Raw genomic sequence first — 221,356 nt, 5'->3', positions numbered from 1 at the left:
ATGTTAAGCTTTGAGCTTGTCACCAGGTCTGTTCAGGCAAAAATACAGGTCCTCGGCACAGCTCGCTGTCCAGCCAGTGTTGGGTGTGCATAAGCAACAAAGACTCATGTATCCACTCCTTGGTAGTACTTTGACTTGTTTATTGCCTTTTTCAGCAAAAGTAAAATCTTCTAAATCACTTAAGTGACTGACGAATTCAATTAATATTTTCTAAAGCGATATAAGCAAACAGGCTTGTAAAACTAATGGGAAGTCAATGGGATTTTGTGTAGACTTGCTTGGTAAGTTTTTCTCTTTAGATCCGTTTCTAGTTGCAAGTCTGCTTTAGAAATGATAATCCATTTATAGGTCTGTATTATTATTAATTTACTTCCCAGGTCATCATTTACAGTCTTTAGAAAAGAAATTAATAAACATTCAAAGTAAAGCAGATGTCCTAACTCAACACAATTGTTCTTAAGTTGCATTTAGCTCTGAAGTTTACCATTTCTATTCCAGATCCAAAGAAGCACCTGTGTGCTTAGAAGCTTGTCTGTTCTTTCCAGCTTTATCAACTGGTCTAATAAGTCACTCATTGTTCTCTTAAGTTGTCAGGATATTTTTCTTTCTGTTATAAACGTATAAACACTCTCACAGTAAAATTTAGGATAGCCTTCAAGCACACAACATTTTTAAGTTGTGTTTGGAATAGCTATGTTTTCTCTTATGGCAGTTATTGTGATTGCCTTTCAGATTTCTATTTTGTGTTATAAATTTCCTGTGATTTTTTTAAGTGTAATTTATGCCAGATTCAGCATTAAGGCCTCCCATGAGTGATATGTTATAGTCTACCATAATTTTCAAGCTCAGGTATTGTTTTTTGGTTTAATGGCTTGGATATTGAGAAATTTTACCTTTTATAGCAGTTTAGTGATTGGTCATTTTATGTTTCAGTATTTGTCAGTGCTGTCTGACTGAGCTGTACAACAGGGTGTTGCTCTTTCAGCTCCATTGTTTAAACAGAAATATTTTGCTGCAGGTTTCTTGTTCTATTTGTGCCCTTTGTTAGTGGACTTTCAATTTCAGGAACTTGTTCTGTTTAAGAGGCTAGTGGAAGAACAATAATTTATAACACAATATTTATTAAACAGATGCTGGTATTATCAATGTTTGTTTATCTAGTGGTGTTGTGTCTCCTAAATAAACCAGCAATAGTAGTAAAACAAGCTGGGACACAGAATCATTTTCCTCGTGAAGACTCTAGGGATTTTTCTAACCATTTGCTCTTCTGAATGAAGGATCAATCATCTTTAGTTGTTCTGTGTAATAAAGGGTAAACATAATTTGTGAGGCTGAGGAGTGTGAATTAACATCACTAATACCCCAACTTTTCTAGAATTTGGGAAGCCCCTTCTCAAAAATTGGGATAGTTTACACTTAGATTTCTGTTTCTCTGCTCTTGCCTTGATTTTTAGTAGTATTATAAAGCTTATATAGGTGATCATCTGGATTTAAGAAGATGTCGCACAACAGCATAGACTTGTCACAGTTCTGGGTTTGATTTGAACATTTCATATATTCACACACTAGAATGCAAACCATACTCTTAAATGTGCCATTGCTCAGCCCAAGCTCTGAGGAGGTGGGGTACCATCTGCATTGTACTCCTTAGAATCATAGAATCACCAGGTTGGAAAAGACCTTTTGGATCATTGAGTCCAACCATTTCTATCTGCTACTAAACTATGTCCCTGAGCACCTCATCTAACCCATCATTTAAGTACCTCCAAAGATGGTGACTCAACCACCTCCCTGGAGAGCCTGTTCCAGTGCCCAATGACCCCTTCTGTGAAAATTTTTTCCTTATTTCAATCTGCAGGAAATAAAACACCTAGTATCTTGAAAACAGTACATCTGAGGATGTTCTGAAGGCAACACATACATTTGGAACTAGGCCTTGAGTTCACATAGATGCAGCAAGCCTAGACTTACCACAGGTATGTTGGTGTTGATTCTCTTCTTGGTTCTCTACAGAGTTTAACAACCATCCAACTTCACCCTGAATTACTTCAGTGCAAACAAGATGAAAAGCAGATTAATTCTGCATAGCTCTGGTTTGTTTTGTTGTATTCTTTTTTTTTTTCTTGCCAGAAGACCATATATCTCTTAGATTCTTGTGTGTCACTTTCTCTTCCTATTTTCCTTCAAGATTTAGTTAGAACTATGGAATCATGAAATAATTTTTATTAGATGGAATCACTGGAGATAATCTGCTCCTTTGCCCACTCAAAACAGGGAGGGCTACCTTCAAAGTTAGGTCAGGTTGCTTAGTTCCTTGCCTGGTCCAGGTGTGATATGTCCTAGGATAGACATTCCAGTCTCACTAGGCATCTGTGAAGTTCCTGTAAAGTGTAGCTCACTTTCCTCTGTGGATACTAAAGGTGGGAATGTTTTTCCTTGTTAACATGCAGCATCTGGTGGTAAACCTGTCTTGAGAAGTAGTCTGGAACTTGGGAGAGAAGTGGGAGAGAATTATTATATGGGGAAAATCCAAGATTTTAGTTTTATAGGAGGCTGTGGGGAGACAGTGGTAAGCAAGATTAAGAACAATTATTTCAGGGAGGGAGAAAAGAAAGGACTGTTTCACAGGTCAGGCAAGGTTGTGCGTGGGAGGAAAATTTGGATGATGAGAAGGCAACAGGGCTGTAACTAAAATGGTCACCACCTCCAGATTTGGGTACCTCTTATATCCTTAAATACAACTTCAAGTGTGCCACAGCTAAAAATATCTTGCCAGTTCTAGCATGAAGTTGATTACAGGAGCTTGCAGATCATTTTGCTTTCCTAGGCTCCCTGTGCAATTTCAGTTGCATAGTACACTTCACATTTAAGGCAGTGCAGCTATTTTAGTCTCTGTTCCAGGGAAAGTTACCTTTTTGTAGAAAGACGTACAGGTCCTGCAGCATACAAAACCAGACAACACATGATATTTATACTGGAGTTTGTTTATAGATAACTCCAGTTTCAATCACAATGAATTCTCTCAGAGAATTTAGTCTCTAGACTAAAAGATGCCTTATAAATGTACGCAAAGATTGTTCTTTATGACAATACCAAATAATTAGAGCAGTGATGAAAAATCTTAGTAGAGAGCACTATGAGGTATAGATCATTTTCCAACACTAATAAAAAGGAAAAACAGAAACTGGTGAATAATTATTTTCCTTTGCTGATTATTAAAATGCTCAGGAAAATTCAGTGTGACTGTTAAAACTGCTCTCAGGTGTCCAAGAGCAGCAGTAGCAGAAACTGTATTTTGCAGTAGGAAAAAGCAAAGAGGAACATGGATGTGTGAAAAGAGGGAAAATATCTTTAGAAGGGTGAGATGAGTTTGTGTTCCTAAGAACTAAAGTCTAGGTGATTTAGAACAGGAAATCACATTTAGTGATGTAAACACGTTAACTGATGAGTCCGCGCAATATTGTTGTGAAGAAGGGAAGGATTATGCCTTGTTTTGACAGGTGGAGAAACACAGACAGAAAAGGCTAAGTTCTTACCAGGATCCTTGCCAGCTTCTTTCAAAGTAATTTCCAAGGAAGATCTTTCCCTGCAGAAAGCTTGTAGCTACAGACATTTCTCCAAGTTTCCCTCTGTTACTATGGGAGAACAGAAATGGTTATAGATGTTGAAGCTACTGGCCTGGTCTCTTTGCAGCTCTGACTGGATTAAAATCTGAACAGAAAACAAGCAGAAACAACCTTTTCTGTATGATGACTTGCCTTGCCAGAGGAAGTTCGGTCAATGGAAATTTGTGTCTGCCTGTACTAGTTAATAAATATGTACCCATCCATCCCTCCATAAGATCAGGGGAAAAGCACTAGGGCAGTGGGAGTGGAAGGCTGAGTTGACTAGTCGTAACTATTTTGCTGTTGGCACTCTACCATCAGCAGAAGTAAGAGTAGAGGAGTCCTAGGCTGATATCCAGTATTGTAACAGACATTATACTTGAAGGATGTCAGGTGCGGAGTCTCAGCTCTCCCATTTACCCTTTCTGTTCATGATCTGTGCGAGGCATATTCCAACCTTTCCCCAACACACTATCTTTTCACCTAATCTTGGGCCAGTGCAGGACTGCTATTTTTTTCCTAGATCTTTTCACAAGCAAAATTATTTAGTCTAAAGGTCATGTAACTTTAGATTCATTTTGTAGTGCCCTATTAATCAGCTAAGTGATAATGCAGTAACTAGACACTTGTAGTAGCAAAGGTAAGTAGAGATGTAAGAAGTCATTACCTTCTCATTAAGTAAACATTCATTAAAATGCCAGCACACTTCTTTTTGTTCTTTCTGATAGGTGACCACACTTGCATCAGGTCACTTCGTATCATCAGATATACTGTGGCTTTGTCGTTGTTTCGCCAAAGAGTCTGAAATAGAGAGACTTGATTATTTGCCAGCTAAAACATATTCAGTTTTCCCTAATGCTGGTAAATGCAGTTTGAACATTGTCAGCAACAGGGTTTTGGTATACCTGTGTTCACATCCTAAATACGGCTTTCACAAGAGGTCTAAATAGAAGAATCCTTTGGAAGCTCTCATCATTGCAACTCCTCTCTACAATGAACTATTGCCGAAACAAATCTGGAGATAAATGGGATCTCAACAATGTAACTTTAAATTCAACACCCCACGGCATCAGCTTGAACCACTGGACCCAATCTCTGTATCCCAAGCTCCTAAAGCAATCTGAGTAATGTTTAAGTAATACTTCCTACACCATTTTACATCACTTACACAGGCTGAGAAACCCTCTCTGCATATCAGCATAGGATATGGACCTGGAACTGGAACATCAGAATGGGAGAACCCTTTGCTTACTTATTCATGTTTTCTTAGTTTCACCTGGGCCTACAAGCTTCTAGTTTAGCTTGTTCAGAGGGAAAATGGAAGACAAAACCTGCTTGTTTAGCAAAAGATTTTCTTTTTCATCACTTCTTACCCTTGGAAAACCCTCCTGAGTTAGACATCTTTGCAAAATAACAAGTGATTTGTCTTTTCTCAGTCTGATCTCACTCCTGTGGCTTCCAGGTTTTATCAGCATCTCAGGTGAGACAGAATGCCTCCTGTTTCTCTCTCCAGATTATTTGTCTTAATATTTGGCAACGATTTGCTCTCACTTGCAGAGAAGCTTCCCTCTTTATATATAGGCTGCTTCCTTCAGTCATATGCACCAGCAAAAATACACCAGCTCTGTCTGCATAAACTGAAGTAGTTGTTTTGTGAGGTTAGGACAGGAGTGAGACGTTCAGAGATGACAGCCTTTGACTGCCTGATGTTGGTCTCCCAATTTTAGTTATTCCAGGAGAAGTCAAGCACTGTCCCTGGTCTGAGCAGCACATGAGACTGACATGGGCCATCTGGACTTTCTGTATGAACTAGAAAAAGATAGAACAGCAAACCTAATACAAACAGGCTCACAATACAAAACCAGCTTACAATTCAATGCAGGTAGTTTTGATTCTGCAATGTCCATCGCATCTTTTGTAATAAATGTTATTGGGATGCCATGTAGTTATTGGTTACGATAAGAACAGAGAGGAAAACATGACTCAGAGTGGGTTACTTGTTAAAGAAACTTATTATTTAAGCATTAAAATAGGAAACACATTGCAGAGAAAAGTTCTCCATTTAACTCTTCTTCACAGTTATTCTTAGTGATTGCAAGTTATCAGATATCACCTGGTCTAGTCAATCACATTCTGAATTACCATGCATAAAATAGATGTGTTCATTGGGAGAAGAAAAAATGTATGGGGTTGCATTGCATGATTTGTCTGTTTCTTATCTATCTATCCTGTACCACAGCTTCTCCTAATGAAAAAGGATGTTATGTCCTCCTGAAAATAGGTAGCAACCTGTGTAAGTTTCAAAGTCAGCTCACCTTTTCACAAGAAGAGAAACACAAATCACAGATTATTGAGTCTTAGCTAAAGTAATTTCATACATTCAAATTGCATTTCAACCGCTGAGAAAGTCTTTCATTTAGTCAAATTTTCACTGAATTGTCTACTTTGCACAACAATATACATTTTTAAGTGTATCTTCTTAATTTGTTATATTCTATGAAGCCACCAGATGTCCCTCGTTCCTACATAAAGCTCCAGATATGAGATAATCCATGACTAATCAGATGGACTAAGTTGGGACTCAAGCAGTGTAGAAGCCCGTTTGTGTTCACAGCATGCAGGTGGTTTCTGTAATAAATACTGATCCTTTGAATCATGCCAGCAGGTTTAACTCTATAAATCATGGCAATTCCAAACACTGATTCATCAAATACACAACAAACCTAATTGTGTTTGGACAAAGTGTATATATGGCAAACACAAAAATTCAGATGAGGCTGAAGTGAACAGATGAAATAGCATTGAGCAAAATAGGCTACAAATCAATGTGTCACAGAGAAACTGGCTCATTCCATTCCCAACTATTAATTGACAAGAGCATTTTCCATATATATATGTTATTACAGGCTTTTTTTGCTATTCATGAAGAAAAATGGGATAGTCTTTATTGGTAGTCAGACCAGTTCTTATTTATTTATTTAAAGCATACATGTGACTGTATTGGGGTATAGGTGGACCATAATACTATGCAGATTTGGATAATTACAGTCACCTCAGTATCGGACTGTGAATGATGCACAATGTAAAACAGCCATGATATGAACAAAGACATTTGACTTACACTGCTGATGGTGAAAGCAAAGTCAAACAATGCTCAGAAGGAAACAAAATGTTTCAGTAAGTAAATAGTGTCAGGAAGCGGCTTGCAACTGACTAGGAGCTGTACAACTCCCTTTTCCCTTCCCGCACCCTATCTGCCTTTACCAAGTTTCCTCTATACCCACAGACCTGACCCCCATTAGTTAATTTACAGCATCAGCACTTTGCAAGACCCCGACACACGAAGTGCTGCATCTCTAATTCTGTTTTGGAAACTCTTCCTCAGATTAGGACTCACTTCCTCAGTATTTTAAATTCATGGACTGGGAAGGAAAAGGTCACATATAAGGCAAAAGCTGGAGAAACCCTTCCTCCAGATTAATTTTGCTTTTCGAGTAATATGAGTGGTAACAAATTACATCTGTGTAAGAAACAGGAATCTGATGGCCTTTTTGCCTCACCAAAATGTTAATGGCAGAAGGTCACAGCATTTATTTTTCAAGCTGTTTTCAAGAGTGGTCCTGAAAAACAAGGGTGGTGCTGTTTTTCAGTAAGGATACATACAGAGGGTTCTGCTGGCTCAGTGTTTCTTGTCTCCTAATATTAATGCCACTGCCACTGACTGATGCGGATTTTGAGTGGTGATTAAATATCAGATCATGGTTCAGCTGTCATTTATGCTTTTAATGCCTGATTATTTCAGGGGGGTGCATAAGCATCTAAATGCTTTTGTAAGTTCTTAAAAGATGAAGGGAAAAATTATGCTGTTCTCAAGAAAATATTTGTTTGTCCGAAGCGTTGTCAAAGCATGGAGAGCTGGGAATGTAAGAATTAAAACCTACACAACATGTTTATGGTCTCCTCTACTAGAGGCTTTTGAACTTTTCTTCTGGTTCTCCCTCCCACCCATCCTCAGTTTGACTCCACTGGAGTGAGCAATTGTTGAACAGATGGCGTATACAATCACAGAATCACAGAATGGTCTTACAGTTCCACATAACCCCTGCCATTCCTTCTAATGCTTAATAGCTCTGCTTTCACCAGTTATTTAATTTAGTCTGAAGCAAAATGGTTTTTTTCCATAGGCTAATACATACCTTACATGGAATCTCCTTTTCCCTCCTGCTTACTCTTGCTGTTGGCCATCATTTCAATAGGAAACTGAGAAATGGAGAGAACAGAATGACCTATTTCACTCCACAGCATAGCTGACAGGAAAACGGTCACCTCAGTTCAGAGTTCCAGGAATGGAAAACCAGATGTTTCTTGGCTACATTTAACAGATGTCATTCCAGTTTGAAACAACATTTTAAAATGCAGATCCCAAGCATTTATGTATTTCCAAAGTATTCAAAGAATAGGAATGTGGAAATTTCTTGCAAGTCTTCAAGTAGTGCCAAGCATGCCTTTTTTTCTTTCTTTTTTTTTTCCTTCTCTTTATTTTTCCAAATGAACTTCTCCATTTCAGCATTCCTGTGGCTGATACAGACACCAGAACATGCATTGGTGCCTACATGCCTTAGATAATCAGATTGGGTAGATTAACACTGCCACAAACTTAGCATGTGACCTTAGGCAAATCTCTTGATTTCCCTGGATCTCAGTTCTCTACTTGTGGCACCTGGAGCTTGTAAGCTCACCACAACAGTGTCTCTCTCTCAACTAGCAGTATCTACAATAGCTAATGCAAAGAAATCACAAATAAGAACATAGCCCTGGGGTATTACTGTAACATAGATTTTAAAAATTAAGTTAACTACTAATTATTCAGTAAATGGCAACAGTACAATAAAAGAAAGTGGGTGGAGACACAGGATCTTTATAGGGTAGTTGCAGACCATCCTGTCAACTTTGGATAGTGTTAAGTCCCAGAAGGCAGAAATATAAGACAATCGTTTCCATCCTATTCTGTGAACATATTCAGGTTGCTGTCCTATTCAGCCATAACAGCCGATTCTTAATTTAGAGCATCTTCCCAGAGTGATCAGATTATGCTAGGTCCACAATGACCCTTAGAATAAGCCAAAACCAGGGAGGGCAGGAAAGGTGTGCTGAAACATTCTGAGCCTGCCAGGTTTGCCTCCGAGTACACTTAGTACATGCACAGGAACCCTCCTGTCAAGCATCTCAGAATTACTGTGATATTATTCTCATGCTACAAATAGAGAATTGAAGTGACAGCATACAAGTGCTAACCAAAAATATACATTAAAGATCTCAAGTCCATGGAACTGTGCATTTCCCAACAATAAGCTTTAGCCCACATTTACACAATTTCCTTCTTCCAAGTCAATCATAAGAGCTGGCTGTGATATAACACTCCAAGCACTTCCTTCCCTGGCTGAAACCAGAGATACGCTACCACCCCCAAAATAGAAAATGCCTCAGCTTAAACTGATTACTAGCTCTCTTGTTGGTTTTGGTAGAAGTGAAGGTGGAGCAGATGACTGAAAGAGTTCTTGGATCTATCAGACATTCCTAATATTCTGAGTACGATACAGATTTGTGTTTGGAGGAACTGAACCTCTTTACAAGGTAGAGAGGTGTCACCATCTATAGCAACAGAAAAGGAGCAGACACACAAATTTCATGAAGATATTTCCCTGATGTTGAAATTTATTTGCAGAAATTTCCTGGTATTCTCCCATACGCTGCACTGATACATTACAAATGTACAACACATTAAGGCAAATGTGTTATCTTTATTAAAGAGTTATTGTGGGTATGATTCTATTTCACTAGAGAGCTGAGATAATCACTGCTTTTTAAGATGCAAATTTAGCAGAGAATTTATTTCTTATCAGAAAACTAAAGAAATTCTGAAAAAAACATATTGACTTTCACACAATGATTATTCTATTGAGTAATTTTTCAAATATTTCAAAATAAAAGGATAATATTTGGGATTAGAAAATACTGAAACATTCTCCAAATATTTTAAATATATAGACCGGAACTTTAAAACAAAGAATTCAAATGCTGACTTTTGGAATGAAGATAGCTGCTTGTTTTACAGCCACTCATAGAAGAGTTTTCTTGTATCTTTATAGAACAGTGTATATAATACAAGGGTAAAAACACTGTCAGGTAAAAGAGCATTACGATCGATCATCAGAATTTAGTTGCCTGTAACAACACAGAGGAAATGAACCTGGGTGCCTTTGGTCTTCCATGGCCACAGCCTCTATGTCTGTTCCTTGTATTTAAGTGTCATAAATTGTTCATAACTTTATCAATATAATTAATAGCTAAAATTTTGCTTCTCAACATCTGGTTCATATTCTTCTCCCCGTTATGCTGGTGCAACTCTAAATTAAACTGAATGACTTACATGAAGCCACTCCAAATTTATGACGGTATCAAGAAGTGAACTTAGTTCTTTGTCTTTAAAAGATAGCTATTTGCAGCCAAATAAAAGTCCACCCAGCTACACACTCCGTGGCACAGGAGTGCCATCCAGCGGTAATTTCCAAACCTGTGTTCTCCAGACACCCCCCCGAGAGCTGACTAGCAGCCGGTACTGGTTACACCTTCCAGTCTGACAGCAGCAAATCCAAACTCCTGAGTGAGTACTTCTAAGCTGAGAGGAATATTTCCATTACAGATTCATAACTTCTATTTTCTTAATCAGTTTTCCATATTGAAGTAGTGTAGACAACAAGTGCAGATCATCGATTGCTTGAGAGTAAGAACGTGCTGAAGCAGGAGGCTACTGAGCCAGGCGGATTCAGCAGCAGTACGTACCACCCGCAATGCTACTTGGAGCATCCTTGTGCAGAGCTTCGCCACCTGCTCTAGATGTGTCCTATGCGTGAGACAGAGTTGTGAATGAGAGCGATCAAGCTTTGAAACTGTTTTCAGGTGAATACCAGACATCAATGAGACTACTAATATCTCTGATCTGCAAAAAACAGGCCCTGAATTCAGATCTTTCTGGATAAATGCTTTACCTGCTCTAGTAAATCATAAAAGCATCTTTTTAGAGGGAACAGGCACAGCTGCATTTGTCAAGACTCGGTCCCTCTAGCATCCATTAGAAGGGTTTGAAGATCACCTCTTGCACTGAGTGACTCGGGGGACTTGAATGGAGTAACACATAGTTGTAGTTCCTGATGAGGTTGAGATATGAGTGAGTGGCAAGCCACTTAGCCCTGTTGAAACAGTGCAGATCTGGGCACTTTTGGGAAGGCTCTACACAGCAGAGTAGTTTATGTAAAAAACACGTAAAGTGGCTTGGGAATTAAGGCATGATTCAAGGCCAGATACAGCTCACTTGGAATATTCACCATCTCTGTTTCAGATTTAGAAGCTCAATTTCTGCCCTAAACCCTTATTTTTTGGACTTGGTTTGTAGCCAATAAAATAAATTCTGGTTAAAATCCCATGTATTTCATGTAGATTTTACTGATCTATCTTATTCCCTGTCTCATCCTCTACCCATCTGTAATTTTTTCCTTTGTAGTTAACTGTATCTCTTGCAATGCAGACATGTATGAATGATTCACAAATTTGTTTGGCCTGATTGCCCATAGACTAAATCATTATGTACAATGTTCCTATTACTGTTCTACATTTTTCTTATTCTAAACAGAAATTAAATTATCTGGGAGTGTGGGGTCACAATTGCAGATAATACTTGGAAGGCAGCGAGCTCATCCCAATGAGCAGCCGTTCCTGCAATGGTCTCTTCAAGGAGGTGTAGGAACAGGAGAAAGGTGGAGAAAGTATACGTTTCTTTCTGAGCAAAATTCTGTTTTGATACAACTCTTGCACTAAAAGGTGAGAAAAAAAAAACCACAAAGATTCAATCGCTACTATGAACAATACAACAGTGAAGCTTCTCTCTTTTACCTCTATAGGACGCTGGTGGGCTGCATGTATAAAAAACCTAATAATTTTCCATGATTTCTATGGTTTTCTACTGCACATTTTACTCTGTTCAGGAATGATTAGCCATGCACTAAAATGATACAAATAAATTGTTTTACCTTGAACTGGCCTAGCCCAAGTAATCCTATCCAAAATCATATGAAATATTAAGGAGTGTGGAAAAGAAATTCTACATATTTGCCACTGAAGAACAAATACTTGAAAATGAGACCCATTCTTCAGGACTAAATTTAATATGATTTAACCTATGAATTTAGCATGGTGTAACTTCTTTGAGACTGTGAAAGTAAAAGACCAGTAAACCAGCTCTTTGTACTTTTACAACAATCCTCATACTGTAGATATGCAGTAAAACAAAGGGTCACTTACATTTTTAAGTTCCATAGCAGACAAGCAAAAAAAAACCATCCTCAGACATTTTCAAAGAAATCTGATCCATTTTCTGCTAATGAAGCCCATGCTGGAATCCACAATTCAAAATTTAATAAATATACTCCAAGCCCCCCACTACAAAACAAAGCAGAACCCAAAAAGCTTATTACCAGACACAGGTATTACTTGGTGCCATTGGGATTGATGCTGTTTCCTTGTATTTGTAAAACAGGACAACTCTTTTGCCAGTCTTTTCTCAGGTGAGCTGCCTTCCCCTAGATAACATTTTATTGCTGGCTCCCAAATGAGCACTCTGCCTTCGTGAAGGGCTGCAGTGGGCAGTTGCAGTGACAAGATTAATACTGACTTGTTTTTCAGGTGAAGCTTTGGAGCAAAGGTGAGATACAGAGAAAATCACGATCTACATTGTCTGAAGCCTTTTTTCAGGCTTGCTACTGGGGAAATAAAAATTATTGACTAGGTGTTGTCTAAATTCAGTGGAACCTGAATACCTTGATACTTTTCAAATTGATCGGATCAGAAATAAAAGGACAATTGGGACAATTGCATCTGTCCAGGGTGCAGACCTCAAAGGGTGAGCCAAAACAAAGTGCTCCCTGTAGACACATAAGGCTCTGTCACCTCCCATTTCTAATGTGGACAATATATCAGTGGAAATAATTAGTTTATCTTTTGTTTAAATAAAGCATTTGGGAAGAAGGCTAAAAATAAACACTGATTCATTCCTTGTCAGGGAAGTTTCTCCTGTCAATTATCACATTGTTACTGCTGTTTTTAATCTAGTCAGATGGTGAGATTGGCAATCCCTTCTGCAGGGGCTTCTGGGTGTTATTTTGTAGAGAATCTTGCTTGAAGGACTGATTACTGCTTTTATGGGAGCCAGTGGGAGTTTGGCCACAGTCCTTCACGCATGTTAATTTGAGGGACTTCCAAATGTTAGCTAATGATCTCAGAGTTCTTTTTATGAAAAATGTGTGGGTTTGTTTTGGGGTTTGGTTGTTGTTTTTTGGTTTGTTTTTTTTTTTTGGTTTTTTTTTTTTTAATTCCTAGCAGTAGGCAATTAAGAGGGTCTGGGGAAAGTTCTGCACTGTAGTTCTGGACCAGCCTCTCCGCAACGCCTTCAGTCCTAGCATGAAAAATTCCAAAGCATGTATTTCTACCACACTCGGATATATTGATCATAGAATGTTTGGGGTTGGAAGAGACCTGAAAGATCATCCAGTTTCAACAGTCCTGCCATGGGCAGGGACACCTTCCACTAGACGAAGCTGCTCAAAGCCTCATCCAACTTGGCCTCTCCTGGGATGCTCCTCTCCCTGGCACCTCCAGGGATGGGGCATCCATGACTTCTCTGTGCAACCTGTTCCACTGCCTCACCACCCCCACAATAAAGCATTTCTGCCTACTATCTCACCTAAATCTCCCTTCTTGCAGCTTAAAACCATTACTCCTTGTCCTGTCACTACACCCCCTGATAAGGAGCCCCTCCCCAGCTTTCCTGTAGCCCCCTTTAAGTACTGGAAGGCTTCTATAAGGTATTCCAAGAGCCTTCTCTTCTCTAGGCTGAACAATCCCAGCTCTCTCAGCTTGTCCTCATATGGGAGGTGTTCTATACAGGAGGGAGGGGGAACAATATTATATTCAATATATTATAACTGAAGATATTCAGATCATTCGTCCAGGCCACAGGCCACATTGCCATGGACTGGGTGTATCTGTTGGCTTCCACTTACAAGAACTTGAAAACACAATTACACTCTTTCTTTTTTTTAGGAGCAATACTAAGGAAAAAGGAGCAGCCTCCACCCCAAAGCAGGAAAACATGTCAACATGGAAAATAGCGGCACGTGTGGGTGGGGGACTTTCATTGCTGACTGTTTATGAAGCCTTATGTAGCTCTAAAGGAGGAACAGAGAGCGGGGAGGGGGGGGGGGGGAAGCAAGCCCGGTGGAAGCTGAAGCAAATGAGACGAAAGCGAAGGCCACAAGTCAAGCAAGGAGCGCGTGGAGGGGACTCTGAGCCAAACACAGACTCGAAGGGCTTAGAACTGAGCACAGGACCAAAACAAAACCTAGGTCAGTGCAATCCCTAATTTCGGTACCGGATGGGGGATGGTGTGATTGAGAGCTGCCTGGCAGAGAAGGACTTGGGGGAGCTGGTTAATGATAAGCTCAACATGAGCCCAGTCCTGGGCTGCATCAGAAGAGATTCTACCCCTCTGCTCCTCTCGTGAGAACCCTCCTGGAGCACTGAGTCCAGTTGTGGAATCCTCAGCAGAAGAAGGAAATGGAGCTGGTGGGATGGGTCCAGAGGAAGGCTGTGAAGATGATCAGGGGGCTGGAGCACCTTCCATACGAGGACAGGCTGAGAGAGCTGGGGTTGTTCAGAACGGAAGAGGCTCCGAGATCTTATAGCGACCTTGCAGTTCCTGAAGGGGGCTACAAGAAAGCTAGGGAGGGACTGTTTACAAAGGATCGTAGTGATAGGATGAGGAGGAACGAGTACAAGCTATAGAGGGGCAGATTTAGACTAAAGTAAGAATTTCTTCACCATGAGAGCGGTGAGGCACCGGCACCCACTGCCCGGGGAGGCTGGGGCTGCCCCACCCCTGGAGGTGTTCAGGGCCACGTAGGATGGGGGCTTGGGCAGCCCGGTGCGGTGGGAGGCGTCGCTGCCTCTAGCAGGGGGCTGGCACGGGCTCGGCTTCGGGGACCCTCCCAACCGGAGCCGCCGAGGCGCTGCCGGGTCCCCGCCCCGCCGCCCCCCCGCTCCCCCCGCGCTCCCGCCGCCTCCGCGCAGGCTCGGGCGGGGCCGGCGCCGCCCGCGGGAGGTGAGGGCAGCGCGGGGGGCCCGGGGGGCGCAGGGGCTGGCGGCCTCGTGTGCTGCTGGGGTGAGGGGTGGGGGGCGGCCTCGTGTGGAGCCTGCGGGAGGGACGCGGGGGAGGGTGGCGCCTCTGGGTTCCTGGGATGCTGAGGGAGGGATGTTCCTGCCGAGCGCTTGGCGTGCGCGAGGGGCTGGTGGCCCCGTGGAGGTGCCTGGGGCAAGGGGTGCGCACAGGGGCTGGTGGCCCCGCCTGGGGCGAGGGACACGCAGAGGATGGTGGCCCCGCGTGGTGCCCGGGCGAGGGGTGAACGGGAGGTGGTGGCGGCTCCATGTGGTGCCTGGTGTGCGGGGAATGGTGTCCCTGCTCCTGCCTGGGGGGGTAGGGGGTGGTGGGCCCTGGGCAAGGGCTGCGTGAGGGACGGGGGCCCCTGTGAAGGCAGAGCTGAGGCACAGCCAGGCTGGGTTTGCTCCAGGCCAATAAACCTACTCAACAGGCTGTTATCTTTTCTTTATGTTTCCTTTTGCACATCCTGTCAGAACCAAACCCCAGCTGAGGCGGCGAGGAGCAGCACCCAGAGGGGAGAGAGGGACGCTGAAGTGGCGAGGACTGCGCTGGCAGGGGTGGAACAGGAGGGGAGGTGAACCCGGTGCCCGCTGAGGAGGACAAGGAGCAGCAGGAAGGTGGTGAGTGCACTGACCAGCTCTGATGCGTGCACAGCATCGCTAGGAACACACAGGCAGCCTCTCAGCGCACACAGTCGTAAACTGTGCAATTGCACACAAAGTAGTTTTCATCCAGAGGTGTGAAAAGAAGGAAGCAGCATCAGTGCTTTGCAGCAAAGAGATTGCTGGGGAAGCACGACTTCCGCAGTGCTGCGCTGGAGGTCTGTGGTAGGGTCAGCCAGAGCTCTTGTTTCCATGTTTTTTCCATCCAGTTTAGGAAATTCACCACCTTCCTTTTTGCTCATTCACTTTTCCACAATCAAAGACCACAAGGCAACAGAATGCCTTCTACAGAGCAAAAGACAGACAATGAAATGCAACCATCCAAAACCCAAGCCAGAATACATCTGGCTTGGGATGAATACTGGGCCACATTAGCTGGGAGTGAGGATTTTTGAGAAAGCCAGGCTCCAATCAAAAATGGACCCTGTCATTTGGAGTCTGAATATGAAAACAGCTTGCAAAACATTTTTTCAGGCTTCTAACAAAAGAGTTTGTCCTTCTTTTGCTCTGGTATCTAGGCTACATTGTGCGGGCTCATGCATAACACTGGTTTTATTCACATGAGTAATTCCATTTGAGTTTGGAGTGACAACGTGCATCTGTAAAGTTACTCTTATGCTTTCTGTCTCCTTTATATATTGAAATCATGCGGGGTTGGGTTTTTTTCCATTTGCTGGTGCAGCCCAGTAACTTGGCATCAAGGTTATTGTGAACCATCACGGTTATTATTACTGTTTGCACGCCTGCCACCTCTGTTTTCATTGCCAGACTAAAATCCAGCTATTCCTCTCTATGCAATCTATTCCAGCTATGCAATTGTAGCATCTGTTTTTATGCAACCATCTTTCACCTGACTGTATAAATTCATCTGCCCTATAAAAGATCCTTTCTGTACTCAGTTTTCCCTCCAGTCATTACTGACAGTCTTCCCAGTTGAGGCATCTGAGTCTTTCTCACTCAAGTCTCTCATGATTTCTCCCGTACTGTGTAATCTGAATTCATACTGATTCTAACATGATATCTGGATGTTTTAGTATTTGCTAGCTGGAACATCTTTTTATTCTCATTGCCAACTGCCCGCCTTTTCCTCCCTCATATTTCTTCAAGCTACAGCTTCTGCTGTTCTCATAACCTTACGTGTCGTCTTTATCCCATTGCTCCACGTTTGTCTAAGCGCAAAATGTCTTGAGGACAAGAAAAATACATTGTCTTCCATGTAGTGTGGCATTAAGTTGTAAGTGTGTCTGTTTTATTCGATGTTCCTTTTCCTCAGACAAGTAAAATTCAGTGTGCATCTTTCTTATGGAAGCTAATAGCTTTTGGCTGATATGCTCTCAGCTGTCAAGTATATACTACAGTACCCTAAGGAGGGCAGGCAGACTGGGCAGCCACTGACCTTTTTGTCAACCAGAGTCTTTCTTCCTAACCTAGAAAATTTTGTGAATTAGCACAAGTAGAGTCTCCCTTAGGAAAGGAAGTAGTTTGAAGTTGCTTCAACGGCAGGCCACAAGCTGCCAAGAAGATGCATTCAGTCACACTTGAGTACAGATTTATTACATTGAATCTCCAGGGCATCTGCATCTTGAAAGAATCCAACTAGTAAGTTTTTGTGAAATCCCCAAATGATGACTTCCAGGAACATGGAAAACTGCTATTTCCAGGGGAAAGGTGTGATGACCCGTATATTGGAATGAACTGTTCCCAGTGGTTACAGTAAAAATTGCTTCCAAGGAAAGGGTGAAAGGCCAAATACATCTTAGACTGCCCTGTGAACATACTGAGAGTTTCTCATTTCTTTTATGGTAAAGTGTGAGGACTAGGAACTGTTATTTCCACCCTCTGTCATATCTGGAACTTAAGAAATTACCTGTTTGTCTCAGCTGACATCCAAGGGCCATATTGCTGCAGGGACAGCTTATAGTCAGGGCATCTGTTCCAGTTACATGGTAGGACCGCAACAGAGAATGAGCTCTTGACATGCTTGTAGGTGGAGTTGGCGACAGGACCTTAAATAAGATTTGAAAAGTAAGTTAGATGTCTGTAGTAAATATTCTATTAAGGACCAAAAATAAATAAACCCCATACACACTCACATTGATTATCATAGAATCACTAGGTTGGAAAAGACCTCTTAGATCATCGAATCGAACCATTCCTATCAGCATAAACTTTTGATCAGGTATGGCTGGTGCACTGGATTTGTGTGCCCACAATACACTGTACTTGTGCCACCTGCAGATGTGTATTCCAGGAATCTTTTTCTCAAAAATTCTGTTCAAAATTGCATTGCAGTCAAATGATGAATTGCAGTTCTGGAAATCATGATTAACAGATTACCTTGGGAGATCTACTACTCAAAACTATATATTTGATTTTTTTAAAATGAAAAAGTCACATTCTTCTTAAAAAAACCCAGAAGCCCCAGCCAACAAAAAAAATCTACTGTAAAGTCCCAAACAAAACCTGAGTTTTTAATTTACTAAGGAAGATAAGTCATGAATGTAAAGTAGCGTAGTTGTGTTTGAGTTTTTGTCTGTACTGTTAAGACTTATTTCAATACAGTTGCAAGGGTGATTTCCTGAATCATGTATTAGAGTTATATATAAAGATGTAACAAACATTTTAACTGCTGTTTTTCCAGAAATCCCCCCCCCCGAATTTGGTAAACAGATTAAATATTTACAGTATTGTCCCAAACCGAGGTTTTTTTTTTACTTAAAAATGAGAGCTATACCTAGCACATAGAAAATACAACTGGATATGTTTAGACTTGTTTATTTAATAAATTCTTACATTTATGACTACTTGGTAACAGAGATCGAGTAGTGCTACACAGTAATGAACATAGAGGATTTCTTTTCTGGGTGAAAAGTCCTAGAAAAAACCAAAAGAGTATTTATTAATAATGTCAGTTTGCGTAATTTATTTTTGCAACTATATGCAAACGTATGAATTTATTCTGAAATTGCAGAAGCAGAGCTTTAATATTAACGTGATCTGAATTAAAGAAACACCATACCTTGCTTGCAGAGCTCCAGAAACAGGAGGACAGCTCCTCAGAAGAAGGGATTTGCGATGCCCTCATCTGTTTTGCAGTAACAGTGCCAGTGCCCTTGGTTCTCTAGGATTGCACACTCCAGAAGCAGTAGTTATTTATATAAGCCTACAGTATATAGAAACTAATTATATGCAACTCTTTCAGAAGAGTTACCTCCTTTGAAATACCTGTTCACTACGGGAAGCACTGAAATACAGCAGTGATAATGTTTAAAAATACTACCCTAAATTATTAAAATTCAATTAAGATTTATTTAATATAAAAGCCGTAAATTTTCAGTATGTTTGCTCTAAGCTTTATAAAGGTGACCAAGGTTCTATGTTCTACTTAAAAGTATCTGTCTGTTTTCTGAACACTGGATTCAGGATAGAACTGCGTCCACTGCTTGCTTTGTCATTTTACAAATCCTCTTTCTGTCTTTCAACTTCCCCCTGTAAGAACAAACACTGTTTTCCATCTCCTTCCCTTTGTCTTGAAAACTTCAGTTGTAAGCTCAGTAGTAGCGGCATGTTGTACAACATGTAGCAAAACAAAGCCCTTCAATTCAGAATTGTAATAATGCAGAAATATTACACATACTCTATATTCCCAAAGCCATTCTGGACTTGCGGGTTGAAATGCTGAAGCTGAACATCTTTGAAAATCAATTTCTGTGTTTTGAAAACAAATGAACAAATGAAACCCACAGTCTAGAAACAGTTCATAATAAATTGAATTTTGGAAATAAGTGAAATAGCAAACTTGAGAATACTAATAATCTCTCACATGTAGTGAAGCATTGCAAGTAAATGTGATATAGTGAAAAAAGCCCTGCCCTCTAAACTATTCTAAACAAAGTGGTTTTTGTTTTTAAAACCAGTGATTCAGAACTGCATTGCAAGTCTTTGGTCAAATTTTTCTCCATATCAGTGTAAGCAGTCCCATTGGAACACGTTACAGTAAAACACTCACAAACACAAAAGTTCGTGAGAACAGTAGAACTGGGAAGATATGTTATTATTTTTGAAGAGCAATAAAACATTTAGTTGTCTAATAAGGTTTGAGGGTTGAGCTGAGAAGACTGAGTCATTAAGAAAACAAACAAAAAGATTTCCTACTTTTTTCTCCCAATATGAGTGGCTTCATATCTCATCGTATTTCTAAAGGCTCAGTCCTTTTAAATCTGAAACTTTTCTGATTATATTGAAAACAGATGGAAATGAATCAGGGGGCCGAGGTTGAAGAAAGCTTTAATGAAGTTTATTTAAGTAAAACTTTAAATAAATAAATCATTTGTCTGAGAAACCACATCTAACAAATAATTATATAATGAACACATAAACTACATTTCCTGAAGTAATTCCAGTCTTTCGACGTTTCCTGAATTATCTGTATTATGAAACAGTAGTGCGGCGACATTAATTGATAAGCACTCTGTGCTATAGTTACCACGCTAATTGCAGCTCTTTAGGTCCTTGTCTTGCAGCTCCTCCAGCCCTTCAACAATTGGGATTGATTGCACAGGATCTATATTTAGAATGAGATGGCAGAAGAGTTTGGAGAGCCACAGCCATTTTTTTTTGTGTGTGCTACAGCTGTTTTGGAAAAAAAAAAAAAAGTTGGATAAAAATGTTCTGAGTTGTCTTTTTGGGTAGTTTTTTTGGAAATTCTGCTGAAGTTAGAGCTTCCTATTGGATAATTGATCTTGCTTGTGCCAAGTTGAAGTTGAGGTCAGTGTGGCATGACCCAGAGGATATTGCTGGGTGACATTGTTCTCAGAAGAGCAGCAGTTTTTCTTTGGAAACAGGACTGTTAAGGACTGATGGTAGATGAACTTTGGTGAGCCTGTTTCTATGGAAAGGCAATCCAGGAGTCAAGTCTGTGATTTAAAATATCAGTGATGAAAGCCACAATTGAAGATTAACTTTGAACGTGTTTTTTTCCCCAACTCTGAAGTGAAGGTTTGTTAACTGATCTCTTTAAGTGATTGTAGCTGATTCTGAGAATGCTTGTGCTGAGAGAGTAAATAGCCCTGATTCGCAAGGGTCAGTTGATGCTCAGAAGGTGTGACTGGGAGGAGACGCCCATTCAGTTAATCCCAGGTTGGGCTTTTGTTTTCTCATCCTGCTTGCCCGCCTTACACGGAGTTCAGCTGGGGTAGATAAACAAATGGACAGGATTTTGTTGTTAATCTACTGTATGAAATCAGGTCTTCTCTGAATGTTTGTGTAATGGGAGGCAATGTTTCTAGGAAGAATAACAAACAAATACATAGGAAGAAGAAGAACCAGTTTTATAGCTGGGAAAAGAAGCCCAAACTCGAGGGGAACAAGCCTTTTTACCTTTGTAAAGTATTAGTAGTAAAGACTCATCACCTTTTTTATATTAAATTGTATCAATAGTACTAATATCTTGGCACTCTCACACAGCACTGCATCAGCAAATTTGAAGCGAAGATCTTTCTGTCCCCACGTAGCTGTGGAAATAAATAAATGAATTGGCTAGGGTTACACAGAAGCTTGGCAGAGTTACGGAAAGAATCTGTGTTCCATGACTTCAGCTGCTTTCCCCCTTTCAGCAGCGTGCTATCAGGTGTTATGAACTTACACACCTATAATGCATCAATACTTCATAGCTGCTAATTCCCCTAGAAAAGAGAAATGCACACCTCTGTAAATGCTGCCAGTCTTTCAGAGAAAACATACAAAGAACATACTTCTGTTTTCCACAGTAACAGCTTACAGAACTGGTTTGTATAAAAGATAAACAACACAATTTGAATAGCTACTTTTGCCAGAATATACTGCAAGAGATTTTCTAGCATGTTTTTGTCACTGAATATATTCTAGTCTTACAAATGGTAAATTTTAGAGATAAACTGAATGATAAATTAAATTAGATTTATCTATTTCATATTAATATAAAATATATACATAAATAGGAAATATGAGTCTTAACTTCCTTAGCTTGTTTTGCTGTAGTATTTGTTTTTCCTCAAATTATGTGCAGCTGCCCCTGGACTGCCCTCTGAGTACCTGAAGAGAGCGATGCTGTAAGGATTCATCTTGTAAACACTTCCTGGGCTCACTTCCTTTTGGAATAAATAGTGATGAGTATAAATTTCAGATACAGTGAAAAAAAGACTCGCACCTTTTGCAAATAGAATATTTAGTATCTGTAGCATCTCACTGTAGCGTGTTGTCTCACTGTGTCTATTTTGATTTCAGGAATCAAAGTAACAGTTAAGGTGTTTGTATTTTATAAAGGCTGTCTCCTGGCTTCCTGTATGTTTAACATAGAGGTCACTCATATGAGAATGAGACTGGGCTACAGTTCATTTGGTATTTTTAGGACAGTAGTAGTGGCAATACCCCAGAAAATCATGGAACCACTAGGTTGGAAAAGACCCATCAGATCATCGAGTCCAACCATTCCTATCAAATACTAAACCATGACCCTCAGCACCTCATCCACCTGTTCCTAGAGGCAGAGTACTGAGAAGTCTGTTAAACAAAAATGTTGCTTCCAGTGCAGCAGTGCAACGGAAGACATGTGGGATTCTGAGAGGAAAGGCAGAAAGGAAGGCTTATTATATTAATTCATTCTGACAGATTGTTACCTATCAATTTACATCCTAGATCTAATCTTGGAATTTGAGACTTCGTCACCTCATTTTGTGATGTTTGTCACCTCAAACACATTACCAACAGAAATTCCAGAATTTGGCCTAATAATGATTTATTTGGGTTTTTTAATGTTTTATAAAATAATCTACTTCAAAACACTCACCATGATGTATTTTAAAGAGGATTTATAGAGGAGTGGTGGGCCTCCTACTTGTGTCTTCACAGAACACAGTGACATCTTGTGGCAAATGAAGGGATAGTGTCATTTTTTTCAGATGCATCCAAATTTCAGCTGGTTTACAGATGGAATTACAAGTAAATGCTGGACAACTGCTAATGCATTACTTTCATCTGTACTATTCACTCTTTCCAAATTTTATTTCAAGTGCAGGTTTGGTTTTATGGTGAAAAAGACCAAGCCTTGGCTTCAGCTGTATTGCACATGTAGAGTATTGCAGTTTATCGTTTCAGCTTGCTGATGTTCTTTGGAAAACTTTCAGCTCCAGGAATGTTTCTGTCCCAGTCTCATTGATATATGACTCTGAGAGCCAGCACTGCGAGTGCTTTATTTAAGTTAGCGTATTTTCACAGATGGCCAAAATTGTGAGGTTGCTCTTGATGAGAATGAACAGAAAACACAATAACTTTTTGTGACAAGGCGGAGACTTCTTTTTTCTGTCTTCTTTTGATTTTCCTTTTTTTTTAACCCAAAAATATTTTTTTTGTCTTTTCACAGACCAAGCAGGGTTTAAGCCCTATCCCTGATATTTTGGCACCGTATCCTAACATGGCTGTTCTTTGCAAGTTGATATTTAGATAAGATCTTAGTTGTCAGGATGAAAGGAAAAGCTGCACACTGTGATTGGAAATCTGCGCCCCAGAAGAAGCCTTCCCCCTGTGATCGATATAAACATGCTTGCATTATTTGTGGAGGATTCGTTTATCTCTACGGAGGGCGGAACACCACCAGCCTTAGAGATTTTTGGCGATACAACATAGGTGAGTTTGCCCCTTTTCTTCTAGGTCAAGAATAAAGACATTACATCCAGCCGTCATGAAATTGAGGATACTCCGTAGTTAACAGATTATCCCCATTTATAATAAAGTCTCTTCATCAAAATGATGGATAAACTGCATTTTGTATATTGAGCAAATGGTGTGTTTGTTTCTGTTGCTGGTGTCCCAGATAGATTTTGGGGCTTGTTGGTTGGGTTTATTTTTCCCAAATATAGAGTCTTTTAAAATATCCTAGTTCTAGCTAGGGATATCAAAGACACAGCTATTCAGTCTTGAGCATGGGAGTAGTTTATGAGTGTAAAGACACACGAAGGCACCACATGAATAAAATACCTTGTAAGACTGTATTAATAATGCACCATCTCATGTGAAACTTCATATTCTTTGACTTCATGTGTGGTGTTCCCTGTTCGATTGTTGTTACTGGAACAAAAGAGAATTGTGCTCTGGCTTCATGTATATGGAACAGTTAGGTTTTGATGTAGGTAACCGTACAGCATTAAAATAAAAACAGCAACAAGACCAATTTCTGCTACATTTAATTTTACTAAATAGAAAAATGCACATAGATGATTTTGGGGGAAGTGCCTCAGTCTTCTGAACAGAGGAAAGATGACAGAAGGCTTCATTTTCCCCCAAATGACCTGGCAGCACAGCCAAAGTCAGAGTGGATCTTTTCGCCTTTGCCCTAATGTTTATGCTCTTTTAACCTCAACTTTGGTTTATAGTGAAAAATGAATGGGAAATACTGGATTGCTCAAGAGATGGTCCAGAAGAACTGGAAGAACATTCAATGGTGGCTTATAAGGTAATAGACCAATATTTACGTTGTCCATAGCCTAACATTTTATTTCCTATTATGCAATGAAGTAAAATGTCATAGGTTATTACGTACTGACGTACTATGCCCAGAAAATACTTCTATGTTAGTACAGTTCTGGATGTAGCTGTACCGATGCTTTGGAATCTTTCTGAATAAAGTGACAGTAGTTCAGCCTTGCAGCAGTGTGCAGCTCCCCAGTGTCCTCAGTCAATGCTCAGTATGTAATAGTAATACAAAACAAAGACCTTGGCAGCACGTTCTATGACTTGGTTTTACAGTTGTAACAGTTGCTCTGAATTAATTTGCATGATAAGCTACAGCATAAAAACATTCACTTGAGAACTTGCATAGACGAGGGAGTGAAGGCAAATAAGAATTACAGCTTTGCTTGTAAGGGGAAAACAGAATTTAGGATATCAGGAGCTGCAATGCTATGAAATCTTTGTATAAACATGCATAATCTAATATTACCTGAGCAATGCCTCTGAGAACTCCAGATATGCATCCCTCAAGCTGTCCCAGATTGACAAGGAAGTGAGTGGTTCTGGAACACCATTAAAATAACACGGAGTTCATCAGGGTTTCCTATTGGGAGAAGATAAAGACATGATTAAAAGTTGGTGGCTTTATACAATTGGATCTTGAATTGTTAACAGATCACCATGTGCGTTATTGTTAATTGTGTTTTGGTGATGGCAGCCTTTTAATTTAAAAACTGTTCTAAAAATTATTTTTCTGCGATATGCCTACATGTAAAGTGACAAATATTTTTGCATTTTGCAGGGCACACTGTATATTTTTGGTGGGATGGTCGATTCTGCTTTCACACAAGCAAAAACTCCTCTCTGGATATATGACACCGGTATGATACACAATAGCCAGTCTTTTCCATGGGAAATTCCAAGTCCATAGGTACTAATAAATAGTAAGAATCAAAGTGCTGCTTGTAACAGCCTTCCCTAGGCTTTACAAGAAGTAATACATGTACTACTGTGTGAATATTTTCCCCCTAAAATGAGGCTGTTAAGCTATCAAAGAGTCTACTCTTACTTTAATTAGAAAGTATTTTAAGGGGAAGTTTTATGTATTTTAAGGTCTCAGAATTTCCATTCCTCTCCTCCCTTGAAGTTTTCTATTCGCTTATACAACCCAACAATTGTTACATATCATATTTAAAGTTTTTTCCTGATGTTACCTGATTTTTTTAAAGCTAAGCGCTTTATTTTATTATAGAAGAAAATAAATTAATAAAGCATAACTCATTTTGTATTTTTACTGAAGAAATACGTAAGCTGGCAACAGCAGTGATGGAACAGGAAAAAACAAGTGTAAATAAGAAGGTGGGAAATTAACAGCATTTCATAACAGAAACAACGTTTGTATTTAATAATAACGTAACACACTACATAGTCTCCGTTTAGAAATACTGTGTATAGTAACAGCTGCTTATTTTGATGTCAGATGGAGCGAGGAGAGAGAGCGAGATTGATTTCTTTTGAAGCTAGATTTTAGATTTTATTTTTGACCAAGATTTAAGTTTCCTGGCTTCTTTTGTTACTTCACTATGTAACCTTAAGTCAGTGGAGATTTTTAGCCCTTTCTTTGTTTTCCACCATTTATCTGAAATACCTGCTGAAAGAACAGATATGTTCAGGTAGGTTATTTTTATATATGTATATATATATAATAGGAGAAAGCATCTTATTGCTTATAGTAATTATAAATGAAAATTGGGAAAGAATTATGCAAAATTTGTTGCGTGTATACGTTTATCATGGTCGTTATTTAAAATCTTTCCCAGCAAGTACAGCTTTTAGTAATGTAAACTTGTGCTGCTTTCTCATTCTAACTCTGGTGCTGGTTATCTGGTATTTCAGCTTCTTCTTCGTGGTGATTGTAGATGAATGACTTTTGGCTGTTATTTGAGGATTTCTTTTAAGGGATCTGTGAAAAGGAACAAGAAAAATTAAGGCTGTTGTCATGAGGTTTACAAAGTAGGAACAGCCATATATCCATCAGTAAATCTGGGGATTCTGCAAGTTCAGAACATGCTGAAAATCACAGATAATTTCTGCATTGTGAAATTCAGCCTTAGTAAACAGGAGATACTGTATGGTATCTCCCTGATTCAGTATCAGGTAAGGATAATTATTCAAACTATGTCTCCTGTACTCCTCTCTTTGTGGGAGGCAGATTTCTAAATCTTTGTCATTAGAAAACACCAGGATGAGACCTAGTTGAAAATTAGATCTATAATTTGAAAAATTGCTGTTGGAGGAGTGTCCTCTTGTGGTCTGGGATATAAACTGCGCTTTATTAAAACAATCCCCTAGATTCCGCAAGATGGACAGAGTGCTGTAACGTACCAGCAGAGACTGAGGTAAGGAGCCAGGAAGTGGTGAATGTGTGAATCAAATGCCTGTTGCTTTGTTGATTAAACAGATTGCTTTGAAATATGTTCCCCCAAACAGTTCCAATCTCATCTCTTCAGAGACATGTGGCTGTACTTTATTTCTTTGCACTTTCAATAATGAAGGCTTTTTCCTTCTTTTAAACAGTGTTTAAAAATACTGCTCTTAAATTTTAAGTCCTATATAAGAAGTTTTCTCCTCTACTACTGCTTCTGTTTTTCTGAAATCTTTATAAAGAAAACTAATTTTAAATGCAATATTGCACGCGTACAAGAAGTCTGTGCTTTTAAATGTAGGGCTGTGAAAACAGATTGGCAGTCACACTAATACATTTTGAAATGTGAAGTGCTGCAGCAGTTTTCATTTCTTCGATCTGAACACGTGGACTCACCAAGTTACTGCTACTTCTAATGAAACCTCAGTGGAAGCATTTATGCCTTGGTCTTATGAGATTGGTTTTATATCACTGCATGTAAAGAACGACTCACATGTTGCTGTTGAAACTTCATCCTCGCAATGTTACTACACTATGAAATCGCACCAAAAATTGTTAAGATGTGACATAGTCACTGCCATGGTTCCCTGTGTTCAGTGGGGGAGTCAAGAGAGAGTTTGGGACTGCAGGATCTTTCAGGGTGAAAAAAAAAGGTGTTATATGGCTGATGAAATTTTGTTTATGTACAACAAATATGATGGAATTATCTATTAACTCCTTCTTACATATAGGAGTAAATAGTTTCTCGTAATTATCCTAAACTGTATAGAGAGAATGTGGCATCCCCCTAAAAAATGGGCTCTTTGAGAAGAAGCAGCCAAGAACAAAAGAACAAAACCAAACACTTGCCTTACATCTTGTTGTGGCTTTAGCTGGGCCTCCCCAGGTTTGGGTCCAGTGCTGAAAACTGCTGTGGGCACAGCAGGAACCACCTGGTTAATTGTTGAGGGTCTGGACACAGCTGAGGGCATGTGGTGAGGCAAATCCACAACAAACAAAGTGGGTGAGTTACTCTTGGGACTAAAGTTTCCTCGGGGTGGAAAGGCTGTGCTTGATGGTGGAAAGGGCTTCATCTCCCCGTTACATTCCCAAAAGTTGCAAGGTGTATTTACAACAAGTCCTGAAACTACCCCTGGGAACAGTTGTGAAAGCTGCGCTACTGGTGCGAGCGCAGAGAGTAGGAGGCTGCAGGCATCGGGTATTGTGCTGCAGTTAAAAAGGGAGGAATGCTTAGATTTGAGAATGCTCTGTATTTGCATCCATGCAAGCCTTCAGTGTCGGCTTTATTCTGTATTTTTAGGGTAGTTTAACACAACCAAAAGTCACAGTTTTCATTACTTGGGAACATTCCCAAGACAGACATTGCTACTGATACAACTTGATTTGTTAACAAGTTTTTGTCTTATTATTGAACTGTTTCAGAGTTCGGCACCAGCTAACAGAAAAGGACACAGTGCGGTTGTGTATTGTTCTAGCATGTACATCTACGGGGGATACTTTGGTATCAGGGGCATTTCACAGGAGTTCTGGACTTTCCATTTTGGTAAGTTAAAACGCACAATAAGGTTCTGATCCAGTGTAAAACAATGCCTGCTGCAGGAAAGCATGGCTTGCTCTGTTAAGGAAGTTTTTATCAGTAGAAATGTTGTAAGTTAGTTTTGGCTTCTGTGTGGCAACATTTAATTATGAATTCTGTCAATGAAATTAATTCCCAGCTGAAATTAATTAGACTGTGTTATACTAGAAGAAGTTTTGCAGTACTTGCCTGTTTTAGAGCTGAAAACCAGGGAGGGTTCACTATTCACTAAATCTTCAAGAATTAACAAACACTTTGAGATGCAGCACAGGCCCTGGCTTCAGCCTGTTAATGCCATCTTTTGAATCTCAAATCTGGAACTGACCGTGGGGAGCCAGACCTGACAGGAGATGGAGTCGTTATTGTATTCATCACTGATCTGGTGCTTGCAAATGAGATGATTCCCAAGGACTTCCTAAATGGATAACTTTTGTTATCTGGCAGCTATTCAGTCACTATTTTGAAATGAGTGATGGGTTTATCTCATTCTTCATTCCCTCTCAGGGAGAATAAGCACAGACATTAATGAAGGAATGTTTTTATTGACTGATTTTTCCCTTTTACAGCCAGGAAATTATCTTTCTGTGTCACACTTAATGAATTAACAAAGCTGTAGGAAACCCTGCTCTGTAAATAAAATTTCCATGGCATCTGTCATACAGCATCTGACATTGTCATTGGAAGTTTATTTAAAAATTGATTTTTTAAATGCACATTTTCAGCATTAGAAGTTAAGCTGTTAACTTATAAGTTTATAAAGCAGGAACCCTTATTCTGCAACAGAATAGTTACTTTGTTCTTGAGATAAATCCCTTCTTGTCTAAGTTTGGTACATCCATAAATGAATATTTTGCTTTCAGATACAAGAACATGGTTGTGTGTTTCCAGCCCATCTCAGAACGCTGGCCCAGGACCTCGGCACGGCCATTCAGCTGTGGTTTATCAGACAGGCATGTACCTCTTTGGAGGACTCATGGGGCTGTGTGAACAGAAGGACTTGTGGAAGTGGGACTTCGTCAGCAGCAGCTGGTCCAACATCAGAACAAGGTAAACTATACTATTTGTTACACTCAATTAACACAGAAAGAGAGGATTAATCTTACCATTTGATACTGCATGCAGGCAGAGAGGGAGATGTTTCCCTTTTGGCGATTGTAGGAATTTTTCAGATCAAGACATGGTACTGCTGCCATCCCCGGGGCTCCAGTTGGCTTTGTTCGGAAGCACTGTTGGCAACGGGTTGATGCAGCTGTCAGCAGTGTAATTTTGATGTCCCAGTGCAGCTGTTTAGAAGTCAGTTCTTCTGAGTCAAAAGGAAAATAGAGGCTAAAATCGCAGTGCGAGTTTCTTGTTGGTCTGCCCTTAACCGATGGTTTCTCTCACACGTAGCCAAGGACCTCCTCCAGTGGTAGGTCATGCCTCAGTAGTCTTCAAAGACTCTATGCTGGTTTTTGGTGGAGGGATTTCAAATTGCAGTCCTACTGACGACCTCTGGAAGTATCATTTCCATACGCAGACATGGAAGAAGCTTACTGGTACTACAAAGGCAAACTTTTCTCCTAAAATCTATCACTGCCTCTTAGGAATTGGTGTTGATTTCCAAACTACCTCAGATTTCACTAATACATTCCCCAGCCATTTGAAGAGTAAGCAGAGGGGCCATCACCAGCTGGTGACCATCCCAAAGCACACTCGCTTTTGCAGCTACTTCCGTCAGCAGCCTGCGTACCGAACATTCAGCAACGAGGAAAGCAACGCAATTGAAATGAAAACCTTCAGCTTGCCGCTGGAGCCAGGGGCCTTTTGTGTATTTCAAACCACTTCAGAGGCAGAGCAAGACTCAAACAGAGCAACAGGTGTCTGGTCAAAGGACAAGTCTCCCCGTCTGTTTGTCTCTTCAGAGAGAGAGACTTCGGCTGCTCAAATGGAGGGAGAAGAGGAGGGAACTGACTGTCAGCACATGACTGCGGTGGATGAAGCCGGCAGTGACACCAATGTGCTGCTGCTCATTGGGGGCAAACCTTTGTCCAGCTTCTCCGAGATCTCCTTCTGGGAAATGGAGTTTGTTAGCTTGTGATGGCTTTGATTGCAAAGTGAAAGAATAAATTTCCACCAGCGTGCCAGTAGGTGGTAAACCAACTGCTTGCAGCCGTCTTCAGTTTCCTGCTGGCACACTGGGGAAAAAATATTAAACCTTCTCATACTCGCTGTGAACAGATTTTTTATGTGAACAAAACCTGACATAACTGTATGTCAAAACTTGCATGTAAGTCGCACTTTTCCGAGAAGAGCTGTTGGAATGCTGCTCTTTTTGTTACCTTTTCTCTTGGTCACTTACTGTCCCCTCAGACTCCAGGGGCTGATGCTGCCTTGAAAATGCCTGAATGGCTCCGTAACTGCCATTCAGACTTATTTGCACTGGCATAAGAAATAAATATGTACCCATGAAACTATGTAATAGTCAAGTTTGCACATTATGGTCACACTTGAGGGATTTGATGAATCCTAATGGCAGTATTTTCTGAGATTTTTGAGGTGTTGTTTTCTTGAAAGAGTGTTCTTGGCACAGTGTATTTGCAACATGAGATGGCTGTTATAAAGAAGAAACCCAACAGACAAATCAGGAAGCAAAATCTAGAAGATATTCAGGGAATTGCATCTAACTCTGAGGAAGTGAAATCGCAGGTTCCTCCTGGAAGATCATGTGCAGCTTCACAGCAGAGGAAGTGCGTTACACCTGGAAGAACAATTTATTTGCCCAGTGAATACTCGGCAACGACTGAATATAGGACCGAAAGGGTTTGACTTTGTGTTTGGGGGGGAAAAAAGAGGAAGGCTTGACAGGAGTGGCCCAAACCGTAAGGTGTTCTGTCCGGTAACTCACATTTTAGCCACAAAGGGATTTCTACTTTTCCAACTCCATCTCCTGCTGTTTTGTAAACATAGGCAGTATTTGCTACATTTCCCCTCTGTACCAGTAAATCCTGAGTTCATGTATGGTTTGTTTTTCTTTGTGGAAAAGTGCTTTTTTTTGAAAGATAATGTTGTCTGATGTTTCAAGCATTTATTTCCATGGAAGTTTCTAAGATACCAGCATTCTGGTGTCTGAAACTACTGGAAAGTGCAATTCAATGCATCAGAATATCTGAAAAGATCACTTTTCAGAAGTTTCATAGGAATAATGAATTTTAAGTGAGTATTTACAGCTACTTTTGTCATCTCTTCACAAGAAGCTGTCACATGAATTCAATGGGAACATCATAGATGAGTTTGCGAAAAGCTACTTAAGTGTTAGTGGGGCCTTCTGTGACATTTGTTTGGGAACAGAGAGGACTCTCTGCTGCCATGTGAATACAGCTGGGCTGCACTTGGTATCAGCGGGTGCTCCTTTTCTGAGCTTTCATGAATTTAAAATATGTATTTACATTTTCAAGATGAACAAAGCACTTACCTTTCTGAATAAGGACCGTGCTCTCGCCAAGCCCCAGTCATCTCTTGGCACTTCAGCCAGCCTCGAGGGCTGCCCAAGTGTTGAATTTCTCCTCAAAGAACGGGGAATTACCCAGTTAAAGATGTGTTCGAAAGGACTTCATACAGCACTTGGGCTGAGCAGGCACAGAGCTCTGCAGTCTTAAATCAGCAGCATGCTCTTCTTTTGCTGCTGTCATGTCTGCTTTGGCATCATCTCGAAAGCGCTGCTGTAACATCCAGACTTTTATCTAGGAGCGCTGAGGGAAGGAAATTCAACTGGAAATGGCAACAATAAACCAGTGATTTTCCAAGTCACGCGAAGACCTCCTGGCAGGTACAAGTATCCTGGGGAAGTGCAAGAGCCCCAGGAAAATGCCATCCATCCTCTGCCTTTCCTTTCTTCCTCGCTGCCAAACTCCCTTCCCTTTGGCAGTCCCACAAAGGGTTTAGCATTTACTTGGAGCCAATGCAGGCAGGACATGAGCCAGCCCAAAGGCGATGGCTTGGCACGGTGAGGAAAAAGCAGCTTGCAGAACTTGCCCATCTCCCCCGTTGCCTCCCCTTGCCTCTGCTGGCTGCCAAGTCAAGTGGCTGCACCAGCGCCTTCGGCACAGCGCCAGCTTCTTCACCTAAGAAAATCCTCAGCCTCTCAAACTGGCCCGATGCCGCTGTTCCCAGCCCCTGTATGGGGCGCAGGGAGCTCAGGGAGGGGCTGTGGCAAGATCGGTGCAGGCTCAGGGCCAGTAAGCTCCAATAATACTGTGGAGAAGGAAGCTCTGCTCCTGAAAGTAGGAATCTGTGCTACAGCATATTTGCTGAAGACACTGGAAGCTACTTCTCCCCTTGCTGGCCCACTCCTGGGTCTTTAAGAGGAGGTCTGAGATGTAAAGCTGCTCAGTGGTGGGAGCGCTCCTCTGCCTGGCACTTGGGTCGCTTCTGGGCACGCGTGAGGACTGCGTGACCTGTACTTCAGGTGCTCTCCCAGAAACCTGCCAGCGGTACCCAGCCCTCTGCACACAGTCCTTGCTTGTACCACTGTGTTGTTTCCTGGGCCACCTTCCCTTTCAAAACTCAACCAGTGCTGCCAACTACACTTAGCGGGCTTCCCAGAGCACCTCTGGCAGTTTCATCCCATGTTCCAGGCACATTTATATCCTTTTCACAGAGGAAGGGAACGCCTCCGTGGTTGTGCTCGTGATACTTCTCCATAACCGCAGCAGTTAATGAGAATTCACCCCAGGCCCAGTTGAGTGACCAAAATCACCATCTGAAAGCTCTGCAGTGCCCTGCACGGAACAGTGAATGGAATTACTCCAGCTAGTGGCAGCTGTTTAGAAACAAATCAAACCAACCCAAACCACTTCAAGTTTTGGCTGGGCAGGGACTGAAGAGACTGCTGCTGAACATACCTGGTTTTAAAGTAACTCTCAAAAGAAGGGAAGCTTGCATGGATTTGATGTGCCCAGAGTCAAATCCAAGTCCACAGAATAAAAGCAACACAAGATGCATTATTGTATCCTAAATCTTACATAAAAGAGGGCAAATCGATCAGCCTATCTCAACAAACAGTCTTTATAAAATTACCACTCTTCTTCTGAATATTACAATGCACAAATCAGAGGGATTTTCTTTTAACATGTAGATATTAAAGGAGGTGGATTTTTTAAAATAATAACAATTAAAAAATCTAACCCAAACACATTTCATTACTTTGAGCTATAAAGGGATTTGAAGAACAATTCAGTGGCTTAGTGGGGGCTGCAGTTTGACCTGCGCAGCAAACAGTGCCAGAAGGGAAACTATTTTCTGTGAGCTTCATGATTAAGATGGAATTATTTCAGTTCCTTTTAATACTTCCCCAAGTTCATTAATCATTGAAAAATGAAGATGACCAGATGCTTTGGTTGCACTTTGCTGCCTTCTTAAGCATTTCACTGAAGCCAGATTTTGGAAAGAAATAGTTTCTTTTAAAGAAACGCCGCATCTCAAAACATAAACCAGTCCCTACTAGAAATAAAAGCAAGATTGCTCAGCTAACAGGAATGCTCTTCTGTCTGTGTTTGGCGAAATTAACACTTGGAAGTTCAAAACGTCCTTTCTGGGCACACACCTCGCAACACGGATTTTTAAAACCACCGAACACTTGACAGTCCTGGATAATCTCTGCTCTTTTGGCAAGAAAGCATCTATAGCACCAGTCTGCAAGTTTAGGTATCATGCTAAGCAATGTTGTAATTGACAACAAGTTCCTAACAGCCTGCAGCTTTGCCAGGCCAGCTAAGCTCACAACTGTCATCCCAGCCCAGGTACCTTGCTCTTAAATCAGAAGCTGCTGAGCGTGGATGAGCACTCGGATGCGTCAGCCACATGCCTTTGGCTTTGAATTCAGAGGTGCAGAGCCCGCCGGCCTCGCGTTCTCTCACATCCCACATCCCGGCCAACCCGCCCATTTCTAACTACCGCACCAGCATACACAGTGGTGCTTAAAGACGACTCTGTGAGACTTCTGCACTGACATGGTGTATTTAAGACAAAACTACAGTATAAATATTTCAAGATTGGGTTGAGTGGACTACAAATCACAGTTTCTTGTTCCCATTTACAGTTTCTATTTCAATACAGATCTCAGTGCAGCGCCTAACACGGTTCATACATCGCAATTGTGAAACAGAAGCAAGAGGGTGCCACTTCCTTTTATAAAAAACCAACAAATAAATTATACATCGAGAGCTATTGCTGAGCTTTACATATAAAATGTAAAAATACAGTAGTTAGTGTGGCTTTAACAAAAAAACCAAAATCTAGCTAAAAAAAAATACTCTTACATACTTCAAAAATAAGTTTGTCCAGTTACAGGTAGGGGTGCACGTGGGTGTTTACGAAGCAGAGCACTCAAGCAGGTGAATTTTGTAGGAGAATCTTGGGGCTCCCTGCCGCGTAGAGGCCAACCCCACAGCAGGGACACAGCCACGCGCTGCACCGAGGGACAGATTGTGGCTTTCAACAGACCGTGCCAACCACTGGGATCTCCCTCCTCAATACCGTGACAAGACAGTGCAGCACGTGATGAAACCCAGTCTCTACCACAATTTCAGTGCGGTGGGAAGGGCCCTGTGCTTGCGGCCACGGTGCTGACACTCGAGCAAACACACCCGGCTGACACCTGCGTCCCCAAAAGGCCACTAGCATGGATCATTTTCAATTTTTGGTATAAAAGTTGCGATTGTCCAGCTGCATCCGAGAGCTGTGATGTCGCTGTGTCCAACAGCTGCGTATCTACACTACCACTTCCTAGACGAACAAAGACTCTACGTGCCCAGAGCTGTAAGTGGCTGTGAAAATGACCTGCTAACACACAACCTGCATGAGATTTGGGGTGGTCCAGAATATGTTCACAATGTCAAAAAAATATCCCATGCTGTCTCTGAAGGCCACACTGATCCCAAGACATGGGAATGAGCGAGGTGCAGACAAAGGGATAATGAGCAAGGGCTGGAAATGGTTTGTGGAAAGAGACCCAAATGTAACCATCCTGCTCACCTGGGCACCTCTTCTGGTCCTGCCAATTTTCTTGCTAAACTCAAATTTTCAACATATTGTCCAAAACACAGCTCTTACACCGCTACCTTTGACAAAGTGTACACATTCAAGCTAATTCATTAACCATGACTGATCACCAGGTGAGCAGTTATTTTAAGTCATATGACTTACCTAATATTAAACCCCGTTGCCACTGAAGTGAAAAACAGATTCTCAATTCAGGTGACAGAGGCCTCAGCTCCCACCTTTTAACACCCGTTTCAAAAGCCTGTAAGATCATTGCCACGTCCTCAGCCCATGCAGACTCTCTGGGCTCAATGGGAGAGACCTGAAATACCATTCTAAGACATTAATAATATGGCATTAGGATTGTTTGTTATAAATATTAGGATTTCTGTAAAATCTTTGATCACTCACGGAGTGTGACTGGAGAGAAATCACTTTCACTTTTAGATCCAATCACGGTTTTAGTTTAACGTTTTGGGGTTTTTTTAAGTATAAAGTCAAAAAGCCTCCATCTCTGCCTGCACACACAGCAACAGGGCACCAGGCCACTTTGTGAGGACAGGCTGGGAAAGGCATCGGGAAGGGAAGCGGGGAGAACTTTGCTAGGAAAAAAGAAACGGAAATGTTTAAACCTTGGAGCTGACCTTTTCCCGCTGACTGCAACATAACATTTGCTTACTCATTCCTGACAACTCTTAAAGCTCTTATGTGGCTGGCAGGCCTCCCAACATCCCCACACCATATTTGCACAGAAGTTTTATCTATCAATTTCTTTAAATAAGTACCAAACTTCCAGAGGATCACTGGACCTTAGAGCCAATCAATAACACAGCAATAGTAAGAAAATCCCTTTTTCTCAGTGCCATAGAGGCATTAATACTTTATAACATTAACTGTAGGAACTGTTACACCTACTTATGTTTGATACAATGCAGGTGATGAGTAATGCTGTGTTTCCCTGTTAGCTGCTCAGGATACACCACCTACAGCAAAACACTGATGTCAAACTACAGGACATTTGGGTCTGCAGTGACATGTCTGTTCACGTCACACACCTGCAGCACCTTAGTCTCACTGGGCTCCCAACATAAGCCATGATTTGGAATAGCTAAATAAGCTACGCTGGGTTAAATGGAGTGAAAATGTGCTCCAAGTATTAAATACCACTGCAAAGAGTTGGGTTTGCAGCCCCAAATCTCAAAGAAATCCCAAGTCCCCAGTGTAACAATTCAAAGTTTTGAATTTTTAGATAACTTTTCCAGTCCTCTGAAAAGTGAGAAAACCTCGTCCCTTTGAAATTTGTGTGCACGTGTGCAAATACAACATCTCCCGCTGATCACCGCCATTGCAGCCATGCTGAAACACCAGTTGGCTACTTGGAACCGTTTAGATTTCAGGGGGATGCACTCACCACACGTTATTTACTTGTATTTGCTGTGTGTGATTACTTGGAAGGGACCTAGGGGTGGCATTCAACATGCAATGCTGTAAACTGTAAACTTCTGTTATTTGATTTTTGGGGAGGGATTCAAGCTAACGGTTCACAGAGCTCCTGAACCCAGTGGGAAGAGTCAAATATCAAACATGTCTTAAAGAAAATGCTACTGCATTCTGTCTATTTACAACCCCAACACATGTAGCTGGTGAACGCCAGCTCGGCTGCTGAGCAAACAGATCGATAGCAAGTGCCAAGTTTCCCCACACAGGCCTGGCTTTGTGCAGGCAGCCGACTGTTGCAGCCATCGCTTCCCTTTTCCTGCAGGAACTTTGCTGGCAACTGCATCATTAATCCAGATGAAGACATTTAATATTTGAGAACTTTCTACATTTTAAGATGCAGTAAGGCTCAGACTCAGAAGTATTAAAAAAAGCCAATACTCAACTGGATGTAAGGACAGAGCTGAACGGCTGGTGAGCAGAAACATTCCACCTGGTCCTGTGTCGGGCGCTGGCTGGAGGGGCTCTTGAGGCAACGGCTGCAAATCATTGTCTGCAGGGTCACTCTGGTACCTCGGTCCTAGGTGGTCCCCATGGTTTCTGTGTTTCTCTATTAAGGCCTCGGGGGTTTTGAGGAGTGGCAGTGGGGCCAGGTAGATGCCACGTTGGCTTCCTCCTTAATGCTCACATTTAGCATCTTGCAAACCAGAGCACGAGCACAGCACTAAGAACACCCTTGTCTGAAAGGAGCAGCCCAGCTGTGCACCAGCTCACTCGCACAACCCACACTGGTTTGGTCCCAATTTTTGTCTCCACGGAGATGTGCAGGCAGCTGGTGTGCCCACACGCAGTTGTGCATACAGGTCTCAGAAGCAACTTTCACATTTAAGACTGTTTTTAAGAACCACATGTACATAAATATTTATAAACAGCAGCACTATGCAGAAAACATCCTCCAACCCCAGTCATATGTACACAACTCTTTGTAAGAAAGATCCCAGTTGTTTCATCTGTGCTTCTCTCTTAGGAGATGCAAAGGTCATCATTGGGCTTCTCTGTTTCCCCTCCCTCTGACTCTGCACCTGACCTTTTAAACAGCCTGCATCCCCACGGTCCCTGTGCTCAACTCACCATCTCTTACATATTATATCCTGTGCTTCACCTGAGCACCAAAAGGCCTCCACCAGCTCTGTGGAGCATGTTCTTACAAGCGCTCCTACATTCCTTCTACAAAAAGTGAACTGCTTACAGAAACTTTTAATCTTTTTTTCTTGTTTTCACCTTATTTTTTTCTATTCTATGTTCCACATTACAACCGTTAGATGACACTTGGAACAGAATTTAAAGTGGTGTTAAGAACTGATCTAAGTTGTACCCTCATGCTGCTACCACATCTGACATTTCCAAGTCACAGCATCTGGAAACAACATCCAGAAACAGTATGAACAGAAACAAGAACATTCTTTTCTTCCCTAGTCCTATATGACAACAAAGCTAACCAGGAAGCAGCTGCTGAAGTATAAGCTGTACTTATACCTCACTGCCTCAGCATTTAAAACATACGTATCTCTAGCCTAAACTCTATGTATTTGACTCATATAGGAAATGAAATCATCAGTGTCAAAATGTGGGACCTCTGCTGTAGTCTGCTAATGATATAAGCTGTTTGGCAGGTTAATCCTTTTTCTGGTTGCAACGAGCAACTCAAATGCAGTAGTTGGTCACTGGTGGGCTAGATTTTCATTATTTCCAGGTACTGTTAATAAGAGGTGCAAGAATATTAAGAGGTTTAAGGCCAAAGAGGTGAATATGTGTTGGTAAAACAAAGAAGAGAGAGGGGGATAATCACACAGAAGTGTCCTTGGTACTAAAGCCACCACTACCGTGAGCCACCATACACAGTATGGCCACAAGGTGGCCCTACAAGTTCTCCTAATCTTTCTATTATCAATATCAACCTACAGAGGTGAGGGACAGCTGTGCTCACACACTACAGCACTAACAGCACAGTGAATGTTTTCCATTAACACTTGAGAGGCAGCACAGGGTAAGAAAGACTAAACCCGGTGTGAGTGGAACACAACTAGATTCTGTTCCTCATGTGCAGGACTAACTCCAGTCTGGCATTTCACTTCTCCCAAGGGAGAAGATCAAACGTGCGTGTGGTTTTATATCCTGGTTTAGACTGTAATTCCAGTTAGATTGGAATAACTGTAGAAGTCTCTTCCTGGATCCTAGCAAACGAGGTGGCTGGCTGACTCCTGTTCAGCAAGAGTTTGATCCCAAGCAAGTCTTTCAGAAGGATCCCTTGGAGATATGCTAGAAGATCTGAGTTTTTACAAGGTGGAAGGTGCAGAAACTCCTTCTAGAGTTCAGTGGTGAGTAAACATTTTGTTCTTATTGTAGCATCCTCAGTGACTGGGCTGAAAGGGAAATAATAAAATGAGGCCCTGCAAATACACTCCTCCAAAAAGGTTTGTCATGAAGGATTGAAAAAGGAAAAGGTGAATATTGTTCTGGAGAGTGTTAATAGCTCATATTTTAATGACACCAATGGAAAACCCACAGAAGAGCAAACTGAATCAACTTCACACAGTGCAGCAGTAGCTTTATTGCCAGCGGCACTGTAAGGGGTTCACCAGGACCTGATGATCACTGCCATCATTCCACCTCACCAGCACGGCAGAATGGAATAGGAAGGGAAAAGTTCCTACAGATTCTGTGTGCTCCGTTTCTTTACTTACTTGAATTAAAAAATGAAGTTTCCTTACCCTTCAAACAATGTCATACAAAAATACATACACACACACCAGCCACTCCATTTATAAGACTTGAAATGCTATAAACTGAGGCAGAAGCATAGCCCAGCAACACAAGACACTGTATAAACGACCACTGTAACTATTCAAGTGGAAGCCGTAAGAGCGCATGCTTGTTCCACCCTCCACAAGCTTCTTTAGTGAGTGCTGAGGAGACCTTCCTTACCTTGCAAGGACTTCCGATGTCTGCTGGGATGGTGGCAATCCAGCTGACAACAGAGCCTCTGTGCTGCCTTTGACGGCCCTCAGGGCTAAGGCGGCATCACTTCCTAAAGGCCCATTGGAAATCAGCCCAGTCTGAATTGGGAGAATAAAATAGGAAACAAATAAAAACCTGTCAGGACAAGACAGGATGATCTTTCAATATGGCTTATTTGTAACAGTAAAAACTAAGATTTATCAGGCTCCAGTGTGGGCTTCACTAAATGCAAGCTCTTAAAGAAATTTTATGGCATTTACCCGCAATGTAATGCAGCAAAAATGAAATTTAAATATTAACAGAATATGTATTTTGTTTGATTTACTTCAGGTGAATTAGTTTGTTTTAGTTTTGGTCTGGTATAGCCTTTCAAATTACTACAAATTGTTATATTTTAGTATTTTATTTGAGCTCCCAGTTCTTAATCATGACAATGATGAAGAACTTAATCATAGGAATGGTTGGACTCGATGATCCTGTGGGTCTTTTCCAACTTAATGCTTCTGTGTAAAGCTTGGTTTTTTTGTTTGGCTGTTGTTAAGGAACTGTCAAGTAACTCACTGGCACTATCCACCTTGGTGTTACTATGGGCTGAGAAGACACCTGCAAAAAGCAAACACATGCTCATTAGAAAAGGCTGGAAGTAGCCGAGAACATTCTCAGAACAATACTGCCTCCCAAACTGATCTCGTCTATTTGTCCATCATCAGTCTTGGAACCATGCTAGTCATGAGCTGCAGATGATGTGACTTCTGTAGAGATAAACGGTACCCACACAGCACACACCTAACACCCACTCGCAGGAACTCCCCGGTACCATTTTCAGCAACGCGCTCCTTTTCCAAATAGCAACTGAACCCGTTTGTGGACGAAATTAACAGAGAGTGCACTTCTGTGAACAGTTTAGAGGTCCTACTCCTTTCCCCTTTTTGTTGCACGCAATGAAACTCCTTTTTTGCTGGCACAGATAATTATATTTATCTATATTAGAGGGCTAATTTGTATTAACAGCTTGTTTTTCGAGTATTAATTTTCTACACATACACACCTACATATGTCTCTGTGTGTACAGATTTACATATAATTTCTGAAATATTATATATAACCAAAATCCTGAGCAGCATAGCTGGTACTTGCAGGTGCACTAAAATAAAAGACTACAGGCTCTTGTGGCACAACTGCAAATTAAACTCTTTAGGTTCCTCCACTTCCATTACAAAGCCGTAGGGTCTACAACCTTATGCCAGCTACAACCCTATAAACAGACAGGCAAATATGCAGTGATCCAGGTCAAGCACCACTTCACTCTACTGCAGCAGATCCAAGCCTGGTGGACAGATATTAAAGCCAGAGGAGAGTTCATGAGTAAAAACCACTGTACATGTGAAGGAAGAAGTTTGGGTTTGAAATACATTTACCCGAAGTGTGGCTTCTGTAAAGTCAATTAGATTCTCTGTCAATGATGTTAAGGAAACGTCCTGGTCATCTGGAGTGCTCTATGGAATAAATCAGTTTTGAATTGAATTCCCAGTAATAACTAGTTAGGTCTAGTGGTTTCTCAAGTTATAGATCAGTGTCCTTAATGTAACACCACCGTTTACCAGGTCTGTTTTCCCTAATCTTTCCAAATGATCTTTTTTTAAAAGCTGTTTCATTTCACTTATTCTCATCCACGTCCTGAAAACAATGTCATTGCCACGTCAGCTGTGAAACAGTCCCATTCTCCCATGTGAAGATGCAGTACTGAGCCATTTGACATGGTCAGTGAGGTCTGTGAGCTGAGTAATTGAACTCAGAAGACGAAATTAATAATTATTCAGTGGGATCAACTACATAACACTGGTTTGGAGGGACAACAGCTAAAGGGCATGTTGCTTCAGTGATTCAGGGTAACCCCTCAGTTAACAGCAAAGTCCAGTGTTAGAGTCCCCCCTTCTTTCGGAGAGGGTTAAAGGAAGGTTGGCCTATGAATTGCTACACACACTTCGTGGAGATAAATTACCTTTATCCTTAATGTAACCAGAATACAACAAGTAAACAGTTCAATTTAAACTTTTTCCTCTGTGGTTACTTGGACAGGAATCGCCTATGTCAGAATTTCATCCCTGCAGTCTCTTTCCTGGAGTATCACATAATTGGGATATAAAGGGCTCTCCTCCAGGCCTTTAAACAATCAGTTTATAAAAATAAGTGTCAGGCAAATAACCTGAAAGGACACTTGGAAATGGCCTTTGGGCAGATCTGTACAGTGTCCCTGTTTCAGGAAGCACTCTTGGGCATTCACCAATGTCTGGTATTCACTGAGATACGAGAGGCACGCAGCAAGCTCTGCTGTGCTTGCCTAGAGATATCAGTAGCTCAGAACACGACACAGAGAAACCCTCCAGGCTGACAGGTGGTGATACCTTTGGAACAGCCGCCTCCTCAGCTGGAGCCAGATTAGCTGGAATCAGCAGGTCCTCCTGGTTCGAGGCAGCATAGTCCTCATTTAGAGCATTACTGAAAGGAGAAAACATTTCATCAGCACACTGTCTGGACAGCAGGAAGCAGCGCTACCTCCCTGACAGCTCAACCCAAAAACTCCACACCAGTTCCACATGAGGCAGACAAATGACTGATGGCTGTAAACTGAAGTAAATGCCTTCCAACTACCTCTGCAGATTACCACGCTCTCATAGTTTCACCTACAGCTATGTATAGACCCAACGCTGTTGATGTCTTCCATCTCAAACCAGATTCTTCAGCCCTTGTTTCTAATTTGCCTGAAGCATTCCCTGCCATCCTCTTATCTTCCTCTCCACAGCCAGGGGCAGGAGGCTGTCAGATATTTCAGAAGATGAGAGAAATTTGCTTACTGCTTACTAGGACGCTCACCCTGAGGGCTGGCCTACACTGTTTAACTGCTGCAACAGTAATTAAAGATGCATCGGTAAACTCGCTTAGTTAGATGTAGCCTGATTGCTAAGCAACTCTTCCTTGTATTTTCAAACCTGTTTACCATCATCTCCATGTGGTTCCCATACCCCAGGAAACACGTTTCTCCTGAATCACTTACGGAACAAAGGTGTTTGAGGCAGGGATAGCTTTCAGGAGCTCTCGTGGGTCTTGAAATACTGGAATGGTTCCTGGGGGAATACTCTGTGTTTTGCCTAACGGAAGAACATTCCTGGTACAAAACAGAACAAAAAACAGGTATAACCTTCCACAGAAAGCTCTTCATTAATCACTTTTACAGCATATTTTTGCTAGATGTATGTTTCATTCAATATCCCCATACACTCTTTGAGGTGTGTGACATGCTGATCTTCATAAATGGTCAAGAAATTATATGTTGTGACTTTTTCAGTGCCTGAAATCCCACCGGAACCAGCAATCATTTGAGATCAAGTCATTCTTAGGAAATCAAATGTCAGCATCAGGTTTTCGCATACAATTCTTTTTCTCCACTAGACAACAGCTATTATACACAGACCCAGCCCTTCTCCCCACATTCAAGTTGTTCACGTGTTAGAAATAACACTAGTGATTGAAGCTGCAGTTGGAACAATGGGAAAAATCTGGATTACCTTGGATATAATAAAATATAACAACTCTAGTGCTTGCTGGTTTTCATCTTAAAATCACCTCACACTCACGACATTAGGCTACACTACACAAGGTAAAATACTACGATCACTGAGCCACTGAAAGACCACAGTGAACTACAGGTTCTCAGTGCTGTACTTGGCTAACTAGATCATGCATGTCTTCCAAATCTATTCAGTACCTGGTAGCAGCATCCTGAATATTGGAATTCTTGATACCTGTCAGGCTGTCTTCTCTTACAACCTGAGAGGAAAAAAAAACCCAAAGATATACATTTCTGATATTTGTTTCCATCTTGTGTCAGTTTCAAAATTCACAGAAGAGCCAAATACCTCCCTCCTAGCATAAAAGTGGGCTGTTCATCTCCTGCTCAGGGACTTTAAACATCAATTCTACGTGAAAACTTCAGTGCAGAAATAAAAATAATTCACCAACAGCGCCAAATAATACACCACTATTTGCTACAGAACTTACTAGAACAGGCCAGAAGCATAGTGTTAGTCACAGAATCATAGAATGATTTCTTGGTTAGAAGGCAACCTTTGGAGGTGACCTGGCTCGATAACCACTCAAACCAGGGCTTGTTCAGGGCCTTTGTCCAGTTACACCTTGAGTATCATCAAGGATGGAGATTCCTCCTCAGGCAACCGTTCCAGTACTGGATCACTACTACTGTAAAGCAGGGATGAAAGGCTGTGTTACTCTGCCTTGGATTTACTCTCCTTCTTGGAGCACCCGTATCAGGCACTGGAACAGGCTGCCCAGGGAGGTGGTTGAGCCACCATCCCTGGAGGTATTTAAAAGATGGGTAGACGAGGTGCTCAGGGACATGGTTTAGTGGCAGATAGGAATGGTTGGACTCAATGATCCAAGGGGTCTTTTCCAACCTAGTGATTCTATGATTCTTCAGCACCACGCAATTGAAAAGAAATAAAACATTTGAGAACGTCACAGTCCTTATCAGTTGAGTATTTACCTTGTGCCCTGCTTCTGCCTGGGCCTTCAGAATATTGCTTTTGATATCTGCTGGAAGCCACGTTGCTGCTGCGATTGCGGTCTCAACTACATTGTTAAGACATTTATCTGTCAACTTTACCACTTCATCCTAGACAAAAGGAATCTTTATCAGAAGCAGTTCTAACATGGCAAAGTCTGGGCTGAAGTTTAACATCTCTAAATAACAAAAAGGCTTTGAGTGAGAGAAAAAGCAGACTTATATAGAAATAAAAAAATAAAGTTTTCCTTTATTTTGCAACTCAGTTGTAAGGTCACAGCAAAACACATTAAAAAAGAACAATGCTTAATGAGTGGAGATGCAAAGAGCTGTGCTAAGAATACAGTGTGCAAGAACTGAACAATATGGACTCTAAATTTGCAGCCTATTTATTTACAGGAGATTAATGCGGCAGACATCATCTATTATATTGGTACAGCCTAACTATAAGCTGATCATTTACTCTCAAATGCAATTTGGTAAGATTTTTACCTTAAAATCTACTTATAAACTAGAACAGTTAAATGTGCTATTTGCTACTTATCCTATCACCGAATACCATTAGAGAAAACTTGGCAGCCAGATACATACCGAAGACAATTAAAAATTAGATACCTTTTCTCTATAGTATATTTCATTATGTGAATTGTGTTTCTTAATTATAAAATGGTTAATTAACCATTTGATCTACTAATTGCCATTTGATTAGTGACAGCAGTTAATTAACTGAGTGGAAACTAAACCTTGTGACCTTTCTTCTCAGGCTATGACTCAGCAGGGGGAGACAGAGTCCTTCTTTCCTTCACCATGTGCCATCGCTGGTGCTTAAGTCAGGCTCTTCCCTGGAGGCGAGCCCGTGTCCAGAGACAACAAAGCCCATTGCATGGACAGAGAGCAGAGCAGACAAGTTAAAAAAATGTGAATCCCTGTCACTCACACAGCTCTCCTTCCACTTTCAGCTTTTTTTGCTCGCTGGAAATGCTACTGAGAACTTCCAGTTATTTGGTCTTCGCAGAGGGGAGAAATATTTCCTCTTCTTGTCTTCCTCTAAATGAAATTCCAGGTAGGAATTTGCAAGACTATCTAAAGAAGGATCCGTTTTAAAATTTTGCCCCCCACCAGCAATGAACTTTGCAAAATATTCAAGGGTGACTGTCAAGATAAAAAGCTGGGAGGACCCACAACCAGAGTTGCCAATGAATATTACTAGCAGATACTGAGAGGCACATTCACATAATTAATGAAGACTAACAAAACAATTAATTAATAAACATTTTAGAGAAGCTGTAGGAATTGCCAAAAGTCTGGAATAATCAAAACTGGATTATTATTGTTTGCACAGTCACAGTGCCAAACTGTGATAATCCTTAAATCCTTACACTAGTCCTCACTGAACAAGACGCAGTCCCTGCACAGAATTTCTAATGCATTATTCCAGTATCAGTGATATAGTAAATCCGATTATTTTAACTGAGCACATCAGTAAACTGGTGTTTTAAGCAGCACTATGTGGTTTAACTTCCTCTCAGCTTCCTCTGCCTGAACAACCAGTTTAATTAGGTCAGTCCAGTCTATTAGTGATTAAGACTCTCAATTTTTGAAATATTTAATACTATCGAGAAACACTGTGAAGTATAAGTTCTCCACCACCAAGGAAATATTTTCATCAGTATTAAAGACACACTTTTATCAGTCCTTTCTATTTTGTACTTGATAAAAGGCATTTTAAAGGTGTTTTTCTGGGTTTTGTAATGGAAAGAGCATGTGTCTAGATGGAAAGCATTCGGCTCCTGGTAAGATCTCAGAGATGTCTAATTTACCAGACATTTCAGTTGTTCATATAAAACAGTAAAGCTGCTGGTGTTTGTCAATATTCTAACTTGTTTTGACTTTTTCACTCTTGCCATGCATTAGGCAAACAATATTTGTACTTTATTCTTCAATCAAAACATGGAGCTAAGCCACAGTGGAAGAAGGAAAGACTAAAGGCAGCAGCAGGGTGTGTGATCCCAAAGCCTTGTGCTTTTGAGCAGCATTTCTGGTGCCACTGCAAATCACTTTGTGCAGAGAGATGGAGTCTCATGCACACACATTTTAAAGCAACTTCCATGTGTTTACAGATCACAACAAATTAAGAAAAACAAAACCCTGATGTCCTTGCATTTCTGACTCTGAGGCAGCCTTCGAACATGGACTTTTTACTGTTCATTTCACTTCAGAAGCTGATGAAAGCGGGGCATCGGTAGAGTTAAGAGCTATTTGCTCTCTCTTTGTCAGATCTGGTCACTGTGCTAGTGAAAGCTGGGGAAGGACAAAGTCACATTCTTCCATCCCAATAGATTTTGGCAGGGAGCAATGATGAAGAATGAAGCCATTCATTCCTCCCTTCCAGTTCTTATTCTAGAAAGATTTCTTTTTTTCACTACAAGAAGACAGATAGCTAGATAAATATTTCCCTACCAAATAAATCAATCAAGATAGATTGACTGCAAGTCTAGAACTATGTACAGATGATGCTGGCTGGCCATCTGTGACCCTTGACAGAAAACAGTTAAACATTTTTAATTAACAAAGCTGCAGTGAGCAGTTCACTGGCATCTGACAGCGTCACTTAGGGAATGCAGGATGCAGCTCTGCCTTCATAAGGAGAAAGCTAGTGCTTTTGCCCGGTGCATTTTAACAAATCTTTTATGAGCCGTTTCTCCGTAGGAAGGTATATTATGCAATGGTAAAACTTAAGGGAGACGAGATAAGCTAAAATTTGTAATCACACTCTTTCAGAAAACATATGGTAATACTGTGTTTAACTGAAGTAACAGCAAGCTTCAGGATCCAAGCTCATTGCAAGGTTTGAGTGGATATACTACAGTCCCATTCTGTTCTGTCAGATGATGCCATAAACACTTTTTTACGCAGAGATTAAGAGCAGAACTAGGTATAGCAGGAGAGCAACAGGTACATTTAGTAACAAAGGCCATAAGCAGAAAACAATATTTTTTTCTAAAGCAACCTTCAAAAGCAGGAAACAGATTCTAGTAGTTGTTCTTACACCACCCTTTTCAGAACTCATTTCCAAACCATTAACCTTCATCTCTAGTCACACCTGGAGGTGCTCATTTGGTGCTATTGTAACCAACGTGTCTTTGCAATTTAAAGTATACAGAGATGGTCTCTAATCTTTGTCTACCTTTTTAAACAAACACTCCCAAGTGACCTCTTGGTAAGCTACATCAAAGACTGGAAAGCTTTATTCAATCTTTAGTGCCTGAGGAAAACCACTGATGATCTGCCCTTACATTTTTGTAATACAATTTGTACTTCCTTCTTGAAAGCTCTAGTCTCTTTTCATAGAATCACAGAGTGGTTTGGGTTAGAAGGGACTTTTCTAGGTCATCCAGTCCAACTCCCCTGCAATGAGCAGGGACACCGTCAACTAGATCAGGGCACTCTGAGTCCCACCCAACCTGACCTTGAATGTTTCCAGGGATGGGGTGTCAAGCACCTCTCTGGGCAACCTGCTCCAGTGTTTCACCACCCTCAGCATGAAAAATTTCTTCCTTATATTTATCTAAACTTCTTTTAGTTTAAAACCATAACCCCTTGTCCAATTGCTACAGGCCCTGCTAAAAAAGTTTTTACCCAAAGCAAGCATCATCTTGGCACACTGTAGATCCATGCATCATGCATTTCTCAGTTGTGCAAAGGTTCTTGCTCTCTAACCACCCCACTATCTGTAACTTCCAATATCTAAAGTTATTCAGCCCCTCGTATGACAGCAGCTGAGTAACTGTGACTGTACTGTAGTGGCAGCTAACTGTTAGATTAGCTTACTATAGGTATCTTATCTTGCTTACCATGTATCAGCCTTGATTTAAAAACCACTAAGACATTTTTGCTCTGTTCTTTCCATTTAACCAATTAAATGTTTTTTTCCCTCTCTGTCTGAACTAAAACAGAGAACAACAGGCAATTCTGAAATAACCTGTGCTCTTTTGCTTTAGCTTATGCGGAGGCAGTGTTTCGACATAACAGGGCCTCTATGCTCCTGACTAATCTTCTTAAGAGACTTGGTAATCTTTGCGATGCACTCACCAGGCAGAAGGGAGCACCAGGAATCGCTGACAACAGTGCTTAAAGGGGACATGAGCCAAACTGCCCAGATCAACAAGCAAACCAAAGCAGAGTCTTCTCTCACACAGGAGGGGAACCAAACACTCAGGAATGGGCTTAGCTCAAACACGCACTGCTAAACACCTCTCGTGACACCTGGTTCATTCTACTATCGAGGAAGCAAGAGAACTCACAGCTGCTTCCACTTAAAACCTTGGGTTGCAAGAGAGAGCAGTATGAACAGAGATAACACTTCCAGGTGTTCACTCTCTCAGCTTGTTCAAAATGCAATAAAGCACCTAAAGCTTTTACACCATGGGAAGCAGAGTAAGGGAAGTCTAAATTCCAAGTATTTTAAAGGCCATAAAAAAAATACCCAGTCAATCTATGAAAGTTTGCTGCTGTTGTCAGGGAGAATCCTGTCCTCTCCACCCCTTCTAACAACACTGCATTTTTTTCATTACGGCTCTGCCATTTCTTTGACTCCCCTCTTGAACCTATTTAATTCACTATTTAACAACTTAAAACTAAACCAAACAAATAATAATAATGCTCCAACACCTTAACAAAAAGTTCAAAACAATAAAAGGAAAAAAAAAAAATTTTGTTTGCCATTTTGTAGGCTACACTGGTTCACTGAAACATGCAATGATCCTTGGAATTGACAGAAGAGAGAAAGAAGTCAGGGAAGGAAGAAGAGAGGAGTGAGGGAGGAGCGAGCCCTCACCCTGTCCAGGGGACCGGAGCTCATACTTTTGGCTCATCTGCCCATGAAAATGCAGCCTCACTTGCTCAAAAGGAAAATCAAACCACATCACTCCTCTCTATGTAAACACACAAAGCACTAACACCTGCTTCAGAGAGCAGGTAAAAGCTGGTTACTTAACAGGAGGGACAGATCACGAGCAACCTTGACTCAAAACAACACTCTGGCAAAGTTACCACAAAGGTAACTGAAAAACACCAGGAAAAAAGCTCACCCCCACAAAACAGAGGGCAAACTATACAGTACTGTGCAGCTAGTAACTTACAGATACAGACAACTGAGGCACATTTCAAGCGTTTATGCCTTCTATTTCCATTGATTTTAGAATGTTTCACCAGGCTGCAGTCTGCATACATGCACATGCACCTCTGCCCCCATCTTTATCTTGCTGCCCTCACACACAGAGGTTTGTATATAACAAAACATCTGCATTTCCTTTATTCTCCTCCAATATTACTCATTCATTTTCTTGAAAATCTGGCAAACAGCCCAAGGTAAGTGGAAGATTTTCAGAATACTCTGGACAAAACTCAACAACTCTGCCAGGAGAAATGTAGCCCAAGTACCTGTACATTTATGTTTATGTTGGGACGCTCAGTTGGCACTGGGCTGCTGTGCTCTGTCTCCAGTTGTTTCAGTTTTAGGAACGTGTCTTCAAATGCTGAAAAAGACAGAAAATATATCATTTTTGCTGTGGAGTTATTTGACTTGTAACTTGTATTCTTCCTGAACACTAATTATAAGGTTTTAAAGTTGTGGAAAAAAGCACAGGGATGCATAAGCTACTTGCTTGACCTTCAATGGAACATTCAAGCCTACAGATTGTATGTACCTAACCCCAACTATTCTGCACTCCTGCAAGTTTATTTACCCAGCCACCCTCACAGTGAACAAGCAAGCAGCAAGAATTAATTGATTAGATGATTGCACTTCACTGTCTTTGTGGCTAAAGTCAGATCCCACAAAGAACTGTGACTGCTTCCCTGTATTCTGTCCTTGCAAATAAGCTGCTTCCAGCTGAAATGGGGAGAGCTGACTGTTGTCCCAGCAGTGAGGAAAATCGTCCTTATGCACATGAACCCAGGGAGCTTTCAAAAACACTTGTGGATTTTTGTAAGGGAACAGTCTCCTAACAGCCTAATCGGTTAACTTTGACCCCACACAACATTATAATAGGGAGAAAAATCTGTAAGTTTGCTTACGATCACAGTCAGCTTTTTCAGCAGCAGTTTCCTTTGTGCTAGGATGAGGGCAACTAACAGCCTCTTCCAAATCTCCTGTTGCCAAGCCAACAACTGGACGGCCTATGGCATCATCAACGCAAGTTTCTGGCAACTTTGTGCTGTCTAGCAAATCAACAAGAGGTACACTGCAAAGGCAGAAAGATGGGCAGAGATATGCAGAATCATGTTACCACTCTTCCTGTAACAAGAAAAAGCTTTTAACACACAATTTCTTTTATCAAGCCGTTTTCTGGTAATGAGGCACGTTCTGTAAGAACTATTTCAAGTAACTAATAGACAGTGGCTTTCAGTGAGTTTAAGAAAAAAACAGGAGGGTAACATTTCATGTGTGTAGAAGTGACTCCTCAACAGAACAGGTCCACATTGTCTGCTGCTTCATCACACAGCAGTGGCAAAAGTGAAAGGAGAAAGAGGGAAGTTTGTATCCATTTTTGGAGAAAAAACACTGAAGATTTTCTATCAAACTCAGGGTACACAGTAGGATTTTTACACAAGAAAAGTTATGGGAAGGGAAGTTGATACCGTTCACACAAAGCTATTTGTACAGCACTCCACACAACGCTTGTAATCAGGACAAAGAGCAGAAGTGAGCACTGCGGAGGTCTGCATTGACACTATGTGATGGTTGGGCACACCTGTAACTATTTTCAGTTTTATTTACTTGGGCAGACACACAAATGAAACTTTAGCAGTCACAATATATTAAGTGAAACGCAGCATATACTCTGTGCCCTTTTAGGATCACCCATTTCACCTCCTTTTGCTTTCTAATGGAAATGTCTCCTTTTTATTTTGCCATACCATCTGTATTGACAATGAAAATAGAAAAACTACAGAGGTAGAAGTTACATTATGATGCTTATATTGTGCCAATAGTCAGGAATCTCTTACAACTCTTCAAAATTCACAAACATTTAAAGCCATCCCAACAACAAATGCTGCAGAACATGGTGCTTAATCAGATAATCAATGCACACAACTGCAGTTTGGTCATCGCCCATTTCAATCAACAGTCAGACATACATAGTTTGGTTGCAACATTGGTTTAAGAAGAAAAATCTATCGCTTGATCCTGTCCCAAATACAAGAACAACGATACCAAGCAAGTACATGCCACAACAGAACTTACCCTTCTGCATGGACAGAGACACTTCCTACTCAAAAGTTTAGACCAGCTTCTCCCTTATCACTACCAAGGTTAATGCCCCATGCCTCCCTCCAGCCCTTGGAATCTGGAACCCATGTGGTCACTAAAGGCTCCAGGAAAAAAAACTCCTCCCTTCAGCTCAAGCACCCAAAAGAATCCTGCCAATGTTGAATACATACCTCTGAAACAGATTACAGGGTATCACCGTTTCAGTGCTAATAATGTACAAAACATCTTAAGATAATTAATTGCTGTGAGGTAAACTGAGGTCACTTGCTCGATTATCTCAAAGCAGCGGAATAAGAAGCTACTAGCAAAGCAAATAATAGGAAACTTCAGTCTACTGTATAACCTCTCTCTAAACCTCTAACAATAATGGCAAGCAGCTGAGAGTGTTGTAAAGGGGAAATAATGGATATAGAGAATTTCAGTAACTAACAGGGAGAAATACATGCTCTTCCAATTCAGGCAATAAAGAGATTGAATCCTGTACCTCACTATCAGAGGATGCCTATGCATGAGCATAAAAATGTTTTATAATCTTCATGTGAAGTCAACACTTTTCTTCCTATTTTCTGACAGTTTTCTTTAAAGAGCCTCCAAAGTGTTTAATGTGAGAACCTGTGTAAGAAGTTCAGATTTTGCCTGCAGCACAGAGAAGCATGGATGCCATGACATATTGAAGAAACCAGGTATAAGCTCCTATGAACTCCCATAAGAGGTATGGAGCACAAGTAACGCTTCTTTGTGCTGTAATCTTTTAATGCTTTCCTTAGCATTGCAGCACAGTGGAGAGAAAACGAGTAAAAAAAGAAATTTACTTTCATTAGAAAACTGCTATGATAATTACACCAGCCTTCCCTATAACAACTGCATCACCATTTACTGGACAGACAAGACAGCTGATTCAAAAACCTGTCCCCTAGAGATAAAGGCAGACTTGAAATCTTCTGTCCTATTCAAATGGCACACTCAATACCTAGTGCTGCTCCATAAGCAGCGTACTACTTACAGGAACATGAGGAAAGTTTGTAGAAACCTTATTGCCTTTCATGCCATGGGACAGAACACTGGCTAAGGTAGCAGGGACAACTGGGGTGAGTCCCTGCAGCTTCACGCCTGCATCACAGCAGAGCCTCAGAGAAACTAAAGAAATTTTAGGCAGGCTCTGTAGAAGCTTCCTAAACCAAGATTCAAGTAAGAACCGACCCCATTTTGCTTTCAGACCCACTGGAACACCTACTCAGCCACCCTGAGATAGGCAGTTGCGAGAGGAAAGTCATACTAGGGAGACTCTCAGCCACTGAAATTTGCAGGCACTAAAGACAAGTTCCCCAAAGAGCATTAAAAATTGTCCAAGGCCACCCAGATGCTTCACCGTCTTCTGAGCATAAGCAGGAAGTCTGCCATGCAGGCCTCATAAATGGTCAGGCTACAGAATCAAAAAGCACATTATACGATTTTCACCACTGCATAGAATTTCTGACTTCTCGTACAAAACACTGATGAACTGCCATGGCAATCATAAGGGAAATAATAAAAGGCTTCCCAGAAAGAGCAGGACAGTCAGTGTGCAGTACTCAAGAATGAAATGAGCTTTCCACGTTCCTGTATTTATCCACATACAAAGGAATATTTGAACTTTCCATAATAGTAAGCAGCAGGCTTTGTGTCTTTGGAATCACCTTCTATCTGCGTATTTTAAGAAACAGTCTCAGGGAAAAGCTGATAAATTATACCAGAAGTTCAAGTCACGCAGATTAATTATGAATAAAGGAATAATCAAATGGTTTTAGTGCATGGAAGGGTTTGTCAACCCACTGATAAATCACAAAGGAGTTGTTACATGCTCAGGGAACTCCCACAGTTAAAAGTTAGCTACTGCATTATTTCTTTTTTCCACTTGACAATATATTGCGTGTACCATGGAGCACATGCTGCATAACCTGACTGAGAAAGCTATCAGTTACAAATAGTACACTTATTTAAATTTCTTAGTTGGAAAGCAAAATAATATTTCATTCTAGTTTGTCAACTATGATCTGGATATACAGTAACTATCGGAGTCCACTGCAAAAGAATTCTCTTGGAAAAAGAGAATCTAACTGCAAAAGAATCTAACTTGGAACAGCGTGGAGCACCAGGCAACCTAATTTATTTTTTCAAACTGGCAGTGACACAGAAGAGTTTCTCACACTGACTCTGCACAGTAGTACCACACTATGAAATTCTTTGTTCGTTCCCTCATTTGCGGGTATTCAATGTTGTACCTGAAAGAAAGATTGAGCCTGCCACCTTTTAAGACTTTTTTTCTTTCCCTTAACAAAAATGCAAAATATTCAGGAAAAAAAAAAGAACTTCCTCTTCCTTTTAAAGTGAGGAAAGCACAAGAAAAAGTTCCATAGATGTGTTATCCTACACATGGAGACTGTTCACATGCATTCAGTTTCTAATCAAGCAGAGTCCCACATTCCAAGACTTCTGCTGTCTCCCATTTGTCTGAAGCTGTTTTCAAATACTGACACAGCGTAATAGACACATCAACACTACAGGAAAGGAAACTCCCTTAGGAAAAGGTGCTGGCTGCAAAACCTTTGTGGATGTTAAGTAAAGATCTGTCACCACCATGCTGTTTAGAAAGACATCCATGTGTTTCCTCAATGCTTTTCCTACAGCACATGACCTAGGAGACAGGTGTTGTTGGTACTAGTGTGGCACAACTTCTCCCGTCTGCTATTGAGAGCTGTCACTCACCCAGTGGAAACCAGGATAATAATTTTCCCTAAGTCAATGAAGTCACAGTAAAATAAGCCCAGCACAGAGCAAAATCTACCCTCAGGATATATACAAGATTCAAAGCCATATGGCAAAAGCATGCAACATGTACCATACTAAAATAAATCAATGTAGTTGGATTTCAGGCAGCCAGAGTTTCTTCCCTTCCCCTGCATCTGAACTACCTTCTGTTGTCATGCAAAAAATCTGCCAATTAGCCACAGTTTTAATTACCACACTTGCAGTTAATCCCAGGGCAGTCCGTGACACTGAGCACACAGCCCTCTACTCAGCAATCATGAGACACCCCGCAGTGCTGTGCCCACCTCCGGACTCCCCAGGACAAGAGAGACAGAGACATATTAAAGGTAGTGCAGCAAAGGGCCACAAAGACAAATGAAGATCTGGAGTATCTGACACAAGAAGAGAGGCTGAGAAAGCTGGGACTGTTCAGCCTGGAGAGAAAGCTCAGGAGGATCTTACAATGAAGTGTGTATAAAAATGTGATGGGAGGAGAAGTGACAATAGCCAGGTTCTTCTCAAAGGAGCCCACAGAAAGGACAAAAGACACTGGGCACGAACTGAAACACGGGCGATTCCACTGAAACACAACAAAAAACATCCCTCTTTTGCTGTGAGGTTGGTCAAACACCAGGCAGGTCGCTCAGAGAGGGTGCGAAGTCTCCATCCCCGGAGACAATAAAAACCAGGCAGGGCATGGTCCTGAGCAACCAGCTCTACTTGACCCTGAGCATGAGGGTGGACTACCTGATCTCCAGAGGCATCTTCCAACCCCAACTACTCTTTAATTCTACGACAGCAACACAAATCTTCACTGATATCCAAGGAGTCAGCCACTACCTGCAGTGGCCTGACCACTACACAAGAACACCTGAAATTAAAACTCCACAATAAAACTGTGACATGTTATTGCAACAATGTTCTTGCATTTTATATACAAAACTACCCCAAATTCCCCCACTCAAATTAGTGACTTATTCTCCCTCACCTACACAGAAATTATACAATATTTTGAAGTTAAAACACCTGTTTTCATTTGCATATCCTTAAGCAACTTTATAAATAGGACACAAAAAGGTCTGCTGCACTTCAAAAGTTTACAATATCCATCTTGCAAAATATAAACCTAAAAATAGCACAGCAGCTTGCTCTGATCATCTCTGTACATCCCACAGATCGTTAATATGTAGCGTGCATATCCTGTGTTTTTTATTTTTAAGCGAAGTTGTAAAAGAGAGGCTCACACTTTGGCAGGAATCACTTTCTCCCTGTCACATGCAAGGCTGAGGAGGCCAAAATATCTCAGGCAACATTAAGTTCTGTCCTGGATGAGACTTTCTTGGTTCTTCGGGGCTGGATATCTGAAAACAATGGGTTTGTATTTCTCTGCTCTGTGGCAACTTGAAACTTATTTGAATAATCTGAAAGACATTCAACCATCTTCTTTATCCAAAAAGCGATTTTTAAATGCACTCTACCACAATTTTTCTTCTTTTTTTTTTAAATAGAAAAGAACATTGCAATTAAGCTGCAGCTAACTTCAGCAAACACAGAGCGTTCAAGGGTAAAGGTAGTTTTTCACCTTGTTAAAGGCCCCCAAGAACAGCAATGAGCCATGAAGCCGGAGTCTTAACCTCTGACTTAACAATTAACCTCGTGAATCATATGGTAGGGCTGGGGTTTGTCAGGAAATATTTCTGCTTCATTTCAAACAGAAGCACAGCAGCAAACAGAAAGAATTTTTTTCTAGAAAGCAAAAAAAAATTACTCTTTGCCTTTTCAAGAGTTATGATAATTTTATTCTTAAAAAATAAAAATAATTCTATTCCATTTCTAAACAATATTTTTCAGAAGAGGACCTGTTAAAAAGTTAGTTTTCAGATCAACCACCTATTTTAGATATTGTTAAATAACCATGGTTCAAAAGGAAGGGCAGTTACACCTTCCATCTCTCCAAGATCTTTGAAACCACATTATAAGCCTCTGGTTTCATGTGCAGTTTTATTACAAATGTGGCTTCCCGCATGGCTCTCAAAGTGAAACCTAGCTTAAAAAACCCAAGTCTTTTAATCATTAAGGAAAACCTTGACACAATTAAAAAGATATACGTACATATACATATGTATGTATGTATGCTCTTTTTAATTTAAGAGTAATGGGTGGCTTCTGGTCTATACGTTATTTTTTCCTGTAAAGGCTAAGTATCAACAGCACAATTATGTAGAGCCTTGATAATAAAAGCTTTTTCCCCCACTCTATAGTCAGCTTTGGGTTCGATGTCCTTATCCCACAGACAGCTCAAAATGTCATTTTCCAGCCTCTGCTAGAAAGCAGTCTCAAGCTCCAGTAAGGCCCATGTCTCAGAGACTGGTCATGGTGGTTTGGACAGCATAGGTACCAGCACTGCTACGCATTCCTGCGTTCTTCACATTGCGCTCATGGACAAACGCGGTGTACTGTCCATCCGCGGCACGGGTCCTCGCCGGGGCCCACGGGTCCCACAGGCTTCCACCACGGTGACAGCGGTCAGCAGCATCAAAGGGCCTGGATCATTGGGGAGTGGGAGGGGGTACAATTAGTAAACAGGCACAGAGGAGAAAGAGGGTGGAGAAGAAACAGCAAAGGTAAAGACAAGAAGATGGATGTGAAAAGGCAAGGGAAAAGGGCACTGTTGGAAAGTAAATACTGAAGGAAAGAAGCATGCAAGCGTACATGTGGACACCGTCAAATAAACCCCTTATCTGCTCAGTATCATGCACATTTTTGCAAGAGTCTGAAATTATGATTTAAGCTGCCTCACGTATACACTGTCTACACTTAACAAACAAAAAGCACTCGTATTTCAAAGCACTTACACAAAACTGACCAGGAACCATGCATATTTTACAGATGGGAAAATATTATGCGATGGAGGAACAGAACCCCCACATATACAGTGCATTTTATTTGTGTGAAGCTGAAAGGGTTTAAGTGGCAGCTGTAACTGTACACCTGAAATAAGAATCTATAAGGAACACCAGTTTTCAAAGTCACTGGAAAATATAGATTCTAAAGCAAGTTAGGAAAAAAGGAGAGAAAAATAGAAACTCAGAAAAAAATGACTATTACTGTGCAGGAGCAAACAGTAGAGCACACACAAATCATTCATGATTTAGTTTACTAAGGGACTAAATACTACTGAAGAAACTGATCGTAGCTATATTTGACTAACAAAATACTTTGTTGGAAGATAAATCATTTTAAAAAAAGGGCTCAACACAAACTAAGCCCTTGCTTTCTGATTTTGCATATAAAGGCACAATGGTTCGTAAATTTTAAATTTTTAATTCCCAAAATTAAAACCACAGAAATGCCATGCACAGGTATAGCAAATAAATACCACAGATGGTATAAAATCCTCCAAAACCTAGGAAGAGGAGCAGGGCAAAGCAGCCAACATTTTAAACAGTGTTTTGAAAAGTATTTCTGTGCAGAAGCCATTAGGGAGTTGTAAAGCTTCTGGCACAAGCACCCCCAAAGCAGCAGGAATAAGCAATTCACTCAAAAAACTGAATTTTAAAAGACTTTAAAAAATGGACAACAATCTGTTAATCATTGTCTGTGTTGCACCAGGATCCTTCACTGGGATGTTTTAGGAGAGGCTGATGCAAGGTACAGTTGGGCATCAAAAAAGTGCTTAGAAAAATAGCACCCAAACTACTCAAGCAAGGAAATTCCTAAAACTAATGCATTCCTTCAGCTTATTGTAAAACTCTCTATTTAATGACACAAACCTAAACAAAGTGGAAACATTGCTGCTGTTGATCTAGAAGTGTCCTGGACAGACCCCAGCTCAAATTCCACCTTCTCATGTTCCAGAAAGCCTGGTTAAACACTCCTAGCCCTGCCAGAACAGCCAAACAGCCAGAGCATGAGCAGGAAGATCGCACGTGTTAAGGCAGGAAAGCAGAAAGCATGCAGAATTCACTACAGCACTACATGATTAATGCTCAGGGTTAGTCCCCCTTTAGAAAAGAGCAAGGATTTGTATAAAGGTCACCCATGGGTAAATTCAGCCTTTTGTTTTTTGTGAAATATGTTGAGAAAGTGACCCATGAATAGTGAAGGCTCCAAACCTCAACAGTTTGTTACATCATTTTCCCATTTCTCTAATTTAAGTGGTTAATTGAAGGCTACATCCCCGAGCAAGCAAAAAAACCAACTCCACAATAAGGAAAGTAAAGAAAAAGAATCCTGCCCTATCTAAGCACAGAGGCAGCTTTCTGAGAAAAGAACAAAGGTAGAAAGACACTGATTTTGTGTCTTGCGGCTGATATTCCAGGTCGTTTTCAGACTATGCAGATCAGCAGTTTTCCTGTACTGTTAGATTTACAGGAATGGAGCAAAGAAAAAAAAAATAAAAACACTAAAAGCCTTCCTGTCTGGCAAAGTACTTCCTACAATCTGGCAAAATTGCTGCTGGCAGCTGCAGCATTAACATTTTAAATTGAAGGAAACATTACCATTAAAGGGATCTAAATTGCAAGGTAGCCAACACAGGCACCTGCCAAGCACAGTACAGAAACTCATGAGGTCGGGACCTTACTTCTAAACCCCTTCAATCTAACTATCTACTAAATCCCCAGTCCAAAAGATTTTGGTGTTCTCAACAATCCTTGGCAAACTCTCTCTAAAAGAAGACTATTTTTCTGACAGAAAGCAAAGATAATTCATGCAGAAACAGGCCAATTAAAGATAGTAGCAGCTAGAAAGAGATCTTGTTAGCAGGATTGAGACACCAAGAGTTTGAAGGCACAATAGCCAAGTCACAGCCCCTGCAATAAATACATTTGTTCTGGCAATTGTATTAACCAAGCCCCACTTCCCATCCGAGACCAGAATGTAGCTCAGCTGCTGACTCAGCTCCAAACTGTTGTCTTCCTACAGCTGGATTTGCCCTTTATTACAGGCAGTACTGTTTCCAGTGATCACATTAAAACCTCTACGACAGAAGGCAAGTGCCTTCAATAATAATAATGATATATCTCTAAGAAACATAACAAATATGCCTTTACATCCTGGAATAACATGCATCAGTTGTCAAGAAACTCATTTTCTGTACGGCACATTGTTTTGGGCTACACTCAGGTATATGTTCTGTTAAATCCCACTCTTCTATAGAATGGCTACACGCTGCAGCAGCTGGCACATAACCTTAGATTCCCTGACAACGTTAAGACAGGCAGGCTCAAGTTAATCCTAAAACAGACAGACCAAGACCAAAACTGAAACAGATTTTGCTACAGAGTCCTCTCTGCTTCTGAACAAAATCAGCAGGTTTTCATTAAGTGACAGAAGCCTTGCAAATAGCAAGAATCTTGGCATGAATCAGATATCCAACAAGAGCTGTTTGGAGCAAGAGTCAAACATTTCCACCAAAGGAAATACCATTTTTTAGCGCACATCTTGCAATTAGATCGAAAGCATAAAAATAAAACCATATTGAGAATGCTGAAGAATAAAGAAACCACCACCTTTCACCCATCACCATGGAAGGAATCGAGCGATCAACAGGATCTCCCCATAGACAAGCACAGATTTCAGATACTAGACAAATCAAGGGCAAAAGAAAGAAAAACAGCATTGATAATACATTCCAATTGAAACTTCAATAAAATGCAACGCAACGTAAAATTTCCATCCCCCTTATATAATACAAAATCCATAACATCTTAAGTCTTTATTCAATAGGATTTAGGAAATTAAAGTACATTAGGCACTGCACCATTAGAATCACATTTCATTCACTTTCAAGAGACACTGACACAAAGTAGGTTCATGTGCCTGACAATGGGAGAAGGATCTTCTCCCTTGAGGGCTGAAACTGCTTAGGATAAGAGCTTTCGTGTCGCGCTCCATTTCATTGCTACTGCTCCTGAAGTATCTTGCAGAAACTAGTATTACCCTTTTAAGATAAGCCGCGCTGCCTCTGAAGGCACAAGCAGCTGAAAAAAGCTAAGATGACGTGTGCACTGGGCTGATGTGTACCAGTTTTGGGTTTGAAACAGCTTTGCAATATAGAATTACTTTAAGAAAAGATAAATTATAGGTACTTCCATATTTAAACAAATCATCCTCGTTCTGAGATGCATCCAATCCATGAAACAAATACTCTGATTGCATGAAATCAAAGCTCTTATCTTCAGCTTGTATAATTTTCCTCAAGCTCTCATTCTACCCAAGATAATGAAAAAAATCAATTTGCCCAGTTCAAAAGGTTCAAAAGATGATTCACAAGGATACCAGATTACAAGGTTCAGTATTTTGTTAAGGATGAAGGTAAGTTCTTCGGCCCCATGATACCAAGCAAAGGGTTACAAGGACTATTATGGGAAATGAGAAGGACCCAGCTCTCTCAGAAACCTAAAAATGCTGATTCCAATTTATTAACATCTTCAGTCCCTGATGAAATTTTCTTCTGGTTAGCAGTGACTAAGCCTGTTGTCCTCACCTCCCCAAACTGCATGTGCAGCAACAGATTAGCTGCATCATCACTGACTTGAGTGTCAACTTACATTAAAGAAGGATGACTGCTTATTTTAAGAGCAGATAAAGAAACAGCCACTTGAATCATGCATAAGCAAGCAAAAGTCATTTCCCAGCAAAGCAGAACGTACCACTTCTTGTCTTGCTGGCTGGCTCCTGGGCTCCTTGGGAGATTTTCTATTTCCACTAAGACTGGAGCAGAAGGAACTGTTGTCAGGACAGGTAGGTTTGGCTTTGCATTCCAGCTCTTTGGAGACAGAATATAAACAAGTTACTACACACACGTTACTGAAGTGATGATGTAGTACACATAGAAAAACACAGCACTTCTCCTTAAGCATAAAGCTAAAGTAAGGCTGCTGTCTTCCATTACTTCCACAGCACTGGATATCTATGCCCAGCCTTTTCCACTACTGTACACAGGACTGGAATCATAATGAATCCAAGCCTCCTCAAAGATTTCAGTACAAAGATAGCACCTGCGATGTCCTTTTTAAATTCATGCAGTAATACTTCCCTTCTGCAGGTAACTTTGCCGTAGTGACTGGCACCATTGGACTGTAGGCCGTTTGAAACATAACTGCTCCTGAAATAACTCCTTTTGCACAGAAGGCAAAATGCTGGGCAAAGCAGCAAACCATCTATCAGTGGAGACTGAGTATTTTAATGTTAAACAAACCGTAAGCCCATTTCCACCAGCCTGTGACCCTTTCTGTTGCACTCTGCATACGAAACGCTCCAAAAAGCAAGTCAGGGTCATTCTGAACTCCAAGTCCTGTTTTTTGATACTTAGGAGAGTTACTTCATGCTAATGTCCCTTTTCAGTACAAGGCTTTCTGTGAGGGGACAAATGCCTTCCATTTCCTTCTCAAACTCAGAAAAAATCCAGAATTTTTGCTAACAATGTATTCTTTTAATTTGCAAATGCATTCCCCTCTTTCAAAGAGAAAAAATACTGTAACCAGGAATCAATCTAGGTGATGATAAATTGCACTCTTTTTTTTTAATGTTGCCTAGCATACAGAATTCATGTGCTTTAGATAACGACTCTATGAAAATCTGTTCTATAAATAGCATAGTTTCTACAGTATTTGGGCATGGGCTATCTTCCTTACTCCAGCTAAACTAACCAATTTTCTTGCTTGTAAATTACTAGTTATTTCTTGGCATGCAATTTAGTAATTAACTGTAACTATCAATCGGTCAATCCTTGGATTTTAAGAATGAATAAAATCCTCAAAATATTTTGAAACACATGGAAATTGCCTTTAAAAAAAGGCAGAGAAACCTTACTTGTGATCCATTCGTTTGGTTGATAACAGCATTGTTTGCAGTACTGAAAGACAAGAAGAATTTAAATCACAATCAGATCAACAAACTATTTTTGCAGGCTGGCAGAACTGCAAGGATTTTCAGAAAGAAACAAAGTCTATCAAAGAACTTATCTGTTCTCCAAAGAAAAACTTATGTTTTAGGCCAACTGCCTCATTCTAGGTAACTATAAGTATGGAATTATTTTTGCTTGTTCTAGCTGTAGTTTATCTGTAATTCATCTGATTTTTCCTCTTCTTTCCTAAACCGGTTCAGTTTGGAAAACATTCCTGATTCAGCAGTGAGGTGGGGCACTTTTAAACCAAAACCAAACAAAATGTGACACTGTTAAAACCTCACCCACATGCTGTAGATACCATGCTTGTTGCATTACTAAGACTCTTCAGATTTGAATAGTCACATCACAAAGTTTATCAGAAAAATTCACGAGTTCCTTCTGCACACAGCCTCTAATGGACTGCATTACTGCTTCAGCATCTTAAAAGCAGCCGTTCCGAATTATGTGCACAGCAGCTCAGCACAGCACTAATAATAATTTTGTTATTAAATATTTAACGTATTTAATAATTTAAATAAGACTCAAATCCCTATTCCTGATGACTTCTGAATCTGCAAGAGACATTTCACATTTTCGAGAGACTTTAAAGCATTAACAGTCTTCATAGTAACTATGTATTATAAATCTCATGCAAAACAAACCTTCTTCCCAGACTTTTAAAAAAATGGTACAAGTCTCCTACAATCCACTAATCTTTGGATTTTGGACAATAGCTATCCAACATGGCAAGATGACAATTGAAATAGGTAACTACTTTCAGCAATTCTTTAGAATTATTTTACTTAAATACCATAATGTCAAGACTACACAAGCTGTTCCTTGCCTGTTTCCCAACTTCACACCTTCTCTATTGGGAGACGGTTGAGGTTACCATAGAGCAGCGCACATGTGCCTTCTGGGGAGCACACTGCCTTGTGCTTAGTTAACACAAAAGAATGGAACTACATAAATCTTTCACGATGCATTTCAATTAGCAGTGCTCCAGCGTAGAGTTTCAGAAACAGCATAGATTGCTCTGGAAACTAACATAACAGTGCCACACCTAGGTGCAGATCAGAAGACTGCTGTCTTATCAGAAGGAGAAACTGCACATTAGGTTTCTCTTCCCACTTTCAGAATGACCTAAGCAGCATGAAACTCGGAGAAGGACATGACAACACAGGATGACGAGAGTCCTAATTAATCAGACAGTCACATTTCACATGCAGATGATCTTAAGTACTTTAATGACACCCAGTTTTGAAGAGTACTCTCCCATTTTATAAAAGGAAAAGACAATACGGAGGGTCACGGAGACCACCACTGCAGTAACTGCAGCCTTGTCCACACATTTCCTAGATTCCTGCCCCTCACTCAATAATCAACCAAGCTGCTACAAACAGAAAATGAATGGCTGTATTAAGCCTGTTGCTTTGAAACATTATTTTGACATTGCTTACCTAGCTCCCAAGTGGCATGTTGTTTAACATCTATGAGTATCTACTTTTTAAAATAATTCGGTTGCAATTCATCATTGTAATGTTCACAAGTTACTGGGGCAAAGGACAGAAACCAGAACTGAGTGACATAATTACCAGGTAATTATTTTTAGCGTTCCTTAAGGAAGTAAATGAAAACTCTATGATTCAGCTTCATGCAAGTATTTTAGCAACAGCAAGTATGAACCAACACATGCAGGAAGAATCTGCGTATAGAAATAAAGAACTAAAAGGACTCCCTCTCAACGTGCATCATGAATTCTTTAGCGTAAACATATAAAACTAAATACAGCACACAGAACTACAGTTCATATCCAGCAAGAATCATAGCAGGTCACAAACAACCCTCAAGAACTTCTGGCGAAGTCTTCTATGTGACAGCAACACAGGATCTGTGCTTTGAACAGTAGGTCTTACGTAAAGCAAACAAACAAAAGCCGCAGCAAAACCACATTTAAGAGGTTAATGCTCTCTCCATGTAACTAATCTCATAACCTCCTTCTGCAGACGTGCTCAAGTACAGGTGGCAAACATCAAAGAGGAATTTAAATACTGGAATGCATCTTACCTTGTTTCTTCAAGTTTAGCAGCATGTGCTGCAAAAATATAAAGTGTTAATTAAAATTTAATTTGTAATAAAGTTCAGCTAAATATTAAAATATCCTGGCACTGCTTAAAAGGAGGTAACTAAAAGAGCAAAAGTTGCATGCATCCCATGTACAATATGTGAATATAAATTCAACATTGGAAAAATAAAATAAAAAATCTGAAGAGCAAAATAAAAAGTCGGACTTAAGCAAATATCTGAAAGTACACATGCAGGTCACACAAGAGGAGTAAGGAATAAGAGACAAGGTATCACATGCTGTCAGGTGGTGACAACAGAGTGCAACTCTTAAGACAAAAAAAAAACCTCAATGACAAAAATTTCAAACTTGATTCATAAACTTCAAATATTATCACTGTTTCCTGAACCCACGTTTTCTGTCTTCATACCCAGACCAATTATGCAAGATTAATGAGTTTTCCCTGCTAGGCAAGGGAAGAGTGACATGCTTTGGACATAAGCTTTATCTAGATAAAGACTTGTGGTCTCCAAAATAAGTCAAAGAAAACCTAATTTTGAAAATTCAAGAGAGGGGCAAACAGCTAGAGAAGAGCTCCCACAAAGAACCTTTAAAGGATATAACCATTTGATTCTAACAGTGGATTATACTTCTCAGAATTGAAAGTCTCTTACTTTTCATTTGCAGCGTTCGTCTCGAATACCTCTTGCTAGGCCTTCTTTCAAAGGATGCTGATCTCCTGGCTTTGTTTGTCTTGGTGGTTTGATATTCTGTTTTCCCACTAACAATGCCATATAAGAGTACAAAAGAATAAAATAACTTACTTGTAATGACAGAATACAGACAATGCTCATTAAAACACCACATTTTTATTTTAAATTCATAGCTTAACCTGATCTCTGTTCTACTAAAAAAATTCCAAACTTAACACCTCAGAAGGTCCTTCACAAAAAGAGTTTTACAAACATCCTAAACTTCACATTGCTTTGCCAATAAATATTGCTTTTGATTTTTGCCCTTAGAGCGACCTTGTTGGCCTCCACATCGCCGCACAGATAAACGAACCCCAGTCCTCACCCAGTCAGGCCTGGATGCGAGCGTGTGGCTCGTGGATCTGGGGCGTGACACAACCGAAAGCATCCTGCAGACCACTCTGGGACCACAAGCCATTTGGAAGTCTGCTGCGTGCACCAGTAGAGCCTAATATGCAATGGGCATTACCTTAGGGTTCTGAACACTACCATCACTCAGTCAGGAACCTGGGAGTCAAAAGACTTGCAACGTCCCCAGCTGTGCAAGCCAGTCTTCTGTGGTTCATTTAAAAATAGGGCAAACTTTCAAGATCAAGCAATCTATAAAACACAGTGTTCTACATATGCTATGTAAGGAACACAGATGCTGAGAAACCTTTAGGTTCCTACTGCACAGACCAGCATCCCCTCAGGATAAATCAGAAAATGCAGTGGGAAGATCCCTATGATTTAATAAAACCAATAACGCGACCCACTCAGCTTGGAAGTTTCGCTGCTTTAGATGTCCTAGGTGAATAAATACCAAGTTCCCTAATGTTTTCATGCATAATCCAAGAAAAGCAAGAAATGACAGATGATATGTGCTAAACAACAGATGACACTGACCTGTATCGGAAGCGGGATCCTAACCGAATGAAGCCTGATCGACTTGAGCTTTTTTGGACAGGACCTCGGAGCCGGAAGAAGGCATGATGTTCCACTGCACATTTCCACAAGTGTTTGCAGGCTTTAGGATGGTCCAGTCTAAAGACGAAAGTGTGCTCCTGCTCCTTTCCCTTAAAGAACATAAACCACACTGAATTTACAGGAGGCTTGAATAAGTCAAAGCTAAAAATCAATACAAGCCAAATAAAATCTGTTTTTCATGAGTAACTGAAAAGTACGTTTAAAAAAGATTTTAGGCAGAAGAGTTAATCATTTCAGAAGCTTTAATGAACTGCTCCATTGGCTGAAGCTGGAAAGGGTTGGAGCCCATACATTTAACAAGTCAAACCTCTGAATAAGTACAAATTAAAGACATTATTATAATAAGAAGGTACTTCTCAATAAGGCTAACATGGTCTCACTTCCAAACGTGATCTCCTCAAACTACCAATGCTTGCATTTTGATTATCTCAGATCTGAGCAATTTCTGCCCATGGGAACAATTCTGGCACCTGCTTAAGGAATTCATTCCACTAAATGTGCTACGTGGCCCTTTAAGACTTTCTTGCACAATGCACACTGTTTTCAAATTATCATGTCTACACTAGTTTCACAAAGTACTCCCTTTTTAAAAACAAGGCAATGAAAAGAAGTAATTGAGCCAATTAATTTCATACAGAAGTTTCTTTATTCCCCTCCACCCCTCAAGTCACAATCAAAAATCTTGCAAAGCATCCATGTTAATTCTCGAAACTTAAATATAAAGAAAGGGGTCAGGAGCATGTAGACTAGTACCGTGTAATCAAGAACTGAGATGTAACTAAACAGATAGTTATCTACCTGTTCATCATCTTCAACAACAACTAGAGTGAGTTTGTTCTTCTTAAAGTCGAGTCTTGTTATTTTTGGCCTGCAAGATGAACAGAAAAAGCAGATTATCATCTTCAACAACAACTAGAGTGAGTTTGTTCTTCTTAAAGTCGAGTCTTGTTATTTTTGGCCTGCAAGATGAACAGAAAAAGCAGGTTATATTTACCTCTTAGTGAGTTACTGAGAGCTACGTTCAACATGCTGGTCCAAGCCAGTCTACCAAATATTTTTTTCTGGTTTTGTGGGTGCTTTGAGTTCATGCACTAGGGCTTGATTATACCATGGATACCAACATATCACTTCAAAATTTAACACTTAATTAGAAACCTTAATGATAAGATGCCAGCAACTTCTAAATAGATAATTCTACATAACTTAATAATTACTTGACCTGAAATCAACCTCCACCCAAATATTGCTTGGTTACACATACAGAGTCTATTAACATATCAAGAGATATGTTAGAAAAAGAAAGAATGTTTTTGGACATCGTGAAAACATTCACAGGCTACAGAATGCTTCTGCAGGTACCTAGTATTTATAGTGCTCTCATATCCCAAACAAATACTTTTTTTTGCTAATGCAAAAGAAACAAAAGAGTAAAAATATAGAATATATTATAACATACAGAGAACCTACCAGAAAAACAAACCAATCTTCGTGTCTCCTTCAAAGACAAGAACTCCTGTAGGTGTTAGTCCCAGGCTGTAATCATTGCCATCTCTTGCCTAATTGACAGAATATAAAGACCATCTTCATTCTGGTGTTTTGATACTTTTTCCAAATTACTCCAGTGATTAATGTAGCTTATTTGCCCAGTGTTACAATAAAACACAAATCTGCTTATTTTATACAACAAAACTCAAATTTTGATGATCTTATACAATGGATTTTTGTAGTTTCAACCCTTCAATAAGGCTGAATAAAGTGCAAAATTCAAGTTTCTTGCTTTGTGTAATAAGGACTTCATTGTGCAGTTCTCTCCACTTATTTCTCCACAGGAGATCTATTTTTACGTGTAATTCTGCAGCAGGCAGCTGACTGGACCCCAGCCAATTTTCATTTAATTACTATGATTTTCACATAGCTTTTAGTCTAGGTACAAACTATAGTACGCACTGCCACACCAATCACATACTAACACAGAGCAGATACACTTGGACTTAAGTCATACCTTCTAGAAACATATACTATAGTGTGGAATGTTGATGCAAAGCCAGATCAGTTGTTACACAGTTTAGATGAGTACAACATTCCTCCCCTCTGCCCCCAAAGCACAACCAGTGCTGAAACACAGAACAAAGCTAACATTATAATTTCCAAAGGTCACCATGCTGTGGTTAAACATACCTTGACTATGTGCATGTCTACACCATACATTTCCAGCCATTTAGCTTTGTTTAAGTAGTTCGTTTCAGCCTGTGCTGGTGTTTGGCCCCTGAAATAAATTTTTTGCTGTTAGGTAGATGTGAAAAAGTGCAGGAAGGAAAAGCTGGTACATGAAGAAAGAGGAAAAGAAATCCCAGAAAGTTTGTGAAAAACCTCAACACTGCTGACATTTCTTCACTTTCATGAACACCAAACGTCAGTTCTGAAGATCTAATCTGAAATGGCTGCTGGAAAAATTAGTGCATTTCAGGATTGTGACCCTCATCATTTCACTCAGACCCTTGAAAAGCTTCACTTTTCACATTATATCCTCTTACAAAATACAGCAGAACCATATGAGAATTATGTTTTTGAATAAGATGACAGAAAAAGCATCAGCAGCATCTTCTTAATATAGTCTCTTCACAGAAAAATCAGCGCAAATAGCTGGTTAGCATGCACTGGATTATTTAATACCTGCATTCCTTCCACTTCTCAAAAATGGCTAGCTCCATCTCTTCAGTCTGAGTGGGAACAAACCTGAACTCAGACACCAGTTCAGGGACGTGTTCAGCAGGATCATAGTCTCCAAGTTCAGCTATAAAAGAACAGCATTGTCAAGCCATGTTCCGAATAAACACACTGGATGTTAACAGGCACTTTTGCATATTATTCTAGTTAGTCTGAAGTACTAAGTTTCTTTTTGCTTTCCTCCTAACATTTGAAATGCCACCTCTTTTGACGGGGCAATCATGGACATCGAACTGTGTTCTCTGCACAAAAGTTTCGCATTCATTTTTACAAAGTTCTATTGTTATATTTCTTAAAAAGCTTCCTTTAGATGGAAGTTACCAACACCCTTGAAACTCACCTTTTTTCTTTCTTGCAGAAAGTTTTCAAAACTTTTACCACTGAAGTCTCTACTAAGACGACAGGTGACTACAGATACAGTAGAATTTTGCCTTAAATTATGAAAACAACATCTCTTGAAGTTCATAAGAAGTAAAACCAGTTCTGACACTTTTCATTTGTCCGTTCTAAACATCAATTTCTGGTTTTATGACTATAAATCCCCCTGTCCTCCTAGAATTACTCTGTGTCAGGGCACAATCACGCAAGTATTATTTGCCACTCTCCTTTTCTTCTAAGAATATAATAAATGCCCTATAGGGTCTGTCAAGTGGCTCACCTAGCTTTATGTTCAACAGGGGCAGTAAGAGATGTTTTTCGGAGAGCATACTGGAATGTACTGGTCAACGGGTGTGCCACATCGAAAGCACAACCTCCTTTTGCCACAGCTGCTAACAACTCCAGCTTTTAAAGACTGATGCGTGCCTAATATCCTGAAACTTACAGTTAGAAACTTTATAAAAATGACCTGATATTCAGCATCACTAAACATTTGGTTCTCCCACTGATTTCGAACAGACTTCTAACGTTCAGCTCGTATACAAAACAAATTAGGAATAGTTCTATAACTTGGAACACTGGGTCTCTGACAGATGCCAATAATTGTTCTGTCTGAAAAAAAAAACCGACAGATGTTTGTGCAGGAAAAAAAAAACAGTGACATCTTTGGGAAGAACTGTAAAAGTGACATAAATACACACAGTATTCCATAGGAACAAAACCTACTACTATCTAAAGATCTGCTGCTTGGATTTCTAAACACTGCAAGCATAATAATGCTCTTTCCATCCCCTCCTTTTTCTTTTCTTTTTGTTTTTTTTTATTTTATTTTTAAGATGCTGACTGAGGAAGTCTGTAATTCTGTAATAATTTACTCCCACTAAAAACGCCTGCCTGTGTTGAAAGGAATGCTGTCAAAGCCAGCTTAGGTTCCAGCTGATTTAAATAAAAGTACACAGCTGTCAGACAGCAAGATTAAAGCCCTGCTATGGGCCTCATTGTGGAGAGAGGAAAGAAAAGACCAGCACAGTAATAGATATATGCTTTAATTAGATCACTTTGTTTTTCAAAAAACTTATCCACTGAACCTGTATCTTGAGGCTCTAACAATGCTAATATTTTTAACTATGACATGTTTTCTAACTGTTTTCCTTCCACACAAAAAAAGCAGGTTAAAAAGGCAGGTATCTTTACAGTTTAATCCCAACTCTCTATAGGTACAAGTGATCAGGGCCATTAGTAGTTTCTGTCTGAAGGATAAGATGTGCTTTGAAAAATAAGAGAACATATGAATTCCAGCGACTTGGTCCTGTTACCTAACTATTGCAAAGTAAGTATAACAGCGCATCGATTTACAAGATGTATGTTGTATAGAGAATTTATGCAGCATAAACACATGGCACATCTCCAAATCCCCTCTCCTTAAAAGGGGACTGTACAAACAGTTTTACAGCAGAGGTTCTGGGATTTTTTTTGTATCAACTCAAAAACTGAGTTCAGTAAGGCTATATAGCCATATCCTTCTATAAGGACCCAAAAGCCCACTCTAGCAGACGTTTCCAAAACTAGAAGCTCCCACCCCTCCTTCTGCAAGTTTCCCTGCTTGAAACCACAGCAAACCTCACATTCATTAATATCACCCCTTCATCCAAACCCACAAAAGACACCGTCAACGAAGATCAGTGAAGTACAAGCTATACAAGCAACTGAAGGTAAGACCACAGCTCTTTGAGAAGCCACGGATGCTGGAGTCTCAGCTGGAATCAAAATTTAAAGACAACTCATCAATAAGTCTCAGGTGACTCAAGCATAGCACTGTATGGCTGAGGAAAAAAAAAATATATATTGTGCCACCTCTTTTGGCTGAAGAAGGGTCTGAAATACCAACAGGTGGACTTCAACTATAAATGCTCAAGTAGAAGCATATGACATTGGGCACTAAAATGTTTCTGCAAGTAAACTGAAGCCAAAAGCTAGTGGCTTTGCTATACAGAACTTTTCAATCGAGTGCAGAAGCAAAATAATTTTGCACCTGATCTGTAAAACAAAGAATACACAAGGCAGAAACTACATGATTGGAAAAAAAAAAAAAGCTAGCTTTGTTACTACATCAAAACAATTTGGGAAGACTGTGGACCTCATATCCTGTGTGAAAGTGGGCAGATTTGCAACTAGCACCTGAGAAAACAAATTCAGAGCAAAGCTGTTTATGTTCAGAATGTCCTTATACTGTTTCCTGAGGAACTGAGTAATTTTCTATATATGGTCTCAGGAAAATTACAATCAGAGTGCACTGTTTCACACTGGATCACTAATGTCCAGCAAGAACCTATTTTCTGGATATAACAAGGACAGGTTAAAAAGAGGTAATAAGAGTCTATACAAAGATATTCATCCTCCCACTCTCAGATCTACTTACCTTGCATGTTGTAAGCTGCCAACTGGACGGCTGTGTCAAAGGGACATTCCAATCTGACATAAGAGAAATGCATTGTTAAAATCTTCTCTGCCACTATTTAGCATACAACTCGTATATTAAACAGTGAGAAACTGCAAATGCTTGGGATAAGAAAGTTAAAAAGGATTAGCAGATTCTCAGCAAATTAGCAACAGATAAGAGCTACATTATTTAAGCATTCCTCTGCTGCTATCATGCATAGAAAATTTCATATATTTTGCAGAAAAAGCCAAATTAGCAAAATTAATTATTCAAATATAGGTATAATACATCCTATGCTAAAGACACTGTAATTGTTTAAATGGCTGTTTATTTGGAGTACTTACTTTCCACTAAGAATATCCAGTTTCAGCTGCAGAACAAATAAATACCTGGAGGATTAAATAAGAAATAAATGTTAGTGATTAACAGTTCTGGTGTGTCACTCAGCCAAGAGAAGGAAGTTAAGAGTCTGATAAAGACAGATGTTTTCTACTCTGTACATAGGTTTTCAAGGCTTGAAGAAACTGCACTGTGATCTTTCAAGGTTTTATCAGTTGGGTTTGTGTGCTTTGCACACATTTCAAATAAAATAAACCCAAAACTGGAAGCTGTCACAAGCTGAACTACAGTGTTGCATGAAAAAAGAAACAAGATACATAAGTCGGTCTCATTTATTTCTCTTCTGATACCACCCGGGCAATGAAGAACTTGCATCATCCACATTTTCTTCATTATTCATTGGCATATCAATCTCAAGAGAATGAACATTTTAAACTCTCTCAAAGTATTATGTTGGTGCAAAAATAATTGCCACTTTTGTAATTGTAAACCGTGATGCTTATTTTGGATTAAACTTCTATTTAACTGTGTTCATATAGTATCGATTTTGAAGTGCAAAACTCACTTTGCTTATTTATGCTAATGGTTTTATTTTCATTGATTATTCTTTTGCTTACCATGCAGTCAAAATAAAGATAGAAAAAAAATGAAATTTGAGTGATTTTGATGTGTAAGTTCAAATTGGGATTTAAAACAGTGGAAACTGCTTGCAACATCAACCAAGCATTTGGTCAGGGGACAGTCAACAAATATACACCTTGATATTGGTTCCAAAAATTTTGTAACAGAACTGAGAGCCTTAAAGATGAGGAGGGTCACAGATGTCCTTGTGCAATAGACAATAACCAACTGAGAGCCAGTATTGAAGCAGAGCCAAGCAAAACATCTTGAAAGGCTGAAGAAGAACTAAATATTGATCATTCAACAGTTGTTCGACATTTGCAGCAAAGCAGAAAATCAAAACGGCTGGACAAATGGGTACCGAAGTCATCATTATGAAGTCCACTCTGCACTTCTTTTGCTTAACAAAACCAACCCATTTCTTGATCGCATTGCGACATGTGACAAAAAACAGATTCTATACAACAAGTGACAACGTTCTGTGCAGTGGCTGGACTGAGGTGAAGCACCATAATGCTTCCCCAAACTGAAGCTGCATCAGAAGAAGGTTATGGTCATTGGTCAGTGGTCAGCAAGTAGAATCATACGCTGCAACTTCTTGAATCCTGGCAAAACCACCACATCAGATAAGTATTGCCAGCAAACATAAAAAATGCACCAAGAACTGCAACATTTATGTCCTGCACCGCTCAATCATAAAGGACCAATTCTTCTCCATGATAAAGCCTGACTGCATGTCTCACAAATGACTCTGCAATACAAAAATCTACTTCACTCGGCTTACTTGCCACATCTCTCTCCTAATGATTACAACATTTCCAGGCATCTCAACAACTTCCTGCCAAAGGTTTTCCTCAATCGAGCAGCAGCTCAAAATGCCTTTGAAGAATTCATCACTTCCAAGACTCCAGAATTCTAGGCTACCTTAATAAACAGACTTGTTTCTTGTTGGCTAAAATGTCTAGACACTAATAATTCTTATTCTGATAAATAAGCTTTATTCTAAGTTGAGATATACTGCTTAAAAGCGATGGTTAAAAATGGAAATTGTTTTTGCACCAACATAGTAAATGTTCCTCATAAGGATTGCTTAGTTAAAATCTAACACAGAAAGCAAAGTGCAAAGTGACTAAATAATAAACAATAGGCTCCAGACTTTTCAACTAGTTTACTCTTCAGAGCCAGCTTCCCTTCACTGCCTTGCTTATTCAGTACTCTTCTTGCTTAGGAAGTGGGCAAATACTGAATACAAAGTTCCTGTCCCTTTGGTGTGCAACACCAATCTTTCCAATCCAATACCCACAAAGAGTAGTCCTCTTGCTTCATCATGATACACAACTTCCCTTCAACAAGAGTAGTTTTATCAACTAAAACGCTGGCATCCATGATGGTATCCAGTTTGAATTCTACCACAAACAAACAGTAGCCCTACACACAAAGCCAAAGATGATGCTTCTGTTTCAACGTGAGCCTATCCTTCCTTGTACTCACATACATAGACACAAAAGGGACGCGAGCATCTTTCCTACAGGTCCCTTGGAAATCCACACCACTTTACCAAACCATTTATTATTCCAAAACCTTTTGAACCCTGGCCCCTACATTGGGAATTAATTTGTTTGGGACTGACCCCAGACAACAAAAGAATGGGCACAAGCCTTCAGTGTATAGTGGGTGTGACCAGTCCATGCTTATCAGCCACATAACACTCGCAAACAATTCAAGCATACTTCCCATGCTTAGGCTGTTACATGACCTGTGACTGGTGGCACCTGAGGGGAAGCTGGCAGAAAACACTAGCAAGCTGTGCCAGTGAGAAGCTGAAAAGTGGCTCCAGCTTTGCACAGCAGGACACCCAGAAAAGGTGGAACCCCGGGAAAGCCCCTGCCAGCAACACCTATAACCCACAGCAAAGCTTCCCGTCCCACTGCTTCCTTAAGGCAGAAAATTGTCACAAGACAGAAGAAAGACTAGCTGCTCTCCTGCTCTAGGGGATTAGGTAAGCAGACAGACAGGGTTTAAAAGCCCTCAGGGTTCAGGTCTGCCCTCCTAAAACCTGTATAGCAAGGTCTGAGTGGCAGAACTTAAGGATGAATGAAAATATTTCAAGGTGGTAGACAGAGATTTGAATACAGTCTGAATTCTGTCTATGGTTACTCTTTTGATAGACCGTTAAATGTTTATTCAGGAGCCTGAATGGGGAGGTAAAATATTCTTCCAGATTGGCAAGAAAGCATTAAAGAAGACCAGTTATAGCATTATGTTACCACATTTAAATATGAAGCTGCAGAAGGTACATATGGCTGTAGGGGGTAATGCTACTATAATCTTCCTGGTAGCACTCCTAGGGATTTGGCTAAAGTGCAGATTGAAGAGCCAAACAGACATGAACCTTAACAACAAAGAAATTGCACACTCTTAAAAACGGCTGAGGGTATGAAGTATCTACAGCTACCAAGAAAACATAACTACTTTATTTTCTGTGCAAAATAGATCATGGGCAGTGGTGGCAGGGCAAAGAAACACTGCCTTCCGTAACAGATTACACATCTGACAGATGGTAGGTTGAGTCCTCTTTCAAAACACCCCAAGTATATCTCAGCCCAACATGAAATGCAGCATTATCAACATATCTGCGAAACACTCTGATCAAGAGAAATTGCTGCTCACCCGATGCTACAATCTTACACATATAGTACTGCCAACTCACATCTCAACATGGTAGTAAAATAGTATTTTCCCTTTCCATAAGTTCTGCAAAGATCACAGAAGTAATGAAACTGCAACTGAATTTATCTTTGCTGAAGAGAAACTCTAACTTGCAGTTCAATGCTTTTCTGCCTAAAGAAATAGGATGACTGCATACAATTGAAACTAAACTCAGCTTAAGAAGAATAAAGAAAGAATTAAGCTGTTCAGTAAAATCTTCTGTCCATTGTGTACAAGCTACTCAGATCAGCTGCTAGAATTACCTAATAAAATAATAGTGCATTGAGTAATATAATAAATACATAGATCCTTTTATACTAGAGCTCATTTATTTCTGGACACCTACATTAGAAATATTTACAATACGCCAAGTAAGCAAGCAGCTCTAAGGAATTCTCCAAAACATCATACAATTGTTTAAATAAACTCCACAAAAGCCCCACCTTCTTGGCCTTATTTGGGTACCTCTCACACAAAATCTCTCTTACCTTGTTAGCTCTTCACGTAAATTGTTGGGCTCTGACGAATAAAACTTTACACGAAAATGGAGACAATACGGCGGACCAACTGCAAAGTAGAATTCATTCAAGACAGCGATAACAGTTACTGGATGAGACATTTTATTACACAGAAGCACATCACAACACTTGACTGCAACTGGCTCTGTCCCACCACAGGGTCTTAGGGCAGGAATTCCTTTGTGACAGGGAAACGTATGAAAAATATTGGAGCTTAAACAGACACACAAAATGGATTGACTTGTAAAATATAAAACCAACAGTCATATCACATTAAGTTGATTTGTCCTGCCAAAAGCACATGAAACTGGGTTAATTCCTATATTTAAGGACTCTATCCATCACCAAGAAAGCTGTGTGTCTTGGCTTCACAGTTGACCAAACCCCACACGCTCGCTGGTCTCTGTAATGATTCTCCAGGGCTCTAGGAAATACCCATTGCTGGCAACTCTGGCCCCTTTATTCCGCAGAAGTTAAGACATATTTCAGTGGGATTTAACAGACCCTTCTGAAGAAGAATCATCTTTTCTGGTAACCTAAGAGTTAATTCAGGAAAAGGATGGATTAACAGTTCTTTAAAAATTTGCAGCGCTCTGCTGATTCTTGCATTTGACAGGAGGAATTTTCTCTGTCTCAGTGCTTCCAAAACCTCTGTTGCATTAACACAGCACCACAAATCCCTGAAGACTTCCCACAGCGCAGAGCAAGGAAGTTGCTAAACAAAAATCAGCCAGTGTCACAGCTTATCCTAGCACTGAGCACTGAAACAACCAGGCCACGCTAAACCTTCGTGCAGTGGGTAAAGACTTGGTGGACTGAACACAGATTTGGGCATTCAGGACTGCCCCAAGGAATGGTGGCTCCAAGACAAGTTTTCCTACAGTCAGGATAACAGTCTAGAACACTAAAATATCTCCAGATGCCTCAGCTCCATTTAAACTATAATTAATGATCCTATAACATGTTTAATTAAGGACATGAGACTAAAGTAGTATGAGCTACATGGGGAAGAGGTCACTAAATTAGCAGCACCATGCTCAGTTTTCGTTATCAGCCCCTGTCGCCCCTCACAGGACACCGCCCCCCACTACCCATTTCAACCCTCTGTGCATCTTGTATGTTCAATATGAGATCCCAAGAGAAAACTGAAAGGACACTTACTTTTAACTTGCTTTTTTATGCTTTTTGTGTTGTCCAACCAATGCTGAAAAATAAATTATTGTCATTGAAATATCATTTAAAAAAAACCCACAGAAAAAAACAAAGAAGGAAAAGAAACCCTTGTTCATTAGTGAAGACTATCTTGGAATAACAAGTAATTTGTTAAAACAATCTAATCCAAATATTTCACAATTCACAGCTCTTGGTGCTCATCAAAAATCCTTTCACTCCAAGTCTGTAATTCAAAATGTCAGTTTTGAACAACAGAAGCATCCTGTAATACCTTACTTAAAGCTAATCTTCAAGAAAGCATTAAAAAAATGTACCGACAAACCACTTTAATTACTGAAATTTTCATCCTGTCCAAACAAACACTTAATTCACACATTAGTAGGTCAGCCAGTGACAATGTGCCAGAGAGGCATAAATCATAGCTGGAGACTCTGGCACTCAGTTGTGTGATGTTTACTTGGAGTGGATGAGGAGACAGAAAATAAATACTGTTGGCCTTCGGGCATTTTCTTTAGATGACACCAGCATTCTAACAGCAAAGTTATCTATGTCCGAACTCAAGGGTCAGCTCTACCTAATTCTCCAAAATCTATTCACAGGTGACATTTTAACAACTGTCACATGAGAGGCCAGAAGTTACCTGCCTCATCTACTAATGGTAATTATAAGCTATATACCAGACAAAATAATGGCTTCACTTATACTGTGTACAACAGCATGTGAAAACAATCTATAGATGGCAAGTTGAGAGAAACATATACACAGGCACAACACCATGTTCCCTAAAATAATCACATATACTCCCATTGCTCAAACGTTTATACCAGAAATTAAAGATAAAGCTGGAAAGCTGACGTACAGCTAGCGGTAGAGACCTACTTCAAAGTGCTGCACACAGTGAACAGCTCCCTCCTCCAAAGAATTAACTCACTTAAATAGTAAACACAGCACCCCATTCACCATAATTGCACTGACTCAATACCCAGAGCACCCGTCTTGCATGATTCAGAATGCCCAGGTAACACCAGCTCATTTGATCAATCCCAAATGTCACCTTGCAACTAATACAGGTGAATTATACACTTGGCAACACTCCTTTTGTTAAACTATGTGCCATGAAGTTCTCAGCGGGCCCCATGGAGGACAGAAAAACAACAGGAGCATGAGAAAGAACCGGTCTTTTCAGGTTGCAATGCCAAGAGCAAACACATTCCTGTCTTCAGAGAAGCCCTGCCTTCTGCACAGAGGATGTAAGGTCAGCCTGTTATACAGCCAGGATATGCAGCGATTGATACATTAGCTGCAGATCAGAACTGTGCGCACAGCTGAAAATGCTCTCATTACCTATTAAAATAAATTAGCTACAGAAAGCTATCTGAAATCTATCTCATATATTTTTAAAATAAAGCAGGTAGCTTAAGGAAGAACGAAGGAAATCATTATTTCAATTTTACTTACACCACCAGCAAAACTGAGTTGAGCAATTTCTTTAAGAAAATGATACAATCGCTCTTCCTATTGTACAAACTCACCTGCCAGAAGAGACAATTTACTTGCTCCTCTCTCCACCACAGAAATATACAAACTACCTACTTGGAAGGTTGCAGGTGATTTAGATAGAAGGGTGGCAGAGAGCCATTTCTAGACTCCCTGACTGTCTGTGCACGCCTGCTTCATCTCCCTCCTGTTTTCTCTCATCTCCTCCACATTCCATGGGAAGGCAACTGAGAGGCCCACGACAGGCACTGATAGCATTTTACTCGGCTCTCACCACTGCTGCCTACAGGAGCTCCATCTGAGTGGCAAGGGCGTGTGAAGAAGAAACGAACCAGAACTACTTTTAAATGGAGGGGAAAGATGAAAAGAAAAATCAACAACAACAACAAAAAAAAACCCCAAACCAACATATGCATGGACACACACAGGCGTCAGGAAACTTAAGATTTATTCCAAGTGATTAAAATGGAATTCAAGTGGACCTGGCAAGAAGTTCACATTTCAATGAGAGTTTGCTCAGCACAGTCTGCTGCTGAAATCTAGAGATAAAGTTTGCTAAACAAAAAGCAATACGAACAACAGTCTGAACAGAGACTGCTAAACCAGTATGCTCCTTCAGAATTTTTTTAAAAAAAACAAACCACAAAAAAATCCGGCAACATTTCAAGAAGGTAAGGTAAACAAGTTTTTTTCACTAAGACGGAGAGGCTAAAACTGTTCCTGCACTTTATAGAATTAATGGGTGCATGCTTAGTGCAATACTACAGAAAGCATTTTCAGCATTAAGCACTACTTTAGATAAAATTGCCAAAGTAACAAACTGATGTGTTGCACGGTTCCATTAGGAAAAGCAAGTATTTGATGCTTGAAATAAATAGAATAAAAAATTTGCCATGTGTTAAGTGTTCTATGCCTACTTGGTAGAAATATCTCCAGCATTGCCAGAGGGAAAGCCAAACAGCCCAGCAGGTAAACAGCAATCTTCATCTTTTGTGTCAGTGGACAGCCTGAATGTTACTCAAATTAACAACAGCCTGCTCCTTTAGCTGCCAATTACAGTGGACATTCTTGCAACTAACTCCCATCTCCTGTCCCTTACTTGGAGAGGGCAGATCTACCCAAAACCATAAGACTAGCAATGAACACAGAAATTATATGAAAATGACAATTCTTCCAGTTCACAAACTGTTTCAGGAACTTCCTTAAAAATCTACTGTTTGAATCCTAAAATCCAAAATGTCACAAAGTTTGTATTATCTGGGATTCCTCTACTCCCTAGTACATCACAAACTCAAACTCCTAACTACTAATCACCACAGTAGCTCAAAGAAAGACAAAGCTACTGTTCAGTTGTTCAAAATTGATTTACTGAAAACTCATTTGTAGCTAAAACAAGTGGGGAATTCCTCAATTTTTTATCTTAGGTATATGCTGCTAGTTTGCCAGTTTTTATATCAGGTGCAGCTGGCTAGTAAGGCAATATACTTAGATTTAGATTCAGTAGTGGAAAGATTATCTCCTTCAGAGTCCGCAGACAATTCTGCTGACATTAAGGACTGGATTCTAAAGCTGTTTATTCAACAGGTCTCCTGAATAATCTTTGACAAGTCACTTATTAGTTTCTGTCTTTGTTTCCAGCTGCAGATTGGGTTTCTGCTAGAATGTACCAGCTCCTCTGCGAGACTACGGCTGCCATCACAGCAGTTCTTCATTCTTAAAGGAATTATCTCTGGCTTTTCTGTTCAGCTCTTCTGGCAAGATGCAGACTTTTCTGCTTCTTTATACAGAGTCTATATCATTAAAGTCCAGTTTAAACAGATTGTTATCTCTGCTCTGCCTCTTTTCAGTCACACATAGTTAAGAAAAGGAAACAAACTAAGTTCAAGAAGGCTTGTTCCTGGTAGATTGTGCAGTATAAAATACTCAATCAGGGGCCATCTGGACTGGAAATAACAATTTGCTGGACAAAAGCAAGCTACGAGCCATTGCTGAGGCAGAAAAGATTAACTGTTATTTCTCCATTTCATTATGTTATTTGTTAACAGAACAGTAAGAGAAAAAAGTTTACCATGCAGATAGTTCCACCAGTTACAACCCACTGTTAACTCTTACAGAATTCTGGAAGCACGTGGCAATACATCAGAAGCCACATGGCAGAAATTGAGTTAGGATACCTAAAATGTACAGATTATTTTTTTTCCTGAAGCAAAAAATAAATGCAATAGAGTCATCCAATATCAATACTCAACATCCTAGACTGCACATGATTAATGCAGCAAACATGATTTTCATAAATATAAAATGGTATGCAACACTGTTTTCTTATTTCTATTGGTAGGAGGCATGCGTGGTTCTGAATGACATCCCACAGTTAGCGTAACAGTCTTTTCCTCCTCAGTGTTAAATGTGTCTGTTCTGGAAGGGGTTTAAGATCACTTCCACTACTGCAGACTGCGACCCAGCAGCAGCTAATCCCACTAGCCGTGAAATTTGCTTCAGGTGGTGAACACAAATTATTTTCTCTAAAGAGAATGTTCTCTACAATTACAAGCTAAGCATAAAACTCAGTCACAATAAGTTTGAAAAGAAGACATCAGTTTGTAAATGTGCTTTGAGTTGGGTGTAAAAAATCGCCAGCTTCTTTCAAAGATTCAAGCTTGGGGAGATTTTTGCCATTATACAAAGCTGTAACAATTAAGATGTCATCTTCAAATTGTTCTGGACATAGACCCCCACAGAAGTAAAGGAATACACATCATTGCCCCCAGTTTGTATGTTTATCTCAAACAATTCAGGTTTAGCTCCACAGCAACTGTCAGTGTTTTCACTCTGCCATTCTAATCATTAAATAATTCTGAAGAGGACTTGAAACACAGAAATGTTCAGGTCATACAACTAACAAATAAGTTGGACATACACAGTGAGAAAATTCAGATCTCATTGTACCTGTGGGTGTTGAGATAACTGACTACAGGTTTAAGTTCCAGGGAGGCAGGACAGAGACAAAAATCTACTCCTCGTCTAATGTCTCACTTAACTTGCAGCCATCTGTGTGGGCAGGTCCAAGCACACGATCATAATTATGTATATGAAACCATACAGCACACAAGCGAAAAAAAACATAGCTGCATCTGACAAACATTGCCCTGTCTTGTTTTCAAAAAAGGCACATTTTTACACACACAAAAACTTCACAAACACACACAGGCTTGCAAGAACCCTCTCCTCAAATTCTTCGGTATATGCAAACATACCCAGATCCTCACAAAAATTTGTAGTGGCAAGTCTGAGTCACAACTAATTTGAGCAAGTTAAAGGGATACCCCTCTTGCCAAGATTATTTCCCAAGCAGACATTAACAAGATGACTTTTGCAGATGAGAAATTTTACGGCATTGGCAAAGGAAAACTTTCTCCACTCTGTAGAATTACAGAGCCAAGCATACACCCTAGTTTGTCTAGTTTCTTCCTCTCAGCATCAACAGCACCAAGAGCTTCTACATGATGTGCCAGGTTCTGCGATCCCACTGGACCAGCCTGCCCAATGGCAACAGAAGACAGAACAGGAACAAGAAAAAGACAAGAAAGGGAGAGAGAACAGCATTGTAGTATGTTAGAGTGCTCAAGGTGGAATTAAACTTGGGGTTACTTAAACTAACACACCACAGAGCTTCTGCACAAAACTTAACTCAGAAAAGGCATCTTTTTTTATAGAATTTTTGACAATAGTAAGACTTAACATTTAGATTGTTGCAGGGGAGGGAGAAGGAGGAAGAACAGAAAACAAAAAGAGCACTAGTACTCACCGCCACCTGGGCAGAATCCATGAACCTTAATCCAAAGTAGTCACTTTCTATCAGGTCCAGATGATACATGATCTGCTCAAACAGGAGCTGGCCTTTGGCTTTTTTCTGAAAATATAAAAGGATTTAGTATTTAACTTAGCAGGTAGATTTAAGGTGGCATTCACCTTCTTCTAGGCATACTTTACATTGCAGTTCTAAAAGTAAGAGAATCCCCAAATTAAGCTTCTGAAAACAATGTGGTAACTATTTCTCTCTCCCATACTTTTGACAGTTGTTTCTCTGAAAGGCAAATGTACACCCCACAAAAAACCACACATAATATCCTTACAAGACTTGCATCATCTTCTTTGAAAAATGCCACCATTGATTTGCACAAGACAGTGTTAAAATGTCATTTTACTATTGTCCCTTTTAGGCTTTTCTTACTCTAAGTTCAATAGAACTGGAAATACAGCAACTACAATTGCAATGACTAATGCACTGGAACATTTTCAGGGTGAAGTTAAGCAACTTGCTTAAGAATTTACCACTATTTGATATCCTGGCATTTCACCAGTTTTTGAAGCAGGTAGCAAACATATTACATTAGGATATGGCATTCCATTAGCAAGTGCTTTTAACAAGCAAGAGGAAATAGTCTGAGGCAAGCAACTTCAACAAATAGTACTTAGGCAACATACTTAACAAAATTGGTTTGTAACACTCAACTGTGGGTACAAAAAGCCACTGCCTACACATACAGAATTTACGAAGAAACTTAGCTTGAGCCCTAAGTAAACATCATTTTTACAGTGACTAACTAAAAAATTAAACAGTTGGTTTTAAAGACAAGGCATGTAAATAGCACTGGGCAGTTTCTAAGCTACATACATATTTCATTTTATGAACTCCTTTATAGTGATACACAAAGAATATCTTAACAATAATAACCAAGATGACCAAATGTAATAAAAATACAATAATAACTTAGTAGGTCAGAACACAACTCACAGTATTGAAGAGAAATATTTTTAAATGCAAAGAAATGCAGAAAGGGTTTACACTTGCTCTACAAGCAATTTAAGGATTTTTCTACTTCCATAATGCTATCACCTTGCAATCTTTTGTCTTAGTTGTTATACGTTCAGAGCATGGGCTAACTTTCTAAGCATATTTTATAGTAGGCTACTAATTAGCAGATTTAGTTCACCCCTCAAAATCTCAGGTCAGCCAGAATTCTCATTCTCAGAAATAATCTAGTTTATTCATAGAGCCACATGCACGTAAGAAAAGCAGCATGCAGAATTTTTGCCACATTCCTGAACACTGATCCTAAAATATTTTCTAATCAACTTTGCAATCATAATCACTGGTTCACCCTATGCTTTAGTTAAGTCCAATGGGACACTCCACAGTCCAAAGTAAAATCTCAGGCAAGACTATAAAGCTGCCTAAGCAAGTTCTGCCACAGTTATTTACGTCCAAGTACTGGGGGAGGCAGGGGAATGGAAGGCAAGAAGACCAGCAGGCAAGTTCACATGCACACAGCATCTACAAAACATAATGAAAACGCTGAGACGTAGACCTTAAACTCATTCAGAGCAAGCTGTTTCTGTTGATTTCAAGAAAAAATATTTCTCAGGCAATAGCAGATTTACTAAACACCAGCAAGACTCTCATAAAAGAAAGCTTAAAGCAAATCACCTACATATAAACCCACACATTTCTTCCAGTGTTTGATCCTGTAGCCTCTTTCTTGAAAGAGCAAGGCATTGTACTGTTGATCGTTTCTCTCATCACAGGGTATCTTCTGCTTAAACAACAAGATATACTAATACAAGTTAAACCAATTCAGCATTTACAACAGCAAAACAAGAAAAACATTTCATTTCACATGAAGCTTTCTGTGCCTAGAAAAAGAACTAGAGGCAAATCTCCCCTTACTGGGAAGAACAGTTTAGATTCTTTCAGTTCCTCAGTAAGTAATCTCTTAAAACTGTAATTAACCAGTTACCTCAGTCAGACTCCCTCCCAGGACAGGCAATGGAACACTTCAACTCGAGCCTGGAATTACTACTACATGTACTATCTCAGACCACCAGCAACCAAAATACTATTGGTCAAAATACCGCAGTGTCAAATTAATTTTAGAACATATTCACCTTCTCAGTAATCTCAGCAAAGAACTCAATGATTAAAGGGACCCAGAATGCCTAATGCAGGAAAAAGTCCCTGAAGAACAGCACTGGAGCAGCTGTGGAAAGGTTTGCAGAGCAGCTGGTTGTTTTCTGACTTAAATTACCAGGGCTGTCAACAGTAAATTAATTATGTAGTACTTTGCATAGGACTTAAACCATCAGTTGCTGTATTTGGTGAGAGTCAACAACATTAAAGCACGCGTGAAACTTTTAAGTTCAAATACTTAAAGCCTTACTTAAGTCCTTCCTTTTTGTATTAAAACAAACACCTGCCAAAAATCGCATCACAGGTCAGGTTTTATGATTCAAAATTAATCTCTCTGTATTAAAAAAAACTGTGATCTCAAGTGTTTTCAAAAGACAGAACAAAGAGAGAGTTTGCCCTAACTCTTAAGCAGCAACATTCAATTTAAATGATGTTACTATCCCACTAGCCCCCTATGCTTTTTTTCCCCTTTCTCTCACTCTGGTTAGTGAGGGTTTTTTTGGTTTTGTTTTCTTTTTTTTGTTTTGTTTTGTTTTTTGTTGCAGCAGAGCTCAGGATACTCTCAAAAGACAAATATTTTCAAGCTGCTTCATGGTTACTGATAAATTAGGAATGATTCCACTCACAAGCAATCCAGCCAGTGGCTGGTCCTCCCTTCAGGGCACAAATTAAACTCCTCATGGGTTTGTAATTCCACGAAACCTGACTGCCTGATTTATACAGCCTGCTGTACCCTGTAGGAAGCACCAGCAAGCATCTCACAGCAGAAGAATCAACAACTGAACCGGGAAACATAAATAAAACATATCACTTATGTAGGGCAGGGCATCTTGGGGTTTTACCACAGTTTGGAATGAGACAAAAGCGTCTTTTGATTGCTTTGGTATGACTCATGGCCCCCTCTGCCCCTGAATAGAGGGATGCTCCCAACTACACCTAATAACATCTCATGCTGCCCTTAGTAACTGCAGTAGGCTGAGCAGGTGTTACAAAGGCTGGACTTAACCCTGGCAGCTCAGCAGCAAGGCTGAACTTGCATTCACCTCAACAAGACTCATTTGTCCCTCCACCATGGAGGATGAGGTAATACAGAAACATTCACCTGGGCTCAGGCACAGAATCATAGAATAGTTTGGGTTGGAAGGAACCTTAAAGATCATCTAGTTCCAACCCCCCTGCCATGGGCAGGGACACCTCCCACCAGACCAGGCTGCCCAAGGTCCATCCAACCTGGCCTTGAACACCCCCAGGGATGGATCAACCACAGCTTCCCTGGGCAACCTGTGCCAGTGCCTCACCACCCTCATTGTGAAGAATTTCCTCCTTATGTCTAGTCTAAATCTGCCCCTCTCCAGTTTATACCCATTATCCGTAGTCCTATCACTACAAGCTTTTGTAAACAGTCCCTCCCCAGCTTTTTTTGTAGTCCTTTCAGCTCCTGGAAGGTTGCTCTAAAGTCTCCTCCAAGCCTTCTCCAGGCTGAACACCCCCAACTCTCTCAGCCTGTCCTCATAATGAGAGAGGCAGCCTTTAATAACCTCTTCTTGTATTCTCAGAGGTAAAAGTTATTTGCAGGACACGCACTCAAGAGCATAAGCCAGCAACTCAGTGCTCTGAAACCTGCCTGTCTGATGTAAAAGCCATTTCAGTAGTAGCAGCAGGCAGGACAGCCCAGCACTGGTGAAGCGACACCAGCTTTCCATAGCTGGTGATGTGACCACTGTGCTGGGCAGGAATCAGCTGAATGGCTCACTTTGTAAGGTTTTTATCAGGTTTTTAACCACAGTGAAGTACTTGAAACTTCAAAAACTTGAAAAAAAAATAAAACCAAACCCAAAATGTCCACCTAATGAATTTGCTAACTAAAATGCTTATCGGAAAAGTATTTTTCTCTTTCATATCTTTTCTTTGTGAAGAAAATAAGGTCCTTATTTAAGATGAACTCTGGAAAGAGAGATGAATAGGCTTTCTCTTCATAGGATTTATTATCCCTTGTGTCTTTAGAGTTGTATGTATCAGATGATTTTCTCAATGGTGATGTTAATAACGGTTATTAACAATAATTAACAGCAGCTATTGCCTTCAGTAGCTTCTGCAAGGCAAACCCCTCCTCCTATTTTCTGTCCGCTCAGTAAGGGGGTTACCGTTCCTGTTCACGCCGTGTTCCTCAGAAAGACCTCAGTTGCCCCTGGAGAAACAGGGGAGCCCTATTCAGGATCTACCAGTTTCTGGGTTGTCAGCTCTGCGTGTTTGCAGGCCATGGCAGCATAGGAGCAGCAGAACCTATTTGGTTATGTGACATTAACCCTCCTTCACTGAAACAACACATTAAAAAAAAAAGCTGTGAGAAAGCTCCAACTGTGAGCTTAAAGGAAAAACATTTCATCTCAATATCACAAAAACAGTATCTAGAGTTAACACCATTAAGGTTTGCTGGAGAACTGGAGGGTTAAAACCCCTTATCTTTACAAAGCAGTGTTAAAACTAAACATTATTTGTATCACCCTCATCTTCTTAAAGCCTTAAGTATTGACCTACAAATGGAGTTGCTCCTCTCCTTAAACTCCAAGCATCAATCTTTCAAGGAAATTTTCCAAACTTCCCAGCCAATTTTATCCTTCATCTAGAGATGCTTACTGGCAGCAAAACACCCATTCTGCTTCTTTCTCTCGTTTATCCTCAGCCTTTGATAACGTGCACCCTACATTCTTGTACTGAGTAAAAAGCCCTGCAGGCAGGAAGGGTTCAGAACATAGTTTCTACCTTAAGAGACAGAGTATTGATTCTTCTGTTGACTGAATGGCTCTCAAATATAGGAAGATACACACTGAGGATTAAACTATTTGTTCAGTTTTTCTCTGGAGAAAGAAACAGGCATCTCCCAAAAATCTTTATAATGAATTGATTTCAATATCCATTATTACATTATTAGAATAATACACAGGATTTTAACATACTGTGCTTGGGCTTATTGACTCCATACATAAAAAGATAAAGATTCAAAACATTCACATCTGTCAGTTTCTTTTGTCAAAAGTCTCTTTATTTTTCCTCTCACAGGAATTTTAATTTATCTAGTTACACATTGGATTTAATCAATTTCTGAATCTATTTGCTAACATTCTTTCTGATATCGAATACATCCAAACTGCCTGTCCAGCATTAAGGTTTAGGGATTAAATGCCTCCCCCAGTATATTCTCAAACATTTCTGTTTTATTTGGTGTTCCACCTGCAGGTTTCTCAGAAGCAATTTGGTTGAGAGCATGAGAGTCTCGGCGTTTGACCTGTTTACAGCAGCAGTTTAGTGGGAAAGCAAGAGCTTCAGACAAAAGTCAGGAATGCTAAACCTTCGGGCAACTAAGCCAGCCTGCAGCACCATCCCAGAAACACTCAGCAGCGCACTGCAGGCCAAACAAATTACTCTCACAGCTTCGCTTCCAGCTGTCCCCATCCTCCCTTTCCAGCCCCGCCAGGGCACCATGCATTGCAGCAAGCCCAAAATGCTCACCTGCCCCTAGCTCAGAATGCCTGGACTCCTGGCACGACTCCACACAGGCAGCCTGCGATTCTGCTGCTGCTCGGAAGCCTCAAAAAGACTCAGTGTGCACTACGTATGCCCTGCATTCAACCTCAATATGCATTTAAACTGGCACCCCAGGATCGGCTCCCTTACACCACACAGACAGCACCTCCGCTCTGTAACACTCGGCTCAGGGTTCACTCTCCCAGTTTCAGCTTTCTAAAAGTCTTTCAGTAGTTTAAGCAAATAGTCAAAAGCATTTCAATAGTTTAAGACAAAGATCACACAGGGAAAAAAGTTTTAATCCAAACATTTAGAGCCTTTCCACACAGATGCACAAATATTTAGTTAATCATTACTTTTGTCTAGTGAGCTTGTGAAAATTTAAAGCCAGCCTCGAAGACTAAGATCACTCATTTTATTCAAAGGCTGATTCTCCAACATTTTTACCATTACTAGACTTTCTTTTTGATCAGCATCTGTGCCACTGACAGCGTTCTGCACTTCATGCTTATATATTATTCACTACGTAGACTCAGCAAACAGCCACAAATGTTCTACAAGGTTTTTAAAAAGAAGAACGGATAACTGAGTGAAAACAACTATCACAATACATCTCTGATCTTGTAGTTGGATCAACACATATCATCTCCCTCCACACAAAAAGCCATCTGAACTCGTTAACATTTTGCTGGTACTGGTTTTGGCATTCCAGATAGATTTCTTTATTTTATTTAAAATAATCACTATAAATACACTCCTTTTTATCTTATTTTGTAAGCATTACTCCAAAACTGTAAAGAGCTTAACTAATTCCTGCTGTTCCACAGAGCTCTAGGACTGACTTATATAAGACCTTGTTTTAATGACATCCCACTATTACAAGGACAAAACCACATCACTTTGCAATCTCCATATTAAATTTCATGCATGCATAAGCAAGGAATATTCTAAGATGAAAAACTACTCAGAGAGCATCTATTCTTAAAATTTGTATTTCTCATGTTGCATACCACTAGGAAGCTTTTGCCTAAAACTCAGGTTGCATGCATAGAAGCTGGAATACAATTAACATTCTATTATCCATGAGAATACGATGTGGGTTAGGCAGGGTCAGGGTTTTTTTTACTGAAACACCCCAGCTTCTGCAAAGCAAAGTGATGCTTCTGTAAGACCCCATATTTACTATCTGTTGCTACCATAGCGCTGACCTTGTTCCTCCCCAGAAAGCTATCCATGGATTTTAAAGAAGGTGCATTTTCCAAGTATCCCTACAATTTAATTTACATTATTTATCTTACCCTTCTCCACGTTATCTAGGATACCTTTTTCCTCTCCCAGTTATTACTATGAACAGCGTAGAGACAATTATCTCTACAATAAATACCCGATTTTTAGATCTTTTGATTCTGGAGCCCTCCAGTACTCAAAACAGCCCTTCACTTGAAATTCTTCAAACATGTCTGTTCACAAGTATTTCATAAGCTGTTGGTGATTCCAGCTAAAAACAGCTTTCAAGCAAAAACACTGCTATGATGCCCTCCCTGTCCCCACAAAGCATGAGCACCAGAACAGCCAGTATTCCAGATGTTGAGGGGTTTCCTTGAGAGTGCAGATTGGTGTGACTGAGCTGATGGGCATCTTCAGGTACTAAACCAGGGCTGTTCATGGCTTTCGAGCTTCTAGGAATTCCAGAGGCGCAGTGTGGTAAGATGAAGTTTAGTTTTGTGTTGGAACAGGATTAAAAGCAAGATAAGGGATGTCAGCAAAACCGAGTTCTTGTTCTCTCCCTGCTCATACAACTAAGCAAACACTCCACCCATAGAACTTAAACAATTGGAAGAAAAAGCCCAACTCAATTTCTCCAAAGCTGAATTCGAGGTAATTTAACAATAAAACAGTATGTACGATGAACAATATCAACAGCAGCACAGTAACAGACACCACATATTTTATAAAAACTGTTCATATATAAAAAAGAATAAGCTTCTCAGCATTTCACTAGGCACATTAATCTGTTAATTAACCACTGAATGCATTCAGACAAACATCAAGCTTCAAAAAAGGGGTAAAAGAGGAGGAAAACTACCAAATCAAAACACAACTTTAGAATCCGAGATGAAGGTGGGGGTGGGAAACCCTAAACCTTTCAATCTGCCCTAGACGCAAACTGCTAACTCACATGAAGTTTCCACCTGTCATTTTGAAGCAGCACTAAATAGTATACAAGGCACTGATATTCTTCGGTTATTGGCTGTAGCTTTGATGAACCATTCAACTCAGGCAATTTTGTAATTAAAACAACAACAGAAGAAATAGAAAAGCAGACAGATTAAGTAGTTTGACATGCAATATAGATAAGATCAGCAGAAAAAAACAGAGTTACTGCTCAAACCCTAGCTCTGTGCTTAATAAATTAGTCTCAACTGCATCACTGACAACATGTCCCTTCTGTCTCATTGTGAAGATTTGTAAAAACATCAGTCGTTGTTGCTTAAAAAGACTGAAACATGTTTGGCTTTCACAATAATGTTCCCTGTGGTTGGACCAGACTCAATTTTACAAGGGAACATGACTCCAGAATACTCATTTCAGTAGCAAATGCGCTGCAGTGGTATAGCTCCACGTGCATTTTAAGCAAGCATAAGCCTGATATCACCTCTAAATGCTTCTTCACCACATGGGGGAAGGCACATGGGGAACCAGATTGGAGAATCACTCCAGCTGGAAACTAACAAAACAAAATTACACTCATTATCTTCAGCCACAGTCTTTTCTGCCACAGTCTTTTCTTCACTTAGCTGACTGCCTGGCTGCCAAAAAAATGTTTCTTCTGCCAAGGGGTATGTGAAAACAAGGACAAACTCAGTAATGAAAGCAACATCTTTTCTTCCTGTGGCAGCAACAACTTATGCCACTGTAAAGCATTTATGTAGCCATGGATTAGAAAAGGTACAGCATTCACTCCTGCCAAGACAACTCTTTCTCTGGTTGTGAACAAACCTGTTTGCTAAGTGATTCACTCTTAAAGGAATACTTTCTATTTTGTTTTCTAATAAAACAATTTCACAGAACTTAGATAGATAGTGGGACTATGCACAACAGAACTGGCAGACCCGAGGGCACCTTTCTGAGATAACAAGAGTTCATTTTAAACAAAGTAACAGAACCAGTTTAGGGAAAGGCGTTAGCTGGGAGAGGAAAATGATTCTCACGGGAAGTTTTAGCAAAAGAAAAAAATCTCTGTATATACACACATGCATTTTTAATTCAGCTTTAGGTTTTAGAAAGCAATCCTGTTTTTCCAGGATGCAACCCTAAGGTACAACCCTTCGCTTCATCCTTTTTTTTTTTAATCTGCAAGAGGAAACCTTAAAATATGAATGATGGAAGACACAAGAGCAAACACATTAAGGAGTTTGAAAAGAAATGTTTAATCTACTTTTAATTTATTGTATTTTAATCACCAAAGGAACTGGTACGTGTCAGCCACTGACGATGCACTGTAATTACTGCACATTAGCTACATAGATTTAGCATATTTGTTTACTGTTAGTCATAACCTGGATGTCCACAGACAGGGCTTTATGCTGGCTTATTTAAAAAAAAACCCAAAACAACAACAAACCAAACAAGTGAAAAAGTTTCCGGTAGAAATAAATAGTTAGTACCGCACTTTCATCTAAGACTTGTAATCCAGATGGCAGTCACACCTCTTCAGGTTCAATTTATGCTCCTCAAAGCCTTAGGACCATTGTCACCAGTGCCAGGAATGTGCCTACAGAGCCTGCTGCAGCTCCAAAGATTACTGTCCTGGTTATGTGGAAACAGCAATTTAAACCTGAGTACTTTTTAAGTGTAACTCTTGCTATAAAGTGTTTGTGGGCATTCCAGGCCTCAACCTGAACATCCTAGGCACTCAGCAGCACTAGGTATGTTCGTTACCCTGTTTCAGAGACGTACAAATTAGTTTTACTGCCCTCTATAAATGCTTATCTGTATAGCCATTTTGCAAATAAAGATGCCAAACTTTTTCTTTGCCTCTAGATTACTTCAGGTTCTGGATATTGCAAGAGTTATTTCCGCTCACGATCTCAACAACATCACTCAATACTCTGACAGGTTGAGCTCTCATAAGACTACTTACCATCATAAACACTCCAGAATTGTGCTTAAAATCAGAAAGGGAGGAAAGAAAAGCCATTTTGAGGATGGCTGCTCAGCATGCACTTTCTAGCCAGCAGCTCCAACACTGGCACAACTGTGATTGCAGCCAAAATTCCACAGAACCAGTCAGGTGGTCTCACAGACCCACAGCTTCCCAACTCAGCTACATGAGCTCAGAACAAGTCAGTAACAACTATAACACACAGTGATGGAAAAGCAGAGCATATCACTTCTATTACCACTGTTCAGCCTGTTGACCAAAACCAAGTGTATAATTAAGCAGAGCAGAACAGACGTGTATATTAAGGGAGCTTTAGAAATGTTAAACAGCGGCTAACACCTCACTGGCAATAAAGAATCATGCTATGAGACAATCCGTGCTACTGAATCTGCCCTGAGGAGGAGAAGGAAGCAGAATTCTTCTCTTTCCCTCCTCTCCTCCTCTCCCAAGTCAGTGTTAAAAACTGCACTCAACTCTGACACAAAATCCAAACAAACACAACCCACACAGAAATTACTGCTAGTACCTCTGCCCATCCTTCCTCCTCAACTGAGTGACATCAAAAGATTGATCTTCTTTCTCAACATGTATACACAGCTCACCAAAAAGAAAATCCAGTTAATCTGAAATATCACCCTAAATTAAGCCTTCACAACAATTACATTAACTCACTAGAAAATATTCAATGCATAAGGCACAATGATACCTAACAAAACACTCTCTAGTTTCAGTGATTAACAAAGTTAGCCATTCTTTCAGGACTTTTTTATGACCAGTAACTTAACGAATAAGTCATAGAATTGGTTGCTATGACAAATAAATACACTTTTATCCAACTTACAAACAGCAAAGAGCACAATCAATTTTTGACACAAGCTAACAGGATTGCGAAAAACAAACTCGTGTCACTCCTACCGGTAAGTCCACGCTGACATCTGTTCCGTCCAGCAGTGCTACTCGGCAAGTAATGATGGATTTTGCATCCCCAGCTGCAGGGATGTGGGTTGCAGCTCTTTGGGCCTCTCTCAGCCGTTCCTTCTCGGCATGTTTACGCATCGACCGCCGTCCAAGCGTGCGACGGAAAAAGCTCAGCATCTTTGCTACAAAATCCAAGACAGAAAAAGAACACGTTAATGTTAGTTTTTCACACAAAATAAAGACTAACATCCCAAATTTACAGTTCTAGGAAAAAAAGCCAGTCTTGGATAAAGAACTGTTGGAGATTCATATAACACTTTTAATTCTTTGGATCTGAATACCCACAGTCTTTGGATACTTAAAAAAACCCTCAGCTGTAAGTAGGAAATATATTCTATAACCAGCTCTTGTCTCACTGTGCATGATTGATGGAGATCGTTCCTACACGTGTCCAGGCCTGAATTAAAGGGTGCCTGCTTTCTAAAACTCCAAAACGAGTCTTAGGAGAGTTTATCTGCTGGCATTTTTGGTATCGCCAACCTCTGAGGGTGGCTGGGGCGATCACCAAGACAACCTGAAAGTACCTTAGGGGAAAAACAATCATTCATTAACACAAGTGCTACTGTCCTCCTCCACGAGAGGCTCCCAAAGTTGGGAAGCAACCGAGAACTACCCCCCACCACCTTTTCTCCTGGCTGACACCTTTCTCACGGTGAAAGAACAAGGTGCCAACGACCCTTTCCAGCATTCTCAGGCGTTACTCACCGAAGACTGATTTTAATGTTATTACGAATAGTCAAATCTCTCGCTAATTCGGAGCTTCGGAGCCAGCTCTCTGACCTGGCCTTTGAGATGGGGAAAGGCTGCAAACAGAGGCGATTACAGAAGAAGAGACGCAGATCATACTGAACACAAACCCTAACAGCGCCTGCAAAAACACCACTTGAAAACAAATGCTACCCGAGGAACATTCCGTCTAACTTTCAAAAAAAATGACTATTTAGACAGAGCTTTGCTTTAGCTTAAATAAAAAACATGCCGGGCTTGTATCCCAGCAAATCTCTCACTAATTCGGAGCTGCGGAGGCAGCTCTGAGCCTCACCTCGCCTTTGAGAGGGAGGCAGCCTGCACAGAGCGGGGCTGCCGAACACAAGGGGTTAGAAGGGACCCTGAGGACCCTCCGGCTCCACCCCCGCCACGGCTGCCGCCTCCCAGGACCCGCGTCCGGCGCCCACGCGCTCCGAGGGGCACTGCCCGGCTCCCCCACCGCACCGCCGCTCGGACCCAGCTTCCCTTGAGCTTAAACTAAACATCCCCCCGTCTCGTCTCGGCCCGTCCCGCGCCCCCCCCCCGCTCACCTGCCGGGCGGCCCCGCGGGCGGCGGCGCTGCGGGAGCCCCGGGGGAGGCGGGGCCGGAACACGGCGGGGCGGGCGGCGCTTACACGGGGAACGCCGGGAGGGCGGCGAGGGGCGGTGGAGGCAGCGCCGCCGGCACCGCCCCCCCCACATCCCCCCCCGCCCCGAACCAGGTGGTTTCGCCCGGCGGGGGGCGACGGGCGCGCAGCGCGGCCCATGTGCTAAAAAAGGGGGGGGGGGGGGGGGGGGAAGGCGGTGCCCCTGAGGCGGGGCGAGGAAATGGAGCAGCATTTTGCTTTGAGGCGTCGGGGTAGCTGTGAGGCTGGAAAGAGAAGGGTTTGGGGTCGGATAGCGTTGGACGCATCTGTCCAGGGTAGAGACCTCAAAGGATGAGCCAAAGCAAAGTGGTCCCTGCAGATACATAAGGCTCTGTCACCTCCCATTTCTAGTGTGGACAATATATTTGTGGAAATAACTAGTTTATCTGTTGTTTAAAGCATTTGGGAAGAAGGCTAAAAATAAACACTGATTCATTCCTTGTCAGGGAAGTTTCTCCTGTCAATTATCACGTTGTTACTGCTGTTTTTAATCTAGTCAGATGGTGAGATTGGCAATCCCTTCTGCAGGGGCTTCTGGGTGTTATTTTGTAGAGAATCTTGCTTGAAGGACTGATTACTGCTTTTATGGGAGCCAGTGGGAGTTTGGCCACAGTCCTTCACGCATGTTAATTTGAGGGACTTCCAAATGTTAGCTAATGATCTCAGAGTTCATAGAATAACCAGGTTGGAAGAGACCCACCGGATCATCGAGTCCAACCATTCCTATCAAACACTAAACCATGTCCCTCAGCACCTCCAGGGAAGGTGACCCAGCCCCCTCCCTGGGCAGCCTGTTCCAGTGCCCAATGACCCTTTCTGTAAAAAATTTTTTCCTAATGTCCAGCCTAAACCTCCCCTGGCGGAGCTTGAGGCTATTCCCTCTTGTCCTGTCCCCTGTCACTTGGGAGAAGAGGCCAGCACCCTCCTCTCCACAACCTCCTTTCAGGCAGTTATAGACAGCAATGAGGTCTCCCCTCAGCCTCCTCTTCTCCAGGATAAACAACCCCAGCTCTCTCAGCTGCTCCTCATAAGGCCTGCACTTTTTCATAAAAACAGGGACACCTTCCACTAGACCAAGTTGCTCAAAGCATCATTCAGCCGGGCCTTGAGCACCTCCAGGAACGGGGCATCCACGACTTCTCTGTGCAACCTGTTCCAGTGCCTCACCACTCCCACAGTAAAGCATTTTTTCCTAATACCTAATCAAAATCTGGAACTTCTGCTGGCAGGGAGCAGATGTTTCCCTCTACAGTTCAGCCAGACCTGTGCCAAGCCCTCAGCTGCCAGCAGAACGTGAAGCCTCAATCGAATGCGCTCATAAACCATGAAGTTTAAAAGAAAATCATCTCTTTAAACGCTGCCCAAAAGGATGATGCAACCGTCATAAAGCAGGACCATCCGCACCAACCCTGTTGGTGCTTATACACTAAAACAACATCATCCAGACAGGCTGTGATGACAATCCACATTTTCTATACTCAGCTGTGAAACCTGGGCTCAAACAACTGGTTACTGACCTGACATGCAGGAGAATGGGTATAATTAAACTCCCAATAGTACACCTGCATGGCAAAATCAGCTCCAGTACCTAAATATACATGAAGCTATCTGGGTGTCATTTGCTGAAATGACAAAAAAAGCTGCCAGGTGATTGCCCAGTATCCGCTGCCCAAGCCACAGGCAGATTTCTGTGCTAGATGTCAGTTATTTCGGCCACCACTGTTTTGACAGCAGACCAAGCTTCCTGCCAGAAGCAGAAGGATCAAGACAAGCTCAGGGGAAAGGTGGGATTCAGGTTCATGCCTAGTTACTCAGGAACACAAATGACAAAACAGGGGAATTCAGGTATTTTTTTATCAGAGGAGCAGGAGCTGCACTTGCTCCAGCTAGTCTGACATGAAATACATCTGTGAGCTTGCAGTAAAGTTCCCAGACATAAAATCTTACTGTATTTCAAGAGAAAAAATTACATATCTTGGAGTTTTCAGACGTCTGATGGATTGCCTGTACAGATCAAGTGACTAGTGATTTGCATAACAAGGATGCTTTTGTAATAGAAAAAGCATTCATGGAAAATAAATTACCTGATTCTTAGAAGTTGTCCCTAATTCTCTGCCCATCTTCAGCTGCTTCCTCAAACTGAGCTGCTTTACACTGTCACTCACAAGTTCCCTTGTGACCATCAAAAACTCTGTTATTCCCTTTCAGTAGCTTGTGACACAAACATTTTTGCTCTTCTTACTTCACACCAGCCTCTTGCTGCTCTTCATGTAATTAGTCTACTCCTTCCTCACTGTTTGCTGCTCGGATACAATCCAAGTTATGCACATGCAACACTGGTATCTGCAGTTTGTCTTCTATCCAGTCTTCCAGTTTAAACAAATATCTTCCTACTTCATACCTCTTCTTCTGTTTCTCTCCTTGAATGCTTTTCCAGTAGTTTATCTTCTTGTACTTCAAATCCAAACACCTTGTTCTCATTTTAAAGTCCTGAAATAATCAGTCAAATTAAGAACACATGGGTCTTTCTTTTCATAGAGACTCTTATCCCTCCTGAAATTTTTGTCTTGCCTCTTAAATCCTTTCATCTTCTCCTACTTTGGCTTTGAACATCTTCTCACTTTTTGGCAGCAAATATTTCATTACAAGCTTCAATCTGGTATTTTTGCTCTTCACATCGGTTTTCCTCATGCTCTCAGTTTTGTGATCAGACAATAATCTCTATTGAAAACTATTCAAAACACTTACTGTACAAAGGTATAGTTACTCTCCTGTTAGAGCAAAATCTGCAGTATATATTTTCAGGTAAAAAACTCTGGCTGATACTGTCCCTATTTCTGTAGCTGAGCCATGTCATTCCTAAAAATTTCGCATCCTCTTCTAGTGCTCAGTCCACAGGGCTGTATTTATGACATACAACACCAAAATTAGAACACCAGATGAACATCATGTGGTATCAGAAGCATGTAGAAGCAGCATAACAAACCGTGCGTACAGTAGTAAGAAAATCGCAAAATTAAACTTTAAATTACTAAAGCACATCTTTATTTTGCAATTAAACAATTAAGATCCACAAGTAAACTATATATATATATTTTCAAGTCTGTACCTAGACAACTATTTGTCAACTGAAATTAAATATATCCACAAAATATGCATAACAGCATTTTTTCACATAATAGAATGAAATTTTACTTAAGACTAAAACAAGACTTGTTAAATGTTAATTAGCATATTTATCCTGGGAACTGCTGGTTTTCGGTAGAAGTTAGTGTATCACTTTAATGGCAAGAAACTTCATTTTATCAAAATGAGGACAAATACATAAGGCCCTTTAAAGCATACAGTAGCTGCAGTGACAAAAGCTGAATTTATTTTCACATTGTCCAGTGTTGACCAATTTCAAGTTTTGATAATTTTCAATCAAACACCCCGGCTCTTTAGCCAAGATGTTGTGTTTCGGTTTTCTTTTCCTCCCCCTCATGTGCTTTTAAACAAATTTATAGGCAAAAGTCTACTTCTGGGAAGAACCTTCCCATTCCCCCAACATTAATAAAGATACACAAGAGTTAGTTTAAACAACAAAAGAGCTATTCAACTCCAAGATGATTTACTTCACACTCTCAGTTCATCATTCAGCAGTATGAAACAGAGATGAAATTTGGCAACTGAAAGCTACAGCTGGAAATGCAAATTAATTACCAGAAGTAACTAGCAAAAAATATTGCCACCATCTGATTGTTAATAATGACCTAAATAATATTCTTCCCTTTGTATATACACATAGTTTAGCACCTGTTACAGAAAAAAAAACACCCTAACCTTACACACTTAGCCCTGCCAAATCGACTGGTTAAAATGGGATCACTGGTAAACAAACCAAAACACATCAAAACCAAATCTGGGTAACACCAAATAAAATAAAACCTTCATTTTCTTACCTTAAACTTCCTGTAAAATTATTATAGGTTGTTACTGTGGTGCCCCAATGTACTGAGATAACTGCACTGAATGCTTCTAGTCTAGACTCTGTGGATATATTCTAGTATAAAGAAAACAACAGCTTAATGTAAACTGTTTCACCCCTCCAGTAATGTCTTAGGCTCCCGGCCTAGGAGTAAAAGGGTGACAACTTCTTTAAACTTTGTTGTGCATTACCTTTAGTTATCAAAATTCAAATAAGTTAAGTAAAAAAAAAACCAAATACTGATTTCCAGGTGATTGATCTCATGTTAAAAATAATGCTTAACAGAATCATTTACAGTAAACACAGCTAATTTGCAGCTAGCTGAGAGAGATCACAGAGACAAATTTATGAGTACCCTGTAGTTTGTTTGCACCTTTTTTCTAAACTTTTTTATTTTTAGAAATGGAAGCTTTCTATTCTTTTTAAGACAGGTAAATGGAGATGAATTATTTATATCTATTTTCTGAAAGTCCTTCAGAAACATGCACAATAAACCAGAAATGGTTGCAACAATAGAAAGCATTCGTACCTGGGTATAATCCAAATCATCTCTGTACAGAAACCCCATTAAGTATCTCTCTCAAAACCCAATTTATTTTGTCCAATCATTAAGTCAGTAGTAAGCATGAGATAAAGTGCTACTATTCAAACATCAGAACACTTTCAAAAAACACAAACCTCCACCCTTTATGTGTAAGCTTGCTAAACACGAAATAACACAACTAACAAACTGTCAGCCAGTCCATGAAACCAGAAACCACAGTTCATGCTATAGCAGATTAGAATGACAAAAATTTTAGTGGCAATTTTTTTAAGTGAGGCTACTGCTCCAAAGAAATAAAAACATCCATATTTTTTTAACTGAAAATGTCAGCATTTTTTTTAAAAAAGTGATTTATCTTAAGATTCTTCCCATTGAACTCTCAATGAGCAAAAAATGCCAAAGCCAAGAGCCAGGGCTTGCGGCTGATGCACCGGTTCAAAAATTCTAGCTGGTGAAATCCTAAGAACTTACAAGATGCACATTCGTGGTAGCAATCAGAACAGAAGGCAAATCCAACAATAACAAACTGGACTCTTTTGCAGACTACTAAACCAAACCAAACACACACCAAGAAATCAACCAATCAACAATTTTCCCCTTATAACAGCTTCCCAATCACCACAGCTATAAATCCTGCAATTTTATGCAAGACCAAATCAATAAGTTTTTACCAGATTTTTATGTTGGATCCTAGCACTAAAAGTAGCAATGGAAAAGAGATTTTCCAGTCTCAAGACAGAAGGTGGGTACTTAAATTAGCAAATACACCCAGCCAGCCGGGGACCTGAGATGTGAGCTACAAAAAGACTACAAGTGACATTAGAGGACACCATTACGGTACTTTGTGGAAGTCCAAATACACAAAATTTTAATTCAGACCATAGCACAATCCCTCCTTTTATCCTCAGAGCTGAGGATCTTGAAGATCACCTGCATAGTGGCTCCACACTCAAAACTACAGCAGACTTACTGGACAACCTGCTTTCACTTGCAAAATGGTGAATCTGTAGTTTTTAATGCTCATGCTAATTCCCTGAGCCATCAAACATCCCCCACACACCTGCACACACTGCAGAAGCATAAAAATATCACATAATTCAGCTCCACAGCATAGGTGGAGCTCCAGCATCTCTAACCCTACCACTTCTCTCCCTGGGCAGTGCAACTGCAGCTGGTCTGCTGCATTTTGGCTCTTCCTCGGGTACCACAAAGTTTTTTGGAAAGTCTCTGCACAAAGTTGCTGGCCACATGGGTTCCATAACAAACTCATGTTCATTATCTCCCAACTGTTTTCTCACCCTTTCTCTAATAGATGGTGTGCCAGACTGTAATCAGATACTGTACAAGTGTTATTGCTTTATCTACACAGGACATAAGCTTACAAGATTTAACAGATAAATGTGGAAGAAAAGGTCAGATAGCATTAAGTGTAGTGAGAAAAAAAAAAAATCTCTTTTTTTCATAACTGGGAAAGAATATATAAAAAGAAAATGAAGTATTTTACACTACTTAAGATTTGCTAGTTATTTTAAACATCAAATGCTTCCAAATTCAGGATAAATTACTTCTTCAGCTTTTAATATCTGGTATATCTAAAACAGTGTTTCTCAACTGGCTGGCAATCTGTAGGCAGTTTATTAATATCTGCATCTTATTTCATATTTAGCAAAAATCAAAAATGCCCCCAAAACACTCAAAGCCTCCACAAGAGCCCTATGTCTTTCTATTAACCCCTCCTTCAAATCCACCTGAAACAAGAGATGGTAGTGGTAGTTTTCAATCTGAACCTAAAAGGAGAACAGAAATCTTAACATTATACATTGGCACAAACCTGTCATAATATTGCTCTTATTTACAATGAAAACTTACTTCCTTTTTTTTAAACTGGATTTGTATAATGGAAATATTACAAACGTACGCTTTCCCACACCCACCCCACATTTTTCCTAATCAAATGGTATGAAAATAATTATTCATAAAATCCAACAGTCATAACAGGGATCACATATAGGTCTATAGGTCATTATGTCTGAAAGATACATTCATGTTTTGTACAGCCCGAAACATACAAAAACTTCTTTAAAAACTCTCAAGGATGATACAGATCCTCATAACACAGAGTAAAGTATTTTGCAGTTCTGCTTTTTTTTGGCCATACAAAAATATTTTAAAGGCCATTTATACCACAACAGGTAGAAACATTTGAACAAATTATGGTGCAGAAGGGCTTCAATGCTATTCTATTTCCCAGCCAGTTTTTGGTTACCACTCTCCTGGCTTTGGAGGAGCCAAAAAGACACTGAGTCTGCAATGGCCAAATATCTAGGAATAGTTAATTTGTTCTATTTTTTTTTCCCAGTGCAACTAGTTAGTACACTACAAATCAGCTTAAGTCAGTGCAGAGGAACATTTTTGAAGAGACCTATTATTCTTGCCTGTGTTTGCAATCACAACAGTAATGACACACAACCAATAAATATCCCACACTTAATTGTGGTATAAATGGGTTTTTTGAACTCAAACTGCTTTGGCAACTTTACATAAGAATATTTAAATATGTGACATACCAACACTACTGAATGTTGCTTTGATCAACTCAATTTCTGGCTTCCCTCAGAAAAAAAAGAAAATGCTCCTTTCATTTACAACCTGACTACGAAGAGCATTTATTTCAATGTAACAGAGAAATTATTTTCATTTTTAGATATTAAGTGCTGAATTTAAAATTATTTTCCAACTAGTCAGCATCTCAGCTAATAATCTCATCACAAGGAAATTAAAGCTTATACTTTCTTAAAGAAGGATTTTCTTTCATTGCAAATGGCTTGAAGTAAAACTGAGGTTAAAGCTACTTTATTATTCTCTTTCAGTTTATCAGATCCAGAAATTGTGAGTTTCATTTTTCACTGAGGGATAATATTGATTTAAGCATCAAATCTAGAAATATAAGTAACGGGGCCACAGGCCATCTAGTATTATTTTGTTTTCTAAAAATATTTTAAACTCTATCTTCCATTTGGCATTGTGGTTCACATTTATTACTAAGTCATAAGCCAGGATTTCACTTTGCCTGAGTCCCTTTTCACTTAATAGTTCATAACTGATCTCTTTCAAATGTCCATAGAACACAGTATATTATATAATATAATTCTTCAATAGTTAAAAATTATTTAGTGTAGAACTTTCCATTTTAATTCTATGCTCTATATAACTTACAACAAAATTTTTCTGGATAAACATTTTCAGGAAACCAATACAATAAATTAAACTTTTTAAATAGATGGCACAAAGATATGTTGTCATGGGGCAGTCCAAGAAGTGACTGATTTTTTTCTTACAGTATATTACAGGGGACATTTTGCTTCTGATTTGGTTTCTCCTATGCTGGAAAAATATTAAAAACTCAGGACATTTATCTATCTTTAGAATGAGCTCAGATACTGTATCAGACAGACATTTCTTACAAATCTTCTACCTACTTAAATAAGAAGCAACCCATACCAACTGGAACAATTTTGCACAAGCACAACAGAAGGTGACTGAGGTCATTATGGAATTAAAATAAAGTTCCGGGACACCTTCATAGTGTTCTCCTCCCTTTCTCCTCCCCTGCCCCCCGCAAACAATTAAAAAAATAAAAGGCAGACCTGTACGAACATGGCTTGAAATCAACTATGAGGACTTAAAAAGTGATCGGTTAGCAGATAATGGAATTAAATCACATCTGACTGCAAGTTCAACTTAATTATCAGTGCTATTAAAGAGTTATGTTCTAATCAAGTAAGACAGCTATTCTCAATGAAAGGATAAACAAAAGTATCAGCTTCTAATGACCTACCAGCATTTCATAGTAAGCTGCTAGTAAGTTACTAGTTGGAAGGAATAAAGGAATGTGTCAGATTTTTCACTTAACTACAACACAGCAGCATACAATGCTCATTCATTAAGTTGGCAGAGGTGCTTTTGCTACTAAAAGTAGCACACAAATACTGGTATAAGGAAAGAGGAAATGGTATTTCCATGACCCCTTGTGGTAACACATTCCAAGCACCATGGGCTGTTTTTAAAATCTGATCCCATTAAGATAAATATGACAGGACAATACCACCCCCGCAGAATCATGAGTGCCTTTCACTGGATGTACACTCTAAGTCTCAAGGCACTTAAGGGGTTAAGACATAATGCATGCACTAGTTCCCATCACGTAATATTAAGTCACATGAATCAGAATACACCAGTGTATGACACACAAGCTGTGTCAAAGAAATGCTGTTTATTGATTTATTTTTAAAATTTTTATTGTTACTGTTTTGTACAAGATGCTGGTAAGTGGGCAATTATGCAGCTACTGCTGGGTTAACACGGACGCCAGCTTTCCTCTAACAACCAGCTGGTCTCTAGTAAGGGTGTAGGACAAAGTGTGCTGCATCAGTCGGCAGTGTGTATCTATCTAGTATCTGCAATATTGCTAATGTTGTAAAAAACAAAGCAGTGACAGTCTGTACATAGTAAATAAACCTAGCACTGGAAAAAGACCATGGCTTAGTGTATTTTTTCATTTCTTTTTCATTTTAAGAGACATGGGTGTAAAACAGAGTGAAATAATTCCAAGCCTTGTTTGTAGCAATTCAACCAGAAGCGCAGTATATGGCACTACAACGAAATATCGTAGATTACCCTGAACACAATTAGTTCTTTCAGTTTATGGTTTGTTCGGAGCAAAGCACGAAAATAAAGTCTTCAAACAGATGAAGGTTAGAAGAGTTTCAGAGACTGATTTTGTTTCAACGTAAAGTGCAACAGTGCTGAAGTTTTCAAAGTCCTTTGTCAATCCTTTGCTGTACTTCACTATCATTTCCTGCAAGCAGTATTATGGCACAAAGAATGCTGCCAGTTCATTATAGAGGACAGGATTCCTCAATTGATATCCAAAGTTTTTTTCCTCTTTACTTATGCAGTGATGGTTGTAAAGGTTTAATAAATCCTTCTTCATATACCTTCAAAATAGCTTCACAGACAAATCTGTATTGACTCTGAAAAGGAAAGTAGATTCTGTAAACTGAAAAGAAACATAACTGAACCACAGCATTTGGAAGCAGAAAAGGGCTCTAAGATTTCCATATCCCATTCTCCTGACAGGCCAAGAACTGTGCTTCAAAGTTTAAGAAACACAAAACAACACGAACTTTACATTAAAACATCTTGTTTCTCAACAAAAGAATGGGATGAACAGCATTTGGAAATATATACCAAAAGTCATACCCACAAACCCAGTATTATTATAACATCAGCTATTTAGTAGTTCTCTGCTCTTCATTTCATTGCTGAAGTTTCACTGACCTGAGGTTTCCATGCACTTGGATTTAGAAGATATAGTTTCAAAGCATATTTTCATACTTTCATTAATTCTGGCATGTTACTGGCAACTCCCTCTCAGAATATGATAAAAAAAGAAAACAGTTCGATGTTTTAAAAATCCAGAACTCCATTTTATTAATGTTATATACTGTCTAACTCTGTAATGTATTCAAGTCTAGCACCTGCATACACAGAGGCCACAATATTTTGTTTTAAACATATAATAGTTAAAAAAACAAACGGTAATCAAATCAGAATACAATGAAAATAAAATGAATTAAAGTCACTGTTTGTAAAGCATCACAACTAACACTGGATACTGCATAATGATGTATATGCTGGTCAGAAAGCCTTTTCAGTGTCATGGAATATCCCTCTATTCAACAGTTAGTGATGTCAGATCTTGAATGGGTACAGTAACAGGTTTAGTAATAAATCATTATTTACTGTATTGCTGCATGTATAATAAAATAGCTAAATGTATGCATATTTGTATTAAATACTTTCTTTCCTCCTATGCTCCCTGTAGGAGACTCTGATCTCCCCTCAAACAGTACACACAGCAGACACTCATCCATAGGGCCATCTTGTGGACATGAAATGAATCTTTCAGGATATACAACATCAGGGATGGAGTGACAAAAGGGGACTTAAAATAGCTAATGTTTATGAAATCTAAAAAAAAACCCCACGTGAAGTATTTTATTGTCCCTTCTTCCTCTTATGCAATAAACACCTGTTCTTCACTGAAGCTTGAAAATTCTGGTTTCTCTAAGAAAAATGGGAAAACCAGAAGATATTTAGTACCTGCTGTGAAAATATAGTTCAAACCCTTACCCCACTGCACCACCTACCCTTACTAATAAAACTCTCTTCCTCTTTATGTGTGCTAGAGAGATACACTGTTCAAACTGTACAGTCATCACAAACAGCAAGAGCCGTCCTTTATTATTTTTCATGTATCATCATCTTCCTCATCCTTACTGTGAGCAGCACTGAATGACAGATGACTTAGAAATGGATGCCCATATACACTTTTTGTCAGTCTGAATACTCTCTTATGAACAAAAAAAGGTTTATTAAAGTTTGATTAGAGGAACAGCAGCAGGAACATTAAAATTACTACAGTGGGACAGACTTGATACCGGATCCAGTGCCTTTCCTCCTTCAAAATACTACTTCTTTAAGCACTATAAACTATGAGGAAAACTAAACTGCTGATTACTGATTAAAAAAAAAAAGCAAAAAACCAAAAACCTGGAACTGGTTAAAAAGCTTGGAACAATCAGTAGTCCAAGCCATTTTTTTTTCTCCTCTGTGAAAGACAACACAACTCAATCTTTTTATGCATTTTTGAAAAATGGAAACAAAAATTGCTCTGAGATGTACAACGCCAGGCTAATAAAAATATCCTAAATCTGTTCTAAAACTTCTACAATTCTGAAATAATACATTAAGGCAATATTGCAATTACCTCAAGAATACCCCAAACATTACAGATGCAGGAAAAATTCTAGCATCTTAAAACACATCAAACGTGAAGAGAGCACGAAAAAATTTTGGCAGCAAGTTATGTTTTTAAGACTAAATACACTTACAATTACTTTGGTATCTCTCACATCAGGTTTCTCACAGCAGGTTTAATTGCACTGATTTTTAAAAATATTACTTTTCTGATTATTTCCCTTTGAGTCACCATAGGCCAGAGTTAAGGCTTATTTTCATTACAGCCAAGGCAACATAAAATCACCAAATTGCATCATTGAAGGTTCTTCTTGCATGTTTTGGATCTTCCTGTGTTTAGCTTTTATACTACTCCATTCTTAACAGCTGGAATTAGGCTCCTGCTTTCTCCACCGAGTAATTTTTACATTACTGAAAAATGTCACTTTTGACATTAATTTCCAGGTATTCCTGAAACAGCTGCTGCTTTTTTTTTAAAGTTTTCTTTTAAAAAATTTGAAGAATTGCTCCTTTTTAATAGCCTTCGCAATTCCTTCCTGCCTGCAGCCAAGGCTACAGCTACACTGGGTGAAGGTGACCCTCTCTGCAATATGACCAACAGCAAGTATTTTAAAAATCCGTCTAATGATGTGAGTAGATAATAGGAAATTATTCTTATCCAACACAGAACAGCAAGTATAATACTCACAGGTGTTTGGATCATCATGGCTCTTTGATCTCTCATGGTTCTTACAATATCTAATGGATAAACAGGCTGATTGCACTCAATGAGACACATAGCTGTCTCCATAGTGATAAGAACTCCTGTCCGTCCAATCCCAGCACTGAAAAACAACAAAAAATCCAAATGGCAAGTGAAACAAAGTGCCTGGAATATAGTTCACACTAAAAGACCTTCTTTCTCAAGGAGTTTCTTGATTGATCTTTACTATTCCCACACTATTAGGGCAGGGGTTAGACAGATTGCATCTGTGTCACTGGAAGCCTCTACCCTGCCTGAACAGAGCAAAAACCAGTCAGTGCAAGTTGTCAGCCCTTTGAAGAGGGACTGTCTTAGCCCAGCCATTCCAGCAGAATTTACAAACTGCTATTTATTCAGATCAAGATAACCCACACTAATATCTAAATCACAGAGATACCCAGCACACGTTGTGCAACTTTGTGGCAATTTGACTGTTTCTGGAATGTTAGGCTGATTCAGGAAAACCACGTACGTATTCCTGAAGTGACCCATAGCCTTGTATTTGCAGTGAGGAATACAACAAGTACTAGACAATTTTGGAGAATGACAATAATGATAATTCTCTTAGTATTAAAAAGTACAAGAGAAATCCAACTTGTGTGTAGGTTGAAAAGGAGTATGTAACAGCAAGCCCTTTCAAAACAAGGAAGAACCTTAATGAATACATTTTGGAATGGCAAAATTATTTGAAGAGATACATAAATCATCTTTAGCTTAAAATTAACACAGATGTATACATTTATTTATGTACCGTTTTACATATGCATCCACAAGTAGCAATCCCCAAAGACTGAATACTTAACCTTGAACTTGATATCATCAGTTTCAGATTCAAATTTTTCATGTTCAAGAAAATTATGTTACACTTGACATAGAACACAGGACCAAATCCATATTTTCAAAAGTCAGCATTACCTTAACTGATTAACTGACTAAAATACTAGATGTATAAAAGTGTTTCCTTCTAAATTAGTTAATATAAACATTCAAAATACTGAAATTTAATTGTTCTGATTTTGAAGTATAACTTCAAATAACGTCTTGACAAACTACTACTTTAAATCTTTGCCCAGAAGGTGGCATCAAAGCTACTCTGTATTTCAGTGATGTCATGAGAATTTTACAAGATGTAAATGTGCTGGTTATATAAAACTATTCAATAGCATTTTTTATTTCTAGAATTTATACACATACATATAGAATTTCTATGGATGACGGCTTATCAAATCCAAACAGGAACAGTATCTGTCAAATAACCTAATTACTCATTTTAGAACTTCAAAAGATTTAAAGATGGGCAAGAGCAATGATGGAAAATCTGATTGCTTCCATATTATAAATATCAGGTAGGCAAGGACTCTTCAGCATGATACAGGGGAGCACTGACACAAGACATGAAAAATCATAAAGGGCATGGACAGGACAGGTGGCTCACAATCTCGTCTAGAACAAGGATCAGAACCTGTTCAACTAAATTAGTAGGAGCCTTGTAAAACTAAAACAAAAACACATGAACACAAGCTTGGACACCAGTGTTTCAAATTGTTCAATATAACAAAAACCTTTCCAGCTTCTTAGGGCTTTTGTTGCTTTACAATCTCTCGGGTTTTTTTTGCTTTGTTTTAAGTCTACCATTATATTAAAAATCTGCTCTACCAGCTACATGGATTCTCCACACTAAAGCTGGTGGCTTAGTGCTGAAAAAAAGTTTCACCATGTTACTGCACTAATGCCTTGTCCTGTTTACACTGAATGGGTAGTAAAAACAGTGTGTACACATGACATGCAGGAATCCTTGTGCTCCTCTAGCTTGACTCACTAGTGGGATCTGGTTACACTCTCCAATAGCCACCAATAAGTATACGATGTTGAACTGCGATACTCCCTCTCTTTCCTTCTATGAAAAATAAAACTGTTAAAAATGTTGGTATTGAAATTACCAGTGGGAGCTGAATGCCTCACTGAGATGAATGAAACTGTTCATACTCTCCAAAGATGCTGTTCCAACAGTGTTTCTGAAAACCTGCAAGCTTGATATGGTAAAAGTTGTATTTGGCTGACATGTTCAGCATATCAGCCAAAAGTATATCAGTAACAGAAGCTGAGAAACAATATAATTTAAGACAGTGGCATTCTGGTACTGGTTTCCCTAGTTAATAAAATTCACTCTGACCAGCATAAAGCAGAAGAGAGAGCAAAAGCAATAAACCACACAATTTCTGATGCACAAAGCAGAAGAGAAAACATATTTCTTTCATCTACTTGTAGATTAGATAGTCTTTATATTGATTTTATCCCCTCTCAGCTTCTCTCTGAAAAAGGAACGATGCATACCTGAGTCAGGAACACTGACCATCTGGGGAGTATTTGGGAATTTAGGGGTTAAATTTCATTCACAGATCTGCTCACCAAGAATCAGTATAGCGTATGTTCATTTGAAGACTAATTAGCTATTTAAAAAGGATTAAGACTTTGAAATTTATTTTAGCAATGTAGAATGCTATTAAAATCTACTGCACAAGAAAAACAACCGCCCACATTTCACGTGTACATAAAAAACTAAGTAACAGTTATTTTAATTCATGACAAAAGCATGTCATCTTAACGTATAGATCAAAATATCATGCAGCCTAAGACTGCAGACTTAAGTGTCTTGTATTTGATCATTACGTATACCACTCATGTTTTTTGCTATAGATTATTTAATATAGCTATTCTGGAGTTTTGTGGAATAGTTACCATGAGGAAAATCTACATATTTTTTGCCATTTCCCTGAATTTTTGTATAGACTGTTAGAACAGGCATTAAAACTACAAAAAGTCCTAAAATAACAAAATCCCTACATAGATAAATGCATGCAGATACTCAAAATTTTGCGTGTTGAAATGTGATTAAAATTTTAAGTAACTGTTGAATTTCAATGTTGAACTCTCCTGTCATCTCCAAAGCGGACACAAATAAATGTTTATTTCAATAACAAAGCACAGAAAAGCTATTTGATGACAAATAGGTTCAGTCTAATGATTTAATAAAGTTGGAAAAAGACTGATACCTGCAATGAACAACAACAGGCTCTTCTCTACCAGCCCTCTTCTTTCGCACAAGACACACAAAATCTAGGAAATCGCTGGAATCATCAGGAACCCCATGGTCAGGCCAGGCTATGTACTGGATCTGGGTTAGCTGGCGGCTTTCTTCTTTCTAATCAGAAATATGATATTTATTCAATGGTAATTCAGGTCCCATTAAGCAAAAAAAAAGCCAAAATTAATAAAATAAAATAATCAATGGTACGTTACAGCAACTTGTATCTATAATAGAAGTGGCTTCAGGCAACTAGCAGCACTTTATTAGTTTTAATCATTGCCCATCCTGGATTTTATAGTTAGGTATTTTTCTTAAAAAGAAAAAAGGCCACCCACAAGCATTTACACCTTCAACAGATTAAAATATTACAGATAATATAATAACAAATAACAGTATAGTATTTCAGGGGTATGAACGATCTACCTGAGCGCTAGATGTACATGAAGGTAGTCAAATATTTAGCGAAACAATTTTAACAGCAAGAGGTACTACATTACCAGATCAAATGACAGAATTGGGATAGCGATGGGAAAGGCAGGACTTTCAGACATAAAAGCTTTCCTTCAGCCCCCATCTGAACAGCAGGATTATTTTGACTTTATCTGCAATTCTTAATTTTATCCAGCATACTACACATAAGATGCAGAAAGACTGTTTTCCATTCCCTCCTGCCCCTTGCTCTAATTTCACAAGCATTATCTGCTCTTGGTTAGTGGAGGGGACAGGCTGTACAATCAGTGTAAAAGCTGCACTTCAAACAACAGGAGTTACCATATGAATAACTTGCAGTCATGGAATCATTCACAGAGGATCCACTGCTGCTAAAAAATGAGCAACTGTCCTAAAAATGAGCAATTGTCTTAATAGGACACAGGGAAGGACTTTTAACTGCAAACTGACTAAAAGGCAGCTCTATAAAACTGGCATCTCATCTGGTAACCCAAGCAGTGAGAAATGAGACAGGAATCAAATTCCAGATACTAATTTCCAAACATTTCTTAGATTGAAATGCTAACTGAGGAAGCTCTGAACATTACACATGCCCCAAAAATCATAAATCTGATCAAGAAGGTCCTTCTTTATGTATATTTACCAATTCCAATTGATCATTCTCTCAGCATAATTTATCTTCCATCTACTTGCACATATTCTCCAAAACGGAATTATCAAGAACTGTTTGCCTCTACAAAGACAGATTTTCAGTGGCAATAATGGAATATCTCTAGTGTTCCATGTACTGGAAACATCAAGCTTCTCAACATTTTTAATTCCTTTTTTCCTTGGTCAGGACATGAAAGACACCAGTAAAAACTTTTAAGACAATACATCTTTTCTCTGATTTAAAACCAATTAATATGATTATGGGAGCTGAATCCTTGTGATATTTTGCTGGTGAAAGGTTCACTATCTTTCCAAGAACAGAATTTATAATAAGTAAGTACATAGCGATAACTAGTTTTCTAAAGGTCTCTAGTAATAAATAGCTCTATTTATGTGGATATGCGATCAAGTTGAAAATAAAGTCTGTTTAAGTAAGGTTGAGCTCATCTCTGAGGACTCCACAGATTAACAGTTAAGAAAAATATATTATGGTTTTACCTCCAGATTCGTCAACGTCATTTCTCGAAAGACATAAGCGGGATTTCCTTCTTCTGAATGGCAGGTAATCTGGAAATTTCCATATGATGAACTTCCTGATGGCTCTGGCCAGTACTGATGGCATTTAACCTAAGGTCAACACATTTTATAGAGGTCTGTTTTAATTAAATTCACAGAGTACTATTTTCATTCTCTTATACTTCTCTTCATTGAAGACTATTTCCATCATTTTGTAATCACTATTAATTTATTTACCAAATAGACTATTACCTAATAACTGTGTATAAAATAAGGTATTGCAGAGATTTCTTGGCACCAGCTCTTGAGGTCAGTTTAACTGAAGATGGATACTTTCACTACAATTTTTTTAGAGAAGTATACCTAAAAATATTCTGCCTTAATACTTGAGTGACAAAGATGTTGTTACATAAACACTTCTGACCTCCAAAATCCTAATTTAATCTTCTCAAAACACATTTATATGGAAAAGAACAAAAAAAAACCCCCAAAAAACAGGTGATAGGCAACAAAAAGGTTGCTAAACTAATGCAAAAATTAGGGGGATGCAAATGGTAAGAGTTCAAAGACTCTCAATCAAGTAATCAAATGTGAATGAAAACTTCAAACACTAAGATCTTCAGATATATTGCCAAAAATCCTAATTACAGAGGTAGTTTCAGCCCAAGTGTACTTTTTTTTTTCCAACCCACCTGGCGATTCGTTAAGAGTAGCCAGATTTGCAGACTTCCTGCTCCACTGAGACATCCCGGCATGCAGTGGGATAGTGATGTCAGTAGCCTCATGATCAGCTTTAGAGCAGGGAGTCTGCCTATGGGTATAAGACAGATAAGTCTTTTTATTTCATTATTAAGCAGCTCTCCACAAATATAATCATTGAAGGGGTGGGGGAACCTCAGAGAACTGCTATTGCAAGTCTGTTCTTAGCAGATTTGCAAAGAAAACTCAAATTAAAAGGGCACTTGTACTGAAATTCCCTCTGATCATGTTTATTTGGGAGCAGGAGGCATAATGCTAATATTGAGTCACTGAAAAATGGTTTAAAAATGCAACAACTCCCTTCCAATTTTTTTAATTATATTTTCAGGCCTGATCTTCCAGCAAATAATATGGCTATTAAAAAGTTAGAATACATACAGATTGCTGAACTACATTCCAAGCTGATAAGAACACCCACAACCTAATAAACCCATCTTCAAAAGAAATACTTAATGTTGAGAAATTCCACTGACTGTTATTCCAGATTGTCATTTCTGTCCACACACTCAACCAGCCAGTGCTACTGTGAATGCTTCAGGCTATAAACCAAGTAACTCTGGAATTATACTGTGAATATGACCAGATTTGATTGTTTTGCCTGTCTCTAAAGGACAAAGCAGCATAATAAACAAAGGTACTAAGGAGAAACTATAGCTTAAAAGAAAGTTGTTCTGTCTGTGTACAAACCCAGGAGCTAGAGGAGCAAAATGAGGCTCCCATGATCCAAGACGAGGTGGTCAGAGCCTTGCTAGCCCGACTAGACACCCACAAGTCTATGGGGCCAGATGGGATCCACCCAAGGGTATTGAAGGAGCTGGCGGATGTGCTGGCCAAACCCCTTTCCATCATCTTCCAACAGTCCTGGAAGACTGGGGAAGTCCCACTGGACTGGAGGGTGCCTCATGTAGTGTCCATCTACAAGAAGGGTCAGGGGGAAGATCCAGGAAACTACAGGCCTGTCAGTCTGACCTCAGTGCCAGGGAAAGTCATGGAGCAGGTGATCTTGAGTGCTATCATGAAGCACATGCAAGAGAACCGGGTGATCAGGCCCAGTCAACACGGGTTCACAAAAGGCAGGTCTTGCCAAACTAACCTGATCGCCTTCTATGACAAAGTGACTCGGCTGCTGGATGAGGAAAAGGCTGTGGATGTGGTCTTCTTGGACTTCAGTAAAGCCTTTGACACAGTTTCTCACAGCATTCTGCTTGAGAAACTGTCAGCCTCTGGCCTGGACAGGCACACACTCTCCTGGGTGCAAAACTGGTTGGATGGCCGGGCCCAGAGAGTGGTAGGAAATGGTGTGAAATCCAGCTGGAGGCCAGTGACAAGTGGGGTTCCCCAGGGCTCAGTGCTGGGTCCAGCCCTGTTCAATGTCTTTACCAATGACCTGGATGAAGGCATTGAGTGCACCCTTAGCAAGTTTGCAGACGACACTAAGCTGGGTGGAAGTGTGGATCTGCTGGAGGGTAGGAAGGCTCTGCAAAGGGATCTGAACAGGCTGGACCGCTGGGCTGAGTCAAATGGCATGAGATTTAACAAGGCCAAATGCCGGGTCCTGCACTTGGGGCACAACAACCCTGTGCAGTGCTACAGACTAGGAGAAGTCTGTCTAGAAAGCTGCCTGGAGGAGAGGGACCTGGGGGTGTTGGTTGACAGTCGACTGAATATGAGCCAGCAGTGTGCCCAGGTGGCCAAGAAGGCCAATGGCATCTTGCCTTGTATCAGAAACAGCGTGACCAGCAGGTCCAGGGAGATTCTTCTCCCTCTGTACTCGGCACTGGTGAGACCACTCCTCGAATACTGTGTTCAGTTCTGGGCCCCTCACCACAAGAAGGATGTTGAGGCTCTGGAGAGAGTCCAGAGAAGAGCAACAAAGCTGGTGAAGGGGCTGGAGAGCAGGTCTTACGAGGAGCGGCTAAGAGAGCTGGGGTTGTTTAGCCTGGAGAAGAGGAGACTGAGGGGAGACCTCATTGCTCTCTACAACTACCTGAAAGGAGGTTGTAGAGAGGAGGGTGCTGGCCTCTTCTCCCAAGTGACAGGGGACAGGACAAGAGGGAATGGCCTCAAGCTCCACCAGGGGAGATTTTGGCTGGACATTAGGAAAAAAATTCTTCACAGAAAGGGTCATTGGGCACTGGAACAGGCTGCCCAGAGAGGTGGTTGAGTCACCTTCCCTGGAGGTGTTTAAGGCACGGGTGGACGAGGTGCTAAGGGGCATGGTTTAGTGTTTAATAGGAATGGTTGGACTCGATGATCCGGTGGGTCTCTTCCAACCTGGTTATTCTACGATTCTATGAAAAAAAGCAACCCAAAACTAAAATAAACCACAAAACACACCTGAGGCTTTTTACAGAACCGTACACTATTTTTTAGTAATTTTTAACTCTAATTACTTTATTACTAGTGTTCTACTTTTACACATTTTTGACTGGAAGTGACTTAAAGAACAATGATTCTTTCATGATTAAAAAAAATGTTTGTAGCCACAAAATAACATTTTATGAAAAATTTCAGATTTCAAGCTTATCTCTTAGAGACAGGCAAGGGATCTTAACACTGCAAAGCTGCATTAGGCTGTTTTAAAAAATTAATCACTAAATATCAAAGAACTGAGATACAAAAACTGATGAACCGTCTTGGAGTTTCTTCATTTGAAGGTTAGAGAAAAAGTCCTATGAAGATAAATTCCAGTTGTTTTTTACTTTGCAATAAAGAATTTAAGAAACCTAAAATATTTTAGAAATACATTAAGACTTCAATGTATTTTGGAAATGAACAAATTTTAAGTATTAGCAACATCAGAAGGTTTAAAAATGTAAGAGTCATTATTGCAACAGTACGGGAATGCACTGCCCTTGGTAAAAAACGTCATCATGTGTCATAATAATATATTCCTCTAGTCTTTTAAAGGTTAATCATCAACAGATTTTTTTAGAAGATGATGCACACAGTATTTAAGGAAATCTTTCACTTACTCTGCCCCGTTCAACTTGAGTAGTTAGCATTACAACCATAGATGAGCCTTGTTCCCAAGTCATCTGCCAAAAATCAGGACAAGTGTTCGGTAATGGACCTTGACAAGCGATGTACTGGTTGATTATTGAGGAAGAAGGGATTTCCATCTAAGAGGAGACAAAGTCATTATTTTAATTCTTACAGCAAACGCAGGTCAGCTATCAGACATTTAGTGTTTAGTAACTTATACATTAAAAAGGCATCAGCTATATTAATCCAATTTATCTTAAGTTAGTAAATATGGATTGGCACAGATCAAAGTCTTCAAAGCATTTCACACAGAACTATTAGAGGTCCAAGTACTCCTCACATTTCAAATGACAGTTATGTAGTTGCCATAATCAAGATTAATGGTTGAAAAGAGAAATGATAGACCAGGTGGCAAATAATTCAGCTATGAACAGTTCATGGTCTGTAGGTTTCTGACATTAGTCTTTTAAATACCAGTCTTGGAATTTAATAAACTGGGTTTCTTGGTCTTGAAAGGAAAATAAGTAGTTGTAAGCAACTGTAAAAAGTGCTGCCAAATTACAACTTTACTGATGTTAAACATTGCTATCACATTAATAATCAGAGAAGAAGAATTAATTCTTTTAGTATAGGGCTAGTTTCTCTCTAGTTGTTCTTGGTTTCATTTATAAAAACATTTGCTACAAAGCATTAGCAAATAAGTACATCTACAGTAAATTTCAAACCATCTGAGTACAAGTTTATCAGCCATTCCAGTCTGAACTAGATTTATGAAAAAGTTACTTTAAAATCACATTCTCCACTGATAAACTGCAACGTTAACGTCAGAAGCTCCTTTGAAAAAAATTACTCACATTTATATAATTTGCATTGATGTAATCTTCATTACTTTTTAAAATAACCCGTGTAGCATCATCTGAAAAAATTTTTAGAAAGATGTTACTTATTTACTAACCAGAGTAAAATACTTCTACAACACATCGACAAACACACATACTTACAAGGCGAAATGTCTCTGTATCTATTTTTGGAAATGTTTTGAGGTAATCTGGCACAAGACATGGTCATTCCAGGCTTTTTCCTATACAATTGCTAAAAGATGAAACTGATGGTCAGACCACAATAGATGCAGAAGGCCCCTTAATATATTATTTGCCTAAAAATACTTTTCTGAACATAAATTACTGAGCAACAGTAGCAGTAACATACATGCAAGTAGCTACACTGCAGCTGTTCCACTTCTCCTCACCCTCCTCATATTCCTCTGTACATGAATAACTATGTAGAGCAATAACTATGTTTTTTCTGCACAGAATCTCCTTTCAGAGGTTCTCGCTTTCCCATGGCTTAGCTATGTACCGCCACAACCGCTGTGCTGCAAGCAGCATCAGTGAAATGATACAGGTTCGATAAAAAGCACTTTAAAAACTTTCAAATATTGAATAATTTAAATAAGTTTTAGAGCAAACTCCTAAAGGAGATGAATAAACATGAATGAGGTGGCCTTAAAGTTGTCTGAGAGACTGACAATGAATGGTTAAGGGACAGATTTTAAATAATTTCAATAAAATATTTTCTCTCTATATATAAAAGTGCATTTCATAAAGAACAGTATATACATCTATTTGATAAATATATGTTGTAATACATAATGTTAGTTCTCTGTTTGGCAAGGAATTAACAAAACTCATACTGCTGTGTTTTACAAACCTACTACTTCCTGCCTTAAGTCACTTGATCTCATGCATTGAAGACGGAATACTATCAAGGCATAAGGTATTGCTAAAGATACTACTGCTATCAGCAGCATAGGACACCTCAGGAAATAAACCGTTCTTTTGAAATATGCCATAAAAAAAAAAATCAACTACTTATAGAAGAAATTGTTACATTAACCCTTAAGGTTGTGTTTTCTATCTTCCCTCGGTGAGATTGTCCACTAAGTGTCAACAGCTCGGCTGTCATTCAGTTTCCACAGTAAATTAGATATGAAATGAAGGTCTGAGCACAGAATATATATTTTGCTATACATTTTTCAGTCTTCGTATGAATGAAAGCCTTTTATTACCATAGGTCCCTGATAACCACAAAAAGCTTTAAGTAATCAGTACAGCTACTTACAACAAATAACACAGAACAATCCTAATAATAGTCTTCAGTGTTATAAGTTTGCACACACTGTTTCAATACGGGATCGGATTACTTTTTGTTATTTTTCTTTTGAGGGTGTAAATCAATTGTTTGGCTAAAAGATACTAGACCTACTGAAATTTAACATATCTGCTCTGCTGAAAATAATTACTATCCCAAAAGACATGGAACTTGCACCTAGCTACAAGTGACATGATGCTCACATCAAACTGAGCCAAAACAGTTCCAGTGATGAGCCCCTCTGCTAACTGAATCATGGATTCCCTTAGAGCGTTATCATCTTGATGGACGCCATCAAGTGGAGATTTCTCAGGGATGTACTGGAAGTCAGGTTCGCTCTCCAGCTTCTCTTCCACAACATCATAGACAGCTATAACAAAGAAAGGTATGAATGATCTGACTGAACGTGCTGTTTTGCAAGTACAGTTATCTCCAAGTCATTTATTTAAAAACAGAAAAAAAAATTCCACGTTTATTAACATACTGATTTTAATCCCTATCAGCAAGGGCAGGAAGCCTTCAGTGATCATAATCCATGACAAAACACATTATTTTGGTTTAATAGTACATCACTGACTGCTAAAATTTTGATCAAAACTCACACCTTGTCTGATGTAAATCCCTAATTTCAGATTCTCACATCATGCCTCTGAAGTGATTATAGCTGCATTTTTATTTTTTTCCATTCACTTTGAACTGATTCTAAGCTTCAGTAATCAGCACAAGATGTTCAGACCACCTGAGAGAATGGCACTGCCCAGAGAATGCACTGTCTATTCTACCTAATAGAGACACGCTGTTCAAAAGCCTGTTTTAAATGATAACCCATGACCATGATGGAGGGAACTGGCGACTCCTCCCTTCTACAACTCAAATATTTTTATCCAGAATACAACGGTAATCAACACACAAGTGGAAACTGCTTTAGTAAATTTGTAAACAAAGCTAACAATTCTATCTGAAAAAGAAAGCTGCAAGAGAGCACACGCACAGAGTGAGAGCAAGTGAGGAGTACAAATAAGAAAAATTGGTTTTGAGGTGGCAGAGTTGCTCGCCTAAAGTAATTTCAATTGTTTTGGTTATACACCTTAATTTTTCATTTTATTCGGTCTTTTGGGGGTTTGCTGGTTTTCTTTTTTTCCTGTGCAACTGCATTATAACTGGGATGTGCAGCAGAATTAAATTCAGCAACCATCTGCTGGCAATGTTCCAATAGCATACTTCACGAATATATTGTACAAGCTGTGACTTAGACTGTATTTTTAGCACTTTATTCTACTAAGCCTCCTCAAGTAGACATGTTACCATTTGTTCCTGGAAGATTTTGCATCTATTGACCTCCAAAAGTCATCCAAACACTGGATGTTTTGTAAGAGGTTGGTTTTTATTTGTTTCTTTGTATTTCATTTTTATTTTCCTTAAGGCAATAACAGCAACCTCAGAAATCACATTCCATATCCACATAGCTTTCTGGATGTTTTTATCAATAAGTGTGAGAACAAAATTTAAATTAGTTCCCTATTAGAAGTAATCCTTCTCTGACTTTCCTATTAATTTTCAGCACTTAGTTATGCACAGCTCCTTACAGCATTGGTCAACATTTGTAAAATATGTTGTACTGTTGCAATTAGAATCGTAGAATCATAGAACAACCAGGTTGGAAGAGACCCACAGGATCATCGAGTCCAACCATTCCTATCAAACGCTAAACCATGCCCCTCAGCACCTCGTCCACCCGTGCCTTAAACACCTCCAGGGAAGGTGACTCAACCCCCTCCCTGGGCAGCCTCTGCCAGTGTCCAATGACCCTTTCTGTGAAAAATTTTTTCCTAATGTCCAGCCTAAATCTCCCCTGGTGGAGCTTGAGGCCATTCCCTCTTGTCCTGTCCCCTGTCACTTGGGAGAAGAGGCCAGCACCCTCCTCTCTACAACCTCCTTTCAGGTAGTTGTAGAGAGCAATGAGGTCTCCCCTCAGCCTCCTCTTCTCCAGGCTAAACAACCCCAGCTCTCTCAGCCGCTCCTCATAAGGCCTGTTCTCCAGTCCCTTCACCAGCTTTGTTGCTCTTCTCTGGACTCGCTCCAGAGCCTCAACATCCTTCTTGTGGTGAGGGGCCCAGAACTGAACACAGGATTCGAGGAGCGGTCTCACCAGTGCCGAGTACAGAAGGAGAAGAACCTCCCTGGACCTGCTGGTCACGCTGTTTCTGATACAAGCCAAGATGCCATTGGCCTTCTTGGTCACCTTTTCAAGGAAGGGAGTTCTTTCTTACAAAGTTGGTAAGCATTCCATCTCAGGACACAAAACAGAGGTTAGAAAATGAAAGAAAGGTGTGGATTATTATTACACACAAACCACTCACCATTGGGTCGAACTAGGAGCACAAGTTCCCCTGAGTGTCTCTCACAGCTAGCTTTAATAAACATAACAACTTGATCATGGGTATGTTCTGCAATATCCCTGCCATTAATCAGTACAACCTGGTCCCCTTCATTCAAACGAGGGACACAGAGATCAGCCTGTAAGGTGGGGGGAAAAAAAAATATGTCTGTAAAACAAGCCATTTCTCACCTTAAAATAGCAACTTAAAGTATCTATACTTAGGGACTTTTCCTAACAGTGTAATTGCTATGGTTGCTGTATTGTATTCGAATGACACATTTAAGTGTTAAGACAGTGCCACTGACATGAACAAATCTATTTGCAGCTGAGAGGTGACTGTCATTGCAAGATGTCTTTTGCCAGCTGTTACTCCACTCCTCTGGTTGAAGTAGAAAGCTCTTCTGTTTGAATCACATTTTGTATTGGCAATTAAAAAGCAGGATGTTCTTCTCTTTGAAGGGAAGGGAGTAACATAGCAAAGCCTTGTTCAAATCAATTTCACAGGCTTAACTACTTGAAATATCACTGTAATGACAAGAGTAAGCCAAGGACCGAAGACAATGCACAAATCCCAGTAATCCCCAAAAAAAGAATCAGGTAATAAAAATCATAATTACAAAACAGTGTAAATACCGTTGCAGAGAAGGAAGAGCACATATCATCACCAAAAGATTATTTCCTTAGAGAGTGGATGTTTAAAGCATTCAGTCAAAATTATTTATGTTATTTAGTATTTCATAGACAATAATTAACAGGAACAAGAACAATACTCTTGCCAAACATTTAAATGTCAGCAAATAAACAGTTCACTCTAGTTTAAAAGCTACAAACAGACCTGACTCCAGCCAGCTGAACACCAGGTCAGTATTATTGGCAATCACCTGACAAAATATTGTGCCTAGTTTGAATGCAGTATTGATAGTCACTAAACACCAGTAACAACAATCAGACCTGATGAATGATTCATGATGTCTGATTTTAATCTAAAACTTGTCTTTATTCAGCTACATCTGTCACTAAAATAAGAGAAATTTGTTATTTTATTTATTTTGAATGTACTAAAAGACTCCTTCAATACATAATTCATGTGAAATTATATAAATGCCCACGTTTAAAAAGAGTAATATAAAATGCATTTTTTGGGTGACATGGCTCAAGAAGCACTGCATACTGAATATCTGCAACCCCCCATCATTTTCAGAGAATTAGGTTTTGTTTCATTAAGGAAAAAGAGCTTTGGAAATTGAAGGACTGTAAAAATATTTTATGTAGCCCCATCAAATTCTTACTGCACGTAATTTGCTTTGTTAGGATGTTATACCACAAACTCATTTTCCTAGGCAGTTATGAAATAGTTTACATTTTTGAATACATACTTCAAGATACACAGATATTGCTACCAAGATTGGGGTTTTGATAACTTACAGGTGTTCCTGGAGCTACCCTGGACACTATTACTGGCATCTTCTGATCGTATCCACCCTTTAAAAACAAATTAAATTAGTAATAAATCATGAATGTCAGAAAAAAATATTAATAGATAAGAAGGGAACAGATGTCCTCTTACCTTTACATTGAAGCCAAACCTTCCATTTTCATCTGGTTTCATTCTGATCATAACAAGATTGTCATGGGGGACACCACCATTAGGCTAGTAAACATAAATGATATTATATTAGTGACATTAATAAATTTCATTCATAATTAGACTTAGAGGATATTGTATGCAATAATTTTGCAGGTTCCTCATCAAGTAATTGCTCCCGGACACTTGAGAAAATACCAAGTAACACTGCAAATGTCTTATCTTGGGGTTTGCATAGAAGGGAAAAGTTACACATTTAAAAGCTTTGAACAAAATTAAGATAAAAGTGTGTTTTGCCAAAGCAAGCTCAATAGAATCAGAAAAGACTAAGAAAAACAGTTTACTAACATATCAACAGTTTAGAAAATGGAAACTCCTTAAATAAGACCACAGTGAAAATGAGTAAGAATGTAATATGATGAAAAAATAAGGCAGTCAAAGGCATACTTTAGCAGCAATATGAAGTAAGGACAGATTTGGCAGCAAAATCTTGGTTCCATATCCCCTATTCAATTTTCAGTGTAGTGGAGTATGGCTGACATGCTCTGCACTGATCAAGGTCTGACTATTTTAGCTGCTTTCTTCCTGGTTTCATTCTGATCACACCACCTTTGTTAAAGAAACTACCAATAAAATGGGGAATGCTAGACATTTTTTTTAATCTGGAGAAAGCAACAATTGAAGTGATTTTTAGTTTGTTGACATCAATATTTCACAAACTGAACATCAGCTGGTATTTCTATGGTTTCTATTGTGATGATGTGAAGTATTATTGAAGAAATTTGTTTCAAGAAAGTTTTCAATGCTATTACAGACAAAGTGTAAGACTCTTACTGAGAAAGGAAGAAGGAAAAAAACTTATTAAAGCAAATATTTCTATATATAAGAAACTTCAAAACTTGCACGTTCAATAGGTCAAAGAAATCTGATTAACTTGGCTCATAAACGTTAACCAAATAACAGAGGCTTTGAGCTTTTGGTTAAAACACCTCTCCCCAAATTCATTCACAGTAGTGTAAAAATGAAAAATTTTGGAATGCAGAGGAAAGTACCAGTATAAGGTATGCTAGTGAGAAGGAAGGGTGCTTAGGAAGCCTGGTCACATGCAAATCATTTTGGCCACCATTCACTGGCACGGGAGCCTCAGGTTCCTGTGCAGAATGAGCAACCACCAAGCACTCACTTGCAGCACTTGGCAGCATTCGTGGCACTGCATTCCCCAGACATGCAGGGAATAATTTCCTGTTTTAACAGGCTATTTTGAGCAGAAATTTATAATGAAAAATCAGAAGAGAACACTGTATAGCATCATTAACCTGTCTGACTGAAGGTCTGACTGCTGGTCACACCTATTTTCAAATACTTCCGGACATTCTCAAACTGGATACTTAGGGACTGCAAATGGAGTGAAAAGTTATAATTCTCATACCTGTCCTACTACCTTTCTAAATAGACTCTTCATATATAAATCAGAAAAAAAGGAAATTCAACAGATAAGTGAAGTCAAAATGGTGCGAGGCTTTCATTAAAATATTTGAGAAGAAACATAAGAGTGGTGAAGGAACCTGAAGTGCTTTCTAGTCAGAAAAGCAACTTCAATGATGTCTGCAATGTCTTCTTTAAAACTGATGGTTAATGACTTCTCAAAAAAGAGGTTAGTTCAGAGTTTCTCCATGTGTTCAAAATGTTTGGGTACCCATACCAATGCAGTCATTTGATGACAACTGACAAAAGACCACTCAAGCAGGTGATAAAAATAGCGGGAACTAGCAAAGACACAGTATGTATAGTGGAAATGCTGCAATGTAATCCACAAACACAACAACCCACTGAAACATGTCAGAACCAAGCTCATGAAAAGCAGGACTATCATTCTGACAAAAATCAGAATCGTTAAATTGGATGCAGAAACTTACTGTTGATTTTTCAGGTGATGCAGGAACGTCAAATGTTTCATTAATATGGTTATCCAGTTCTTGCTGTGAGTGTGAATGATGAATTTGGTTCCAACTGTTCTTTTTAAATTGTTTGGGTGGTAACGCAGGAGGCTGCCCATCTAGAGGAGTCTCTTGAGATCTAAATACCAAAATAGAAGCATCAAGTGGAGTGATCATGAGATATTGACAGCTCCTGCAGGGCTCCAAATAAACTGAAAACGGTAGAAGGAACTCTACAGTTTGAGAGCTGAGTATCTCTATGTATTTTTAGAATCTCAAAAGTGTACTGTGGTGGAATATATTGGCAGTGTACATTTGCACATGTTATTGCTTTGTCCTTCACAAGCAGTTATACACAGAACCAATTAGTTTATCTTTTACACTACTTGTTAAAAGAAATGTTTGAGTACTTTTGATCCACTTTATACTAGAATGTTACACAAGTCACTGTATTTTTAGTCTATATTCTCACTATAAAAAATTATTTCTAAAATAGCACTCAAATGTTTTTCCCAGTAGGTGAATCAATTAGCCTGCATCTTGCCTGCAATATATTTCTTAAAAACAGATACAAGCAGTATAAAGTGCTCCCAAACTAGTTTTTGATCTTAAAACAGGAGGAGTGCAAGTTGAAGACAGCTCAACTGCCCCCCTGCATTTATTTGAAAAGCCCATTAGAGATGACAATGCAAAATTTCAATTATTCAATTTAAAATTTTATGTATAAATTTCAAGAGAATTTTGATTTTTTTCCCCATCTCGAACATAGTCCTGTTTGAAACATGCACAGCTTTAAAACATTGGTAAAGCTGTCATCCATTGCATGTGTTTTTTAGTCAAGTTACATCACTATTACTGAAGATGAAACAGCAGAAAGTTCTGTTTCAGATCTGTAAACGCGCTACTGTGGATTAATAAAAATGTTCTCTGTGTTTATGCATAACATGGATAATTTCCTTTATTAGTACTTCTGGAACAAAAGCTTAACTCTGTAATTTGTATTAGATAAATATATGATTCATCTGTCATTATATGGCTCTATATTTAAAGAACACTTTGAGAGGCCCAAGAGGGCAGTTAGCACATACGTCCCATTAACTTAGTTTGAATGCCATTTCCTAAATACCAGCGAGGATACGCACCTTCCTCCTCATGAACCACATTAAAAGCTACGATTTAGTAATTTAACGCCTTATGAAAACAACCCCCTGATACTAGTGGCAAATCCAAAAACCACCAAGAATGACATTTCAGGTTACAGCTAAATCTAAAGAGAACAGTACCACCAAAGATGGGTGTCTCCATTCTTTCTTCCACCCACACCCACGGCCCTTTCCTCTGAGGCACTCCGGTGTTCCTCCCTTGGCTAAGGCAGCTTACCAAGCAAGAAAATAATGCAGTGACTTTTTGGACAAACCTAGGTAAGCTCTGCTGGTTCAACAAGGTGAAGTGGTTCATCACAGGATCCACCACCATGCGGGGAGCAAAGTGCAGTTTCAGAGTTTCAGAAACAGGACACTGCCCCTTCCGTTATCAGCAAGCTGTAGCGGTAACTCACAGTACAACATCCTCTAAAAAGCCCAGTAACCACAACAGCGATACTACTGTATTTAATCGGTCTCGCCATAGTAAACTGTTAGCAGGGTAAGACTCAGTAGGAGAATGCATAACATCTCAAGGTGTTGCAGACAAACATCAAATTCCATGCTGTCGAATTAAAGAAAGGCAGACGCCACATACTTGTTTCAAAAAAAAGAACCTAAGCGTCAGATCACAATTGCCTGTAATGATTTCAAATAAAGAATGACCCTCTTTCAAAAAGCATGAGAACTGAATGGGAAATGCAACACTTCAAAAGAACACACATTTCCCACTTCAGTTTTGAAATATGTAGTCAATTTTCTTAGAAAACAAAGTATTGGTTATGTTTTTTCAACAACATATGAAAACAGCACATTCGAAAATATCCTGAAAATATTAGTTCTTGTTTTGCTTAATTTCAACTTTCAGAAAATACTTCTTTTTCATGAAGGGTTAAGAATTAAAAAAGCAGTTATTATTCAGTGTTTGAATAATATCTCATGAATATCTGAATGCATTAAATAATATCAGAAGACTCTCATGTTGAAAACACACTAAGAAATAAAAATAATATAACTTAATACTTTTCAATGCAAGCAACAGCATATCAGCCTTATATTTCACTTCTCAGGATAAGTGGCTCTTATAAATTCTTTTTTGTGGAGAAAGAAAATAATATGGTGAATGCCAACATCTGCAGAATTAATTTTCCAGAATTATTTAGACATTAACTTACAAAGGTCACCACAGCTTTTTAACTACCTATGTAGTTATTCATTCAACTCTGGCCAGTACAGATTATTCAGCCTTTTAATTGAAGGGCAATACAGCTATGTACTTTACTGCGAACAACTACTCCTGAGTGCTTTAATCTGAATTGAAAAGAAACTGAAAGCATGAATAGAGACACAAATAAGTCAGTTCAATAAAAATAAAAGATGGGATTTTATGTTTGACTAGCTGTTTGCACATACATATCAACAAACACAAATAAATTCCTACCAAACATACAGTCTTGTAGAAAAGATTTGAAAAGTTACTTAAATGAGCATTTTGGAAGCAGCAGTGCAGGTACTGTAATCTATTACCATAATGAATTGTGAGAACTAACAATCAAGCCTTGGGCAAAAACTTCATTGCTTTATACTTGCCCAGTCAGCTTTGAATTTCCTTATGAATGCTTAGACAATGGCAGTGAAAGCAGCCTATTCTGCAGGCAAAGCAGCTCTCTGTTGCCGCTTTCAGCAATTTACATAATAATAAAATAACACACAAACGCTGGCACAGACAAGCTTTGAGTATTTTTGCTACAGATATCCGGTCTGATTTTGTAAGACGTTAAACTGAAGTTTCATACATCCCCCCCTCCAATTCATTAAGCAAAATACATATCATGTGCTTTGGGAATTTAAAGTTATAATTACCTCAGGGAACCACAAGCAGAGATCTCTCAATTTAGTTTTGAATAGCATATGCAGATGAAGAAAAAAAATATGGAATTAAGGGTTTTATTAGCTAAGCTATAAAAGCCTTCTAAACCGCACTGGAACTCTAACATCTTTTGCTATGTTCACTCCAAATTAAAAAAACAACATAAATCTACTGACCATCAGGTTAGCCCATTGGACTTCCTTACATATGCAGATTTGATCAATAAATAAAAAGTCCCAACAAATCAGCAGATTGACTACTTAAATCCTTTCATTCAAAAAGGTCAAATTCTTTCAAGAAATAGCTTCTTGGACTGTAAAACAGTATAATTTTAGATAATATAGCTAATATGAACTTCATAACTACTACCTTCTTTCATAAATCTCAAATCTTGAATCAATAACATCACCTGAAACTGTCACAAGACCCTAATAAGGTTATTATATTTTTGACAACCAATGTTCTTGTTCCTAAAACTCTCATTCTAGATATCCCCACTGGGAGAGCAAAGTCCATCTTTTAAGTTTCCCACGAGGGGAAAAAAACCCAACCCAAAACTAAACCCCAAACTCCGTGATGGAAGAGAAATGGATTTTTACACATAAAAAGTGCAAAATCATGAAAAAGAACAGCCATAGTTGCATAACTAATTTACAAAACCACTTCCTCACTTTAAGGCTCGTTTCTATGGTGACTTACACAAGAGATCAGGTATTAAATAAACAATTCCCACAGGCACTCAGGAACATATTTTACAACTTCACTTAAAGACATACAAATAAAAGAATATTTAAGAACACTGCTTACTTCATGGATCACTCTACTATTCAAGTAAGTGTTTCTCATAACTGACTTCAGCTGGAAGTCCTGAAACAGAAGGAATTCAACCCTGTGTGGCCTTTGTACTGCAAGGCTCTAATATGAGAAAAGATCCACGAGTGTTCCAGTTTTGAGACTCCCTTGCCACATGAATAGGTTAAAAAGGCCCTCAAAACAAGGGAACTTTATATTATTTGGCCCAATTATTGTTTTATACCTCTGAAAATTAAATAAGCAGCTAACTATTGCATCCCATCATAAAAAATGTCTTGTGCTATTTTACAAAATGTTAAAAATTTCATATTCTAAACTGAAGGCACAGTCCAAGCAAGGTCTTACAACTATGCTCAAATACCTTCGCAGAGTAATGTTTCCTAAGACACATCCTTTTTTTTATAAACATGTAATTCTGTATGTACCGTTTTGTAGTTCTCAAAGGGTTTTGAAACTATCTGCCCTGTTCATTGCTAACGGAGGCTATACAAAATGAGACAAGTTCAGCATTACATGCTCAGCTACATGTTACAAGGTACAGTGGCAGGATTGATAAAGTGTATTTCGTGCATCTTCTTCCCCACTTCATCTGTACTCTGGCCACAAGTTCCTGAGTATTTTACATCTTTGAATAACTCAGCATTTTTTTTGTTTGTCAATCTTTCTGTACTTAACACAGAATAACAGTTTTTATTGCGCCCACCACAGCACAGTAAACTTAGACTATCAAGAATGATAGTGCATCTTAAAAAATAAAGATCTACTCTATAACGATATACAAAACATACCGAGAACTGCAGAATGCTGGCGTGCTAAAAAGGTATTTTTGCTAAGTAATTTGTAAAGCTCAGCCATACTTCTGTGCCTTGACAAAAAGCAAATTCAGAGGAACTAAAAACATTTATCACAAACCAACGTACTTCAGTTCTACTGAAAAAATAATGTTCACTTCCACATTGAGACACTGACAGTCACGTTACAGCAAACCCACATTTTGGGTGGGTAGGTGGAGGATATATTATAATACTGCACCAGCAATATGTCAAATATAAATCTTTAGCTCTGTATCATTTAACTTTCAATAAGACCTACACTACTACTCCCTAAACAACAGCTACCTTTGCATTAGATATTCTGGGTCTCTCCGAGCCAAACACTTAATGCTAAATCCTTAACGGCAAAGATTTCTGACTTATCTTCAGAAGTCCTGTGTGCTACCATACAGTAACAATCCATAGAACTTACGGTGATGTTTCCAGTATGATGCTATTAGCCTGGGTGGAAGATGGAGATCTGTGATTTACAAATACTTCACTTGGGGAAGTGTGAACTACATGGTCCACTAAATGTCCAACTGATGAGGGTCGTAACCGGGCTCCTTCTTGAGTGAAGGCAGAGTTGCGGCTAAGAGGGAAAGCATTGCAGTGCGGTGTGAAAAGAAGGTTATTATCAATGTACATTTCTCAGACCACCACAAATGAATGCTGAAATAAACATTTCTTCTCAGTGCAAGCCCATGTTCAGATACATATTTTTATTATATCATTTAAGGTGTTAAATATCAATTAAACATGTTATGAGATCAACATGCTGTATTTCCTAGTTTTCTTTTTAAAAAGTTAAAAACTTATTTTCATAAGCACTAAGAGGCTAACACTTTATATTTTTTTTTTTTTAATTAAAGAAACCTCAAAACAGTCCAGTCAATGACAAGAAAAATGAAAACCCAAGACAAGAAATCCTGGCTCATAGCAGAACTTAACCTGGATTCATTAAGATGACATATTATCCTCTGAATCTTCTCCTAGAAATATCATAAGCTCTTCGCAGACAGTCATCATTTCTGCAACCCAGAACTCTCCCATTTGAAAACTAGTATAGTGACAGACATCTTTGTTAAAATGATTTGAAATGTCAATGATTAAGTTGTTATGCTATAAGCGTCATTATCACACAACTTTTACAACAGTTTTTAAATGCTACAGATGTTTACAACAACAGCATTCTGAATAACATGCTGCAATGCCAAAGAATCATAAATCCTTCTGGTTTATGAAATGCAAAACTGGATAATACCAATTCTTAAGCCAGTTGCAGTACACTGAGAAAATTGGTTATTTTCCAGAAGAAACCAAGAATTATTTTTGCTAATTCTCAATACAAACCAGAAGCTCTCTCATGTCAAAGAGTGAGCTTTGAAACAAAACAGAGACAAAAATAAGGGGAATGAACGTGCAAGGATTTCTAAGTAATTTTCCCCAGTGTTTTAAGAAGTGGCATTAACCCAAATCAATTATTTCTAAAATATTGAACAGATTTTATCGTCAGGTTTTTTCTTAGCCAAATGAATAATTTAGTTTTAACTGTGCTTAAGAAAACCCAAACACTCAAATTTAGGGTACTGTGTGTTACATCTTGAACTTTTTATAGGCTAAGTAAGAAGAACCTAAAGTTAAGCCCCAAAGAGTTTCTCTTATCCGGAGCTAAATGTTCCAGAGAACCATCCTGCACAAAAATTGTGAAGTTATTTGTCTCCGTAACACAGTAAACCGTTTATTACACGAACAGGTCATTGAAATTAGAGAAAAACAGTCACCTCTAGGGAGACAAGATTCAATGCTACTTACTGGTTTGGGGTTCCAGGTGGAGACCGTGATGGTAGGCTTTGTGTTTCCAACCTATCATCAGACAGTGAGTTCCTACTCACTACCTCCCAGTCCATCCCACTCATTAATTTACGTGCCAAAGGTTTACTGGGGGATCTAGAAGAATCAAGTAAAATGACCAGCCAAAAATTATATGAGGTAATAACAGAATTACATAAAATTCACAATTCCACAATGAAACTGCAGACGGTCCATCATAGGAAATCAAATTATATGGATAAAAGGAAATGTAACTATGCAGAACTATATATACATGGGCAATTCTGTGTTTTCTCACTTCATTTGCTGTACTTTGTACAAGACCATCAGTAAAATACAGTCATGCGATACTGTTGGCTGGGAGGGAGACAGACCTCAAATACAATCCGACTCCAATAGAATAGTCAGTGAGGTCTGAAATTCAAAATGAAATAACCAAATAAAACAACCAAACTCCTCTAAGTAACACAACTATATAGCCATCTCAGGAAAAACAAAGCAGTGGAAACACCAGCAAAAAAACTTCAAAAGACTTTGAAGAACTGAAAGTGTGGTAACCATCAACATGGCAACAGAGCTGCTGGCTTTGTTTACTCATAAGGGATTGCCATCAAGGTGACATGCTTTCTTCCAGAACATGTTTTGTCTCCTGGAAAGCAGATGTGATCATTCTATTTAAACTTCTTTGTGGGTAACCAAATTTCATTTGGTTTTGTGCCAGAAATGTCCCTCAGATTAAAGATAATTATCACCAGTGTTTTTGTACAGAAGGAACTGTATTTCCTACTTGTTGCCCTTTCTTGATATTGAAGAAACTTTTTCTTCTCATTCTCCAGTCATCCCAGGATACCTACAACGCCCTTCTGCTGTTTCGTTCACCTGTTTCTTCAGCACAAATGAGACTACACTTGCAATCTCTTGTGAAATAGTATATTTACCTTTTATAATGGAAATCATCAAATGAATCATTCAAGAACTGTGGTTGCTTTTTCCTTAGCATCAAACAAGATGATTCAGTAATCCTACAACTAAAGATACCCAGAATTTTGCCCTTTCTTGTACTCAACTGAAAATTCTTTAGCCAACAAAAAAAAAATTCCTTTAAACAATCCTTCAATTTGTCCTGTGCATTTTGTGTTGTTGAGGTTTTACTTTACCTGTGCTACTTTGATCATGCTACACAGTTCAAATTTCTCCTCTATCATTACCCAACCCTCTCTTGTTCCAGCAGTTCCTCAGTTTCACAAGTCTCATGCCATGATCATTTCATTCCCATTTGCCTTTACATTCGCTCTCTAATCTCCAGCTTTGAATCACGAAATGATAACATATTGTTGCATTGGCGTAACTCTCACATTTCTTTCCCCAGCTCCATACAGCCATATCACAAAACGATGTCTGCCTTTGCTGTCCTTGGGACACATGGTTCATCTTATCATTACCACCTTACTGATTTACTGAAAAAATAAGTCCAGAAAGAAGGAACCTTGAGAAATTAAGGAACTACCCACACAGAAATTAAAATTGCATCCTTCTGAAAATGAGAACCTTAGTTTCTAATACCCAGTGAACTTAACATTCGATGCAAGCAACCACCTTAAGCAGACTGTCCTCAGTATTATTAAAAAGTCTACAACAATAACGAACTATCATATCAATCTATCTTCACATGAAGAAGTACCTAAGCCCTACTAATGTCAACAACATTTGTTTGATATTGAAGGAGCAGTGATCTGCATGTGGACCTGGATGTATTTTTGTTTTTACACTCCAAGCAGGCTGAAGACGTATTGCATGCTGCTTCGCTGCTCTAAAGACTTACTAAATCCCAGCTGACAAATTTCAGACACTTAAGCAAAACGGACTATTCTAAATACTATTGCCTCAGGTATTATTTCACTTGGGGAAAAAACCCCAATAGTATACTCATATTTGAAGACAGGGAAAATTATTTAAATTATTTAATTCCTGGGGAAAAGATACCAGTTTCTTAACATGTATTCTAAGCAGCATTAATTTGATTCAAAAGTAATTAGCTTGCTATCATGACAATTAAACCAACATTACAGTTTCTGTAATTTGCTTCAAATGTGAGCAACTCAAACCACCTACATATTCTTCACAGCAAATCATAGCAAATTTAAGCAGCTCTGAACAGGTAAAATCATGATAAACCAGCAGAACTGAAATGCACCACTAACGTCATCCATTAATGATTTCTTTATTAATCAAAGCTATCATTAGGCTTTGCTCATAGCACACTTGAAACCAGCAGGTGAGCACCAAGAGCCAGTTCCCCAAGAAGTGGACTCCAATAACCAAATAGACTGAAAAATGCAGAGGAACTTAATATAACCAACGCTGAATTCGGTAAATACAGGACTACAGATACAGTATTTTCTAACAGACTTTTAAAGGCAGTTATTGAACCTTTTTTACCTCCAGGGGAAAAACAACAAGTGCAGTATAGTAAAGTTTTGTTTTTTTCTTAAAAGAAAGTGCAACGAGAGTGAGAGGGCACTATCCCTGCCTGTATAAACAAATAAAATTACAGAGAGAGACACAAAAGTATGTAGCGATGGGAAAAAAAACAGTTTCTTTAAAAAGTTAAATTCTTGATTGCTTAAAAAAAAAACAAAACAAAAAAAAGCCACCACATTGTATCTCAAGTCACAGTTTGTAACTGCAGTTTTTAAAACTTCCTCTATCGATGCAACAAGTGAAAATAACTCTAAAAGAGAAGCATCGCTTTACTCCCTATAAAATAAAACAAACCCCAGTGTTGAGAAAACTCACCTTTTACTGTGGACAGGGTCTGATCTTTCAGAAATAACACCTTACTACCATGATAAACAGCTGCAGTGTTTATCAGCAAAGGTTCGTTTCAATTATTTTATTAACAGCTCTAACCTCAGAGTCCCACCCGCTCCTGTTTGTTGCCTCTATTTCCTGTCTCTGCAGAAATTTCAAAGAAAAAATTACCACACTGCGGCACTGAACTTCTCGGTGCTGTGGCTTTTTGATACTACTTCTCCTGTCAATACTTCTAAATCTAACAAAAAGTAATTTTTTTATTAACATTTGAGGTATTTTGTGAAATACTCCTGCAAATTTCTCCTGTATCACTAATTACTTACAACATTCAACTAACTTTCTCATGCCAGAGAGCAGCTGATGAGATGGAAGGGGAAGAAACAGAACCATAAAAAAACTTTTGCAATGCTTTCATAAAGTTGAAATTCTGAACTCCGCATTTGCCTGCTCAGCCTGGATATTTCTATTGCACCCCTCAGAGTACATTACTTTCAGATTTAATTTTCTGTGTATCTGCAGTCCTATCTATTTGAGTAGTGACAGAGACCACAAACTTTGCCTGTCCCCAAAATCAAGAACAGTCTTACCAGCTGTGATAGTATGTCTAATAATAATAAAAAAATCCAAGTAGCAGGGATATTACATAATGCAACTAAAAAAATAAGCACGACAAATTACATTAGCCCAGCTACAGTACACAAAACATTTCAAAGACAGAAATTGTTTTGCATCCCACAGCTAAAGTGTTAAATTCTCACAGGAGCTGGGAAAGAAAGAGGGTACTGTTTGGGAGTGCAGGTGGGAATCTTTTAAATTATTTGTGTTCCAAAAAGAAATATAACCCGGAGCCACAGCCTTGCTTTCTACTTTGACAAGGAGTACAGGGAAAGCATTTCTCAGCAAAACCGGTGACTACTGCTTCAGACTGAGACACTGAAACCACAAACAAATCTGCAGATACATTACAAATGACACACAGTTTAAAGCAACTAAGGAAATATTTAATTAACCTGAATAAATGCATGAGTGAAGCAAGATTGGATTTTTGGAAACAGGGATCGCAGCTTAGTGGTAGACAGTTGGCAAATAGAAATGACTGACGGCGATACCCACTCAGAAATGCAACATAAAGTACCTCTTTCAGCTCCAGTACACACCATCAGAACTGAACAGAATTTGAATATTTTGCAATGATTCTTAAAGAGAGCAGTGCTCTTTAAGAAATCTCTCAATGCATGATGATCATTATTTTTCACTTCTGTTTTCTGCTATGCTCTTGGGAACTGTTACGGGTTGTCTTGAGTTGTGAATATCCTGCAACAAATGAGGCCAGGAAAATAGCTGCGAGGAAGATGAAAATAAAAATATCTAAACAACTACAGCAACAGTCTTCTAAATGCCGAAGATAGTGCTACACGAAGATTAAGAAAACAGTACCTAGAAGATGTATCAAATTTGAGAGTGCCATAACCATTTAGGTTGGAAAAGACCATTACGATCATCAAGTCTAACCCTTAACCTGACACTGCCAAGCCACCACTAAACATGTCCCTAAGCACCACATTACTCAAATACCCCCAGGGATGGAGACACAACCACTTCCCTGGACAGCCTGTTCCAATGCTTGACAACTTTCAGTAAAGAATTTTTTCCTAATATCAAGTCTAAATCTTCTCTGGTGCAACTTGGGACCACTTCCTCTCATCCTACCATTTGTTACTTGGGAGCAGAGACCAACACCCATATCACTGCAATTTCTTTTCAGGCAGTTGTAGGGAGCAATAAGATCTCCCTTCAGCCTCCCTTTCTCCATATTAAACAGCCCCAGTTCCCTCAGGTGCTCCTCATAAGATTTGTGTTCCAGACCCTTCACCACCTTTGTTGCCCTTCTCTGGACTCGCTCCAGCAACTCAATGTCTTTCTTGCAGTAAGGGGCCCAAAACTGAACGCAGCATTCAAGGTGCAGCCTCACTAGTGCTGAGTACAGGTGCATGATCACTTCCCTACTCCTGCTAGCCACACCATTTCTGATAACAGCCAGGATGCTGTAGGCCTTTTTTGCCACCTGGGCACAGTGCTGGCTTATGTTCAGCTGGCTGTCAACCAACGCCCCCAGGTCCTTTTCTTTCAGGCTGCTTTCCAGTCATTCCTCTCCAAGCCTGTAATGTTGCATGGGGTTGCGGCACAAGTGCAGGTCCCATAACTCAGCCTTGTCGAACCCTATACAACTGGCCTCAGCCCATAGATCCAGTCTGTCCAGATCCATCTATAGAGTCTTCCTTCCCTGTAGCAGATCAGCAATACACACAACTTGGTGTTAGCAAACTTACTGAAGGAGCACTTGATCAACCCTCTCATCCAGATCATTGATAAAGACACTGAAGGGAATGGGGCCCAACACTGAGCCCTGGGTAATACCATTTGGAACTAACTCTGTTCACTAAAACTCTTCAGGTTCAGTCATTCAGCCAGTTTTTCACCCAGCGAAGACTACCCCTGTCCAAGCCACAAACAGACATTTTTTCCAGAATGCTGCAGGAAGCAGTGTCCAAGTCTTTACTAAAGTCGAGGTAGAAAAGCTCTCCCTCATCCACTGGTGGGTGACCTTCTCATAGAAGTGGTGTAGCAGGTTGCTAAGCACACCCTCTTATATCCTGGGGGCTCCACTCTGCTCCTCTTCCCTGTCTTCCAGCTCAGGGGACTAGGTACTCATAGAACAACTGCAGTTACTATTAAAGACCAAGGCAAAGAAGTCATTAAGAACCTCAGCCTTTTTCCTCATCCTTTGTCACTGTGTGACAAAACCAGCCCTACATTCAAAAAGGCTGAAGATTCTCCTTAGCCTTCCTGCTGCTGCTGTAGTTATAGAAACATTTTTTATTGTCCTTTACCTCAGTAGCCAGATTAAGTTCTAGTTGGGCTTTAGCCCTTCTAACTTTTTCCCTTCTAACTTTTTCCCTGAACACCCTCACAGGATCCTTGTAGTTCTCCTCATCTGCCTGCCCCTTCTTCCAAAGGTCAAACTCTGTTTTCTCCTGAGTTCCAGCCAAAGCGCTCTGTTCAGCCAGGCTGGGGACAGTCTGCTCCTGTGCCTTTAAGATTTCCTTCTTGAATAATGTCCAGCCTTCCAGTAATCCTTTACCTTTCAAGACTGCCTCCCAAGGGACCCTGTCAACAAATTCTCTCCTTCACAGTAATAGATTCCATTCTTTTTCAATATTATTTTTTAAGTGCTTTTATGAGATTTGGGAAAAAAAAAAAAAAAAGAATACTATTACTTCAGCTAATTTTCAAGTAAAATTCTAAGGCCAAACAGCTAAGCCTGTTAATTGCAGGCTGCTTGTTTTATTTGAATAGCTGTTAAGACATTTTATTTCCATGTCTTGTGCTCCGTGTTTATGTTCTGCTTAGTGTGCAAAGGCTAGAAGTTTATTACTTATGGCTATCACCATGTCTCAACTTAGAAAAAACAGATCACTTAAAATCTCAGCAACTATCGGTGTTACATTCTTACAACTAAATTATTCAAAAGTTCGCTTAGATAATACTAGCTGAAACAAGGCAGCTTCTATTTAGATTTTGATGAGAAAGCGGGAGTTTATATCTGGATAGCTCTAGAAAAAAAAACCTGAAAACATCTTTAACAAATACTGAATAAATCTTCTGACGTGGTAATAATAAAAGTAGCTATTTATTTAAATTTTTGGAGTCTGCTTAATTCTCAACAATGACCTGACTGTAATGCTAGCACACTCCTAGTTTCATAGCAAAAGGCAACCAATATCTACCAGAACTTCCAAAAGCAATGAAAACAAGGCCACTGCCTGACAGCTTAAAAAGCTGATCAACAAGACAATGACTTTGACAGAGAAAGACACACTAAGAAAGAGAAAAGCAGGTTCCAGGAACAAACCCCCATTATACTTCTAAAAACTTTAAAAAAATTAGATTTGTCCTCTACAAATACAAAATCTCAGTATTTCAACCTGAAATATAGATGTTTAGAAGACAAGGAATTAAAGAATGTTTCTAGATTAAGCTCCTTGAACCACATGGTGTTCTAGAAATGTATCATATTTCAAGTTTTTTCACCCTTGAAAATATTAGCAGTCTTTAAAACTCAAAACGTATAATTGCACATAGTGATGAAGAGGACAGAGGAAGAAACAAACAATCTATTAGAAGTCTTTCAAGGTTTATTTGTTACAATACACCACTCATTTCAGTTCACTGATGTATGCATGGATGCCTCAGACATACCAGTCACCAACATTGCTACACAACTCAAAAGGTGAGGATGAATGATGTATTACTTAACCTAAAAACAGTGGCAAGCCAAATTACTGAGGACTGAAGAGCCAAGTATTTTATTAACTACAGAAAAAGCAAAAAGTACTTGAGAAAACATCAGAACAATTCTAGCCATGCCTTTAGTTTTTATTCATAGTATGCACAACAAAATGTAGGTGAACCCAACTCCACTTGTTCAGTTTTGACTCAAAGGCAAGAGTGCCATCTACTGAATAACAGTTACTGAAATGATAAAAGTACTTCTCAAACTAAATATTGGCTCTCCTGCACCCTACTTACTTGTGGGGAAGTGCCAAGTTCACAGTGTAACAATAATAGTTTAACTGATTTGTAACTGTCATTAAAAAAAAAAAACAAAACTCATTTATCACAGTGTTGAGTCTTCTGAGTACTAAAAAGATTGTCCCAAATAAAAAACAGACTGACAAAGGAAATTAAACAAAGTAAAAAAAATTGCAGCGCACAGAACAAACTGGTCTTATGAAAACCTACCTGTTTAATATACATGTCACAACACTTCTGCCCCCAAATCCTTCTAATATGTAGCTGGTTAGCTACTATGTGCCCAGCTAAAAATTCAAATTATATTGTATCATACAGGGGGAAAGAAGAGGGGAGAGAGGAGCAGGAAATCAAGGTAGAATTCACCAGTGCTCTGAAGATCAGTGTTGTAGGTAGTTAAGAAAGGTTGCTGGGCTTGTTACTAAAAGTCTGTGAGCATAAATTAAACTGCAGAGTTCCTTAAGGGGTAACTATGCTAAAAGACATTTCCCATCTCAGTAAAAGTGCAAGCATAAAAACAGCATGGAGCATGCTGCTGCCTGCTCATAAGGATTTTCTATTAACGATCAGAGCAGACTGCCAAATGGATGCAGATTTACTTTTGAGCAGTCTACCATAACTTCTGAATGAAGAATTAAATCCACGCCTTGATTGTTTTCTTGTAATCATTAAACCCCAAAGAGGTCTGAAACACAATTAAATAATAGGTTCTAGCACTAGCCAACTACTCTGACAGAATACCTCCAGCAGCAGCTCAGTCCCAGACAAATATTTCATAGTAAAATACCTCAATCGGGACTACAGTGAAAAAGCTGTTCTTGCCAAGTAAGACACTCACAGTAAATCAGTGTAAAGGGAATGTGAGTACAGCTGTAGCTTGTTATCAGGGACAAAACATACCAAATAGTTCAGTATTTTAATGGAATATTTAGAGAGACCATTCTTTGCAAAAAAGACACAAAGAGGGCTACTACAGTAACAACAAATGGTCGAGGTGGAAGGTAATTCTGAGTTTTGAAAATTATATATAAAGGGGGAAATACTAAAGAATACGCGTACTAACTTCTCCCCCATTTCTGGCTGCCCCAAAGAATGACCCTGCTGTATCAAAATTTAAATCCTTGATACGGTTCAGTCAAGCCATCAGAAACAGTTGAAACCAGTTGCTTTTTATTTTAAAATTTTGCAAACAATGATCCCGAAACATTTTAAAAGATACAAACAGAAGACCTACTGATGCTGTACCAATGTAAATTGCTTACCTTGCAAACACCCTGTCTTTGTTTGCTCTTTCTTTACCATACTGCACAGACTGGACCTCTGTTCTCCCACTGGAAAACAAAATAAAACCAAACCACTACATGCAACAAACTCAGGATAACAATATCTTATTTAAAATTGAATCACCTCAACAAAAAATTTCCATGATCCTATTTTCAGTCATGCTAAGAAATTGGATAGGCACATCACAATTAGTCAAAACCAATATCAGAACTTGAAACATGCTGACTCTTCACGTAAGACCAGATGCCTTGTGTCAAATCAAAGATCCTCTAGAGTTTTTCTTAATTTCTGCTTTTTAAAAAAGTACAGTTTCTTTAAGTGTCTACCATCAGTGGCAAGACACCAGTAGAACTCCCTCTTGCAGCCACTTTCCGACCGGTAACTTCATACAAAGGCATACAGTCAGACCACGTGTGCCCTAAAAGGATATCAATGCTTAAAACTCTGCTCCTTACTGACCTTTACAGGGACATTTACACTGTGAAATCAGAATAATCAGCTATTTTCACATTCATATTACAGAACTACTGAATGTGTGACAGCTGGAGAAATGGGCCAACTGGAATCTCAGGAAACTCAGTGGAGGGAAATGCAAATACCTGCACCTGGGGAGGAATAACTCCATGCACAGGCCGAGGGCCAACTGGATGGAAAGGAGGTTTACTCAACACTGGTGAGACCACATCTGCAGTGCTGTGTTGAGTTCTAGGGTGCCCCAAGTAAAGCAAAGCGTCATGAAGACAAATAAGGGTCTGGAGCATCTGACATATAAGGAGAAGCTGGGAGAGCTGTGACTATTCAGCCTCAGGAAGAAAGAGCTCAGGGGGATTAGATGAGTGTGTATAAATGTCTGAAGGGGCAAGTAAAGAGTACAGCCAAACTTTTTTTCAAGAGAGCCTAGAACCAGAACAAGATACAATGGGCACAACCCAAAAAGTGAGATATACTTGAAGAGAGGGGGTGAAAATAACAGCAAAAAAACTCCCACAAAACAAAATGTGTTTTTACCGTGAAGGTATTCTAACACTGGATTAGGTTGCTCAGAGATGGTATGGAGTCTCCACCTTTGGAGACATTCAACACCTGGCTGGACACAGTCCTAGGCAACCTACTATACTGTCTGAACAGGGCACTGGACTAGACAAGTGTGCAGAGCTGCCTTCCAACTTCTGCCAAGCTGCAATTCTAAGAAATCTGTTTTCAAACCCACTGCCTGCTAACTTCCTGGAATTATACATTCTTAACTCTGACAAGCAGGAAACCATCTATGTTTTCCTCTGTTGCTTTCCAGTAATTCTAATATTGTATTTGCCTTTCTCTAACTGCTATTAATAATTGATTTAACATTTTCAGAGAACGACAAGAGTCCAAGACAGTTATAGCTTATTTATAATTGATGTTCCTCCTCTCTTCTCTACCCGTGTAGATTATTTTGCATTTTTTTACATGGAATTCGATCTACGATTTTATTGCTTGCTCACCCATCATGGTGACACACCACTGAAATTCTCTACAGTCAACTTAAGCTTTTACTACAAAACCTGTATCGCTGCAGTGGTAACCTCCTTTCGTTTTGAAGAAGGGACCTACTTGTTTGCCATCTGGTTAGAACAGTTGCTGGTATACAATAAAACTCCTCATGTTTGGACTGTTTAACTTCTTTAATGTGTATTAGGCAAGGAATACTATTAGAACCACTTTGAAAATCCAAGGACAGCATGCAGAAGTCAGATTTTTTTCATTGTTAGACTTCTTGATCCCTCCTGGAAGCTTTTTTGTTTTACAAAAATAAAAAACCACCTTGCTTTAAAATTTGCCAAATTAGAACATGTTAGTTCAATGGAAATAATAGATTATGTAACATGTTTAAAAGTTCATCAATTTCACATTTCATAACAGGAGACAGTTCTGTCTAGCCCTGGCAGTTCAGTATTTTATTAGTTTGTTTTAGTCACAGAAACGCTGGCTAGAAGTCTCTAGCTCAAAATCTCCTACTAACACTAAGTCATGCCCAGCCATAGCTTTGTCTAGCCAAGTTTTGAAAGCTTCCAAAAATAGAGATCACACAACCTCTCTGGGTAACTTGCTCCAGCAATGCACTAGAAAATGCCGCTAAAAAGCAAAAAAAATTTCCTGAATGTCCAGCTAGAATGTTCCACATAAAACCTGTGGCTGTTGTCCCTTGTCCTATCACTTGCCATAACCACCACAAGTTGGGGTCCATTTCTGAAACTGCCCCTAAAGTAGCTTTAGACTTGATACTATGTTCCCCCTTAGCTTCCTCTTCACCAGACTCAAACAGGCCCAGTGCCCTTAACCTCTACTTGTGTGCCCTCTTACTACAATTAGGCTTCCTCTAAACAATCTCTCAAACTACTTGCAGAAATTCTAGCCTTTTGCCTGCTTCATTAACTTTAATGACCTCCTTCATTTTTATGCAGTTTCCCTTCTCATCTTACATTAACATAAGTTGAATGTCACCATCAAAGAGCTATTCTGTATTAGCAACCACAATGATTAAAACTCAAAATCTTAACAGAAATGAAAAATCTCCCTCAAATTCACTACAACAACATTGGACCAAGTTACAGTGTTCAGGATCACAGAAAGCTGTTTCTCAAATGGGTGATGTGAATGCTAGTCAGAGAAACAGATGGTATAAAAATTTAGCCACTGAATTACATTCCTTTTTATACATTTATGCAATTCACAAATGTAGCAGAAATAGTCTGTTATTGTGTTTTCTAGCTTTTCATCATCTCCCTTTGTACGTCACAGACAGTGTTGCTATTCCAGATGGAATCAGTAGTGGCTCCATTATCTTCTATATCAGGCACAATTTAAGCCGCTGGTGCTGTGTGTTACTTGTAGAGACAGTTAACTCAGTTGCTTAACTGAGAATTTTTTTTTTAGTAAGAAGCATAAAAACACTTAAAAACCAACACCACCCACTCGATCATCAGAACAGAAATTATACTTGGGGATTACAGTTATCCCACAGTCATCAGTGGCACCCTCAAACTTTTTGCCTATTATGTCAAGTTCATTCTTAAAGGTTATGGACCTAATCTCATCTTTGTTAAGCTCCTGACTTTGGTGCAGAACATGCATGTCTCTTGTCTTCACCTAGTTGCCTTTTTGTATTCATCCAGCTTAAGTGGGCTTTACTTGTACAAGCTTCTTTTCATGGATTTCTATTTGATCTTTATTTAGGTCTTTCTTGTTGCTGTTGCCGCACACGAAATCTGAAATTCAACATTTTTCAAAAACATCAGGCCGAAGATTTTGAAGTCCGGAGACAACATTTATAAGATAAACAGAACCCAGCAGGTAAGCAGGTGAAGAAACACAGACTGTGAGACAATCTCAGAGTACTTGCTCAATAACAGCTACTAATAATGCAGTAAGAACATATTCAATATGTCCTAGAAAATTCCTGACATTTACAGGAAAAGCTACTTGAGTTATGGCACCTTTTAATATAGATTCTAAATAATTCCCTATGTTTATTGATGCTTGTTCTTTTATATTCTTTCCCATACATTTCAAATTAGCACTTACCAGTACCGGAACTTGGAACCCAAAGTGAAATAATGTGCAAAAAAGTTCTTCTGAGGGGGGAGTGGTCTGTCCAAACGGAAGAACGTGTGATGTTCAACACAAGCTTTCCACAAATTCTTACATGCTCGATAATTCACCATATTGAATCCCAGTAACGTTTCTCTAGATTCATGCTAAAAATGAGAAGAACTTATTTCAGATAAAAATTACTCCCACTTACTTTTGAAATTAAGAGCAATACTGTTAGCTTTGTGGTTTTTTATTATGCTTTTTGCAGTGGTTCTTTAATTTCACAGTAACTCCACATATTATAAGCCCTTTTAAAATACTTCTAAGTTTTCTTTAAAGGCCTTTTTCTTCTTTTTTTTTTTTTTTCAAACGAGCCTGCTCAAAGGTTAATGGTCTGTTTAGTGATACTGAAACAAGTCTAGATGAGAGGAAGTGATCCCAAATGGTAGGACCTAAACTACATTAAAAAGTTTCTGTGATTCAAGAACTCAAAGGAACATCCTCCCTGTTCCAAGATTTCTATGCTTGAGATGAGGAACCGTCATGCATGCATGCCAGTTAGGGACTGGGAACGGGTACTGGTCTCAAGAGCAACTGAGTGCCTTATTCTAAATAAGATGAGGTTCCTGGTAAAGGAAAGCAGCATAATTGCAAAGAAGCTAAGCCATTCTGCCTGTTGAGGGAGCTTGATCACAACCTTTGTAGGTCACAAAACATCAGCACTCCGTTTTCTCCTCACAGTAGAAATCCTCCACATTTAGCACATCTTAACTGTTTTCCCTTAGCAATAAACTCCTTTTCCATGTCAAGCTTTTGCTGGCCTGCTCGTCTTTACATCTGTTGAGATACTGGGGCATAGGTCCGCAACTCTTCTCTGTGTTGTTATCTAGGAAGTCGTGGCGACTAACGATTAAGAACAATGCTGTATATTCATCCAAATGATGAATTTAAGGCAAAGAATAAAACGGATTTAAAAAGTAAACAGTAAATTCTGAGTATCTATTGATGAAATCCAAGAAATCACATGCAAGAAAATAAAACTTGGAATTTTACTTCAATTTACAAAAATTACTTCTCTTTTCTTAATTTCCAAGTACTGCCAACTGTTCCCTGTATTTTCTAGGCATGTTAGAAGCACTTAAAAATTAAAAGTCACAAACAGGTAACAGACATTCAGGCCATTACCTATTCAGGTAAAAAAGGCTTTTTAGCAACAATGAAAACGTACAATTATATAAGCAAGATACATCAGTATTCTGCAAGACAGCAACAATGTAAAACTGCAGACTGCCTCATCTGGATCCAGTGAAGGACAAACCAGCTAAGATTTTAGATTCCAACAAGAAGTTCTCCGAGATAGCAAATTTTAATACTCTGTCTTTTGCACTTCTAGGAAAGAGTATTTGACAAGCTATACGAGCTGACGATCATCCTTTTTCATGTAACTCAAGGCATCATAATTATGGGTTGCGGGGAAAAAAATATTCTGCTGTTTGCCCTAGTTTGTATTCCAGACAATGAGCTGATCTGATTCTCATTCCACCACATGATCACTCGATCAGGCATGAAACATGAAGGAGGAGCTGGTGTCCATGATGAGAAGGAACTGCTACTAAATCAGCTTAATTGCAATGCGAAACAGCACTGTCACAGGAACTTGGTGTGTTAGAGCTTTAAAGGTACCTTAACAATAGTTCTATTCATAGCTTTTAAGGCTTTCATTGCAGTACAGAGAGAACTGACTCTCAAACTCTACCCTTCATCTCAATTACAGATAGGAATCAACTAAGGTAAAGAAGAGTACAAAATACTGGCTCCTAATTGCACCAATCCTTTTCCTATCCACTGGCAAATGTAAGTCGGGCACTTGAATTTCATCTTTGCTGATGACTCCGGTGTGCAAGCCCTGGTTCTACAGCTGTCTGCCCCTACTTTCCTTGAAAATAATAGGCTTGAATCAACATGGGCCCAGAGCAAGAACCCAGGGCAACATTTATAATGATCATTTATAATGATCATGGTACTTCAGCCAAAAGCCTATAAAGTAACAGGAATGTTACAGGCTCCAGGAAGATGCTGAATGCTCTACGGTATGTCAAAGACATGCAAATATTTCAAGGTTTTAGGTCTCAAAGCCAGTGTTAGAAGTCACAATTGGATTCTGCTCTGAAATTACTATCTTCTTAATTGTGTCCATGGTTTCTATCTGAGAAAGGAAACAGTCTGCTTGCAACAGAATGGGAGAAGAGCGTGGCAGCTGGAATGCGATACCAGCTCAGGGCCCAGGTGTAACTACAGGTAAGCCAAATACCACCATGTAAGTTAACTTTAATCCTAGCCTTACAAATATACGTGGTGTGACAATCTGCCTTTAGAATCCAAGAAGAAACACTGGAGGGACAGGACAAAGTAAAGCCTAGGTATCTTTGTGGTTCTTTTTTAATAAAAGGGGGAAAAGACAAATCAAAAAAGCAGAATGGATATTAGTGCCCCTCTCACATAAAACAGCTCAGCCCTTGAATATTCACCTTGTGTGGTGATATTCACTGAAACCCACCTTTGCCTGATTTGAAATAGGGATGTCAGAGCAGATTGCTTGCTACTCAAAAGAGGAACTGGGTTGAAAAGTGTTCTCAACTGGGACTCCTTCACTTTGCCTGAACAAAGAAAAATCCCACAACAAAGCAAAAATTCCCTACCTCCATCTCTGAGAGAGACAAAGAGACTCATGCTTTATAAGCAGCAGATGCTCCAGACACTCAAGATGTTCCACAAATAGTGGACTAAAGTCCTGTGGAGGCTTAAACACAGCATAGATTGTGGCAACAGTATCTGTTCCTCATGCAAAAATCCAATGGCAGAAACTTTGATGGGATAAAGCAACAATCAAGTAGGTACCTAATGAGCATCAGCGTTACTCAAGATACTTGGGCAGAAAAGCACATAGTGCACCTTGTGATTCCAGCCCAAGTTCTTTCTAAGAACTTTTCTAGATTCAAAGCATAGAATTCAGATACAGCATCTATAATTAGAAAAAAAAATAATTTTGGACTGAAACCAGGTCTTCGTCAAGAACAAAATCTATGATACTATTTTGTTACAGATTCAAGTAATTTTTTCTGCAGACATCTGAGCTCTAAAAGAACAAAAGGACACACTGAACAACTTATTTGGGTGTCAGAGATTCAAGACCACTGCAGTGCACTGGACAGCAGTAAGAATTTGGTACTGACTACCAACACAAAGACAGCCAAGAAGTTTAGAGAAACATCTAGAAAAATGAAACTACTGAATTATTCTCAATTTCAAAGTAAGGGAAGTAGGCAGAATAAACAAAGAAATGGTAAAAAACCTGCCACTGAAGTTACGGGACACAACCTGCTCCCACTGAACATTATATTATGCTACCAGTGGAAATTGTCTTTGACATTAAACTGCTTCATCTGATTCCCTTTAGGTGATTTAAACACAGATATGATCTATTAAAAGTAGGCAAATAATTCTTTACTTATGTTTATGCCTCCAAGCAATGCCAAGTCAGGGAAAAAAATTAATAGGTGATTAAGAGATAAGACACTTGCACTTTTGAGAACAGTTGCAATCAAAAGCTCTCAGCACTCATGCAGCAGTATTTGAAAAATATCCAGCTAGAGCTATGTAAAAGCATATGTAGCCCCGTTTCGGAAAAAATAAAAACACTTTCTCAGGTCCAGTAATTTAATATCCTACACCATCTCAGCTTTGCATGTGAATAAATGTCGTTACTCAGCTGTATTTGTTATATATACATATATACACACACACTACTTTGAAGCACATCATCAGCATAACATGAATGTATTTTCACTGTCGTATCATAAATCAGTGCTCTTAAATATACAATCAAATCACTAGACCAGAGGCATTTTACATACCAAATGTGCAATCACTGAGTCACTTTACCTAGTCTCTGCTGCCTAAAAAGAACCATTTAGGCTCCCTTTATTGTTAATGGGAACGAAAGCAAAAGTCAGCATATACCACCCGAGCAACTTAATCCATCCTAGAACGTACTTCCAATTTATAAGATAAGTTTGACCCTTTGCATATGTCTGGTTACTATAGAGGAAGTCTAATCATTAGCTCTTACTAGCTAATTATCATGAAAAATAAAATACATTCTTTTAACCTAACTGAAATATCATTTTTAATATTAGGCTTGATTTAAAAATTAGTTTAAGTAAGCCTTCCTTGGAAGCCAAATTTGAACTCTGATCTTAAGATATTCATGATTTGGAATGAATGAAAATTAAGTTCTTGCCTCCAGTTTCCATCTGATACAGAGTTTAAAAATCCTCGTACTGATTTTCTTTAATTTGTTGGCTTGGATAAGATGCCTCAGAAGACAAATTATGTTAGTTACTTATACTACATCCTGGTGCAAGTAACAATATGGCAGAGTATTAAAAAGCAATAGGAAAAAAAAAGAGAAAACTATATTCCCTTCAATTATATGCAAAACTCTTTTCTGCAGAAAACAGAGAACACGCTCAAGTACAGTACCCAATCCAAGTTCACAGCTCGATACCTCAGTCCTTGGGATCCTCACCTTTGCTACTATAGACTTCTCCTCAAGTTCTGATTTAGGAAAAAACTGTAGTTCATGATCTCTGAATTCCAAATGAAAACCCAAATTGTCATTTCAGATCTAAATACAACATTCCTGCAACTACTACGGAAGTTACACGCACTGGTATCAAGACAAAATGGGCTGCCAGAGATTAGGCTGCCTTTGAGAATGAGCCAATAGCTCCCTGTAGGGTATTAAGAAGCACCTATGTCACCACAATTAAATATCCCTCACCTACCCCCATTTTTGTATCATTACCATTTTTTAGCTCATTTTGCACGATGTCTTCTTACATCAACAGAAACTCATTTATTTCATGTAATGGACATATTTCCTTCTACACATAATTACTCCAAAATCCTTTAACTCCTGTATTCCTACTTCTGAACTGAAAGCTACTCATGCTGCTCCAAGCACAAGTTAAGCTTCTCCTGTCAAGTAATACACAGTGTCTGCATAAAGTCAGGTAGCGCCATTTGTGGAAACTGCAAACTCCTGGGCCTCATTTTAAAGGACCTGCTTTGAAGATACAGTTTGACTCCGGTTCTCAGTACTAGCACTGGTCACCAGCCATTGGCCTGATTGGACATAACAGGCTGTGCCCCTCAACATTTGCCACTTAATCATATTGCCCTTAAATTTGGAAGAGCCCTGTAGTACTCAGGATGCACTTCTGACTAGAACCCATCTGCTTTGTATCTAGTCAGCAACTCTGCATTTCAGGTCATCAAATCATTTCAGCTCCAAGAACTACACAAAACCTTTTAACAAATCTGATGAGTTAATCACATAGTCATATTTTTAATTAATCCCTCCATCTTTCCCCAGTGGTACATCTGGGATAGGTTTAGACTAATCTCTTGGAGGCATGGAACAAGTTGCTTCTTGCTAAATTAAACGTGCAGTGGTCATGTGGTGCTTCACAGGAAACAGTGAAAGACTCACATTATTCACAGAAAACTCTGCTTCTTCCCCAACAAATTTAGAAGTAGTCACGAAAAATAACCATGTGTAAATTAAAACTGCAAAGACATTCTGCTTAAGCATAAGTTATAAAGCCAACATGTATTATTAAATCTGAATAATACAAATCTGTGTCAAATGTTTACTTACAAGCACATAAACACCTGAAGCAGCATCAAGCATTACCTTTAATTTGGTTTGGTTTGCAATTTAAACTAAATATTGATTTTTTTTTAAACCTTTTCAATATTTTTCTCATATAAGCAAGCTACATTTCCTATATACAAATAAAAAACATATCTAAAGTATAAGGCAAATCAAATAAAAAAAAAGTCTTATAAAGCATTGTAATGGCCCATTTGAGAACTGAAATAGTCAAAATGTTGGTGAAACTGGTTTTTCAATTGCAGATAGAGGCAAAAATCAACATATCAGTATAACACAGACATGCAGCATGGAGAAATTTCAAGATGAAATTTAAGATAGAACTCACCAGTTCTTTCCTAAGTTGAATAAAAAACTGCTTGCACTTAAAAGAAATTTTTACAATCTTCAACCTAAGTGAAAAATAAAAACACAATATTTAAACACTCTGTATATTGAATCATGATTAAAGGCTTAAACATACCTACCAAAAATATACTTTCAAGAGAGAACAGATTTAATTACCATGAAATTTCCATAGACAAAAAGTAAGATATCAAAGATAACAGAGAATAGCTTGTATAATTTTAAATTTCTGAGCTATATGTACATGTGTTATCTATCAAATTAACTTGTTTCCACCCAAGGCAGGTGTTAATTTAAGTGTCTTTTCCCAGTTCCAAAGAGCTATTCTATCACCAGATCATTCCGATCAGATGTTCTCTTCTGTGAGACCACTTTCATTATCCCTTAGAATACTGAAAAATACTTCACCTGATTCCTAAAAGATGTTCTCAACTCTATGTTCTTACATGTCTTTAAAGGTAACCAGAACTTGCTTTAGTAAAACAGCTACTACTAGATATAAGCATGAAGATAAGGACTTGAAATCTTGGTATTTATATAAAGTTCAAAAACAGAGCCAAAAAAAATCGTCACAGTAGGAGGACTAAAAAACATTTAAAAACTGACATGAGGTTACAATCAACCTGTTACACAGCATGTTTATACAGAGCACCCTCACTAATCTGAACTGTCATCCCTGATAGCCCTGTGCTTCAAAGTTATTATATTGGCTTGGTAAAGATACAAAAGAAGATCGAAAAAAACCAAACACAAACAAAACTAAAAAAGAAAACCAAACCCCCCAAAAATAACATACTAGTGATAGCAGTGCTACATTTTTTTGAAATAAACTTATTTATGAAGAACATACAGGGATCTCAATAATGACAGGAATTGCTACTTGCATATTAATCACCTAGTTGAATAAAACCCCTCAAGACCAGGAAGGATGAGAAGAAAAACAGACACCTACGTTGGATAGCTATTTATAGAAATTATCTTCTTAACTAAACCAAATGGAGACAATTTTCTCTAGGGGATTATTCAGAGCAGGAACCTAACTTGAATGTCTTAATTTGTTCAGTTTCTATTGCAAATAACATAAAGTGAGCCTGCCTACATCAGCCTTTAAATTATGTGTATTTAAATTTTTTCCCCCACTTCTCTTTTCTTCCCTAGCCTTGCCATTAGTTTAAAAAAAACCCAAATTGTTTCTATTGAAGTTAGTTTTGCAAAGATTAGAAACTAGAAAGGGGTCTACAACTGACCTAATGATATCAAATTATTCCATTGGCAATGCAGAAATTTTCTTATCACTTCCTGTGCTAAACAACTACTTAAGAACACTTAGGGATGGGTCCTAAATTTGCTGGATGGGATAGACACAAATGATAATAGCAGTCTGACTGGGGGAAAAAAAACAGCAAAAAGTTTTACTGGACTACTTAGGATGCAGTAAATCAGAAGTATATTGTGATTATTTATCTAAACTTTAGGGGTACAGGACAATTAGAAGAACATTTGAGTACAAGCCTTTTCTAAACACTGAGCTACACACACTCTACACGTTTGCTTAGCAAATATCTTGGCATCTTTTTTAAATGAAGAGATATTTAGAAGTTCTCGTCTAAAGCGAGTACTGTGCTCAAAGATGTGGAAGGAGTCTTGTAATATCAAGCCTTGGTTCTCACTAAGACTTAACCGCCTCAACCCTTGCAAGGAGGGCGCTAGGACAGGACACGAGCAATTTAGCAAATTCTCAACCAAGACTTCTTTGACACAGGTTCTGGACCAGTCAGCCAGGGAAGGTGTTCTTGGTAGTACAACTCACAAACAAAGAAGGATTTCCTAGACTGGGTAGTCAAACTTGGTTCCAGCAGCTTGGAGATGGTGAAGCTAAAGCTACTGAGGGAAGTGAGGAGGGATGCATTAGATTAAACAACCCTGGAGTTCAGGAGAAGTTCGAGCTTGGCCAGAGCTTTGGTATGCAAAATTCCTTGGCAACTGCCTTGGAAAAGCACAGGAACTGAGGAGACGTGCCCAGTCTTAAAGGACAGTTTTCTCAGTCTGAACAATCTTCATGCGCTAGAAAACATGCAAGAATGGGAGGAGGCCAACTTGGGTGAACTTGGAACAGCTGACTGAGCTCAAACACAAAAGGAAGTGTAAATGATGTGGAAGCATGATCAGATGACCAGGAGTACAACCTAGGCATTCAGGGATAAAACTAGGAAACCCAAAGCACAGCTGCAGTTCTAACTGGCAATGGATGCAAAAGAAACAAAGAGGAATTACCAACAATACAGGAAGATCAAGTTGGGATACACTAGATAAGAGTCCTTTGTTTAGCCTTACTCCTACCTTGTCTTCCTCCTGTTTCATCTCTCCCCATGATCATAAGATTCATAATATGCAATTTAGATATAATATCAAATTAAGAGGGAGAGAGCAAAGACATTTCACTTAATTCTTCTCTGACCAATACAGTTTACTTCTTCCCACGTGCATGTATGTCTATTCTCTCACTTGTCTCAAAACTCACCTCAGGAGTACTGAAAAAGGAGTATCTAAACATTCACTGTAGCCATAAAGCACTGGGAAGATATCACACAGCTCCAGTTGCACAGGAGCAAGAATAACCGGAAGCAACACTTTGTCTGGTAACTTGGTGGTAACTGGTCTACCGTTGAGCTCTGGTGTCAGAACTGACATTTCAAATCCTTACTTAGAGCAAAAGAAAGCGTATAGCAAAATGAAAGGACGTGTATCTGTTTGTTTTGGGGTTTTTTTGGTAAAGACCAGCTATGTTAGTACCGTAGTTTTCATAGAAAGAAATCAATATCCCTGATGTCAAATGACATGGTTTAATACAAAGAACTGTTCAAGTAATTACACACAGAAAAATCACACTAAGAATTTAGATCAGCATCCCTGGCAGGTAGACAATATGAAGTAGACCTCACAGAAACCTCTGGCTTCCAGTAGGGACTTGTAGCTTGATTATGACTTACGCTGTATGTACTCAGCAATTTATGAGTACGTTTTATAAAACCGTTTCTAACTATTGCTGTTTTCCCAAAACTAACAGTTGTAAAAGCAGCTAATTACAACCCTCCTTATTATTACAACACTGCATTTACAAAGCAGCATTAAACTAGAAATGTCTCTAGCACTTTAAGACTCTTACCAGATGGGGGATATCTTTCTTAGGAAATGTCACTACTAAAAAGGCAGCACAATAGTTCGAGGCTTACCATTGCAAGATCCAGTTTTAATTTACTCAGCTAACCATGGAGACTAAGAATTTACATGTTCCATAATTGTGTTAGGCTTATTTTTCTTTGAATGCTTACAGGGAAAATGTTTACCATGTTCCATTGTATCTAGCTCTGGATAACGCTTATGTAATAACTTTGGTCTTTCCTTCTCTGAAAATCTTCTAAAATTTGACCATTCACAGTGTTTCTCAGCATGGTAAACCACAGGATACGTAACATCCTACAACAACACTTGAGACTAGCTTAGCACAGAAAACCACAATGTCTCAGAAATTCATTGGGCCTCAAGGATCAAGATGCAATTAACATCTTCAACCTCTGCAAGGGAACTTATGAAGTGAAAACAGGTCACTAATTGTAGGTAATGGATATTACCTTGTGCTAACACAAAACCACCAAGGACTTAACTGCCTCTATCAGTCTGAATTCAGAGAAAAGTTTTTCCAGTCTTAACTCTGGTAATCCATCTAATCTGTTTATATGAAGATGGCAGACTGGCTGAGAAACTATGGAGAAGTCCAGTGCTGCATTGCCCAAGCAACACATCAGCAGCAAATGAAAATTCAAATCAGTAGCAAATGAAAACATGACACTTTTCATCATTTTTCTAGAGTGAACAGCTTTTCTGCCTGCTAAGCTAATGTCTGTTATGAGAATTTTATATGGCTGACTTCACCCACTCAGAATGCTGTTATAGCATATTCAACAACATATGTGATAAGTAAGGCTGTCAAAGTGGGTTCCAAGCAGGCAGAGGGAACTAAGGGAAAGTTACTTATGAGGGAACTAAAAAAAGCTTTGAGGAAGGTGACATAACTTCTGTAGAGCACTACAGAAGTTACAGAGCAGTTTGATGGAGCACCATATAAGTGCATAGAAGTTATAGTGCAGAACAGGACTTCTATTAAATCTTTCCCCTTCTTACATAAAGAAAAAAGGACAGGATCCCAACTTAAAAAGACCAATAATTAGAGTAACATATTTAACGAGGATAGCTCCATGTTTACAAAAATGTTTAAAAACTATTTTTCTTAAGAGGAGAAATAAATAACAGCACATTCAGCAATAAATACACAGTTTTGATCCTTATCATGAAAACGGTTATCTATGGAAAACGAGATTATAATATCCTGACTGCTCCATGTCAGCTATCCTCAAGTGCCATATCTACATTAAACACACACAGTGAAATTAAGTTATAAGAAACAACACAGATAAAAGCAATCACTCAGCAGGTTACTATTTTAAAATTTAGCCATCTCTTCAAAGACTGTGAGCTAGATGATAACACTGGCCCTGGTTATATAGTTTATTAAATATAAAATATGTATACAAACTCCCAAAGAAAAAAAATGTATTAAAATTCATATAGTTAGCTCCACTATTTAACTATTTATAAAATTATCTACAGCACAGCATGAGGTAAATAATTTCAACTTAATATGCTACAACTAAGTTGGCTTAAAGTGCGTGACACTGGTAGGAGCAAAATTATGCTATGAAATACAAAATAAACATTAGCTTAAACAGCTGTCCTTACCACTGAAAGGTGTTAATTCGTACTCCATTCTTAAAAATTAGTATTCCACCTGACATCACTCCAATCATTATTTCATTGTTACTCTGATCCTTAAAGAAAAGAGAAAATTACTTGAAGAACAATATAAATATCTTTTGAACCTCACATTCATTCTCATCTCCCTCTCTAAATATACAAACACCATAGTAAACCAGATCTCAATTAACATGGAAAGAACTGTGATTTAATAAGACAAGTGAGAATTATAATTATTCATTCCTATTTAGGATGAGCCTGAATGTTTGCTCTGAGTTCATTTATAAGCTACCACAGAATTTTAATTTAAGTTAGATCTGCTGTCTTCCACCAACTTTGAAGAAGCACACAACATACAGTATTCTAGCAGCTTATTACGAATAACAGCACTAAGACTGGCTTGACGTTTGCTACACTAAAAGCAACCAGCAACTTCAATTCGTACCTGAAAGGATACTGCAATCTCAGAACACAGAGAAGAGAGATTCTAAAACAAACAATACTGTAAGCATATTTAAATAGGACCGTTTTCCTGAAATATCTTTGCACTCTTAATCAAACACCTGCTATAGACATAGATACCTCAATACACATCCAACAATGGCAAGATACAGAGAGCAGTTAAATCAGGTGCATTTCAAATTCTATTAAAAGTTTCTCTAGCCTTAGGAAAGCAGGACAACAATAATGAAAAACCAGAAAATTTTAGTTACTAAAACCAATTCTATTCAGAGGCCTTGAGGAAATGGTAGTAATGTACTAACAGGTTAAGATTTGAGTCAAGACCCCGAGCTACCCGTTTTGCCAGATAAAACTGACACTGTATCGATTTACAGCACTCACAGTTGTATATTAAATATTAACAGTTCACAGTATATAATGATTTACTATTTGTTCTTCTTGAAACCAAATTCAGTATTTTTCAAAGCTGACAGATCCTTAAACATCAAAAGAAGGTTTAACAAGTACGTTTTTCATATACAACAGTAGCCAACTGAACTGGCATTTGGGCCAACGAGGCTCAACCTGGATAACTATAAGCCAAAATTTAAACAAAGAAATACAACCATGGAACTATAAGCCCAAATTTAAGCAAATACCCTCATTTGAGTGAAGTAGAGGCTACTGAAACCGGTAAATCACTGTTAGACACCTAATACAGTAATATTATTTTAATTATTTTCCTCTTGCAAGCAGCAGCCAAGAAGGCTCACTAAAAACAAATATTTATTTTTCCATAAATCTCAGAAAAACCCACTTTGGCATTACAATACCAGTCTATCCAAACTTACCCGTGCATAGTGCAATTCAACTCCATAAAGTTCTAAGGTACGTGCTGTATTGAGATAATTGAACTCTGCTTCTGCAGGAGACAACCCTCTGAAAGAAAAAAGCTAAATCAGAGACATCCTAACATACTCCCCCCTCAAACAGGCTCCCCTAATGAGCTCACACAGAAACCTGCATTCATTTTACTTATTTCTACACCCACCCTGAAATCTCAATTTAATTTTTCACCATAAACAGACTAACCCAAAAATTTTAACAGAAAAAAGGTTGTGCTTCCACACAGAGTCTTGTCAAGAGTCTACAACACAGCTTGCAAATGCATGTGTTTTATTTCTAATGCACTGTATCATTCAAATATCCATGGAGCTCTAGAATTTAGAAATTACTTTTGCACCTGTATTTTGTATTGGTAACAGCAATTTCCATCCAAGACTAATCCTTAAAGTTTACTTTACAATTAATTCAACTTCTTTACCTCACAGAATTTGCTAAGCCATTAACTGAAATGTAACATAACATTCAGCAGTTTCTAAAGGCAACAACATGCCCCAATTAAGCAAATGTTTTCACAAACAAACTTTACTAAATATAAGCTAACTGTAACAAAGAGCACTTAAGTTCTAAAATATCACAGAACCATCACTAAAAGAAGTACCACAATGTTACACACTGAAAAAAAAATATTTTCCATTGCTTCATTGCCTTTTCCTCTTTACTAAAAGGTCACAGACTCCCACACAGGAAAGAACAGATACTGAAGAAAAGGACTTTGTTACTTCTAAAGTAACTCTTGTTTATGGATGAGAGCACCATGAAAACAAAGCCTTTATGCACGAAGTATTCTCAAAGATTGAAAAAACCTCTTAGATTATATCCTGCTAAATCAAAGCCCTATGTAATATACACAAATACTGTTTTCAGTGTGCCTTTAACATGCTCTTTTTTTCCACTTTGTTTCCCTGTCATTCTATAAAGGATATTCTATCAGTAGAGTATCAATGATATTTATTATACAGACAACCTACAAAAATCTCACATTAAGCACACTCTTTAAAAGAAAAACAAAAAACCAAAAACCCCCAACCAAAACAAAACCCCAGAAACCTTTAAGACAAAATACTCATTTTTTACATAATAGCACAGCACCAGCAGTGAGGATTTGACAAAGTCAGTCAATAACCTTACATGTGCTGCTGATGTAATTTTGCTATTTCTTTTTCAAAGTCTTGAGGCTGGCTAGGGATGAAAGAATAGTCTGAGAGGTAGCCTGGCAAGTTTTCTGAATGGTTGTAGTCTCCCAGCTCGGCTAAAATATTAAAAAGAGAGGTTATTGTTTATCACTGATGTACTTGGCATTGTGTGATGTCCCCAAATTCACAAGTCTGCTCCCACATACTTTATTGTCTACAGCAAGCAAAAATAGAGAAGGCATTTGAACTCCCCTTTTCCCTCTTGAATAAAGAGTCCCATTCTCAGTGAATATTGCAGAGACCATTTAGAGAGAACTCTGAGTAAAAACTTCCTTCATAAATACCCTAAGTTTTTAATTTCTCATACACAAATTCATAAATGCTACCATAATGTCTAGCACTAAATAAGATACTTCAAGGTTTTTTTTTTTTCTTATTTTACCTTTGTTTGCTTTCAGGTGGCTACTTAATATAAGTATTTTTAACACTATAACTGCTATTTCTTCATTAAGATCTACAGAACCCAACTCATTCCGTGCCAAGATACATCCAGAAGCATTAGAAAAATATTTTTTTGCACATTCAATTGTATGCATGAAAAAAGTATGCATACATACATCTACATTGAAACTACTTTACTTGAAACTACAAAAAAGTGCATTTATATAATTTCTAACACTTTCTTAAATTTATAATAAATTAAAATCACATATATTGTCAGAATTAAAAACATACAAACAACAACATCTGCTAGAAATACGGGCTTTGAGGCTTTCTAACTATAACCCAAACAAATTCAGCTTTAAGCATCTGCAATCTGTGTAATAAATCTACAGTAATTGATAAGTAATATAATGTGAAAACTGGAAAGTTCACAGCAACACAGCATGACGTGGGGTCCTGGGCAGGCCTGCTGACATTTCTACAGGGCATGAAAGAACTGACAAGAGGGATGAAGGCACTCTCAGAGCAAGAGGATAAACATGGGAAGAGAAGGTAGGAAACAAGTCTGGGGCACTTGCAGCACCAGAAACAGATTTTATTTCAGATAGTGGAAAAACTGGAAAATGGGAACAGGTATCATAAAAGAGTGCATGCCTTGCTAAAATCCACTGCAGAGAATACAGGACTGCTCGAGATCTATGTCTGCTATTTAGCCATGTTTCTAAAAAAATCCCAAGAGCTAAACCCAGAGAGTTCACTAACAGGCATGCACAGAAAATCATTAGACAGATCTACACACGAAGGACTTAAGGGCAGCAGGATCTTATACATAAATCCAACTACATTGCACATACTCATCACTTCTGCAATATTTGAAAAATATACTGCATTCTTAAAAGCTTAAAATGTTACAAACTTCACAACGACTCCTTCACTACCAAATTCCTCATCTCTTCTAAGGCAAATCCCTAATTCATGATGACATTTGCAGCACCTACCAATTTCCAAGTAGCTGGAGTTCAGGAGTTTTGTTTAAGAGGAACTGCTCTATTGATTGATCCAGAAAAAAGTGGCCATTTATAAAAACTGTGCATAAAACAGTAACATATTTTCCCTGAAAAGACTAACATAGACACTAGCTCCCTCATAGGTACAAAGTATATATAGAACTAAATGTGTATATAAGGATCGTTAATCAGAGGAAAATACATCAATATAGACGTATATATAAGGATTGCTTATAAAACAGAATTTCTGACATCTACAAATTTTAAGAACTAAGTGCTGAACAGTCTCTTGATTGATTGGTTGTTGTGTTTTGGGTTTTTTTTCTTCTCAGAACACTTCAAATTTAAGAAACAAAATGGGGAGAAAGGAAGGGGATTAAACCTCAGTCTTCGAGACTCATCTACTCACTGGATGGCTTAAAACTGACACAACACAAGTACTGAACTCCCTTTTCCACATCTATTTGGAGGTTCAAACACCCTGGAGCCAAACATCCTGGGGGAGAACACCTAACCAACCACATTTCCTTATGCATGAGAGAAGGAGCATCATGTCCATAAACATCCCAATTTAACGTCACACAAACTATATTCTTTAAAAAATAGTATCAACTAGTTTCTATGTACTTCAGTGCTAACATGTACATAAATACTAATGATACTTACATTGAACAGCATAGGAAGCCAGAAGAGCAGCAGTATTATAAGGACAGGGCAATCTGTTTTGTTTTGGTTTTAAAATGAGAAACAAATAAAATTACATATTTCATACAAAATTATGTTATTTTGAAAAGCCTAATCTTTCATAGTCTATGAACAATATGGGCAGATAAGAACTACAAAAGACTTATACCTGCAAATACAGTATTTTAAATATATTTATTTTTGCAAGTTAAATCCCTCATCATTAAACTTTTCTCAACCAAAGTTGCATATAATGTTTAACAAAACAAAAATGTCTTACCTTCCAGTAAGAATGTCCTGTTTAATTTGCAAAAAATACTGGTACCTTATTTAAAAAGACAAACAAAACAAGGAAAATCACCATAATTAAAAAGAAATGTAACCATTTTTCATCAATTTAATGCATTTTGCTTTCAGTTAGTGCATAACTAAAGCTTTACATATTGCATGCTATTTCTTAAACTCCTATGGGAAAAATTAAACTGTGATTAGTAAAATAATAATACTACTTTATAGATTAAACTAGTTATAGGTTATGAAACTTTACATTGTATTTCACTAAAAGGTTGCAAATTCGGCATTCTACCTACTTTATTTTCCAGTATTTATGTTTAAAGTTTTAAAAAAGAGAAAGGAAAAAGTTGTCTTCACGATAAATGAGTATGAACAGCACTATGCAATATGGCAACCTAAATTGAAGTTCACATGATTTGCACTCCAGGAAGATAAAATTAATTTGTTTTCACTGAGAATTTGATACTACTCTGTTTTCATTTAAATTAAAATAACTACTCTTAGTATTTGAAGTTACATTCTTAAATAAAAGTTCTGGATCCCATTATCATAGAATCATAGAATAACCAGGTTGGAAGAGAACCACCAGATCATCGAGTCCAACCATTCCTATTATGTCCAACACCTTCCCACTGACCTCTCTTGGACTTCTGAAGTTTTCTTTAATTAGGTGAATAAAGCTTATTTTAGACATTCATCCAGACTTCCAATGCCCACACTTTCAAGTCAGGAAGGGAGATGGCAACAGCAAAAGAAACAGGCGAACACTTTAAAACAAGAACTATTTCCCAACAAACAGTGGCAGCAGAAACACTGACTTAAAAATCCCAACAAACCTGAAGCCCCAAACAGATTTCCCTCTAAATCACTTCCTTTGTTTCTCTAACAAAACCCAAATATTTTGTTAACATCTCAGAATGAATCTTTTGTTCATTCAATTTAGTTCCTTCATATTTCACTCGAGGTTTTAGACAACTTCAAAGAAGCATAAATGTTTACATCAAGTGGCAAATCACACCTGCTATAAACCTCCACTGACACAGAGACTGAAGTGCAGTAACAAACAACAACGACCAAGCTGGCAGGATGTTAGCACAAGCTTCAACTGTCAGCAAAACCCTCTCGTAACAGTACATAAAAGAAGCTGTACAATTTAGGCTGTAATGCCTTTTTATTTAAAAAAAAGCTTCACTGACTGGAAAATGTAAATGTCACTGCTGCCTTCTTATAAACTTATTACAGCTTGGGACTTCCTACATCATTATTTTTATTAAAAAATCATCTGATTTCCTTCTTGTAGCTCTGATTCAAAAGCAGAGTCAGTCATACTCACTCATTACAAACACTTATCAAAATTACTTATCAAAACCACCTCGTTCAAGTTTGACCGAAACCAAGCATTCCAAACTCCCTTTATTAACTTGCACTAAGAAATTAAAAACAAAATATATCACTTTATTACACATAATATTACTTCTCATAATTGTGTACTCTTCATAAAGTAGATTAACTACCACTTCAAAGACTTCCACAAACACCTAAAAGTACACACACAGAAATCCAATCCTACACAAGCTAAATATAATGGAAAGGTAAAACATTCTGTATTTGAAAGAAACTGAAGGCAAACATTACAAACTGAGAAGCAGAGATGTTAGCCAATGTGCTGGAAAACTGGCTAGAGGTTCTCTGTCTGACCAGAATGGCAAGAAGCTTAGTTTAAGGTTTTAATCTCAAGAAGTTAAGACCAAGATATTAGCTAGGCTTTAGAGACATCAAAATAGTTTTCCATTTTCTACCTTAAAATATGTATTGAAACAAACAAACAAAAAAGATACTGATAAAGCAAAATGTCTGTAACTGTTGTCATTTATTGCATTTTTAAGTTTATATACTAAAGTTATATGCTTATGATGCTTAGCATGAGTACCTGTTCACAAATATACTTAACAAATACATTTTTCTTATTTTTCCTGTTAATAGTTATGGCTGCAAAAATGCAGGGAAAAAACATTCTGTATGTGCAGCTGCATCTTCATTTTATTTTATGTTTTTTGGTGGAACGCTTTATTAGAAATATTCCATAGTACTTAAGGGTCCTCATGATTAAGGACCACCAAGCAGAATTAATTTTCTGTTTTCAGCAAACAGTGGAGTTAATTGCTTGTCAGCTCACCACCCCAGTTTGAACTCAGAAGCCTCGCATATTATTGAGCAAAACGGGAAATCAACTAAAGCTTTAGCAATGTAGATCTGAAAAAGCCTGCTCAACAAATTCAGCTAAAACAATGAGGGTGGCTTTGCATTACAATGTTTTCATCTTCCTTTACACATATATGGAAAAGGACGAGGATAGCACTATGGCTAACTGGAGTCTGTGTTGATAAGCAACTCTTTTTGGCCACAAGTAGAACTAATGAAGCTTCATTTCCTACCAAGACAAGTTCCTAAAGCCAAACTCTGCAACACAAGGTGAGCTCGTGCTGACGTTCCGCGACTTGGGGTGTTCATAACTTGTCTCCCTCGCACAGACTCACACAGATCTAACACGACACAGGCCTGCACTGAACCTTTCCCTGACGTCTATTCATACTGTCTAATGTGTGGACTCATTCCTGTTTTAACTCAGTTCAGAGAAGTTGAGCACCTTTGAAAAGTCTCAGCTTGAGATGGAATTGTCAGAAGTTCACACTTTGTTTTTTCTCTTCTTTTAAATGGGGAATACTGATTCCATGAAAGGACTCCATAGTTGTGAATGGCATCCTAACTTCCCTCCATAAAAACCCCATGGATAATAACTCTCTCTTTATAATAATTCCAAATACCATGAGTTTTCTCAGAGGCAATCAGGCCTATTAGCAAGAGAAGCAGAGCTGACCTAGATACAGCAATGATACATTATGCCTCATCTAAAAGGACACTGTATTTATAGCTTTGTTATTACAGCATAACATTTAAAGTAAACAGTTATCCCTTTCTTTTAATATTTACTTCACATTGATCAATATTTACTGGATCTTCCATCTCCTTAGGAACATTAAATATTGCCATTTAATTAAAATAACATTTTTAATTATTCTGATACAGCAAATTTGCTAGATTTTCCTAGAGCAAGTATTTCAATATAACAAAGCCTGATCCAGGATTCACAGATGCATGTCAAGTTATGTCCAAAATATGAAAAAATAAAAATATTATAAACAAATGTGGATGCAAATTTTCACAATTTTAGTACTTATCTTTCTAAATCTACCCTTAATAATTCAATTATTGTTTTTTTAATAAGGCTGACCTGTTTTCAGAATGGCTGACATCCAAAAATTCCAATCTGTCAAATCACACCACTTATGTAGAGGACCAGAACTCATTAAGAATACTGAAAATCTGAGCATTTCTTCAGGGACTAATTGCAACTCACAAGCCTCCTATCTTGATTCACACTGAGCATTTTCTTCAATCAGCTTCAACAAACTGCTATAAAAATCAGCTTACATGCTTCAAGCTAGGACTACAACCATACAAACAGAGATTAAGTTTATTAGGGCCAAACAGAAAACTGGGGGGAAAAGCCTCCAGAAAAAATGCAGAAAGCTCAGAAATTTTTTTTATCACAAAGGAGAACACAAGGATAAAATTAAATTTGTACTCATTGGTGAACAGTGGGATAAAGTCTTTCCTCTTTTCTCTATTTCTCCCTTTTCTGTTTCTACTTGGTAGTATTCTCTTCACATAGTTACTTCACTTTGCATATCAATTTGTAAATTTATTCACAGAGGCTTTCTGTTATATTGATTTGGTACAACTGAATAGCCCATATCTGTAATTATTAGGCAAAAATTAGAAGCTTGCATGCACAACACAAAAATGATTTAAAAGACAATTTTCATGTTATAGCCTAAAAAAAATAATGACAGTTTTGCCCTTAAACATAAGCCCTTGAGAAAAATGTCAAATTAACTATACCTTGTATATTCTTCTTGAAGCTTGTTTGGGTCACTTACAAAAAACTTAACTCTGAAGTTCAAACTGTGAGGAGATCCTCCTGCAGTCAAGAAAAGTTATTTCTAATTAATCAGGGTATCCTGGAAAATCAGTGTAATAATGATCTATGAACTGACCAAATACATATATGTACTCACTTTTTAATTGTTTCCTGATAGGTTTGTTTGGATCCAACCACCTCTGGAAAGAGACAAATTATACCACCAACTTTAGAGAAACAAAAAAGTACAAATTATAGCCTTATACATCAAGAAACTGTTGATTTTTTATTACTTTTTACTTGTTCTTTTAACAAAACGTGCTACCAGCATACAAAGCGTTATTGCTGATTCTGGAAAGACACCAACACTACCATCAACAGTTGGCACTGTTGTTCTTTTCCTGAGATTAACCTCTGTTGTCCAGATATCTGCCTCTTACACTGCTAATTCAACTGTAACTTCGTTCTATGATTGTCCCACAGGCCTGAGAGAGTTTAGAACTCAATTATGGTGTGTTTAGCAACCGTCAGCTGCTCTTTAAACTGCTTATCTAAGGCAAACTAACTGTGGCAGTGAAGAGCTATAAGCAGGCTAATTTACCCAGCTCAGAAGTTAATTTGCTTAAACTAGTTCCAATGCTTTTGACTCTGCATTTTGCAGGTCTGACACAACCAGGGAGTGATCCCGCTGGCTCACAGATTCTCCTTGAACTGTCAGCCTGAGTGTCATCTCTGGTTAAATAGCCAAGTGGGATCCTGGAAACCAGAGTCTCACCACTCAACCTGCTGATAGAAGACTACAGACCAATTTTACCGAACAGTGTCTCATCTTGATTGTCTCTACAGAGAATGTCGCTGTGGGGAACGGCAGAAAGATCGTTACAAAAATCAACACCACAAATTTCAGAAAGAAGTAGGGTTCTCTGGAAAGCCCTATGAGTTGTTTAAACAATTCCCACCAGCAACTAAGCAGAATCTGCATATACCAAGCTAGTTCAGTTAACTGATTAGTCTGTCTTTGTTATAAACAGTTTCATTCCTCATCCTGCCTTGCAATGCAAGCTTGCAAGCCTCAGGAAACAGTAATACAGTTCCTATGAAGCGACAGAGGCCCTGTACAGCACGTAACTACCTTACATTTATCATAGAACTTTTTACTTTTATCATCTGAGGGAAGAAAATAGCAAACCAAGAGGTACTTGAGCTATCTGACACACACTATGGATCAGATGTTAGTTCTGAGTCATCTTATTAACTGGGAATAATACAAAATGATGACTGTATCCAAATAATGTATCCTTGTAGTAGATGACTTGAAAGGAACTAAAGAGATTGTCTGACACAGCTTAACAAGTACAATTATTTAAAAAAACCTCACAGGATCAATTAACTTTTAAGTCTAAATGTATAGGCTCGAGGAAGGACTCCAGCCAGCCAGGTATATACATCAATTTTACATGAGAATACTTGAGTATCTTGAAGGAATGTGTTATGATGCAATATATCTGATAAATGCACAGATCTGACTGATAAACCTCGGATCTTTGGCAGTGGTGGTTTAAGTATTTGATATTACAGTTAAACCAGAAAAATTGGACTTGAAATGCCTACCAGAAAAGCTTGCATTTACATTTTCTTCTGGTTGTAAAGATGAATTTGGTATGTACCAGCATAGCTCAAAACACAGAAAAGCAACTTCCTTTTGAACTGTATTTAACAGGCAATATCCATGCTTTCAAGTGATATCATTGTATCCAAACACAAAACGTGATTTTTTGCTCTGGGAAACTACAGAAGGTTAAACCACTTAGTATTGTTAAGAAGCTGAAGTTGAGAAGATTTGGGCAAAAGTTCACTAATCAAGGTGCAGCTGGCAAGACATGTTATCCCATTTACATCTCAGTAAGTCTGAGAGGCAGGTAGATTTGGGAATCCATGAAGTTTGCACCCCAGCCCTTCAGTGAGTTATTCCTTCACTCTCTCATCCCCCAGCAATGCTCTCTGCCTTGCTGCCTTCTGCCAAGGACACTCCAGCACCCGCACTGACAGTACTCTCTGCACCCTTACTCTCACTACGCACCAATACTCCCTCCTGAACACTACTCCAGGCACCTACAGCCTCAGACTCCAGCCAAAACCACCACTCCAGCTGTACACAACACCAGGACTTTCTTGCATTGACTTTTACTGTAATGTTAATATCACACAAAACAAAGCTTGTACAGTTTATGAAATCCATGTTTAGGCACAACGACAGAGGTTTCACAATTAGCAGAATCCCCTTTTCCTCATCACCTTTATCTCCTACTGTTCTGGCTATATCTTAGTAAAATTACGCTGTGGTATTTCACAAGAAGCTAGAACATCTGTCAATTCCATCTGGTTTCTTTGTCCGAATCGACCAAGCATAAAAGTAAACTGATACCAAAAACTGACGTGAGTCAAACCCATAATGTCTTCAGGCTTACATGACTAATATTGGTAACGTTTCTACTTAGTTCTAACATATTGTTTTCATGGGAACTAGATATGCACTGAAAAGCCAAAATATTTAGAAGTCAAAGAATACTAAACCTTTAAAGCATCTCCTTATGCTGAATAGCTGGCAAGCCATTCTTTCAGACTAACTCTTAACCAGATCCTTCCATTAATGTCGTGCTCAGTTGTTTCAGATAGATAAACTAAAACGAGAGCTTAGAGATCTAAGCTTTGGTAAGACAGATAAACAAGAAACACTACAGATTTCTGAATATTGAATAAAACATTGAGTGATATTGAAGTAAATACTTCATCGAGCTGAAAAACAATCCAGTCTTCTCTTTAGCCTGGAAACAAAGTTTAGAATAAAAAGACAAAATGAGGCCAGCCAGCTTGCCAATGTCTTAACAGAATTATCCACGAAATTACAAAAAAAATGTTAAACATCTACAACTGTGCTGTACAGATTTATTCATATTAATAATCTTAATGTAACCAGAACTTAGAAGAACAATATAATTAAGGATAATTTGCTCCAGAGAAGAAAGAAATATAGAAGTAGTTCACTAGTCAGGCAGAAGAAAAATTATGGCTGTATTGTGACTTCTTTCTTCCTCTTCCACATTAAAAGAAGTAAAAAGAAAAGAATCCAACCTTTTAGTAGAATAAAAAAAGTATTTCTATTTAGAACAGTCACTCCTGATGGTTAAACAACAGTAGACTAAATCTGCACTAGAGTAAGTTGCACTATCTTCTGAAACTCACCTTAGTTACCGAATAATTAACACTTTACAGCGTCACTAATCTCTATAGATAACATTCTGCACATTTTATGAACAAAAATTACTTTTGACACACTAGCTGGGAGATAAATTTAGACCTCATCACTGTGACAAGTATATAATGGGAACTAGTTAAAGAACTGCATTACAAGGAATAATAATTAAATTGCTTTTTAAAACAAGTATTGAACATTTGATACCTATAAAAGAAAGTATTCAAGAAGTATTCTTCAAGCAATCATGACATCAATAATGCAGCTATAACTAGAACAGCTACTGAACATTACAGCTGGATCTACAGGTGGACTACAAAGCAAGGGACAGTATTTCAATCCCATGGAACTTCTTTTCAAGTAAAGAGCGTTAACTATTATAAACACTTATTTTCAAAGGAGTCCCTTCCTTTTTCTGTTAAGGTGATGAGCTGTCAACCCTTGTCAGATAGTCAACTATATGAAGCACTACTAGAAAACCTACCAGGTTTCTGGGCTAGAAACAAAAACATCGTACAGTGTGATCTAGAAATCTCCAATTTTTTCTTGTAAGTATTAATTAAAAAAAAACCAAACCCACAAACCCAAAAGCTTAATACTCCCCCCTCTAAAAAAATAGAGTTATTTCCTACCCCAACTGACACTGATCATACAGTCTAGTAAATAGATACAAGAAAACAAACAACATCCTTTTAAGATATTATTTCATTTCCCTTCACAGGTCTCCACATTTTACTCTAAGCTTCTAACTAGTTTTATCAAAACTGTGAGGTGATACTGACTCTCTCAAATTACATAATTGGAGAAAATGGCACAAAATTGCAATAGCTTCCATTTACTTCTCTTTAGAATGACACAGAGCACTGCTATGAGCATTATTATGATTTATCGATTTGTATTTATAAAATGGTCAACTTACAGGGTTATCAGTAGATTCATCAGCCACCTGTAAACCAAAGTAATCTCTCTCTGTCAAATCGAGATGCTTGAAGACTACATCCAACAGAACTTGTCCCTGATCATGTTTCTGCAGAGAACAAATACATATACTGTTTAATAAAAACATACATAATTGGACATATAGACTTGAAGCAGGCAGAGCACATACAGATTCTTTCACACGTGCTCTAGCAGCCTAAGTTTTAAATCTCAAGAAGTGTATCCCAGGAGCACTATTTTTAAACGAGCTTCATCTTTTTTTTTAAACATATGTAAGGAATCATTATTTTTCCTCTTTGTCATTTTCTGACAGTAAGAATGTCTCACTTCTCAACTAGCTACATGATTATTCCTGAAAGCCATTCATTAAGCAACTCTGGTATTTAGAAAGACTACTTTAAAAAAAGAAAGAAAGGCTAGGATTTGACAAAGAACTTGGTAGCCTTCTTTGGGTCACTGAATTTAAAAGCACAGGTCTGCACATGTTATTCTTACTTATCTGAAAATCTATTATTAACTATAAATGAACCAGCACACTGAAAATGTCTCCAAAATTAAATGGCACAGTTTAATTCAAATTAACTGAATAACAGTAATACTGCTTTTCAGACACAAGTGAACAGACTTGAATTCTACTACAGGGACAAATCTTACTGACAAAATGCTCCGCTGGGCAGAGCCAAATGGGATGAGGTTTAACAAGGCCAAATGCCGGCTCCTGCACTTGGGGCACAACAACCCTATGCAGAGCTACAGACTAGGAGAAGTCTGGCTAGAAAGCTGCCTGGAGGAGAGGGACCTGGGGGTGTTGGTTGACAGTCGACTGAACATAAGCCAGCAGTGTGCCCAGGTGGCCAAGAAGGCCAATGGCATCTTGGCTTGGATCAGAAACAGTGTGACCAGCAGGTCCAGGGAGGTTATTCTCCCTCTGTACTCGGCACTGGTGAGACCGCTCCTCGAATCCTGTGTTCAGTTCTGGGTCCCTCACCACAAGAAGGATGTTGAAGCTCTGGAGCGAGTCCAGAGAAGAGCAACAAAGCTGGTGAAGGGACTGGAGAACAGGCCTTACGAGGAGCGGCTGAGAGAGCTGGGGTTGTTTAGCCTGGAGAAGAGGAGGCTGAGGGGAGACTTCATTGCTCTCTACAACTACCTGAAAGCAGGTTGTAGAGAGGAGGGTGCTGGCCTCTTCTCCCAAGTGACAGGGGACAAGAGGGAATGGCCTCAAGCTCCACCAGGGGAGATTTAGGCTAGACATTAGGAAAAAATTCTTCACAGAAAGGGTCATTGGGCACTGGAACAGGCTGCCCAGAGAGGTGGTTAAGTCACCTTCCCTGGAGGTGTTTAAGGCACGGGTGGACGAGGTGCTAAGGGGCATAGTTTAGTGTTTGATAGGAATGGTTGGACTTGATGATCCGGTGGGTCTCTTCCAACCTGGTTATTCTATGATTCTAAGAAGAACTTGTAGTTGCTGGTACCTAGCAATTTTTTACCTAGCCTGAAAATACAGCTATCAGTCATTCAAAAGCTGGGTGTGCCAATGTGAGAGGACTCAATAAATGCATTTGGTGAAATCTGAAGGGAGCTTCCTAAAGAATTTAAGCATCATAGCCTCTTGAAGTACAAAGGATTAAAAAAAAAAATCTGCAAGAACAACTGTCAAACAAAAATGAATTATTAAAGAAATGACTGATAAATTTTCTGCCCAGATTTTCTACTTCTCTGGCACCAACCAAACTTCTAAAAATATTCTAGGATTATTGATACTACAGTGAATTTCATACATCTTACCTCATTTACTGCAGGCAATAAGATATTTTTAAAGTTTTAAAACAAATAAACTGTTCTGCTCTCAAACAACCTCACTTCTCAGAGATTATACAAGTTTACTTTTACAGCTGTCAAAATTGAAATACTAATAAGGTCAAAAGAATGTTGCAAGAATTTCATTAATACCCATATACACGAAAGATCTACAAATCACATTCAGATGTTTGTTAACATCTAGGAGCATCCTACCAAAACTCTTTTTTTTTGTTCAGCTGAAATTACACTTAAGTGGAATAAACTGTCAAAACCATTTGCTAGGGGCTATAAAAATCCAAGAAGCTTGACAATTTACTTCTATATAATAAAAAAAATTTAGAAAGTAGATATCAACAAATTAAGCCTTAAATTATCCCAGCAGAACAATCACAACCCCAGCTCTGCTTATTTAAGTTGGAGTTACATAAGGCATATATCTTGGGTGCACAGAAATCTGCCTAAGTTAAAGCGATCCAAGAACTGCTGTATTTACTGTGAAAGAAAATCTTATTTTTCAAAAGAAAACAACACACACAAAAAATTTCTCTGTTTAATAAAATGAACAGCCAGTAGGAGCACCATTGCTAAAAAGTTCACTACTGGAAAATTTACTTTCCAATAATTAAAAACAAGCAAAGAAGAAGACCAGATGTTAACACAATAAATACACAAAAGTATAAATGCATAAGGTAATTATTATGTACAAAGCAAAAATTGTCACTTTTATTTTTACTGAACTAGGAATTTGATACACTTTGAAATAAACAAGTAATCAGTACAATTTCTTCAGCAAATAAAACCAATTGTAAAATTACACGGCAAGAAGCAAGTAGTGTTGCTATTTTTCCCCATGTAGATTTAAATCAGAACTCAAAGAACTTATTACAAAAACTATCAGAAAACAGGAGACTTTGGAACCCAAGTTTAGGCTTCCATTTACCACAGCTGAAACGTCTCTCCTTCAAGTAACATGCAGGTATCAATTCTGTAGGTTTTTTTCCAATCTAAACCTAAGAATGTGAACTGTTTCTTTAATATGTGAATAGGTGTTGCCTAATGGAAAAAGCTTAGAACGTGCTATGAGTTTGAATTTAATAACACAGAACGTCATTTCACGACCGCAAGGTGAGTATTTCTCCTGCAACAGAGCAGCAACTTTGGTAAGAGAAGACTAGTTTCAACATGAAGCATTTGTTTTGATCACAGTTTTTTACTCTCAGTGCAAACTAAAGATAAACATCTAGTAAAACCAGACCTCAGTTTAACCCATCTCTGATATTTATATAATGAAGTTGTAGCTTGTCGGAGCAGGTGAAGGTCACAATGCTGCTTGTTGTGAAAGGTTCAAAATATTTGTATTACTACCACAACCACTGAATAGCTGCTAGAAGTAGGATCACAAGTTTCTAGTCTTGCTTTCTTTAATACAAGAGTAAAAACAATAAATGTGGATCAGCATAAAAAAAAATGTGCTTTATTTCTACAGATTAAGTCAAACATTAATATTTCCTCTTAAAACATGGAATAATTAAAAAATAGAAAAACCATAGAAATGGGAACTATCTAACAAAACTGCAATAGACACAAACCATAACATTTTTTCTAAATTATAATATTACAGTGTTATGCACACTTCTTAGTCACTGCTGGAAGAAAAAGGTCTAACAAATTTGGGCCTTTCAGAACAAATTTGACATTAACGCTAGACATCAATATATTAACTGCACTTCATGAAGTATCTATCCTCTGGCTACCTTCTAGTACCGCTAGACACATACATGCAAATTTCTAATCACAAAATGATTCTTAACTGTTTACAAATGCCCGTATTTTAAAATTTAAGGAAAACATACACAGTTACATAGGTTTAATGCCTGATTACCAACTACCACCACAATCTTCCCCATGAACATCACTGACATTCTGGTTTTGTTGCTGGTCTACAGCACTGACCACATCTACAGCAAACTCCAGGAGATACGGCCGCTGTGCCAGTGCAAATAAATGTGGGCTCCAATGATAGAGGAATGGAATGACACATCCTGGGCTTCCCTGGAGGGGTCAGATAGCTTTGCTGCTCACAGGTCTGTGGGAGGCTGCACTCCTTTTTTGCTGACGACAACACTGGAACCACCCCTCTCACAGCTCATCTCAATGCTCGTGCTGCAACTCAAGCAAGCGCAGCCCCAGACAGCCAGCGCTGTGCTGTCTTCTTTCATTCTACAACTTAAGTGAGCTTTGCAAAAAGTTATCCTACTGTAAAAAAGGTTTCCAAGCAAGCTATTTAACTTTTTTTTTCCGGTCAAAGAGAAAAAGGAAGCAACTAGAGTAATGATGAAATTAAATTACTGAAATTTTCACTTCTACAATTACATGGAGTGGGGGGAGGTGTGTGTGTCTTTTGGTTGTTTTACAGATTTTTAGATTTTATTTTCATTAAGAGTGTAAATTCCCTGTAGTCTGAGGAGAATTATGAGGTAATAAAAGCTCCGAATTGAAACATTTGTCCATGACCGCTAACCCAACAGCCTTGTTCACAACAGAAATCATCCCATACACCTTCACTTAAGTTTTCCCAAAAGTTTAGCGTGATCTCTGTATCTACGTACTGGCTTTCGGGGAACACAATTAAGTCAGCCTGCATGGAAGAAGATACAATTTGAGGTATTTAAACAATTAATTAAAACCAATTAAAGCAATTTGACCTTGAAGAAGCAGGTTCACAGTAATGCAAATCAGCCTGATCACATCATTAACTCAAGTCAGCCTCAATTCTTCCAGCTATACTTTCTATGAAGGATGCTTTTCTGGGCTGAAAGAGCTCTTCATTTGGTAAGCAAAGCATTTTACAGCAAGGATTTCTACTCTTCAAACATACACACAGGTTAGTTGCAATTGATTCTTCTGCCTGACACCAAAGTAACCTCTGCCTGGCTACATTCCACAGAGATTATTTGATTTGATTTGTTACGCTTTATACAAGGTAAAGCTTAGCACAAAGAATGCCTATTTTGCAGATCACCAGAAAAGGCTGGTTGAAATGTGAACTGAGAATGTGTCACAAATTATGCAGGGACATCATCTGCGATCAGTTCTTTTCTGCTGGAGAAGAAACAGCATTTGAGTACATTTTTATTAGTGTAGTGCGGCATACTCCAGATGATTAAATTTTCCAATTATTAGTTTACAGAATACCCATAGCAATCACCAGGAGAAAAAACCTTGCTAATTTATTTGATGTTATCTTTGTTCCTCCTATTTTGAAAACAATTCCATAAATATTTATTGCCAACTATTGTGTCAACCACAATAAAGTAAAACACAACTATAAACCCTTAAAATCTGTATACCATGTAAGGTTAGCATATATTTGCTATGACTTAATATTTTATTACTCCTTATTTTTGAAAAAATAGATTGAGGCTAAGACTCATGATCAGAATGTTGAGCACCAAGGGACTTTTTATTCCATCACTCAGTTTTAACAGACAAACTTGCAGGCTGATCTATATAAGCAGTAAAGCATGATCCATGCAACTAAAACATTTAGTACACTAGCAAGGTGGCGAGAACACATTACATAATGTACATATGTCTCTCCCATATATGGGAGAGACAGAATGGATGTTTGAGGATTTATAACTGGTGATTCTGCTATAGACAGGCACTAGCATTCTTTAGCAACATACAAATTTTGAAAATCTAGATCAAAAAGAAGCAAAACCACCTGTACCTATTGTACAGCTATTATTCCTCATTTTAACCAGCCTTTATAAACAAACTAAAAACTGCAAGACAGGCATTCTAATGGAAAAATCATGCACCTGAAAGCAATGAACATAACATTTACTGTTTCTCATGCACATTTAATGCTCTGTCTCCAACAACATTTTGCACACACTGCTTGTTGGTAGGCAGTATAGACCTGTGAGCAAAGACGAGAAAATAAGAGATATCAAAGAGCAAGTGGAATATTGCAGAGAAAAGGGCAAGAAGTACATAGAAGTTATCCCAGGTAGGAGACGAGGCTTGTTGTTCACAAATTCAAGTCTTTCGTTCTCCCCCCTACAGCTCCACCATCCAAAAGTCCCACCCTTAACTACTCAGAAGTCCCAAATCAGCTGAGAAAAGCAAAAAGCAAAGAGATACTGTAGGATGACAGCTGTAACCAAATATAACCATACACGTGACTGAACATAGTTAGCTACACAGTCGCAAGAAGAGATACCATTATACCTTACTCATGGCTCAAAATGCAAGAACAAGAATGGAGCAAAACAAAAGCTTGCTTCTCGTTCAACTCTGTGGCAAAACTGCCCCCATTTCCACTACACAACTTAAGTTCATGAAGAGAATTACCAGAAAATAATGCTTCCTATTTTCAATTTTGAAATGAAGATGTGTTAACACTATAGAGGATGCCAGAATGACTAAGCTTACAGTGACTTAGTGTGCACATGTACAAGCATGCCTGCCTGAAAGTAACTTCCCCTTCTACTTTATACTTAACACCATTTTGAAAGTCAAATTCCATCCACAAAAATCCAATCCAGCAAAGGAAAGCAAGCTCGGTGACACTGATTTGCAATAAACAAATTACTTACATTAACTCTGAAAGCTTGTACAGTGTTATCCAGGAGAAGAATGTTGCAGACCACCTCAGTATGCTGCCTGTCTCGTGCCAGCTCAGATGCTCGTACATTGTAGGTTCTGCCAGCAGGCAATCGGAAACGTGCGGTCATTACTGTCCACACAGGGTCTTTAGGCAAAAGAAAAATAAAATTACAAAAAGATTAAAAAATGAAAATGCAAGAATGTCACACTTCAAAGGAACATCAACACACAGCAAGTCCATTGATAAAAAACTCCACAACATACAAAAGAAAAATGAGTACTAAATTCATGGTATCCAGTAATGAAAAACTGTCTTGGAAATTACAACGCAATGTTATCCCAAAACACTCATCTTTTCTGCCCACTATCCAGCTCCCTATTTTATAGTTAAGATTCAAAACAAAAAACACCACTTCAAAAACACCATAGTTGCTGGGCAGCATGGTTACTTGGCTCCCAATATTAGGGGCAATTCAGTAAGTAATTTCAGTGCAAAACTGAAAAAAATATAAATGTTTACAACCAAAAAGCTTTATCGAGTAAAAGTATGAAGAAAACAGCGTATACACAAAGGGTAATGTACTATTCTGCAAAGCCTGGGCATTCAGTGTAAAGTCATTAGATACGAGAACACACAGCAATACCACAGACATTAGCGCTGCTTCTTTTTTTTGCCTTTTTTTTTTCTAGATTACAACATGAATAGAGGTTTGTCAAACTACTGAATCCTCCATCTAGGTCAATTTGATTGGATACACATATTTAGTTTGGAAGCACAAGCAATTCTTGTTCTCCAAATAAGGAGTTGTGACGAACACAGGTATACACTCTGTGCTAAGTGTTGGTAAATAAAATACAAGAATTGAAATGTGACTTTCAGTTTCAAAACTAAGATTCTAATGATTATCATGCAACCCCAGCTCAGCACAGTATTTATGTGCACCACCTGATCTTATTAGCCCTAACTAACAATACTAGTTACTTTTACTTCACAGGACCAGGGCCTGTGACTCACTTAATTATACACTCAGCAAACTATTTCTACACCCTTTGACAAGGGTGTAGGCAAACAGAAAGTTTCATAACTTAAGTAGAGAATATATTAAGATAGAAAATTAAAACACCTTAAAAAGCAGTAAAAGGAAATAAATATTCTCAAAACTGAATAGAAAATGATTGATTTTCCTATTCTGCAAAAATTATGGGCTACAAAAATGTTCACGTATTTTCTTCCTATTTGGGGGGTGGGGATATGTGGTAGTGGTGTGCACGTATCATGATAAACAAAGGCTAATTCATCAAATTTAGATGTTTGCTGGGATCAGAGAGCTTGCCTGGACCATGAGAGATATCTGTGCTCCAATATACACCAATGCATAGGGGTAACAAGTAAAAGATCAGTCTAAATAGTTGATAGCTTAGATACTTAGGCCCTCATTGGAAAATGGAATAACAAGATCCAATTCACCTACATCAAGAAGAGCCAGGACTTTGCAGTTTAACCTTCTCCCCAGGCCCTGCAGCCAAACTCCTGAGCAACTGTCCTAAAAACCCCTAAGGTATTTTGCTTTTCTGGAGCACTTTCTCAGCTCTTTCAGCATGGCCATACACTTCAGACATGAAAAAATAAATTATGATAATCCATCCTTGCAAAATGTTTCAGTTTTGACTTATCCAGAATTCTGAGATCTTAAAGTACTTGTTTCCTTACCAGACAGCTTACTTTATCTTTTTTTGGCTACTCAGTCACTCTGGCTTCAGAACTGCAATGTTGTATTCATGCAGAATTACAGCAAGTTTATTTTTGTTTTGTTAAACCAACACAACAAACTGAGAAAGGATAAAGATACCAGATAAACCCACAAGCTGCAAGCTAAACCAATAATTTTTTCTTAATGATAAAATAATGAAAAACTGTGTCGCAAGCATGAAAACTCCTAAGTAAAACATAACAAGGCAATGTATGTCTGACAACTCCTCATGAAGAGGCTGCTTCCCCTGAGCCTTCTACAAGTCTCACAAATAAAAGGCAGAAGAGAACCTTCAACAGAGAAAACCAGGTAACTGAACCGCTATATCAGTGATCTGCACCAACAACATAACATTTCATAAACAGTATTTCATGTCACATAGACACAATCTAAATGTCAATCTCCTTACTAGTCATAACAGCATGAAGATTGGCATCTTTTTTGGTGCAGCTACACAACTAATAACTATAGCCAAGACTTTGGAGCAGTATTTGCCTGTGAGCTGAATCAAAGGTTTCAGAAAAGTATTCAATTTGATTAAAAAGTTTATCCACATCACAGAAACAACCCTTTGACAGGCATATTTACAAACAATTGCATATGTGACAGATCAGCCAAGACAGAGTGAGAGTTATCTCGAAGTCCTTTCCCACGGATACAAACAACAGTGCACAAAGTAGGACTGTTCAGCTTCCAAGCAAGTATTCCAGTCCTCATGAAACCACTCGGTAGTAAGCTGTAAGTGTCTAACTCAACAATCCATAATTTTGTAGCAGAAGCGGGGAAAAAAAAAAAAAGCTTTGTTAAAGGCCAAAAACCATCATGCCATAAGGGAACAAAAAGGGAAATCTCATCTTTGCCTCCTATTCTCTCCTTCTCTTTTTTTTTTTCTTACTTGATGACGAAGACCAAGAATATTTCTTCCTTTCCCATCACTGCCTTAAACTAGTCAGAAAACTTCTGGATTTCAAACAGAGCAAGAGTGAGCAAAGGACAAGACCTGCTGTCAAGGATCCTCAAAATCCTTTTGCACTAAGCACTCCTTCACTGTGCCCTCAGATAGACCCAGCCTGCAGACCCAGCAAGGTTCTTGCTGTAATAGATAATCCTCACTCCAACCAAACGAAAACAGCAAATATTCATAGAGTGATCCAAGACTTTCCCAATGTACACAAATTAAGTGGTCTAATTCAAGAAAAAAGGCCCTGTATTATGAATTCACTAGGGAAAAAGGATCAGAGCTTACTGGGTCAGAACAACAGTTCAACCAGCTGGCAGACCTGAAGAGCAATCCTTTCTCAATCTCTTTAAGGAAGGAAAAAATTAACAGGACACACATATAAAGGTATTTCTCACATACTGTTTCACAGCCTGAGATTCATCATCTTCCTGATGTGCAGCTCATATTCACGTAACACTGAACTCAGCCATTCATTAACATTTTCTTCATGGACTTAGGAAACCACATTTTGATCTTTCAGGTTAGGCAATGAACCATCGTATTCCATGTCCACAGTAGTCTAAAAAGCCATCTTGTATTAGACAAGTTTCTTCCATTAAACACTATGAGGCTTTTGCAACTACAGAACAGTTTTACAACTAAGTATACCAACTGAAATAGTGAAAAACTTCTACAGGATGGAAATAGAACAAACAGCCATGAAAGTAACAGAGAAGGAGGTGACAAAAGACAAACTATTTTCTGCAAACCATGCTGGAAGTTACTCTTTCCCCATACGTTAGCAAAGAAACTATGGAAATATGTAAGGATTATATTAAAACGCCTTTACCATCACACATTTTCTCAAAAATAGTCCTTCTGCTAAAGGCCTGCCAGGACTGCTTTGTGGCCAGTCATGTGTACACAATCCATATTTAAACCTCTATCAGCACACATACATACAAAAAGTACACAGTTGTTAAACACCGACAGACCCTGCATTACTGGTCTCACTGTGACAGATATATTCTACAATATAATTGGTCCCAAACTCTATCCATATCATCTTTACTACTCTTTTCTTCCAAAAACACATGCATCAAGAACACAGACAATATTATTTTCCCTGACCTGCTATTCTTGCTCTTTTGAAAACATACTAGCACAACGAGATAGGTAGCCATCACTTAGGAGGCTACAAAACATAACTATCTGATTTCCCAGCAAATACTGATACGTAAGATGACAAAACTGATAAAATTTCAGCTATCGTGGTTGTGAACTTCTGAAACTGAAATACGTTATAGCTAAAGCTAGCACAGAATAAATAGAGGACTGACTTCAGGCTCCAAAGTAAAATCTGCACCCCCAAAAGAAAAAGGAGTAAAGACAAAAGGTGAGATTCAATCAAAAGTTTGCTAACAACTAGTTTAAACAGAAGGTTAATTAAAGTAAGGTAATATGGTATGTGCGTATCGATGTCCCGGACAGTACCTGACCTTACCTCTCAGGTCTGTGGAGGGAGTAAGTTGTACATTTCATGCCTGAGCTCACGTTTCAAGCAATGAAGCAATTCTAGGGAGTGTTCCCTATCAAAGGGCAGAACATTCCTGTGATACTGGCTTGGTTAGGGCATTAAAGAGCATACAAAAGCTTCACAAGTGAATTTTCAACATCCTTTAGTTTTTTATGTAAACGTATACAGTAAAATGACAATTTGCTCAGGCTTACATTAAAGTAACCGATTTTAAGCAGCTTAAATAAAGCAGTTTGTTAAGAAGGTAGTTAAGTGATATTTAATTTACCCAAGAGCACAAGTGATTTGCTGACTTGAAGAAAAGTGTTCTTATAAAGAGAGGTTGCATCGTACACTGTGCACAAAGACAACTACTTTATCACAGCACAGTGTGAACATCTGTATGTAAGGACAGGGGGAATTTAGTTTTCCATGATTAATATAAAGCAGCTAAGAAGCAAATGCATTGTCAGATTTCCATTTGTTTAGAAGCTGGTATTTTAGCAACCCAGAAGGCATGTCTTTCCCGTGTGGCTCATCTGCTGATTTGTGCCCAACACAGTACAAGAATTTGCTATAAGAGGTAGCAAAGTACACCGGACTCACAGAAAACCCACATCCTACATGCTGTAGTTTGTATACTCTAAATAGGTTGCAGACCCCATGGTTAGTGCAATTATCCAGACAATCAAATTAGGAGGAAGAAAACTTAATAGAAGTAAAAAGAAAATTTTGAAAGTTTAAACCAAGTAATACAACAAACTGCATTACAAACAACACAGAGCTGTATCTAGAGCTCATCTTCATATACATTTACTGGAAACATGCTAGCAAAGCTATATTAAATGCTTTCAGCAAAACCAGTTTGAAAATACTAAACATTAGTTGATTGTGCACTGTTTTTTACGAAGTCCGTGGTAGTCCAACAAATAAAAGTTCAAATTCTTTATCTTTCAAAAATCTGTTTTAAAAGTTTTCAGCAATTCTGATGTAGGACATAGCTTCAGGACGTTCCTCATAAACAAAAATCAGAATAGAAATGCATTTTTATTTAAGTGAACCGACCCATGCACTACAGTCCAGAACTCGTTCCAATGATTCATACTTCATTAATTTCTTCCTGCTTTTTGCTGACCAAACAATGGAAAGTATCCATAATTCTTGAAGTTCTATATATAAACTTCGGGTCATTTCACTTTCTCATCACCCAGCATGAAGGTTCAAGCTAGACTTCTAGCCAGGCAACAGCATCATTAATGGTTCTGGGCTCAAGATCTTCAAGTTTATTAATCTGTAACATATAAATTAATCAAATGCATTCTGCTTAAGGAAAATAATATACTCCTGTAAAGCTATCATATGACCACTTCCTAAAACTTCCGCTGAAAAGAGGGATATGTCATTTTCCCTGCTGATGAAGTGGGGCAGTTACAGTGACCATACAATATAACTACTACAAGCAGGATTCCTCCAGGGCTACAACATTCGAAAAGAGAGCATGGGATAGAAGGAGACGTTGGCGTTGGAAGTTAGGAAGGTATTTTCCAAAACCTTGGCAACTTCTCTTCCCTAACGTGTAACCAGATTGGTCTCTCCTTAGTTGAGGTATCTGCATGGGGCTGGCAGCTCTGGGGCTCCAAGCCCACCCCCTTCCATAGTCAGGGCTTCCCACACCCTTCTTTACAGCCTGGCTCCTAGCAGCCTCCATGTTTCACATGCAGAACTGGTACACGAACCTTATCTAATCTTCAGCTGCTTTTATACGTTCCCTTAAGATTTCTATTATCTGCAGGCACTCAGCTGCTTGATTAAATCCCTCAGAAACGCAAGAGGTATATAACAACAAAAGAAATCCCTGTCTGCAAGCACTTCACTCTGGAGAGCAATAAACAGCAACATACTCATACGCCCCCCGCAAATGACCATAATCTCACCTGCATTTCAACGAAAGTGCTACTCTTACATCCTCCTTTTCCACATTCTTGATCTTCAACCACATGAAGTGCCAAATCAGATACAAAAAAGCATTAATTCTTAAAGAATCTGACAGAAACTTAAAGATTTCTTAATTCTTAAAATAAAAAACTCTGTCAGTTTAGGAAAATTTTGGGTCCCAAATCCAACATCTTAAGAGAACAGAAGTTGAATTCAGGCCCTTTACTCCACCAGCAGCTTCTTGTCTACACAAGCCAGCAACAGAGAATTAATATTCTATCTACTAATTCAGATAAGATTGTTAATTCATCTCCTTTTATGAACATGAGGATTTCATGGGGCTGGCCGGCTGGCTGTGGATTTCAGTACAGGCTCAAAACTAAATTAATACTTACTCTCAATTTAAAAATTACTTGAGGACTTCCTTTTAAATTAAGGCCTCCTCATATAATGTTTTTTATCTATGACTTTGGATAGGGGTTTCAAATTTGAACAACTGTTGTGTGATACGAAGCAAGATCTTCACTGTTATAATCACAGAATTACTAACAGAGACAAAGGTTAAAGGCACCTTGCTCTGTTACTCCCAGCAGTTCCAGCACAAAGACAATAAGCTGTGAGTGTTTGGTCACTCTACACAGGATAGTGGCCAATCTGTTAGGGAAAGCCGGAGGACATACGCCAGGACATAGCAAATAAGTTTGGTAGTACTGTAGCCATCTACTATTTAATCTGGAAATTAAACCTTTTTGACAATTTGACAATTCCCTCCCTTGTTCCTCCCCTCCTCCAAGAATGCAAGCATGGCTAACAGAAAAGCCTATTATAAGTGACACTTCTATCTAATTAAATGCCAATACTCATTATGTTTGAACAGTAAAAAAAAAAAAAAAAAAGCCTCTCAAATTCAGCTGCTTCGGGTCTCAAGCAAGACAGTGCAGGAAGCCTGGTATCTGCTTTTCCTCACTCCTGCACATAACATTTCAAGAGACACAAAACAGTAAACGAGAATTCAGTAGTTTAAGATGACAATACTTACTGGCACAGTTGAGAAGCAATACTAATAAATAACAGTAGTTTTAACTCAAATACAACCATAACCTGCCCTTGTTTGAAAATAGCCTTAAAAATACCAATCTGTGACCCTCACACAGATGATAACTATCTCTAACTCTTCCTATTCCCGAAGCTTGATCTCTTATTCTTGGTTTCATGATTCAATGCTATAATAAGATGTAATAAATGGAGACTATAATAAAACATCACTAAAATATCTCCTTGACAGAAACTTCTCAAAATAAATTTGCAGTAATTTTTAAAATGTGTTCTTCAAGTAGGCTAAGCAGATTTAAACAGATTTTTTACTAAAATGAAATTCTGGCTCCCATACAACTCTAAGAGTAGGAAGCCTAAATATTTACTCAGCAAAAAAAATACGGGTTCAAATCAACACAGGTTCAAACTAAAACCAGAAGCACCAGGTGAAAATAACAAGTTAGTATTTCATACCTTGCTTAAGAAAGGGTGGGGGACACAACCAACACTCAAAAAACCCCCAACTTTGTCCTACAGTTTTCCTCAAAATATCAAGGGGTAACTACATTTGATTTCCCTTTGCTATAGGACTCCAGAAGAAGATCTCTTCACTTACTAAAAAAGGAGTTTACAGTCCTCTACAGGCTTCATAGAAATAAAAAGCTCTTTTGTACCCACAAGGAACCTGGTATTTGTCGAGCCTTTCAAGGCAAGGCACAACTGTCTATACAGCTGCATACAGAACAACCTCCATCAGTCCTTTCAGGACAGTAATTACCAACAGCCTGACTACACGTGCTGAATCAAGGAAATGTAGCAAGAGAGAGTTAGGTTTTGATTTCAGCTTTCCCCATCAACAAATAGGAGTGGGTCTTAACACGATTTAAGATGACAAAATAGTAAGAAACTACATGTAAATGACACCTACTGGTCTTCAACAGTTCTATACAACTAAGCAGGTAAAACAGGAGTAAAACATCAAATGCTGGAAAGTTACATGTTCTAACTTGCTGTGACTGTAAATGAACACAATTCCCACATCCTGTTATCCATGAAAGCCTCAACCACAATTATCTGAAGACAACATCAACGGAAAACACAGGGATGGAGAAAATCCGTTGGCTAGCTAGTAACCACTTGAATACCCACAGATCAATACTGCTGCACATAACAGGATCATCGAGTCCAGAGGAGATAGTTGAATCAGCAGCTTTAGTTCCAGCCACAGCATCTGTGTTGTGAAGCCTTTGAAGCTGAAGGCAGTCTGAATTGAAAACAAACTGGCAAAACTCAGAAGAAGATTTTATTCTACACATAGCCAACTTCAAGTTGAATTTTGGCTGGCATTAGAACTGAAGTATTAGACAGAGGGAAGTTGTCTGTGTATATTCTGTTCAGAGTTGCTAAACCTAAGCCAAATTATTTTCTATCTACTTAAACACAGCAGATGTTAATTCTAAGGCTGAATATAATGAATTGGACATTTTCCATTAAAATTACTTTTTAAACAGAAATGCCATTTCCACAAAATAGAAGATTTCACTTGGAAAATTTCAGTTTTGCCAAAAAACACCGATTTTCTGCTGGAAACATTAAAATAATGCCTGTCTGGCTACCTGCCTGGAAAACGCTTGTCAACTCTGCTTCCTCCTCCAACAGAAAACAAACCAAAGGAAGTCTTCCAACAATACTGCCCAGAGAAGTGACCTCACTCCATCCGTGCCTCTGGCTCTCAGCCTCCTTGCCTTGCACTCCTTGTATCCTGAGCACCCAGATACTCAGCCTCTTCCCAGCCTTTTGACCCTGGGGTTGAGAGCAGAGCAGGCTGCTTCTTCACCTGCTCTTGGAGTACAAGCTAGAGAGGCCCAAAAGCACTAGAATAAAAAGCTGTATGCACAAGGAAAGCAGGTGTGCTGATGGACTTGCCCAGTAGGAAAAGAACCATTAATATCATAGGAAATGTTAAGTTCTCCATTTATTTATTAAGAGTGATCACATTTTTACAACTTCAGTACAGCCTAAGTATTTTTCTGAACTCACCTCTGCCTCCTCTCAAAGATTTTCTCTATGGGTAACAATTTCCATTTTCAAGACACCTCAAGAGGACCTGAAGTTCAAAATCGTTTGAGTGAATCTGACAAGGAAAATACCACTCACAATCAAATGATTAAGCAGTTAAAGCTGATCATCATTCACTTGCAGTGAAATTAAATAAACCACAGTTTTACATATTTACTTTATTTAGCAAAGTATCTTAAAGAAGCTTGAGCTCTCCAGATTTGTAAACTGTAAAAACCTACTTTATAGAAGGATCATTTTCAAGATCTTGACCAGAAAACAACAGGACAATTTTATCTGTAGTTCCTACAATATGAATTTCAAAGCCAAACCAAAACTCTTCCACAACTGTGGCACACTGACCTGAACAGTCACACCCTGCCAGGGGTCATGATGCGATTAAACACTAAGGCCAGATTGCAGGCTCTGCACAGACCCTCATACATTCTGAGTTTTGTAAACTGTTAAACTACAATCAATTTTGTACATAAATGAGTAAGAGGAAGAATTACCTTCATAAATATCTCTAAGAGTTATCTAAAAACACTTTTCCTTTTGGGATGCATTTCCTTTCACAACTCCACTGACAAACTTAGAGAAGCACCTGTTAAAAAAAGAGTATTGAAGAAAACATAATGCAAGAGACAAGACCCATTCTTGCATAAAAGGTTTATAATTCTTACTACAGCTCAAAGTAAGACTTTTGAAAAAACTTTGGGGTTTTTTTGTTTCTGAATATGGCTGTTTTCTTCCTTAAAAGCTTTGTTCTTTATAGAATTACACAGTAATACTTGAAAGTTTCCACAAAATTAACGTAACACAAAATAACAGACGTTATTAATGATGCGAAAACCAACATCATACTGTCATGTTGAACTATGAATATACTGCAACAACAAAAATTCCTACATTCCCCAATCCAAAAAGTAAAGGCACAAAAGTTGCAGGTGTGCAACTGGAACAGGCACAAAAGCTAGAAAGAAGGAATTTTTTAACACACTACAGCACCAAAATGAAGTCACACCAAGTAAAACTAAAATTCACTGACAAACTCTCTATTTATATACTATTCATCTCAGCCCACCCAATTAAATCTCAGACCTTTAATTAGAAGTCAGATTCCTTTTACTAACGTAATAGTGAATTACCTTCCAGGCACAGGGTATACATATTCTATATAAAAACATTTTACGTCATTGCATTTAATAAAACATCGACAGAAAAATTATCTGCTCATTTTGCTTGGAGCTAAAAATTTCTAAAAATCAGCTGCCATTGAGAAGCAGTGGGAAACCTTTAATGCTGTTGGTCCAAGATTAATTAATTAAATTATTCTATCATTTACCAAATTTATTTTTAGTAAGAAAACAACTTCTACAATCTCATCTAAAGCATTCATGTTCAGGAAGGCAACGATGACTTTAATGCTTCTTATCATATTGGCTCAGTTCAGTATAAAGTTTAACATCCACAGAAAAAGCAGGCACGTAGCCATGTTACAAGCCAGTTAATCAACTAAAAACAAAGCAATAAAAGAAACATCACAGCTCTTGCTGGAATAAAACATTACTGAGAAGGGTAAATGAACACATACATGCAGAGTTAGTGTCTGCTTAAGTTAAAGAGCAGCTGGTTATTAAAAGAAGAAAGTACTACAAAATTACAAAAGGCTATTTATAAGCTTAATGTCACATTACTATTTATCATGCTGCTATTTATGGTTTCTGTCACACATTTACCACTTTTAAGCAACAACAAAACCCTGAACACAGTTTTATCACCTGCATATCACAGGGTCTTCAGTTTCATTTACTTCTCTGCTACTCCTGAGAATTTTCACATGGCAAAACAGATTTCCCGATAGGAAGCTGGCACACACCGCTTGCCACAAACCTACACGGGAAGAGCCCATCGACACTGACAATACTGGGACAGTCATCAAATTATTTATTCTTATTCTTTGTAAAAAAACCCCAGAGGTCTGTTAAAACATTTTCTCTAGCACTAAAACTGTAAGATGGTTCAAATCAACACCCCAAGCCTCTTCATTGTATTGCAGGCTGCAAGCACACTGTTACTGTGCCTCAGCTGAGAGACTGCAGGCAACTTCAGTTACTGGGTTTTTTTGCCCCTACCAGAACTATAAATGCCAACCCGATCGTAGCCACAGCCCAATACGGAAGCCAACACATTATCACAGAAAAACTGGTCAGACTTGTGCTATGCAAGACTGGACTTTTTTTTTTTTTTAAATAAACAAAGCCTAATTCTAAGAAAACCATGCTGACAGAGGTGGTTATATATCCGCTCACTAAAGCTTTGAGCAAGTGAAATACACATCAACTTTTCCATTACATTTCCAGTAACCAACATCTACTTATTCATAACAACTGTAGAAGTAGCTCTCAAAAGAAGTCTTAAGACTGTAATAAATTTAGGTTTATATGCCACAGAAGTTCATACTAATTGTGTAGAAATACTACTATTAAAGATGAGGATATATTAGTTTACAAGTCACCTGTGCATTGGGAGAGACTGTGACATACCAGCCTTTAACAATCTCTTCCCACTGTTTTAAAAATAAGCTTAGAGCACTATTTTTCTCTTTAAAGTCAAATGACCACAGTGGCAGATCGGTTTAAAGGCCTTCTTCCAAACTAACTCACCTTCTAACAAACAGCAACTTTGTAAATTTTTTCCTAAGCATTTTTTATTCTCTTCTGCTACATTGTGGTTAACAGATATTATTGTAACTGAACAAAAACTGTTATAGTCCCCAGGCTGTTAAGAACTAGAAGTTTGCAAGGTTGTTTCATCTTTACTGCAGTCACTTTGCTCCTCCAAAACAATGCTAAGCTCTAGAGCCCCACATTGCTGAGCCAGGGACTACACAAGGCAGTGGGTGTGATTTTTACCAATTCCCTCCGTGCTCTCAGTTCTCTTTCGGTTCTCCTGAAAAGGTACTTAAGCAATAATGAATTATGCTGAATGTCTATCTATTTCAAATTGTAACAAGCATTTGAAGCATGTGGTAGTCTAGGAAAACCTAACAGCGGAGACCTAACGAAAGGCTTAGCAAGCATACTTTCAGCAAAACAGGCATGCTAAAAATGCCAGAAAGGGGTGTCATAGTAAAAATAAAAATATAACGTAAATCTGCAAGAGAAAACAAACTTATCCACAATACCATGTTTTCCAAAAGCACGTAAGGAACAGTTTTAAGTAGCTGATCTGCAATGACGGCCTAAACAACAGTCACAATATAAAACTCACCCTGCTACAATATGCATTATTTCTATACAAGGGGTGAAATTCTGTCTACCAAGCTACTTCAGTAGCACAAGTTAATATACTTATATTACAGAAGACCTTTAATATGTGGAAATTCAGTATAAGCTATGACACAGATGACATTTAGCCAAAATCCCTAAGAAAAACACAGCAATAACTCCTCATATTCCAAGCTAAGCATCGAAATGATGCTGCAGTTCTTAAATTTAGGAAGTAACCACTTCATCAAGTGTAATTGCAGCCCATGCCAAATATAGTAGAGGAGCATTTCAGTTCTCACCTATACTTCCAGCACACTGGTACATGGAGAAGTGAATCTCTGACAGAGAAACTGAAATCCCTCCAAGCCTGTGGAGCCAAAAAGATTCAAGTCTTTTGACAAATTATTAATTTACGTGTCCCTAACAAGAAAATGACTTGCAGAATGTACCCAAGTTCCCCAGCTTCTTGTCCTTTTGGTAAAGGTGAGAATCAAAATTTTTACTACTTTCTATAGAAGTAGTGGAAGGGAAGCTGCAAGCAAGTAAAATCATCACTTCCTTAAATACCTTTCCTTTGAGACCACCACTGAACACTTTCTGCTCAACTGCCAAGCAGTTAATGTTTTTGGACAGATTCATTTCCCTTTTCTAGAAGGGAACAGAAGCTACTGTGGAAAAAAAAAAAAAAGAACAACCCCATTCTCAAAATACAAAGCACAAATGAGTGCCTGTGCAGTGCCCCCCTCTGACTTATGCCATGTGCAAAGACTGTTGATGGTAGAAGGAAGGAACATCCAGAATTCAACTGTGTCAGCCATCCAAAGTCACGTTCACTGTTGAATCAGGTGCGATTAGTCTCCACTAGTGCCAACTTGCACAAATGTGAAATTGCACCTAAGATCAATTCAGTAAGCAAATCTCAAAAATAACGAATGAGGCAAGTTCTATGAAGAATCTAGCTTAGTTTCCCAAAAGCTCTAAGAGAGTTTACTCTAGGCATTTATGTTTTATTTAAAGGAAAATGCAGTTGTAAAATTCACCACTACGATTCCTGCTTATATTCAGAGTTTATGAAGTTGCAACAAAAGGCTACAGCTCTCATAGTCAAAGGTATCAGCACAGACTTGCAGAGAAATGAAAACAAGTCACAGTAACGAATATTTAAGTTACTTTTATAAATACTGTTACAGGTAACAAAACTTCCTATTAAGTTGGTAATATAAACAAGAAAGTGTTCTCAATAGATTTTCCCATTTTATAAAAACAGCTATGGTCTTTCTTGGGAGAATCATTCTTCTATGAATATCTGACAACAAATGCAAGAAGTTTTGTCTCAGGAAGTACATGTTAACACCCCTGAAAGTAGCAATTAGATAACAGTGGGGATAGCACATAAAGTTTATGTTTTCAGACATTTAAATGTGGCTACTAATAACCTTTTAAAAGTCATTAGGCATTATTAGGCAATTTAAATATACTAATTAAGTAATCCTAAAATCATCTGATTTTTGTTCCTGTTGTTTTCCCTGGAAAGGCAGGTACAAACATGGGTCAGATTCACAAGCTGATGGTTACAGATTCACAGGTCGATGCAGCAGCCATGCTGAAACTAGAAAGATAATTATTTGTTACTGAAACCATCAGTTCCATACCATTTCAATTTTTCAAGTATTTCAGATCTCTTCCATGTCCTTTCTTCACTTCAAGGCTCTAACAGTCTTCCTTTTAACTGTTCCAATACCCTTCACCACTCAAATCTTTCCCTATACTATGCTCATTTCCCTACTCATCCTTCAGCTTCTTTGGCCTACCCCACCTGTCTTTCCTACTGCGTGCCCCACTCCTTCGGGGTGGGTACTAAAGATGGAACAGCAATAAAAGTTACCAGAATGTCCCCAAAAACCACAGAAAACCAAACCTGTACCACCTGGAGGCAAGAATAACTGTAGCCAAGAGACAAGAACCATGCTCAAGTCCTATCCCAACCTTAAAAGACCAATGCCAGCTACATCTATAGTCACGGTAACACCATAGGTGTAAGATGCCCGATGCATATTGCTGAGATGCTTTCCACACGATTATGAAGGGAAAGGATGGATAGCAACATAATCATTACCAAAAATCATTAAAAGGCTTTTATATTTCACAGATTTTAACATGAGGTACAGAAATATTTCCATGTCATCAGAAAAATCCATAAAGGACCTGCAGAGCCAAGTGACCTCCCCGCTAACAATTTAGCAGATGCACAAATTTCAAATTAATTCCAGGTTTCAGAATTTTGCCATGCCTCATTTTTCTGTCATCTTCACCAACAGAATTAATTCAATGCCTGCAATGCTTAGGGACAATCATCTTCAAAAAAAGTCTTTCAGAAATGAAAACCCTGCAGGAAAACTGATTAAGAGCAAGTCTATTCTTAACATGCACAAACATGTTGACAGTGAAACAGTACAGCTATCCAGCAGCTAAATTTGATACACAAAGAGACAAGAAAACCTACAGCCCCTAACAAGCGTGAAGAGACACTCAGAAGGTGAAAGATTACATTAATTTCTGCTTTAAAATGAAAACATTGTATAAAGTGCACTGAGAAGTAACAGTCCAACAACATACAAATGAATCTATGAAGACAGCATGAAAAGGCGACAAGCTATCCAAGCCAGCACACTGGCACTGCTCCTCTTGTTTGTTATGTTTAAAAACTCCTTTCATTCATCTGCCTCTCTGCTTTCAGGCTTTCTTACACGCTCTTCTCTAGGCACTTGATTATCATTAAGTACAGCTTCCGAAAACTTTTTGGTGCCTTCTGCATCATATGACAGAAAGTGAAACTTCTGCCTCATATAGAAAATGACTATTTTTCCCTTGGAGGGAAAGGCACAATATCATAAAAATTATGCTATTATGCCACTTATTTTATTACAAGGCTGCATCAGTAATACTCTCTTGGACTGTTTATTCCAATACTTCATCCAGAATTCATCTCCTTAAAAAAAGAATAGGCTAAGCTAAAAAGCTATTTAGCTAACAGATAAACTATGTTAACTTAGAAGTGCAGTGTATTCACATTGCCTATAAAAAATATTATTCCCCTCAACTGCTGTAAAGATAGGTTCTCAGGGTTTAGATAAGAAAATTTCATGAGTCTCATTTCATACAACTATAAAGGATAAAAGTAAACAGTTTTTTGTTGGTTTTGTTGATTTTAGTTAATTCTTCCATGCTGTATAAACACTAACATTACAATAACATTATTACAAAAGACAGTTAATTTATTCTCATGGCATTTTACAACAGGCATGCAGTTCAACATCGCTGAAGCACTTCTGAAGGCATCATCCATAATGTCCCAGAACTAAAAGGCTAAAGAAAGGAGACATATGGCAGGATATGGAATGTGCACATTAACAAAGAAATCAAGTAACCAGGCTCAGTTATTTTCCAGTGTCCATTCACATGCACTTTCCCATGCCAGCAGCTCTGCAGCACAACCCAGTTCCCCTGGAAGCAGCTGCAGGAGCCACAGGTGAAAGCAACAGAAGGGTTGTTCTGCAGAGCAGGGTCTCTGCTCTGTGGTGCTGTGCTCAGCTGAGGGCATAAAACTCTTCCTCATGTTCCTGCAGATGTTTGGAGAGATCTTTTCCTAAAATGAAGACGCTAGTATTACACAAGCAATAATAGCCATGTTTGCTGACAGGATGCAATTACTTCCTTTCTAAACAGCAAGATGTTCTCACAGACCAGGTTCAGTTTTTCTGGGAGACCAAGCCTTTCACTACAAGAAGTATTTTAAATCAGGACTTAAGGAAATTCAGTATTTCCAAAATGCAGTGGTAAACTGAGTTAGCAACAAGCTTCATCTTAACAAAGGCATAGAAGACAGCCCAGAATAGTAAGGCTCATGAAGATTCAGTGTGTCAAAAAGTCAAAAACAAATCATCACTTAGTTTGGTTTTCCCACTTAAGTCATTCTTGATTCAAACACTGGATCCATGACAAGAGATGAACAAGCTTGCTATATTACAAAGAGGGAAAAAGCTCCAGCCCAGGAAGTGGAGAGGAACCTTTTCCACTACAGAATAACAAATCTAGGAAGAAATACAGGAACTGCATTCATTAGTAGAATTCAGAGGAGATCTGAATACGTCACATTTGCTTTATGATTACACAAAACATTCCAGCTGACGATGTCCAGATGATCCCTTCTGAGTTCCAGCCACCATACTGGTATTAGCAACACTGACTTCAGAACAAGTACGGTTCAGCAAGCATCTGTTGCTCTGGGTTGGCAAATACTGACAAGTCATCTAGATACCATCATGCAGTTGTCTCAGAACTGTCAGCAAATCGAGTAACACTGATAATGTCCTGGCCTACCATGAAACTGTTGGTACCTTCTGTGGAAAGGGGTAACAACGGTACGTAATTTATTCCCTAGATCACAGGTAGGAGACTCCAGTAACCCATCACTGGAAAGGTTTCGGGAGCTCCAGGAAGTTGCAAAGAGAGTAAAACCACATAGATCGATGGCCCCTTTACAGTCCAGTAAAGCTTTGAGAAGTGCTGGAAAAGGTCCTCTCCTCTGCTAACAGGTCCGAAACTGGAGTATATGAGGCCAGAGAATAAAAGAGGTGTTGCTCAAGCTGGATCATTTGATTACTTGAACAGAGGCTGCCAGGAATGTTTCCGACCATTCATAAAACAGCAGGTAGCAAGTGCCATGCTCCATACCACTCCTTCAGTGTTAACTGACAGCAATGTGGTGGCTCAGAAAGCAAGCTGAAGAATATCTGAGAGTTCTTCAGTTCTGACTATTCAGAGAAAGGAAATGAAAAGAAGCTTGTCCTTTCCAGACTCAGGAGCTAGTGTCAGAACGCTCTGGTAATTTCTTGAGAATAAGTGTGATGTTTGTTACATGCACCAGAGAGAGGCAATGACAAAGAGTTTATTACCATTACCACCTCTTCCTTTTGGAAAGTAGCTCCTACTCTCTAAGAAACAGCGCAGCATATTTATTTACCCGAAGGTCACCCAAAAATTTCTCAAAGAAAGAGAGCTTCTCAGCAGTGAGTAATACGAACGATCTACAACGCCCATCTGAGAATGTGTTGTTCTCAAACTCTGAACACTGGAACCCAGAGAGCAGAAATCTGTGTTATTTAACGCTAAACCCACAAGAAGCTTCTGTCTGCTACTGACAGGCAGGCAGACTGCTAGAAGCTATTCTCATTCTTCATGAAGGATGTAACATGAGAATTATTAGATAACAGACATGTCCATCTGTCCTCTGGACATATATAAAGCAAAACACAAATCAGAATTTCTTCAAAGCGTTAGATCATCCACCTTTCTCTATGAAAAGCTGCTAAAAAAAAAAAAACAGAAAGAAATGAAGAGGTGCCAACTAGACTAAATAAGTGCTGACAGAGCTCATGAAAGTGCAGAAAAATCTCATCTAGCTCTCAAGAAATCCAAAATAAGTAACTGAAGAGCAGAGATATCCAAACCTACAGACTATGGGTACTTTGTGGTAGGCTTTATTTGTTAATAGATATATAGGGCTATGCTAAACATGTACATCTCTGGCATATGGTGGTCACTACAGCAAAATAACTTACACCTATGAACAACCGCTAACATTTTTGTCATTATATGTTCTATTAAACCATTTTGTAAACTTGCTGTTACACACTCCTCTGAAACATGACACGGGAAGATATTGGTAGCCATGCCACCATTACACAACAAGTTTTAATAACACCACAAATCTGGTTCTTGCATCTCATCTAACAGTCCTAGGGACTGTTGGATTTTTAGCCTGAGCCACAAAGGATAGGAAAAGGTCATAAAATTATAACTGTTTGAATATTTATCTAAAATTCATTTTTGTAGTTTGCTTGTTTACCTGTTTTGTTGGCTTCACTAAAATACTCCTTTCATTTTTCTACTGAATATGATTGATAGAGAATTCAAGGGAATACAAAATTGCTTTCCAGAGTAACTATATCAGAGTTAAGAGATCAGAAACCCTTTACTTAAATGCCTGTATTCACAACACTTGGAGATAAAAATACATCATCTCTAGAAAGTACATAAAATATAGGCAAGACAAAGGGGAGAAACAGAAAGCCAACTATTTGACAGCAACATTTAGGTAAAAAGAATACAGTCACTATCTCCACTGGCAGCAATTTAAGAAAAATATTACCTCAAGAATCCAAGATCATGCCTTCCATTCAGTATAAAAAAGGAGGAGGGAAAAAAAAAAAACAACAGCGTTCAAGGGCTTATGGAAAACAGTGGGCGGTAGGATCCATCTTATCAGCAGGTGCCAGCAGTACTGAACAGATACAGACTAAAAAGACATTATACAACTACTGAGAATAGGATGGAGGCAAGAGTAAGAGCTCTCAGGCAGAAGACTACTGCCAGCCTTATGACAAGGGCATCAGATCCCCAAGCACATACAATTAGGCCTTAAGATATTTTGGGAGAGAGTGTAGAGATCATGGCGCAAACCCCCACAAAACGTCATATCTATTCACATTTTGCATGCCACAGTTTGTTTTCAATTTCTGATTTCAGGTTATACATCAAGAGATTGGAATTCAACAGTTCACTTTCAGTGGGGTAGTGCATTAACTCCTGGTATTAAAGTTTTGAAAATTACCTACTTCCTGAAAAAAACCCTAATACTGAACGGTTGTCTGTAGCCTGAATAAGCTTATGTTTGTTTCAGTGCATTACCTCAGATTTTTGTTTTACTGCAAGGTTTGATCTTCGAAAGAACCAAAGATTGATCCTTTTGTTCTAGAAACAGATGGAAATTTTGGAAGTCGATAACCAGGACTATGATAGCCAGAAAGAAGGCAAGGAGAACATAATGAACTACAATTCATATGACTGATCAGAGCATATTTAATATCATCCCTTTTTGAAGGGACATACACAGTTGAATACCAAAGACAAACTTCAGAAACTGTCTCAGTAATGTGTATCACACTGTTAATGCCACTTTCTCCGTTACTTTTTTTCTAAGTAAATAAAGGAATAGAAGGCACATAACTTACATGGGTTTTTTTAAGAAGAGGAAGATATTCTAAGGTTAGGTGAAACATTTTGATACTTAAACACATGCAGATGTGTGATTACCTACAAGTTTGAATCAAGCCAGAACATATGCTTACCCGCACTGTGATTGTACGCAAAATTGAATTTAGATGTGAGTTCATGTTCTTTGTGGGCCTTAACCTTGGCTCAGGTTTGAAAATGCCCAGCTTTGCAGATAACTTAAACTCACATGTATATTTTTCCATTTCAGAACCAGTTTAATATCTGTAGACTAAAACAAACTACCCTCCCGAGACACACTCATTTAGGCTGCTATTAATAACTTGGCTACAGACTAATGGAAGTGCATCTCTGTTGACTATGGAAAAGGGTGGGATTCTTTAGTGCATTTGTTTGCATATGAAGAGTGCTGTATTTCAGGAACATAAAAAAACAAAATTATTTGTTGTGAAGGTATCCAGTCCTTAAAGACACTAAGAAAGCAAACAGAGTTACATTACATCTTTTTTTGTTGCTAATGATACTATCAAAACGGTGTCAAGTCTTTCAAGTTTCATACTAAACATATACGACACTGTCCTGCCTTGGAAAATTACTCCTTTAAATAATTCTTCTGAAGCTTATATGTATCCAATGCCAACAGTGTATCAGTCTAAACCTGATCCTAATTATTTAACAGTATTTCCAAATGATGTTACAGGTTTGACTAATGATGCCCATCCAAATAATTTAAATAGGAGGTTTTCAACATGTCCTGAGGAAGACAAACTCCACTTTAATCTGAGGCTTCTACTGATGTTGCTATTGATCAATTTTTACAAGAAACAGATGAATTAGCAGCTTTGAAGCATAGTTTAAGCAATGAGGGGGAGAGGGAGAGAGGTTAAGGAAACAAACCACAGAGATTGAAATTTCCAGAAGTATGATGTGATCACGTCAGAGACAATTAGACTTTACACTGATGAACTCTTTATTTTGACATAACCTGGCACCACCAGCTAACACAGCATTCCTGATCCACTCCTGAGCCTTGCATCATCCTCTCCCTACTGCTGACAAAGCCATTTGCACAGCCATATGGTAAATCAGAGAGAAGAATTAAGCAGCAACACAATTTTGGCAAAGTTATTTTTGAGTCAGACCAATTCTCCAGTATGGTTCACTTGCAGTGGCATAAATACTCCAGCAGAACACAGAGGACGCAGGTGGCCATGGAATGGGGAAAAGCTGTTTCTTCCATGGTCGAGACAAGGAAAACAGAGTAAAGGTATTAGTATTAGCATCCAGCCAAGTGGAAATCATTCACTGTGGTAAAAGCAATTTCAAGAGAACAGAAGAGTAGAAAATAGTGAAAGAGTGGGGGGTAGGGGGGAGTAAAGAGAAATTAAAACATGAAGTTTTAGATTGTGTAATTGCTGAATTTGTGACAGAACACGAATGGATAAAGTGCGGTGATAAGAGTAACGGATGGGATGACTTTTTTTTTTTTAATGATGACGCTAAAGTGGACGATTCTTGTGCAGAAAAAGGTCTGAGGAAGTCAGCAATATAAAAACAGATGAAGAACGATGATAAATGGAATTGAAGGAGATAAAGACACAAAACCAGAGGGGGAATCATTTACTAAAATAGACAACAGCATTTTCTTCCTTGAAGCACCAGAGCCCAGAAATTTCATCTACCTTCTACCACTTCCACAGCTATTTATGGACCACCACAACGTAAGTCCAAAGTTATTAAAAACCTAGCCATACATCAAACCAAAGTTAATTTCCACATGTCAGTGCTGAAATAATAGCATACTCATGCTTATCCAAATTATCCTCTGCACATCGCTGAAAATCTTGCATCATTACTGACCTCCGTCTCCTCCTTAAAAATCGCCCACATTATTTAGGTCCCTTGCACCACAGAATACACAAGGACTTGCATACAATACAGCGAACAATGACAGCGAAGAATAGTTGGGAAGAAACAAGTGGCATGTAATTTGTTTTGTGGTGTCTGAATCACTAATATGTATCTTGTTTCAGGAGGTGCCAGGGGAAAGATTAAGACTATAGTCATAACAGACTGTTCTGGAAAGCTCAAGTTTTCCCAAAACATTATGAAAATTAAATTATAAAACATAGCCAAAGTTATAATGCAAGAGAGGTGACAGAGACTGACAGAAAACTGTTCTAAAAGGCTCCCTGTACTATTTCATCTTACGGTGGTACAGTAGCTGGCATGTCAAAGAAAATGGAACAGTAGTTATCAATGCACACATCAGAGAAGTTCTATTGAAGCTGTACTTAGATATAAAAAGGCTTTAACAGAACACAGACTCAAGTGCCAAGTCTGACCTAAACCCCTCTTTTTGCGTGTGCTTTACAGAGGTCTTCAGGTGCTTTAATAAAACCCATAATGTGCAGCAAGGCTCATCATACTGTGTCTGCACTGGTAAAAAAAATCTGCATGGAACCTGGTATTTACTGCACTTTCTCACTTCAATTTTATACGCTCAGTAGGCGTACAAAAAAAAAATCTCCTTTTATCCAAAGCTCAAGAGTTTTACTAGGAAACAATATTTGTCATTTATAACAGAGTAGAAGGAGATGAAGAAAACTGAATAATTTTGCCTGTCATTACACAGTGAGTCAGTGGCAGCAGCCCACATTGGTCATACATCTCTTGCTGTTCTTAGCAGGTATTGGCACTAGAAAGAGGGGGTTTTATAATAGTTACCATATGCATTAACAACACAGTCCTCAAAATTTCAAATTTATGCTTGCTCTTTCTTTTGCTATGAAAATGAGCACTAATGCTTATATTATGCTCTCTATCTGAAAGATAACACAGTAGTGGCTTCTTTTTTCAGTTTAGTCTGAAAAACAAGAGAAATGCTTTTGGGCTTACTGTTAGCATTTTAAAAGTTACATCTTCTACAGAATAGAAGTTATAGTCATCAGTACCAACATGTTAAGACCAAACAAAACCAGGAAACTCATCTATAATCAGTTCATACATGGCTACACCAAGAAAAGTTCACTGCATACAGGACCTGCATTTTATACTTCTCCATGTTATTCATCACTGTTAGGATTACCAGAGATTGGCATTGAAGTAATACTTCACATTTACTTTTTATAACTGCTCTAATTTCTTAGGAGCCCAAGATGTAAAACTTAACCTCATGAAATATATTCACTTCTTCCCTGTTCCAAGTTTATGTTCCATACTTACTGATATTTTGTACTTCCATGTACTTTGATAGTTAAAAGACATTTAAGATGCACAGCAGACTCCACAAGATCTTTTTCCTTGAGAAGGGAAAAAACAAAAAAAAGATGCCAAAAGCTCAAAACAAATCTCTTCAGATGTTGAAGTTTTGGTCCAGGTTTCTTCATTCCTTCCCTAACATAATCCAAAACAGACCCCATTTACTCAACAGTAAGGCTGCCTTTATTTCATTTTGGAAGAGAATGCAACCAAAAATCAATTAGACAATGGGGAATAAAAATGTCCACAAAACAGGTTTGAAAAAGATTTTACTTGTTAGCAGAATTTTATTTTACAAGAAATTCCTATCTAGACAAATTCTGCACCTTTTTTGTATTGTAGTACACCTGCTTCAAGCAAGCTTAGATGAGGATAACACAAACAGGAACATAAATCCTAAAAGAAAGGCAATTCAGCACATCATCAGAATGCACAATACTTCGAGAAATTCTGTTGGTGTACACAACCAAACATACAAACCACGGAAAACATTCCAAACATCCCTAAGGTTTAAGACAGTCATGATCATCTCACCTTGACACATTGTGGGCACTGAAAAAAGCATTTAAGATGGCCAGACCAGCCAATAGAGTAAGCCTTTAAAAGGCATTATCTACTCCTTACAATTATTAGAACTCCATCAACTTCCCAGAAACAAAGTTGTTTTTTTTCCCCAGTCCTATTTTTTTTTGTCCAAAACATAAAAAACGCATACCAGACTGATAATCTTATTACAAATGCCGTAAAATCGAACTAGGACACAAATGTTAGGAGTCAGCTGCGATTGATTGTTACTGCCACACTAGGTCATTTGACAGTCGGATTCAGATGTTCCTGTTGATCAGCCTGTTCTGTGTCCTAATAGGGCAATGAGAAGCAGCATTCATTTTCAGAGAAATAGGAACAGAACTAGAATTTCTTTTATGACCTCAGCTGGTTTCAACACAAAACTGAAGTAAGATGCCATTATTTCAGTCTGTTGCCATAAGCTCAGTAAATCAGGATATCCATCTATAATGCAGATTATTGTTAAGACTAAGTTTCTAATGTTTATATTAAGATTGTAGGTGTGTCTTATGAATTAGAATCCCATTTATGTGATTTCTTTTAGAAACTAAAAGACTTCAAAACTCTTTAAAGTATGCTTTTTGTTTCCAGATGTATTCTCCTATAAAAAGTAAAGAAAGTCTGGAAAACACTTGCACAAGATAAACAATCTAAACTTTTAAAAAAGATTGATACATTTCTTAAAAAATAGTTTTCTACATACATTTTAAAAAACATACTTATGTTCTACTCTATGTTTCTCTAACATACTCACAGCCACTCCTAGTTGAGGCTGTTGGTGGAACTTCAGAATTATTATCCCCAATTCTCTTCTGTTATCCAAGCCAGCAATAAAAATCATTAGCCAATGCAGAGCAGGTGCAGAAACTGTTAGCTACACTCTGCTCTGACAGTGAATCACCGATTAGTATTCCGTGGGTTCACCTTGCTTGTGCTTCATATTGGGAGCTGTCACTTCTATTACTATCAGCGTTCCCAAATTCCTCTCCCACTTACCAATAAACAATTCCTAAACCCAAAGGAATGTTCTAATTCCTTAAATACTTGATTTCATATTATTAAGTCATATTGGGTTTTTTAGTACTCAAATCCATGAGTTTATTTTCCTTGCAGGTTAATCCAGTCCTCTGAAATACTAAAAAAAGCTTCCGCACTCTGTTACCTACAGCTTTCATTAAGAAGAGGCATAATTCTTGCACCAAGGTTATTAATGAATGTAATGAGACAGAATTAATTTCAACACTGATTTTGGAAGAGCATGACTAAAACTCTTAGTTGCTCTTACGGTACAGCTGTTTGCAATCCTCTCTTTGGTCAGTTTCTAATCCAATTTATGCTTTCTTTACCACCCCCAGTAACTTTCATAACCCCTCGTGAACACTGTATCCACCCATTTACTGAAATTTAGATAGGATCTATTTCATTCCCAGTAACACAAGTCTAAATTTAGGAAAAGAAAACAATTCTTAAGGACTCATTAGTGTCTTTAGAACATAAGAACAACTTTTATTCTTAAAGAAGTGTTAGAAAACTGTTTTCTAAAACCATATATTTTTCACAATTTTGGACAATTTCTACACTATCACATATGCATAATCCACTACAAAAATACAGAAATTGCATACAAAATGGTTATACACCCATTCTGCAGAAGAGGATCTTATGAAGGTAAGCGGGAAGGAAAGAATATTTTTAGTAGGTCATAAGATACAGACATAAACTGACTATGTCATGCTGTTGTAGAGAGGGAATTCCTCATATGAGGATGCTTAGTCAGGCACACAGCCCACAGGATACATCTCTCTGATGCCTCTCAGTATTACTAAAGCTCAAATGGATTCACTTTTAAGCTTCCAAAACCAAAGACCAATAAGGAACAGTCAAGAGACTGTTCCAGTACCAAAGAGCACCAAAATGAAGTACTTGAAAAAGCACAACAATGATAAAACAGAAAGAATTCAGATTGCTTTACCCAAGAGTGGAAAAAGTCATATGTATTAGAGTTCTCAATCACTTTGAAACACATTTTTTTCCTTCATATGTAGCTGAAAGAATGGTTATTAAGAAGCTTAATAAGTAACATCATCTAGATATGAGATTTCTCTTTCTTTAAATGATATGGAGGAGAACAACACTCTCAGACACATTGCCCAGGCAGAAGAAGAAAGCACTTCTGGAAAAGTAACAGAAGTACAAAATACAGTAAATAAAACGGTCAGGGAAGAATTTAGGTCCATGTTTTTGTCTCTGAGGTAAATTTCTAACTGTCTACAAACAGGGTACAAGGAATCTCAATCAGTTGAGAACAATATTCAACAGGTGATTACCTGAAAGGGCAGAGCTATGAAAGTGTGTTGTATCAAGCAATAAAGGCTTTGTTGCTTCATACCAATGGTATGTTTTAATATCGCCATGCTTCAAGTTTTCTGGCAACTACTTAGAAGAGCTGAGACTTTCTTTACCAGTCTCCCCCATTTCTAGTCTGTATTTTTACTTCTTTCTGCATTCAAAACAAGTTACAGATGTTTTTCTTCTTTCCACCTATACATTTGGGATTGGCTACGTGCAGTGCAAGAGGGGATGGACCCACAATGGTTTCAAGAAAAACCACAATGGTTTCAAGAAAAACATGAGGTGTCTGGTTTGTCTTGCTTACTGTCATAAGCTGGATTTCATAGAGAAGCAGAAGACCCATAAAGCTAAAAATACAAAGGAATGCTTGCTTTCAGACAAATCCAGAAGGCCGCCTTTGCTGCTTAACAGAACCAAGTTTCTCTAACTAAGCTAACTTTTTAGATGCCCATTATTATTTCTTCCACTCTGGCTTATATACCAGTTAAATACCAAGCATCTACAAGAACAAAGGAAGGGCCAGAGTGTGTTACAGGAAGAAAACCATGTTTAATAAACTTCAGACATTAGGCTTACAAATTGCGCCAGCAACATTCCACTATGTTGCTTCTGTAAATGCTGAACAGGTAGGAAAAATAGAAGAAGCTTCATGTTGCCACGAGAAAAGTAAGATTTGTTGCACCCATCAGTCAGTTGAAATGCAGACATTAGCGTACTAACTTTGTGGATGTCTGAATGACGTAAGTGTTAAGATGAAAGCAGCTGACTCAAATACTATCAGAGTGAGACAGAAGTGGTAAAAGGAAATGGGGAAGAACGTTGAGGAACCAACAGAAGGTCTGACTTCACTTCATCTTTTGCTTTTTGAGATAACACCGTGACAACACTCAAATCCTAAAGGCATATAATTCCAACACTGAACACTAATGGAACTGCAGTTATGACATTGTCGTTGTTTACTAGTCTCGCTCCTCACCACGCTCTCTCCCCTCACATCACCAACTTTTCTCAGGAAGCAATGCAAGTTTCACCTGCATAGTCTTTGTATTCCAAATGAGAGGAGAGGGATGGACTAGAGACAGGTCATGCTTCCCTACCTCTCCACCCAGCTGAAATGTTTCTCAAATGCCAACACACATACACCACCGACACCTGCTCATTCAGCAAGGTAGACAAGGATGGAACTGCTAGTCTGCATCTCAAGATATTTAATAACCAGAGGGATGAGTGGGAAGTCTCAGTACCAGTTAGTTCACAAGATTAATTTCTCCAGAGCAGTTCCTAATGCCACCTCATCCTCCTCATACAGAACCAGACTGGCTGGTAAGCAGGAATTAGGAGATTGGGAGAGTGGGGAAAGGCTATTGACATCTAAAAGCCCCTACTGCTAACTTGACTTTGTTTTCCAAATTCTCAGCAACAGTGAAAACAAGAACAAAACTGTCCCCTTCTGCATGTACTTTCCACTGTATGTGGTAACACCATACTACTACCTGAGGAAGCCGCATGCAAGAGCTGTCCAAAAGCTGCAGCACTCAAGAACTCCACTTACAGGGCAGTAAGCACTACTGAACACAGCACTACATTTCATCCCACATCACCTTGTTATCAATTTCAGGCTGTTTCAGAAGAAAAGGAGCATCAATCTTCTAAAGCTCCTAGTGCGCTGAAACAACTTCCTTCCAGATCATCTCACTTTCTATGACCCACCTAAAAAACTTCAGGATCAAAAGGACTGTTAGAGTTGATGTAACCCAAGGCGTAAAGCAAATACTAAAGGATGGAAGTACTTCCAAGTACCCTCTGCTGTGGGAAGCTGGTTACTTCTGTGGTCATTATACTCAGGAAACTGAGCATTTTGAAGGAGAGGATATGCTTTACATTGCATGAGTTGAACAGACAAAATGAATCCAACAACATCATTCTTTAAAAACGCCTTTTATATTTTCATTACAATACAGGAATAGGGGACTACGCTTAACATTTGGGTGACCTTTGAGAAGAAATCCACTAGTGAATATTTCACTTACAATCTTTGCACAGAGCTGAAAATACAAATTAATATGAATAGAGCTTCACAAAAAAAGATAAAAATTACAGTTTTGCAAAGCTGAATGCAAATACATCATTTCCAAATGAAACTGTCAAACATCTTGTTGTGGTAAAAAAACAAATCACTATGCAAGATGATAATACAAGAAAAGTCAATTGTATGTTTCTAATAATAAATGTTCTTGGGGCTTTTGAAGTCAGAAAAACCACTTGGCTGAATTGAAGCATTGATTTATGTAGTTATTTACGTGCAGTTCCTATTTAAATTCTATTTAATTCCTTGAATGGAGAATGGAAGTGCTTTTGAATACACATAAAAACTGTTAAACAAGGGACAAAATAAATGCAAAGCCTAGCGATGCCAAAAAAGTTTCAGGAAGTCAATAGAACATTTCAACATTTTTTAAAGTGCAAGTACGTGTGACACTGGCAGAAATTAAGTCTTATACAAAAACAACATACAAAATATTTTTCCCTATCACTCCTGTAGAGGAAGCACAAACCATCAGTACAAATATAATTTCAAAAAAAATGTGGTATGCTCTTCAATTACATTCTACAGTAAAACATAGATTTATTGTCATCGCTCCACCCTTTTGACCACTAAACACCATATGAAGATATTTTACTTAGCATGTGTACAGATGCACCTGAAGGGTACATTATATGTTAGTTATATTACGGACACTAAACAGATACACTTCCGAAAAGGCAACTCCCTACTGAATCTAGGCTTCATTTAACAATATAGTTATTATAAATATGTATATTATTAAACATGCTCTGGAAGTGCATTGGAAGCTTGAAATCTGGGTCCCTAATGCCTTCATTCATAAGTATTCATTCATTTTTTTTGCCATTCTTCATATACTTCAGAACATTTGCAAAGCAAGTGGATATCCCATAAACACTGGAAGGAAATGAGTCTTTTTTGACAAAGGAGCCTTCAAAGCACAATTTGCTTTCTACTAATTGTACTTAGCAAAGTGGCTTCAAGCCCATTTCCATATTTTGGAAGCTACAACAAAAATAAACCTGATCTGTTTTAGCAATAACTGGGCAACATTTTTTTCATTTTAACTTAATCACAAAGAATTATTATAGATGCAATAAATGGCCACTAGGAAAAGCAACTCTTCCTTTTCAGGGTTTTGCTTTGAAGTCTGACAATGGATTCTGTTTTACTGTTAAATGTTACGAAAACTAGGACACTCAGATACTGCTAAAAGAAAATGTTTCATTGTGGCTTTTTCTGAGTACTAATTATAGTCATTTAAGTCTTGAAAGCAGACTATTAGAATGTGACTTTCTGTTTACAACAGAAAAATAGCAGCATTAAGAAGTTTACCTTCAGAACTTCTCTATGAGCCTATCTTTATTTTCACCGGAGACCACATCTGTTTTCTCAAACTTACAGCCAAAAATAATAATCAGAGTGCTCTTTAATGACTGTAGTAGTCAGTAGCTTATTTTGAAGCAACTTAAAGTTACTATAATAGCAATACTCAGTACGCATAAGGATTCATTTATTTTTATTTTTCCTATTTACTTGTAGCACAGTAATTCTGCTGAACTATGGCAACTACTTCAATTTTGGGGAATTCAGTGCCAATTTACAGTTATACATTTTTCTCCCTGACATGATTTGCTTTGACACACTATCCTTAGACAAGGGATACTATAAAGAGCTGGACTGAACAACGCTTATATCCATATAACAGACAGAAACCAGAGATTTGACAAAGTAGCTCTACTGGCAACCTAAGTTCTACTCAAAGGTGGTTAAGTGTTAGCCGAAGTTTCAGATGTGAATCAAGTTTCTCTGTTAAGCTACTCTGATATACTTTACATTAGTACAATACCTACAAAGAACTTTTATTTCTGGACTGTGTACGTGCTTTCAATGCCAAAGAAGTTAGTTATCTACAAGACCGTTGTTCAGAGAGAGATGCTTTTCATGAAAATCCTTCTGAAGAAAACACCTAGCACTAAGGTGCTGCATATATAGCTTTCCCGTAAAAGGAAGGAGAACATATGTAACAGGGAGGGGGGACAGCGCCAGAATCATAAAAAGGAGGCAATGCCTTTCCTGCTAACTACAACCAAGGCTTTAATTGCTTATTTCAGTTTTATTAAACCTCTTGCAGCTACCTAGAGAATTCCTAATCTTTCATTTAACTAATCTCAAGAATGAAGTTCTCCAGTAGGAATTTCCTCTTAGAGGACTTCATCAGATGTTAATTTCAGCCTATTTTCTAATCTTCTGCAACAGAATTCTCTTCTAAGTGTAACTGTATATACCCTTAGTGGTTACTTATGCCTCATTTTCTTACTGTCTCAGCCTTTTAAGTGGTACGTTTTTGAAAGCTGAGCTATTTTAAATAATATATTTATTATGTCTATTATTCAAGTCAATAAATTTCACTTAACTATTGCAAAACATTGAAAATAAATCAGTTTCTGCAAACACAGGGGCTGTGAAAAGTCGAAAACTGCTTCATAAAAACAGCCCAGAGAGCATTCACCTCATTCTGCCCCTCCTCACACACACTCACACCAAGTCACATCCCCTGGCAGATCTAAGAGCTGTAGAACAAAGGACTCGAATCTATACTAGGAGCTAAGGGAACAGACAGTATCACCAGTCCCTTAAGCCTCTAAAATAACAGCAAATCTGTTAAGTGAGGGTGACAAAAACAATGTAAGCAGATCATACTAAACAGGAAAGCAAAGCAAAAAGTAGTAAATTTTCCCAAAGATCTCCAGAATGAAATTATTTCCTTAGTCCCAGATATGAAGAAGGTTTAAAAACTTCAAGCTGCTTCCAAACTAAAGGGTTTATCAATTTTACTTTCATGGTTTCTTTTATCATAAAATGACAATACGATAATTAGTGAAGGGTTAAAAAAGTAAAAAGCCTCTTATCACCATTAACATTCTATCCTTTCTTACCTACATGCATATAGTGAACTTAAGAAGAGATGCTAGGAGCATGAGTAGAACCAACTGAAACACCAAAATCAGTAGTCTAATTTAAGCTCACAGAAAACAAGTGAACCAAGAAATATTCAAATTACTCGGGTGGCATAGCCCCCACAGCCTAGCCAACTGATCTATCTTTTCCATTGTAATGCCACTTCTGTATTTCAGTTTCCCCCTCCAGTGGCTGTGTACACCACAGTTATTTCAGCAAAAGCTTCCCATGAGGTCATGAGATTTGCTGCTACTGGACAAAAAGACATAGTCACCTTTCCTTTTCCATTATGTTTACCAGAACCTTATATATTGTATAATTACTAAAGGGCAGCTGTTCTCCTCTTTTTCTTCTTCTCCCATCCAGACTTGAACAAAGGTGATGCATCCCTTCAGTTTTAAAGATGCAGCCACACCTTAATCTTTCAAGAAACCCCCTTTTCATAGACATTACATCTGGACAGGCCTTTCAGAACATTAGGTTTAAAGAGACCAGCTCCACAGAAAGCAGGTGCAGTCAGACGAGCTAACAGGATGTAGTATCTTCTTACAGAGTCAACACACCTAAAACATAGTTAAGTGGGGAATTACTTGCAGATTAGGATTCCCAAGACTCACCCATAGCATCGTTTTCACTCAAGTACTAAAAACAGACCACGGCATCAATCATAACAGCAGCCTGCCTCCCAGAAAAAGCCAAGAATCTCTTCCCAAGAAAGCCTTAATAGCAGCTCACAGTTTGGAGGTTACAGGCCACAGTGACTTAAAGCTCAAATGCCAAGCTCTATAAAATTCTATTTTTAAGAAGGTAAACTAATTGATACATGCCCATTCTCCTGAAGTAGATCTTTTCTAAATAGGGTCATTATATAAACTCAGTAAAACATTTTAAGAACAATACTAAGCTTACATGCAGTTTAGAGACACAATACAAACCTGGCATATACACACAGTCCTATCAAAAAAAAAACCCAACAACTTACAATGCAAACACATTACTGGTCATCTTTAACTCTATTCACGTATCAAAAGACAAAAATTATATACCTTTACTTTTTCAGGTGACACTAAAAGCTTGTTGCAAGTTTCAAGACAAACACATTATATTAATTTTAATTCTCTCCAAGGACAGTTTTTCATTTAAAGACTGCAGGGTTTTTCCCAAAAACATTTCTGAATATGCTGACAAGGTTAGTGGGAAAAAAAATCACAACCAAACCTACAGTTTTACTATAGGATTTTCCTCCTTTTTTTTTTTTTTTATAAAAGCAGAAACACTGAATCACAGTTGTGAGATCTAAGAAGCATTTTTTTTCCTGTCCCCAAAGGAAGACATCCCCTTTTGGATTAATTTTGTTCAAATCAGTCATAAGAGCTTTACATGAGTTCCAATGAATGTTTCCCAACTTACAACTATTTTACATGGTTCAGGAAAAATAAAAGGCAGAGCATCATCAAGAAATTATCTGTTCAGATGAACCTGTGCTAACCTTGGAGTTTGGAGAGCACGATTAGCAGTAACTGTTCTTCCACTAACTGGTATAGTTCTACTTTGTTTCCCTAAAGGGACAAAGGAATTAACGTTCCTATTTCAGGACTCAAGAAAAGCTGAAGTATCCTCAGCCATCTTAAAAGGTAATAACCTTTCAGAGACAAAGTAAGCAAGGATCATTCCTTTAACCCAAACACAGTTAATGTGCATAAAACCAAATCCATTTATATTGTCACTCCTAACAAACACCAAAGAGCAGCTTATGCTTAAATGAAGTCTTTTAATTAGTTTATTAAAGCTATCAAACAAAACAGCAAAGCTGTACGTAACTAAAATCTGCAGACTGGAATATCATTCCAAAAAACTCACCAGTTAAAACAAGGCTTCAGCACTTCATACCAGATATTTAACAATTTTTCATTTCAAGTATAAATCGCAGGTTCACAAGAGAACTGGATGCAACCTCCATCAATCTAATCTACACCATTCTAATTAAAAAAAATCCAAGTATGAAAAGGTTAATCTCTAGCAGCACTACATCTGATTTTCATTTGAAGATCTGGGCTTTTGGTCATGCAGAATAATTTGGTCATTATTCTTTCAGCTAGTTAACCTGCAGAAGATAAAGAAAGGCCAGAAAGGCAATATAAAAACACACATGGCATAGGAAATGCATTATCAATCTCTTCCTCTTAAATCTTATGGATGCCCCGAAAACTCTTAAGTGGCAACTCCAATCAGTGAAAATATTTCCAACTGCAAGCTTCATTACAGATCGTAAGTACTCATAATTAAAAGACTGTTTATTTTAAAACAGTATTAGCCATTTCCCCTTCCTCATGTAACTGTAGAGATGGCAGTATCCCATAAACCACGCAAATGGAACTGCATTTATCATCCAACAGTTGTCTTATAACTTGTCCAAATAGTTTGCAGCATGAGACAAAGTGTGCCAGCAGAGCTCTAATTGCATCACCATACCAAGTCTTTTCGTAAGATACATAAACTGAGAAAGAAGAAGCTGGTTCAGATTCCTCCAGTTACACTCAGCTGCTCTACCCAAGTAACTATGTGACTAGCAGCCATAATATTCTGTAGCATCTACCAGGACACCATGGGTACACTCAGCACAAGCATTCATGTGCTGTAACACAGATCAATGTAAGACGACCACATTATTGTAATCTACATCTAATTTTGATATGTCAACACATCAAAACAAATTGTGAACAGATGAACTGCAGTGCACCTGAAGTAATTAATTTTCTAAGTGACAAGTAGCAACAATATTCTAACAATTCTGAAAATCTCCAAAATAAAAATGGAGATTTTAAATATGCACATGCTGATATGTAATTCTACAATATGTTAGAGATAAATTTTAGAAATTAAAGGTTTTAAAAAGCCTACATAAGTCTACTTCTGTGCTAATTCAGCGGATTACACAAGTCCTCAAGGAAAAACAGCCTCTGTTCCCAAACAAGCATACACAAACAGCTGGCCCAGACAGTAAAGACCTGCTGTTGTATTATCAGGCCACTGTTCAGCTCTTTTGGTTTAGTCTCCTGCTCAGGCTATTCTCCCCTCCCCTTTTTCTTCCACCTTTGCTTTTCCTTCTTTCCACTACAAACAATCCCATATTATACATACACACAAATCATTTTCACAGTTGTTTAGGCTGGCGCACAATAAAGTCCATGAGAATTTTGTCTGGCCACTTTATGAAAAGTGACAGCACCAGAGTGAAAGTGTGGTATTTAAAAAAAAAAAGACACAGAGTCAACCATCTGCTGAAATATCCTCTTGTTTGACCATTTTTATAATCAGTGAGAATGGCATTTTTATAATTGGTGACAAAGGAAGAGAGGTGACAGAAAAACAGGATACGAAGGCATGGGATTTATGTGATTTTGTACCAAATTTAAACTCAAACTGGGGGGGAAAGGGAGGAAGCCAGAATCACACTGTACGAGTAACTAATGGCAGTATGAAGACTAAAGTAGACAGACCACAGAAATGTGCTATTTATCAATTTAAGAAAATAATGTAACATCAACTTCAGCAACAAAAAAAGCAGTCATATGCCTACCCTTTGTTTCAATTAAGTTCTAATCAGCTGAAGAGTTAAATAGAAGTTCTAATACACAACAATTTTCAGAATACAATTGACCCAACCCATCTGCCTTGTCCAAAGGCCTGAACTGCCACAAGCAAGCCACTGTTTCCCACATACAGGTTAGGTTATGGGACTAAGTGAACTCCTGAGTATCTTTCAAAAAAAGAAAAAAAAAAACCCTCTTTTTCACAAAATAATCATGTCACGCTATTGTAGTATGCTGTTACTCTGGGCACCAACCCTGCAGTTCTCTGCATGACCGAAAGCCTCTGTACCATGCCATGCAAACACAAATTAACAACAAAACATTTACACATAGCAAACGCTCATGATAAACATCAACCTAGTGTCCACAGAATAAATGTTTGAGCACCAGTTCCTGCAGCGAGTTTTGTGTAGGCAGGTCCCTGTGCCCAAACAGAGGTCACTACAAGATCAGAACCAAAATGATATACCCTGGGTATTAACTTACCATATATTCCAAATATGCAAATGGCAATGACACCAAAATAGTACTACATGAATTCTGATCATTAACAGATAATTCATCCACTCCACAGAGCCATTACCATTACTTCCAAGGTTACAGTATTTTGCTTTTATTCATGTTGTACAAATGTAGCCACTAACAATAAATTAATTCTAGTCACTGAAAAACAGTGCAGGCTTAACTTTCTTGCCACTGCACTCTAAGTACACTCAACCCTGAAAGTATTTTTAGCAAGGGTGTTCAATCAATACTGCTATGTACAACCTAAATTAAACATTAGCAGGACAACAGAATTGAAAAACACAACAACAAACAATACATCTAATGCAAAATTTTCTGAACAAGAAATAAACATCCAACTAAACCCTAAGTAGGTGAACCTGATCCCAAACAAACAACTGAAAACATACAGAAAATGTACCAAAAGATAATACATTTCTACTTTCGAGGAAAAGGCATTTTTATTTCAATTGATACTCCAGCCTAAAAAAACACCTATGAATAAAAACAAAAACATAATCTAAAAATACACAGAAACTGTGATATCTACAAAAATATCTCAAAACCAAAATCAGACTAGCACTTACATTTCCAAGTTATAAAGCACAAACGTGCTGGGAAACATATAGACACACATGTACATATTTGTAAACTTATCACCCAGAATCATATCAACACAGTGCAAGCCAGAGTCATATCAACATGTAAAAACAACTTTTTAGGTCAGTGAAGCAAGAAATCCATTGTCAAGAAAATGGCATCCAAAAGATTACAATATAAAATATTTTATGTTTAGGCAATGAACTGGAAAACTCTCCTACAATATACATATCTAATAAGAAAATAACTTTACCAATTCTAATCTAACTCATTCTGGTATTCCCACAATACACATTTTACAATGCGATGAGCTCATAAACGTCTGCACATGTGTGAACACATCAGTGGCTCCCAACATTACAGGGCAGTTATTTGCCAATAACAAGCCGGCAAACTGGCTCTCGACATAAGCCCCTTTACCACTCAACACAGAGACTAGCTTAGGGCAAGAGAAATGCCCCGTGGGTCAGAAAAATGTATATGCATACTGTAGCCTAACCATTATCCTTGATTCATTAGCACTTCTGCAATACACAAATCACAAATATTTTCTGTCTCACAGTGGAAAAAAAATTATAACCGCTTGGCCAATCTAAAGTCGTGGAAGGGCATAAGTAGCATCACAAAGTTCACTCACACATATTTTAATACAGTAGAATAACTGTATGCGCGCATATTTTAGATCTGAACGACATGTATTCTTTGAACAGGCAACTGCTGGGAACATTTCACCTACGCTGGCAGCTACCTAGTTTTAGCAACTAGCTCTTGGATATTTTTGAAAGCAAAAAAGACATTATTCCTTTTCCAGCTGGTGCTGTAACAGTATAACACGAGTTAACCCATCACCGGGTACACCTAAAGCTTCTGTCGCATATAGACAGAAGAGATTATACAAGCCTTCTGCTTTAGGGAGATACTAAAAATGTACGATGAAAAGACCGCACTCAAACCCATTTACCTCGCCCATAACCAGGGCAACAGGCGCATGTGCCTAGAAAGCACAGAAACGCAAACTTTCATATTAAATATGGGGAAAAAAAAAAATCAGTTTCTGGCTTTCGGCTGGATTCACCACATTTCGCAGACCCCAAGCCGCCTACTCCCCCGCAGGCACCAACCCCCTCCTCGCCCCCTTCTGCAGAGCGGAGCTGGATCGCCTTTCTTCTCGGTGGGGGGGAAAAAAGGGGAAACCCCCCCCCCTTTGCCCCCTCAACCAAAAGGGCTCTCGGCAGAGCCGCTGCCCCCCAGCCGCGACCGCTGAACCAGGCTGGGGATAGAGGGGGGCTGGGGGGGAGGCAGAAAGGCTGAAGTGGGGGGGGGAGGGAGGGCAGAAAGGCTGAAGGGGGGGAGAGGGAGGGCAGAAAGGCTGAAGGGGGGGAGAGGGAGGGCAGAAAGGCTGAAGGGGGGGGAGAGGGAGGGCAGAAGGGCTGAAGGGGGGGAGAGGGAGGGCAGAAGGGCTGAAGGGGGGGAGAGGGAGGGCAGAAGGGCTGAAGGGGGGGAGAGGGAGGGCAGAAGGGCTGAAGGGGGGGAGAGGGAGGGCAGAAGGGCTGAAGGGGGGAGAAGGGAGGGCAGAAGGGCTGAAGGGGGGAGAAGGGAGGGCAGAAGGGCTGAAGGGGGGAGAAGGGAGGGCAGAAGGGCTGAAGGGGGGAGAAGGGAGGGCAGAAAGGGGTCTGGGAGAGGAGGGCAGAAAGGGGTCTGGGAGAGGAGGGCAGAAAGGGGTCTGGGAGAGGAGGGCAGAAAGGGGTCTGGGAGAGGAGGGCAGAAAGGGGTCTGGGAGAGGAGGGCAGAAAGGGAGGGGGATGAGTATAAAGGGGGTCTAGCAGAGACGGGGGAAAATGGGGGGGTGGAAGGGGAGGAAGGAGGACGCGGGGCTGGGGGAACAGCGGGGCTGAGGGGTCGCGAGCGGCGCCCCGGCCGCCGCAGCCGGGTGCGCGTGTGCGAAAACCACAGCAGGAACGCGTCGCGCGGCCCCGGTCGCCCCCCAGCTCTTACCGTCATAGATCAGCCACGTCCTTCCAGCCGGAGCGGGGACGGCGGGGGGAAAAGCGAAGGCGCGGGGGCTGCTCTCGCCGCTGCCGCCCCGCCACCCCCTCCGCGCGCGCGCGCGCCCCCCCCTTCTATCCCCTTCCCCGCTGCTCCTTTTCCCGCGCGCGCGCCCCGCGGGCGCCCGGGCACGCGCGCAGCCCCCGCGCCGGAGCGGGCGGGCGCGCGCGCGCGCCTCTCGCCGCCTTCAGTTCCCCCGCAGCGAGCGCGGCCCCGGGAGCAGCGACAGCAGCCGCCCCGCGCCCCGCCGCGGCGGCGAGGGCCGCATCGTACTGCGGGCAGAGGCGGGGGTAGGGAACGCGGGGCGGGGTGGGGGCGTGGAGAGAGAAAGGCGGCGGATCCCCCTCCCTCCGGCCTCTCCTCACGGCGACCGGGGCTCCCCTCACGGGGCACGGCGCCGCCTCGCGCGCGGCAGCGGGGAGGGGAGAAATGGCGGGGGCTCTGCAGAGGCGCCCTCCCCCGCCGGTGAGCGAGGGGGTGAAAGTGGGAGGGACGACGGCGGCGGCGGCCGCCTCCTCTTCCTCCGCCCCTCGCGGCCGCCCTCATGCGGGCAGCATAGCAACCAACATGGCGGCTGCGCAGTCGCGCGGGGGCGGGCGCCGCAAACCTCGCGAGATTTGGAAAGGGAAGTGGGCGGTTCCCGCCCGCTGCGATTGGCCGCGCTGCTCGCCCTTAAGATGGAGGGGGCGGGGCGGGGGGCGGCCCCAGTGAGGGGGCGGCTGTGGGCTGGAGCTGGGCTGCTGCTTCAGCCAAGTCGCTCTGTTTTGGGAGAGTTGAGACAGAATGTCTGTATGATGGCATGTGTTCTTTCAAACACTGTTTTCCCGGATACCATTCGTTCTTTGGAGTTTATAAGTTTTAAGGGTGATCTGTGCCTTCCTCTGTAATCCCCTCTCTTTGCAGTCTTTATCGCAAAGACAACATGAGGCACAGAGCTGGCTCCAAAGCTCCAAATCAGCAAGAGATTTGACCGTTGTGATATACGCAGTACTTACTGTTGGAAAATTGGAATATTTTTTAAGCTGAAGTTTCATCTAAGTACTTGTGGGTTTTGAAGGTTAGATAGAATGTCCCTCTCATAGCATTTGTTTTCAAATAGTGTTTTTTTCCAGGCACTGTTAGATTTTGTGTTCAGTATGATCTGTGCCAAACAGATGTCTCCTCTGGAATCACCTGCAGCCTTTCCCCATCTCAAATTGCAAGGCCAGGCAGAGCTGGCTCCAAAGCAGCAAGAGATTTGACTGTTGTGACGTTCATAATAACAATAAAATAAGTCCTTGGAAAGTAACAGAATATGCATAAGATTTCTGGGAAAAAATTGCACATATGCATGTAAGTGGGAAATACATTCATAGAATTGCTAGGTTGGAAAAGACCTTCGAGATCAAGTCCAACTGTACCTGCCCACTACTAAATCATATCCCTGAGCACTTCATCCACCCGTCTTTCAAACATCTTCAGGGATGGTGACTCAAACGCCACCCTGGGCAGCCTCCGCCAGTGCCTGAGAACCCTTTCGGTCAAGAAATTTCTCCTGAGGTCCAATCTGAACATCTCCTGGTGCAGCTTGAGGCCATCCTCTCTCATCCTGCTATGTCCCCAACCCTTGTCTTGCTGTAAGGATCTATACATTTCTGCCTGAAGGTCCTTGCCTGAGTTCTCCAAGGTAAGAGGCGCATTGTGCCTCATGGCCATGTAAAAGAGTTTTGCACACAGCCTGTGGGAAGGTTGGGTCATTGGGCACTGGAACAGGCTGCCCAGGGAGGTGGTTGAGTCACCTTCCCTGGAGGCGTTTAAGGCACGGGTGGACGAGGTGCTGAGGGATATGGTTTAGTGTTTGGTAGGAACGGTTGGACTCGGTGATCCGGTGGGTCTCTTCCAACCTGGTTATTCTGTGATTCTGTGATTCTGTGAAGGTTGGCTTCGCAAGCCAACACAACTTAGTGCTTTCATATATTTATATTATACATATTATACATATATATACATTTATATTATACATATTATACATAAAAGGTTTGTATTAAAAATGTCTTTAATGTCCATTTACAATGTCTGACTACAAGCTCGTTACCAAGTAACAGATACAGAATATATGATTGGGCATGAGTTCTTGGACTTCACAAATTCCTAACCATAGCAAGATGCAGAATAATACTAAGGGAGTTTGCATGCACTCTTCTAATCAAGAAGCTTTTAAAAATCTCATTCGTTTGATGTTTGGAAACCTTCTGTACATTTCCAGCCTAAACTGTTGTGCCAGTTTTGTTCTTTTGCTCAAAAAGCCCTTCCCTCTTACTAGTGTTTGCCCCCAATTATTTTTTTAGAAAGCAGTCATGCCCCCTTCATTTTACTAGGGTAAATAATCCAAACTCTTTTCGACTCCCTTTCTTTTTCCTGAGTGAGTAATAGGTGGCACAGGATTCTCCAGTTGTCTCCTCTTCTTTCAGGACTAAGTTGAAACAATGGCTGGAAGACTGAATTTGGGGAAGGCAGTCAAGCAGGAATTTTAGATAATGCACGATCTATGGAGCAATTTTAAATAACAGACTTTTTAATGATTATGTCTAGAAAACACTCATAAAATACTGTTATTTAAACTTTATTCATGAAAGTCTATAAGTAAGATGACAAAGTTTGAAATGTGAACATTTCTTGTGGATTGAACAATTTTTAGGCTGGTGATTTCATAAAGCCCCTAAACAGCGCACACAGCATCAGTAATGCCATTCTTCAGTGTGTCCACGTTACTTCCGCTCTTCTCAAACATCTCCATAGTTATATTGACAAACTGATTGTCGTTCATCTAGGGACATGCAATAACTGCGTTCTGCATTTCTGAACCACTGCCAGCCTCTTCAGTAGTGGACAAGATACGTTCTTCTGTGCATTGAAGGGATCCCTAGCTGCAGAGTTGTCTTGGTTTCCTGATAATTCTCTTTCCAAAAAAAATGACAAATTTATTCACAAATTCCATAGATGTTTTAATCGATCTACACAGAAGCAAAGTCTGCATTTTCATATAATCTGCCATGCTTGTGCTTGGTTTATGTCAAACATACAGTTATGTTCAAATTGAGAGTAACGATAATTAATACATTACTTTATACAAAGTGTGTAATAGAGAAGCAATCCAAAACACGCCGTGTGACTGGAGAACTACACAACATTTATTTGGCAATTGTAACCTTCAGCTGTTACGAAAAGATATGTTCTGCTAATCTAAAACAAAAATGGTGACACGTACAGATATTAAAGGTTGGACGCTCCAAATTTATTTCCTTGCAATACATTATTATTTCTATAATTCATTGTTTACAGAAGGTTTGACTCAAAGTCAAAATAAATAAAGGCAGTGGAAGATTCCCACACTGCGCAAAGTACTTCAGGTCAGTCCTGCAGTGGAAGTGCTAAATGTTTTAAAAACAGATACTGAGACAAAGTTCTCCAGCTCAAGCTCTTACAATATCAATGGAGCAAAACTGCACTGCAGGATTTTTGTGTACAGACTTTACTCAGACCTTACAATGTGGAGTTCAGCAGAGAACTACTTTGCAGAACTCTGATTTCTGAGTTGTGTGTTATATACCCTGAGTGATCACTTCCCAGAATGATGAATGAAAGAGAGCAAGCAAACTGAAACGTGACTCTGTCATTATTTACTCGAAAGAGAACGCATTCTTTCATATGTAAAAGGTGCGTTCAGCTCCCTTCTCTTTCAGTAGAGGCACTTATATAAAAGAGCAAGTTTTCGGGTACAGTCTGCCTGCACATATTAGCAATGAAAGCTGCCTTTCGCATAGATGCTTCACACAGCAAGAGCTTAGTTTTCAAACTGGCACATGGGGATTTATCTGCACTGCCACTGATGCATTTTTGGGAGGATGTGTTAGCCCATGACTAGTGATGTCCTGCTAGTAAAACGTCAGTATCTTAAACCACTTTGTACAAGTTAAACTTCACAGCTCTATTATAAATGCAGGAACAAACAAAAGCTTCTCCTTTACTTAATAGATCTGTGGTATTTGTGCCAACAACCTTATTACTCATGCAAGACCCTCCAACCAAGCTGTGATAATTTTTGTGAGATAAATATATATTAAAAATGTGAATGGGATTTTAAACCTCTCACTGCAATACAATGCAAACTGCTTTGTTGCCAAGATGACGTACTTAAACACTGCATTAAAGCACTTAAAGAAGAATGACTCTCACCACAGGTGGAGTTTAGCTGGGAAAAGGGCAGGTGACAAGGCACTTAATCTTAACGCTGAGATCAAGCACACTGTATGTTTAATAGCAGATACATTTTCTATAAAGTAGGGTTCTGATTCAGCATTAGACATACACTGTTTGCTCACGGAAATTGCAGGGACACAGGCACAACCTCAAAGTGAAGTTGGCCAAATCCTGTGTGGAGCGTGTTGCTGATCAGTGTGAAGAGAAGGCAAGTTTGTGCTTGCTTTGGGATCACTGTTAAAATGTAGCCTTGGCATAAATGCCGAGCATGCTTGTTCAGCAGTGTCCTAGGCTATCTACATGACAGAAGCATTCCACTGTTTGGGGCAGGGACTAACTTTCTCTTTATGATTGTGCTCTGCCTGGTGCAATAGGGCTCCAAAACACTAGTTGTTGGAATACTACTGTTCCTTATGGTGGATTTTGAGGCGATTGCCACAACAAAACCTTTTTGAGGGGCACAGTCTGGAAAAAAAAAATCCACAAAACTTTGTATGTATGTTTTTGGAGCTAGCCAGTAAAATTGTATGGCACCTGCCTGCCAGGATGTTGTTGTGTTTCTCACCTGAGGATTATAAAGGAACTTGGATCTGAAATCACCAAACTACTAACCATGCTTTGTAATTTATGATTTGGAGTAAATTCCACTCTGGAGGAAAGGAAAGCAGCATATGACATTCTGATTTTTAGAAAAGGCTTCAGGGAAAATGTAGAAACAGACCAGTCAGTCTAACACATGGCTCATCACCATATAATGGGAAGAGATGGAAACTGCAAATCTGGTAGTGCTTTATAAATGTCAGCAATGTCAGCAAACATTGATAAAGAAGAGCTGGCTTATATAGACTCTGTATAAACACTGGGACACTGGAGTCCTTCTCAGCCATAATCCAACTCCCTGCTGGAATAAGATCAAGTATGTACCATTTTCTGCTGTCTCCTGCCTCCTCTCTTTCTCTTCCCAGCTTGCCTTTACTCTCAGTTTAATTTCCACAGAAAGGAAATCTAAATGTATGGGACAGAGGAAGACAGAACATGTTCTGGGTATTTTCTGAGTATCAGCCTGAACAATAAATAAGGGGGCTGTAGACACAACATAAAGAGCATTTAACATGCAGCCTAGATTAAGCAATCGTATACACAGATTTCCCAAGACATTTTTACAAAGCCCAAGACAGGAGTTCCTTTGGTGATTAGTAACTGCTTTGAAAGGAGGATGGATGTGTAAATGATCAGAGAAGGGAGTAACCAGTGAGATTCCAAAGGGACCTATGCTTTAAAACATATTCACAAGTGGCAAGTGAAGCAGTATTGAACAGTGAGATGATGATGTTTTCTGGTGATTCACAATTATTAAGAAAACCAAACCCAAGAAAATTCACAGTAAAGACTGAGTAGATGATAAAATAGCAGTTAAAATGCAGTGAACACAGATGTCCATGAGAGGAAAACAAAAAACCTCTCTACCTGTGTAACATGGTAGGCTCTAAATTAGTTCATATCAGTCAGCAAAGATATTCTGAGTCACTAGGAACAGTTTTCTGAAATTGTTATCTCAGTGTTCAGAGAGGCAGTTAGGACTGATAAGGAAAGAAAAGAATGAAAGTGCAAACATAAAACATAATGCTACCATATAAATCCTCAGGAATTATGTTCCTTCCACAAAACTCTGCTTATAGCACCCCAACATGTGGTAGCACCTTAAGCATCAGAATAACGTGAAAAGACAGGAAAAGGAGTGACCGGGTTGGTCAGAGAGGTGTAATGCCTTCTAAGAAAGACAGAACAAGTACTCTGGGACTACCTGGAAAATAGACAACAAATGGGAGACATAACTTAGGTATCAAAAATCACTTCTGACATGGGAAAGCAGGGAGCAATTACTCATTTCTTATGAGAACTAGTATGAATCTAACAATTGTTTTCAGACAGAGGTGTAAAACAAACAGAAGGAAGCTCTATTTAATCAACACTTGCTTAATTTGGGTAATTACTGTCATGAGAACTTAGATGCCAAAAATGCTAAGGGCTGCAAGGAGTAACTAGACAAATTGATGGAAGAAAAGGGTGCTTGCAGAGAGATGGACAACACCTCCAATTCTGTCCATGGTTTGCCAGAAACTGAGATGGCAAATAGGAGAAGAGATGAAGCTGTAACTGCCCTGTCCTTCTATTTCTACTACAGGCAACTGCAGGGTGCCAGGTTCTGTGAACTTTTGGTGTGACTCAGTTCAGCCTCTCTTATAGTACAGCTGGAGCAGAAAGACTTCTGTCTTGGAGTTTTTGTTTCCTATTATATCCTGTGGGTAACAAATAAGAGAAATCCTGATAAAACGTTTTAATGAAAGAAACACTGAATCAACATTTTTAGAACCTTAAAGGGGTTTGATGGAAGTTTTGGGATGAGATCCATAGAGGTCTTATTTTAGGCAAGGCACATGAATAGATATAAAGCCAAAAATGACCATGTAGTTAGTTCTCCACTTTGACTCAGCCCAAAGAACCTCACCCAGTAATTTCTGCAGCAAGCCTGTAACTTTGGTTTGAACTATATTGCATGCTTTAAAGTAGTTTTTGTCTTTTCTTGGCCCACCACTAAGGAATCCAGCCAAGAACTGCCACCAAAGCTACCTGGCTTTGCAACTTGTCAGAAAATTTCTGGAGTATTTGAGAGGAGAAAAGGAACCATTCATAAAGCAAGAAAATACCAGTGGACTCAAGTTGTAAGGAACTTGCTCAGTTCTGCTATTGATTTTATTCTGTAGCGAAAAGAACAAAAAATTTAAAATCCAGTGAATATTTTGAAATTTAACGAGCAGTTCAGATAGGCAGATTCTAGGTCCACAGGCTGGTTTTTTGTTTGGTTGGTTGGTTTTTTTCCCCCTTCTGTAAACATCTATATAGAGAAATGTACCTTTACACTGACCTGTATCTGGCAGAATTCTAGGTAACTTTCAGAAGGCAGAGAGTTTTCTTTCAAAGCTTAAAGTCTGATAACAGTGATTGTAATAAGGACACCATATGTGCACACATTTGTTGCATTATATACTCAATGCTGTTTACACTTCTGAGCAAAGGCCACTGCATTTTATTCTCTTAAATTGGCGCAGCGTGTGTAGATAAGCAATACACATTCTCCCTCTGTAAAGAAGCTGCTTTTGTTGGTTTTGTTTCCTTGACCTGCAAGGCAAGCACTGGAATGAGCTCAGGCTTTCAGATGGGCAGTTTTTACATATCAGGTCCATTTCAAGTAAAATATCAGAAAACCTTCTGAAAAACACAGATACATATAAAACAAGGGAGGAGAAAATGGCTGCTCTGTCATCCCTTCCCATTTTGTTGCTGGGGATTTAAAAAAATACCATAGTGTTTGGTTACTTTGGCCTTTCAGAGCTTCTTTGCAAAAGTCTGCACAGACTCATTCATCTGCAACAGAGGAGACTGTATGTCACCTCTCACTGCTCTTCGGTTTCAGAGTTGAGGTTTTGAGGTTGGCATTGTCTGCCAACAGCGAGCACCAGTGAAAAGCTTTTCTCGCTCTGGTAAGCTATTGCCAGAAATGCAGCCCCAGTCCTAAAAACATCTTTCTTCATTGCAGTATAACGTGATGTGTTTCAAAAGTAAATGTTCTTTACAAGTGTCTCTACAGAGAAAAGTAAAAGTGTGTTTATTGGCTGTTGTGGTTTGCTTTTACCTTGCATTAACCATCTGTTTGAGTGTGCAGTACAGAAAACTGCCAAATTTGACCTTTCCTAAGAAAAATACAAAAGATTGCACAGCAGCAACTCAGCTAAACAAAACATATGTGCAAACTACTTCCTGGTACACCCACGTTCTGGCCACCCTGCAAAGTAATTAAAATTGTCAAGAGAGATTTTTGACCGGTTAAGTTCTTCCAGGAACTGTACAACTCGTTCTGAATTCTTGGTTCATAGAACATCCACTTTCTGGCTTCCTAAAGTAGTTCCAAAGTTCATGTTATAAATAACAAAAATTATTAGAAGGGTTGGACTGATTGTAAAGAAATTAGCCAGATTATTAAAATGAAAAGAAGCACCATTTACACAAGATTCAGCTCACTGCATTTTCTAATGGGGAGGAAAAATTGTTTTCAGGTCAAGACTGCAAAAGGGTTGTACATGTTCTTTTTTATTTAAGAATATCTGTACCCTAATAATATTGTAGATGGAGTGTAGCATCTGACATCCTCTGAAACAACCAGCAAAGACAAGAGGACTAGAGAGCCAGTAGAAGTTTGTGAACTGTTGGACTGCTGCTATCTAGAGCTAGATAGACTGTTGGATAGAGCCCTGAAGAGATGCTTTCACAGACATGATATTAGCTGCTGGGTTAGCAGAGACAGAATAGAGAAGCTAATAAAGGGTGAAGCGTCAGCCCTAGGGACTGCAGCCTGCAATGAAAATAATAAAGCATTTTGTTGCATTTACACCGTTATTCTACCTGTACCTATTTTATTCAACCTCAAAAGGACCACACATGGAGGACAAGATGGCTCAGTGCTTCATTTCTGTGGTGACACCATCACCAAAGCTACCAATTAGCTGCAGACTTGATTTGGCTTTTATCTGATCTATAGCAGGTCTGTAATGTTGCCCATGGCTCATGGAATCTGCTTATTATCTAAGAATCTTAGCTTTCATGTGCTACTGTTATAAGCAGCTGTAGTACTGATGATAAGAATGATAATGACAATGTTTCTAGTCATAATAGTTGTGGGAACCCAGAAATAGGAAAGTCAAAAAAGCAGTTAAAAAATGAAGGCAAATTAAAATGCAACTATACTTTGTATTTCACAGTCTTGGAAACAAACTCTTTTGAATGCATGGCTTTATCAGTAGTGTTGCTACTGATACCCTTGAGTCACCTCTAGGACAGTGGAAAGCATGCATAAAGTCATTCCTCTCCACTTAAAAAAGTAAAATCTGGAGCTCACTCTCTTTGTCTCCAGGCTGTATCTGGAGATCATTTACTTACTGGACTTTACTTACCGGACTGCTGTGGTGTGTTTTTCCGGTGATGTCTGCTGCCTTTTCTTAAGTTCTGAGAAAGTTATCCTGATTCTGGTGGGCTTTTGTTCTGGAATCACTGGATGGGACCCCCAGCAGTTCAGAGGAACAGGAAAACATCAAGTAGGGGTTGGTCTGAGGTTAGGATAGAGCTGGAAGGCACTTCAGGAGATGACCTCAGTAGCCTCGCTCCTCGCAGGCAGCACTATCACCTGTACTTTTGCACCTAGAGAGGAAAATAAGAATCCCTCCATTTTTCACCTTCCAACTCGCTAACAGGGATAAAGGACTAAACAGATCTGAGCAGTCCTCTATCTTGCTTAGAAGATTTAGCAAGGATAAACACAGAATGGGTGACCCCTGAGTTTCCTGTTACAGACTGGTTAGCACCACCAGGCTAATGCAGATGCTTCTGTAATTGCTTGCAAGTACGAATCAGTAGTAACACGCAGTGTCCTCATGAATTGCAAAGAAATTGTATCTCAAATTATTTTGGATTAATCACAGTGTTCTCTAGAGGTACTCTTAATGAGGGACATACTTACCTTCTACTTTGTATTCCTCCCCAAGGCAGCACATTTCCATGCCTTATCATGAGGAACCGGCTGTGCAACCCCGTCATTAATTTCATAGCTGTATCACTCCTCTAACAGTGGTGCTTCTGGAGGTCTCCCCACTGTGAACTGTGCCTGGAGGCAGATTCTGGTGTACAAATTTGTGCTTCTTTGTTCACCTCCCCATAAGACACATCATACACATGAGAGAGTCCCAGTAAAGTTTGAGGTTTGAAAACAATAAGAAAAGAAGCCCTCTATTCTTTACTTTATTAAGTTAATGGTTATTGAAAATAAAGCTTTCTTCTCTTTTGCCATGGATAGTCTACTTTAATTTGTTTATAAACAGGATATAATAATGACATTTGGGGGGCAGGGGGAGTGCTAAAAATGTTAACTCTAAGCTTTTTTTCTGTTGTCGAAGAATTAGACAGAGGACCCCATTTCTTCAGGACCTGCTGAGATTTTATATATCTCAAAAGCTAAGCCCTCAAATCCCAGATCAAATCTGCAGAAAGGCAGCAGGAATGATTCCTGCTTCGCTTGTGCACTCACAGCTTCCCCGAGCCCCACGAGGTCTGGCTGCACCACAGGTCCAGGGCTAGTCCTAAGCCAAGTCCACCCTGAGCCAGATCTGTCTGCGGTGTTTTCAGAGCAACCAGCCACTGCAGTAACACCCACATCATTTGAGTTGTGCAGGGGTAAGCCAGGACAAAATTTGGGGAACAGGAGCTCTGGCTCTGTAGTTATTCTGGAAACAGCATTAGCAAGAACGGAAGAAACACCTGACTGTAAGCCAGGGCAGAAACACTACTGCCAGAGCAAGAGCAAATTTAAACTAAGTAGGGAAGTTTCTAAGGACAATTTGCCTTTAGAGCAGTTGTGTACCTCAGACACAGAGCCTTGCTTGAGCTGAATTCAAGCCAGTGATACCATCCTGCTCTGCCAGGATTACAAGCACCTCATTGTACTCAGTTAACTGAGCCGCTTTGGAGTAACCCTTGAAGTGTTTTGCTGAATGATCTGGGGAAATGAGTATTCTCATTCCTCAACAGTTTGCATTTTCATCCCTGCCGTGTACAAGGGTTAATGGCACATTTCTGCTTTGCGTTTTTTTCTGTTATTTACCCTTTCTCCACTAGATGCTACACTGAGACCATCAAACATTTATTGAGTCAAATAACATAAATTTGAAGACTCAGTGTAGAATAGTGTGTTTAAAACAAAACAGTGACAGCATCATTCTGCTTATGTATCTATGTGGTGTGAAGATAAGATTAATGTATCTCGCATTGGAGTAACTGCAGTGATTTCATCAGAGCTTCCTACCTGGAACATGGAAGAGGGATAAAGCTGTGCATCCTGCCTTTATTACTTATGTGCAATTGTATCAGGCACTTACCTGATTGTATGAAATGGTCTACCAAGACAACGCAACAAAGTCTAAAATTAACTGAACAATATATGTAAGTACTACAAGGTAGTCCTTTTTTTCTTAGAAATCCAAAGGTGCATACATAACTGGAAAAAAAATTATGGTAGATAGTATTTTTAATAAAGTTTACGCTTCAAATAATATCACAGATAAACATTATTTTTCCTCATGTTATGCAAGCCTTTGACCCAGGCAGCTGGAGAACTGCTATCCAGTAGGGCTCCCACAGAGCCTTGCCAGCCTGTTTTTTAACTTGTGTTGCAAATTGTGCAATAACTTCCAGTAAACAACTTGAGATCCTCTTACCTTTCAGCAAAGGTGGGTCTAATCAAGCACTTCTGCAGAGCCTTTCCTTGTGCGACAAGGTTATTGGATAAATGCATTACAGCCTGTCTTGGACAAAGAATAGTAAAGGTCAGAGACTGTTTTAGCAAAGTAAGATCTTCAGGGCTTATTGAATTCTTATTGAATTTTTGGTTACCCCACATTCCTAGAGTCTGCTTATTATATACAACTTGCCATTTGTCACACTATTCAGAAATGCACTATGTGCTTCAATCCGACTGCTAGCACTTTTATTGTTTTAGGAAGGGGGCACATAATTTTGGGGAAACTTCAATATGAC

At 38.9% G+C, this 221,356-nt stretch overlaps 3 protein-coding genes across 7 annotated transcripts; 1 reads left to right on the top strand and 2 right to left on the bottom strand.

Moving 5' to 3' along the window:
• Nucleotides 1-15,481: 15,481 nt before the first annotated feature.
• On the top strand, nt 15,482-31,014 carry LOC138722801 (kelch domain-containing protein 3-like). 3 transcript variants are annotated; one of them, XM_069861410.1, is made up of 8 exons: nt 15,482-15,491; nt 23,035-23,198; nt 23,945-24,024; nt 24,823-24,901; nt 26,373-26,419; nt 27,868-27,988; nt 28,882-29,068; nt 29,411-31,014. In XM_069861410.1, exons 2-8 carry the CDS (start codon nt 23,036-23,038, stop codon nt 30,096-30,098), a joined length of 1,365 nt encoding a protein of 454 aa, XP_069717511.1. In that variant the 5' UTR covers nt 15,482-15,491; nt 23,035; the 3' UTR covers nt 30,099-31,014. The 3 variants fall into 3 exon arrangements, with proteins under 3 accessions (XP_069717511.1, XP_069717512.1, XP_069717510.1); XM_069861411.1 differs by lacking the exon at nt 15,482-15,491 and having other exon boundaries at nt 22,936-23,198; nt 29,657-31,014; XM_069861409.1 differs by lacking the exon at nt 15,482-15,491 and having other exon boundaries at nt 22,936-23,198.
• A 2,929-nt stretch (nt 31,015-33,943) lies between these two features.
• EPB41L5 (erythrocyte membrane protein band 4.1 like 5) lies at nt 33,944-94,241 on the bottom strand. 3 transcript variants are annotated; one of them, XM_069861404.1, is made up of 26 exons: nt 94,149-94,241; nt 92,788-92,972; nt 82,020-82,124; nt 76,706-76,748; nt 75,515-75,593; nt 71,702-71,746; nt 71,337-71,389; nt 68,486-68,606; nt 67,991-68,078; nt 67,280-67,368; nt 66,611-66,680; nt 65,732-65,901; nt 64,769-64,875; nt 64,097-64,124; nt 61,954-61,996; nt 60,792-60,907; nt 50,151-50,317; nt 49,515-49,609; nt 44,055-44,183; nt 43,260-43,321; nt 42,549-42,659; nt 41,899-41,992; nt 40,912-40,989; nt 40,055-40,096; nt 39,461-39,591; nt 33,944-38,898 (listed from the first exon to the last, which is right to left on the bottom strand). In XM_069861404.1, exons 2-26 carry the CDS (start codon nt 92,965-92,967, stop codon nt 38,841-38,843), a joined length of 2,304 nt encoding a protein of 767 aa, XP_069717505.1. In that variant the 5' UTR covers nt 92,968-92,972; nt 94,149-94,241; the 3' UTR covers nt 33,944-38,840. The 3 variants fall into 3 exon arrangements, with proteins under 3 accessions (XP_069717505.1, XP_069717507.1, XP_069717508.1); XM_069861406.1 differs by lacking the exon at nt 40,912-40,989; XM_069861407.1 differs by lacking the exon at nt 44,055-44,183.
• Nucleotides 94,242-97,285: 3,044 nt separating this feature from the next.
• Nucleotides 97,286-172,091, bottom strand: PTPN4 (protein tyrosine phosphatase non-receptor type 4). Its single transcript, XM_069861403.1, has 26 exons — nt 171,937-172,091; nt 165,510-165,617; nt 161,495-161,537; nt 161,319-161,397; nt 157,342-157,386; nt 157,044-157,096; nt 154,922-155,042; nt 153,739-153,826; nt 152,432-152,520; nt 147,618-147,681; nt 141,544-141,716; nt 137,961-138,029; nt 129,274-129,408; nt 127,892-128,050; nt 122,801-122,960; nt 120,867-120,950; nt 120,725-120,781; nt 119,280-119,436; nt 117,123-117,289; nt 115,770-115,860; nt 115,623-115,684; nt 114,759-114,905; nt 111,007-111,135; nt 109,373-109,521; nt 106,266-106,401; nt 97,286-103,788 (listed from the first exon to the last, which is right to left on the bottom strand). The coding sequence occupies exons 1-26, from the start codon at nt 172,072-172,074 to the stop codon at nt 103,702-103,704; spliced, it is 2,790 nt and encodes a 929-aa protein (XP_069717504.1). The 5' UTR covers nt 172,075-172,091; the 3' UTR covers nt 97,286-103,701.
• Nucleotides 172,092-221,356: the final 49,265 nt, after the last annotated feature.

This window comes from Phaenicophaeus curvirostris, chromosome 7 (assembly GCF_032191515.1).
Source record: "Phaenicophaeus curvirostris isolate KB17595 chromosome 7, BPBGC_Pcur_1.0, whole genome shotgun sequence".
Lineage (NCBI taxonomy): Eukaryota > Metazoa > Chordata > Aves > Cuculiformes > Cuculidae > Phaenicophaeus > Phaenicophaeus curvirostris.
Note: the sequence above shows the minus strand (reverse complement) of the source record. Positions and strands in the feature narration are given on the sequence as shown.

What these genes read in the sequence shown, in the direction of transcription:
- LOC138722801 (XM_069861410.1), top strand. Translation starts at nt 23,036, where the DNA reads ATGAAAGGAAAAGCTGCACACTGTGATTGGAAATCTGCGCCCCAGAAG. An exon ending in TTTTTGGCGATACAACATAG is followed by an intron (nt 23,199 to 23,944) that starts GTGAGTTTGCCC and finishes TTTGGTTTATAG; the next exon opens with TGAAAAATGAATGGGAAATA. An exon ending in ATTCAATGGTGGCTTATAAG is followed by an intron (nt 24,025 to 24,822) that starts GTAATAGACCAA and finishes TGCATTTTGCAG; the next exon opens with GGCACACTGTATATTTTTGG.
- EPB41L5 (XM_069861404.1), bottom strand. Translation starts at nt 92,967, where the DNA reads ATGCTGAGCTTTTTCCGTCGCACGCTTGGACGGCGGTCGATGCGTAAA. An exon ending in GGATCCCGCTTCCGATACAG is followed by an intron (nt 64,876 to 65,731) that starts GTCAGTGTCATC and finishes TGGCATTGTTAG; the next exon opens with TGGGAAAACAGAATATCAAA. An exon ending in ACATCGGAAGTCCTTGCAAG is followed by an intron (nt 38,899 to 39,460) that starts GTAAGGAAGGTC and finishes TTTCCCTTTCAG; the next exon opens with CCCAGTCACTGAGGATGCTA.
- PTPN4 (XM_069861403.1), bottom strand. Translation starts at nt 172,074, where the DNA reads ATGACCGCACGTTTCCGATTGCCTGCTGGCAGAACCTACAATGTACGA. An exon ending in CATCACCTGAAAAATCAACA is followed by an intron (nt 120,951 to 122,800) that starts GTAAGTTTCTGC and finishes TATGTTTACTAG; the next exon opens with CCTAATGGTGGTGTCCCCCA. An exon ending in CCTGTTGTTGTTCATTGCAG is followed by an intron (nt 106,402 to 109,372) that starts GTATCAGTCTTT and finishes GTTGTTTTTCAG; the next exon opens with TGCTGGGATTGGACGGACAG.